At 36.6% G+C, this 240,840-nt stretch overlaps 1 protein-coding gene, 1 long non-coding RNA gene and 3 pseudogenes across 5 annotated transcripts; all 5 read right to left on the bottom strand.

Annotated features, from left to right (window-relative positions):
- Positions 1-27,995: 27,995 nt before the first annotated feature.
- On the bottom strand, positions 27,996-177,951 carry RDX (radixin). Of its 4 annotated transcripts, XM_077113030.1 has the most exons (15): positions 153,639-153,833; positions 113,383-113,462; positions 108,812-108,895; positions 100,562-100,657; positions 99,437-99,711; positions 86,002-86,085; positions 85,653-85,799; positions 83,107-83,203; positions 81,306-81,469; positions 61,668-61,798; positions 52,313-52,473; positions 51,294-51,386; positions 48,657-48,899; positions 47,557-47,717; positions 27,996-28,194 (listed from the first exon to the last, which is right to left on the bottom strand). In XM_077113030.1, the coding sequence occupies exons 2-15, from the start codon at positions 113,392-113,394 to the stop codon at positions 28,128-28,130; spliced, it is 1,815 nt and encodes a 604-aa protein (XP_076969145.1). In that variant the 5' UTR covers positions 113,395-113,462; positions 153,639-153,833; the 3' UTR covers positions 27,996-28,127. The 4 variants fall into 4 exon arrangements, with proteins under 4 accessions (XP_076969145.1, XP_076969142.1, XP_076969141.1 ...); XM_077113027.1 differs by lacking the exons at positions 27,996-28,194; positions 153,639-153,833 and adding an exon at positions 177,845-177,951 and having other exon boundaries at positions 45,162-47,717; XM_077113026.1 differs by lacking the exon at positions 27,996-28,194 and having other exon boundaries at positions 45,162-47,717; positions 153,639-153,832.
- A 21,787-nt stretch (positions 177,952-199,738) lies between these two features.
- LOC143644260 (uncharacterized) lies at positions 199,739-230,627 on the bottom strand. Its single transcript, XR_013156579.1, has 2 exons — positions 230,399-230,627; positions 199,739-200,146 (listed from the first exon to the last, which is right to left on the bottom strand). It is a non-coding gene; the product is annotated as an uncharacterized LOC143644260 (long non-coding RNA).
- Positions 214,975-215,494, bottom strand: LOC143643842 (calmodulin-alpha pseudogene; annotated as a pseudogene).
- LOC143643841 (ubiquitin-conjugating enzyme E2 variant 1 pseudogene) lies at positions 217,546-222,906 on the bottom strand (annotated as a pseudogene).
- Positions 230,628-233,513: 2,886 nt separating the features above from the next.
- Positions 233,514-234,468, bottom strand: LOC143643323 (growth hormone-inducible transmembrane protein pseudogene; annotated as a pseudogene).
- Between the last annotated feature and the right edge of the window lie 6,372 nt (positions 234,469-240,840).

The following is a 240,840-nucleotide window of genomic DNA, read 5'->3' as shown; positions in this document are numbered from 1 at the left end:
AGGATTTCAGAGAGACAAAGAGTGCCTTTATTGTGGTTGTGCAAGGCAGGGAGAACAGGAAGTTACAACTTCAGATCTGCCCCCCTCCCCTGAATTGGAGAAACTCTGGGGTTTTTTTGAAATTCAAACAAAGGGAGGTGGAGATAGTGGTGTTAGGATGCTGGGAGATACTGATTGACTGTTCAGTTGGACATGTGTAAGTATGGGTCCCAGAGGCTGCTCTTAAGGGTTGACAAAAGCTGGCTGGGGTAAGCATTTGTTACAGTGGGCCCTGAGTATTCTATTAGATGGCAAGTAAAGAGACCAAGCTAAACAAAGCAGGACATTAGGAACTGACCAAGTCTGGCTGTGGTAGTACTTATGGTTTTAGGTTATGGTAGAGTTGTAAATAGTTCAATCCATATAAGAATAAGTAAGCTAAAGGGTTGTAAATTGCTTAATTAACTGTGAAATAACAAGTAAAGAGACTAAGCTAAACAAAAGGGGCCATTAAAGGCTATTAAGAATTGACAAAGTCTGGGTGGGACACTATGGTAAAATAAGGAGTTAACTCTTTACTGTCCAATTATAAGGTAAAGATTATGCAGTTACAATATATAGCATCAGCATCAAAGAAATGAGTTGAGTTATAACAGTTACAGGTGTTTGCCTCTAGCTTCTTCAACATCAAGGCTGACAGTTATTTGTTAATTCTTAATACTTGGTTTCAATTCTTCCCTTTTAGTTGTAAATTCCTCAATCCTGAGGGATATTAGGGCAATGACCATACTAGCTTCTTCGTGACAACAAGGGACATCAGATTTAGGGGTATGAGGAATGGTGTTTTTCTGATTCTAGTTGAACATATTATTTCATAGCAAGTTTCAGCTGGAGTGCTGGTTGGAAGATTAATTCCTTTTTTTGTCATCTTGTTCTTACAGTGCTGAGATAAAAGGTAAAGGCAGGTTTTAAAGATAATAACAAATATTAGTAATAGTATTAAGCCTATTTGTAATATAGTGTGGTACCATGATCTGTTCCTGAAGGAAGCCAACTGAATAGATCAAATATATCAAAGGAGGAGGACTAGCGCCTAAAGCATTGATTTGATTTTTCATAAGATTTATTACTGTGATGGTTTGGATGTTTTATGGACCCCAGAAAAGATCATGTTCTTAAATCTAATCCATTCCTCTGGGTGTAGATCTACTGTGGGTGGGACCTTATGATTAGGTTATTTCAGTTGAGGTGTGTCCCAGGTGGGTCTTAATCCTCTTTATCCCCTTTATAAGAGCATAAGATAAAGAGAAAACACAGCAGCATATAGAGACAGAAAACAGAGAGGAAAATACTGAAACCAGAAGCTGGAAGCGAAACCCAGAAGAGAAGGGAGAGACCAGCATATGCCATGTGCCTTGCCATTTCACAGAGGGGTCCAGATATTATCTCATGATGCCTTGATTTGGACATTTTCACAGCCTCAAAACTTTAAGTTTGTTAGTTAATAAATCCCCATGTAAAAGCCAACCCATTTCTGGTATATTGCTTTTCAGCAACTTTAGCAAACTAAAACAAGTACCTGGGTTACATTTTCAGATTCATCTGGAATATAAGTGCAGCTTTCGGTTCTTATGTCACAGGTTCTCCCTTAGATGCTGTTAGGATATCTAAAACCATTCAATTCTGAAGTAAGCTTTATGTAATAAGGCCATCTCAATATTTAAAAGGATATACTGTGTAAACTTATTTAAAGCATGCTGTGTAAACATATTTAAAGCTTCTATGTATAACATCGTCTATACCCAATGAAGGTTAAAATATACTAGCTAAGTGATAGTACCAGTGAAATATTGATCAGGTCCACTGGGTCAAGTTTCTTTTTATGCTTCTTTGGGGCCAGGGTAGGCCTAAAGTACATCAGCCTTTCCATCCTGGGGGTAACCAAGGCCATAAACTGGTGCCACCTATCCACTGGGTTCCATTAGGAACAACCCAATAAATACCAGGTCAGTTATGCCAATCTGTTTCAACCCAGTTACTCTCTCTCTCTCTCTCTCTCTCTCTCTCTTTTTTTTTTATGTTTTTTATTGGGCAAAGTAGCATATATACAAAGAATAAGGAGTAATTTCCAAAGTATACTTCAACAAGTAGTTACAGATTATAGAGTTTGTGAGGGGTTACCATTCTGCTATTTCAGATTTTTCCTTCTAGCTGCTCCAAAACACTGACGGCTAAAAGAAATATCAGTATAGTGATTCAGCAGTCATATTCATTTGTTAAATCCTGTTTTCTCTGTTATAACTCCCCCTTCTCCTTTGATCCTTCTCCCAATCTATAGGAATCTTTGGGCAATGTCCATTCTGACTTTTTTGCGAAACGGTTTTGACAATAAAGGATAGGAGAATGTAATTAGTTGATAAGCTTAGAGAGGCTAGTCTCTCTGAGTTTCAAGAACGCTCTGGAAGTTATAGTTTCCAAGAAAGGAAACTTAGTGCGTGATTCTCGGTTTTATAGAGTCTCAGAGCTCTAGGTGTTCTTAAGAGGTAACAGAAGTGACGTTGGTTGGGGTTTGGCAAACCATGGCAATTATCAATATCTAGCTGAAGCCTGCATAAGAGTAGCCTCCAGAATAGCCTCTTGACTCTATTTGATCTCTTTTAGCCACTGATGCCTTATTTTATTACAGTTATTTTCCCCCTTTTGGTCAGAAAGGTGTTATATGCCACAGTGGCAGGGCCAGACTCATTCCTGGGAGTCATATCCCAAGTCAGCCGGGAAACTTTCAACCCTGGAATGTCATGTCCATGAAGGGGGAAGAGAAATTATTTTCCTTCCTGAGTTGAGCTTAGCGAGAGAGAGAGGCCACATTTGAGCAACAAAAGAAGTTCCCTAGAAGCAAGTCTTAGCCCTCATTATAGGTAGTCTTAATTTTTCAACTACAGAAATAAGTTTCAAAAGGGCAAGCCTCAAAATCAGGGCTTGGCCTATTTTCTAGGGAGTCCCCAGTGTTTGAGAGGGTACCTGGGGTTTCCCCAATGGGAAAGTTTAATAGTTCCATGTTTTCTCCTTCAGTTCCTCAAGGGACTCTACCAATACTTTTTAATTAATAGCCCACTGTAGCCTGGGATGTATCTGGGTATTACATTATGCTATACAGAATTACAAGGCCCCATTCATGTTCTGCTCTCCATGTTTGGACAGTTTAAATGAGTTATCCAGACAGGCTGATTTAGATTTTGTGTTACAGAAAATTTAGGTTCTGTACACAGTAAAACTCACTGCCTTTGGTCTCATAAGGCAGGTGGCGTTATAGCATGATACACTATCATCTTTTACCCTGTATTCTGATTTACCATAGTCCCAACCAGATCGGCTTCATCTTTACCTCTAATTGAAGCCTGATCTCTCTTTTGGTTACTCTAGTATTGTATGTAGCTGTGCCAACTAGTAGGGCTGCAGAACTCGATTTCTGAGTCTTAGGTGTCACAAAGTTACTCAAAAATTCCAGGGAAATACCAGTTTATACATATTTAGCTCAGTGTCTCAGAATCCAGAAATACACTTCCAATTTCAGACTAAGTGTAGCTGCTATAAGAGCTTACAATCGAGGCTCCAATTTTCTTCTAAGTATTTTCCGAAAGAGGCCATAGTATATTTATTCTTTGGTTTCTGGTTTATTTTGCACAGCACATTGTTTCCAAGGTTGATTCAGTTAGTTTTGAATGCCTCACAACATCTTTCCTTTGTGTAGCTGCACAATATTCTGTCATATATATATCATAGTTCACCATTCTGCTTCTCAGTCATTGTACACTTCAGCCCCCTCCACCTATTGGGCAGCATGGATAATATCCAAAATAAACAGACCATATCTGACAGTGTCCACACTTGGTTGTACAATCAGCAGCACTCTCAATTTTAGATAATTTTCATTGGTCCATAAAGACAAATAACTGATAAACACAGCCTCACTAAATATGAAATCAAAATATCCCCTTATCTCTTGTCCCTCCCCTCCAATTATTTTTACCCCAGTACTGCTGTGGTAGTGTTGATGTCTTCCTGTTAAACTATTGGCCATTGCATGCAATTTTAGTTTTCTGCCTAGACTCCTCTATTATTGACTCATTGTATAATATCAAACCTTTGAAGAATTTCATGTAAAAACTTTTTTATAATTGTAGAGTTTGTCAGTGGGATACATAGCACTATACATCCCCTTCAGTCATATTCACCTTCACCATGGCAATGGTACTTACAGCCCCATTAATTAGCTACCATCACATCTCTGTTCCCTTACATTTAAGTTCAACCTCATTGGGTAGCCTTTCCCCCATGTCTAGCTTCTGTGTGCTTCTAGGTGTGCTATATTCTACGGTGTAGGCCTCTGAAATTACCTTTACCAGAGTCATAATAGCAAAATCATATGTTATCTTTCATTTTGTGTCTGGCTTATTTCACTCAGCATTATGCCTCAAAGTTTATCCACATTGTCATATGCTTTGGGACCTCATTTTGTCTTACTACTGCATAATAATTCCATCGTGTGTATGTACCATGTTTTGTTTTACCGCTCATCTGTTGATGGGCAGTTGGATTGTTTCCATCTTTTGGCCATTGTGAATAGTGCCACTATGAACACCGTTGAGAAAACGTCTGTTCACATCACTGCTTTCAACTCTTCTAGGTATGTAACAAGTACTGGTATTTACCGGAAAACTAAATACTGAGGGCAACTGTTTTCCACGGCGGCTGTACCATTAAACATTCCTACCAACAGCAAATAAGTGTTTCCATTTCTGTATATCCTCTCCAACATTTCCCTTCATGTGCTTTTTAGCCAATTGTATTAGCTCTTCAGAAAAGTGTCTATTCATATCCTTTGCCCATTCCATAATTGGGTTGTTTGTTCTTTTGTTATAGAGTTGTATAATTTCTTTATGTGCATACACAGTATGTCAAGCCTTTATCTGAAGTGTGGTTTTGAAATATTTTCTCCCATTAAGTTGTCTACCTCTTTACCTTTTGACAAGTCCTTTGAGGCACAGAAGCTTTTGATTTTGAGGAATTCCCATTTATCTATTTTTTGTTTCACTGCTTATGCTTTGGGTATAAAGTTTAAGTAGCTACTTCCTATTACTAGGTCTTGAAGATGTTTCTCTATATTTTCTTCTAGGAATTTTTTGATGCTGGCTCTTATATTTAGGCCTCTAATCCATTTTGAATTAATTTTTGTATAAGGTGTAAGGTAGGGCTCCTCTTTCATTCTCTTGGCTATTGATAACCAGTTCTCCCATGCCAATTTATTGAAAAGACTATTCTGTCCCAGTTCAGTGGATTTGGAGGCCTTATCAAAGACCAATTGTCCATAGATCCCTTCCAAATAAATTTGATAACTAGCTTTTCCAAGTCTTCAAAGTAGGTTGTATGATTTTGATTGGTATTTCATTGAATCTGTTGATCAGTTTGGGTAGAATTGACATCTTAATGACATTCAACCTTCCTATCCATTAGCATGGAATGTCCTTCCATCTATTTAGATGTTTTTAAATTTCTTTTAGCAATGTTTTTTAGTGTTCTGTGTGTAAGTCCTTGAGATCCCTGGTTAAGCTTATTCCTAGATACTTGATTCTTTTGCTTGTTATTTTGAATTGCATTTTTTCCTTAACTGTCCTTCAGAAGAGTCATTACTTGTGTATACAAACATTACAAATTTTTGTACATTAATCTTGTATCCTACCACTTAGCTGAATTTATTAGCTCAAGTAGCCTTGTTATAAATTTCAAAGGGTTTTCCAAGTATAGTATCATGTCATCTGCAAATAATGTTTTATTTCTTGCGTTCTGTTTTGGATGCCTTTTATTTCTTTCTCCTGCCTATCACTGTAGCTAGGACTTCTAGTACAATGTTGAATAATAGTGGTGACAGTGGGCATCCTTGTCTCGTACCAGATCTTACAGGGAATGCTTTCAGTCTCCCACCATTAAATATGATGCTGGTTATGGGTTTTCCATATATGCCTTTTATGGTATTGAGGAAGTTTCCTTAGACTCCTACCTCTTAAAGTGTTTTTATCAGGAAAGGTTGCTGAATTTTGTTGAATGCTTTTTTAACATCAATCGATATGATCATGTGATTTTTCCCTTTCGATTTGTCAATGTACAATATTACATTGATTGATTTTCTTGTTTTGAAACCACCCTTGCATTCCAAACCCCACTTGGTTGTGCTTTTAATGTGTCATTGGATTTGATGTACTAGTATTTTGTTGAGAATTTTTGCATCTATGTTCATTACAGAGATTGGTCAGTAGTTTTCCTTTCTTGTCTAGTTTGTTAGCGTACAGCTAATAATAGTATCCTCTTATGATTTTTTAAGTTTCTTCAGGATCCATGGTAATGACCTCCCTCTCATTTCTTATTTTATTTGTATCCTCTCTCTTTTTTTCTTTGTCAGCCTAGCTAGGGGTCCATAGATTTTAGATTTTATTGGTTTTCTCAAAGAACTAACTTAAGGATTTGTTGATTTTTTTTTTTTTTGATTCTCCAGTTCATTTATTTCTGCTAATCTTTGTTATGTCTTTTCATCTACTTGCTTTGGGGTTAGTTTGCTATTCTTTCTCTAATTTCTTCAGGTGAGCAGTTATATCCATGATTTTTGCTCATTCTTGTTTTTTAATACAGGCATTTTAAGACAATAAATTTCCCTCTCAGCACAGCCTTTGCTGCACCCCATGTGTTCTGATATGTTGTATTCTCATTATAATTCATCTCCAAATATTTACAGATTTCTCTAGCAATTTATTCTTTGACTCACTGATTAATTTAAGAGTATGTTGTTTAATCTCCATATATTTGTGAAAATTCTGGCTCTTTGGTGGTAATTGATTTCAGCTTCATTCTATTGTGGTCAAGAGAAAATGCTTTGGATAATTTCAGTCTTATAAAATTTATTAAGACCTGTTTTGTGTCCCAGCATATAATCTATCCTGGAGAACATTCCATAAGCACTAAAGAAGAATGTGTATCCTGGTGTTTGGGGGGTGCAGCGATCTATATATGTCTGTTAGGTCTAATTCGCTTATCATATTGTTTAGGTTCTGTTTCCTTGTTGACCCTCTGTCTGGTTGTTCTGTTTGTAGAGGAGAGTGGTGTATTGAAGTCTCACACCTCTATTGTTGAAACATCTATTGCTCCCTTAAGTTTTGCCAATGTTTGCCTCATGTATTTCGGAGCTCCTTGATTGGGAGCATAAACATTTATGATTGTTATTTCTTCTTGATAAATTGTCCCTTTTATTAATATGCAGTGTCCTTCTTTGTCTCTTATGACATATTTACATTTAAAGTCTATTTTATCTGATATTTAGTTTAGCTATTTCTGCTTTCTTTGGTTACAGCCTGCATAAACATCTTTTTCCATCCTTTCACTTTCAGTTTGTGTCCTTGCATCTAAGAGGCATTTGTAAACAGCATATAGATGGATATTTTTTACCCGTTCTGCCAATCTGTACCTTTTAATTGGCAAGTTTAGTCAGTAAACATTCAAAGTTATTACTGTAAAAGCAGTTCTTGAGTCTATCTTATCCTCTAGTTTTTGACAGATCTATACATTCTTTTCCCTCTCTCTCTTTTTATCCTTTAAATTACCCTTACCGGTACTCTTCAATTCTGTTCCCTCTTCCAGACCTCCCTCTCCTGTCTTTTTTTTTTTTTTTTTTTTTTTCCAGCTAACAGGACTCCATTTAATATTTCTTGTAGGGTAGGTCTCATGTTGACTAGTTCTCTCAGTCTTTGAGATTTTAATATTTGAAGATTTTAATCTCTCCATCCATTTTGAAGGACAACTTGGTTGGACAAATAATCCTTGGCTAGAAGCCTTTCTCATTCAGGACTAAATATATCATACCACTGCTTCTTGCCTCCACAGTGCCTACTGAGAAGGCCGAACTCAGATTTATGATTGGCCTTTTATGTAGACACCTTTTCTTGTGTTTTCAGGACTTCCTGCTTCTCTTCAGTATTTGATAGTCTGATTAGTATGCATCTTTGGAGTAGGCCCATTTGGATTTATTCTATTTGGGGTTCACTGGGCCTCTTTGATTTGCCTGTATATGTCTCCTATAAGTGTTGGTAAGTTTTCTCTGATTATATCTTCAACTAACTTTCCCAACTTTTTACTCTTCTCTTCTCCTGCTGGGACACCAAAGATTCTTTTATTTATGCGCCTTTTGTTGTCCATCATTTCCCTGAGATCCTGTGCCATTTTTTCCATCTTTCTTGCCATTTGTTCTTTGTGCATTCTAGTTCAGTTCTGTCTACTAGATCACTTATTCTTCCTTCCCTTTCTTCTAACCTGCTATCATGTGTCTAGTATTTTTCTAGTTTGTTCTATAGCATCGTTCATCTTTGTGAGATTGCTATTTTTCTAATTTTTCAAATTCTTCTTTATGCTCTTCTGGTGTCTTCTTGATATCCTCATTTCTTTATAAATATCCTTGAGTAGTTCCATATTCTATGTTCCTTCCAATGTTTGGATTTAGTCATTTAGCTGGGCCATTTCTGCCTGGATCTTCATGTGCTTTGTGATTTTTGTTGTGTTTGGGGCATTTGATTGTCTTAAAAGTTGTTTTGCAAGTTGGTTCCCTTCACTTGTCTAATTTACTGGAAGCATATTTTTGAATTGCTTCTATTGCAGTTCCCAACGACCAAATGCATTTTCTTGTTTCTAACTCTTGGACTTGTTCAGCCCAGGAGTACCTGGCACCTTGTTTTAGGGATGGCCTCCCACATACCATTTCAAAAGGGCTTAAAAGGACCCTGCTTCTGGATGCTATTTTTATGCACATTAAAGCTACTGGAAACATCTTATCCCTTGAAAGATTTGTTTCTTGACAGAGCTTAGCTATTGTTTTTTAAAGGTACAATTCATTTTCTGTTTTCCCTGTAGACTAGGGTCTCTATGATGGACGTAGCTTTGAGTGTATAGCTAAGCCTCCTGATAGATCATGTAAAAATTTTTTAAATAAAGGCTTCTCCATTGTAACTTCATATTGAAAATGGGAATCTGAATCGTGAGATTATTTCCTCTGGGAGTGCCTTGGCAACTTCTGAACTTCACTCCATCCTACAATGGAAGGCATCTACCCATCCTGTAAATGTATCTACAAAAACAAGACATTTACGGTTTCCACAAACTTTTGACATGATTGAAAGTCTATTTGCATTCCTCACCTGCAGTAACGTTTCTTACTTGCACTCTTTTTATAGGGGGCAAAGGTCCAAGTTTTCAGATTGTCCTTTGATCACTTTTTGAAGGGTTTTTTGCATTCCCTTCAAAATGTCCCATTATGCAGTTTTTTTAGCCATTGATATGTAGGATCTCTCCCATAATGGGTGCTTTGATGTAAGTGAAGACCGACTTCATTGCCTGGGAAATCAGATGAATAATTAGCATCTATTTTCTTTAAAGCAAGGCCCTACTCATTTGCTCTGAGAAGGGGTAAATTGAGTAGTGGGAATTAATCTTTTTTTTTTTTTTGTATGGGCAGACACCAGGAATCGAACCCAGGTCTCCGGCATGGCAGGCGAGAACTCTGCCTGCTGAGCCACCGTGGCCTGCCCAGTTAAAATTTCTTTTAATTCTATATCCGTGAAAAGGGAAAGTCCTAATGATGATTCTAGAACTTTTCATTTGCCTGCTGCTTTAGCTTCTAAATCTGCTGTTTGATTTCCCCTTTTTGTACCAATCAGTGCATTATAGGTACCATTATAGCTTTTCATAAGGCTAGAATTATGTCTTCATGTTTGATTTGTTTTCTTCCAGATGTTAAAAGTCCTCTTCGAACATTTCCTTCTAAATGGCTCCCTGAGCATGAACTATATTATTTACCTGTTGCCCTTCTCCTAAGCACAAGGCTCTGGTGAGTGCAGTAAATTCTGCCCACTGTGCCAGTGTGTACCTGGTAAAAGAGCTCCGCTTTCTAATACTTGCAGAGTTACTGCTGCATAGCCTCCCTTCTGAAGGCCTTGGTCATGAAGCTGCTTCTATCACTGTACATTCCAATACCGGGATGCTGTATAGCATCAATTAAGTCTGATCTGCTGGGACAGACTTCATCAGTTATTTGTATACAATCATGAATGGGTTCCTTTTCACTACTTGGGAATAGAGTGGCTGGATTAAACTGGAAGTGGTCTTTAAAATAACATTTGGATTCTCTAATGAAATGGCTTGGCATTTACGTAACCCTCCAGTAGCGAGCCAATGTCTACCCACCATTTTGTTCTAATAAATGTAGTGCATAGGGGTATGTGTATGGTGGTGGGTTGTCTCAGGGAGAATTTTTCTGACTGTCCAATTATAAGGTAAACATTATGCAGTTATAAAACACAGCATAAGCATCAAAGAAGGTGAATTATAACAGTTAAGGATATTTGCCTCTAGTTACTTCAAAAGGCTAGCATATTTCAAGGCTATCAGTTATTCGTTAATTCTTAATACTCAGTTTCAATGTGGTAGGAAACAAGTGGCTGGATGAAAGTGATTTTTAAGAATTCAGTAGTCTGTTGAGGAAAAGAAACCAGACTTTAAAGAATACATGCTGAATGACTTCATTTAACAAAATACAAAACAGGTCAAACATAACTCTCCAGTTAGAATTCAGGATAATGCTTACCCCTAGCAATGAGTAAGTTGGGTGGGTCTAGTGACTGATACAGAAGTATGAGGGGGCCTTCTGGGAATTAAATGTTGTTTCTAGGTTTGGTGTTGGTCTCATTGATGCAGCTGGTGAAGATTCAACAATCTATTCACTAATTTCTGTATTCTACATTTTAATGAAAATTTTTAAAAATCCATTCACTTCATTTCAATAGCTCCAATTAAATATTTATTGTGTACATGGTGCTGCATAAGGTTTTATCAAAGGGAACCACTCATGTCTCTTGGGTTCTGTTTTGAAATCAGCATTTCTAGGCTGATATAGGGCTAGCATTGATTCATCCTGTGTTCTGCTGAGAGCAGAAGTGAGTAAAATCTATAACCATTTATTTCTCTCCATGGCTGTGGGCTAGAGGAGAATATTGATTTGTAAGAGTTACTCATACTGACCAAAGAATGCCAGTCCCAGTTTAGAAAAGAATGCTCAGCTGACTCATCTAGCCTTAGGACATTCAGTTCTCCTGGAGCTTGAGGGAACCACTAAATAGCACGCTCTCAGTGGGCAGCTTCACTGAGGTGAGCCTCGGCCTCACCTGGGAACTTGTTAGAAATGCACATCCTCAGACCCCACCCCTGCCGAATCAGAAACTCTGGGGGCAGGGCCCAGCAATCTGAATTTGACAAGCTCTCCTGGTGATTCTGATCTGATACACATTAAAGTGCCTAAACTGATTAATAAGGCATAAGCAGATGAAGGCCTTTATCATCGAGAAAGCTAGTACTGGGGAATGTGGCTTATACCTGTGACAGCTGGACTTCCTACTTCTGAACCACTCATTAAGTCATCCTTACCCCGCCCAGGGCATGGAGGGGCAGACAAGAAAGTGTGCTTCCCAGAGACTGCCAGTCCCCAAGAGAAAGGACACAGGCACCTTTCCAAACTAACCAATCAAGTACCTCATCCCAGCTGGGGTAATAGAGTAGTGTGCTAAGGGAGCTCCCTGGGTGTGAAAAGAGGGAGGAAACCGTTCCCCACCACCGTGTGAGGTGCATGGAGTCTTTGTGATTAGCATTTCCCCCTTTGGTTGCTTTGCTCTTATTGCAGTCCTGTGGGCAGTATACAAGTGATAAAAAGTAGCTTCTTGTTCTAAGGCTTCAATTTCCTGCAGTATGTGCCAATGATACACATGAACTGCAGTCTTTCTGCCCCAAGCAGAAGAGCCCAGTTAGAAACCCACACTACAGGACAGGAAAAATAGATCCTGTTCCCTCAGAAGAAATTTGACTAGGTGGTGCTTTGCCTGTCATTTTGACAATGCATTTCTTAGTATCTGAAAACAAGCTATTTTTGTCACTCTCTTCTGCCTCTCTAACTGCCAGGCTTAGCCATCCATGTCCTCCCTCTTTAACACTGAAAGTATGTACTGCCTTCCCTTTCCTAAAAGAATAGAGATTCTAAGAACAGAAAAGATCTAAGAAATAATTTAATCCAACCACTACACTTTGTATCAGAGGACTCAGAGGCCCAGAGAGTTGGAGTACCTTGTCTGAAGTTAGTGGAAGAGTCAAGACTAGTGGTAACTGACGCTGGGAATCAGCTACCTGTCACAGCTGCACAAATAAAGCTTATGGAGCTCTGTTATACATCACTAACCCTAATTACCTCTTGCCCCACTGTAACCAAAAGAAACTTGTCCTGTACCTTTTCTAATAATTTTCTCCTTTATTACCAGTCCTGGCCAGAAAAAGCTGTGTAGAAAAGGTCTGCCTGGTGGTATCACACAAGGATTGCTGTAGTAGCTGTGCCTCTTATGTTTTGACCTTGAGCCACAGGACCTCTGATATATCTATTGAAAGATAACAGCAGAAAGTTATAAGCCATACTAAGAAACAAGAAGATATGGCCCAAATGAACAAATTTACAAACCAGATGACATACAGAATTTCAATAACTAATCAAAGATGTTCAAACAAATATTCTAAACTAATTCAAGGAGATAAAGGAAAATATGGCTAAAGACACAAAGGATATTAGAAACACACTGGGTGAATATAGAAAATAATTTGAAAGCATACAAAGAAAAATCAGATTTTACAAGAATGAAAGGCACAATAGATGAGACTTTATGCGAGAGGGATACAACAGCAGATTTGAACAGGCAGAAGAAGGACTGGCAATCTAGAAGACAGGGTATCTGAAATTGAACAGACAAAAGGACAGATAGAGAAAAGAATGGAAAAGTTTGACCCAGGCAGGGAATGGAATGACAGCTTAAAGCACACAAACATATACATCATGAAGAGAAGGGAAAAGGGGCAGAAAGAATATTCAAGGAAATAAGGGCCAAAAACTTACAAACTCTTATGAAAGACATGGATGTATATGTCCAAGTGCAACATACTCCAAACAGAATAAATCCAAACAAATCCACTTCAAGATACATACTAATCAGAATGTCAATTGCCAAAGAGAAAGAGAAAATTCTGAAAGCAACAAGTGAGAAGTGATTCATCACATACAAGGGGACCACAATAAAGTTAAGTGGTGATTTCTCATCAGAATCCATAGAGGCAAGAAGGCTGTGGTATTGTTACCATACAAAGGCATGAGTTTTCTGTCCAATGTACTCAATGACGAATTCTTGAGACTCTGGCATTTCAGAGAGAAAGGGTTTATTGCTGTGTGTGAGGTGGAGACCATATGGTCTACTGGCCCCAAAATCTGTCTCCCCTGACTGCAGTAATTCTTATAGTTTTATAGTATCAGAAGATGGGCAGCAACTCTGCATGTAAAATCATTACCCTCCCTCCTACATGAGACAAGCCATCCAGGCAGGGGTGAAGGTCTCCCTGGCTACATGGGATATAAATCCCAGGGATGAGCCTGAGCCTGGCCCTGGTACCATGGGACCAACAATGCCTTCCTAACCAAAAGGGGAAAAAAAATGTAACAAATAAGGTATCAGAGGCTGAGAGGTTCAAATAGTGTTAAGAAGCTGTTCTGCAGGCTACTCTTATGCAGGCTTCAGCTAGGCATTACTAATTACTACATTTTGCCACACCCCAGTCAAAACCATTCCTGTCAACCCTAAAGCACACTTAGGGCTATGAGATTCTACAAAACTTTCATGCACTAAGATTACTTTCCAGAAACCCACAACCTCCAAATGGTGGGGCCAGCCTCCATGAATGTCAACTAGTTGCATCTCCCTACCCCATATTATCAATACTCCTTTCCAACATGAAAAAGTTAGAATGGACATAGCCCAAGTACCCCTAAAGATTGGGAGAAGAATCAAAGGAGAAAGAGGAGTTAGAAAAGAGAGGATTTAACAAATGAGTATGATGGCTGAATCATTATATTCTTTTAGTTTCTTCTGTCTTGTAGCAGCTAGAAGGAAAAACCTAAAATCATGGAACTGTAACCCATACCAAACTTTGAAATCTGTTCCATAACTACTGTTATTATGTACTTTGAAATTTATTATTTTGTATATATGAATTGTTTCACAATAAAAAATGTTTTTAAAAAAAGTGATGAAGTTGCACACATCACATTCTGTCATGAGCATTGGTGATAACCTCACCAGGGGGCCACTCCTAGCTGCAAAGGCTACTGGGAAATGTCATCTCTACTGGGTAGCTCAGGTTGGGGTCAGTGGAGAAGGTGCTATTACTGAAAGAAGGAAGTGGAAAATGAGACTGGCAGATAATTAGTGGTCTCTTCCATGGGGACATTAAAAAAAAAAAGGTCAGAAATTCTTGGTTATTTTAGCCAAACTCACTAAACCTGTTGCCATGTGATAATTAAAAGGACATTGTAATAATTGGAAACAGGCTCAAACATATTTGTGTATGAACAGCCATAGCAGTGTTACTCACAAGAGCCTAAGGTGGAAGCAACCCAAGTGTCCATCAACAGAGGAATCAATAAACAAAATCTACACAGTGAAATATTACTCAGTTGTAAAAAGGAATGATATTTAGACACATGCTACAACATGCATATACCTTGAAAACACTATGCAGAGTGAAATAAATTACACATAAAATGATAAATATTATATGAATTCACTTATATGAAACATCTAGAATAAGCAAATTCATAGAGACAGAAAGTAGAATAGAGTTACCAGGGGCTGAGCAGGAATGGGGGATTGCTGCATTTAATGAGTACAGAATTTCTCTTGGGGCTCATGAAAAAGATTTGGTAGTGGATAAAGGTAATGGTAGTACAACATTGTACCACTACAACGCTGTAAATGTAGTTAATGCTTCCTGCTGAAATGTACACTATAAAATGGTTAACATAGCAAAATTTATGTTATATATATATCTTACCTCAATAAAAATACATGTATTAAAAACAGTAAAAAAAAAGTGGCAGGTTTTAGAATAATGAGCACAATGCCTCTCTGGATGATGTATTTAGAGATGATCTAATTATTGAGCATACACAAATTGATTACACATTTAGTCACAGGACGAGTGTAAGGAAATGGTGGCCTTAATATGATGATGTACCGGATTTTTAGTATTATAATGAGGTATAAGTCACTATAGTTAAAGTCTAAGCTACTGTGCATGTCAGGTGGGCCCATTTTGGTTAGATTCAGTTTTGGTTATCAAGATAACTTCAGAATTGGGGTGGGTTAGTTCTGGGCTGACCCAAGTCCCTTTATTAATAAACATTAGGGACTATCTTTAGTGATCACAAGACTACAAAGTAAAAAACAAACAAACAGATATAATAGGTACAACTGAGGGTCAGTCACATGGTTTTTACAATCACAAGGGCAAAAGATAAAGGCTAGATAGTCATTATCAGAGATCAAAGCAGTCGGATTTCAATTCAAAGATTTCAGTTATTTCCCTCTGTCTTCTCTAGTATAGCAGAAAGCAAAAAGGAATATCTATATGATGATTCAGCAATGATAATCATCCCTTAAATCCTAACTTCTCAGTTACAGTATATATATTTAAGGTGCTGAAAGAGAAAAACTGCCAAACGAATTCTTTATCTGGAAAAACTGTACTTCAAAAATGAGGGAGAATTTAAAATATTCACAGATGAATAGAAACTAAGAGAGTTTGTTAATAAGAGGTCTGCCCTACAAGAAATACTAAAGGGGGTACTGCAGACTGAAATGAAAACACAGGAGAGAGTAGACTGTAGAAATAAAGATTGTCAGTAAGGGTAATTAAAAGAGAGACAAAAATAAGTTATGACATATAAAAGCCAAATGATAAAATGGTTGCAAAGTAACTATTTTGACAGTAATAACATTTAATGTTAATGGATTAAACTCTCCAATCAAAAGACACATATTGTCAGAATGGATAAAAAATATGATCTATCTATGTGCTATCTAAAGAGACTCATTTGAGACCCAAAGATACAAATAGGTTGGAAGTGAAAGCCTGGAAAAAGATACTCCACACAAACAGTAACCAAAAGAGACCTGGGGTAGCTATACTATTATGGAACAAAATAGACCTTAAATTGCAAAATGTTATGAGACAAATAGGGGCATTATATATTAAAGAAGGGCAATTCACCAAAAAGAAATAACAAACATTAGTATGCACCTAACCAAGATGCACCAAAATAAATGCAGCAAACACTGGCAAAACTGAAAGAAGTAGACATTTCTACAATATAGTTAGAGACTTCAACACGTCACCCTCATCAATAGATAGAACACCTAGACAGAGGATCAGTAAGTCAACAGAATTTAAATAAAATGATAAATGAACTAGACCTGACATTTACAGACATTACACCCCTAAAACAGGAAGATGTACATTTTCTCAAGTGTCCCAGATAGACTACATGTTGAACCACAAAACAAGTTTCAATAAATCTTAAAAGACTGAAATTATACCAAGCACTTTCTCTGATCATAATAGAATGAAGTTGGAAATAACAACCAGAGAACCAGAAATTTCACAAATATATGGAGGTTAAGCAACAGGCTCTTAATCAGTGGGTCATAGAAAAAATTGCAAAGGAGACCTGTAAATATCTTGAGATGAATAAAAAGAGCAACAAACACAGCAAAACTTACGGGATACAGCAAAGGCAATGCTAAGAAGGAAATTTACAGCTCTGAACACCTACGTTAAAAAGAAAGAACTAAATTCAAAGACCAAGGTGAATATGTGGAGAAACTAAAGAAAGAACAGAAAATTAATACCAAAGCAAGCAGAAAGAAAGAGCTAAGATTAAAAGAGAAAAAAAAATGAAATTGAGAACAAAAAAAAAAAAATAGAATAAGACCAAAAGTTGGTTCCTTGAGGAAATCAATAAAATTGACAAACCCTTAACTAGACTGACAGAGACAGAAAGAGAAAAAATGCAAATAAAAGCAGAAATGAGAGGGGCGACATTATCACTGACCCCACAGAAGTTAAAATGATCATAAGGAGATACTATGAACAACTGTATGCCAACAAATTAGACAACTTAGATGAAATAGACAATTTCCCAGAAACATGCAAACAACCTCCTCTGACTTGAGAAGAAACAGAAGACCTCAAAAAACCAATCACAAGTTTTGAATGTCATCAAAACCTCCCCAGAAAGAAAAGCCAAGGACAGATGGCTTCACAGGTGAATTCTCTCAGTCATTCCGACAAGAATTAATATAATCCTGCTCAGACTCTTCCAAAAAACTGAAGAGGATGAAACACTAACTCAGTTGATGAGACCAACATCACCCTAACACCAAGGCCAGATAAAGATACTATGGGAAAAGAAAATTACAGACCAAACTTCTAATGAATGTAGATGCAAACATCCTCAACAAAATACTTGCACATCAAAATAAACAGCACATTAAAAGAATTATAAATAAACAAGTGGATTTTATTCCAGATATGCAAGGGTGGTTCATCACAAGGAAATCAATTAATGACATTAACAAATTGAAGAGGGAAAACTACATAATCATATTAATTAATATAGAAAAAGTACTTGACAAAAATCCAGCCTCCTTTCTTTTTTTTTACATGGGCAGGCACCGGGAATCGAATCCGGGTCCTTGGGCATGGCAGGCAAGCATCCTTACCTGCTGAGCCACCGTGGTCCGCCCCAGCCTCCTTTCTTGATAAAAACACTTCAAAAGATAGGAATAGAAGGAAATTCTCTCAACATGATAAAGGGCATACGTGAAAAAACCACCACTAGCATTGTACTCAATAGTGAGAGATTCAAAGCTTTTCCTTTAAGATCGGAAACAAGACAAGGATGCCTACTGTCGCCCTGTTATTCAACATCATGCTAGAAGTCCTAGCTAGAGCAGTTAGGCAAGAAAAAGAAATAAAAGGCATTCAAATAAGAAAGGAAGAAGTAAAACTTTCACTGTTTTGCAGATAACATGATCCTATATTTATAAAGTTCAGAAAAACTATGACAAAACTACTAGAGCTAATAAACGAGTTCAGCAAAATGGTGGGATACAAGATTAACATGCAAAAAATTCAGTAGTGTTTCTATACACCAGTAATGAGCAATCTCAGGAGGAAACCAAGAAAAAAAAATCCATTTACCACAGCAACTAAAAGAATCAAATATCCAGGAATAAATTTAACCAATCATGTAAAGGAACAGTATTCAGAAAACTACCAAACACTGCTAAAGGAAATCAGAGAGGACGTAAATAAATGGAAGGAAAGGTCACGTTCATGAACTGGAAGATTAAATATAGTTAAGATGTCAATTCTACCCAAATTTATTTACTGATTAAAGTAATTCCAATAAAAATAGCAGTGCCTATCTGAAGAAATCTGAGAGCCAATTATCAAATGTATTTGGAAGGTTAAAGCAGCTAGAAATAAAAACTTATAATTGTGGAACTGTAACCCATACCAAACTCTGAAATCTGTTCTACAATTTAATTGTTGCGATGTACTTTGAAATGTATTGCTTTTATGTATATATGTTATTTAAAGAGGAGGAGGAGGATAACAGAGAAGATAGGATTTGACAAATGAGTATGACTGCCGAATCATTTTTTATATTGGTATTTCTGTTGGTCTCCAGTGTCTTAGAGCAGCTAGAAGAAAAAACGAAAAATCATGGAACAGTAACCCATACCAAACTTTAAAATCTGTTCTTCAACACTTGTTCAAATGTACATGGAAATGTATTGCTTTTTTGTATATATGCTATATTTCACAATAAAAAAAAAGCTACAAACATTTATTTGGAAGGGTAGGGGATCTGAATATCCCAAAACATCCTGAAAAACATGAATGAAGTTGGAGAACTCACAGTACCCAACTTTAAAGCCTTTTACAAAGGTACTGTGGTCAAAATAGCATGGTACTAGCATAAAGACAGATTGTTTAGTGGAACCAAACAAATCAAACCTGGGTTCAATTCCTGGTGCCTGCCCATGTTAAAAAAAAAAAAAAAGTGCATATCTAAAAGAAGGAAAGAGGACCTGTGTCTCATACCTTATATATAAAATTAACTCAAATGGCTCAAAGACCTAAATATTAGAATCAGTACCAAAAAAATCCTAGAAGAAAACAGAGGAAAGCATCTTCAAGATCTTGTGGTAGGTGGTAGTTTCTTAGATTTGACTGCCAAAGCATAAATATAGTAAATGGGGCCTCCTCAAAAGTAAATACCAGGGCGGGCCACGGTGGCTCAGCAGGCAAGAATGCTTGCCTGCCATGCCAGAGGACCCGGGTTATATTCCCGGTGACTGCCCATGTTAAAAAAAAAAAAAATTAAATACTATTGTTCATCAAAGGACTTTGTCAAAGAAGGTGAAAAGGTAGCCTACCCAATGGGAGAAAATATTTGAAACCATATATCTGATTATATATATATATAAACACATCCTACAACTCAACAATAAAAAGACAAACAACACATGAAAAGATGCTCATTTTCATTAGCTATAAGGGAAATGCAGATCAAGACTAACGAATGGCTGCTATTAAACAAACAGGAAACTGCAAATGTTGGAAAGGATGTGGAGAAATTGGAACACTTATTCACTGCTGGTGGGCATGTATAACGAACAGTACAGCCACTATGGAAGACAGTTTGGTGGTTCCTTAGAAAACTAAATATCGAGTTGCCCTATTATGACCCAGCAATACTACTACTCAGTATATACCCAGGAGAGATGAAGGCAGTGACACAGACATTTACACACCCATGTTCACAGCAGCACTACTCACAATTGCCATAGGATGGAAACAATCCAAATGCCCATCAACAGATAAGTGGATGAAGAAAATGTGTAAATACATACAATGAACTATTATGCATTAGTAAGAAGAAATAAGGTCCTGAAGCATATGACAACACGGATGAACCTTGAGGACATAACCTGAGTAAAATAAGCCAGACCCAAAAGGATAGATACTGTATGATTTCGAGACTATGACGGTAAAGGTAAACTCAGAGGCTTATAATGTAGAATATAGGGGACCTAGAGTTACACAGAAGCTAGAAATGGTTAGCTAATAAAGTTGAATTTAAATGTAAGAAAATGGATAATAGAAGTGAAGGCATTTCATTAGTAGATTTATAAGTAATATTGCCATGTTGAAGGTGAACATGATTGAAAAGGGCTGTATAGAGCCATGTATCCTACGGATTAACACTATAAATATAAGCTCTTACATGAAGTACTTCAAAGGTCTGAATCTTATACAAAGAGTCAATAATAGAGGGGTATGGAAGGAAAACTACTATTGCACACTATGGTCTATATCTAACAGGAAGACATCAACAGTATTACAGCAATATCAGAAGTAAATCATAAGGGAAAAGGAAAAGAATTAAGGGGGGGGGTTGGAGTTTCTATTTGGTGAGGGTGTGTATATAGGTTATTTTTCTCTTTGGAGCAATGAAAATTGTCTAAAATTGAGAGGTCAACTTAGTACAACTAAGTGAGAATAATGTGAGACATGGATTGTTTACTTTGGACATTATCCATGATGCCCACTGAATGGTGGTGCTTGAAGGATACACTGACTAAGAAGTAGAATGGCAAACTGTGCTGTATATATATTATGTGGTACAGACAGGAATGAAGTCATGAGGCATGCAACAAGGCGAATGAACTTTGGGGACATTATGTGGTGCAAAATAAGCCAGAAACAAAAGAACAAATATGCTATGGTCTCTTTTAGAAAATACCTATAAAAAATTGGGGCCTAGATTGTAAGCTTTTATAGCAGTTGTATTTAGTCCAGAGCCATAAATATTTTTAGATTCTGAGATGCTGTGCTATATATGTATAAGCTGGTATCTCCCTGGAACGTTGGCTACTTGTGTGACACCTAAGACTCAGAATTGGAGTTCTGCAGCTCTGAAACTCAGTGTTGCTACATACAACAACTGTGAAAGAAACCAAAAAAATAAAAAATAAAAAATCAGGCTTTAATTAGAGATAAGAACCAAGCTGGTCAGGTTGGGACTAAGCTAAGTCAGAACAGAGGGATAAAGAGAACATTGTCTGTATTTTAGAACCTTACCTACTGTATAAGACCAAAAGAAGAGTGGTTCATTTTGGCCAAAACCTAAATTTTCTGTAGCACGTAATCTAACTCAACCTGTCTAGATAGCTCATTTAAACAACCCAAACACCTAGAGCCCAGAATGGGCATGAGAGCTTTTAATTCTGTATAGCTTAGCCTGGATACATGCCAGAGTACATTGGGCAGATAATTAAAAAGTATTGGCAAAGTCCCTTGAGGGACTGGAGAAAAAATATGAAACTATTAAACTCTACCACTGGGGAAAGCCCTGATACTGTCTCAAACATTAGGGACTCCCACGTTAATAGGCCAAACCCTTGATCTTGAGGCTTGCTCTTATGAAACTTATTTCTGTAGTGGAGAAGTTAAGCCTACCTATAATTATGCCTAAGAGTTACTTCCAGAAAACCTCTTCTGTTGCTCAGATGTGGCCTCTCTCTCTCTCTTTCTCTTTCTCTCAGCCCAACTGCTCTGCAAGAAAAATCATTATCCTACCCCCTATTTGGACATGACATCCAGGGTGAAAGTCTCCCTGGCAACATGTGACAAAATTCCAAGGGATGAGCCAGGCCCTGACACCCTGAGAACAACAACATGCTCCTGCCCAAAAAGGGGAAAATAATTGGAACAAAATAAGGTATCAGTGGTTAAGAGTTCAAAAAGAATTGAGAGGCTAGTCTAGAGGCTACTCTTATGCAAGCTTCAGCTAGATATTGCTAATTACATTTTGCCAAACCCCAACCAAAACCATTCCTTGTTAACCCTAAAGAGCACCTAGGGTATCTGAGATTCTACAAAGTTTCATGCACCAAAATTACTTTCCCGAAATCTACAACCTCCAGATGGTACCTAAGCCAGATAAGTCCTTGTATTAGTTAGGGTTCTCTAGAGAAACAGAATCAACAGGGAACACTTGCAAATATAAAATTTATGAAAGTGTCTCACGTGACCATAGAAACGCAGAGTCCAAAATCCACAGGGCAGGCTCCGAAGCCGATGACTCCAATGGATGGCCTGGATGAACTCCACAGGAGAGGCTCACCAGCCAAAGCAGGAATGCAACCTGTCTCCTCTGAGTCCTCCTTAAAAGGCTTCCCATGATTGGATTTAGCATCACTAATTGCAGAAGACACTCCCCTTTGGCTGATTACAAATGGAATCAGCTGTGGATGTAGCTGATGTGATCATGACCTAATCCTATGAAATGTCCTCATTGCAACAGACAGGCCAGCGCTTGCCCAATCAGATGAACAGGTACCATAACTTGGCCAAGTTGACACCTGTCCCTAACCATGACAGTCCTGAAACCCAGAGGAGCCAGGTTCTCCAAGAACATCAACCAGTTCTATCCTCCTATTTAATATTATCAACACCCCTCTCCAACATGAAAAAGTTAGAATGGACATAGCCCAAATACCCTAAAGATTGGGAAAAGGATCAAAGGAGAAGGAGGAGTCATAACAGAGATGTTAGGATTTAACAAATGAATATGACTACTTAACATTATATTGATATTACTTTTAGTCTCCAGTGTCTTGGAGCAGCTAGAAGGAAGAACCTAACACTTGCTAAAATGTACTTTGAAATTTATTGTTTTTGTACATATGTTATATTTCACAATAAAAAAATGTTAAAGAAAAAAAGGCAAACAACCCAATTTAAAAATTAGCAAAAGATGTGAATATGCATTTTTCCAAAGAGGAAATAAAAATGGCTAAAAAAACACATGAAAAGATGCTCAACATCACTAGCTATGAGGGAACTGCAAATTAAAACCACAATGAGATATCACTTCACAGTTACTAGAATGGCCACTATTAAACAAACAGAAAACTGTAAATGTTGGAGAGAATTTAGAAAATAGGAACACCTATTCCATGCTGGTGGGAATGTAGAATGGTACAGCTGCTGTGGAAGACAGTATGGCATTTCCACCCAACTTTTCGGTACTAGGTGTAGACTGAGAGGAACTGGAAGCAGGGATGCAAAGAGACATTTGCACAGATGTTCACAGAGGCATTCTTCACTATTGCCCAAAGGAGCAAACAACCCTAGTGCTCCTGAACTGATAAATGGATAAACAAAATGTGGTATATACATACAATGGAATATTATTCAGCAGTAAGAAGGAATGAAGTCCTAATGCATGCAACAATGTGGATGAACCTTGAGGACATTATAATAAGTGAGGTAAATCAGACACAAAAGGACAAATATCTTTGATCTCACTGAAATGAACTAGTTATAATAAATAAACTCAGAGAAATCTAGAATATAGGCTACCAGGGGATAGAATGAGGATAGAAAATGGGGAGTGGATACTTAATATGTGCAGAATTTTTAATTAGGTTGAATGTAAATGTTTGGAAATGGATACAGGTGATGGTTGCTCATGATAGTGTAATTAACAGCACCAAATTATTTGAGTGCTTGAAAGAGGAAGTTTAGGGTCATGTCTGTCACTAGAAAGAACACCAGAGGTTAAAACATGTGACCTTATAACAAAATGAACCCTGTTATAGACAATGACTGTAGTTAACAGTACAAATATAAGAATGTTCTTACATGGACTAGAACAAATGCATGCCATTATTATAAAAAGTTTTTTAATAATAGAGTGGTATATAGAGAAAAATGCATCTAGGCAAACTATGAACTATAGTTAACAGTAATATTTTAATATACTTTGATCAGCTGCTACAAATGTAACACACCAATACTAAGGGTCAATAAGAGGGGGAATCTGGGGTGTTAGATATTTGGGGGATTTTTTTGAGTAATGAAAATATTCTAAATTGATTGTGATGATGAATGCACAACTCCGAGATTATACTCTGAGCCTCTGATTGTATATCTTGGATGGGCTATATGGTATGTGAATATATCTCAATAAAACTGCTCAAAAAACACAGTATTCCAGGTGCTTCCACAGTTCCTTTTGAAGCCATTTCCATTAAATTGACATAACTTTGGCAGTTACTTCTGTCTTTCAATCATGGTGAATCCATCTAATATGCATTCCGGATGAGTGCTTACCTCCTTATGTTAAAGCCAAACTGCCAGCATCCATCCCAGACTCCATCAGTTAGACTGTGTGTGTGCATATGTCTCAAAAGGTAGTCTTGCATGTGCTGCAAAACCCTGCCAGCCGATATTCCAACTTCTGGCCCCAATTGCTTTCTCAGGCTTTATGACAAAGTGGTTTATACCAACTTCTATTATAATCAAGAAGAGGCCTGAAAAAAAGCAACTGATAAGAAACTACAACGATACTATTTAGGTATCTTTTAAGTTATAAAAATGCCTAATAACCAATGATTTCATATAAGTTATGAGAGAGCAGTTAATATGAGATAAACAGCATTAGATCTGCCAAGTAAGAAGATCATTTGCTTATGTGCCCCCTAAGGAGGAGACTGTCTCTAAAACAACTAGTCTAACTAAATACCCTTGAAAAAACATGACTAATACATGGAAAATTCATTCACACTGGCATATTTTTCATGTTTTTTATGAAAAACTTTAAGGGGTACTTTTGTGCCTGGCAAGTACCTGTCACACATCACAGGCAGTATATTCTTGAAGAATGTAAGAGTGACTACTCAAATAGCTGCTTCGTGTCACAACTGTCACCAATCCTCTAAGCTTTAGGTCTGGGACATGCGAGCCATCTCGGTGTGCCAAGAATACTGCCACCTCCTAAACTGATATGCTGCTTCACTTCCCAGCTCTGCCACTGTACTCTCACCCTTCTGTCTCCAAACACTGGTTAACTCCAGACTAACACTCTGTGAAACCAGAGATTAGAACCTGAGATGGGCCAACAAGCCCTATTAGTTAGTGGGGCAATTACCTGAGAATTTGATATTGACTACCTAACACCAAGGATGGAGAATCAAATGGAAAATAATGCCCCAGGCTGGTGTTATAATATGTTTATTGCTTCATTTATATACAATTATACAAACAGCCTAGACAAGAAAGGTAATAGTCGAATTCCACAGATGTGCACAAGTGAACAGAGCTGTGCACACTGAATTTGCTCTCAGTTCAAAGCCAAAAATAAGTCACTTACATTTTTTGAAAAAGTGAAAAATTGACTGAAATTCTCCCCATGTATCCCTCCTTACAAGCTACTCATGCAGAAAAACAGTAGATTCTCAGAAGCTGATGCCTTTAGGCATCAAGGGGATGGTGCCTCAAAGACCGGGTGCAGTGTTGGCTTGGGACTGCAGGGTGCAATGCAGAATTCCCAAGTCCTCGTCCTTCTTCCTGGGATCTGTCCCTAGGAAAGACAATCAAGGGGGGACTGAAGAGAGACAGAACAGCAAAAAAAGTGAAAAAAACAGTAAACTGAGAAGTGGCAAGAACCATCAGCAAAAGTCCTGGTTGAGGAAACCCAATTCAGATGAGATTCTGGACTTTGGGGGAAATACACATTCAGAACTTCAGGTACATCTTGGTATATCCTTATCCTAAAGCTCAAAATGTCAGATGCCAGGGACCTGCAAGAAGAGACAAAAGTGAAGAGGAAAGTTAGCCCAAAAAGAAGAAAGCTAACCTTAAATATTATCATAATGGGGTTGAAAAGGCAGAACCCTGAACATCTTTTCAGACATCAGATCATGACATAAATACACTCCCTCTCATGTGACAGAGAAACTGTTGCAATATGAATCATAAGACAAACAGTTGAGCAACCTAGGGGCACCCAAGGGATGAGTTCACCTTACATCAGCTCCATCTAACCCACCTCAGGCCACTTTCCCATCCTGAGAATCAACGGGGAAAAGCACATCTTCAGATCTGGTCTAACTGCCTCCTATATCTAAAATCAGCCTAGAGCCTCAGAAACAGGACAAGGCCTGTTCATGTGAGTATCCAGCCGGCACCCGGGGCCGTTGTGGCTAACTAGTAAAGGTGTATACAGGCTCGTACCTCAGGCCTGGGTAACCGCTTCCATCCCCAAAGAAATCAATGAGGTCTAATTTGTGCAAGTCTATAGAGGGCACCTCTAACTCTTCATCACCACAGTTCCATAGGTCCTCTTGGCCACAAGAAGTCAGGAAGAGACTGTTGATGGAGAAGCCATAGGATAGCGGGAGAAGGACTGGGAAATCATTCAGCAGTCCCTGTATTTTTTCTTGAGTCAGTAACACTATAATCAATTCTGCAGGGACCCAGCGGTTCTTCCAATGCTGCCAACTGTGAAATCTCAGGCTGAAGGACATGGTGCCTGCCAACACCCTTGATCCCTTAATAAACTCATCTCTAGATAATTAAACAGCTCTTTCTATCATTTGATCTTGTTTTTTCTGGTGAGTCATGCAGAAACTTTCTTTTCCTACTTCTAATGACAACAGAACAGAGGTCAAATTCACTCAAAGGATCCATTCTAAAAAGTAAAACATTAACAAATGAAAATCTATGAGTAAAATTGCAAAATATCAGACAACTTTTAATTTTAGAATTTTATCTTTCAGCAAACAAAATGGAAAGAGTTACAGAAATGAATTCCTGTGCTGGAGAAAAAATAGTTTAAAAGTAAACAGCTAAAGGGGGTGCAGGAGTAGTTCAGTGGTAGAATTCTTCCCTGCCATGTGGAAGACCCAAGTTTGATTCCTGGCCCATGCACTTGCCAATAAAACAAGCAAACAAAAAACCAAACAAATAAAAATTCAACAGTGGTGCTACAATAATGGGACACTCACATGGAAAAAGAATGAAATATGATCCCTACCATACAGCATACAAAAAAAATAAACAGCTAAAAAACATACTGTTTGTGACAATGTATGCAATATTAAGAACATGTTTTAACCTAGGATTTTATTCCAAATACCAAGAATGAGACTAACTGGATACCATGAATTCACAATCAGCTACACCCTTTTCAAAACGAGTGAGAGCAAATGATGATGGATATGTTAAAGGCCCATCAATTTTATTCTGAAACAATGAGAAATTTTTGGTGATATCAGTGGATGTCAGAGAGATTTTCACATGCTCATTTCAGAGCAATCCAAAATTCAAGGCCAAAGCAGCAAATTGTTTCTAAAAATTCCCCACCCAAAGTGAACACGTATGACTATTTTTTTGATGTTACATGACACAGTCTAAAATTTATATTGCTATAACAGATATTTATTCTACATATTAAAGTATTACCTCAATTGTATTCACATATAGCTAAAATTAGGCTTCTAGAACTTTGGGAGGCTTAATCAATATGCTGGGTGAACTCAAATGTGCATTCAAAATCTGCATTGCTGTGATTTTATTTAGAAATGGGATGGATCCAAACAGTTTTGGCCAAAGAAATTAAGGAAGTTAAAAACAACATATTATAGTAATTATGCTGCTCAATTATTTTGAAATATTACCACAGTGGTGTCAATGCAAAATACAAAATTAACCTGGCATACAAACGAGTTCTGGAATTCTTTTACTCAATGTTTATGTGCCTTTCATTTTAAGTATATCTGAATTTAAAAAAAAGAAAAGGAAATAAATGTTCCAACAGAATACAATATCACATCTGTGAGTTTGCACTGTGATACTTTTATTCTCATTCAACAAAAGATATTCTTTTTGAAAACATTCTAAAGTAGCATGGCTGATCAACTCGCCAAGATTACAGACCGAATCTCATTTTAATAAACTCTGACCTCAAAACTATTAAATTGGAGGAAGATGTTCTTGATTGAGGAAGAGCCCAATATGGAAATGTAAACAATTAAGAAAGAACCTGGAGGGGATGGAGAGGGGTTGCTCTTGGTCAGCTCCTAGGACTCAGAATTCTTTTAACTAAATTGAGGGCCCCAGATTGTAGCTGAACAGACTTGAGGTTTTACGTGGTCCCAACAGCATCCTGGCAGTAGAAAAGTGTGACAGGTCCAATGGGAAGGTGGGCTGGCCCTGGCCACAGTTGCCAGTTGTACTTACCTAGTGAGGGAGGGAGGGACGGAGTTTCCTTCCTGTTACATTTGCTTTATACTGCTTTGGCAAGAGCGCATCTGGAACAATGCATACAGTTTGGGTCCCCACCTTTCAAAAGAGACATCAAGAGGTTAGAAAGCATTTAACAGAACATTGAAGGAAGCTGAATGGAAAGGTGGGCCTGCCTGCCCGGCAGTTCAGAACGCATGGAACACCTTTTTCACCCTGAATTATGTAGGATCTGCTGGATCACCAAATTGACCAAGTAATCTTTTTTTTTTTTTAATTTTTTCCCAAGTAATCTCTTAATCTTTAACCTCTTTTTTGTGTGTCCACTTCAGAAATTTAACCATTAAAATGTGGAAATAAAAGTCACTTTAAATCTTCCATTTAAATAGATGCTAGAATTCTAATATTTGTTGCAAACTCTATACAAACTAATCAGTTTCATAAGAATAATGAGCCTCAAAGCTAGGTCTCAAAGCACCAGAGCTTTGTGTCAGACAATGCCAAAGACAGATTTTATATGTTATTGGAGGTTCTCTCTTAATTGATCTAGACTCTCTTAGCATCTGGCACAAACCAGATTTATAGACCCAAAATACTTTGTAGAATTTACTTTGAAATAATTTCTATCTTTGAACAAGCAAATTCTCAATGCACTATACCTGCCTGCTTAAAAACAGGTGGGTTAAGACAAACAAACAAACAATGAAAACTACCTCCCCTGTAGCCATGCTGGCATTGCAGTAGTTAAAGGAATCAGTTTCAGCCCTATTTTCTCTGGTCAGTCTGTCTTCAGCTGACTCACCTGCCATTTTCAGATGCAGCCCTTAGAAATACCAAAAACAAAGTCAGGATTAACTCAACAGGAAATTGCTGAAGCTTAGCCATGTGTCAGTTTCCTGACTGAGGAGAATACTGCCTACAGTATTTCTGTACTAGTGGGTTGCACAATTAGAAATGCAGTTACTGGCAGTCTCAATCTTATAAAAAGGCTGTTCCAAAAGGGCATCTATAGTGGCTATTTCCCATAGAAACAATGTTATGGATGGTGGTTCAGTTTCCAGGCAGTTTAATCCATAATGAAAACCTGAGTCTTTCCAATAAAATATAAAAGAAACCTAAAATTTGACAGAGGTACTAATAAAGGAACACAAACAATGAAACTTGCTAAAAGTTTAAAAATGTTTTCTTAAATACTTGAGTTTGATGTTAAACTGGGCAGAATTAATCAGAAGATGATTAAATACTTGAAATTTAAGAAAATTTTAAAGGAAATTTTAAGCAATTTCAAGAACTATGAAGATTAGAAGACATGGCACTTTGTTAATTCAGAGTTAATTTCAAAACATATAACTGTATTTTTGCTTAGTCACCAGCACTTCATACCATGGTTAACCAAGATCTATAGATTTATACTTAGGAAGTAACAAAGAGAGAGAGAAATAGAAAAGGAAAGAAAAGAGAATGTTCCTTAGAAGTATACTGAGAAAATTTGAAGAGCAAGAGAAAGAAGTAGGGAGGAATAAGGCAGATATATGTAAAGTACAAGAAAGAAAATAGAATTAAAGGTTTAGCAGTGATAAAGGAAATTACATGTATACATTTTCCTTAAAGGGAAAGAAAGGAAGTAGAGCTATCAAGTCAAAAATTTCCAAGGTTTGCCACCAGGGGGTGGCATGAGACTAGAATACCTTTGTTGACATCAGAAGCAACAACTGAAGAGGGAGGAGGATACATACAAATCATACCGTAGGATATTCATAATACAGGTGATTCAGGATTTCTGGAACACCAAGCATAAGTTATCAATCAAATTATCAATCAATTTATCAATCAAATTATCCCAGGAATGCAAACTTGATATAACATTAGAAAATCTATTTCTCTAAATCTGTATAACAACAACAACAAAAACACAATTATCTCAATATATACAAAAAAAACCCCGCATTTGATAAATTTTAAAACCCTCTCTTTATTAAAAAAAAGAAAGCTCCAAATATACTTAGATATAAAAGGGAATTTCATTAATCTGATAAAGGGCATGTCCCCAAAACCTGAAACAAATATGTTTAGAAGTAAAATGTTAGATGCATTCTTCTTTAAACAGATATAAGAATTTTCTCTATCACTAGTTATACTCAAAAACTGTACTGGAAGTTCCAGTCAAGCCAACTCAGACAAAAAAAAAAAAGTAAAAGTTATATGGATTGGGAAGACTGGAAAGTGTCCTTATTTGCAGGTGATGATAATCTATGTAGAAAGCCCAAAGACTGCAAATTATTAGAAAAAATAAGAATTAAGCAAGGTTCCCGAATATAAGATCTACAAAGAAAAATCAATTTCATTTTCATACACTAGCTACAAATCATTTATAAATGTAACTCCTATAAAGATAGCAAAACAAAAAAGGTATTCAAAATAAATCTAACCAAAGAAAAATACAATCTTAATGGAAAAAAATTTAAACTTTACTGAAAAGAATTAAGGAAGATTTCAAAAAATGGAGAGATAGAATATATTCATGACCAGGAATACTTAATATTGTACAGATGGAATTTCCTCCCAAATTAGTCTATTAATACATTTCTAATCAAAAGCCCTCAAAGTTCCCCCCCATGCAATTTAAACTAATTCTAAAAGTTATGTAGAAGAACAAAAGGCAAAAACTAGCCAAGACTTTACTGTAAAAAAAAAAAAAAGGTTGGAAGGCTTTTAAAGGAAGCTCTATATCAAGACTTGTTATAAAGCTTAAGCTATAATAATTAAGACAGAATGGTACTGGCACAGGGATAGAGTCATTGATCAGAGGAACGGAATGGAGAGTATACAGGTGCATACTTGGTATAGGAAAGAGGTAACATTGCAGATCTGTGGGGAACAGATGAACTGTTAAAGTATTAAGACATTAGTTATCCAAATATGGAGAAAAATAAAATTGGATCTGTATTTCATATCATATACAAAAGTTGTTTCTAGCTGGACCAAAGGTAAATGTAAAAATAACCAAACTTTTAGAAGAAAATTTAAGAAACCAAAATTTTAGAATACCTTCATGATCTTGATGAAGAAAGAATTTCTTAAGATACAAAATCAGAGGAGAAAAGATTTAAAAATTAATCAGCAATAAATTTAAAACTTATATTCATTAAAAAACTATAAAAATGCAAAAGGACAATTTGGCACTACATGGAATAAAGTAGTTGTAAAACATTTAAATGTCAAAACATTAGTAAAACAGAATATAAATTATCAATTAGCTCAAGATAAACTAGTAGTAAATAGGCAAAAAAAGAAAAACCCAGTTATTTCAAAAAGAGAGACATGAAAGACCCAAAGATAGAAAAATTTTCAATCATATTAGTAATCAAGCAAGTGCAAATTAAAAGCACAAGATACTATTTAAAATCTATCAAATTGGCGAAGATTTTAAAAGTCTAGTGACTTCAAATATAAAGATGTAGAATACAGGAAGTTATAAGCTTACTGATAGGAAATATATTGGCTAAATTACTTTGGAAAACAATCTGAAGTTTACATAGTAAAACTGAAAATGCCCCTATAACAACAATTTCCTTCCAAAAGTCTCTTCCTTGGAGATACTATTGCTCATATTCACTAAGAAGCATTTACAGGAATATTTATAGCTACATTGTTTCTAAATTTTTAAACAAAATACTGGAAACGATCCAAATGTCCATTAACAGAGGAATGGATAAACAAACTGCCCTGCTTTCATAAAATGGATACACTCTCACAGAAGTGAAAATGAATGAACCACAGCCCTTTCCATCAAAACGAATGTGTCAACTTTATTAATACAATGAAGTTCATAATACAGGCAAAACTGAAAATTATACTGATTGTATTGCTTATGGATACATACATAGTCAAGTCAAAGAAGAGGATGACTTGATAGAGGAGTATGGAATGCCAAAGTTACTGGGAATGTACTATTTTTAAACTGATACATGAGTATTAAATTAATATATATTATGTATTTATTTGTTTGTTTATATTTCTTCTAGGCCCATTTTCTTGCCTAATGCTGTTGTAAAACAATCTCTAGTTTTTACTGTTTAAAAGAACAGCCAGAAAGTGATGAAAGAAAGATAGTACAATAGATGGTAAGGGTTAAAATTTGGTTCCAGTTATCTTTGGTCTTTGAACCATTACAATTTTTGAGGTCTCAAAACAATCATCAACGTAGAAAAGTCAGTAGTTACTGTAAAGACACTGAGTAAAAGAAACAACTGTATTATTTCCAGTGTTGGGCAGCCCCAGCTCACGAACTCAGTGGTTCTCAAAATATGGTACCAGAACAGCTGCATCAGCCTCACCTGTTAGAAATGGGAATTCTTGGGCTCCACATCATATCTACTGAAACAGAAAGAGAGAGGGCTGGGTAATCAAGTTCCCCAGGTTATTCTGATGCATACTAGATTGAGAGCCACTGCTGAAATTTCTTCAAATATCTAAGGCAACCCCTTTATTATAACAAAATAAGACCTGCCCCCTCCCCCAGCCCATCTATGATCACATCAAAACTCTAGACAGATGAGAAAGCCACACCACTGGTGCTTAAAAGAATGTGACTGTTCAATCCTTTAATTCAGGGTCAGCAAACAACAGCTTGTGGAGTGAATCCACCTTGCCAACTGGTTTTTGCACAGTCTGAGATCTGATAATGGTTTTATATTTTTAATGGTTGAAAAAAGTCAAAAGGAAAACATTTTATAACACATGAAAATTATATGAAGTTCACATCTTAGTGTACATCAAGTTTTCTTGGAACTCAGCCTGAGTCATTCGTTCACATATTGTCTACAGCTGCTTTTGCACAACAGCAGAGCTGAGTTGCTGCGACAGAGACTATTTGGTTCACAAAGTCTAAAATATTTAATATTTCTAATATTTTAGAATCTCTTAAGCAAAATACAAGTAGTTATGGTGGTTTTCTACTGCTTAGAATGCAATTTCAATTTTCACTTTAATTCCATGGACAAAAATCTAATAGTTCCAAGAATTATCAGGAAAGTAAGATTAATCTTTACCTACAAATAAATCAAATAACCCACATACAGCATCTGGAAAATGGTATTCATTATGCTCTCTCTTTAAATATTCTATTAAGTGACAAAAGAACTGACTGGTGAATTTTAATGAAAAATGATCACATTCAGTTCTGAAAGCTAATTTAACATTCTCCTCCTACAGATATTTACTCGGGTGGTTAAATTAGACTACAAGCCTGTCTCAAATGCTACATGTTGCCTTCTTTCCCACCCTCTTAGGGCCACCTTCTTCCTTGGCTCTCGTACACACTTTTGCTGAAATTCACCTCCTTCCCTCTGATCCTTGGGCTCTTGAATTTCTCCCACACTAGGCTCAGGAGACATCACTGAAGTTCATTAAATATTTTATTTAACACCTATTGGAAGAGGCTGTGTCTATCTACATCCATCTTTGCTTCTCAAATTTCATTTTCCTATAAATTACTAAGAGCTCTTGAGCATAGATCTTCTTTTGGTTTCAAGGACTTTAACATTCCATTTTTTCTTAAGGATGCTTTTTTCACCAGAGTAAATCATATTTCATAGAGCTGAATGAGCCTGGTCTTCTGTTTGATGTAATTTGATCTTCAGATCACTTCTACTCTGCATTCGACTTAAATTTAATATTTAAAATGTTCTTCTTTGGCCTCTAAATTAATGGTTATATTCACTTTGAGTTATGTAGACAAGAAAATCCTTCAAAGAGCATTGCCATGTAACCTGGGAAAGTAGCATTGTGCAGTTGAAAGGATATGTTTCCAATTCAAAGAAATCCAAAATTAAAATGCAGACTCCACCGTTATGGTCACCTTTGGGTAGGTTACAGAGCATGTTTTCTCAGGTGTAAAATGAAAATTATTCAGCCACTTGTCTTCAAGTGTGTCTGTAGCCCTTATGACATCTTTATGTGAATTAGGGAATGGTACACTCATGACATCTTTATGTGAATTAGGGAATGGTACACTCATGACATCTTTATGTGAATTAGGGAATGGTACACTCATGACATCTTTATGTGAATTAGGAAATGGTACACTCATGACATCTTTATGTGAATTAGGAAATGGTACACTCATGACATCTTTATGTGAATTAGGAAATGGTACACGTATGACATCTTTATGTGAATTAGGAAATGGTATCCTCTCTCTAAGCAATTGCAACCCTGTGTAGCCCCAAGTCCCTTTGGCAATTGCATTTATTATCCTGATTTAAATAAGAGGAGGAGCTAGCTGCCTGTTCCTTTAGGTGGCAATTTACATGCCAGCACCTCACACAGACTTTCTGACCTTTCTATCCTTGATTATAACCCCATAGTTTCCCATTTAGTCCCCTTGTTTCTTTCATAGTATAGTTTGCTGCAGTTACAGGCTAGAGACAGTTGAATATTGGCAATTTTACATTACTCGACCTAATACTACAATTTGCAACATTTGGACTATTCTTTAACTTGTATTTTATGTTTTTTTCCTATGGACGTAAGTCTATTTGGGGAAGGACATACTCTTGTTCACTATTATATTCTTGATGCCTAGTACAGTACCTGGAAGGTAGTAGCTAGGCACTATAATACTCAAATGACGAAACAGAAGGATTCCTCCGACCAAAGGTCCCCTAGCAGCTCCAAAACAAATATAAAATAGATCTTAACCTGTTCTGAGGCCTCTGGAATAACCTGTATAAATGGACTTTCCTAACCCACGGCCCCACCAGTCCTATTTACTACTTAACACTGCCCCTTACTCAGCTCTGGAACCGAACCAGCTTTAGTTCCTACCTCATCAGCCTCTGCTCATATAGCTGATGTCCCAGTTCTAACGCTGGAAATTACTCCTAAGGTGTGCTTTATCCTGGAGCCCCAGTGCAAACAGCACTGAGACCACCATAGAATATCCAGTGAGGTGTTCCTCAGCCCTCAAGGGAAGCCACAGGGAAAATGGTACTTTTCCTGAAGAAATTGTTGACAACCACAATTAGTCTCGGAGATATGAGCAAGAGGTTAGTTGCTTCCCTTTCTCTCTGTAAGAATCTCGTTTACTTCTCTCATTTCCATATAATTATTTTTTAACTCTCCTGTTTCCCTCTCTAGATTATGGATGATGTTTTAGGTTATTTCTGAATCCTGGGGACCTAACTCAAGCAATTAATAAACATTTAATAAATGAATTAATTATATAAATGGATTAAGTACCACTTGGAACATCCCTAAAAGGTAAATATTGGAACAGATTTTCACTTTACAAGACATAAAAATCTCTTGGCCTTGAGGAGGAATGGGAAGTGGTGGGGTTCATGCCAAAGGATGTCAGCTTCAGGCATCTGGAGATGACAAAGGACACTGGAGAAAAAGCACTTTGCTGTTCTTTGGTAGTAAAAGAATTACGGGGAGATTTGGGGAAAAGTTTCCAGAAAATGCTCTACAGTTAACTAAGGAAAACTATTCTTATTCCAAAGAAATTGCTCTTTTCAATACCTTCTTTTTGCTAAAAATAGTGCACATTTTAAATAACCTGATAGACCTTTTTCATGTGACACTACTGGTCACACAGGCTATTCAATTCTGTCCTGCAGTATTTGTGGCAGTTATCTTTCCTCGTGTTCCTAACATTGTCTCTCCTGAAGACACTCCTTTTCTTTTGCCTGCACCTAACTACTTAAGCTCACCAAGGTTCTGTATTAAGCTAGTGTTTCTCTCTTTACACTTTCTCATTGGGAAATTTCATAGGACATTCCAAAACTCAAACTGTCCAAAAAGAAACATTATGGGCACACCCAAACTTGTAACCTCTTTATGATTTTCCAGTATTTCATGGCACTATCTTCTGGATCTCAAACTTCACACTTGTGCAATACAAACACTGGCAATTCCAGCAAACTCTACATCTTTTTGTACTTTGATGTATTTGCATATGTAGTTTCCTCTATCTGAATAGCTTTCCTATCTTTGCCTACCCAATTAAGACTCACTCATCTTTACAGATTTGGTTTAGGGATTAACTACAAAAAGCCTTCCCTGAAAACCTACAAGACTGGGTGCTTTCCTTCTGTTCTCTCAAGATTTCATGCATCCCATTCATTTAATACTGAGCAATAAATCAGTGTTCAAAGCAGTAAAATTCCTGCCCTCATCGAGCTTATATTTAGTGGGAGAAGACAGACAAAAAATATATAAATAGATAAAATAAATACATGCTATAAAGAAAAATAAAGAAGATAAATGGATAGGGATCCCTGGAGAAGGTGCAATTTGAAATAGGTAGGATAAGGGGAGGCCTATTGAGATGGCATTTAAGTAAAAACCTAGGGTGGCAAGGGAATGAATCATGAAAACTTATGGAAAAAAAAAAAGAATTCCAGGCTAAGGTAACAGGAGTAAGCCTGGCAGGTTTAAAGAATAACACAGAAGCAAATTTTTGTTAAGAGACGTGGTAAGCAGCAGATGAGATACCAGAGCTACAGGGAACAAGACTGAGTTGAGCAGTGAATGGTCATTGAGAAGGATATGGTTTCTACTCTGAGATGGAAAAACTACTAGAGGATTTTGAGAAGTGACATGATCTGGCTTACCGTTTTAAAGTCTTTCTCAGGCTGCTGTCTTTAGAACAGACTGGAAAATAGCAGGAATCAAGAAAACCAACGGGAAGGCTCTTGTAATAATCTAAGCAATCCTGGTGTGTGGATCAGGGTGATAGCTGTAGTGAACTATGAAGTGATCGTATTTTGGATATATTATATATTTAAAATGCTGATTCAACAGATTCATAGTTAGATTGGATGTTTCCAGAATACAGATGGCATTTAAAGCAATGACAATAAGATCACTAAGGGAGCAAGTGTAGATAAAGCAGACTTGAGAGCTCTGGGACACTCCAATATTAAGAGATTGCAGAGGGAACCTCACTTCAATTATTTATTTTGTCTTACTGATAGTAAACTGTAAACTGTTTCTTGTGCAGGACAGACTGTGTCTTATTTGTCTCTATGTACTTAGAACAGGGTCTGGTAAACACTCAATAAACATATGCTGAAAAACACCTTATAAGAAAATCACAAGTAAAATCCTTAAGCAGGAGACATTAAAAATGGAATCCAAAGGACTTGAATACCTATACTGATACCCACAACAGTGACAGATTAAATGACAGAAAGTACTATTTATTAACACCTCAATATGCCAGGCTATAAACAAAGTATTATAGACTTTGCAATTAGTGTGCACAAGATCAATAATGTTACTCCCATTTAACAGATGAGGGAACACAGGCTCAAAGTGGCTGAGTGGCTTCTCAAGGTCACATACACAGCTAGAAAAGGGCAGAGGGAGGATTCAAAGCCAGATCTGGGACTCCGGAACCCAGTGAATTACCTCTACATTGTGCTACCTCACAAAGACTCCCTGGATGCCAATCAGACTGACTATGAATCTAACGTGCTCAGAAGTGACAGGACCTAGATTTAAATGTCTTTTGTACAAAACATTTGCTAAAGAAGCCGTAGGATCTGGCAAAGAATCCTTGCACCCACAGATTAGGGAGAGCAGTGGGCTACTGAGTCTGAACTTCGACTGTTTTCCGGGTCTGAGCATGCCCAGAATAACTGCGTAGAAACAGGAATCAGAACTCAACAGCACTGAGTGGCTTAACGAGCAATGCAAAGATGGTGACCATTATAGACTAAGGACCAAATCCCTTCTTGGTCTCTCTAAAACACAGGCTTAGAATCTGGTGTGAATCTCAGGGAAGTAAGACGGAAAGAAGAATGCAAAGCACTAAGACTACTGTTCTTTTTATCTGGTTAACATGAGAAATATCAGTAGCACTTTTGAAACAAATCTAGGCTGTATTCAAAAAATACTTGAAACCCAAGAAAATCTTTTAAGAACAACATCAATGCTTTCATAGGCATAAGAGCAATAGTTGATTTAAAAAATGTAAGGTCTGAAATGAAAGGCTATTTCCTTGACTTCGAAAAGATCACATTAATATGTTGAATTAAAATAAAAATATGGGGTGGGCCACGGTGGCTCAGCAGGCAGAGTTCTTGCCTCCCATGCCGGAGACCTGGGTTCAATTCCCAGTGCCTGCCCGTGCAAAAATAATAATGATGATGATAATTTTTAAAAATTAAAATATGGATATATTATAATTTTAGTTTTAGTAAAGATGAACATTACCTGGAAGAGGCTACATTCAAAAAATACTAAGTTAATCTACCTCCTTAAAATTAAAAACTTGGCCCGAGGACCCGGGTTCGATTCCCAGTGCCTGCCCATGTAAAAAAAAAAAAAAAATTAAAAACTTGTAGAATCAAATTTCTTTGAAATACAGTTGCTGTTGGGTATCTTGCTAATAAAGCATCTTACATTATTAAAGCATTTTGCAATCATCTGAACCATTTGTTAAAATGGCAACATTTTAACAAAGTAGGTAAATGAAAACTATAAGCACTGTAGAAAGGGTAACCAAAGAAAATTAAAAATTAAAAAAAGCTACCAAAGTGTATTTAGGAAAATATACACTTAATTTACTTATTTTAAAAAATAACATTTTCTAATTATATAGGTTAAAAAATTCTGAGACGTTTTAATTATTGGCAGATCTTCACTGGGCCCTGACTTATAGCTGTATCACTTTTTAAGTAAACATGATATACAGAAATCCAATTTATGAAATGTAGTAGTGCTTACTTTTATGTTTTTTAAAAATATTTTTATTGAGATGTCTTCATGCACACAGTCCACCCAAAGTATACACTCAATGGCTCACAATATCATCACATACTTGTATATCCATCACCATGATCCTTTTTAGAGCATTTGCATCACTTCAGAAAAAGAAATAAAAGGAAAAACCCATATATCCCATGCCCCTTATCCCTCCCTCTTATTAACCACTAGTACTGAAATCTACCCAATTTTCCTACTTTTCTTATAAAGGAGCTTTAACCATATATTACTACTTAAATGGGAAAAAAAAGTAGAGGCAAAATTCACTTTTATATACTTATAAAAACCAACAGACAACCAGTGCTTGCAAAGAAATTCTACCTGTACTGCCTGGGGTAACATATCCTGATATTTACCTAAAGCAGAAAAATAATTTGTGGTCAAAAGCAAGAAACTTAATGGCAAGTTAAATATAGTAGCTAACAAAAAGGTTGGAAGAAAAATTTAAGTAAATAACATTAAATTACATTTCAATATGTGCTGTTCTAATATGGACTATTATAAAACGAAAATGGCTTTATTCAATAGACTATATTATACGAAAACCAGAAACATTTATGATATTTGATATTAAAGAACATTCAATTCCTTAGGGGCAGAGAACCTAAGTAACAAACCTAAAATATTATCTAGTCTGCCTACTAATGAATTTATAACTTAATGTTCCCTAGCTGTTATAATTTTCAAATGAAAACATTTCTCAGCCTTATTAATCAAATCAAAATCATGTTTCTTGTTTGCTAACTAGCATCTACTAAGAAACCTCTCATTTCTCTAAATCTTGCACATTTTATCTCTAGATTCCTCTGGTATTTTCTACTTTCTATACCTTAACTGTGTCCATGTGTCAACATCCTGACTTAACTAGAATTTCCTTGACTTAGTCATAGGATCCCACCTATCTCCCACAACTCTACATACATGCATACATAAGTAACAATTGTTCTGTAAATCAGTGAAAGAATGAATGGCTCTAAGAATGTGTATGTATACAAGTATTAGTCATTACATTAAGGAAAGGGAATAAAAGCAATGCTTCCAGGCCTCCTATTTCTGTACTTATTTTATATAACACCTTGAAACCGAACACCTTTTAAATTTCTAATGTCTAAGAGCTAAAGCACAAGGGCTCAAAAATAAGAAATGGCAGAGAACATTTTCTTACCTGTATACATCTCATCCAGTAATTGTACTTGCTTCCGGTCTTGTTAATGCTTTAGAGCATTCTAAAAATTTTAAAACCAATACCCTCTCTAAAGATGCAAAGTTACTTTTCCAATGAATAAATTTTCTATATATTTTTATGTAAAACATTTGATACAGTTGATATCCCCCAAATTCATTATGTATATCCTTAAAATATCAGCTGTCACCAAAATGCAAATATGGCCCAGTGCCTTCAACTATATCCAAAGGCTTAGGTTCTGGGATTCTAAATCAAAAACTTACACTGTCATGTACTCTGGGTTATACAAGATGGATGAATTCTCTCACGTTATCTTAAGAATGCATATAAATTACTAAATGGCAATGATTTTATTTTACTGGCTGACAAAAACTTTTTTGCACATTTATTATCAATTACTTTAAGATTATGTTAATACTTATCGGAAAAAATAATAGTTTAACCAATGTAAATGTTCTAAGAAATTCAAATGAATTAGCATCAAATGCAACATTCACAAATATTAATGAAATAATTTAAAATAAATCAAATAGACCACTGAATTATGATTCCTTTTGCAGACATTGAAAGGTTTTATCTCTTGGTACAGAGTGTTCTTAAACTACACAAATTAAACAGTTGTAAAATTCTACATTTAATCTATAAACCAACAGTAAGTCACTGTATTTCAGTTAGTGGGGAAAAAATTGTCAGCTTGTAATGAGATTACCAAAATATTCCTTCTACCTAAAAACAAAACCTTTCTGGCCTAAATCAAGAACTAGCTTGGGTTTGTAATTGTCTGGGGAAAAACAAACAAAACTGAGGGGAAAAAATGTGAGCTGTCATTTGGACCTCAGCAGATGCATTAAAATCACAGCAATAGCAAAAGCTAAGTTGATATAATACAAAACTGCCACAGCCAGTGTGTGTGCGTGCCCTGAGATAATCTTCACAGAGCTGTGTTCTGGTGAATACAATCCCTTCAAAATAATTGAATATTTTTCTGAACACTAGTCAATCGTTTTTAAAAACCCCTTTAAATTTCCTGCAGTAAGTACATTATTAGGATCATCTGGAAGCAGAAAAATGATTGACAGAACTGTTGTTACACGTGCCACTCTGAGGTAAGTTTTCCAACTATAAACAAGTGTCATTAATTCAAAGTACACAGATATGACCCATGGTTAGGCATTTTATATATATATATATATTTTTTTTTTTTTTAACTTGGGCAGGTACCGGGAATCGAACCCGGGTCCTCTGGCATGGCAGGCAAGCGTCCTTACCTGCTAAGCCACCGTGGCCGGCCCTAGGCATTATATTTTGAGAAGACAACACAATGAAGTAAAAGCGTCCTTATCTGATTCCAGAGAAATGTTTTGAAACAATCTGATTCAGAATTATGAAAGTAATTATAAAAGCTAAAGTGTAAAAGATACTATAAAACCTATAATCAGAATCTAGAACCTAATCCAGTTGTTTATATTTTTAATTTTTAGTTCTTTTCTTGTGTCATGAAGATCCCAAAAAGTTATAAAGGAACCGAAATGGAGGTTTTAAGTGTCCCAAAAGAGGTCCTTTAAGAAAGAAAGAAGAAAAAAACATTGCTACATATAGTAAACTTGAGACCAAATTACATCTACATATTTCTTGTAAATTCTCAGGAGGTAATAATATAATTCATTGGCTCCAGCTTTTCTTCAGACTAACTACATTATATTTAATTCTTCTATTATGCTTGCTTTATCCTCTGCGCTTTCTAGTACCATCTTAAATTGAAGCACAAATTTTCATTTTCAAGCAAGGTTTGGTTATTGTTTCCTTTTGTAAATACCCACTCCCAAAGCCACTGGATGTTTTTAAATCAAACTAAACTACCTCAGCACAGGATTTGAAGCCCCATAAACTTCTGGCCCAACTCACTTTATCTTTACCATCTTACAGTCATTGCACAGTGACTCACATTTTCTATTCTAGTCAGGACAGTCTACTTTTCTTCTCTGGACTCTTAACTATGGTAGTATAATAAGCTCTTTCTCTCTGCCTCTATTTTCAGTAATACTTTTTCATCAAAAGCTATTTTTCATCTTTGAAAACCGTTGAGATACAAACTGCAAACTCCCGACCCTATTAAACTCATCAATAGTTGATATAGATATGTCACCAGTTACTATACTTGGTTAGTCAGTCTTCCTAGAAAGTTAGAAAAACATTTAAAATTAGGGACTTTATCTTTTAGAACATCTTTAACTACTGACCAGTGTTTAAAATTTGACCTATCAAATGAAAATTCAGTTATTTTCCAGAGAACATACTTGAAAAAGCTATATGAGTGTTCTTATTTCCAATCAGTCACTAACTTTACTGCTATTGATCTTTCTTATGTTGTAGTTTCCTGCATTACACAAGTGCTATCTTTTAGTCAGAAGTGAAATATAAAAATAAACAATTATATAAATGGAATGATGGCATATAGTATTAGAATACTAAACTTGAATTTTGTAGATTTTTCAATATAAACAAAAATGTAGCTCCACATTTAAATGTTTTCTTATTCTTATTAAAGATAGCCAAGCTTTGGTTTACTAATCAGTTCAGTAAATTAATGCTAACAGCAGAAATTCCTTCTATTTTTAATTTCAAGCTTTAGCTTTTAAAAAGACTAATGTATACATGGAATACTGTGCTTGAATTTTGTAGTCTTTTCAGTGTAAACAAAAGGAAAAGGAGGGTGGGGGTACTGCCTTAGGAGACCAAGACATACATGCATTCTAGGTCTTAAACAGAAGATAAATACCTTATTAAAGTTGAAAAACTAAAAATAATTATCATGGCATATATTAAAATGGTTCAAGAAGAATTTCTATATAATAAATTCAGGTTTTATCAAAAGCATCTTTCCAAGGATAGTTACATAAATGATCTCAAAAATTCTAATCCCATATACTACTAAGAAAATGGACACCTGGCTATATAGACTTAGTACAAATAAGCTAAAACCAGTAGGATCACTATTTTTTTTTAAGCAAACTAAATGGCATTCATAAATATTAAAGGAAATCTAAATTTTTAAAATGATCATTAAATAAAAGTGAAAAATAATAATCTGCTTTCCTACTATGTGCCGAGTAATAAACTATTCCTCTCTTTGAAAAAAAAACTGAAAAATAATTAAGACAGGGTTATAAAAATGAAAAAACATTAATTGCATGGATAGAAGCAACTGGCTAGATGTAAGCAGGGAAAAATCTGGCATATAAATATGAATCAACAATATCATATTGCCATTTTAAAAGAAACTTGATTTGTAATAGATTAATGCAAATAATCTAAGAGCTAAGATACAATAATACTACCACAATTAGTATTACCATGTCTTTCTTAAACTATTACTTTCTATTTGTTGCTCCTCCATATTTCAAGATATGACAAAACAAAAGGTCATGGTCATTGTAATCTTGCTACTAAGTCCTAGAATACAGCAGGCACTTAAAGCAGTATCTGTAACCCCAAATCAGAAAACTGTATCATAGAGTTTAAGTATTGAGGATATCAGGAAAACAGGACCTTTTCAGAAGGAAATGGTAGTTATTAAAATCTTGAAAGATGGATATAGATAAATTCGAAGAGATGTGTAAGTGTAAAGTAGGTCCACTAAGGAAAAAACAGAAGTTAGGATTATTTAATTGGAAAAGACAAGGATGAGAATGTGATAAACTGTGATACAGAATGCTAATGTGAACCAAATTTTTTAAAGGTATCAATGTAGAATGGAAGAAGTCAAAGTGCCTTGACATTTTCTGAAGTTATCAAACATCTGTACAATCCACTAAGTTTTTGAAAGGCACTTATAAGACTGCCATTCTACATGATGGACTGTATTAGAATATTTGATAGATACTATCTTATAGTTAAAAAATAATGAAGAAATAAAGCACAGAATAAGAGAATGCTGAAGTTCTATTCATTTAAAAGAGAGGAACCTGCCTACCAGTGGAGCTCCACATATAAAAATGGTTTCCCTTATTCCCATTAAAGACACCGAACTTTGGCTTACTTGTCAGTTCAGTAAATTAACATGAAAGGCAATAATTCCTTCTATCTTAGTTTTAAGCTTTAGTTTTAAAAAGATGAATTGTTTACACAGTGCATATATGGAATGGTGTGTTTTGGGATTAAAAAAGTGTTTCCTCTTATCATCATTTCTTAAAACATCACTAATCAACAAGACGGTCAAAACTGGGACAGAAAGTGGTGGGAATATTTGATTCATTAATCACAACATTAATATTAAAACATTTTCCTAATGATGATCAGAAGTGAGTCCCAATAAAGTCTAAGATACTTTTAAAGTGGTAATTCTGGTCACTAAAGTAAAAAAAAAAAAAAAACTCAATTAGATACGACAAATATTATAATATAAAATTATCTTTGCTTTTCTGATAGTAGAGAAAAAGATCAACAACTACCCTTTATAAGAAGAAATAGTAAAGTGACAGTTAAATATTATTATAAACTGAGAAGACGCCTGGCTTTTAAGACTCTTTTTAGAATAGATTTATCACTTAGAAGAATCTTTATGTTAAAAATTCTTAAGAAGCTTCTAAAAAGGCAATTAACTTCTAGATTTATAGTAACTGCTCTGTAATGTTGCATTAAAAAAACATGTACTAAAATAAATACATTTCTTTAAAGAACAGTAGCATTTATAGTAACTGCTCTGTAATGTTGCATTAAAAAAACATGTACTAAAATAAATACACTTCTTTAAAGAACAGTAGCATTTAATAGTGAGATGAATCAACAACAACAAAACTATCCTCAAGAAAAAGAAACTGAATACTATATATTAAAAGTAATGATTGGAGATTCTAAATTATTTTCTATTGTCAAAAAGAATCTATTTAATTTAGTGATTTAATCCTTCCACAGAATTAGCAATCACTATACTTCCATACCAAGAGAGATAAAAATTGGGGGAACAGAACATAAAGCTTTTGGAATTTTTCCTATCCACATCTCATTTTTGAGATACGATGATTCATGGCTCTAATAGAGATTATAATATTTAAGAAATCTGCAAGAAATCCATTTTAAATAACAACAGTGGACCTTGAAGGCATGTGCTTTTGTCACTTTATTGTTAACCAATGGATGTTATCCAAAAATTATAGGTGTAATTGTAACTTAATTTGTACAACACAAAATTATGCTAATGGCAAAAGCCTGCTGGAATTTACCACATACTCCTTAATGCATTTTTACATTGCTAAATGAACATGTGCTCTCAACTCCTAATGATAAAAGTTATAATTGGTTTACTCACTATTAAAACCCATATTACAAATGGTTGTTCTTGTTTAAAAAATTCACACAGCTTTTAGAATGGATTAAATCCATTTTAATCCTAATCTACAAATAGATTATAAACAGCAAAAATAACTGGAAGTTTTTCAACACTGATATCAAACTGCTATAGTAATGGTAGTGCACACAATTCAAAATGAGGAAAATTAATACAAATCCAGTGGACACGAGATTTTCATCTATAATGGCAAATGCTTTAATGCTTTGGAAAAGTGAATACTTATTCCTTAAAAAACATAAATCACAGGGTCCACCATCTGATGTGCTGCAAGTAGAAAGTCTCTTCCATAGGGTTTTGAAATATGTGCACGGCCAGTGTACAACAGTCACTTCAAGGTTAACCAGCTACCTCTCGTCCTACAAAGTCCCAAAAATATATTAAATACAACCTTTCTTTTTTATAATGTTCTGCCCAGATTAATCTTTTTAAAGTCAGCAAAATCAAAACAGCACAAGAGATATTTTCAGACATAATTTGAATCTACGGTGCATGAAAAATGTTCAATAAAATGGCAATTTCAATAGATAATTGTAAATTTGAGTGCATAATATCAAATTGAAAATAGCTGAACCACACAGAGAAAACAAGGCTTTCCTTATCTTCAAGTCTAAATGTTTTACAATATAAATGTTAGAGCAAGTTAACTGGAAAGATTTCTTCAGTAAGACGTAATTGAAATTAATATCAACTAAAATTTATAAAGTTCTAAAATAGGTTTAATAAATCAAATTTAAGTATTTCTAGAGATGTAAAAAAAAATAAGCACAATGATTTAGAAACCAAATATGCTAAAATGATTATGTAATTATTTCAAGAAATGAAGGTAGACATTTTTCATATGCTACAACAGCAACATCCCTTTTTCTCTCTTTCATACACATACACACATACACACACACACACACATTTTTCAGACATAAAACACCCCTCCAGAAAGACAGTATACCAGTGAGAGCTTAATACAAACCAGAGTCCCACAATTCAACTCAACAAAAAGGCAGTTAAAAAATTTAGCACTCTAAAATATTCTGAAGGTAAATGAAGTCTCAAAAATATTCCTTCATGACTGAAAGTATTACTATGAATTATAAAACATATAGCTTACAGTGTCCATTATGTATGAACAACCAGTTATCGCAGGTGTAGTAGTGAGGTAGTATTACTGTCCCTTCCCTGGGATCAATGTTTTCATGTGCTGCCCTTCCAAAAAGGTCCAGGTTTTCCTTAATGATTAAAATCGGTTACCAACAAATGTGTATTTTCTTTTATTAAAACATCGTTTTTCTGAATCAATCTATGAAAGAGGAGTACTATTCCAATCTTTCAGATCAATTGCTATTCATCAATGAATTCTCCTATGGAACGACTACATGCTGGCTATACCGTTATGGATCTGCAGGCAAAGAAAGCCATCAAAGGACTGCAAAGATGAAACACCAGACAATTCATCTCTCAAAGATGACTGTAATTAAGGAAGTATCAAATTTCCAATAACATTATTAAATTGGAATTAAAAAAATTAACCACCAATCACACACTACACTTAGTAAAATGTTCTACTCTCTTTCATGATTCATAGCCATCTTCTACACAGTGATCAAAGACAGCCCACCATGCCTACCCTTATTTTAAACAATACCAATGACCTGTCTGAAGGCCAAATTGTGACTCTGGGCCTGCCTGGGAGGATATGAGAAGGGCATACTGAGAAAATAAGTGAGAGAGAGTATGGAAATATATTCTGGTAGAATATCGGAAGGGACAAAGGAAAACATAATGCATTATCTAAACATTAAGTCACCATCATCCTTTAAAACGTTCAAAGTGCTCAAACCACACACACATATTTGTCAGACATGATAGTGTTAATCTCCAACAGAAAAAAAAACTGAAAAGTGAAAAATGTGAAAAGAGGTGATGGAACATTGTTCGCCATTCCCTGGCCCAAAAGAAACCAAAAACGAAGCATGACATCATGCTGCCTTAATGTTGAAGAGCTCCCCTTAAATTTGTCTTTTAGCTACTACAGTCAAACTGGTATAAGTGCTTTGGCAAGGTGGGATGCATTCCATCACATCTGTAAAGGCCTGCTTTTCTCTGTTGGTGGTTCAGCTTATGAAGAACATGTATGCAAAATAACAGCTCTCACATTGCTTCAAACTCATCAATACGCTGCTTTGTATTGCCTTGTCGAATCTGTCGCAGAGTCTTATACTTATCACGGCCTGCTTTAACATTTTCAGCATGAAGAACGTCATTTTGTGTTTTCTTGGTTTCATCTCTGGCTTGGGCCAATTCTGAACTTAATGCCTACACATAAAAAATAACAAATACGCGTATTATTTTTTTCTTAGATTTTAAAGTCTTAGGAAAACTGTTCAAAGACACAAAAATACATATATACCAAATCTCTGAATTTTTAAAAATCTCTACTGTGACCTCTTCCCCTTAAAAGTGTGTGCGTGTGTATGTGTGTTTACCTCCAGTAATGGTGAGAATAATGGTTAGGGAGGAATACTCATAGTCTTTCATTTCTATACTTAACCATAATGTTTTATATACTAGTCTATATTTGTTTATCTTTCCATTTAATTCTTGAAATGATTTATAAAAGTTCTATATAGCTGCTACAGAGTAATGGTACTGCAAGAACTAAACTTTATACTACAAGGGAGGCTTTCTCCAAGTCTTAATATAAATATACCAATATTTGCAGTTAATAAATTTTGTAATTATCACCTCATTTTCATTTATTAATATTTAAAGCTTTCACTAATTCTGGAGAAAAGAAAGTTCTAACAATATTAACATTTTCAACTCTCATCTAATTATGAACAACTAATCAAGTAACCTTTGCCATTATAAAATCTAAATAACTCAGACATGAGATTTTTAAAAGGTAGTATCCTAAATATCACTGTTTCCAACCTACACCTTAGTGTTTTAAAACTAAATCCATTTGTTTTTTAACAATACTAGGACAACTTTCTGCCTTTTAAAATGGGTCAAGCTATAATTAACTTACTAGTTAAGACTTAGTTACATAAAATTAACAAAGGTTTGCTGATGAGTACATTCAATGTAGGAAATGAAATAATACGAATGCAGGTCAAGCACTCACAAAGCAATCACAATGCCATTCATTATTAGACTTCCAAAAATCACACATTCCTTTTTAACAAGTGTCTTAATAAGGAAAACACAAGTTATGACTTAAATATATATATACAATGACAAATTTTTAAATACCTGGAGTTGCTTCTTAACACGCTCATTTTTCTGTGTTTCTGTTACACGTTCTTCCTCACTTCTGTGGTTCATTACCCCTTCATTTGATAATTCAGCACTAGCCTGTGCATTATTCTCATCATGTTCATCATGCTCATTTTCTGTTGGAGGAATGACTGGTGGTGGTGGAGGTGGAGGAGGGGCAGACATCACAGTTTTTAACTCTTCTTTGGTCTTTTCCAAGTCCTCCTGGGCTGCAAAAGCCTGATTATTAAAAATAAGCTTATGAATAAATTACTTAAAAAACTGGTAACCAAAAGAACAAATCAAGCCTGTATCCCGCTTTTCAAACAAAAAATATATTTCTGGGTAATGAAAATAGGCCTTATTAATAAAAGCTCTATTTGAATGCTAGTAGGTAGGAGCAACAGAATTGAAAACATCATTTTGAAAACCCAAATAAAAGTATTAATTTTAGCAAAGACTATCATTTATTGCTAAAACTACAATGTAAATGTTTGATGGGAAATGGTTGCAATGCTACATCTAACAGATGACTTTTTAGCCCAAAGGAGAAAAATGTAACCAGGCAATGGAGGAATCAAGACTGTCATTATTCTAATCCAATGATCAATTAAAATAACAAATGGTGAGTGTCTTCTATTATAACACAACATGATGTATCCAACATCACCAATGATTTAGGTAATCATATCATCCTGTTTTGCCTGGAAAAGTTTTTTTTTTTTACACTGTTGGCCTGGTCTAACTATTAATAACACGTGCTTTCATTCTCAAAAGTCTGCAGTTGGATGATACATTATATGGATGTCCCACCTATGATGCCTGCTAGCCAACAATGTTCAGCATGAATTCTTCAAGGTTTCAGAACTAACTTCCAGTTTACAGGAAACACTGAGAATAAAAGGACAAGCTAAATGACACCACAAGGACTAAACCAGACAAAAAGAGAAATAGTACATTTTACAGGTCTCTTCAAAAAGTCATCATCATAAAAAGTGGGACTGACTATCCTAAATTAAAAAAGACTGAAAAGCAAATAGATGTTTGGCAGGCCACGGTGGCTCAGCAGACAGAGTTCTCCTCTGCGATGCCGGAGACTCGGGTTTGATTGCTGGTGCCTGCCCATGCCAAAAAAAAAAAGCAAACAGATGCAATGAAAAATCCTAATTTGTACACTGGCCTGACAAATTTACAAAAAGCTTTTTGGGTCAACTGGAAAATTCTGAATATAGCCTGATATTAGAAAAGATAAAAATTTAGTGAAGTGGAAACGAGTATGTACAGTTTTGATCTCCTTTTAAATATATAAATGTGTACACATATAAACACAGAGAAAAGACCCTGGAAGCATATATAGCAAGAAGTTACAGTACTGATCCTAGTTTGCAGGAACGTGATTTGTGTGTTCATGCATGTATGTGTGTGCACATCACAGAATTTGTATTTGTAATGTTATTTTCAAAAGTTACATGTCTCCGAAATTCATAAATCATCCCTATAAGGGAACTATACAATCCTAATAAAGAGAGTAGTGTTAACAGGCAGATTAACAGGGTTTTAGTCCCTTCAAAATGTTATATACAAACATATAATTCTAAATATATCAAATACCTCTCAGTGAAATTTAAACTGCTACAAAGACAATTTAAAAGTGAAAGAAACTGTTTTCCCTAGTAAGCATCTATTTTATTGTAGAAAAATCACAGGTCTATACACTACTTTGAGTATAAAAAATGTTTATAGTTGCATTTCAGAGTTAGCATCATTTAAAGTTTGAATTGAACTTTCAATACCATATATTTCTCACCTCTCCAATTAAAACCTCGATTTTTTTTCACAGGTCCTACTTTAGACATTAACAATTTCACCTACTTAGGATTTCGTATTAGAAATTTCAGTGTCATCTTCATTGTAGCCCTCTAATTCAACTGCATATTCAATTATTTGGTTGCCATGCCCTTTTGAGTCTACCACAAAATGTCTCTCAACTCTTTCCACTCCTCTTTAGTCCTACCTACTATCCCAAGCCACCCTTCATTCTAAATTCTAATTTTATAAAATCCTACATGATCACGTTATAATCGTCTTTTGAAATGTTCAGGGCCCGATATCCACAGACACTTTCCACTCAACCCCCGTCTTACCTAGCAGGACATGTAACACCTTTCACAACATCATTCCCTATTATCTAACTTTCCAGCCATAACTCCCAGCATTTCTGAATTCATATTCTAAGCTTTGCTCACTTACTGTCATTTAATAATTGTCCTTAAATAGGTCATATACTTTCCATAGCTCCTACACTCATACCCCTGTATCTGGAACAACTACCTTTTTGGTCCCTAATCATACCCAATCTTTTCTATCCCCAAAATCTGACCTGTTAATCAAGACCCAGCATAAACTTTTAAAGTTTCCCCAATATCTATCTCACCCCACAGAAATTAATAATTGTTCTGTTTCCAAAGTATTTAGTTTACATCAAGGGATTAATATTTACTACAAAATACATACACATATATTATCTTTTCCCTTCTAAACTAACAGTATCTTATATTCATCTATAAGAATTCCGCATAATGTTGGGTACAAAATAAGTATTAAACAAATGCTAATAAATGAACAAATTATTACTTTGTGTTGCCACTCAGTAGCTTCCTCTTCCTTTTTCTTCTTGGCTTCTTCTAGGAGTGCAATCTTGGCAGTGAATTCAGCAAGTTCTGCTGCCTGGTTAAAACAAATAATAAAATTACCAAAACTAAAAAACAATTTATTTTCAGTAACCTTGTGACATGTTAAGTCAACAAAGCTTTCATGTGCATGCTCTGGCCCTTTTAATACGATGCTTCTCTTAAATAGTTTTCCATTTTAAAAAAATGGTAATATTTCTTTAAAGTCTCAAATAATTTTTTTTAACTCTATAAGCAAATAGTTAATTCTGTTTCATAGCAGGAACTTAAAATGTATAACCCAAGAGCTGTGTTTGTAACTTTTATCAATAAATATAAACTATTTACCAAAGACCATACAGGAAAAATTTATAATTATATAATGCTTTCTAGTTTAAAGAGCACTTTGTCAAATTTCATTTGATTCCTCAACAATTCTATAAGGTGGCATTATTCCTTTTTCAAAAGGATGAGTACTAAGCTCAGAAAGGCCCAAAGACATAACAAGTAAATACCTGAACCAATATTTAAAATCAGGATCTTCTAAGTGTCATGGCTACTCCTTGTGATATGCATTTCCATGAAATAAACAAGAAACCCACCAACTAATTATGGCCTACAATTATTTTATAAGAGCAAAAATTTATTGTGCATTTATCTAAAGCAAAACATGCCAGTTAGCTTATTACAGAACTGCCCAAACGATAGTTGGACAAATGAGAAGCATTTGCTGGCTATAGACAACATTTATAAATAAACTATAGGGAAAAAAGACAACATTTATAAATAAACTATAGGGGGAAAAAAATCTGTTATTCTGTTTTATTTAAGCAGAAATAAAATTTTCTGATTTATTTCCAACACTTTGTTATTAAGTTACTTATATCTTTGGTTTATTTTTCAGAAGGAATACTTAATTTCAGAAGGCTCATTTAGTACTTTAAACTTTTCTTCTCTAACATAGACTTAAAATAGGTTCCTTACTAGCTGTTCCTGATTCTTCATCTGATCAGCAGCCTGTTTTGCTATAGCAGTTTTTGCCTCTTCAGCAGCTCGACGCTCCTTTTCAAGTCTTTCTGCTTCTTCTTTTGCTCGTTTCCGTTCCTGCTCCAGCTCAAGAGCTTTGCGAGTCTGTTCTTCTAGTTCTGTCAAATATGTATATACACCCCCCAAATGATTAATTCTAATTATTCTCATGGTCCAAGCCAAAATAGTAGCAAGAAATCTAATCTATACAATATCCAAAAAAAACTGCACATATGAAATACACCTACACCTCATTTTTAACTTGGCAAAAGCCTGTTTTTTAAAATCAATTATACAATTCAGTAACAGGAAAAAATGAAAATCCTTTGTAATTCAAGTCATATCAGAAAGCAAGAGGCACATACCTTTATTTTATGATTGACTTTACTAAACAATTTATCATCTGCTTAAGAAATCTTAAATATTAAATATGTTTTATTTATCTAAACCCAGCATTAGACAGGTAAACAAAATTTTTTTAATGTTAATTTCTTTTATCAGAACAATGATTTATTTTAGTCAAAAACAAATTTACAGATGGGAGCAGGGGAAATACAAGGTGAGCTAGGAATATCTTGTAGTTCATAAATTAAGTTAAAAAAAAAAAAAGGCTTTTACCAAAAACCTGACAGTTGAGTTGAGAAAAATAAATTTACATTTTCTATAATCTTAAACATTACACCTAGGAGTAATAGTTGCTCACATTTGATCAGTGAACCTGCACATATTTCGGGAAATACAACCGAAGAAGAATAAAATGCACTTTTATTGTACTTAACACTGAAAAATCAGAGAAGACATAATTGTTTTCATTAAACCAAAATTATTAATTTAGTCACATTTACCAAAGATTTGCCTCAATTAACTAAAAGTGTTTCTGAGTTAGTTTTTGTAGCCAAAAAAAAAAAAAAAAATTAAGTCTAGCATGTGAAATACTTAACGTAAAATTTCCTCATTTTCTTGGAATTTCAGGAACATCTGACATATAAGTGCTTCTTTATCTCTATAAACCAATCAGAGCAGAGCTCCTTTAGTGAGACTTCACAAAATAATTGATTTCTGAATTACATGGACACACAGACACAGAGAGATTATTATAGCTTCCATCCTACAATGTCAGCCACCAATCAAGAGATGCAAGAGACACAGACTAACAAACCAGATCCTGTCAGCTCTCACCCAGTGTCAATGGCATTTACACAGATCACCAAATAGGTCATAAAACTTAATTCCCAAGTATTGCTGCCACCTATGGGAAAAACTTATCAGCCATAAACAAACCAAAACTAAAAATAAAACACAGAGGTGGACAGGCAGCATGGACTGGCCTCTGATATCTATTTTCCCTTGTTTGACCAACAAAAGGAACAGGGTCATATGCAGTAAAAAAAATTTCTGGCATTGGTTGACTGTTGCTGGAAGAGCCCTTCTAAAACTAATCGCTTATTTTAGTTTCTTGGGCTGCTCAAGCAGATACCATGAAATGGGCCACGTTGAACAATGGGAATCTATTGGCTCATGATTTATTTGTTTTTACTTATTAAAATATATATATATATATATATTTTTTTTTAACATGGGCAGGCACCGGGAATCGAACCCAGGTCCTCGGGCATGGCAGACAAGCACTCTTACCTGCTGAGCCACCGTGACCCGCCCAAAATATATATTTTTTGAAAGAATAATTCATTCACTTCAAAATTCAAACAGTTCAAATGATATATAGCAAAAAGTCTTCCCATACTTGTCCTTCAGTCACCCAGTTTCCCATCCCAGATGTAAACAATACAATCAGCTTCTTAAATGTCCTTCTGAAGGTAAGAAATTAAGATGTTAAAAAATTAATTTACTGGCCAAAAAGGAATTTTAATGTGAATTGTATGAACTTTTTAAAATTTAGAGTTACTGGAACACATGGTATGGAGACAATTAACTAATATTTAATAATAAATGACATGAATTTAAGTGTGTAGGTCATAAAATCAATTTCCTTTCCTTATTCCAATGAGTGAATGGGAAAGGAAAATATTACTAGCATAAAAACAGAAAAGTTTTAAATGTGAATTTTTTTAAAAGCAAAATTTTAAACACTGTTTTAGCAATTCTTATTTATCAACATGTAGGTCTCTGTCAGAAGACAACAGAATGCCATCTATTACAGGGTGCTTTGTCCTCCAAGAATGGCTCTTTTTCTGTATACTTTAGAACAGAGGGAGAAAATCTGAAAAGCTATATGCCATGAGATTTGAAAACTAACTGTAATGTGCAAGTTTCTTCGTTGGTTTTGATAATAAATAATTTAAGTAACTGAAGTTAAGACTTAGGAGGCAAGAGGATTGGGGAAGAAAAACAACTCTTTGCTTAGGCTTTAAGTCCTTGAAAAAACAATGTGAAAATTCCATGTGGCCACATGACTGTAAAAATGAAATGTATATAACAGTGGATGTTACCACAGCTAAATTCCAGGACTACTCATTTTTAGACTTTGCCTTCTAAAATGTGGACAATCAAGCTTTTCTTATGATTATTATTCTTTATTTACTAGTTCAATGCTATATCAAACAAACCTATAAAGCTCATGGCTTTTTCATCTAAACAAGCAAATAGCTAAAGAAAAGTTTACAAATAAAAACAATGCTTTATTTTCTCTCATAATAAAAATTCTTTCTGTGTTGTGAGACAAGAAACAAATATTTGGGTTATATAAAGTTAAAATCTGAAATATTCCCTAATATTTGTAATTTTCCATCAATTTTTGTAATAAATACCAATTTGAAGAACAGTAGCCAAGGCAATAGTTGATTTGTAATATACTATGAATTATACAAAGGTCTACTTTTTTTTTAATGTTGAAAATGAACCTTGAAAACTTCAAATCTACTCCAGTCTCTTCTAGAAAGTATGGTTATGAATAGCTATATATCTCCATAAGTAATTCCCCCTGCTTTGTTCCTTTCCAGTTATATGAGTTAAATCAGGAGTTGGTAAACTACAGCCCATGAGCCAAATCCAACTTACTGCCTCCTTCTGTAAATAAAGTTTTATTGCAACACAGCCACCCTCATTCATTTACATATTTTCTATAGCTGCTTTCATACTGCAATGGCAGAGTTGATTAGTTGACAGAGACTATCCTGAAATACCTACCATCTGGACCTTATAGAAAAAATCTGTGAACCTGTGAGTTAGAATGAAACAAATGCAATTCCTGCAAAGAAAGATTCAATGAGAAAGGTAAACAATATCAGATTTTTTCCTATCTGCTTTATAAAATTCCAGAACTTACAATTTTTGAGGTCTGGCCTATGGGAAGTGGGTACCAAAAAATCTGGCTTATATCAAATATCAGCTCTTTGAATATAAATATTAAATGTTATGAGAATAAACTACTTTTTATATTGATAGTGTCATATTAGATGTACATGGTTATAGTGTTTAATTGGGAGTAGAATAACCATATAATATGTAGTAATTATTCTATATTCAACAATATTTATGAAAGCTTCTCTTTCTCAATTTTCTCTTCTCTTTCTCAATTTTCCCCCGAATCCAAGCATTACTTGATTATGGCTGATCTAAGACTGCGCAAATCAAGTGATCTCTTATCTTAATTTATGTTAGCCCAAAGGCATTACTTTGAAACTGTCATAATTTTAACAATAATAAAACATATAATAAACCAAATATCCCAAATGGGTTATGGACTTTTCCCAATCTAAGGCAATGGTTAATTAGGTAATGCATATTCTTATCCTAGATAAAGAACCCAAGAAGAAAATGGAAGAAGCTCCTGAGTAGCAACACAAAGTAATAATTTGTTCATTTATTAGCATTTGTTGAATACTTATTATTCAATATGCTGAATTTTTATAGAGGAATATAAGATACTATCGGTTTAGAAGGGAAAAGATAATATGTATGTGTGTATTTTGTGGTAAATATTAATCCCTTGATGTAGGCTAAATACCTTGGAAACAGAACAATTATTAATTTCTGTGGGGTGAGATAGATATTGGGGAAACTTTAAAAGTTTACGCTGGGTCTTGACCAACAGGTCAGATTTTGGGGACAGAAGAGATTGGGTGTGATTAGGGACCAAAGAGGTAGTTGTTCCAGATACAGGGGTATGAGTATAGGAGCTATGGAAATAGGAGCAATAGACAATTATTAAGTGACACTAAGTGAGCAAAGCTTAGAATACGAATTCAGAAATGTTGGGAGTTATGGCTGGAAATGAAGCTGTGAAAGATGTTAAGTGTCCTGCTAAATAACACAGGGGGGTTGAGTGGAGAGTATCTGTGGAATTGGGCTTTATCCAGGATAAACATGTATTGTATCTAAGCGATAGAGTATATTATGCTACCATTAAAAAAAAATGATATCTATGAATGCATATGAAGTGATTTTCAAGATATATTGTTAACTGAAAACAGGAAGGTGCAAAATGATATATATAGAGTGTGTTGAAAGAAAGTAATGAAAACGAGAATTTATATTTGCGTGTATACTGCACATCTGCTTATTTTGTACACACAAAAAAATAGACATTTGCTAATTCCCAATAGAGGAAGAACAAATGCAGCAGCCTGATGCTTGTAGTAATCTACCAGGCTGGGAAGACACAGGTTTAGTTTTGATTCTGCCAAGGCAACCATAAGGAAAAAACTGATAAATTGAACTTAAAATAAAGAATATCTCTTCATTCAAATGGCACCATTAAAAGAAGGAGAAGGTAAGTCATAGAGAGAAGGTATTTTTATAAGAAATGCAAAACACTCCAACATACCAAATAAGAAAAAGCCAGACTAATTCAACTTTTAAAAATGGGCAAAAGACTTGAAAACGCACTTTACAAATAGTTAATAAACATTTTCAAAGGTGCTCAAAATCATTAGTTATCAAGAAAATGCACTGTATTCAATGGACAAAACAGAATGGCTACAGATAAATAAATACCCCCCCCCCCCCAAAAAAAAAGACTAACAATGACAAGCAGTGGAAGTAGTGGTGAGGCTGTAGAGCAACTGAACTTTCATTCACTGAGGGTACAAACTGATAATCACTTTGGCAAACTGACGATTCAACAATTCTACTCCTTGGTATATACCCTCAAATCTTAATATACTGAAGTATACTAAATGCTTTGTACAAGAATGCTCACAGCATTATTTATTTATAATAGGCCCAAACCGAAAATATCACAAATAGCCATCACCATAGGATAGGTAAATTGCAATGTAAACATGCAATAAAATATTATTAACAGGCAGTGCAACGGTGGCACAGCGGCAGAACTCTTGCCTGCCAAGCTGAAGACCCAGGTTCGATTCCCACAGCCTGCCCAAGCCCAAAAAAATAAAAATAAAAATAAATAAATAAAATATTATTAACAATAAAGAACAAACCACAGTTACAGGAAGAAGTTTGAGCAAAAAGAAGCCAGAGTCATGAATTCATTTATAAGTAGCTCAAAAAAAGCAAGACTATTCTCAGGCATGACACCAAAAGCACAAATGACAACAGAAAAACAGATAAACTGGACTTCATCCAAATTTAAAACTTTTGGCTTCACCGTCAACAAAGCAAAAAAATCACAGAATGGGAAAAAAATATCTGCAAATGATATGGGATAAGGGATTTACAAGAATATATAATGAACTCCACTCAACAATAAAAAGTACAAATAACCCAAGTGAAAATGGACTTTTCTCCAAAGAAGATATACAAATGGTCAATAAGCACATGGGCAGAAGTTCAACATCATTAGCCATTACGGAAATGCAAATTAAAATCACAACATACCACTTCAAACCCATTAAGAAGACAATAATAAAAAAGACAAATAATAACAAGTATTGGCTAGGATATGGAGAAATCATACATTGCTGGCAAGAATGTAAAATGGTATAGCCACTTTAGACACCAGTTTGGAAATTCCTCAAAAAGTTAAAACAGAGTTACCATATGACCCAGAATTCTATTCCTAGGTAATGTATATCCCCAAAGGAAATTAAAACATACATCCACACAAAAAGTTCACAGCAGTACTGTTCACAATAGCCCAAATAGTGAAACAACACAAATGTCTACCAAATGATGAATGGATAAATAAAAATGTAGTGTATCCATACAATAGAATATTATTCAGCAGTAAAAGGAATGAAGAACTGTTATATACTACAATATAGATGAAAACATTATGCTAAGTAAAAGAAGCCAGTCACACATATACAAAGAAAATATGTTGTCTGATTCCATTTACATGGCATGCCCAAAATAGGCGAATTTATATTAGTGGTTCCTTAAGGGTGGGGAAGGGAGGCAGGGATTGGGGAGAAATGAAAGTGACATTTTGAGAGTGATGAAAATGTTCTAAAATTTATTGTGGTGAAGGTGCCACAACTCTGTAACCATACTAAAAAGCCATTAAATAGTATACTTTAAATGAATGAAGTGTATGCTATGTGACTTGTATCTCAACAAAGCTGTTATAAAAACATATAAGACTAAATTCAGGGATGATATAAGTCAGAATAGTGGCTACCTTTGGGGTGGAATATTGAATGGAAGGAAATACAAAGTAGGGTCCATGATTGCTGGTAATGTTCTATATCTTGTTCTAGGTGATAGTTACAGAAATCAATTCACTTTGCAAAAATTCATTGACCCAAACACGTAAGATATACTTTACTGTATGTATGCTATACTTAAGGAAAAAGGTTTTATTTAATACAACAATAAATTTTTTAAATATCAGAAAGCTAAGTTAGGGATTACTACTTCCATTTTAGAAATAAGGAACGTGAGGGAACTGAAAAGTTAAATCATTTGCAATGGTCATATTCGAACTGACAGAATTAAGGCTTGGCTTCTAATCTTAAACAATGCATATTTAAAGTGGGATCCCCCCCCCCCCCGACTTTTACCCACAACTACTACTTTTTAATCACGTAATCATGCTTATTTCCTTCACAGGAACTTACAACTATGCAAAATGATTCTGTTATTTGTTACTCTGTTTCCCTCTCATTAAAATGTAAGCTCCATGAAAGGAGAGACCTTTTCTATGCAAAACTGTTTCTCTAAAAAGAAAAAAACTACTAAAATAAAATTTTTTTAGAAAATTATTTTTAATTATGTTTAGATCTCTAGTACCTACAACTGTACCTACTAGCTGTTTACTCAGTATCCAAAATGAATGAAATCATGACACCCTAATTATTTCCTATGGTGTCTTTTTCAAGGTGGGAACTGACTTTGATACTTGTTGGAACAGCAATTGAATACAGGTCTGGCAAATTTAGTCACCAATATATCTTAAAGTTGGTTAAAAAAAAAAAGGGAGGGGGATAAAGGAGGTTAAAATAATGATGGTATAAAATGGTAGAACGGTTCTAGGTAATGATTTGTGATTCATTTGAAATGATGATGATGTCAATTTAAAATTTTTTAAATTAAGATGACAATAATGTCTAGAAACATTCCTTATTTAAACAAAAATTTATATAATCTAAATATATAGAGCACTGCATTTGAATGATAATTTACCATAAATTACAAGACAATCATATAGATTTAGGACAGTCTGGGAAAGCTTTATTACTAGAAATTTAAAAAAGAAACATACAAATTGGATGTCCTTTACATGTCCTTTGCCTTAAGATGACTGACTTGAAATTATGTCTTGGTAAGGATTTCTACATTCTTTATGTTCTATCTTCCTTATAGACTTTAGAGCTTCTTTACTTGAGCAGTTTTCTGTATGTAAACCATTAACACTTTTATTATACATCCTAAATAAATAAGATTAAAAAAGACTTAGTAAGTAGCTATTATTCACTCAGAAAAGGTTTTTGTAAATGTAAAAAAAAGTGTTATCAATCTTTTTCCCCCGACATATTCTAACACACGCCAGATTTTTTACAGCATCCACTCCACCAAAAGTACTGTTTATACCATTTACATGACACATACACATTACCTAGCATCATTAATATTTAATATATATCTTTTTTTTACCAACTCTATAGACTTTATGTATAATCTTATGTGTGCTGTGTATTTGTACTTCTAGAATGTAGCACAAAGTAGGCACTGAATAAATGTTTGCTTTAATGGGTGAAATAAGGCACCAGAATGGTAGACATACAATCAAGTTGAAATTCAGGAAACAAGTCCCGCCCTGAGCTGTAGATTTCTAGTAAGTCCCTTCACTACTCTACAACTCTGAACTAAGTAGTTGGTAGGTCTTTTCTACTTCTGAGAAGCAAGGCTTTGAATCAGTCAGAATAAAACTCAGGATTTTTCTCCTTTCTTTTCTTAGAAATGTTATTTCCAATTTTGTAACTGGAATGATAAACCAGTTTGTGGATTAGTGGCAATCTCTGTGACTTCTCCTTCTACTAACCACCTACAGATTATTTTATCAACTACTCAAGAGAATCTATTTACCAAGTCAAACTGTGTAAGGAGTGAAAATAAACCTTAAATAAGACTATTAACTATTTCCAATAGAACTGAAAGGCTAGTTCAACTAGTTGTTAGGAAAGTAGGTATTAATTGTAGTGTAGATATATAGATAGTTTACACTGCATGTTATCCCCTAAGATCCCACTGTTAAAGAACAGCAAAACTTAATTCGTTTTTTTTTTCTTTTGTCCTCCCCTCATTTGTTGTTTACAAACAGTACATCCTAGAGTTACAAGATTTAAACAACACTTTATAAATGCAATGTATGCTTTCTATACACTGTAGCATTTTGGGACATACTACCTAGTAAGTAGGTTCTTGCAAACATGTTATCAACAAAAAAAAAAAAACCTCAAAACATTTTTTTTTTATACTTTCTGTTTTGTGTACTTTCTAATATCATGAAATCAAATCTTCAGGGGCTCCATCCAAAGTTGAGTCTTTAAAGTGTATATAGCCAGAATAACTTAAAATGTCATAAAGTTCTTAAATGCCCATAAAGTATGATCTAAATGCTTCTATATAGATGCCATCAAGTACCAAATGCTTTGTTCATAAAATTCTGAACAGTAATAGGTATAAATTAATATAGTCATTTATATTATATAATAAGAATATACATGCAGAATATTTTAATGTTTAAGTAAATGAAAGAGAAGAACACATGAGCACTGTATAGCTGAACTGGCCTCAGCTAAACATGTTTAAATTCTGACTTCAAGTATAAACTTATCAAAATTAAATGAATTATCCTACATAAGGAACAAGACTTAAAAGTAAGAAAATACTACTACTGGAAAACAGAGCAACAATTTTGGATCCATTTTCAAAAAGAAACTTTTACCTTTCTGGGCTTTCATGGTCTGTTCTTCAATTTGCCTTAGACGTTCCATTAGTTCTTCTTTTTCACGTTCTATTCTTTCCTTTTCCTTTTCTGCTATTTCTCTTTTCTTCTTTTCATTCTCTAATTGTGCCCTTAAAAACAATTGCATTTGATTTTTTACAAATTAATAAAGAGAAATATTATTCATGTGACACCTGAAAACTAAGTATAAATCAGCAAAGAAGAAGCTAAAGCATAAGTACTTTAACAATCTTTATTATTTTCCATTGTGTTCAAAACAGCATATGGTTAAAACTATAGGATCATACTTTACACACACACATATGCACAAATAAACATTACTGGTGTCACAATGAAATAGACAAAGGGTGTTTATATATATATATATATATATATACACACACGATATATGTATTTGAAATAGCCATTTTAGGGAGATTCTCAAAGGACAAGTTTTAAAAAGTATTAGGAAAGTTTAACTATCTAATCTATCCTTGGTATGCAAAGCGAATTTTTAAGAATGAAAAAAATCAGATATACCATTTGTATACTAATGAACAATGCTAACAACTATAAGCCAACACAAAAAAAGTTAACTGTGTGGTTGCCACACCCAAGAAAATGCTTTCTTTAGTAGAAACCCTCCACTGGGGAAATAAAGCCTTGGAGGGAGCACGCGAAAACAAGAACCCTAACTGTAAAATAAACTGGGAGAGCAACAATTTCAACATTAAAAGTGAATTAATCCATGTTTCATTTCTTGGGTAGTTCCCATTTATGCCCAGATAACAGATGACAAAACAGTTTTATCTTCTTTGACAATTCCATTAGAATGTAAATAGGTGCCCAATGCTATTTTTAAAACGTTATCATCAGAGCTCAGTGGGAAAGGGTGCCTTGATAATTTAACTGTATCTGGCATGGGCCTGATGAGACCATTTCTTTCAAATATAGCCAACTTCTTTCACCAAACATCCACCAAGTACCTACCATGGGTCAGGCTCTATGTCGGGGGCTGGAAATACAAATATGAGTAAGAGTCAGATAAGAAACTGTGTTAATCATCAGATAACATTGTCTACTTAATCTCAACAGTATCTCTAAGTTTGATGAATAATAAAAAAATACTCTGAGAATAATTTTCGTTTTTTATTAAAAAAAAATCCATTGTGATTGCATTTCTGAAATTCATCTGAATATGTGGCCTAAATATCCCATAAAAAGACATCACTGCCATCTAGTGTAATGTCCAAATTTCAGGCACAAAACCATGTAGTTCCTAGTCTCATATATACTTATCAGCAAAATTTTATATCAAAATTTTTCTTTTCTTTATTCTAAAAATCTGAATTTAAAACTGCATGCAGGAATTCTGGAAGATGGCTGTCTAGAGTAGCTTGAGACTAGCCCTGCTCCACAGGAAAAATTAGAGAAGGGACAGGAGGGCGACTGAGGTGGCAATTCAGGAATGCGGCTGACCTGGGAGAGCCTTCTGCACCAGATGCAGCAATCCTGGTTGCAGAGGCAGAAAGCAGGAGCCTGGCACGGAGGCATGGAGTCGGGGAGCCCACGGGAGTCCATGGATGGGAACGCAGGACTAGGAAGTAACCACTTTCCTCACCAGTGCAGCCCCTTGATTGGTGATTAACCCCACACCTCACACACCTGAGCCAATCACCTTCTTCCATTTTCCATGCTCCAGGCACCCCAACCCACCAGCCTCCAGTGTACGTGTGTGCCCCACACCCCCACTTCAAGTGCAGCCCAACCCACCTCTCCTGCACACCTGAGCACTACCTCCCTCTCCCTGTTCCTGCCCACAGTGTCACCCAGCCTCACCCTCTCCCCTCCCTAGGCTCAGCACATCTGTTTATGGCACTTCCAGGCCCACACATGCACACAAGCCCCCAATCATGTCATTCAACTCTGGAAACCGCACGTTACAGCAGTCCTAGAACTGTACATATGCACAGCCCTCGGCCTCACTTCACAACTCTGAGAAAGTGCAGACATGCACAGCAGGGTCACAGGCCTAACAATGACCAGCTGCCATAGCACTACACATGTGCACAAAGGGCACTGTGCCTTAGATGAGTGCATACCAGAGTTATGCCCCCCAGACTGATGCACTTGCACAGCTACATCCTCCCTGGCCACTGGGCGCCCACATTCAAAAGCAACAGTGTAATATCCCCAACCTGCACCCATACTTGTCCTGGAACAAATCACCGTACTTAGTGCTCCACCCCGTGCCCTGCTCCCTGTCGTACAACGATCCTGTAAACACAAGGCCTTAGACTATTGAAAGAAATCAATTCCCAAAGAAAATCAATCAAGATATTTACATGCCATGAAGACAGCAGAAGATCAAAAAGTGTATTACAATGCAGACAGACATAGCCCTGCCTAATGACCAAAATAAACACCAGAGGAGACACAGATGTTAGAACAATAATCAAAGACGTTTATACCTCTCTACGTAATAAAATATGTGGGATAGTAAATGACCTAAAGGAGATGAAGAAGACAGTAGAAGAGCACAAAGAGGAATATGAAAGAACAAATAGAAAAACAGCAGAAATCACAGAGATTAAAGACTCTGCTAACCAGTTAAAAAACACACCAGAGGCACACAACACCAGATTTGAAGGGACAGAAGAAAGAATAAGTGATGTAGAGCACAGGATAATTGACTTTGAAGACTCAAAACAGTAAATAGCAAAAAAGATGAAGAAAACTGAATGGGAACTCAGGGAAATGACAAAAAACAACGGATGCAAATATAAGAATCATTGGTGTCCAAGAACGAGAAGAGAGGGATAAAGAACTAGGAAGAGTAGTTGAGGATATAATGGGGAAAACTTCCCAACCCTCATTAAGGACACAAATATACAAGTCAAAGAACCCCCAAAAACTCCAAAAAACTTAATTAAAATTTATTTAAATATAAATAAATTTAAACAGGCCTTCCCCAAGGCATATACTAATCACTCTGTCAAATGTTGAAGAGAAGCAGAAAATCCTGAGAGTGGTAAGAGAAAAACAATCTACAACATACAAGGGAAACCAAATAAAACTGAGTTCAGACTACTCAACTAGTAACCTCAGGTGAGAAGGCAGTGATATATCTTTCTGTTTCAAGATGCTGAAACAGAAAGACTTCCAGCCAAGAATTCTGTACTTAGCCAAACTGTCCTTCAAAACTAAGGGAGAGATTAAAGATTTCACAGACAAAAAAGTCCTGAAAGAATGTGGCAACAAGAGACTGGGCCTACAAGAAATACTAAAAGGAGTTCTGCCAGCTGAAAAAAACACAGGAGAAGGAGGTCTGAAAGAGGGCACAGAATTGAAGAGTACCACTAAGGGTAATTTAAATAATAAAAAGAGAAAGAGGAAAAAGAATATATAGATCTGACAAATAAATAAAAAACATAAGATAGTGCAAGCAAGAACACCTTGTCAATAATAACTTTAAATGTTAACGGACTAAATTTAACAATTAAAAGATACAGATTGGCAGAATGCATTAAAAAACATAATCCAGCTACATGCAGCTTACAAGAGACCCATCTTAGACACAAGGATACAAACAGATTTAAAGTAAAAGGATGGAAAAAGACTTTACATGCAAGTTGTTACCAAAGGAAAGCAGGAGCAGCTATACTAATATCAGAAAAAAATAGACTTTAAATGTAAAGACATCATAAGAGACAAAGAAGGACACTATACACTAATTAAACGGTCAATTCACCAAGAAGATATAACAATCACAAATGTTTATGCTCCCAGTCAAGGGGTTCCAAAGTACATGAGACAGACATTGGCAAAACTGAAAGGAGTGATAGATGCTTCAACAATAATAGTAGCACACTTCAATACACCACTCTCCTCTATAGATAGAACAACCAGACAGAAGATCAACAAGGAAACAGAGAAGTTAAATAACTTGATTAATGCATTACACCAAACAGATATATACAGGACACTGCACCAGAAAGCCCAAGGTTATAAATTCTTCTCTAGTGCTGATGGAACATTCTCTAGGATAGATCATATGCTGGGGCACAAAACAGATCTTTATAAACTTGAAAATATTGAAATTATTCAAAGCACTTTCTCTGATGACAATGGGATGAAGCTGGATCTCAACAACCACCAAAGAACGAGAACATTCACAAATATATGGAGATTAAATAACATACTCTCAAACAACCAGTGAGTCAAAGAAGAAATTGCTACAGAAATCAGTAGCTATCTGGAGATGAAAGAAAATGAGAACACAACCTATCAGAACTTATGGGATGCAGCAAAGGTAGTGCTGAGATGGAAATTTAATGTTCTAAATGCGTATATTAAAAAAACAAGAAAGAGCAAAAATTGAGAACTTAACAGCAAACCTGGAAGAACTTGACAAAACAGCAAACTAATCCCAAAGCAAATAGAAGAGAAATAACAAAGATGAAAGCAGAGACAAATGAATGGAAGAACAAAAGAACAACAGAAAGTATCAATAAAACCAAAAGTTGGTTCTTTGAGAAAATCATAAAATTGATGGGCCACTAGCAAGACTGACAAAGAAAAAAAGAGAGGATACAAAAAAACAAAATCAGAAATGTGAAGGGTTGTGTTATCACAGACCCTAAAGAAATAAAACAAATTTTTTTATTTTTATCAGAAAAGAATGCTAAATTTTGTCAAATGCCTTTTCAGTGTCAATTGAGATGATCATGTGATTTTATCCATTTTGATTTGTTAATGTGCTGTATTACATTAGTTAATTTTCTTGCATTGAACCATCCTTGCATTACTGGTATAAACTCCACTTGGTCATGGTGTATAATTCTTTGAATGTGCTGTTGGATTCGATTTGCTAATATTTTATTCAGAATTTTTGTATTTATGTTCATTAGGGAGATTGGCCTGTAGTTTTCCTTTCTTATAGCATCTTTACCTGCTTTTGGTATTAAAATATTAGCTTCATGAAATGAATTAGGTAGAGTTCCTTTTTCCTCAATTTTTTGGAAAAGTTTGAGTTAGAATGATGTTAGTCCTTTCTGGAATGTTTGATAAAATTCCCCTGTGATGCCATCTGGCCCTGGGCTTTTTCTCTGTAGGAAGATTTTTGATGACTGATTGAATGTCTTTACTTGTCATTGGTTTGTTGAGATACTCTATTTCTTCCCGAGATAGTGTAGCTTGTTTGTGGGTCTCCAGGAATTTGTCCATTTCAAAAGTTGTCTAGTTTGTTGGCATATAGTTGTTCACCACTATTATTCAACATTGTGCTAGAAATTCTAAGTAGAGCAATCAGGTAGGACAAAGAAACAAAAGGCATCCAAATTGGAAAGGAAGAAGTGAAACTCTCATTATTTGCAGATGATATGACACTAAAAAGATGCTGAGAAGTCTACAGCAAAGTTACTTGAGTTAATAAACAAATTCAGCAAGGTGGCAGGATATAAAATTAATGTGCAAAAATCAGTAACATTTCTGTACATACGTGGTGACCTAGCTAAGGAGTCAGTTAAGGAAAAAAAATCCATTCAAAACAGCAACTAAAAGAATCAAATACTTAGGAACAAACTTAACTAGGGACGTGAAGGACTTGTACACGGAAAACTACATAACATTGCTAAAGGAAATCAAAGGAGATCTAAATAGGTGGAAAGACATTCCCTGATCATGGACAGAAAGGCTAAATATAGTTAAGATGTCAATTCTCCCCAAGTTGATCTACAGATTCAACATAGTACCAATCAAAATTCTAACAACCTACTTTGAAGCTTCGGAAAAGCTAACTACCAAATTCATCTGGAAGGGAAAGAGACCCCAATGGCTAAAAGCATCCTAAAAAAAAGAAGAATGAAGTGGGAGGATTAACACTCTCTGACTTTAAAACCTATTATAAAGCCACAGTGGTCAAAACAGCAGGGTAGTAGCACAAAGACAGAAGCATTGACCAACGGAATCTAATCGGGAGTACAGAAACAGACCACGAAATCTGTGATCAACAGATTTCTGAAAAGTCCCCCAAATCCTCTGAACTGGGACAAAATACTCTTTTCAATAATTGGGCATGAAAGAATGGATATCAATAGCCAAGGGAATGAAAGAGGACCCTTATCTTACACCCGACACAAAAATTAACTCAAAGTGGGTCAAACACCTAAATATAAGAACTAGCACCATAAAGCTTCTACAAGAAAATGAAAGGAAACATCTTCAAGACCTAGTAATAGGAGGTAGCTTCCTAAACGTTACAACCAAAGCACAAGCAACAAAAGAAAAAATAGATAAATGGAAACTCCTCAAAATCAAAGGCTTCTGCACCTCAAAAGACTTTGTCAAAAAGATGAAGCAGCAGTCAAGACAATGGGAGAAAATATTCAGAAATCAAATATCAGACAAAGGTTTGATATCCTGTATATACAAAGAAATTATACAACTCAACAACAAAAGAACAAACAACCCAATTATAAAATGGTCTAAAGATAGGAATAGGCATTTTTCTGAAGAGCAAATACAGATGGCTCAAAAGCACATGAAGAGATGTTCACTTTCACTGGCAATAAGGGAAATACAGATCAAGACTACAATGAGATACCACTTCACACCTGTAAGAATGGCTGCAATTAAACAAACAGGAAACTATAAATGTTGGAGAGAATAGAGAAACTAGGACACTTATGCACTGTTGGTGGGAATGTGCAATGGTGTAGCCATTATGGAAGATTGTTTGGCGACTGTTAAGGAAACTAAATATCAAGTTGCCCTATGACCAGGCAATAGCACTACTTGGTATATAGCCAGAAGAGCTGAAAGCAATGACACAATCAGACATTTGCACACCGATATTCATAGCAGCATTAGTTACAATTGCCAAAAGATGTAAACAAACCAAATACTCATCAACAGCCGAGTCAATCAACAAAATGTGGTATATACATAAGATAGAATATTACGCAGCTCTAAGACAAAATGACGCCCTGAAGCACATGACAAGATGGATGAGCCTTGATGACGAAATGCTGAGTGAAATCAGCCAGACACAAAAGGATAGATGCTGTATGATTCCACATTTATGGCTAGCATAAAGGTATAATCAGAAGCTTATAATACAGAAGATAGGGGACCTTAGAGATATACAGAAGCTAGAGATGGGTGAACCGTTAGCTAATGAGGTTGAATTCCAATTCCAATATAAGGGAATATATAGGAGCAAGGTGACTCTCTAGTGGGTCTAGAAGTAATATTACCATATTGAAGATGAACAAGATTGAAAGGGGATGTATAGACCTACTGATTTACACTAGACATATGAATGAATTCTTTTATTTTGGTGAGACAAAATAAGCAAGGAACAAAAAAAAACACAATGGTATGATCACCTTTAGAAAATGCTTATAAGAAAACAGGGGCCTAGAATTTAACATTTTAGAGCACACACGTTAAGTCCAGAGTGGTGATTATGACTTCTGGATTCTGAGAGGCTATTTTATATATGTAACCTGATATTTAGAGATAAGAATGAAGCCGAACAGGTTGGGGTTAAAATAATTCAGAACATAGGGTAAAGAAGACAGTGTCTATATTTTAGAACCACACATACTTTCTGAGACCAATGGAAGAAAGGTTTGTTTGATTTGGAACTGAAATTCACTATAGTGCATAATCTAATTCAACCTATCTGTACAGCTCATTTGAACAAGTGAAACACAGGAAGCACAGAATAACAAAGAGGTCCTTTAATGATGTATAGATTATTGAAATGCCTGGAAACATCCTAGAGTATATTAAGCTGATAATCAAAAGTATTGCCAAAGTCCCCTGACGAAGGGGAGAAAGAATATGGAACTAATAAAGCTTACCATCAGGGAATCCCAATACTGTGTCAAACCTTAGGGACACCCAAATCAATAGGACATGCCCTCAGTCATGAAGTTTACTCTTGGGAAGCTTATGTAGGTAGCAGAGAAGCTTAGACTACTTATAGGCATGCCTAAAGAGTTACTTCTGGAGGACCCCTCAGATGTGGCCTCAGTCTGTCTAAGTCCAACTCTGCAAGTGAAATCATTGCCCTCCCTCTACATGGGACATGACATCTAGGGGTGAAGGTCTGCCTGGTGATGTGGGAGATGACTTCCAGGGATGAATCCAGACCTGGCACAGTGGGATCAACAATTACTTCCTGACCATAAGAAGGAAAAGAAGTGTAATTAATAAAGTATCAGTGGCAGAGAGAGTTCAAATAGAGTTGAGAGGCTACTCTGTTTTTACTAGAGTATCTTTCCAGAAAACTATAACCTCCAGATGGGTCTCTAGTCCAGCTAAGTTCTGAAACCTAGCCCAGCCTCTGCAGAACCACCCAGCCTCTGCAGAACATCAGAGAGTCCCATCTCTCTACCCCATATTAGTGGCAGACCCTTTCAACAGAAAAAAATGAAAATTGCAATAGCCCAAACAACCCTAAAGAGAGGTATGGTGGAATTTTACTCAGAAGATAGGACTTAAGAAATAATTATGAATGCTGAATCATTAAACTGGTATCTCTTTTAGTCTCTAGTATTTTAGAACAGTCAGAAGTAAAAACCTAAAATTGTGAAATTGTAACCCATGCCAAAGTCTGAAATATGTTCTACAACTAATTGTGGTGCTGTGCTTTGAAATTCATAGCTTTGTTGTATATATGTTATTTTTCACAAAAAAAAAAGAAGGAAAAAAGTCGACTGTGATGATAAAAAAGTATTGAAGCTTTCTAGCCTCCTATATTCTGGAGCAGCTAGAAGGAAAAATATGAGAGAATAGTATGGTAGCCCGTGACAAACTCTGGGGTCTGTCCTGTAACCACTTGTTCAAGAGTGCTTTGAAAACTATCACTTTGTTATTTTTTGCTGTGCATTTATTTTATACTATACAATTTAAAAAGTTAAAAAATATTTTTAAAAAAAGGTGATAGTGGAGCTATAGAGAAAGTCAGATTTAACAAATAAGTATGAGGGGAGGAGCCAAGATGGCACCTTAGCAAGGTGTAGAATTCAGTTCATCCTCCAGAACACCTACTAAATAACGAGGAACAGTACAGAACAGCTCTGGGGGCCACATCAGTGACCAGACACACAGCATATCCCAGTCTGGACCAGCTGGACCGGCTGCAAGCACCCCAAGAATCGTGAGTTCCCCAAACCCCAGGGGGGGCAGCACCCCACCCCACAGGCTGATTTCCAGAGGGGAAAGGAAAGGGACTTTACCAGCAACAGGGGCTGAGTGCAACTAAGTTTCAAGTGTGTAATTAATTCACAAATTCTGACTACTAAAAATAGGGCCCCAGGCTCAGGTGAACCAGGTCAAAGCCGAGGTCACTGATTTTTACCCCAGAGCAAAGGGGGCAGAGCTGATGGACAAAAAAAACAACAACAGGTTTTTGTGGCTGTGTTTCTTTGGAGGATTCCCTGCCCTTGGATACTGCGCAGGGCTTCTCAGGCTGCAACTCCCCCAGGCATAGGCAGAAACAAGCTACTTTGAGAGCTTGTCTGGAGCTGGTGCCTTACACAGGGGAGGGATGAGACCTAACTGAGGTGAAATCGCTGCCTCAAGGAATTAAGACCCCAGGGGTTGGTAATTTGAAGCCATTAAAACCAGCCTACAACCTCTCCTCTGTCTCCACTATGACCCCAGCCAAAGTTAAAGGTACCGCACCATCTTATGCTGGTGGGACCTGCAGGCAGACAAGCACCATACTGGGCAGGATAAGAAAAACAGAGCCCAGAGACATCACAGGAAAGTCTGTCAACCTGCTGGGTCTCACCCTCAGGGAAAACGATGCAGGTGAATCTTTCCTCCTCATAGGAGGCCAGTTTGGTCTGGGAAAATTCAGATGGGGTCTATAGAGGGTGGGGGTAAAAAGGCACCATACAGGCAGGACAAGAAACAAAAAAACAAAAACTGAAAAATTCTCCTCTGTTAAAACAAAACCTAAGCTAGTGGTCCAGAAAAGGCTGAACTGAATGTCAAAGAGCAGACAGACAACAAATTCCTCCAGCAAGAAAACCCTAGGTAAAAGAAGTGAAAAAAATCTCCTGAATAAACTAATTAAGGCGATTAAATGCCTAGATGCCAGCAAAAAATAACAAATCACACTAGGAAAATTGAAGATATGGCCAAGTCAAAGGAACAAACCAACAATTCAAATGAAATACAGTAGTTGAAACAATTAATTCAGAATGTATGAACAGACATGGAAAACCTCATCAAAAATCAGATCAATGAATTGAGGGAGGATATAAAGAAGGGACGGAATGAACAAAAAGAAGAAATCGAAAGTCTGAAAAAACAAATCACAGAACTTATGGGAATGAAAGGCATAGGAGAAGAGATGAAAAGAAAAACAATGGAAACTTACAATGTTAGATTTCGAGTGGCAAAAGATAGGATTAGTGAATTGGAGGATGGGATATCTGAAATTCAGAAAGCAAAAGAAAATATAGGAGAAAAATGGAAAAATATGAGCACAGACTCAGGGAATCCATTGACAATATGAAGTGCGTGAATATAATGTGTTGTGGGTGTCCCAGAAGCAGAAGAAAAGGGAAAAGAAGAAAAACCAATGGAGGAAATTATGACTGAAAATGTCCCAAATCTTATGAAACACTTAAAATCACAGATGCAAGAAGTGCAGCATACCCCAAACAGAATAGATCCAAACAGATGTACTCCAAGACACTTAGTAATCAGAATGTCAGAGATCTAAGAAAAAAAGAGAATCTTGAAAGCAGCAAGAGAAAAGTAATCCATCACCTACAAGGGAAGCCCAGTCCGACTATGAGGAGATTTCTCAGCAAAAACCATGGAGGTGAGAAGACAGTGGGATGATATATTTAAATTACTAAAAGAGAAAAACTGCCAACCAAGCATTCCATATAAAGCAAAACTGTTCATCAAAAATGAGGGAGAGGCGGGCCGCGGTGGCTCAGCGGGCAAAGTGCTTGCCTGCTATGCCGGAGGACCTCGGTTCGATTCCCGGCCCCAGCCCATGTAACAAAAACGGAGAAACAGAATACAATAAAACAAGAAAATGTTTAAAAATGTTTCCCTTTCTTCCTTCCTTCCTTCCTTCTCTCTGTCTTTCCTTTAAAAAAAAAAAAATGAGGGAGAAATTAAAACATTTTCAGAAAAAAAAAATCACTGAGATAGTATGCGACCAAGAGAACAGCTCTTCAAGAAATACTAAAGGGAGCACTAGAGGCAGATATGAAAAGACAGGAGAGAGAGGCGTAGAAAAGAGTATAAAAGGTAGACTATCAGTAAAGGTAAAAAGATGAAAAATTAGATATGACATATAAAATCCCAAAGGCAAAATGGTAGAAAAAAGTACTACCTGTGCAATAATAAAACTAAATGTTAATGGATTAAACTCCCCAATCAAAAGACATAGACTGGCAGAATGGATTAAAAATCAGGACCTATCTATATGCTGTCTACAGGAAACACATCTTAGACCCAAGGATAAACATAGGTTGAATGTAAAAGGTTGGGAAAAGATATTTCATGCAAAAACAATCAGAAAAGCGCAGGAGTAGCTATACTAATATCCAACAAACTAGACTTCAAATGTAAAACAGTTAAAAGAGACAAAGAAGGACACTATGAACTAATAAAAGGAATAATTCAACAAGAAGACATAACAATTGTAAATATTGATGCACCGATCCAGAATGCTCCAAAATACATGAGGCAAACACTGAAAACACTTAAAAGAGAAATAACCACATCTACCATAATAGTTGGAGACTTCAATTCCACATTCTCATCAACGGACAGAACATCTAGACAGAGGATCAATAAAAAAACAGAGAATGTGAATAATACAATAAATGAGCTAGACTTAACAGATATTTATAGAACATTACACCCCAAACAGCAGGATACACCTTTTTCTCAAGTGCTCATGGATCATTCTCAAGGATAGACCATATGCTGGGTCACAAAGTTAAGTCTCAATAAATTTAAAAAGATTGAAATCATACAAAACACTTTCTCAGATGATAAAGGAATGAAGTTGGAAACCAATAATAGGCAGCTACAAAATTCACAAATATGTAGACCTCAACAACACACTCTTAAACAACCAGTGGGTCAAGGAAGAAATTACAAGAGAATCAGTAAATATCTTGAGGCAAATGAAAATGAAAACACATATCAAAATTTATGGGATGTAGCAAAGGCAGGGCTAAGAGGGAAATTTATTTCTCTAAATGCCTATATCAAAAAAGAAGAAAGGGCAAAAATACAGGAATTAATTGTCCACTTGGAAGAACTAACAGCAAACTAACCCCAAAGCAAGCAAAAGGGAAGAAATAATGAAGACTAGAGCAGAAATAAATGAAACTGAGAACATGAAAACAATAGAGAAAATCCACAAAACCAGAAGCTGGTTCTATAAGAAAATCAATAAGACTGATGGACCCTTAGCAAGATCAAAAAAATAAGAAGAGAGAGGATGCAAATAAATAAGATCAGAAATGGAAGAGGAGACATAACCACTGACCCTGCAGAAATAAAGGAAGTAATGAGAGGATACCATGAACAACTTTATGCTAATAAACTAGACAATGCAGATGAGATGGACAACTTTCTAGAAAGGCATGAACAACCAAAACTGACTCAAGAAAAAGTAGACAACCTCAACAAACAAATCACAAGTAAAGAAACTGAATCAGTCATTAAGAAGCTCCCCAAAAAGAAAACTCCAAGACCAGATTGCTTCACATGTGAATTCTGCCAAACATTCCAGAAAGAATTAGTACCAATCCTGCTCAAACTCTTCAAAAAAACTGAAGAGGAGGGAAAGCTACCAAACTCATTTACAAAGTCAACATCACCCTCATACCAAAACCAGACAAAGATATTACAAAAACAGAAAACTACAGATCAATCTCTCTAATGAATATAGATGCAAAAATCCTCAAAAAATTCTAGCAAATCGAATCCAGCAACACATTAAAAGATTTATACATCATGACCAAGTAGGATTCATCCCAGGTATGCAAGAATGATTCAACATAAGAAAATCAATTAATGCAATACACCATGTCAACAAATCAAAGCAGAAAAACCACATGATCATCTCGACTGATGCAGAAAAAGCATTTGACAAAATTCAACATTCTTTTCCGTTGAAAACACTTCAAAGGATAGGAAGAGAAGGAAACTTCCTCAACATGATAAAGGGAACATATGAAAAACCTACAGCTAACATCATCCTCAATGGGGAAAAACTGAAAACTTTCCCCCTAAGATCAGGAACAAGACAAGGATGTCCATTTGTCCATTATCACCACTGTTTTTCAACATTGTCCTGGAAGTTCTAGCCAGAGCAATTAGCCAAGAAAAAGAAATACAAGGCATCAAAATTGGAAAGGAAGAAGTAAAACTCTCACCGACTGCACATGATAGGAAAATCCACAGCAAAATTCCGAAAATCCACAGCAAAACTAGTAGAGCTATTAATGAGCACAGGAAAGTAGCAGGTTACAAGATCATCACTCAAAAATCTGTAGTATTTTTATACACGAGAAATGAACAATCTAATCTGAGAGGGAAATCAAGAAAAGAATTCCACTTACAATTGCAACCAAAAGAATAAAGTATTTAGAAATAAATTTTACTAAAGAGACAAAAGATCTATATGAAGAAAACTATAAGAAATTGTTAAAAGAAATCACAGAAGACCTAAATAGACGGAAGGGCATACCATGTTCATGGACTGGAAGACTAAATATAATTAAGATGTCAATTCTACTTAAATTTATTTACAGATTTAATGCAATACCAATTAAAATCCCAAAAACTTACTTTTCAGAAATAGAAAAATCAATAACTAAATTTATTTGGAGGGGCAGGGTGCCCCAAACAGCTAAAAATACCCTGAGAAAGAAAAATGAAGTTGGAACTCTCACGCTACCTGACTTTAAGGCATATTATGAAGCTACAGTGGTCAAAACAGCATGGTACTGGCATAAAGATAGATATACTGACCAATGGAATCAAATAGAGTGTTCAGAAACAGACCCTCTTATCTATGGACAATTGATCTTTGATAAGGCAGTCAAGCCAATTCACCTGTGACAGAACAGTCTCTTCAACAAATGGTGCCTAGAGAACTGGATATCCACATCCAAAAGAATGAAAAAGGACCCATATCTCACAACCTTTACAAAAGTTAACTCAAAATGGATCAAAGACCTAAACATTAGATCTAAGACCATAAAACTGCTAGAAGAAAATGTAGGGAAATATCTTATAAATCTTATACAAGGAGACAGTTTTCTAGACATTACACCCAAACCAAGAGCACTAAAGAAAGAAAGAAACAGGAACTCCTCAAAATTAAACACTTTTGTGCATCAAAAAACTTCGTCAAGAAAGTAAAAAGACAGCCTAGAGAATGGGAGACAATATTTGGAAATGACATATCAGATAAAGGTCCAGTATCCAGAATATATAAAGAGATTGTTGAACTCAACAACAAAAAGACAGCCAATGAATTACAAAATGGGCAAAAGACTTGAACAGACACTTCTCAGAAGAGGAAATACAAATGGCCAAAAGGCACATGAAGAGATGCTCATCTTCCCTAGCTATTAGGGAAATGCAAATCAAAACCACAATGAGATATCATCTCACACCTACCAGAATGGCCATTATCAATAAAACAGAAAACGACAAGAGCTGGAGAGGATGTGGAGAAAGAGGCACACTTATCCACTGTTGGTGGGAATGTCAAATGATACAACCACTGTGGACGGCAGTGTGGCAGTTCCTCAAAAGGCTAAATATAGAATTGCCATATGACCCGGCAATACCACTGCTAGCTATCTACTAAGAGGACAAGAGGGCAAGGACACAAATGGACACTTGCACACCAATGTTTATAGCAGCATTATTTACAATTGTGAAGAGATGGAAATAGCCAAAATGTCCATCAACAGACAAGTGGCTAAACAAACTGGCATATACATCTGATGGAATATTATGCAGCTGTAAGACAGAATAAAGTTATGAAGTATGTAACAACATGAATGGACCTTAAGGACATTATGCTGAGTGTGATTAGCCAGAAACAACAGGACAAATACTGTATGGTCTCACAGATATGAACTGACATTAGTGAATAAACTTGGAATATTTCCTTGGTAACAGAGACCATCAGGAGATAGAAACAGGGTAAGATACTGGGTAATTGGAGCTAAAGGGATACAGATTGTGCAACAGGACTGAATGTAAAAAGTCAGAAATGGACAGTACAATATTATCTAACTGTAATACAATTATGTTAAAACACTGAAGGAAGATGAACGTGAGAATGATAGAGGGAGGAGGGTCGGTGGCACAAATGAAATCAGAAAGAAAGACAGACGATAAAGACTGAAATGGTATAATCTAGGAATGCCTAAAGTATATAACGATAGTGACTAAATGTACAAATTTGGGGAATGTTTTTGCATGAGGAAAAACAAAGGAATGTCATTACTTCAGGGTGCTGGAAATAGATGGTGGTTAATATTTTAAGATTACATCGTATGTGTCAGACTAAAGCAAAAAATGTTTATTTAGTACAAAATTTGTATTTTGACTAGTGTATTTCCTAGTATAACTTATGTAGACAGCTTGGTTGAACACCATGGGTACATGGAACCTTGATTAGGACATGAGATTTTGTGGGTTTGTCCAGAGTGATGCCCTGATAAATCCCCGAGTGATCTGAACAGTGAATAAAGAGGTATTTGCAGAGTCCCTTTTGGGAAATGATGAGAAAGGGGGGAAAGATCAGCTTCCCCAAGTTGAATTCTTGATATTCTCAAAAGCAGTGTGAACAATCAAAGCTACAGGCTGAGCCCCCAATCTTGGGGGTTGTTCATATGAAATTTAACCCCACAAAGGATAGGTCAAGCCTACTTAAAATTAGGCCTAAGAGGCGCCCCCAAGAGAACCTCTTTTGTTGCTCAGATATGGCCTCTCTCTCCAGCCAACACAACAAGCAAATTCATGGCCCTCCCCCCTGCCTACGTGGAACATGACTCCCAGGGGTGAGGACCTTCCTGCAACATGGGACAGAAATCCTGGAATGAGCTGAGACTCAGTATCAAGGGATTGAGAAAACCCCCAGGATGAGCAGAGACTCGGCATCAAGGGATTGAGAAAACTTTCTCAACCAAAAGGGGGAAGAGTGAAATGAGACAAAATAAAGTGTCAATGGCTGAGAGATTCCAAACAGAGTCGAGAGGTTACCCTGGAGGTTATTCTTATGCATTAAATAAATATCACCTTGTTGGTCAGGATGTAGTGGAGAGGCTGGAGGGAACTGCCTGAGAATGTGGAGCTGTGTTCCAGTAGCCATGTTTCTTGAAGATGACTGTATAATGATATTGCTTTCCAGTGTGACTGTGATTGTGAAAACCCTATGTCTGATAATCTGTTTGTCTACCTTGCAACAGACAAGTAAAACATACACAATGAAGATGAATAATAGGGGGAACAAATGTTAAATAAATTTAGATTGAAATGCTAGTGATCAATGAAAGGAGGGGTAAGGGGTATGGCATGTATGAATTCTTTTCTGTTGTCTTTTCATTTCTTTTTCTGAATTGATGCAAATGTTCCAAGAAATGATCATGATGATGAATATGCAACTATGTGATGATATTGTGAATTACTGATTATATATGTAGAACGGAATGATCATATGTTAAGAATGTTTGTGTTTCTTTGTCATATTTTTTTTATTTAAAAGTTTAAAAAAAAGAATGTATATGCTTATATGCTGTATCAAAAAAAAAATAACATAAAAAAAAAAAAAAAAAAGCCAACACATCTCTGGTGTGTTGCATTCCAGAAACTAGCAAACTAGAACACTAGGAATACTAGAAAAATAGTTATTTTTCTTATGAAACTAGAAGATCTTATTTCTCCTCTAAACACTGTTCACTTGAGAGGATCAAGTTGGTCCAATTCACTGGTCCCTAGACATGCCATATATATTCCTATCTCTTTACCTTCACTCATGTTGGCTTCCCCACTGTAAATATCTTCTCATTCTCTAACCCTCAAATCCTATTTCTAACATCCAGTCTTAGTTAATACAATTCTCTGTACTACTGCAAAAAATAAATTTTAGAATACCTAATTTTTTAAAAAGAATATCAAATGGGTTCAATTGTATTGTAAGTGTAAGAGGAGGATTCAAACCAGACATATCTAGCTCCAAAGCCTGTGTTTTCACAGAACACCAGGCTGTGCTCTAGAAGGACAGAAAAATCTTGAATGATATAGACAGCCAGCCATGACACAGAATTTTCCACAGCTAACCTATAATTTGCACATGGCTATTTGAACCCAAATAGAAACTCAAAGCTCTATTTTAAATGTGGTAACAATTTCAGCCACCCCAAAATGTTCACAGACTACAGAATGAATCATCATTCAAATTGGACGTAATTAAAACAATAGTAAAGACTACAGGGATCAGCCCTGGTACATAAGATGTTCACTGACAAAAGACCAAGGTTATGAGAGTTTGGGGAGAGAATATACCTACATACCAAGATACTGTAGGGAAAGAGTCCTCCTTAGTGCCCTTTCCCAACTCTGTTCTTGCCCAGGAGCTATAAGCAACATACCTCTGAGCATTCTCCCAAGCATGCCTGCTGGCTACTTTGCCAATGAGTTTGAAACAGAATTTTTTCCCACATATTCAATTGCCATTTCTTTCTTCCTGACTTATAAAGCAGGAAATAAATGAAGATTTGGCATGCCATTTCTAAGCAACTGCCAGTCCATATGTGGCTAGAATAATATAAAACATACTCTAGGCAATCAAATTAATTAAACAAATGCTTACTAGATTTCTAATGTGATACAAGGCAGTCAATAAAAGCTTTCTAATGAAAGAGTGGAGCCAAGGGATTGTTATGCCAAAAGGGAAATTTAAAGTCTTCTACTTCCATTAGGCCTTGGAATAACTGAAATATAGCACCATCACCAAATGTTAATCATTAAACATACTACATATATTAGAAGCCATATAACAATCCTCCATTTGGACATTTGGCAAATATACGTAAATTAAGAATGGGGCGGGCCACGGTGGCTCAGCAGGTAAGAGTGCTTGCCTGCCATGCCCAAGGACGCGGGTTCCATTCCCGGTGCCTGCCCATGTAAATAAAAAAAAAAAAAAAAGAATGTAAATAATGTATTAGCATTATGGACAAGAAGAGTTAGGACATATTATGGAGTAATGATATAGATACAGGAGATACAGGAGCTGCATGAAAAATAACTTCTCATTCAACTTGGGAAAGAAGATTTTTAAGAGAAAGTGGAATCTTTCAAAGTGAAGAAAAGATGATAAAAGAAAAAGAGACTATAACAAAGTTTTACCTTCAAGAAAGGTAGAGGGAAAGGTTAAGATGGATAAGAATATAGGGAAAGTGAAGTCTAATAAAGAACTATTTTTTAAACAGAATAGAGCCACACCATGATCTTAAACTACATGAAAGCAGTAGAAAAAGTCAGAGCTCAATTAACATAATACGGAATCTTAGTATCTTTAATGATGGGATCAGAAATTATTGAAAAGCTTTCAGACCTATAAAAAAAAAAAAAACTTCACGATTTAGTAAATTTCTCTAAGGCAGATTCAGATCATTTAAGAGGAGCAATCCGAACTAAAAAAAAAATGTCTGAATTAACAGAGAACATTTAAGGGGGAAAAAGGTATTACTAAATACAAGCACTAAAAGAATAAGCAGCAAAATGTTTTCTAGCAGAAAAACTATTTAATTACTAGATATGAGTTACTTCCAATAACATTTTTTATATGTTCAGAGTTCCTCAATTCTGTTTTCTTTAGGACTTATTCTATCTCTCAGGTTATGATGTTGCTCTATAAAGATTTCCTCAATAAAAGTAAACTCTAATTTGATTGCTATATTTTTTCAAATAAAGCATAAAGTCTAAATTAATCTTGAATCAGATTTGGGAATTTTGCTGGGCCTAGTAATCTGGATCATTGACCATTCCAAGGTCAATGAAGATTTTATTCAATAGTTTCCATCTTAACAACTCTCAATTTAGTATATTTAGCAGTATCTTTTTTGAAAGTGTAAGTGAACCAATTAAAAAGATCAGTATCTTTGGTAGGGAGGAATGATGTTATCCTACTCTGAACAGGGACTTTTCAGGTGGGTTCTACAGTGCCACTGACACTGTTTCAAAGTAAAATATTCAGCACATTCTTGCCTAAAAAATTAAGATTACAAATTATAAGCAAAATAAATTTCATAATTTCAAACCACTACATCCAAAACAATGTCTACCAATGAAAAATAAATATGATAAAGGAAAAGTATCTCTGAAGCTATGAAAAGTTATTTTCTCAGAATATCCATCAAGAATTTTAACTTGAAAATTAGACATCTTCATTTTAAAAGAGGATAGAGTAATAATACCTTCTTTTAATTTTAATATAGTGAAAATAGCATAAAAATATTAATTCAGAGTTCATTCAGGAAATAGAGTAGTCTTACAGTTTTAGATTGCCTATCCCCATCAAGTAAGAATAAAGGGCTATAAATTCCATACCTTTCCAACTGCTTCTGATGTTTCTCCTCCCTAGCCTGAGCTTTCATCTGTTGTACTTCAATAGTATCAGGCTTCCGTCTTCGCATGTATAGCTCATGGTTTCCCATGCATAAAGCCAAAATCCGCTTATTGATTCTCAGACGAGGTGCATAAAAAACAAAATCCTAAACATAAAATATTCTGAATTTAAAATCTTCCTGAAGGATAGTCTCTCTTACAACAATTTTTACTAAAATTGTTACTTCAAAATGTATCATATTGTCTATTGTCATATTAGATATACTTTAGAAATCATAAATACCATAATACCTGATGAGTATGCATACATTCACATACCTGGTTACTCACTTTTCTTGCCCTACCAGTTCTAGAAGAAGGCTAATGTTCTAATCCTTCAATAAATTAAACAACATTTATTCTTTTCTCTTCTCCCTAAGTAACTATGGCTAACTGCTCCTTACACTTCAGAAAATTCCTTCTATAGGAGGTTTTTTCAATTTGTTTTGCCCTTTGCCATAATCTCAAAATTATGAGATTATCACCGTAGGGTGACTTTTTTTTTAACCTAGAAGTGTATTTCTTGTCTTTTTTGTCTTTTCAATGTCTAACAGAGTTAAAAAATCTTTAAAAATTTTTAAGTCCAAGCTTCAAGTTACATTAAATACAAAGTTCCTGATGCAAAATTCTATAGAGTTCATTTAGAATAGGGTTACCTCACTACCATCAATAAGGAAATATTTTAAAACTGCTTCTTTTAAAGTGATTGTTTTAAACCGCTTTCTAATAATTAGTACCTATTATATTTTAATTTCACTTCTAGTAATTTTGAACATCAAAACAAAAGTCTAGTATTTATATTTTATATAAAATTATAGCCCTGTATTAATAATATTCATTAGTTCAGCACTGGGAAGTCAAGTAGAATGCTTCTTGGGAGCAATTCAATAAATGAACAATACCATTCTTCAAGTGATATTATAGCAAACTGGCAGAAATTTAGAGTTGATACTTACAAGCATATGGAAATAAGCCCAACAAAAAAGGACAAATATTGTATGATCTCATTAATATGAACTAATTATACTATGTTAACTCATAGACATAGAAGCTAGGTTACCTACCAGAAGATAGAATGAGGCTAGAGAATGGAGAGCAGTTGCTTAAGATGTGCAGAATTTTTAACCAGGTTGAATTTAAATGAGTGGAAATGAATTGAGGTGATGGTAGCAATTACTGTGAGTATTGAACTGTGTGTGAATGTGGCTGATACGGGAAGTTCAGATCATATATGGTACCAGAAGGAAAGCCAGAGGTTAAAACATGGGACTGTACAACTCAAATATAAAACATTTCCCCCATGAACTAGAACAAATGTATAAAACTATTACAAGGAGTTAATAACAGAGCGGTATATGGGATAAAAAGAACTTATTGCAAACTATGGACTACAGTTAACAGTAATATCTTTAATATACTTTCATCAACAGTAACAAATATACCACACCAATGCTAGGGGTCAGTAATTGGGGGTGAGGGGTATGGGATGTTTTAGGTTCTCTCTCTCCTTTTTTTGGAGTAATGAAAATGTTATAAAATTCACTGTGATTATGAACATACAACTATGTGATGATACCGAGAGCCACTGATTGTATTCTTTGGATGGATTGTACGGGGTGTAAATACATATCAACAACATTGTATTAACAAGAAAAAATAAAACTGAAAATACGCTCAATTTAGTTATTTTAGTAAAATATATAACTAGAAACTTTTTAAAAACATATGAAAGAATTTCACTTACAGGTGCCTTTTTGTCGATTGGCTTTATAACAAATTTTTTGTCATTAAACGAAATATTTCTGATTTCACTCCAGGGAAAACCAATTTTAGGTGTCAACCTTCAAAAATGAAAGCATCCTTCAATTAAAAGCAGGAAATAATGCACAAAATTTATTACAAATTTCTGGGGCTAATTTAGCTGAATGGCCAGTCTTACAAGTTCCAGATATTCAAAATTATTAACTTACTCCTAACACACAGTTGACATTATCTTTTAAGAGGAAATCTGATAAGTTAATCACATAAAAACAAATACTTAAAGATTTAAATATTTAAAGATTTCATAAATGTGGTCCAAACCTTAAAAGCACTATAGTTATTTTCCTCAAGTTACCTAGAAAGATAGTGACCACGAAATAGAACTGGGCTTCATGGGCTTTGCACAAGCTTTATTTATTTTTCATTCTATTTGGATTCAAGCTACAACAATTATTAGTTTAAATATGCTTAAAGAGAGAGGGGAATAAATAAAGCCTTTTTAAGTTTTCATTATGGACTGAATATAAAAATCTTTATTTCCTTCCATTCTTTAGTTTTAAAAGTTTGGATATTTGCGAAGATCCAAGAAACACTAAACTGTATGTTTTAAAAAGATGAAGAATATGGTATATATTAATTATATCTCAATTTTTTAAAAATGTAAGCACAGACATACAATTGTTCAGATTATAGCAGAGCTAGAATTCAAACTCTACGACTATACAACACAACAGGTGCCCCCATTTTAACCACTCTACCCACAAAGATTTAGGGAATCAGATTCAAATAAGTAATTCTGTCTCTGTTTTTCATATTTTGTACTTTCATACTACTTATCAAATGTATCACTATTATGCTAATAACTAAATAACAAATGATTGTGACACCTATGCTAGTGAAAAGGCATCTTTTATGCAGGCATCTGATAACAGAGCTTTAATTTCTACCTATTTACATTCCTGCTTTAATTCTAAACAGAGTAGGAACAAGAGCCCAGCAACTAATTTTTTCTACATAAATACTCTTTACTCAATATACGTCTTACAATGCCCTCTGATGGCCACTAAAATAATTCAAAGTTAACATGTTTGAAAACGAGGTTGCTAGAACACAGTATTTTTAGGGTAATACTATACTACACTTATGGTCCACTTTGAAAAATTCTAAAGCAATTTCCTCATATAATTCTTACAACAATCTTGTGAGGTGAGCCTGGCAGCTATACTCACTTCAGAGAGTAACAAACTTGACCAGGGTCCCAAAAGTAAGTAGCAACAGGGCTGATAAAAGAGCCTAACCTAAGCCTTTCAAGTTGTACCATATTTTGCTTTTTAATTAAAAAAATAAATATAAAAAACAATTAAAAATTTTTTTAAATTTAAAAAATAAATACAAGTAATAGATGACTACCTTTTGATTATACAAAGACACTGAAACATTCAGGATAAAACCAAAGTTCTCTTTATCCACCATCATCAATCCCAGCCCTCCCATCCTGTGCTAACCCCCCTCCCATATTCTCCATCTTTATCTACATTTATATATATATACATATATATATATATATATATATATATATATAATAGGTGCGCTTACAGAAACTAATACAATAACTTAGAAAAATAAGATTTGGTCAGCACATCTTTTTGAGCTTGGAGTCATTTCAAAAACTTCAAAATATTCTCTTCTGAATGAAACAGTATTTCAACTTTTTTGATAATATAAACAAGAAAATATAGGGGTTAAATTTACTGAAATGCTCTCTTATGGAGTCATTACATATGCTTATATATTATTATTTTATTGAATATCGGTAATAATGAAAGCTAAAGTTCTAGAACTAACCCAGAACAAGAAGTAATTAAGAGAAGGCTTTACTGGCATAGACTTGGATGCTTCTGTGGCATGATAAGTGAAGAAGGGTATAAGACAATTACAGCTATCATTCCTGCAAAGTGCTAAAAGAGCCTTCCCTATTCTATATAAACATAAAAACAAATATATGACCAATATCAAAGTACAACGGGATTGTTCACTTTGTATAATACAAGTATATTCTACTTTACAGATGTTCAAAAATAAAAAAAAATCCTATACAGTAAGTGCTCAAAAATGTGCTATAAAATGCAATAAATGATATATCTATTAATTTCACTCTGTCATTGTTCCTGATTTCTTATATATGATAACTATTTGCCAAGCATAACAACATTTAAGAAATCATTGCTCACCTATTGAGGGAATAAATTTTAATTAAATTACTAGACAGAACTCACAGGAACTCAAGAAGCATACTTCAAATAAAAGTGAATTATCCTATTTGATAAATACCCTGAGAAGTAGGACATGGAGCTGAAAGATGCTGAGAAAATGGAAATGTAGTATCTGAAAATCTGTGTAGAATTAACTATCCTTTAATTTGAAAAAAAAAAAGTATGGGTATTCAAGCCAAAGAACACAGGGACATAAGATTAAAGCCATTTAGACCATTGAGTAGTAACTAGGTCAGAATGCAACCAATTTACTTACTTGTCATCATGCTCATAAATATTCAGACCCAAAGCATCAACACCTAGCCACAATTCAGTTCCCTTTTTATTTTTTATTTCAAAATAGTTGACGCCATACATTTCTAGATCTTGTGCAATCTTCAGGTATTCCATCATAGAATCTTCCCTGTTGAAACAAAACTAATTGTAATTTAAGTAAGAGTATCTAATACCAAACTAGAATTGCAAAAATACCCTGGATGAAACCTGAGTGCTTTATATTTAACCCAATAAGTCAAAAAATCTTGGGGGATAATTTAAGGTAGTCATAAGTGTTATTAAACAAAAATATTTTAATTTAACACAAAGAAAAATGGCCACCCAAATACCTTAGCATTCCTCTATGTTCTTCATGCCAGTTCTGTATTCTTTCTTCCCATTGTTCTTTTGTCAGTTTGTGTTGTTCCAAAACGCTATAAGGGGGGGAAAAAATCTATGACAATGCCTTATGATTCAAAAATCAGTATTATTTTAAAAGTATTCTGTATCTTCCCTGTGGTGGTGGTCACATGAATCTACACACATTATAAAGCTGCATAACACTAAATACAAACACACACACACACACACACAAATACATGTAAAGCTGAAGAAATCTGAATGAGGTTGGTGGATTTTATCAATATCACTATCTTAGCTGGGATACTGTACGAGCTATGTAAGATGTTACCCCTTATGGACAGGTGAGTAAAAAAAAAATAGATAAAAAATAATAGGGGAATCAAAGGCTAAAATAAATTGAATAGATTAGAATACTAGTGGTCAACGAGAGGAAGGGGTAAGGAGTATGTATGTATGAGTTTTTCCTTTTTATTTCTTTTGCTGGAGTGATGCAAATATTCAAAAAAATGATCATGGTAATGAATACACAACTATGTTATGATACTGTGAGCCACTAATTGTATACCATGTATGGAATGTTTGCATGTCAAGAATGTTTGTATGTTTATATGTTAAGTTTTTACAATAAAAGTATTAAAATCAGGAGAAAAAAAAATGCTACCACTGGTAAAGGCTGGGTGAAGGACACAGAATCTCTCCATTATTTCTTACAATAATATGTGAAACTACAGTGATCTCAAAATTTTAAAGTTTCTAAAATCATTAAACTATGTTAAAAATTTATTTATTTATTTATTTGCATGGGCAGGCACCAGGAAGCAATTATTTTTATACAGATAATTTCTGGGAATTCAAATGTTTCAAATGAATAAATTCCTGAACCCCCTTTCCCCACCCCAAAACAAAGGAAAGTGGCCTTTTCATTAACAGAAAATTAGAGAAGAACAGATTAAAATTCTTGGGCCCTAATTCTTCCTTTAGTCTAAGTATTAACATTTTTCTGCTATTAGTCTATGATATAGGTAATACACTCTATAAAACTTTATACAGGGGAAAGTGCTAACCCTGCCCCATGCCCACCAAATCACTACTTTTTTATTAGTTTCTTGTGTCCTTTCAGTGTTCCTTATGCAAATGTAAGCAAATACAACCATATATTCTTATTTTCTACTATTAATATTTTAAAATCAAATCAGAAAATTTTGATCAGCTGGTATGCATACCACAGATTATGTATTTTTATTCTTTAAAGAGCTCCTCTGAGCAAGTTACTACTTAAAGTGGATGGCTTAGCGAGATCTCAAGACAAACCACATGTCCTTATTATACGCTGCTCTTTCATGCATGCTCTTTCATGCATCCTCTTTCAAGCTTCCTCTTTCAAGCTTTTGCTTTTTGGAAGAGAAGTTTTTCTCAGAGAACTTAAATTTTCACGTTTTTCTTATTTTTATATTCATTCCTGCCGTTTGGCTTTTGTGCTCACCAAGAAGCACACAATAAGCCTCTGAGGCATAACCTAGTACACATCTAACTGCTGGTATCATGAAGTTAACTAAATCTGAAGATTGAAGTAAAACTGCATGCCACTAAAATTTATGTTCTTTCTAGCTTTTACTAAAATTTTTAAGCTGTGCATTTCAAATCTGAGCTGTTTGTGTTTTGCATTGTCTACTTCCGTTATTAATTTTCATAATTGGTTTGTAGGTATCCAAAAATTCCCATCTTCTTTTTCTTCTGTCTAAACACAAAGGCAACTTTCTTCATGGCTAAGGATAATTTGATGTACCTAGCTTTATATCTGTCATCTGGGCCTTTAAATGACCTCTCCTTCTACCTTCTCAGGATCTATTGTCCTCGGCCTACATGTCTTATCATTCCTACTTTTTGTGTTATAAATGCAAAGACCACATTCATGTTATTCACCACTATAAGTCCAGTGCCAGTACTGAAGTGGTACCCAAAACTTTACAGAGTGACTGAATTAATTAAAATAATTCAATTCTTTCCTATCTTACAAAGAACATGTTTGTAAATCATGCCTCCCTACAAACAGGGTTTGTTTTAGGTTTCTTTTTTGGAGGGAGAGGAGGCTTCCTTCATCAACACCAACTTTCTTCAAGGAATATTTTTCACTTCCATACTTCACATCCACTGCCCCCAATCCACTGCAAACTGGCTTCAATCTCCAATACTATTGAAACTACTCACTAAGGTCACCAACAATATAATCTCTTTATTGTTATCAATCTCTTTATCATTAAATCCGACAAAAACTTCAGGTCTCTTTACAGATAACCTCTTTGTATTCTTTGACACTGCTGACCATTCTCTCTTTGAAGCATTCTTTTACCTTAGCTTCCATGATGTAACAATCCTCTGCTATTCTTCTGTACTCTCTGGCCATTTTTCCTCAGTACACTTTACAGGGATACACAGAGATACTTAAAAGTTGATGAATAAGGTCTACCTTATCTTAGGTCTTTTCCTCATTCTCCATGTATTTTGGGGTCCATCTCTTTCATTCCTTAGGTTAATTACCATCTGCCAATTACTTCCAAAATTGTACTGGTAACCTGACTGCTCTCCAAGATCCAGATCCACATATCCAAATGAATACTAGATATGCCTCTAGGTTATACTATACATATTTCAAACCCAATTGGCTCAAAACTGAGCTCACTTTCTTACCAAATATATTCCTTCTTCTGGGTTTCTTATCTTCATAAACAGTATTACCAACCACCAGGACATTCAAGTAAAAAACTTAGTAGGTAAAAATATAAGTATTTCTGGCTCTCTTCAAAGGAGAGAAACACTGTCTGATGGAGCTGATTATCCATATTACCGGAGAACTGCATTCTTCTATTCATCAGGGTTTTTCAAAACTGGGATTAAGTACTCATCAAAATCACCAAATTATTTTTATTTGACTTATGATCACTAAATAACATTCTGATTACTACACTCACTCCCCCACCAAGGTACTTATGATATGAAGAAAAGAGTGTGTTATATACCACATATAATGTGTTTTCAGTGGAAAGCATTTTCTCTTCTCAAAACCAAAAAATTATTATGCTGATTTTATGAATCAGTCTCTTTTAAGATTAAAAATTTTGAATCAGTCCTCCACAGCCTATTAATGCTAGAAGAACAATTAAGTGTCTGGACCTGGACCAAATTTTAAAGAGTATGTGCACTAGCTATCATAACACCCTATATGAAGCAGTTCAGCTACCTTTCTTTTTTTTATATAGAGTGGGCTACAGTACACAAGCAATTAAAACAAAGGAATGAGGTTAAATGTACTTGAGTGTGATTCTGGTGTTTAAAGTATTTTTTAATCACCTTGCCACTAAATATAAGCTAATTACTTCACCTGGTGCTCAAACAACAATTTGATTTAACAATGAAAAAACAACTGCTGTGTTGTACTTGATGAGCTACAGTATGGCATTCTCTCATGAACATTTTTAAAGGGTAATTTTAACTATACATAATATTTATCTATGTGCTGTCTTTAAAGCCTAATAATGTATTATACATTTACCATTATAGAATTTCACAGTATAAAAAGTTATACCTCTGAAAGGAGATGTATAGAGTCATGTATTTCACCAATTAAAACTACAAATATCAATAATTTTGCATGAACCATGTCAAAGGTTTGAACCTTGTAAAAAGAATCAACAACAGAAGGATATAGGGGAAAAACTATTCCTGCACACTATGGCCTATATTTAACAGGAAGATATCACCAGTACCACAGCAATACTAGGGGAAAATAATTAGGGATGTGGGGAGTATGGACAAGTGTTAAGAGGAAGTTTGGATTTTCTCTTTGATGAGGGTGTGTTTATTGGTTATTTTTCTTTCTGGAGCAATGAAAAAACACCTAAAATTTAGAGTGATGATGACTGTACAACTAGGTGCGGATACTGTGAGACATGGATTGTTTATTTTGGACATTATCCATGATGCCCAACAGATGGAGGGGGCAGACGGGTACAATGACTGAGACACAGAAAGGCGAACTGTTGCGTATACATATGATAGAATATTGGGTAACTACAGAAAGGAACGAAGTCATGAGGCAGGCAACAAGGTAAATGAACCCTGAGGACATTACGTTGTACAAAATAAGTTAGAAACAGACACAGAACCAAGATGGCGGCATAGTGACGTGTGGGATTTAGTTTGTCCTCCAAAGCGGCTAGTAAATAGCCAGGAACAGTAAAGAACAACTGCTGGGACCATATCAGTGACCAGACACACAGTGTAGCCCAGTCTGGACCAGCTGTGACTCCCCCAGAACCGTGAGTTCCGCAAGCCACAGCAGCTAGCGCCCCTCCCCCATAGGCTGCTTCCCAAAGGGGAGAGGAAAGATTTTACTACCAGCAGGGACTGAGTGCAACAAAACTCCAATTGTTGAATTAATTAACAAATTCTGACTACTAAAAATACGCCCCCAGTTCAACTGAACCTTAATTAAAAGCGGAAGTCGCTGGTTTTTGCCCAGGCACAGAGGGGGCAGGGCTAACAGAAAAAGAGAACAGACCAAAAAACACAGAGGTATTTTTTGGATCTGAAAAGTTCTGGGCTCTGCAGGAACAGAGGGGGCACATAGGACCTGGAGATACACAGAGCAATGTACTAACTTAAGCTCTTGATGGGCAAACCAGAAGAATGGGGACCTCCTCAGAAAAGGATTTTTCTTTTTCTCTTCTGTGGCTGTGCTTCTACAGATTGATTACTCTTTGGATACAGCTGCAAGGCTTCTCGGGGTTCACTGCTCCAGGCATAGGCAGAACTGAGCTTGTTTGAGAGCTTGTCTGGGAGCTTGTCTGGAGGCCATACATTCCCCAGGAGAGGGGTGGAACCCACTCAGGTGGAATCCCTTGTCCAGGAATTCAGACTCCCAGGCCTGAAAAACTGAAGTGATTAAAGCCAGCATACAGCTTCTCCTCTGTCTCCACCAGGCCCGCAGCAGGGCGAGACAGCTGGAGTTAAAGGTACCGCATCACCTTATGCTGCTGGGTCCTGCAGGCAGAAAAGCACCACATAATGGGCAGGATAGGAAAAACGCAAAGTCCAGAAACTTCATAGGAAAGTCTTTCAAACTGCTGGGTCTCAACCTCAGAGAAAACTGACGCAGGTGACTTTCCTCCTGAGAGGAGACCAATTCAGTCTGGGAAAATCTGACTGGGTTCTATAATACATAAATAGACCCTCCTAAGGGGTGGAGGAAAGGAACCATACAGGCAGGGCAAGAAACAAAAAAACAAGAACTGAAAAATTCTGATCTATTAAACAAAACCTAAGCTAGAGGATTAGAATAAGCTGAACTGAATGTCAAAAAACAGACAGACAACAAAGTCATCCAGCAAGAAAATCATAGGGAAAAAAAAGTGAAAACAATCTCCAGAACGAACTAATCAAAGTAATTAAATGCCTAGATGCCACCAAAATATAAGGAATCATACTAAGGAAACTGAAGAAATGGCTGAGTCAAAGGAACAAACCAACAATTGAACGGAGATACAGGAGTTGAAACAATTAATTCAGAATGTTCGAACAGACATGGAAAACCTCATCAAAAATCAAATCACTCAGCAGGCAAGAATGCTTGCCTGCCATGCCAGGGACCCGGGTTCGATTCCCGGTGCCTGTCCATGTAAAAAAAAAAAAAAATCAAATCAAATCAATGAATTGAGGTAGACATAAAGAAGGCAAGGAATGAACAAAAACAAGATATCAAAAATCAGAAAAAACAAATCACAGAACTTATGGGAATGAAAGGCACAGTAGAGAGATGAAAAAATGAATGGAAACCTACATGTTAGATTTCAAGAGGCAGAAGATAGGATTAGTGAATTGGAGGAGAGAACATCTGAAATCCGTCAAGCAAAAGAAAACATAGGGAAAAGAATGGAAAAAAAATGGAATGGAAAAAAGGACAAATACTGTATGGTCTCACAGATATGAACTGACATTAGTGAATAAACTTAGAGAATTTCATTGGTAACAGAGACCATCAGGAGATAGAAATAGGATAAAATACTGGGTAACTGGAGCTAAAGGGATACAGATTGTGCAATAGGACAGATTGCAAAAACTAAGAAATGGATAGTACAATACTACCTAACTGTTTATACAATTATGTTAAAACACCAAATGAAGCTGAACGTGAGAATGATAGAGGAGGAGGGCTGGGGCACAAATGAAATCAGAAAGAAAGACAATAAAGACTGAGATGGTATAATCTAGGAATGCCTAGAGTGTATAATGATAGGGACTAAATGTACAAATTTAAAAAATGTTTTTGCATGAGGAAGAACAAAGGAATGTCTTTAGCGCAGGGTGCTGAAAATAGGTGATAATTGACATTTTAAATTTTTAACTTATGTGTGAGACTAAAGCAAAAAATGTCTATTTGGTACAAAATTTATATTTTGACTAGTGCATTTCCTAATATAACTTATGTAGACAGCTTAACCGAACACCATAAGTACAATGGAACCTTGAGCAGGGCATGAGATTTTGTTGGTTTGTCCAGACTAATGCTCCGATAAATCCCAGAGATTGGAACAGTGAATAAAAAAAGTATTTGCAAAGTGAATGGTGAGAAAGGGGGAAAATTCAACTTTCCCAAGTTGAATTCTTGATATTCTCACAAGCAGTGGGGACAACCAAAGTAACAGGCTGAGCCCCCAATCTTGGGGTTTGTTCACATGAAACTTAATCCCGCAAAGGATAGGCTAAACCTACTTAAAATTAGGCCTAGGGCGGGCCACGGTGGTTCAGCAGGCAAGAATGCTTGCCTGCCATGCCAGAGGGCCCAGGTTCAATTCCCAGTGCCTGCCCATGTAAAAAAAAAAAAAAAAATTAGGCCTAAGAGTCACCCCCATGAGAACCTCTTTTGTTGCTCAGATGTGGCCTCTCTCTCTAGCCAACACAACAAGCAAACTCACTGCCCTCCCCCTGTCTAAGTGGGAATGACTCCCAGAGTGTGGACCCTCCTGGCATCATGGGACAGAAATCCTAGAATGAGTTAAGATTCAGCATCAAGGGATTGAGAAAACCTTCTCCACCAAAAGGGGCAAGAGTAAAATGAGACAAATAAAGCGTCAATGGCTGAGAGATTCCAAACAGAGTCGAGAGGTTATCCTGGAGGTTATTCTTACACACTAAACAGATATCACCTTGTTAGTCAAGATGTAATGGAGAGGCTGGAGGGAACCACCTGAAAATCTAGAGCTGTGTTCCAGTAGCCATGTTTCTTGAAGATGACTGTATAATGATATAGCTTTCACATGTGACTATGTGACTGTGAAAACCTTGTTGTATGATGCTTTTAGCTACCTTATCAACAGATGAGTAAAACATATGGAATAAAAATAAATAATAGGGGGAACAAATGTTAAAATGAATTTAGATTGAAATGCTAGTGATCAATGAAATGGAGGGGTAAGGGTATGGTATGTATGAATTTTTTTCGTTTGTCTTTTTTTTTTTCTGAACTGATGCAAATGTTCTAAGAAATGATCATGATGATGAATATGCAACTATGTGATGATATTGTGAATTACTGATTATATATGTAGAATGGAATGATAAGTTAAGAATGTTTGTGTTTGTTGATATATATTTTTTAAAAATTTAAAAACTAATTAACAAACTTAAAAAAAATAAACAAATAAGAAGGGAGACTAAGGTTAAAATAAATTGGGTAGATGGAAATACTAGTGGCCAATGAGAGGGAGTATGGTATATATGAGTTTTTTCCTTTTTATTTCTTTTCTGGACTGATGCAAATGTTCTAAAAAATGAACATGGTGATGAATGCACAGCTATGTGATGATATTGTGAGCCAATGATTGTACAACATGTATGGAATGTTTGTATGTTAAGATTTATCAATAAAAATATTTTTAAAATAAATAAAAAAATAAATAAGCCTCAAACAAAAGAATATTGCGTTGGTCTCTTTTAGAAAATACTTGTAAGACAACTGGGGTCTAGATTGTTATACCAGTCACATTTATTCCTGAGCAAAAAGTGTTATTTCTAGATTCTGAGATATTGTGCTCTATGTGTATAACCTGATGCTTCCCTGGAACTCTGGGTACCTGTGTGACACATAAGACTCAGAGTTGGAGTTCTGCAGCTCTGAAAGTCAGCAGTGCTACACACAGAACTGCTAAAGAAACTGAAAAGGAGATCAGGCTTCGATGAGAGATAGAGACAAAGCCAATCTGGTTAGGACTGAGGTAAACCAAAATTCAGGGTAAAGGATGACATTGTCTGTATTTTATTTTTACTTACTATATGAGACCATAGGAAGAGTGCTTTATTTTTGTCAAAATCTAAATTTTCTGTAGCATGCAATGTAAATCAACCTGTCTGAAAAGATCATTTTTAAAAAATATTGTTATTGAGAAATCTTCACACAAAAACAGTCCATACATGGTATACAACCAATGTCTCACAGTATTATCATATAGTAGTGTATTCATCATCATTATCATTTTTAGAATATTTGCGTCACTCCAGAAAAATAAAAAGAAAAAAGAAAATGCTCATACATCCTAAAACTCTTACTCCTCCCTCTCACTGACCACTTTATTTCAATCTACCCAATTTTTTACCCTTTATCCCCCTATTATTTATTTATCCATACTTTTTTTTACTCATCTGTGTACACCATGGATAACAGGAGCATCAGACACAAGGTTTTCCCAATCACATTTTTTCAGTCATACTATAAAAGCTATATAGTTTTTTAAAAAAAAAGCTATATAGTTATACAATCATCTTCAGAATCAAGGCTCCAGGAACACAGCTCAACAGTTTCAGGTACTTCCCTCCAATTTCTCCATCATACCAAACTAAAAAGGATATCTAAATAATGCATAAGACTAACCTCCAAGACAACCTCTTGATCTGTCTGAAATCTTGATTCTGTCTGAAATCTCTCAGCCACTGAAACTTAATCTCATTTCCCTCTTCCTCCTTTTGGTCAAGAAGCCTTTCTCAATCCCATGATGCTGGGTCCTGGCTCATCCCAAGAGTCCGGTACCACATCACCAGGGAGATTTCGTACCCCTGGGAGTCATATCTCACATAGGGGGGTAGGGCAGTAAGTTCATCTGCCAAGTTGGCTTAGAGAAAGAAGTCACAGCTGAGTGACAAAAAAGGTTCTCTGGGGGTGACTATTAGGCATAATTATAAGTAAGCTTAGCTGTTCCTTTGCAGGAATAAGTTTCAAAGGAGCGAACCCCAAGACCAACGGCTCAGCCTACTAAACCAGTTGTCCCCACTGCTTGTGATAATATCAGGAATTCCCCAGATGGGGAAGCTGAATATTTCTTCTGTTCTCTCTAGTCCCCCAAGGGGACTTTGCAAAGTTTTTTTTATTCTCTGCCCAAATTACTCAGGCATATATCGTGGCAACTCACTAACATACAAACCAACAGAATCTCATGCCCTATTCAAGATTCCACATAATAATGGTGTTCAAATAAACTGGTCATACAAGTTAAATTAGATAATGTGCTACCCAACATAATAATTTTGCACCAAATAACATCGCTTCCTCTGGTCTCATGCAGAGGTTGAAGTTTCAAAACATGGACCATATCATCCTTTACCCCTATTCTGATTTACCTTGAGCCTATCCAAATCAGCTTCTTTATATCTCTGGTTGAAGTCTGATCACATTTTCAACTTTTTTCACAGTTGTGTATGAATTAATAGTGACTTTCATAACTTCAGTGCTCTAACTCTGAGTCCCAGGTGTCACGTATATACTCAAAGTTTCAGGGAACTACCAGGTTATACTCAAATAGCTCATTATCTCAGAATTCGGAAATAACAGTTACAACTCTTGAATATATGTCACTGCTGTAAGAGCTTACAATCTGGGACCCTTTACAATAGGTCCCAAAGTGATAACCCATATTCTCAACTTCAATTCTGAGTTTGTACATTATAGTTAATCCATATGAGTGAGGCATAATAATATTTGCCTTTTTCTTTCTGCCATCTCATTCCACATAATACTTAAGGTTCATTCACCTAGCATGCCTCACAACTTCATTTCTTCTTGCAGCCAGCTCAGTAGTCCATTGTATGTATACAACACAGTTCTCTCTTCCTTGTCTCAAGCATTATGCCCTTAGGCCACTACCACCCATTGAGAATCAGCAACACTGCCATCATAAAGACCAATGTGCAAATGTCCATTTGTGTCCCACTCTCAGTTCCTCCAGGTATATATCTAGCAATGAGGTTGCAGGATCATATGGCAACCCCATCCATATCCTCCTGTGGAACCACCACACTGCCCTCAGAAGAGGCTGCACTTCTCAGTTTCCCTACCAATGGTGAACAGGTACATCTCCTTTTCCACATTTTCTCTAGTGCCTGCTTCCCTCTGTTCGCTTTTAAACAGTTCTATTCGCACATTCATACAATCCAACCTAAGTAAATAGACGTGCTTTCGCCACCATAATCTATATGAAGACATTTATTTTTCTCCCACAAAGAATTCATACCCCTTCCTCATACCCCAGCTAGCTCACTTCCAGTTTTGGGCATAATGCCTTTGTTACATTCAGTGGAATCATATTACAATGTTCCTGTTGACTACAGACCCTAGCTTACAATTATTGTACTTTTTTCTTGTATACTACCCATTTTCAACACCTTGCAAAGTTGACATTCATTTGTTCTCCCTCAAGCAAAAAGATTTTCATATTTGTACATTTAATCACCATCATTGTCCACTGTAGGCATTCCTAAAATATATCTTCTTAGTCTTTATCCTCTATCTTTCCTACTGGTTTCATATGTGCCCCCAGCCCTTCTCTCTCAACTATACTCACATTCAGCCTCATTCAGTATACATATATTATTGTGCTACCATCAGGTAATGCTGTGCTATCCATTTCTGAATTTTTACAATCAGTCTTGTTAGACAATCTGTGTTCCTTCAGCACCAAATGCCTAATCTCTACCCTATTTCCATCTCCTGATAATCTGTGTTCTTAATTTTAACAGATCATTTAAACAACCCAAACACATGGAGCCCAGAATGGGAATGAGGGCTTATAACTCTGCATAGCTTAACATAAGACCCAGATACATCATAGAGTACATTGGACATACTGGTGGGACTAAGAGGGACTGGAGAAAAAAGGGGAACTATTAAGGTGTCCCACCTGGAAGTCGCTGATACTCTCTCAAACACTATGGACTCCCAAATTAATAGGCCATCCCTGATCTTGAACTTGTTCTTATGAAACTTATTTTTGTAGTGAAGAAGTTAAACCTACCTCTAATTATACCTAAGAGTTGCTTTTGTAGAACCTTTTTTTGTTGCTCAGATGTTTTCTCTCTTGAAGCCCAACTCTGCAAGGAAAATCATTACCCTTCCGCCTACATGGGACATTATGTCTAGAGGTACGAGTCTCCCTGGAATATGGGACATGACTCCTAGGGATGAAACTGGCCCTGAAACATGGGATTGATGATGTCTTCTTGACCAAAAACGGGAAAAGAAATGTAACAACAAAAGGGATCATGGAAGAAAAAAAAATTCAACAGGGGTGTAAGGAGTGCACTGGCCTGAAATCGAGTGGGTCTCCTGCATGAAAAGAATTCTACCACTGAACTAGAATTTTCTTTTTCACATACTAAATTTACCTTTCAGAAACCTAAAACCTTCAGATGAATCCTACGCCAGATTAGTCCTGAAACCCAGAGCTGCCAGTCTCTACAAGAACATCAACCTGTTCCATCCCCCTATTCCATACTGTTGACACCCCTTTACAACATGATAAAAGTTAGAATGGGCATAACCCAAGTGCCCCTAAGGGAGAAGGCTCAAAGGAGAAGAAGGACCTGTAACAAAGAAGTTAGGTTTTAACAAACAAGTATGACCTCTAAATCATCATACTGATATTTCTTTTTAAGACTTCAGAATCTTGGAGCAGCTAGAAGGAAAAATCTAAAATCATGGAACTGTAACCCACAATTTAAAATCTGTTCTATAACTACTTGTTAAAATGTAGTTTGAAACTTACTGTTTTTGTATATATGTTGCATTTCACCAGAAAAATGTTAAAAAAGAAGTTATACCTCAATTAAAACTAAAAACTAATCCTTATTTGAAATGAAATTCAACTGTACAAGTTATCAATTACTCAATTTAATACTTAAAACATCTGTGACCAAAGACTAAACCAAAACCAGAAAAGCATAAATCAGACTCAGAAATGTCTCATATTCCTGATTCTTTTAGTAAATAACACGCATCACTCTACCTCCTAAGAATATTATTACTGCCGTATTATTAAAGGGCCTAACAGTACAACACAATCAAATTTTTAGGTTAATAGTACCTTATAAAGTATATATCAATATGGCTTATTAGCCAAAAGCGCTAATGCTTACACCCAAAGGAAATTAAGTCTGCACAAAATAGTTCTGCCTTTCTTCACATTTAGTATCTATGTAAAACAAAGTACAGCAAACAGCTTAAGTTCTATGCAGAAGTGGTGCAAAACTGAATCTTAATAATAATACACAGTTTTGCATTTAAGTGGAAATATAAAATTCAGGAATTTGGACAGTACTACCTCTCCCTGGATTCTAAAAGAAAGATCTCAAAATATAACAGGGCCATGTAAGATTTTAGAAGTAATATCTGATTTCATATTTCTAGGTTATTTTATAAATAACATGATCAACTAACACTTGCATCACCCTTAACAGTTAAAACTGTAAACAATTTAGTTCATAAACTATAATCATAAACTGCAGCATAGCCAAATTATCCCCATTTTGCAAATTTAGATACTGAGGCCCAGGGATTTCAGGTTATCTCTATCACATAACTAGTTAAGAGTAGAACCCGTATTCAAGTTCATGTCTTCTGTCTAATGATTTATTCCTAAGCCATACTATTTTAAAATATTTGTTATAAGATAGCAATAAACTGTAGATAAGAGTAGAGCATAAGACTAGGAATTTGGAAATCTAGGTAAAAAAGCCTTAATAAAAAGTAAGAAACATAATCCTAGGGATGAAGCATAGCCTGCCAGTTTTTAGTCTTAAAAGCATTTAGCAAACACCTAACCGTCTGTATTAGAATTTTTACTACGCAGCAATAGTCACATCTTCTCAAGTCCAAGTTATCACTGCCTCCATTTATTGTTCATCTTATGGGAATAAAAGATGAGGTAGGAAGTTTAGATAATTATAAGCCTATATGAATCTAATTAGCAGTTGGAGTCATTGATTTTAAAAGGTATACTCCCTGATCCAATAGACAAAATCTTTCAATAAAAAAAGTTCTATTTACAAAGTTCTGGAATATAATTCTTCAGAGAATACAACATAAAGATATGCTTCACTTACCGTTGGGGTAGGAGTCTATCATTAGTCAGGTAGCCTGGCTTATGAATCTCTTTATTATAATCTCCATACTTGGCTTGGACAGCATAGGAAGCCAAAAGAACTGCAGTTTCTGGTGGGCAATATATATCATCATTTAAGATGGCTTCTTTAACTTGCAAGAAGAAAAGTCTCTGGGTTATTTCTTGAATTAACTCCTCAGAAACATCTTCAGGAAAAAATTTAGCTCTAAACTTGAACTGTAAAGGATTCTCTTTTTTTACATCTTGCTGTGTCACCTAGAACAGTAGTTTCAAGTATAATTAACAAGAATCAGTTTCACAATAACTGAACCCAATCATCTCAAACTCTTTTGGAAGAAAGTGGGCTGTGAAGTATAACTAAAATTCTAAATCTATAAATAAGATTGTATACTCTAAAACTCTAATTTTGTAAAAAATATATGTAAGAAAAAAGATTCTAAGCTAAATTTCACAAACATGACCTTTAACTCACAAATCCTATCTAATAACCAAAATAACAGCTTATCTTCACATTCTTGGCAAATTATCATGCAGCTGTTTAAAACAGGATCAAAGCACTTTACACCACATGTAATACCTGCTTTAAAATATTTCTTAAATGCTAAGTTTTCAAATAGGAAAAACATATTGTTTTAAGATGAAAAGATGATGGTGTCTAATTGAATTAAAAGGCATGAAACTTCTTCTTAGGGGAATGGGGAGAAAGGGGGAAATATTCAACTTCTGGAGAATTTCTGATATTCCCACAACCAAATCAATGGGCCAAGCCCTCAATCTTGGGGTTCACTCTTTTGAAATTTTGTATTTCTTTTGCTGGAGTGATGCAAATGTTCAAAAAAATGGTGATAGTGATGAATACACAACTATGTGATGATATTGTGAGTCACTGATTGTACACCATGTATGGAATGTTTGTATGCTAAGAATGTTTATATGTTTGTTTGTTAAGATTTTACAATAAAAAAAAAAGTACAGTACTTCTTAACAATTAAAACAAAGATAATTCCAAGAACAGGCTTGGATTCAGTCATATCTTTAGCTTCCAGCACAACTTCATAATAATTTTAAATTAACTATTTATTTAATATTATCATACATAATTTACCTTTTTGTTTAGTTTAAGCCAAGTAGAATAACCTTTGCTGTCCACATACTGCAGCCCAAAAAACCAGACCTCGCGCAAACCAACTGTTTTCACCACCTTTAAAAAAAAGTCAAGTTTTAATTCAGCATTCACAAAATAACCAGAAGATACTAAACTTCAAAAGGAGAACAAAAATACATTCCTTTGCCACAGGAAATATATTTTCCCAAATTTAACTTATTAAAAGAACATTCCTGAAAATTTAAATTCAGGTTCACTGAATTCAGTTTTGTAGTGCCAGTTCAATCTTCCAGCTTGATCTACTTTTTGACACACCCTCCTTTTCCTTCTCGTCCCCCGTCATGATCTCAATAAACATGGACAGTTTCAGAAAAAGACAAACAATTGTTATAACTCCACCTTCCTATTTCAATTTACCACCACAACAATCCTCTAGGGTAGGTAGGGCAGAAAGCATACCTTTACTGATGAGGAAAGAGTCTGTGAGCATATTTAAATGTCATGCCCTAGATGATTTCATTCTGGTGATTTCATTCCTACTTCCCATCTTTTTTCACTCACCACTATATATTATGTCCTCATTAAGTGGGAAACCATTCTTGGAACATGTCATAAATTTCATCCTTCCATATCTTTGCTTATTATTTCCTCTGCCTAGAATTTTCTTCTGTACTTTTACTACCTGTTAAATAATTTATCTCAAGACCCAGCTCAACTAACATGGCTTCTGTGAATGAAGCCTCTGCTATCTTCTGAATAAAATGACCTGCTCTCTGATGCTTCCAGTTTGTTTTTGCATGGGCAGGCACTGGAAATCAAACCCAGGTCTCTGGCATGGCAGGTGGGAACTCTGCCTGCTGAGCCACCATGGCTCACCCTGTTTCCATGGTTTTTATCTTTATTTCTATTAGAATACTATCATACATAGTTACCATACTAAGTTGTTAGTTGCATGTCTACTCTCCTCAACTATACAAAACTTAAGGACAGAGATTACTGTTTTATCTTAATATGCATACCATCTAACAGAATGCTTGGCCTGTGGTAAGTACTAAATACATAAAGTGGTAGAGCTAGGATCCACACCCAACACTGGACCCACATTTAATAAAAGCATATACTTAAAAAAAAAAATCTGTATGTCAAATAAATGCATGAAAATGAGCCAGGGGAAGTGAGAATTTATTAACATTTTAAAGCTTTATAAAATTATTCAACGTTAGCTGTTAAGTGATAAACATTCATGGTTCGTTTTTTTTCATACTCTAAAAACATTCTAGGTTTCTGGTTTCAAGATAGCAAACTGAACTTTTCAGTTTACTTTCCCTCCCTTTACACTCACAGCCCTCACACATCCCTCAACAGCAGTAGGGAAAACAGAGGTCAGTTGTGAAATTCCCTAACAACCCCCATTTCCCCAATGGCTCTTTCTCTACTTCCACTGTAATGTTCTCAAAAACTTCTGATCAAATGCCTTTATAAGTAAAAAATGATGGGGCATGTAACTGTAATGCATGCATATTTATTTTTAAGTTATACACATGTACCATCATGCTAATATATTGTGTATATTATTAAGCATAGAGTAAAAAAGAACTTGGAAAATGAGAGATAAACTTATAAGGATTTAAAAATATTTTTTCTTGCACTCTACTAGATCACCTTTAGTACTTCCTGGGGGGATGAATACTTCCTACTTTAATCCCACAAAAAGAAGCTGGAGAGAAGGCTAATAAAAGAAGAGTCAGCAGGGAATAAACCAAAGAACTTGAAACACTCAAGCAGAGCTTCCCTACATGCAGCAACTGGCCTCAAGCTAACACCAGGATAAGAATTGGGGCTATACTATACACAGACTCATATAGCTATGTACCCTCACTTGAGAGAAACCCTATCTCTGGATTTGTTCTTGGCCTGTCCCTGATCCTAATGTGGTAGTTTAGAACTGTAATGTTTCCCAAAATCATGTTCTTAAACTTAATCCGTTCCTGTGAGTATAAACCTATCGTAAGTAGGATCTTTTGATGAGGCTACTTTGGTTAAAATGTGACCCACCTCAATCAGGATGGGTCTTAATCTTCTTACTGGAGTCCTTTATAAGAGAATGAAATTCAAACAAAAAGAGAGAAAGCCACAAAAGCAAGAAGCTGAAAGTAGAGACCCAAAACCTGGAAGAGAAGGAAAACACCAGCAAATACTGTCATATGCTTTGCCATGTGGCAGAGGAGCCAAGGATCACCTTCATGCCTTGATCTGGACATTTTCTTGGTCTCAAACTGTAACCTAATAAATTCCCACCGTTCAAGCCAACCCATTTCATGGTATCTATAAGCAGTCTAGAAAACCAAAACAGATTTTGGTACTGGGAATAGGGTGTTGCCATTGCAAATTACAAAATGTAGAAATGCTTTTGTAATTGGATAATAGATAGAGGCTGGAAGAAATGTAAGATACTTGATAGAACAGAGTGCTTTTAAGAGACTGCTGGTAAAAATATGGATACTAAAAGTACTTCTGATGAGGCCTTAAACAGAAATAATGAATGTGTCACTGCAAACAAGAAGAAAGGTGACCCTTGCTTTAAAGTGGCAGAAAACTTGGCAAAACTGAATCCTGATGTCAGACAGAAGACAAAATTGGAAAGTGACGAGCTTGGATATTTAGCTGGGAGATTTCCAAACTAAATGTGGAAAAAAGTAAAGGCCAGTTTCTCCTTACAGTTTATAATAAAATGGGAGTGAAAGGGATAAACTAAAAACTGCACTCTTGGGTACAAAGAAACTGGAAACTGATGCTCTGGAAAATTCTGAGCTTCGACAAAGCAAGTTCCCACAGTTTTCTGTGGCTCGTGTGAGGGCTTAACTGAACATGGATCCAGGCAGCCATTTCAGTGCAAGTCAACAACAGAAATACAGTAATCCAGAAAGGATGTGTAAGTTCTTTTTTGTCTGACGGTTTGGGCCACAGGTACTACACGCAAAACCAACAAGTTTTTTTCTGCTACATCTGTATGAAAAGGGACAGCCTAAAGGAAAAATGAATTCAAAAGCTGAAACATAGAAACTGAAGTCTGGAGTGAACACTTTCTTGGGCCAAGAGAGCACAGCCACTCGTGTGTGCAAAGGTATGCCCCAGAATTTGGAGAGGGTGGGCCTCCTGCACTGTTTCAGGGAAAGTGTTATCATCCCAGTTTTTTTAAATGCCTGAGGAATTGCAGAGAGTCTGGGCGCCACCCCAATGTTTAACAAGGTTACAGCCTAAAGTCTGGCCGCCATGTCATGTCTGACAAGGTTGGAACCCTCACAACAGTATTTGAAAGCAGCACCTCAATATTCAGGGAGAGTATGGCCACTACACAAGAACCTGGAAAAGGTGAGGCTGCTGCTCTATTAGGCCTAGAGGACAAAATTTCATTTTAGATGTGATTACCTAGACCTTAAATCTAATGGAGTATGCCCTGCAGGGATTAGGAATTGTTTTGGACACATGACCCCCTGTTCTCCTTCTAATTTCTCCCTAGAAGAATGTGACTATTTATCCTATGTTTGTCTCTCCTTTGTATACTAGAAGCAGATAATTTGTTCTCTAAGTTTCAGAAGTCCACAGATAAGAGGAGAATTGTGTCCCAAAATAGAGCACATGTATAATCAATTTTGATGAGACTTTGTTTGTACTCAGCATTGTTACTAAAATGACTTAAGGCCTTTGTGATATTGTGGTGGGAAGAATGTATTCTGCATATATAAAGAACATGTCTTTTTGGGGTTGAGAAAATCATGTTCTTAAAAGCTTATCCATTCCTGTGGGTGTAAACCTCCTGTAGGTAGAACTTTTTGGTAAGGTTAATTCAGTTAAGGCATGAATGGCCCAGGGTGGGTCTTAATCCTCTTACTGAAGTCCATTATAAATGAGATGGAGAGAGACAGAGAGACAGACAGACATATGACACTTCGCAAAGAATGCCAGTCTTTGGAAAGAAAGCATCACCTTGATGATACCCTGAATTGGACATTTTTCTCAGTCTCAAAACTATAAGGTAAGAAATTCCCACTGTTAAGTCAACCCATATCATGGTTTCTTCTTTAAGCAGCTTAGGAAACTAAAACATCTACTTATACTCATTATATCAAAAGTGAAGTCTGTTTTCAGATCCTTGCAGGTTCAAGGGAAGTTGCCAGGAAACAACAGTGATTAAAGAATTGCTGAGACAGCCCATAACCAGATAACATTAATCTAGATCTTCATTACAATATGATAAATGTACAATATGATATACATATTGATATATATACAGTGATAGATAAATACAATTTATGTATACATATATATGTAACTTTATATGAAACACTGCTCTACCCTGTATAATTTACATGGATTTTCATTTAATTCTAACAACAACCCTCTGAGTAAAGTTATAAACATCATTGCACAGATGAGAAAAATAAGGCAAAAAGAGAGAAATATGCCCAAATTCCAGTAACTACAGCTGGGACTCTATTGCAAGCAGTGTGGCTCCAGAGCACCCAATTTTAAACTACTACACTTTACTGCACTTCAATAAATGAGATTTCATTTTTCCTGGTATCCAACTTAAGGCAATTCTGTTCAATCAAAAAAAATTTTTTTAATTTTATTTATCAGAATCTAATACAAAAAAGACCCACCTACTGATCAGTTTCTAGCTACATGAAATTTTCTTTTTTTTTAGCATTGGCAGACACTGCACATCATTTTGCTCACTATAAATAACATTTCAATTTTTGTTTCTATGAACTACAACAATGCAACTCCATTCATATTTTTTATTCAAATGAGAGACTGTATATTATAAATAGGAGAATTAGAAAAATCAACATAAGTGGTTATTAGTTCACAAGGTAAAGTATCAATAAAGTATGGTACATGTAGCTATTAATGATTTTCCTTTTAAAATTTGGGGAAAAAAAACAAAAAACTACCTTTCAGCCTCCAAAAAGACTTAATCAAGGCTTTAAAGTTCATTAATTACCTAATCAGGAGATTAAAAATACCACTTGTCAAAAGAAGAAATAATTTCCAGGAATTTTTAAATTTTATTTCATCAGTGTGCTGTTTTGAAATGATGTATGCACCCTAGTAAAGCCATGTTTTCATCCTAATCGCATTTTATAAAAGCAGCTGTTTCTTCTAATCCCTATTCAGTATTGTATATTTGAAGCTGTAATCAGATCATCTCCCTGGAGATGTGATTTCATCAAGAGCGGTTGCTAAGCTGAATTAAGTGGAGGCATGTCTCCACCCATTTGGGTGGGTCTTGATTACTTTGGGGAGTCCTATAAAACAGTAAACATTTTGGAGAATGAGGGCGATTTTTTTTTTCACATGGGCAGGCACCGGGAATCAAACCCAGGTCTTCTGGCATGGCAGGCAAGCGTCCTTGCCTGCTGAGCCACTGTGGCCCACCCGAGGGAGATTTTTGAGAGAGCAGAAAACTATGTAGCCATGAGACACAGGGTACACAAGCCAGCGAATGATGAGAACAGGGGAAAATTCAACCTCCCCCAACTTGAATTCTTGATATTCTCACAAGCAGTGTGGACAACCAAAGCTACAGGCTGAGCCCCCAGTCTTGGGGTTTGTTCATATGAAACTTAACCCCACAAAGGATAGGTCAAGCCTACTTAAAATTAGGCCTAAGAGTCACCCCCAAAGAGAACGTCTTTTGTTGCTCAGATGTGGCCTTTCTCTCCAGTCAACACAACAAGTAAACTCACCACCCTCCCCCTGTCTATGTGGAACATGACTCCCAGGGATGTGGACCTTCCTGGCAACATGGACAGAAATCCCAGAATGAGCTGAGACTCGGCATCAAGGGGTTGAGAAAAACTCTAGAATGAGCTGAGACCCAGCATCAAGGGATTGAGAAAACATTCTTGACCAAAAGGGGGATGAGTGAAGTGAGACAAAGTGTCAATGGCTGAGAGATTCCAGAGTCGAGAAGTTATCCTGGAGATTATTCTTACGCATTAAGTAGATATCACCTTGTTATCAAAGATGTAATAGAGAGCCTGGACGGAACTGCCTGAAAATGTAGAGCTGTGTTTCAGTAGCCATGTTTCTTGATGATGATTGCATAATGATATAACTTTCACAATGTGACTGTGTGATTGCGAAAACCTTGTGTCTGATGCTCCTTTTATCTACCTTGTCAACAGACGAGTAGAACATGGTATGGTATATAAAAATTTTTTTTCTGTTTTCATTTTATTTTTCTGTTTTCTTTTTATTTCTTTTTCTGAATTGATGCAAATGTTCTAAGAAATGACCATGATAATGAATATGCAACTATGTGATGATATTGTGAATTACTGATTATATATGTAGAATGGAATGAGCATATATTAAGAATGTTTGTGTTTCTTCCTTGTAATTTTTTTTTAATTAATAAAAAATTTAAAAAGAATGAAAAGGGAAGACGGGATCAGGAGTCTAAGTTCCTTAGCATGACATAAATGACACTCCATGTTTTAACCCCTGACTAGCCATGCTATTATGAGCCTATGACATTAATAGCCTACTTATAGCCTACAAGTCTCTGTGCCTTTGCTCCCACTATGCTCTCTGTCTAGAATTTCTACCCATTCTGCTACCTCCTTACCTGGCTAATGCCTTCTCATGGTTTAAAATTTTTGCTTGGTGATCACCTGCCCAAGGATGCTTTCCCTATTAACCTCCATTTCCAACTAGAGAAAATAAGATGCCCCGCCTCTGAACTGCCATAACAATCATCACACTATTACTTGTCTATGTGTCTGCTTCCTCGCCACCCCCCTCAACCTACTTCATGGGTTCATTTAGAAGAACAATGCCTCATATATTTTTTTAACCCCAGGTATCAAAATTTTTGCTGAATTAACATATCATAATCTCCAAGATGCTAGATCCAGGTTTCTATTTTAACCAAGTATTACTCCCTAAACATGCTTGCCTCTGAGTCTTTGTTTCCTCTGTACCATCTACCAGCAAAGACAACTTCCTAACATTTCCAATTATTAAAATTTCATCCATACTTCAAGATACAAATCAAAAGCCTCCTGATATATGTTTTCCAAGTGGAGTGATATTTCTGCTTCTAAATACATAGGGCAGTTTAGTTATACCCTTCCTCTGGCAGTGATGCAACCTGACTGATTATTTTATTTATTTATTTATTTTTTTGTTTCAAAATACAACTAAGTTCCACTTTTAATTCATCGGGGCTTTTTTTTTGGTTATGATTCATGTGTTAGTTTGCAAGCTTACAGAATGCAATATACCCAAATTGGAATGGCTTTTAAAAAGGGGAATTTAATGAGTTACAACTTTATAGTTCTAAGCCTATAAAAATGTCCAAACTAAGGCATTCATGGAAAGAAACCTTAATTCAAGGAAGGTTGATGATGGGTCAGGAACACCTCTGTCAGCTGGGTAGTCATGTGGCTGGCATCTGTTGGCCCCTCACTCCAGGCTCCATTGCTTTCAGCCTCTGTAACTGTGGGGGTTCCTCACTTCACTTCTCTGGGGCTGGCTTTCATCTCTTGGCTTCCCTTGGTTCTCTCCAGGTTCTGGCTTGCTTAACATCCCATAGTGACATCTGCTGTGCTCCAAGCATCTCCAAACATCTATGTCTCTGTTTCTCAAGTGTTGGCATCTGTGTCAGCTCTGGGCTCTGTTGGCTCTGAACTCTCTCCAAAATGTTTCCTCTGTTTAAAGGACTCCAGTAAACTAATCAAGAACCATCTGGAATGCGTGGAGTCACCTCTCCACCTAATCAAAGGTCACACCTACAAGCAGGCACACCGTATCTCTCTGAAGATGATCTAATCAAAAATTTCCAACCTATAGGGCTAAATTAGGATTAAAAGAAACAGCCGCCTCGACAAGATTGAATCAGGATTAAATTTTAATACTATCAAATTTACTAGAGAATATATTCAAGGACTACGCAGACTATCTTTGTATCTCTTTTAGTTACCATTACAATGACTTGTACAGCAGATGATAAATAAATACTTGTTTAATAATCACATTTTAAACATAACAAATTTGGAATGCAAAAGAATAAAGAATATCCTTATAGTTGTTCAAATATCCTAACAGATACTGTGAAAACTCGCATGTGCTACATTGCTGCATTAACAGTAAAGATATAGGAAACCAAAAAAAGAAGTATGCAATAGCATCCACACTATAGCATTAAAAAGGCGCATACTTCATGTGGTTAAATGATACCTGGTCAAAAAGTTGTTTGCCTGTTGTATTGGGCTGAATAGCAAATTCCAGCTCAGCATCCATTGTAGTTACTCTTACATTAATCTGTCATGAAAACAAAAGGAAGAATCAGTAGGAAAAAAAATGTACTTACTAATTATTAGGAATGAGAAAATAATTTTATCTTATTTATAAAATAAAGTAAATTACTATGCAAGCAGTACAGAGCAACTCCAAAGTCAGAGTTAATATATTTTACTAAAGTAATAAAGTTTATTTTAATCAAAGGATACCTCAAATCTATTTGAAAAACAAAGAGCTTATGATGCCCTGATTTAAAAACATCTATTAAATACTTACCATGTACTAGAAACTAGGCTATGAGCTTTTCATATTCTCATTTATTCCTTGTAACAATATTAGAAGCTACTATGCTCATTTCTATAGAACCGGGACGTCATCCTTCAGTAGTAAAGGAGGACAGAACAGTTTCACAAGGAAATGAATGCTGCCAATAACAGGAATAGTTTGGAAGAAGATCCTATGTACCAGATAAGAATGCAGCTGGCCAACACTTTGATTTCAGCCTTGGAAAACCCTGAGCAGAGGACTTAGCCACACCATCCTAATTTCCTACCAATGGAGTTGTGAAATAACAAATGGATGTTGTTTTTTCTTCTTTTTTGGGGGGGGGGGGGCTACATTCTTTGTTTTTGTTTTGTTTTGTTTTGCTTTTGATGGGTGTTGTTTTAAACCATTAAATTAGTGGTAACAAAAAAATAAGTTATGGAGCAAGAGAACATGATTACAAATATTTACTGACTATTCAGTTTCCCAGTTTGTTAAATGTCTGTTCATGTCAATTACATATTTCTCTGTTGGGTTATTTGTATTTTTCTTAAATATTTACTTAGTACGAGGTCTTTATATATTCTAGATAATAATCCTTTGTCAGTTATTTGTATTACAAAAATTCTCCCTGTTTGTAGCTTGTCTTTCTTCTTTCTTCAGTGTCCTTCTTTATGATAAACAAATATTTTTAATTTTAACATAGTTGAATTCTTCAATTTACATACTTGTATTAATTTTTTGCCATATTTAAGAAATCCTTCCTTACCCTGCCGTCAAACCCAAACATAACTGATTAGTTCATTCACTCCTCAAAGACTGTTTCATCATAAATCAAGTGCCTAAATATATAAAGTGTATTCACTAGTCAGTTTACCAATTCCACCAGTATCTTACTGTTCTAATTACTCTACCTTTAAATAAGTCTTGATATCTGGTAGGGCAAGTCCTCCTCATTTTTATTCAGAACTGTTTTGGCTACATTTGGCTCTCTGTTCTTGTTCTTGGTTCCGTATAAAATTGTAAACTTTTCAAACTACCACATATTCATTATCATTTAAATTGGAACTACACTGAATTCATTAGTATGTTGGAGTGAGAAATGACATCTTTTCTATCTTGATGTTTACTATCACTGACTATGGTACCTTTTGTGCATTAATTTAGGTGCTCTTTAATAACTATCAAAAATGGGTTTATAATTTTTCCACAAAAATCATATTAATCATTTCCTCGATATTTTCCCCCAGATCATTATGCTAATGTAGCTACTGTAAAAACAGATTCATCACTCCAAATGCACAATTATGACATCCTAAAAGCATTGAAAACTAAAGTTTATTAGTAAATTTTGAGCAAATGCCTGACATGAGGTGATGAGCAACTATCTAAAAATCAATTTATCCCATTTCATACAAATATTTACACTGTATAAATATATAGAAATAATGATTTTAAGGCCCTGTCCCAAACTTTGATGGACGTTTCATGATACAATGTATGTGTACATACTGCATATTCACCTTTCTAAAATATAAAAAATGTCTGAATTCTGAAACTCATCTAGCTTCCAGGGTTTCAAATATAAGGGCTGTGAATCTGGTGAAGTATATCTAAAAAATCGTTTTGTGTTTGCTTCTATATAGAAATTCAATTGATTTTAATACTGATCCTATTACCAGTTACCTTACCAAGTGTTATAATGGACCTGTACATATGTTTATTAAACAGGGACTGGCAAACTTCTTCTATAAAGGACTAAACGGTAAATATTTTAGGCTTTGCTGACCATATAGTCCAGTCTCTGCTGCATCTACTCAACCAGCTGACACGGTAGGAAAGCAGCCCTAGACAATAAGCACATGAATGCACTGTATTCTAATAAAACTTCATGGACACCGAAATCTGAATTTCATATAATTTTCAGGTGTCATGAAATATTCTTTGGTTATTTTCAACCATCTAAAATGCAAAACCTATTCTGAATTTGTACACTATACAAAAACAAGTGGCTGGCTGGATTTGGTCTATGGGCCACAACTTGCCAACCCCTGATAAAAACAATCTTAACATCTTCAAATAGTGTTTATTCTTTCTCCCTTCCCAGTCCTTAAGCTTTTTCTTTTTCTTTCTCAACACATTTTCCTGTTTGATGTTGAATAGCAGCAGTAATAGTGTAATAGCACCTTTGTCTTATTTCTGATTTTAAAAGGCGTGCTGTCACTCTTAAATTAATAATGGCTCTTACTGTGGGTTTCCTTCTATGCCTAACATAAGAAGGTTTGTTTTTTACTTTTTCAACCACGAATAGTTGTCCAATTTAGCAACTGCTTTTCCTGAATCAATCACGATTTTTGTTTAACCACCAAAATTGCAAAGAATTAAGCTAGGCACATGTCAACCAAGCAAGAGAACTTTCTCAGAATCTCTTGCAATTAGGTATGGCCATGAGACTAAGCCCTAACAGAACATGAGAAGAAGTCATGTAAGCCACTTCTGGGCATAAGAACAAAATAGTGAGCATACTTTCCTTGGCTTGATCCCCCAATCCAGACATGGCAGTAGCTTATAATCAATTAGAAAGATTATAATAATGCCCAAAGCCAGAAGTTCTCAAACTTCTTGGTCTTAGGATCCCTTTACACTCTCGAAAGTTATTAGCTACCCAAAAATCTTTGGTTTAAATGGGTTTCATTTATCAACTTATTCCACATTAGAAATTAAAACAAAGAAAATTTTAAAATATTAATTCATTTAAATAACAATACGCCTATTACATGCTAACATAAATATCATTCTGAAAAATAAAACTATTACTTATAAATACAATGTTTAATGAAAAAGCACTATAAAGGAACTTTTGAAACAATAATTTTTTGAGGTAATTAAAGAACTTTTATCAATATTTTTTTAAAGAATCCAAAATTAGATTTATAGAAGTTGTGATTTGACCCAAATTACATGTCGACTAAATACAAAGCTGGGCCTACAGATCAGTGTACAACAGAGACCAAATTAAATTTCTCTAAGCTCTGTACTTTGAAAAAAATGGACCCCCCCTTTTTTTTTTATTGCAAGGGAGGGGATGGTGAGGGAAGAGGGGGAAGCTAATTATATCCTAAGCTAAAAAGTATAAAGCAGAAAGACAAAACATATCACTATTACTATCTTAAAATCTTAAAATATTCCCTTTCAGAATTTTTAATGCATTAGTAACAAACATAACTGATAATCAATTGTTTATACAATTTTGAATGCTCTTACTCTAAGGAACACTAAAGAAATGTCCTCCACTTAATTACATTGGCAAAAGGTTTTCGAAAGCAGCTATTAGTGTTCATATTTTTACCAGCAATATACTAAAGTTTAAGTTGCTCCATGCTCTTACTGACACTTGGCATTATCTTATTTTTTTTTGTAATTTTAGCCCTTCTAGTGGATAAAAAGTGGTGTCTCATTGTAGTTTTAATTTGTGCAAATTAAATTGTTTAATTTGCATTTCCCTGATAACTAAAGATACTGCGGATCTTTTCATGTGGTTAATGGCTATTAATATATCTTCTTTTGTGAAGAATCTATTAAAAATTTTTGCCCACTTTTTAGAACTTTTTTTACCCACATTTTTACACTTTATAAGTGTTCTATAAAACTAAGTAAAGTGATCAAAAATATACTCAATTTAAAAATCTAAACTATATAATATCAGTATTATATCAACAGCCAAGCTAGGAATTATGAAAAAATTAATCATGCATAGATTCTCCCAAGCACTCATTATTTCCTCCTGCTTAACAAAAACAGTTACCATTTACTGAGTACTGAATGTGTACCAGGTTCATTTACTCCTCATCATACCCTCCAAGTAAGGGACTAACTAAATCCCTACTGTAATATGAAGAAATTAAATTTGGAGAGAATGATGTAGTCTAACAATAGTCACCCAGAAAAAAAGTGGCAGTTAAATAAGATATAAGACGTATGACCCAGAACCCATGACTTTTAATTTGAACTACAATGTTACCTAAACCTTTTCTTCACTGGCCCACAGTGAAGAAAAGTGATACTATTATCTAGCTATGTTAATTTAAAATAAATAACTATTAGTGCCTTATTCTTCCAAAAACTCTATCATAATACCTTGCCTTGTTCGAAAAAGAACTTAGAGCTATTGATACCTTAAATAAGTATTGACAAATGTAAAAATTACAATCACTGGTTTTTACAAAAGTAAAAATTATACTTACTGGTTTCGGCATTTTCCTTCTCTTTCTGTTTCCTTCTTTAAAAATTCTTTACTTCTGTGAATTCTGTTGTCACCTTCTTTCTATTAAAGAAAAGGAAAGCATATTTGATCAATTATCTTTTTATATATATTTTTAATTTCACTGTAATTTCTAAAGAATAAAATTAAAAGAGTTCATAATGTGGCTTCAAAGTAACATACAGCTCTCATTTTATTCCATTTTTAAGGTCTTCTACTAAAATTTTTTAACATTTTCTACAGGGATTAAAACCTGTGATTAAAATACCACACATCTCAAATAACAAAGTGTAAAGCATACTGAAAAACCTACTAAAAGTTTTAATTCAATTACAAACAACACATAGCAAGGAAGAATGATTGCTAAAGGTTCAAATGCTGTCTCTCACTATTTTGAGTCAGGTTCATCCATCCTATACACAGCCTGGTAGAGAGGTAAAGGTAAGGATTGACAGATTCAGATTCTAGAGTTGAACTCAAGCACATTTTTGAATCTTTTTTCTGCAGTGCCAAAATCAAAGAGGAATTCTAATTAATATAACCTACAAAAAGATAATTTTTTCAAGAATATTATTTTTCCTTCTTTCTTAAAAAGTTGAAACTTTGAGTAGAAAAAATACATAAGAATAGCTTTTTCACCTAAGGTCTATTAAACAGCTACAGTTCTACAAGCTACTGACCTACAAGGATACTCACCTGCACCCCAGTATATTTACTAACACATTCAGAATCACCATTACGATGGATGTTAAACTGTATCTCCTCCCAACAGAAGTAAATCTTAGTCCAGAAGAACAATCATGTCTTGTTTTGGTATATGTTCTTAGTAAGAAACAGTCAACAAAATTGTTGGATTGCCCCCCTCCACCCCCACTAACCTACCAAAAGATCTAAAATTCTTAATCATTCATTATCCAGAAGAAATACCTATTATTCCAAGTTGAGAACCTAAAGTGAGAAGTAGTATCTTAGATACACTGTTGCTTAACTGAGAAAAGGCTTATCTAGGTAATATCTCTGCCACGAAGTTTAATTCATTATAGCAGGATCAACTAAATTTGAAAATATTCCAAACTGAAATAAAATGAAGCACTGAAGTAAGATCATTTCCCTAAATTTTACTTAATCATGTGCCAATAAACCTCTCTATAAAAGGGAACTTCCTCCTGAGATATTTTTTTATCTGACACACTAACAGTGAAATTCAAATGGAGATATTAAATCTCACATTTTTTAAGTCTTATCAATAAATGTCCTAACCTATCTACAACTCATTCATTTTCATGAACTGAAAAGTACTCCCGCCCTATCTTCTGATCCTATACCCTCTGCTTCATTCCAACTACCCAGCCTTATTTCAGATCTTGATTAAAAGAGCCTCCAAACTGATCTGTTTTTTGTATCACCTATAAGCACCTATACCCAAATGTGTATTTCCAGACTTCCTGATTAACTTGGCTTGACTAATATCTAAAGGAAATCTCAAACATACTCAAAGCACTTAAATCCCTATTCTATCAACAAATCTGTTTTTCAAGTCTTGGCAATTTATTTATGTATTCCTAGAAATTAGTCTATTTCATGCAAATTTTCAAATTTAATGGTACAGCTATTCACAGTATTCTCTCATGATTTTTAAAATATGTACTACATCTGAAGTTTGTCCCCTTTTTCATTTCTAATTTGTTCATCTTTTCTTTATCAATCTTGCCAGTTTGTCTATCTTATTGTTCATTTCTAAAAACCATCTTTCAGCTTTGCTGATCTGCTTTTTTTTTTTTTCTTAATTTATTCTTATCCTTGTCATTTTTCTGTTTCCTATTACTTGGGCTTTATTTTATGGTTCATTTCTAATCCTTAGAATTAAAAGTATACCTAAGTAATTTTCAATCTTTCTTCTAATACATGAACTAAGGTCATAAACTAAATATGCCCAGATATAAGATAATTCCAAATAGAAAGTGATCCCCTATTTTTCCAGGAAAAATATTTCAAAATAACTTTTTAAATCATTTCAGTATGCAAACCTAATGTGTATTTATAACACTTATTTCCTAGTATACTTAAATGCTAAAAATGCAGTCTATAAAATGATTGATTCAGAAATATGGATTTAATTCACATTTCAAAGAAGAATTTTATTCAAATTCCACACACATTAGACATCAGTGTCTACATCAAAACTTAAATTACTTTGTGAATCACAACAGTATTCCAGATTACATACACTTCTTGAATCAGATTATACTATCACTAAAAATGTTATCCCAAACCACAACTGTCTATTTATATAAACATTAGGAATTTCATTTTCGATTTGTACTACAGGAATATATTTTAATACCTACAATGTAACCACTGGAATTGTTTTTAAAGTTTAGAGGTTTTGTTTTGTTTCGTTTTCAAATGGGGTAATTAGAGGCTTGGCAGGGGCCGAGTGCTGTCTTTTTATGATTTATATCTAAGTTTATTATGCTACAGGCAAAGAATGGGCTCAATGGAACCTCTACTCATTAAGACTTCTTTTGCAGTCTTGGTTAATTTAGCTACTTTCATTTTTAACTATTCCACATAACAATAATGTATTTTTTGCATTGGATAAGATCAAGCTAGAACAAGTTTTTAATATTTTGTTCTTAGTCTCTCCATCATTACTCATTTTAGTCTACTTAATCAATTTGAGATAAATATATTAAATCTTCCTTACTATGAATGTGGATATTAATTTCTTGTACATTACCATTTCTTTATTTATGTTTTTAGGCTATGTTATTGGGTGAGCATAGGTTTAGAGTTGTTGTGCCTTTCCAGTGAGTGGTTCTTTTTTTCATCAAGTAATTATTAAATTACACCTAAGCTGAACATTATTCCTTCCGTACTTATTTTTCAACAGATGAATTTTATTGCATCTTTAAAATATCAAGTGGGTCTGACATCTTGTTGTTTTCCATAGTTGGACAACTGTTAGATCTGGTCTTATTCATTAGCCTGATGAACTGTCCCTCTTAAGAGACAGAAATACTACTCCCAAATTTTCTGATATTCTTGTTTTTAACCATTGTGGCTTGCTGAATCAAAGCAGCTGAATTTGATACAAGTTCTCAACCGCACCACAAGCATCTTGTCAACAGAACTCATTCTTTTGCGGTAATCTGCTTTTCTCTCTGGGTTTCATTAAGAATTTTAACTTTTCTTTGGGTTCTTCAGATAAGTTTTTAATTATCTTGCTCAGGATCTGGTAAGCTTCCTCATTCTGAAGACTAATACTTTTCTTAGATTCTGGAAAAGTTTTAGTCACTGCTTCTTTCCCATTTTTCTTCTCATTCAGCAATTCTTATTAGATACACATAGTAGATATTTTATTCTCTAATCTATTCTTTTTCATATTTTCCATCTCCATTTCTCTGTCCAAATTTCCTCCAATCACTGATGCTTGCCAATTATTTCTAATTTGCTATGCTACCTACCTGTCCGTTAGTTTAAAATTTCACTGATTATATATTTTTACTCCCAGAAATTCTTTAATTTTTTTTTTTTTTTTTTTACATGGGCAGGCACCGGAAATCGAACCCGGGTCCTCAGGCATGGCAGGCAAGCACTCTTACCTGCTGAGCCACCATGGTCCACCCTCTTTAAAAATCTTTTTAAACACAATGTCACATAATTTCATATTTTGTTTGAATCCTTTTACTCCTATAATATTTATTTTACATCTCTTTAAAATTATTCTACTTTTTTCATTCATTATGGCTTGTTTCCTTACAGAGTTTGTACTTTTGAATATAAAGATCATGTCCCTGATCCACAGGCCAAAGTGTGAGTCTTACAAGTCCTGAGTTGTACATGTATCCTGGTTATCAGGTTTGTTCTAACCAGAGTAGAAGGAATTTTAATAGTCTTACACCAATTTATACAGTAATTTCTTGATTTAGCCTTCTCTTACCATATCAAAACCAACAACCATATGCTGGAGAAGTTAGCAAATACTCTAGTAAGATTCCTCATCAACTCATCATACTATTCATTAAACTATATTACTGGTATACCTTTCCTATGCAACCTTTTATCAGTAAGGAAGAACAAAGGAAAGAAAATGAGCAGTAATAATATGCCACTCAAAAGTTAAAGCACTCAAATTAGTGAAGAACTATTTTTCAAACATTGGGCCAGGGAGACAGATAAATGCCAAGTATATGGGCTTGCAGAATTCTGAAGTTATATATTAATCAAATACTGAACCAAACAAAGGTAGGACTTTTACTTTTTTATGTGAGAAATAATTTATCTTCATTTTCAATATTAGTGTTACATCAAGTTATATTCTACAGAAAAGGATCTTTCATGCAAACTTCTATCAAGTTTTATAATAGAGCTCTCCTAACATAAAACAAATACACAATAGGACAGCAATGCACAAAACCAAGGTCTTACACAAGCTAATAAGCTCTCAAAATCTCCCGCAAGCATACTGGAAATACATGGTTATTCATATTTTAAGACCTCAACTTCTGTGTGCAACTAAAGCAAGAAATGTTTATTTGGTACAAAATTTATATTTTGACAACTGCATTTCCTAATTTAACTTATATGGACAGTTTAATGAACACCATAAGTACATGGAACCTTGAATAAGGCATGAGATTTTGTAGGCTTATCCAGGTTAGTGTGATGCCCCGATAAATCCCAGTGATTAGAACAGTGAATAAAGAAGTATATGCAAAGTCCCCTTGGGGGAATGGGAAGAAAGGGAGAAAAATTGAACTTCCTCATTTGGAGAATTCCTGATATTCTCACAAGCAGTGGGGACAACCAAATGAATAGGCCAGCCAAGCCCTCAATCTTAGGGTCTGTCCCTATAAAACTTCCCTCTGCAAAGGACAGGCTAAGCCTACTTAAAATTAGGCCTAAGAGTCACCACCAGAGAACATCTGTTGTTGTTGAGCTGTGGTCTCTCTCTCAGCCAACACAGCAGGGAAACTCACTGCCCTCTCCCTCTCTGCGTGGGACATAACTCCCAGGGGTGTAAACCTCCCTGGCAATGTGGGACAGAAGTCCTAAAATAAGCTGGGACTCAGCATCAAGGAACTGAGAAAACTTCTTGACCAAAACGGGGAAGAAAGAAATGAGACAAAGTAAAGTGTTAGTGGCTGAGACACTACAAACAAACAGGTTATCCTGGAGGTTATTTTTACGCATTATGTAGATATCCCCTTTTTAATTTATGGTTTATTAGAGTGGCTAGAGGGAAGTACCCGAAACTGCAGAGCTGAGTTCCAGTAGCCATGTTTCTTGAAGATAACTGTAAAATGAAAGAGCTTTAGCAATGTGATTGTAAAAACCTTGTGTATGATGCTCCTTTTGTCTACAGTATGAACAGATGAGTAAAAACTATGGATAATAAATAAATAACGGGGGAAAAGTTTAAAATAAATTGAGTAGATAGAAATACTAGTGGTAAATAAAAGGGAGTGATAGGAGTTATAGTATGTGAGTTTCTTCTTTCTTTTTCTGGAGAGATTCAAATGTTCAAAAAAATGATCATTGTGATGAATACACAACTATGTGATGATACTGTGAGCAGCTGATTGTAACTATGTCAAGAATGTCTGTATGTCAGAAATGTTTGTATGTCTACCCTACCCCTGATAGCCTGTAATCTAGTTTCTCATTCTATGGATTTGCTCATTCTAATTAATTCACATCAGTAAGATCCCCGTTGTGTCCGGTTTATTTCATTCAACATGATGTCTTCACAAGCATGTTTTAATTCTTCTAGGTATACACCTAGACTTCCAGGTCTAGGTGGGACTGCCGCCAGATCATAGGGGATCATTTTTGAGGAACCACTGAGCTGGTTTGAAAGGATTTATGTACCCTAGAAAAGCCATGTTTTAATCCTAATCAATCTTGTGGGAGCAACCGTTTCTTCTAATCCCTATTCAGTACTACAGGTTGGAAACTTGATTGGGTTATCTCCACAGAGATGAGACTACATCAACTGTACGTATTAAACTTAAATAGATGGAGATGTGTCTCTACCCATTCTATAAGTCTTGATTAGTTTGCTGGAATCCTATAAAAGTGGAGACATTTTGGATAGAGTACATTTTTAGAACAAGAGAAGAGCCATAGAACCATGACAAAATGATGAAAGAACCACACAGTCCATCAGTCAGTGACCTTTGGAGATGAAGAAGGAGAACACTGCCGGGGAGCTCCGTGAAGCAAGAGAGGGAGCAAGTAAATGTCACTATGTTCACCACATGCCTTTCCAGTGGATAGAGAAACCGTGAACTTCATCGGCCTTCATGAACCAAGGTATCTTTCCCTGGACACCTTAATTTGGACATTTTTATAGACTTGCTTTAGTTGGGACATTTTCTTGGCCTTAGGACTGTGAACTACCAACTTATTAAATTCTCCTTTTTAAAAGCCGTTCCATTTCTGGTACATTACATTCCAGCAGCCAGCAAACAAAAACAACCACCAAACTGTTGTCCATAATGTCTATACCATTTTACATTCTCACCAGCAATGTATGACGGTTTCTATTTTCCTGCATCCTCATTACCATCTATATATTTTTTTTTAATTTTAAACATTTATATGGATATAAAATGGTATCTCATTGTAGTTTTGGTTTGGGTTCCCTGATGTGAGTAATCACTGACTTCTTTATAAAATCCACTAATTTTAAGAAAATATATCTTGGTAATTAAAAAAAAAGAATGTTTGTATGTGTGTTTCTTGTTTATAATACAAATATTTCTTGAAAATCTCCTGCAAGCTTAACTTAGCTATAGGAACTGTGGGGAAGAATGGAGCTTAACAAAAGTGTTAACAAATAAGGCAGTTGACTTCTAAATGAAGCTTCTAAAAATCTATTTTTTCAGCCTAGTTTTCTCTCTTAAAAATCAAGTTAATATATAGCTTATTTTATTTCTGTTTCTTATAACTTATCTGACAGGAATAATAAGGCTCTCATTTATCAATCACATATTAAGTAATTGCTTAAAATAATGTCTTCCATTTATAGAGTACTTCATAGTTTTTGAGCTATATTCTTATATATTATGTAATTTCCCTCTGACAATAAAAAACAAGGGTGTAGGAGCCTAGAATTAATGGAAGACCTGCAGAATTTATTGGCAGCAAGTGGCTTCAGAGTGGCATCGGCAGTAAACTGTGGAGACTGTTAGCTGCTTAAATGGAGGACAGTCTGAGAGGGAGAGAATGTTTGTTTTTTCTTAAACCCCAAGGTTTTGTTAGCTATCTCTCATACATAGGGAGTAATATACTGAAAAGTAGGCACTCTTTTATCACAAAATGCATGCATGCTTTTAGTCTCATAAACCCTGCAGTATATAAGAAGGAACTAGTTAAGAATAAAGTTGTCTGTTCTCTTTATTGCTAAGCTTCAGACCCCCTGATCTCATCTTTCTTTCTTTCTTTCTTTCTCATCATTCCATAATATCCTTCGAGCTCCATTTCATAGGGAGCAACACAAAGGTGAAAAACAGAACAGGTCACACACACTATGGCTACTTTAAGTGAGCCTGAGAAACAAGGCCCACTGAAGAAAAGTGACTTCGCTGAAGTGACATGAGTAAAATGTCAAGAGACCCCAAGTCTCTTAACAACTAGAATCCAGGGGTATACAACAGCAATCTGTCTTCCAATGCTGTGATATAAAACAGTGCTGAATAATTACATTTGTGGAAATTTACCTAAAGAAAATAACAAATTTTTACACTGAAACAACACAAAGATTCTAATAATAGTGCCATTTCATAAGAATACATGTAATATTGGGAGTTTACCTAAATGAATCATGGTACATCATAGGCTCCACTAGACCACAATGCAGCCAATAAAAGTGTTAAACAAGTATATTAACATCCATGCCAAATTACTCACAAACAATGAAGTGAATAAATACGATAAAAACCCTTAAATACAGTTTATTTTCATTTCTTTATAAAAGGTGTATAGATGAATGAAACTACCAGAATGATCATATTTCAAAATAGTAAGATTCTGTAAGAATTAGAATATGTTAACTTTAAAAATGAAATTGTAGAGCATTTAAAATAAGGAAAATTAATTTTTTGACCTGAAAGAAACTTATTTTAATTGAACTGAAGTTGATCCTATACCGTCACACAAACATTTAATACAAAATTGAAGTAAGTTAATCTGTTTTAAAAAGATAAATTTTTTTTTAAATTATACTTTTGGAGGAGAAATATAATAAGACTATGGAGGATAAACACGGCAGGTAAAAGACATGAATTTACTTCTATTTAAAATGTCTACATAAGTACAATGAAATAAATCTCAAAACAAAAGTAACAGAATAAAAAAAAAATATGCAACAGCCAAAACAAAAGGTTTATTTTAAACAGCCAAAAGTAACAATGCAAACTGTAATAAAAGGTCACAATACAAAAGAAATATTATTCATAAAGGAAGTAATGAGGATATTTTATGCTAATAAACTCGACAATGTAAATGAAATGGACAACTTCCTAGAAAGGCAGGAACAACCAAAATTGACTCAAGAAGAAATAGACAATCTCGACAAACCAATCATAAGTACAGAAACTGAATCAGTCATTAAAAACCTTCCCAAAAAGAAAGTCCAGGACCAGATGGCTTCACATGTTAATTCTACCAAATATTCCAGGAAGAATTAGTACCAATCCTGCTCAAACTCTTCAAAAAAATCGAAGTGGAGGGAAAACTACCTAATTCATTCTATGAACCCAACATCACCCTCATACCAAAACCAGGCAAAGATATTACAAAAAACGAAAACCACAGATCAATCTCTCTAATGAATACAGATGCAAAAATTCTCAATAAAATTCTAGCAAATCGTATCCAACAACACATTAAAAGATATATACATCATGACCAAGAAGGATTCATCCCAGGTATGCAAGGATGGTTCAACATAAGAAAATCAATTAATGTAATACACCATATCAACAAATCAAAGCAGAAAAATCAAATGCTCATCTCAATTGATGCAGAGAAGGCATTTGACAAAATTCAACATCCTTTCCTGTTGAAAACACTTCAAAAGATAGGAATACAAGGAAACTTCCTTAAAATGATAGAGGGAATATATGAAAAACCCACAGCTAATATCATCCTCAATGGGGAAAAACTGAAAACTTTCCCCCTAAGATCAGGAACAAGACAAGGATGTCCACTATCACCACTATTATTCAACATCGTGTTGGAGGTTCTAGCCAGAGCAATTAGACAAGAAAAAGAAATACAAGGCATCAAAATTGGAAAGGAAGAAGTAAAACTATCACTGTTTGCAGACGATATGACACTATACGTCGAAAACCCGAAAAATCCACAACAAAACTACTAGAGCTAATAAATGAGTACAGTAAAGTAGGAGGTTACAAGAACAACATTCAAAAATCTGTAGCATTTCTATACACTAGTAATGAACAAGCTGAGGGGGAAATCAAGAAACGAATCCCATTTACAATTGCAACTAAAAGAATGAAATACCTAGGAATAAATTTAACTAAAGAGACAAAAAACCTATATAAAGAAAATTACAAAAAACTGCTAAAAGAAATCACAGAAGACCTAAATAGATGGAAGGGCACACTGTGTTCATGGATTGGAAGACTAAATATAGTTAAGATATCAATTCTACCTAAATTTATTTACAGATTCAATGCAATACCAATCAAAATCCCAGCAATTTACTTTTCAGAAATAGAAAAACTAATAACCAAATTTATCTGGAAAGGCATGCTGCCCCAAATTGCTAAAAGTATCCTGAGGAAAAAAAACGAAGCTGGAGGTCTCACGCTGCCTGACTTTAAGGCATATTATGACGCCACAGTGGTCAAAACAGCATGGTACTGGCATAAAGATAGATATATTGACCAATGGAATAGAATTGTGTTCAGATATAGACCCTCTCATCTATGGACAATTGATCTTTGATAAGGTAGTCAAGCCAACTCACCTGGGACAGAACACCCTCTTCAACAAATGGTGTCTAGAGAACTGGATATCCATATGCAAAAGAATGAAAGAGGACCCATATCTCACACCCTATACAAAAGTTAACTCAAAATGGATCAAAGATCTAAACATTAGGTCTAAGACCATAAAACAGACAGAGGAAAATGTAGGGAAATATCTAATAAATCTTACGATTGGACGTGGTTTTATAGACCTTACACCCAAAGCAAGAGCACTGAAGAAAGAAAGAAAGAAATGGGAACTCCTCAAAATTAAACACTTTTGTGCATCAAAGAACTTCATCAAGAAAGTAAAAAAACAGCCTATACAATGTGAGACAGTATTTAGAACTGACATAGCAGATAAAGCTCTAGTATCCAGAATTTATAAAGAGATTGTACAACTCAACAACAAAAAGACAGCCAATCCAATTACAAAATGGGAAAAAGACTTGAACAGATACTTCTCAGAAGAGGAAATACAAATGGCCAAAAGGCACATGAAGAGATGCTCAACTTCCCTGGCCATTAGAGAAATGCAAATCAAAACCACAATGAGATATCATCTCACACCCACCAGAATGGTGATAATCAACAAAACAGAAAAGACAAGTGCTGGAGAGGACGTGGAGAAAGAGGCACACTGATCCACTGTTGGTGGGAATGTCAAATTGTGCAACTGCTGTGGAAGGCAGTTTGGCGGTTCCTCAAAAAGCTGAATATAGAATAGCCATATCACCTGGCAATACCATTGCTAGGTATCTACTCAAAGGACATAAGTGCAAAGACACAAACGGACATTTGCACACCAATGTTTATAGCAGCATTATTTACAATTGCAAAGAGATGGAAACAGCTAAAATGTCCATCAACAGACGAGTGACTAAACAAACTGTGGTATATACATACAATGGAATATTATGCAGCTCTAAGACAGAATGAATTTATGAAGTATATAACAACATGGATGGACCTTGAGAACATTATGTTGAGTGAGACTAGCCAAAAACAAAAGGACAAATACTGAACGGTCTCACTGATATGAACTGACATTAGTGAATAAGCTTGGAATATTTCATTGGTAACAGAGACCATCAGAAGATAGAAACAGGGTAAGACATTGGGTAATTGGAGCTGAAGGGATACAGACAGTGCAACAGGACTGAATATAAAAACTCAGAAACGGACAGCACAATACTACCTAACTGTAATACAATTTCGTTAAAACACGGAATGAAGCTGCATGTGAGAATGACAGAGGGAGGAGGGTTTCATAAATGAAATCAGAAAGAAAGATAGATGTTAAAGATTGAGGTAGTATAATCTAGGAATGCCTAGAGTGTATAATAATAGACACTAAATGTACAAATTTTAAAAACGTTTTTGCATGAGGAAGAACAAAGGAATGTCATTACTGCAGGGTGCTGAAAATAGATGGAAATTAATATTTTAAAATGTCACCTTATGTGTGAGACTAAAGCAAAAAATGTTTATTTGGTACAAAATTTATATTTTGACTAGTGCGTTTCCTAATATAACTTATGTCAATAGTTTGATTGAACACCATAAGTACTTGGAATCTCAGGTAGGACATGAGATTTTGTCGGTCTGCCCAGAGTGATGACCCAATGAATCGCAGAGTGATTCGATCAGTGAGTGGAAAAGTATTTGCAAAGCCCCCTTTGGGGAATTGTGGAGAGCCGCCTCCCGGGTCGGGCCTAGTGGACACGCTGCGGCCTGCTCTAGAGTTCCCCCCGCCCATCGAGTGAGTCAAGATGGCGCCCGCATCCTGTTTCCGCGTATGACGCACGCGCCCACCAACCCTATCTTCCAATCACCTCTGTATACGTGGCACTAACCTATTGGGTTTGGGCACAGTATATAAGAGGTTACCCGGACAGGGTGGGTGGAGACGACCCGCAGGGAGCCGTACCTGACGGCCGCATAGAGGTTGCTCCCCCATGGGGTATTTTAGCCCGCGCGGAACCTGTTACAAAGAATGCAAGCTTAGCTCCAGTAAAGGTCTGTGCTCACAACCGCCGCGTGTTACGGATTCGTGTCTGCCATTCAAGTCGGTTTGTCTGCGTCTGTCTCTCTCTCCTCTGTCCCCTTCGCCGGCCGGGGGCTTGACGCTGAGCGAGAAGTCCCGGACAAGTGGTGGCCCGTACGGGGACCCTCCTCTCTCGACACCTCTTCTGCAAGGAGAGCCGTACTGTCTCTTCTTGAACTGAGAAGGACGTGCATCCTGAGCTCGCAGCGGACTTCCCGCGCCTGATCACCGCGAGAAGGTGAGTACTTCTTATTACGTGAGAGTTAAGGCCCACGGGCTTTCAGGTAGCCCCGGGGACTCGGAAGAGCTCTCCGAGTGATTAAAGTACAGTGCCGACTGCAAACATGGGGCAGTCCGGAAGTTCACCTTTGTTAGCTCCCTTAAAGACCCTTTTAGCAGACGGCTCCTGTGAAAGTGAGCCGCCCACTTGTAAGCCGCCAGAGTCTGGCGCTAGTTCAGACAGCTCTGACTCAGAGTCAGATGGCGATGAGACCAATGGGGCAGACGCGCCTCCGTTGATCGATTGGGAGGGGCCTCCTATCTCACCCACGCAACCTTCCGCCCCGCCCGCGCCTACTGCTGCGCCCCTAGAGACGCGGCGCCTTCCGGTGGATGGTAGGCAAGGGCTCCCTCGAGTGGCAGCATCAGGTAATTCCGTCTGCCCTCCATTGCGAGATCAAGGCCATACAACATTTTGGCCAACCACCTAAAAACCTCAGAGTACCTTACTCTTCCCAGCAACTTGAGACACTTACTGGATGTATAGATCAATGGGCCATTCTCCGGTGTACCTTTTTAGGAAGTATTGACAACCAATACCCAAAAGATCCCCTCTTGCAATTCGTTACCCGACACCCAGTAATCTTTCCTAGAGTGACTTCACCCAAGCCACTAGTGAACGCCCTCACCGTGTACACGGACGGTTCCAGCTCCGGTTCAGGAGCATACTGTGTGGAAGGGAGTACTCCCAAAACAGTGTTCTTCCAACCACAGAGACCTCAATGGGTAGAATTACAGGTCATTATTACAGTCCTGAAAGAAATTACCGATCCCCTAAATATTATATCTGATTCGATTTATGTCGTAAATTCTGTAAATATTTTAGAGACGGTGGGCATTATAAAATATTCCTCCTCGGTAAGACCATTCTTTATCAAACTTCAAGAGACAATATGTGCCAGACAACATCCTTTCTACATAACTCACATTAGAGCGCATACAGGCCTGCCTGGCCCCATGGCACAAGGAAATCACATAGTAGATGTAGCCACTCGACAGCCACACATCTTCCCTGCGCTGACACCATATCAGCAAGCCCGAGAATTCCATGACAGATTTCACATCAATGCAGGTACCCTAGCTAGGCGGTTTAATATACCACGTGCGACAGCTAGAGATATAGTCCGAGCGTGCGGAAATTGTGTAGAACAAAGAGCAGTCCCTTCAGTTGGGGTTAACCCTAAAGGTCTCATCCCGGGAGACATTTGGCAAATGGATGTCACCCATCACTCAGAGTATGGTAAAGTTAAATACCTGCATGTGTCAGTGGATACTTGTTCTCAAGTTTTATTTGCCTCTGCCGAATCAGGAGAAAGAGTCCACCAAGTAATTGCACACTGCCTTGCCGCTTGGGCAGCTTGGGGTAAGCCGAAAATATTAAAAACAGACAACGGACCCGCTTACACCAGCAAAGCCTTCCAAAGATTTTGTGCAAATATGGAAGTGCAATTAAAACATGGTATCCCCTACAACCCTCAAGGGCAAGGAATCATTGAAAGAGCACACAGGTCTCTTAAAGACTTGCTCAAAAAACAGAAAGGGGGAATAGGCCACGGCCTGTCCCCGAAGGCTCAACTGTCTGTAGCCTTATTTACATATAATTTTTTAAATGAAAATTCACTAGGAATGACACCTGCTCTTCAGCACACTACTCCGAGTCCTCCACATAGAGGTCTAGTCCGTTGGAAGGATGTCCTGTCGGGGCAATGGAAAGGCCCTGACCCGGTGCTCAGCTGGGCCAGAGGCTCTGTTTGTGTCTTTCCCCAGGAACCAGGACGCCAGCCAGTGTGGATTCCGGAAAGACTGGTGAGAACCGTGATACCGCCCGGGGGCGCCGAGGAACTGCTGCCTAACAAGTCAGCAAGTCTTCAACCTGAACCATCAGACCCGGTCTCCAGCTATACTGATGATGGCGACGACCAACAAGATGACAACAAAAGTGCAAGTCACCCTCCGACTGATTGGAGAGGGAACCAGCTTTAAACCCCCCTCCCCTGCTATTAGCTTCCTTCTAACTTGCCTTTGCTTTTTCAGTACATTCGCAGCGATCCTGTCCTCCCCCTCACCGTGTGACCCGTCTCGGCCACTCAGGGCGGGACGCTCGAAAGCAAGGTCTGCTGCAAGGCCCATGGCTGTGTCCCGGGTATAAAAGGCGGCACCAGCAGTCATAATTTTGGTCGTAGGCTGATCTCTTAGGCGAAGTCGCAGTCCTGGCCAGACTAGACTCCAGCCATTGCACAGAGACACCTAGCGACACTCTCGATTCTGGTTGCCGCTCTCCTGCCCCCCCTCATAACCCAGTTGCGAGGCGAAGCACTGCAGGGAGAGTCACGTGGTTTCCAGCTCACGGGCTCTCCGGTCTCTATATGAGGTGGCATTCTGGTTGGTGCCTAGCAAGCCTAGTCCAGACTCCCCAAAGCACCAAAACATGTAGTGGGCCACTCAGGCCCACGGGAGCACACTCATCAATGGAGACACTGGGTCAAAATAAATAAAAAAAGGGGAGATGTGGAGAGCCGCCTCCCGGGTCGGGCCTAGTGGACACGCTGCGGCCTGCTCTAGAGTTCCCCCCGCCCATCGAGTGAGTCAAGATGGCGCCCGCATCCTGTTTCCGCGTATGACGCACGCGCCCATCAACCCTATCTTCCAATCACCTCTGTATACGTGGCACTAACCTATTGGGTTTGGGCACAGTATATAAGAGGTTACCCGGACAGGGTGGGTGGAGACGACCCGCAGGGAGCCGTACCTGACGGCCGCATAGAGGTTGCTCCCCCGTGGGGTATTTTAGCCCGCGCGGAACCTGTTACAAAGAATGCAAGCTTAGCTCCAGTAAAGGTCTGTGCTCACAACCGCCGCGTGTTACGGATTCGTGTCTGCCATTCAAGTCGGTTTGTCTGCGTCTGTCTCTCTCTCCTCTGTCCCCTTCGCCGGCCGGGGGCTTGACGCTGAGCGAGAAGTCCCGGACAGGGAATGGTGAGAACGGGGAGAAATGCAACTTCCCCAAGTTGAATTCTTGATATTTTCACAAGCAGTGTGGACAGCCAAAGCTATAGGCTGAGCCCCAGTCTTGGGGTTTGTTCATATGAAACTTAACCCCACAAAGGATAGGTCAAATCTACTTAAAATTAGGCCTAAGAGTCACCCCCAAGAGACCCTCTTTTGTTGCTCAGATGTGGCCTCTCTCTCCAGCCAACACAGCAAGCAGACTCACCACCCTCCCCGTCTCTACGTGGGACATGACTCCCAGGTGTGTGGACCTTCCTGGGAACGTGGGACAGAAATCCTAGAATGAGCTTAGACTTAGCATCAAGGGATTGAGAAAAACCCTAGAATGAGCTGAAACTGAGCAACAAGGGATTGAGAAAACCTTCTCAACCAAAAGGGGGAAGAGTGAAGTGAGACAAAGTGTCAACGGCTGAGAGACTCCAAACAGAGTCCAGAGGTTATCCTGGAGGACATTCGTACGCATTGAGTAGCTATCACCTTGTTATTCAAGATGTAAGGGAGAGGCTGGAGGGAACTGCCTGAAAACGTAGAGCTGTGTTCCAGTAGCCATGTTTCTTGAAGATGATTGAATAATGATATAGCTTTCACAATGTGACTGTGTGATTATGAAAACCTTGTGTCTGATGCTCGTTTTATCTACCCTGTCAACAGATGAGTAGAATATATAGAATAAAAATAAATAACAGGGGGAAACAAATGTTAAAATAAATTTAGTTTGAAACGCTAATGATCAGTGAAAGCGAGGGGTAAGGGGTATGGTAGGTATGATCTTTTTTTTTCTGTTTTCGTTTTATTTCTTTTTCTATTGTCTGTTTATTTCTTTTTCTGAATGGATGCAAATGTTCTAAGAAATGATGAATGTGCAACTATGTGACGATATTGTGAATTATTGATTATGTTAACTTTTATTTCATTTGTTAATTTTTTAATTAATAAATTTTAAAAAAGAATGTTATATATTTTTTAATTAATTAAAAAATTACCGTGGTGATGAATATACAACTACATGATGATACTGTGATGAACTGATTGTACAACATATATGTATGTTAGGAATATATGTTCTTGTAAGTTGTTTTATCAATAAAAATTTTTAAAAAAAGCCCTGCAAAGCCACTCTCAAGGCCTTTCTAATATCAGACAAGATAGACCTTAATGCAAAAATTGCTGTAAGAAATAAAAGGCATTATATACTGATAAAAGGGTTAATCCATCAAGATACAACAATTACAAATGTACCTATCCCAACAGATATCAAGCAAAAATAGCAGGTGGAAGGGAAAATAACAGTTGTAGTTGGAGACATCAACATCACAACTTTCTGTAGGACAGAACTGGACAAAAGATAAGCCAAGAAGTAGAAGATTTGAATAACATATAAAGCAGCTACATCTAACAGAACACTTCATCCAACTATAGAGCAATAGATCATTTTCTCAATTACACATGGAACATTCTAGATAGACCATGTGAGGCCACAAAATATATCAATAAATTTGAAACACTGAAATCATACAAGTTTAAAAGACTGAAATCATATATTATCTCTGACCATAACGGAATGAAATTAGAAATCAGTAGAACAAAAGTTGACAAATATGTGGAGATTATGTTAAGCAGTACATCAAAGAAGTTAGTAAACGCTTACAAAGAAGTTAGTAAAAAGGTTAATGTAAATGAAAACAAAATATACTAAAAATGAAGCAAAAGCTATGCTTGGGGAAATCTGTAGCTATGCCTACATTAAAGAATGATCTCAAACCAATAACATGACCTTCTATCTTGATGAACCAGAAAAAGAAGAGCAAATCCAAGGCCAACAGAAGAAAGGAAATAAAGTTTAGACCTAAGCAAAACAGGAAAACAGTAGAATCAGTGAAACAAAAACTTGAAAAAATCAACAAGACTGGCAAAATTTTAGCTACTCTACCCAAGAACAAGAGAAAGTACAAATTTATAAACTCAGCAATAAAGCGGGAACATTACTAGCATTTAGCATGAAATTTACATGAATACAAGAGAATATTATGAATAATTGTATGCCACCAAATTAGATAATATGGAGGAAATGAATAAAGTCATAAAAACAAACTGCCAAAACTGACTTGAGAATTAAAAAATATGAATAGGTCTATTATAACACATAATAAAAAACCTTCCAACAAAGAAATTACCCATGATGTGACTTTCTGCAGCAAACCACTCCAACACAGGTGGTAAACTACAAGGAGCCGCCAACTAAGGTCGCTCTGTAGACTTTGTGGGGGACGGAGCCACGGAGGGAGCCTCCAGGACCCCAGGATCTGCTTCCCGGTTGGTTAGTGTAGACAGAAGGAGCTGCATGTTTAACTTTTTAAGTTGCTGTCAAAACTGTTAAAAAAACTGGGTCTGTGATCCTTGCTGAAATGAAGAGACAGTAGACAATCACTTGAAAAAACAACTGAAAAGGAGGTGTGGCCTAGTTTTAAGTAGGCTTAGCCCTTCCTTTGCAGGGTTAAGTTTCTTATGAACAAACCCCAAGATTGAGGGCTCAGCCTATTGCTTTGGTTGTCCCCACCGCTTGTGAGAATATCAAGAATTTTCCATTTAGAAAGGTGAATTTTTCCCACTTTTCATCATTGCCGGAAGGGACTCTCCAAATACATTTTTATTCACTGTTCAAATCACTCTGGGATTTATCGGGGCATCACTCTGGACACACCTAAAAAATCTCATGCCCTACTAAAGGTTCCAAGTATTACAGTGCTCAGTGACACACTGTCCACAAAAGTTATATTAGGAAATGCACTAGTCAAAATATAAATTTTGTACCAAATAAACATTTTTTTCCTTAGTCTCACATAAAGTTTTAATATATTAATTAACATTTATTTTCAACACTCTCCATTACTGACAGTCCTTTGTTCTTCCTCATGCAAAATATTTTTAAACTTATACATTAAAAAAAAATTGTACATTAGGTCACTATCATTATACACTCTTAATGCATTCCTAGATTATACAATCTCAGTCTTTTATCGTATATCTTTCCTTCTGATTTCATTTGTGCCCCCAGACCTCCTCCCTCTATCGCTCTCATATTCAGCTTCATTCAGTGTTCTAATATTATTGTATTACAGTTAGGAAGTATTGTGCTATTCATTTCTGAATTTTTACAATCGGTCCCATTGCACTATCTCTATCCCTTCAGCTCCAATTACCCAATATCTACCCTATTTCTATCTCCTGATGGTCTGTCTCTGTTACCAAATGAAATTCTCCAAGTTCATTCGCAAATATCAGTTCACATCAGTGAGACTACACAGAATTTGTCCTTTTGTTTCTGGCTAATCTCACTCAACATAATGTCCTTAAGGTTCATCCATGTTGTCACATACTTCATAACTTTATTCTGTCTTACAGCTGATTAATACTCCATCGTATGTATATATCACAGCTTGTTTAGCCACTGGTCTGTTGATGGACATTTTGGCTGTTTCCATCTCTTGGCAATTGTAAATAATGCTGCTATAAACATTGGTGTGCGAATATCAGTTTGTTGTTCTTACCCTCATGTCCTCTGAGCAGATACCTAGCAATGATATTGCTGGGTCATATGGTACTTCTATACTTAGCTTCCTGGGTAACTGCCAAACTGCCTTCCACAGCAGTTATACCACTTGACATTCCCACCAAGAGTGGATAAGTGTGCCTCTTTCTCCACATCCTCTCCAGCACTTGTTTTCTGTTTTATTGATAATGGCCATTCTCGTGGGTGTGAGATGATATCTCATTGTGGTTTTGATCTGCATTTCTCTAAGGGCCAGGGAAGCTGAGCATCTCTTCATGTGCCTTTTGGCCATTTGTATTTCCTCTTCTGAGAAGTGTCTGTTCAAGTCTTTTGCCCATTTTGTAATTGGCCTGTTCGTCTTTTTGTTGTTAAGTTGAACAATCTCTTTACATATTCTGGATACTAGACCTTTACCAAGTATATTGTTTGCAAATATTGTTTCCCATTGTGTAGGCTATCTTTTTACTTTCTTGACCAAGTTCTTTGATGCACAAAGTGATTAATTTTGAGGAGTTCCCATTTATTTGTTTCTTTCTTCAATGCTCATGCTTTGGGTCTATGAAACTGCCTCCTATTATAAGATTTATAAAATATTTCCCTACAATTTCTTCTTAGCTTTATAGTCTTAGACCTAATGTTTAGGTCTTTCATTCCATTTTGAGTTAATTTTTGTATAGTGTGTGAGATATGAATCCTCTTTCATGATTTTGCATGTGCATTTCTTGAGTGTTGATTCTGTAACCTGCCACTTTGCTGTACTCATTTATTAGCTCTAGTAGTTTTGCTGTGGATTTTTCAGGTTTTCAACATACAGTACCATATCATCTGCAAACAGTGAGAGTTTCACTTCTTCCTTTCCAATTGTGATGCCTTGTATTTCTTTATCACGTCTCATTGCTCTGTCTAGATCTTCCAACACAATGTTGAATAACAGTAGCGATAGTGGATATACTTAACTTGTTCCTGATCTTAGGGGGAAAGTTTTCAGTTTCTCCCCATTGAGGATGATGTTAGCTGTGGGTTTTTCATATATTTCCTTTATCATGTTGAGGAAGTACCCTTCTATTCTTATCCTTTGAAGTGTTTTAAACAAGAAAGGATGTTGAGTTTTGTCAAATGCCTTTTCTGCATCAATCGAGATGATCATGTGGTTTTTCTGCTTTGATTTCTTGATATGATGTATTACATTAATTGATTTTCTTATGTTGAACCATCCTTGCATACCTGGGATGAATCCGACTTGGTCATGGTGTAGTATTCTTTTCATATGCTGCTGGATTCAATTCACAAGAATGTTGCTAAGGATTTTTGTATCTATATTTATTAGAGAGATTGGTCTGTAGTTTTATTTTTTTGTAATATCCTTGTCTGGCTTTCGTATGAGGGTAATTTTGGCTTCGTAGAATGAATTGGGTAGCTTTTCCTCCACTTCAGTTTTTTTGTTTTTGAGCAGGGTTGGTACTAATTCTTTCTGGAATGTTTGGTACAATTCACATGTGAAGCCATCTGGTCCTGGACTTTTCCTTTTGGGGAGCTTCTCTATGACTGATTCAATTTCTTTACTTGTGATTGGTTCCTTGAGGTCGTCTTATTTCTTCTCGACTCAAGCTTGGTTGTTCATGCCTTTCTAGGAAGTTGTCCATTTCATCTACATTGTCGAGTTTATTAGCATAAAGCTGTTCATAGTATCCTCTCATTACTTCCTTTATTTCTGTGGGGTCAGTGGGTATGTGTCCTCTTTCAATTATGAATTTACTTATTTGCATCCTCTCTTTTTCTTTTTGTCAACCTCGCTAAGGGTCCTTCCATTGTTTTGATTTTCTCATAGAACCAACTTCTGGACCAACAATTGATCTTCTCAATTGTTTCCATGTTCTCAATTTCATTCATTTCTGCTGTAATCTTCATTATTTCTTTCCTTTTGCTTCCTTTGGGGTAAGCTTGCTGTTCTTTCTCTAGTTTTTCCAAGGGGACAGTTAATTCCTCGATTTTTGCCCTTTCTTCTTTTTTGATATAGGCATTTAGGGCAATAAATTTCCCTCTTACACTGCGTTTGCTGCATCCCATAAATTTTGATATGTCGTGTTTTCATCTGTCTCAAGATATTTGCTAATCTCTTGTAATTTCTTCCTTCACCCACTGGTTGTGTAAGAGTGTGTTATTGATTATGTGGAAAGCTTAATTGAACACCATAATACTTGGAACCTTGCGTAGGGCATGGGATTTTGTAGGTTTGTTCAGAGTGATGCTCAGATAAATCCCAGAGCAATCTGAACAATGAATAGGGAAGTATTTGCAGAGTCCCCTAGGGGGAATATTGAGAAAAAGGGAAAATTCAACTTCCCCAATTGGAGAATTCTTGATATTCTCACAAGCAGTGGGAACAGCCAAATCAATAGGCCAATGCGCCAATCTTGGGATTAGTTCATATGAAACTTAATTCCGCAAAGGATAGGCTAAGCCTACTTAAAATTAGGCCTAAGAGTCACCCCTAAGAGAACCTCTTCTGTTGCTCAGATGTGGCCTCTCTCTCTTGGCCAACACAGGAAGCAAACTCATTGTCCTCCCCCTCTCTACGTGGGATTGGCTCCCAGGGGTGTGTACCTTCGTGGCAACGTGGGACAGAAATCCTAGAGTAAGCTGGGACTCAGCATCAAGGGATTGAGAAAATCTTCTCGATCAAAAGGGGTAAGAGCAAAATGAGATCAAGTGTGAATGGCTAAGAAATTCCAGAGTCGAGAGGTTATCCAGGAGGTTATTCTTACGCACTAAATAGATATCACCTGCTTAGTTAAGTAAGTTGTAATGGAGAGGATAGAGGGAAGTGCCTGAAAATATGGAGCTGTGCTCCAGTGGCCATGTTTCTTGAAGATAACTATATGAACATATGGCTGTCACAGTTTGACTGTGTGGTTGTGACAGCCCTGGCTCTGATGTTCCTTCTGTCTACCTTATCGATGGACAAGTAAAACATATGTATTAAAAATAAATAAATAATAGGGGGAACAAATGTTAAAACAAATTTAGGAGATTGAAATGCTGGTGATCGGTGAAGGGGAGGGGTAAGGAGTATGGTATATATGCATTTTTTTCTATTTTCTTTTTGTTCCTTTTTCTGAATTGATGGGGATGTACTGAGAAGTGATCATGATGTATGTACAACTATGTGATGATAGTGTGAGTTATTGATTATATAAGTACGGAATGATCAAATGATAAGAATGTTTGTGTTTGTATGTGGTTATGTATCATAATTTAAAAAAAAGTGGGGGAAAAAAGTGTGTTGCTGATTTTTCTGGCACTTTGCCTATTATTGATTTCTAACTTCATTCCTTTGTGATCCAAGATAGTGTTTGTATGATTTCAATCTTTTTAAATTTATTGAGACTTACTTTGTGACCCAGCATATAGTCTATCCTTGAGAATAATCCATGAGCACTTGAGAAAAAGGTGTATCCTGCTGTTGTAGGGTGTAATGTTCTATAAATGTCTGTTAATTCTAGCTCATTTATTGTATTATTCACATTCTCTGTTTTTTTACTGATCCTCTATTTAGATGTTCTGTCCATTGATGAGAGTGGGAAATTGAAGTCTCCAACTATTATGGTAGACATGTCTATTTCTCTTTTCAGTGTTTGTCTCATGTATTGTGGAGCATTCTGGCTCAGGGCATAAATATTTATGATTGTTATGTCTTCTTGTGCAAATGTTCCTTTTATAAATACAATGTGTCCTTTATCTCTTTTAACTATTTTACATTTGAAGTTTAATTTGTTGAATATTAGTATAACTACTCCTGCTGTTTTCTCATTGTTGTTTGCATGAAATACCTTTTCCCAACCTTTCACTTTCAACCTATGTTTATACTTCGGTCTAAGATGTGCTTTCTGTAGACAGCATATAAGCAGGTCCTGTTTTTAATCCATTCTGACAGTCTATGTCTTTTGATTGGGGAGTTTAATCCATTAACACTTAGTGTTCTTACTGTAAGGGCAGTACTTTCTTCTACCATTTTGCTTTTTGGATTTCATATGTCATATCTAATTTTTCTTCTTTTTACCTTTACTGATAGTCTTCGTTTCTACACTCTTCTCCACACCTCTCTCTCCTGTCCTTTCGTATCTGCCTCTAGTGCTGCCTTTAGTATTTTTCGCAGAGCCGGTCTCTTGGTCACAAATTCTCTCAGTGTTTTTTTGTCTGAAAATGTTTAAATTTACCTCTCATTTTATGATGGACAGTTTTGCTGGATATAGAATTCTTGGTTGGCAGTTTTTCTCTTTTAGTAATTTAAATATATCATCCCACTGTCTTCTCACCTCCATGGTTTCTACTGAGAAATCTACACGTAGTCTTATTGGGCTTCTCCTGTTTGTGATGGATTGCTTTTCTCTTGCTCCTTCCAAGATTCTCTCTATCTCTTTGACATTTGACATTCTGATTAGTAAGTTCTCTTTGATATCTGACATTCTGATTATAGTGTCTTGGGGTATGTCTATTTGGATCTCTTCTCTTTGGGGTACGCTGCACTTCTTGGATCTGTAATTTTAAATCTTTCATAAGAGTTGGGCATTTTCAGTGATAATTTCCTCCATAGTTTTTCTCCTCCTTTTCCCTTCTCTTCTCCTTCTGGGACATCCACAACACATATATTCCTGTGCTTCATGTTGCCATTCAATTCCCTGAGTCCCTCCTATTTTTCCATTCTTTTCCCTATATATATATTTTTTTGCTTGTCGGATTTCAGGTGTCCCATCCTCCAGTTCACTAATCCTATCTTCTGCCTCTTGAAATCTGACATTATAGGTTTCCATTGATTTTTAATCTTTTCTACTGTTCCTTTCATTCCCAAAATTCTATGATTTGCTTTTTCAGACTTTCAATTTCGTCTTTTTGTTCAGTCCATGCCTTCTTTATATCCTCCCTCAATTCATTGATTTGATTTTTACTGAGGTTTTCCATGTCTGTTTAAACATTCTGAATTAATTGTTTCAATTCCTGAATCTCATTTGAATTGTTGGTTTGTTCCTTTGGGTCATATCTTCAATTTTCCTAGTATGAGTCATTATTTTTTGCTGGTGTCTAGGCATTTAATTACCTTAATTAGTTTATTCTGGATGTTTTTACTTTTTTACGTTAGACTTTCTTGCTGGATGACTTTCTTGTCTATCTGTTCTTTGACATTCACTTCAGCTTATTCTGGACCTCTAGCTTAGGTTTTGTTTAATAGATAAGAATTTTTCAGTTCTTGTTTTCCTGTTTCCTGCCCTGCCTGTATGATGTCTTTTTCCCCACTTAGGAGGGCCTACTTACGTATTATAGACCCCAACCCAGACCAAACTGACCTCCTGTTAGGAGGAAAGAGTCACCTGCATCAGTTTTCCCTGAGGGTGAGACCTAACACACTGCTTTCCTATGAAGCCTCTGGGTTCTCTGTCTTTCCTATCTTGCTTGTATATGTTGCTTTTCTTTTTTTTTTTTTATTAACTAATAAAACATTTAGAAATCATTCCATTCTACTATATGTTGCTTTTCTGCCTGCAGGTCCCACCAGCATAAGGTGATGTGGTACCTTTAACTTCAGCAGACTCTCCCTGCTGGGAGCATGGTGGAGACAGAGGAGAGGTTGTAGGCTGGTTTTAATCACTTCACTTTTCTAGACCCTAGGGTCTGAACTCCTTGAGGGAGGTATTCCACCTGAGCTGAGCCCCACCTCTCTCCTGGGGAAAGCACAGGCTCCAGACAAACACTCAAACAAGCTTAATTCTACCCATGCCTGGGGCACTGGAGCCCAAGAAGCCTTGCAGCTGTATCCAAACAGTCAGTCAAGTCACAGAAACACAGCCACCAAAACGAAAGAGAAAAATCCTTTTCTGAGCAGGACAGGACCCCTGTTCTCAGGTTTGCCAATCAAGAGCTTAAGGTGGTATACTGCTCCATGTATCTCCAGGTCCTATATGCCCCCTTCTTTCCTTCAGGGCCCAGACCTTTTCAAATTCAAAGAAACCTGTTTTTTTTTTTCTTTTTCCATCAGCCCTGCCCTCTTTGTGCCTCAGGCAAAAATGAGCAAACCCTGCTTTTACTGAAGGTTCAGCTGAGCTGGGAGCCTATTTTTAGTAGCCAGAATTTGTTAATTAATTCTGTAATTAGAGTTTGGTTGTGCTCAGCTCCTGTTGCTGGTAAACTTTCTTTCGTATCCCCTCTGGGAAGCAGACTGTGGGGAGGGGAGCCAGCTGCCATGGCTTGGGCAACTCATGGTTCTGCATGGGCTCACAGACGGTCCAGCTGGTCCAGCTGGTCCAGGTGTATGCTGTGTGTACTGTTACTGACAAGGTCCCAGCAGTTGTTACTTATTAGCTGCTCTCGAGGATGAACTAAATCCCACACTTCGCTAAGCCATCATCTTGGCCCCCTTCCAGGGTGTCTCCTTTTGACTCTGGGCCCTACTATTCTTAAGGTATGGTTTGTTGTTCTTGCTGTTTCTCATATTTTTGTTATACTCTTATCTTATTTTATGATTATTATCTTTCATTTCTTTTGGGGGGGGGGTTTGTACAGGCCAGGAATCAAGCTTGGGTTTCCCAAATGGTGGGCGGCCATTCTGCTTCTGAAGTACCCATACATCCCAGCTTAGCTTCTTCTAATAGACCCTCAAGTTGAATTTTATCCCCTCCATGAGATCTTGACCTTGATTTGGCAGGAAGTAACTGATAAACCAAGTATAAAGGGAAACCTTAAGTGAAAACCAAGTAGATACAAAACTTTAAATGAGTTAAAGATGCCAACTTGCACAACAGCCATTATCAAGATAATCAAATGCCCCAAACAGAAAAATCACGAAGCACATGAAGACCAAGGAAAATGGCCCAGACAAATGACAAAATCAAAATTCCAGAGGAGACACCGAATATGGAACTACTCAAGATATTTATTAAGAAATAAAGGATATCAGAAAGAGACTAGAAAAACAAAATGAAGAATTCTGAAGAATAAACAGAAAAATGGTAGATCTCAAAGAAATGAAAGCTACAGTACACCAAATTAGAAATATACGAGAGATACATGACAGCAGATGTGAAGACACAGAAGGAAGAATAAGTGAGCTAGAAAACAGAACATGTGAACTAGAGTGCACAAAAGAACAAATGGCAAGAAAGATGGAAAAAATGTAACTGGATCCTAGGGAAATGACAGACAACAAGAGGCAAACAAATATTAGACTCATTGACTTCCGGGTCAAGATGGCAGCTTAACAACACGCACGTTTTAGTTCGTCCTCCAGAACAACTACTAAATAACCAGAAACAGTACAGAACAGCTCCCGGAGCCACAATACTGAGCGGACACACAGCATAGCCCAGTCTGGACCAGCTGGACTGGCTGCAAGCACCTCCCAGAACCATGAGTTCCCAAAGACACACCCCTCCCCCACCGGCCACTTCCCAGAGGGGAAAGGAAAGGACTTTACCAGCAGCAGGGACTGGGCACAACAAACACCAACTGTGGAACTAATTAACAAATTCTGACTACTAAAAATAGGCCCCCAGCTTAGGTGAACCTGATCAAAGCGGAGGTTACTCATTTTTGCCCCAGCACCAAGGGGGCAGGACTGACAGAAAAAGGGGGCAAAAAAAAAGAAGGAAACAGAGGTTTTTGTGGCTGTGTATCTACAAAGGCTTGACTGCCGCTGGATACAGCAGCAGGCCTTTTCAGGCTGCAACTGCCCCAGGCATAGGCAGAAACAAGTTCATCTGAGGGCTTGTCTGGAGTCTGTGCCTTCACCAGGGGAGGGGTGAAGCCCAACTCAGGAGGAATCCCTCTATCAAGGAATTCAGACACTAGGGCTTGGTAATTTGAAGCCATTAAAACCAGCCTACAACTTCTCCTCTGTCTCCATAATGCCCCAGCAGGGAGAGTCTGCCAAAGTTAAAGATACCGCATCATCTTATGCTGGTGGGAACTGCAGTCAGACAAGTGCCACACACTGGGCAGGATAAGAAAAACAGAATCCAGAGACTTCATAGGAAAGTCTTTCAACCTGCTGGGTTTCACGCTCAAGGAAAAGCAACGCAGGTGACTCTTTCCTCCTGATAGGAGGCCAGTTTGGTCTGGGAAAATCTGACTGGGGTCTATAATATCTAAGTAGACCCTCCTAAGTGTGTGTGAGGGAAAGGCACCACACAAGCAGGGCAAGAAACAAGAACTGAAAAATTCTCCTCTGTTAAACAAAACTTAAGCTAAAGGTCCAGATAAAGCTGAACACAATGTCGAAGAACAGACAGACAACAAATTCATCCAGCAAGAAAACCCTAGATAAAATAAGTGAAAGCAATGTCCAGAATAAACTAATTAAGGTAATTAAATGCCTAGACGCCAGCAAAAAATAACAAATCACACTAGGAAAATTGAAGATATGGCCCAGTCAAAGGAACAAACCAACAATTCAAACGAAATACAGGAGCTGAAACAATTAATTCAGAATGTACAAACAGACATGGAAAACCTCATCAAAAACCAAATCAATGAATTGAGAGAGGATATAAAGAAGGCAAGGAAAGAACAAAAAGAACAAACTGAAAGTTTGAAAAAACAAATCAAAGAACTTATAGGAATGAAAGACACAGTAGAAGAGATGAAAAAAACAATGGAAACCTACAATGGTAGATTTCAAGAGACAGAACATAGGATTTCTGAACTGGAGGACAGAACATCTGAAATCCAACAAGAAACAGAAACTATAGGGAAAAAAAATGGAAAAATATGAGCAGGGACTCAGGGAAGTGAAAGACAATATGAAGTGCATGAATATACGTGTTGTGGGTGTCCCAGAAAGAGAAGGGAAAAGGAGAAGAAAAACTAATGGAGGAAATTATCACTGAAAATTTCCCAACTCTTATGAAAGACTTAAAATTACAGATCCAAGAAGTGCAGCGTACCCCAAAGAGAATAGATCCAAATAGACATACTCCAAGACATTTAATAATCAGAATGTCAGAGGTCAAAGAGAAAGAGAGGATCTTGAAAGCAGCAAGAGAAAAGCAATCCATCACATACAAGGGAAGCCCAATAAGACTATGTGCAGATCTCTCAGCAGAAACCATGGAGGCGAGAAGACAGTGGGATAATATATTTAAATTATTAAAAGAGAAAAACTGCCAACCCAAAATTCTATATCCAGCAAAACTGTCCTTAAAAATGAGGGAGAGGGGACTTCCGGAGAAGATGGCGGCTTAGTAAGACGCGCGGGTCTTAGTTCCTCCTCCAGAAAAGCAACTAAAGAAACAGAAACAATACGAAACAGCTCCCGGAGTCACGACAGAGACCAAAAAAGACAGCGTACCCCATTCTGGAACGGCTGAACGGGTAGGGAGAATCCACTGCTGTGAGATACCCGAGGGGTGCACGTTTTCCCGGCTGGGGTGGCTGGCGTCTGGGGTCCCCTCCACGCACGTGGCTCCCCGGTCTGACTGGGAACATTGGATAGCAGGGCCCTCCCGTCACGCTTGGCGTCTCGGGCCAGCTGGGCAATTTGGACCTGCACTCCCCCAAGCCACGGCCAGCGACCCCCGCCTCCACGCGCAGTTTCCCTGGCCGACTGCCCCGCAGACAAATGACCGCCACGAGCGCCACCTACTGGGCAGGAAAAGAAAAACAGAGCCCAGAGATTCCACAGAAAAACCTTTCAACCAGCTGGGTCCCACACCCAGGGAGATCTGATCAAATGCCCAGACACCAGCAGAAAATAATGGATGACGCTCGGAAAATTGAAGATATGGCCCAATCAAAGGAACAAACCAATAGTTCAAATGAGATACAGGAGCTGAGACAACTAATGCTGAATATACGAACAGAAATGGAAAAACTCTTCAAAAACCAAATCAATAAATTGAGGGAGGACATGAAGAAGATATGGGCTGAACAAAAAGAAGAAATAGAAAATCTGAAAAAACAAATCACAGAACTTGTGGGAGTGAAGGACAAAGAAGAAAAAATGGAAAAAACAATGGATACCTACAATGGTAGATCTAAAGAGACAGAAGCTACAATTAGTGAACTGGAGGATGGAACAACTGAATTCCAAAAAGAAACAGAAACTATAGGGAAAAGAATGGAAAAACTTGAGCAGGGAATCAGGGAACTGAATGACAATATGAAGCGCACAAATATACGTGTTGTGGGTGTCCCAGAAGGAGAAGAGAAGGGAAAAGGAGGAGAAAAACTAATGGAAGAAATTATCACTGAAAATTTCCCAACTCTTATGAAAGACCTAAATATACAGATCCAAGAAGTGCAGCGCACCCCAAAGAGAATAGACCCAAATAGGCGTTCTCCAAGACATTTACTAGTTAGAATGTCAGAGGTCAAAGAGAAAGAGAGGATCTTGAAAGCAGCAAGAGAAAAACAATCTGTCACATACAAGGGAAACCCAATAAGACTATGTGTAGATTTCTCAGCAGAAACCATGGAAGCTAGAAGACAGTGGGATGATATATTTAAATCACTAAAAGAGAAAAACTGCCAACCAAGACTCCTATATCCAGCAAAATTGTCCTTCAAAAATGAAGGAGAAATTAAAACATTTGTAGACAAAAAGTCACTGAGAGAATTTGTGACCAAGAGACCAGCTCTGCAAGAAATACTAAAGGGAGCACTAGAGTCAGATACGAAAAGACAGAAGAGAGAGGTATGGAGTAAAGTGTAGAAAGAAGGAAAATCAGATATGATATATATAATACAAAAGCCAAAATGGTAGAGGAAAATATTATCCAAACAGTAATAACACTAAAAGTTAATGGACTGAATTTCCCAATCAAAAGACATAGAATGGCAGAATGGATTACGACCCAGCAATACCACTGCTAGGTATCTACTCAAAGGACTTAAGGGCAAAGACACAGACGGACATTTGCACACCAGTGTTTATAGCAGCATTATCTACAACTTCAAAGAGATGGAAACAGCCAAAATGCCCATCAACAGACGAGTGGCTAAACAAACTGTGGCGTATACCTACGATGGAATATTATGCAGCTTTAAGACAGACTAAACTTATGAAGCATGTAATAACATGGATGGACCTAGAGAACATTATGCTGAGTGAGTCTAGCCAAAAACTAAAGGACAAATACTGTATGGTCCCACTGATGTGAACCGACATTCGAGAATCAGCATGGACTATATCATTGGTAACAGAGACCAGCAGGAGTTAGAAACAGGGTAAGATAATGGGTAATTGGAGCTGAAGGGATACAGACTGTGCAACAGGACTAGATACAAAAACTCAAAAATGGACAGCACAATAATACCTAAGTGTAATGTAACTAGGTTGGAACACTGAATGAAGCTGCACCTGAAATATGGTTTTTTGTTTGTTTGTTTGTGTGTTTGTATCTTTTGTTTTTGTTTTTTTCTTTTTCCTTTTTATATATATATATTATTAGTATTATTATTTTTAATTCTCTTCTCTATATTAACATTCTATATCTTTTTCTGCTGTTTTGCTAGTTCTTTTCCTAAATCGATGCAAATGTACTAAGAAATGATGATCATACATCTATGTGATGATACTAAGAATCACTGAGTGCATGTGTAGAATGGAATGATTTCTAAATGTTGTGTTAATTTCTTTTCTTTTTTTTGATTAATAAAAAAATTAAAAAAAAAAAAAAAAAAGAAAGTAGAAAGACAGCCTTCACAATGGGAGACAATATTTGGAAATGATATATCAGATAAAGGTCTAGTATCCAGAATTTATAAAGAGATTGTTCATCTCAACAACAAAAAGACAGCCAACCCAATTACAAAATGGGAAAAAGACTTGAACAGACACCTCTCAGAAGAGGAAATACGGATGGCCAAGAGGCACATGAAGAGATGCTCAATGTCCCTGGCCATTAGAGAAATGCAAATCAAAACCACAATGAGATATCATCTCACACCCACCAGAATGGCCATTATCAACAAAACAGAAAATGACAAGTGCTGGAGAGGATGCGGAGAAAGAGGCACACTTATCCACTGTTGGTGGGAATGTCAAAGGGTGCAACCACTGTGGAAGGCAGTTTGGCGGTTCCTCAAAAAGCTGAATATAGAATTGCCATACGACCCAGCAATACCATTGCTAGGTATCTACGCAAAGGACTTAAGGGCAAAGACACAAACGGACATTTGCACACCAATGTTTATAGCAGCATTATTTACAATTGCAAAGAGATGGAAACAGCCAAAATCTCCATCAACAGAAGAGTGGCTAAACAAACTGTGATATATACATACGATGGAATATTATGCAGCTTTAAGACAAGATAAACTTATGAACCATGTAATAACATGGACGGACCTAGAGAATATTATGCTGAGTGAATCCAGCCAAAAACTAAAGGACAAATACTGTATGGTCCCACTGATGTGAACGGACATTCGAGAATAAACTTGAAATATGTCATTGGTAACAGAGTTCAGCATGAGTTAGAAACAGGGTAAGACAATGGGTAATTGAAGCTGAAGGGATACAGACTGTGCAACAGGACTAGATACAAAAACTCAAAAATGGACAACACAATAATACCTAATTGTAAAGTAATCATGTTAAAACACTGAATGAAGCTGCATCTGAGCTATAGGTTTTTGTTTTGTTTTGTTTTGTTTTGTTTTGATTTTACTATTATTACTTTTATTTTTTTCTCTATATTAACATTCTATATCTTTTTCGGTTATGTTGCTAGTTCTTCTAAACCAATGCAAATGTACTAAGAAACGATGATCATGCATCTATGTGATGATGTTAAGAATTAATGATTGCATATGTAGAATGGTATGATCTCTAAATGTTGGGTTAATTTCTTTTTTTCCGTTAATTAAAAAAAAAAAAAAGAGAGAAGGGATAATTGGAGCTGAAGGGATACAGACTGTACAACGGGACTGGATATAAAAACTCAGAAATGGACAGCACAATACTACCCAATTGTAATGCAATTATGTTAAAACACTGAATGAAGCTGCATGTGAGGTATAGGTTTTTTGTTTTTGTTTTTTTGTTTTTTTTTCTTTCTATTATTGTTTTAATTCTTATTCTGTTGTCTTTTTATTTCTTTTTCTAAATCGATGCAAATGTACTAAGAAATGATGAATACGCAACTATGTGATGTTATTAAGAATTACTGATTGTACATGTAGATTGGAATGATTTCTAATTGTTTTGTTAATTTTTTTTTTAATTAATAAAAAAAAAGTTGAAAAAAAAAAAAAAAAAGAATACCTAGGGCTTGAACTGAGACTCTATAGAAAATTACATATACTGGATTTGCCTTCCTGGAACACATAATTCTCCAAGGGTTCCTAGATCAGATAAATCCGGAAACCCAGAATGACCAGCCTCTCTAGGTTTACCAATTAATTACATCCTCCCCATCCTTCAGTGTGGACACCCCTTCTCAACATGACAAAGTCAGAACAGGCATTTTCCAAAGATCCCTATAGAAGGGAGAAGGATTAAAGGAGAAGAAGGAGGTATAACAGAGAAAATGGGATTTAACAAATGAGTATGGCTGCTGAATCACTATATCAACATTCCTTCTAACCTCCAGTGTTTTGGAGCAGCTAGAAGGAAAAATGAGATGACAGAATGGTAGCCCATGACAAACTCTAAGATCTGTTCTGAACTATCTGTTGAAGTGTGCTTTGAAAATTACTGTTTTTTTCTTTCCTTGCTTTGTATATGCTATATTATGCAATGAAAAAATAAACAGCTAAATAAAGAATTCTGGAGTAGCAAGAGAAAAGCAATTCATCACATACAGGTGTTGCTCAATAAAACTAAGTGCTGATTTCTATTCAGAAACCATGGAGGCAAGAAAGCACTAGTATGATATATTATTGTAATATATAATATTAATCATATAATATACAATATTAATTATATAATATATAATATTAATATACAAATTAAAAGAGAAAAACTGCCAGGCCAAAATTCTTTATCTGGCAAAATTGTTCTTCAAAAATGAGGGATGGTAAAAATATTCACAAACAACAGAAACTGAGAGAGTATGTTAACAACTCTTATAGAACTGCCCTACAAGAATTCTGCAGACCGAAAGAAAAGAAAGGCGAGAGAACAATGGCAGAGAGGGTAAAAATGAAGATATCAGTAAGGATAACTAAAAGGATACAAAGAGAGAAAAAAATAAGGTACAGCAAATAAATTAAAGAAAAAAATAGTTGGAATAAGTACTGCCTTTACAATAATAACACTGAATGTTACTAGATTAACCTCCCCAAAAGACAAAGAATGGCAGAATAGATTATATATATATATACATATATATATATATAAAATATCCAACTATATGCTGTCTACAAGAGTCTCACCTTAGACCCAGGGACACAAATAGGTTGAAAATGAAAGGCTGGAAAAATACATACCATGAAAATAGTAACCAAAAAAGAGATGAAGTAGCTATACTAATATCAAACAAAATAGATGTGCTGGTTTGAAAATGTTACATACCCTAGGAAAGCCATGGTCTTTAACCCTGATTCAGTATTGCTGGGTGGGATCTTTTAAGTTGTTTCCATGGAGATGTGATCCACCCAGTTGTGGATGGGACCTTTTGATTAGGTGATTTCTACGGAGATGTGTCTCTACCCATTCAAGGGGAGGTTATTTACTGGAGTCCTTTAAGAAGGAACCATTTTGGAAAAAGTTTCAGAGCCCACACATCCAGAAACTTTTGGGGATGTAAAAGGAAAACACCCCCAGGGAATTCTTACGAAACAAGAAGACAGGAGAGAAAGCTAGCAGACATCACCATGTGCCTTCCCAGCTGACACAGGCTCCAGAAGCCAAATATCCCAGCAGATGCCAGCCACATGCCTTCCCAGCTGAAAGAAGTTTTCCAGATAGCATCAGCCTTTCTTGAGTGAAGGCACCTCTTGCTGGTGCCTTCATTTGGACATTTTCACGGCCTTAGAACTGTAACTTGCAACTTAATAGATTCCCTTTTTAAAAGCCATTCTGTTTCTGTTATATTGCATTCCGACAGCTTTAACAAATTAAAACAACAGACTTTAAGTACAAAACTGTTATAAGAGACAAAGGAAATTATATATTAAGAAAGGAGTCAATCAACCAAGAAGAAACAACAATCATAACTATTTATGCACCTAACCAGGGTGCCCCAAAATACCTGATGCACACACTGGTAAAACGGAAAGGAGAAACAGACATTTCTACAATAATAGTTGGAGGCTTCAATACACCACTCTCATTGACAGATAGAAAACCTAAAAAGAGGATCAATAAGGAAACAAAGAACTTGAATAATATGGTAAATGAACTATACCTAACAGAAATGTACAGAACACAGTACTTCAAAACAGCAGGATATACATTCTTCTCAAGTGCTCAAGGATCATATTCCAGAACAGACCACAAGCTGGGCACAAATCAGGCCTTAATAAATTTAAAAAGGTTGTAAAATCACTTTCTCTGATCAGAATGGAGTTGAAATTAGAAATCAATAACAGGCAGAGAACTGGAAAATTCACAAATATATGGACGTTAAACAACACACTCTTAAACAATCACTGGATCAAAAAAGAGATTGATAAATATTACAGCACAAATGAAAATGAGAAGATATATCAAAACATGGGATGCAGCAAGGGAACTGCAGAGAGGAAATTTTATAGCTCTAAATGCCTACATTAAAATGGAATAAAGAGCTAAAATCAAAGGCCTAATTACATACCTGGAGGAACAAGTAAAAGAACAAACTAATCCCAAAGCAAGCAGAAGGAAAAAAAATAACAAAGATTAGAGCAGAAATAAATAAAACTGAGAACAAAAAAGAAAGAGAGAGAGAATTAACAAAACCAAAGCTGATGCTTTGAAAAGATTAATAAAATTGACAATTCCTTAGTCAAAAAGAGAGATGATGCAAATAAATAAAATCATAACCATTGGGAGTCATTACCACTATCCCCAAAGAAATTAAAGTAACCATAAGCGAATACTATTAACAGCTACATGCCAACAAATTAGACAACATAGATGAAATGGACAATTTCCTAGAAACACAAAACATACCCTGACTCGAGAAGAAACAGAAGACTTCGACAAACCAACTACTAGCAAAAAGACTGAATCACAGTCATCAAAAACCTCCCCTCCCAGCCACCCCCCAAAAAAAGCCCAGGACCAGATGGCTTCACAGGTGAAATCTACCAATCATTCCAAGACTTAATACGAACCCTGCTCAACTCCTCTTCCAAAAAAACTGAAGAGGAGGGAACACTACCTAACTTATTCTATGACACCAACATCACTCTAATACCAAAGCCAGATAAAGTAAAAAGAAAGAAAATTACAGAACAATCTCTTTAATGAATATAGATGAAATATCTTCAACAAAATACTTGCAAACTGAATCTAACAGCACATTACAAGAATTATGCATCATGATCAAGTGAGTTTTATCCCAGGTGTGCAAGGCTGGTTCAACACAAGAAAATCAATTAATGTAATATACCATATTAACAAATCAAAAGTGAAAACCACATGATCATCTTGATTGACACTGAAAAAGCATTTCACAAAATCCAGCATTCTTTTTTGACAAAAACACTTTGAGAAAGATGAGAACAGAAGGAAACTTCCTCAACATATAAAGGGCATATATGAAAAACCCACGGCTAACATTGTATGCAACAGCGAGAGACTGAAGGCTCTCCCTCTAAGATCAGAAACAGGACAAGGACGCCCACCATCACCACTGTTACTCAACATTGTGCTAGATGTTAGTTCTAGCTAGAGCAATTAGGCAAGAAACAAAAATTAAAGGCATCCAAATCAGAATGGAAAAAGAGTCAATATTTGTAAATGACGTGATCAACTGATGGTATGCAAATAAAGCTGCTTTTTAAAATTAAATTAAAATATAAAATTAAATTTAATATAAAACTTCATTTACAAAAATAGGCATTAGGCTGGTTTTGGCCATGGGCAGTAGTTTGGCAATCTGTGTCATAAAGTATTTTAATAAGAATCAAAGTTTTTTATTCCATAATTTAAATTTCCTACTCAAGATATGGATTCATGAATTCAAGTTAAACTATGTATGACATAAATCAGATCAATATTGAATCTGATTTTGGATGGAGATAAGAAAGAGCCCAAGAAATTCAGTATACAAATCCCAGCCATACTGGGACATACAGTCTTACTTTGATGCTACTGGAGAGGACCACAGGACAGAAAGTTGGAAAGAGAATGGGTTTTTCCTACAACTAGTGAACAATTTTGAGTCTGGAGATCTTACTATGTGAGATAATAAATGCCCTCAATGTCTAAGTCAGTTTGAGGATTTTCTGGCATTTAGCACCTAAAAGCATCTTAAACAATGGAAGGGCTCACAGGTAGAGATTGTTTACTTCTCAATTTTACCAGAACTACTTACCTTCAATTTTTCACAAATAAACAAAAAGAAGTATTTAAGGTCTTGAATCCCCAATAGAAATTACTTAGAACTCAAAGAAAAACTTTATTAAATACTGATAGTAAATTCTGTAACCTTATAAATTCTATAATCTTGGCAAAAATAATTAATAATACAGTATCTAATTCTTTGATATTGTTTGAACATTTTCTCTCAATCAGGGATTGGGAAACATTTTCTGTATAAGGACAGATAAATATTTTTGCAGGTCATACAGGCTCTTTCACAACTACTCAACTCTGCCATTATAGCTTGAAAGCAGCCATAGACAATACATACACAAATGAGCATAGCTATGTTCCAAAAAAGCTTTATTTATAAAAACAGGAAAACAGGCTGGATTTAGCTAACAGGCCACAGTTTGCAAATCCCTGATTTGAATGGTTAACTGAAAAGAGAATCTGTTTCTTCAACAAATCAGCTTTACTAGAACTTCAAAACATTTTTATTTTACATATATATATAAAGTATGTAGAAAAGTTACCATATTTTTTGAGCATACTATTCATATACATTAGATCATGTGTCTAGTTACTCTTTATACACATAACTAACCTCTGTAAAATGTAATTTAGAATTATACTGTTAAAAAGTCACCAGCATTATAATAGAAAAAAATGCAAAACTTCCTTAAATGCAAATGTATAATATCTTTTCATGAAATAAAACTAAGCATTTTAAATTAGTGAATTTACAAAGATTTCTATTCAAGCTGGCTGTTGGGGGAGGGTGAGAAGGAGGATGAAGTGGAGGGGAGGGAGAAGAAGAGGCCCAGTACCACTAATCCTTAACGGGAATGAACCTTTCTCATCTGAGAAGCTGAGCTACAGTCCACTATTAAATGAAATGAAGAAATAAAGTGAATCATATTAACTATATTTCCTTTCTAAAGATACACATATTATATTCACTTCACAAGGATTTTTAGAACACCATTTTAAAGGACAACATTTTTCACTTAAATTATACACCACACTCTAGAAAGAAAACAAAAAGTGAATTTCACCTTCAGTCATTAATCAAGAAAACTAGCATATGTACATCACACTTTTGAGAATTAATATACGAAAATCCCATTGTGTGATTTCATTCAAATGATGAAAATCTGAGGAACTTTATTATTTCAAGTTTTAAGCAAGTGATAGATAAGCACCGTTCCAATGTGTGTTACAAAATAACCTTATTTTAATGGACTTTAAACTAAAATCCAAATAAGGAATACAAAGTATATGCTTATCCTTTCCAAGGTATTGACACTTTCTATATAGAAGAAATTGTAACAATGGTTCCTAAGGAAAACAAGACTAAAGGGACTGAGGAGGTTCTGAGAAGCAGGAGGTCTTTTACTTTTCACTTTAAATCTTTCTGGGTTTTTTCCTTAACTTTGCCATAAAATGTGATTATTTTTAAAGTCTTAAAACATGGTTTAAAATACACATTCAATATAAAATTAACATTAAGAAATACACCAGGTTCTAAAATGGAAAGTAAAAGGAGGATTTCTCTGAAAGAGGCTGGAAGTTGACGCATTCTTTGGGATCAGACCACCTCAACTCCCAAAGGGGTGATCATACACTGGCTGCAAAAATTCCCAGAGCCTCTGGCTGATCAGTAAGGCCATGAGATTAAAAAAAAAGTCTTGTAAGGGTGGAGTCTACAGCAACTCAACCAGCTTCACTGAATCCTTGTTACCCACAGTTAGTATCAAGATAAAGTGGTGGCCACTTGTTCTTGGTTTTCAGGGAATCCAAGCCATCCAAGAAAGGGTAACACCCTGGATTTCCCAGACTTACAGTAGTAACATAAAATTATATTAGCTATACTCTATCAGGAATGCCCCTTAGTACACACCAGTCTTCACAACCTTAATACTGGTTAAGGCAACTAACAATATTGTTAGGATCTGCCCCCATTTTTAAATGGCATGAGTTAAAACACACTATATTACAGATATAAACTGCAGATTATTTTAAAAGATTGAAAATTTAAAGTAAGATCAAAATAGATTTAAAATTTTTTTCATTGCAACAGCCTGCCAACCTGCCAAAGACAAAAACGAACAATAAAATCCAATTCTGTTCTTGGGAATGGTGAAGCAAAAGTAAGAAACCACCTTGTTCTCCATCCCTGAGACTACTGAGAGTTGGTTAAGGGAAATAATAAAGTCTGTCATTTCTTACAACCACAAGAAAGAAACCAGTCAATTTCATTTCTAGTTAAATAATCACAATTTCCAAAACAAAGGGTAAACCCAACATACTTTCCCCCATATGGAAATTAAGTACATATCCATTCTACAAGGCCCTCTGAGCCTGTCCTACATGCTGTTCCTTGAGGAGGGGGAACACATATATAGGAGGGAACAAAACAATTCCTGATCCACAAAAGCTAGAATTTAAGGTTTTTCAATACCATAATCAAATTTTATTTCACTTAAATAAAACTGTAAAGACTTCCAAAGTAACTCTATTCACTTCTTACTAATAATAATACAGCAACTGTTTATTAAATTCCATCCTATATAAAAAAGTGATTAAGCAAAAACACTTAAGTCAGTGCAATCCTTTCTCCAGCACACCATTAACTCTAAACAGTGCTCTACATTTTGCCATATTTGAAGTAAATTATTATCCTCCAGGAGATAAAACACACTGGTGAACGAGAAGGGATCTTGAAAATATAAAACTTAAGCCTGGATATTAGTTTCTCTTGTCAAATCTAATAACACTGTTTCGGCAAGTGGATTAAGCCATTATTTATCCAGCAAAATGAACGGGGCAATTGTTCATCCAGAGCTCCGTCGGTCGTATAAAAGAGTAGTTACTGTTCTAAAAAATGTATGCTCCACAAACAATAGATTGCAATGTCTTTTTCAAAGTACTCGTTTATCAAATAAACCCTTATTATTTTATACTTTCACATTTACATCATGCCTTAGTGCCATAGGACTGGAACCGAGCCCGTCATTAAAATGTCTTCCATAAAATCGCAATTGTATCTTTAAATACATTTTTGTTGATGTTGACTTTAAACACATTTCTAGTATCAATGATAATCACTCCTCCGGGGGGAAAAAAAAACCACATTCCGAACGTTTAAAGAAACATGTTTTCCGTGCACAGGAAGTGATGTATACTTTATTTCAACTGAATTAATACTACGCACCTCTCTTTCAAAGTTAGTCCGGGAACTGAGTTTAGAATCTTTTAAAGGAAGGGGGACTGAACTTGTCTGGTGAGATCTGAGATATTAAAATATGCTGACTCAAGGAGCCGAGAAAGTTACACGGCTCCGAGACGGCCTGCAGGAGCCGCCCGTGGAGCCGCGGCCCTGGCCCCGCGCGGGCTGGCGAGAGGCCGGGGGCCGCGCGCACCCCAAACCCCGGAACGCCACCGCCCGCGCGCACCCGGGCGGAACGCACGCTCTCTCGTAATTCTACACCCTTACTTTCCCACTGAAGGCCTGGGGAGAAGCAGCTCCAATAAATTCGTCCCCTACACTGCAGCATGCAATGCTTCCAGCGCTTAGTATCTGCATTTTCAAACTATCCTGAAAGGATGTGCCAGCCCGAAACGCTGCCCGAGGAGAAACGCGGCTGCCGCTCGACTTTGGCCCCGGGCGGGATCCGCTCGGGCCGCGGCCCCGCGACCACTCCGGCCGGACCTCGCGGCTGCCGCCAACCCCCAAAGTGGCCTGGCTAGCCCGGCCGTTAGAGCGACGACGCCTCGGCCCGCGGGGCGGGGCTGAGGGGTAACGAGGCCCGTGCGGAGCCCCGCAACTTCTCGCCGTCACCTCAGCGTCTCCCGCGGAGCCCCGAAGCGGGGCGTGGGGGCAGGGAGGGCGCCGGCGGCTTACCCGTAGAGCGAGCAGCTCCTTCCCGCCCGGCGTGCGGCTGGGGCCCTGTGAGGCCGCGCACGGCGTCACGGCTGCGGCAAGGAGAGCGAGGTGGTAGCGCGACCGATGGGCCGCCGAAGAGGAGAGGCGCCGCCACCACCGCAGACAGCTCCGCAATATGGCCGCCCGGCGGCTCCTCGGGGGAAAGGCGGGGCCGCCCCGCGCCCCCCGCCTCCCCCTGCCGGCCCGCCGGCCTCGCGCCGCGGCCTGAGCGCCAACGCTGCGGCCGCGAGAGCCGCCCCCACCCCGCCCCGCCCCAGTGTCCGCGCTGCCCGCGTCGCGGACGCACCGGGTGGGCTGGGAAGCTTGAGGGCTGGCGCTGGGCACCCCGGGAGCCCTGAGGGAAATGGGGGGAACTGGAGGGAAGGGGCGCCCCTTCCAGGGAGCACTGGGCTGAGCGGAGCCCGCCTTAAGGGAAGGGAGCCGCCCACCCGAAATCGAGCGCCGCCTCCCCCGCTAGTGGAAACTTGAAACTCCCGCTGGTGCCAGAAAACTCGTTGAGGGCGTTTCCATCGCCCCTAAAGACGAATTCTTCAACAAATCGAGCGAATAACGTGGCTGTTCAGCTTGGAAATCCTAGAACAGGAGAGAGGAACAGGCCTACTTTAGAGGAATTTATATTTAAACCAAGAACGTTTACATTATTTTGGCAGGTTTTACCCAACTAGAAAAACTTGCCTGTGCAGAGACAATTTTTAAACTGCATTGAATTTTCGATGAATATGGCCCCAATCGAAAATGCAAATTGTAATCCCAGGCAAGGATGTTTGATAATTTTTCGTTATCCCCAAAGACATTCCTTGGCAATTGGAGTGAATACGTTGAGAGGAAAAAGTTGAACTATGGCCCCAAGAGCAGCCAAGCCTAAATTATCCTAGACTTAGAGAAAGACATTCTATCATCAGTCCAGTGCTAGCCCACTCACTTTAGTTAGTGGCTGGGACTGGATTCAAAGCTCCTGACTTCTGGGTCAATATTCTGTTCTGTACTCCATGCTCCCTCTGGATATTTTCTGCTGGGATTCAAAGAACAAAACGAACAATATACAAGCAGCAAGTGCACAAAATCTGATTAGCCTGGTTTGCCCTGTATTTGCAAAGCCTTATATAGTTTATCCGTTATAAGCAAACTTCAGGTTCAAATAACAAAACCTCAAGAGTGTACTTAACTTTTGTAGAACAAAATAATCCATATCATATGTCTTTAGCACTTGCCTTCTCTGAGACACTCAGTAGTTTTTCCAGGATCGCGCTCCCCAGATCACTTTCACTAAGCTTCCTCTTTGCCCTTTGAGACCTCTGTAAACAATTAAAAGTCCCCAGAGACTTTTCAGTTACACTCAAGGGCCCTTAGATTGTAAATTCCTCAAGGATGGGAATCAGGTGTGTGCTTTATAACCAAACAAGTTTGTGTGGTTCTTAGAGACCAACAGAAGCTAACTCCCTGACTTAGTCTTCAAGGCGCAGGCATCCAGGAAATTGTTCAATGTTCCACATCACTTCATGTGCATAAGGATAGGCAAAGTAATATGTAAATCCCTAAGTAGCACTCTAATGAAATAAAAATGCAAAACACTTTTGCAACTGAAAATGAAGCATTCATACTACTTGCCATGTGAAGTACTTTTACCTATCTCTTAATAATTACAACAAAGTTATATTTGAGATAAACCTATATACCAATATGACAAGTGTTTCTTCCAAATAGTATTAAGAGATAAATACTATTACTGACCTGTTGGGTTTTTTGTTGGTTGGTTTTATTTAACCAATGAATAAAGAGAGCCTCAAAGGAAGTAAGTAATTTGACCAATATAACATAGGTAGAAAGTGGCAGACCTATGACCAAGCCCAGTTATATTTGACACCAAAAGCATAAAATCATCATCCTATAATCTGTAACAACAGACAAACCAGAAATAGTAATATTTCTGCTGACTATCATATTAGCAAGTATTTAAATAAATGGTAATATTCAAGGCTGATGAAATAAAAAGGGTACTCAGACTTTGTGAGTGGAAGTGTAAACTGAAACTATCTCTTTAGAAAGAAATTTGTCACTGTGATTCAATCTTTAAAAATGTTTACGCTCTTTGCATCCATAATCCCAATCTGAGTCTTACTGAAGCAAATACTCTGAAATAGAGCAAAACTATTCATAAGATCTAGCTCACAGTATTATTTAGCAGATGCGAAAAGAGAAATTATAGAAGCCATATGTCTAAAAAGTAGGTATATACACTGTAGCATTTTATTTTATGTAACAATTTTAAATGTTTATGTAATTGTAAATACCAACATGGCAAGTGTTTCTTCTAAATAGTATTAAGTGAAAAACAAATTATAAAACTGTGTATACAGTATAATCTCAGCTTTACTTTTAAAAAATGACTAAGTGTTAGGAAAAGAAAGATTTAAACCCATGATTGGGGCGGGCCACGGTGGCTCAGCAGGCAGAGTTTGTGCCATGAGGGAGATCCAGGTTCCTTTCCCAGTGCCTGTCCATGTTTAAAAAAAAAAACAAAAACATAGTTGTCCCTGGGTAGTTTTATGACCAATTTTTTCTTCCGTATTCCATTCTTCAGTATTTTCTGTATTACTTTTACAGTGTTTAAAAATCCCAAATAAATTTAAATTGAGCTTTACTGCATTATGGTTCATCAATGACACAATAGCAGCAAAGCCACTGTTTTCTAATTGTAAAGGTCTTCTATAAAGAATTATGGTGAGTTAAGCTGACAGAATTTTATGGTCAGAGGTATGGTTTTGATTGTAAATGTGAACATGCACACACATGGATGTACATACATACACACTCCATAGTTTTATTTTGCTCTTTACATAAAAAATGTATAACTTTAAATAACATATTAAAGATTTAATTTTAAATTTTCCCATTTATATGGCAAGCATTTCAGATTTCAAGAAGAAAAATACCATGCACATTTGTTGATACTACTTTTTAAAGAAAATAATCTGAAGATTTTAATGGCTACAACATATATAGTATATAATGTGCATAAAAAAGAAACACCCCGAACCAACCTTTTGCAATCTACTGTTAAGACTTCTATACTACAACCCTACTCTACTACACCACATTATATTGGCTAATTTGAATTCTAGAATTCTAATGATAATTATAAACATCTGTCTCACTAGCAGATATAGAAGTCCTTCTTGAAAATAAAGGAAATTCTTTTTTGCAAGAATGGTTTATAAATAGAAGTTTTTGAACTAGAACAGACATTTATTGAGTTTCAGGCCCCACGTTAGTCTGAGTCAGACTTGGTTCTTGCCCTCCAGTTTCACTAATGGGAAAGGCAAACAATGCTGCACAATATGAGCTATAGTAAAGGTAGGCATATAGTGTCAAGGGAAACGGGGAGGAGGGAAATCAGCTTTGCCTATGGAAGAGAAATCTTCACAGAGGAGGAGAGAGTAAAGTTCCCTAAGAGGAGAGGTGGAGAAAAGACCATCAGTTTTGGCGGCTGAGCAGCAAGAGAGAGTTCATGTTTGGATGTAAGGATGTTTATAACTAGAGGCTTCAGAAAGGTAAGTTGGGAAAAGCCAAATTTGTCATCTTTTAGGATATAGAACTCTATAAGGGGTATGAAGAAGGGGAATAATGTGATCAGATTTACATTTTAGTAAGTGAACTGGAAGCCATGCGACTTGCCTGGAAGAGAGGTTCTGTAAGAGTGCCTGTGGATGGCGAGAGCACCACGGGTGCCATAGATAAACAGTTTTGCTATAAAGGCCCAGGCAAGAGAGGATGATGGTCTGAATTGGGAGGTTGTGAGGGTGAAGAAGAGGAAATAGAGTCCACGGATTTTTTTTCTTTTTTTTTTTTAATTTGGAGTAAGAGAAAAGGAGAAGTGAAAATGATTTCAGGCTGTCCACTTGGTATCATTAAAATAAATGGAAAAAAATAAATAAAAATGGTAGTATATAAGAAGAACTGCGGTATCAAGGTAATGAGGCAGGTTAAGAATATGCTGAATTTGAAGTGTCTATGGGCAATGTAGGAACAAATGAACATTAACTGGAAATATATGAACTTATAGGAAATAATGGGAACTGAGACACCCAATAAACTCTTGTTAAGTGATGAACATAGATAACCTAATAAACAGGACTTTCATTTCCCATTATTTCTTTGGAAATATAGTTTGGTTCAAGCCAAAGATTTTTACCAAATTATTAGTTATTAAATTAAACTGAAGCATCATGATATACTAAAATGTTATTCCATCAAAAACATTCATTTACTATTTTTTAAAACCTACAACAATGCAAAAATCACAGCTTTTTAAAACCTATACATTGAAAGAAATACAGGAGTGAATTTTCTTTCATAAATGATAATTCATACTATTCACACTACCTTGCATATTTAACTAAGTACATAAGCCACAAGTGCTTATATAATAGCCCTCAGTAAAAAATGATAAAGTAAATACAATTATCTTATCTACTTTGTATGCCTACAAATGTAATTGCTGATATAAGCTGTAAAATTTCAGCAAATCAATAGAGGCTCGATGGCTAATGTATCTAAGAGACAGAAAATCACAGGTCTATTCTTACCTTTACTCTCTTTATCTAAGATAGAATTACTTAAGTACATAATTAATAGTGTGTTCACAGATCTGAGCATATCAACAAAGGGTAGAAGTTATTACTTAATCCTCTCTGCTTATATAATCAAAGCAATTTAGTTTGTGATAAATGGTAATAAAATTTCAAAGGTGAGTAGTGAACCTCGTGGAAAGAGTCTATATGAGGGAATCTATAGCCTTAGCTTTATTCCCAATTCCTATGACAAGTTACTAAGTGACCTTGAAAAAGTCAGTGGGTCATTCTATAATTTACTTGCAAACAGTGTTGAAAGAGGGAGAAAGTTACACCTATTGCAGCTTTACTAGAGATTCTTTTAAAACATCGTTGGAAATTGAATCATGTCCCTCACAAAAGGCATGTTCAGGTCCCAATGTCTAGTCTGAAGGGCATGAGCCCATTTATAAATAAGAGCTTTGAAAATGTTGTTAAAGTGTGCCCAAACTGGATGAAGACAGGGCTTGATCTAATATGGCTGAAGTCCTTATAAGCAGAGGAAATTGGATATAGAAAAAAAGTCAAAGGGAGCAGCCAGAAGCTGGAAGTTAATGGGATCTGGAAAAGAAAGAAGATGCTGCCATGTGTGTTGCCATGCAATAGAAAAATCAAGGAATTCCAAGGTTACTGGTCAGCCAGATGATACTAACTCTAGGAGGAGGCAAGCAAGCCTTCTAGCCTCTGAAACCATGAGCCAATAAATTCCTATTTTTAAGCCAACCCATTGTATAGTATTTGCTTTAGTAGCAAGGAGACAAATACAGACATTATAGATTTGTGGGACTACAAAACATTAAAGAACATTGAATCCCCTCTCCAGTGTTATTGCCAAATGGCCATCCCATCAACATAACTTCTTAATACTAACTGTGCAAGAGCATTCTAGGAAAATCACTTTTTTTCACTGACTCAGTTTTCTCATCTATTAAATGAGGGAGCTAGACTACACCATCTATAGGCTTTGGTCAAGCTCTAAAATTTTACAGCTCTGACTCTGAATCCTATATGTTTGATTTTCATACATAACAATAGATAATTTATAGAACACACTATGCATTTTTTTATTGTGAAAAACAACATACATATAAAAAGCAATAATTTTCAAAGCACACTGCAGCAATTAGTTGTAGAACAGACTTCAGAGTTGGTATGGGTTACAATTCCACAATTTTAGGTTTTTACTTCTAACTGCTCCAAGACACTGGGGACTAAAAGAAATATCAGTATAATGATTCAGCAATCATACTTTTCATTTGTTAAATCCTATCATTATGTATTTTTATGACATATGCAAAAGCATTTATGTATGTAGAATAACATTACATCGTTTCATAGTTGTGGATTCAAATATCTATTAGTTTTTTACTCAATAATCTTTGTATGCTATATAATTCTATATCATGTTCATGAGTCAGGACTTAGTCACATGACCAAGTCTAGCCATAAGGAAAGCTGGGAATTATAGTCTTTGCTATGAGCAGCCATATGCTTACACATAGTGCTAAGTACAGAGTAGATATGATACATGTCTAAATCTGGGTTCCCAGAAAACAGAGCTTGAAACGAAAGTTATGTGCTACTGTTTATCAGGTAGTATAAAGCCAGGGAAACAGGAGTGAGTGAACGGGGGAGGGGTGGCTGAGGCAGGGAAGGGGGAGAGCCAATAACAGGGTTCTTTCATCATTTGGTGTCAAGCTCAACTGATAACTCAATTTTACAGGACAGTCATCAGAGAGTAGCGTAAATGACTGCATCTCAGAACAGTCTGTCCAGGCGAGAAAGAAGGAGAAATTCAACTACTGGTTCCCGTCTCCTATGAGTTAAGGTTCACCCCATCAGACATGAACTTCCTTGTAATTCCAGGTTTGCGCATAGACTGTGATCAGTTCCCATGGTGTCTCATGTCTCAGTATCATGAGGGAAGCTTTGAAGAAAGAGAGTCAGTAGGTATGTGACATGAGCATGAGGGGAGTTACTGTCACATTGCATCTACACGAAGTCAGAATGCAGGCAGAACTTGTCACTGCAGCAGTAGCCAGGCCAGAACACAAAGCAAGAGGTCCTGGAGAGAGGGGAGGCTAAAAGATATGAGGTGGCAATTAAGATATGTCTGATGCAGTGAAAATCCAACTGTCTCTGTCTTCTCTTAACTGAGTTACCCTCTTATTAACAAAGCCAATGATTGTCTGAGTATTCTATGCCTAATACTAAGATACTTGTTGTCATGGTCAGGTTCATGTGTCAACTTAGCCAAGTGGTGGTTGGGCAAGTGCTGGCTTGCCTGTTGCAATGAGGACATTTCGTAGAGTTAAATCATGATCATGTCAGCTGCATCCACAGCTGATTCCATTTGTAATCAGCCAAAGGGGCGTGTCTTCTGCAATGAGTGATGCTTAATCTCAACACTGAAAGCCTTAGAAGAACGATTCAGAAGAGACAGGCTCTTCCTATTTCGGCTGGTGAGCCTCTCCTGTGGAGTTCATCCAGACCCTCCATTGGAATCGTCAGCTTCACAGCCTACTCTGCGGATTTTGGATTCTGTGTTCCCGCGGTCACATGAGACACTTTTATAAATTTTATATTTGTGAGTGTTCCCTGTTGATTCTGTTTCTCTAGAGAACCCTAACTAATACACTTGTACACTAAATTAGTAATAACAACAACAATAAAAATAATAATAGGTAGCATTTAGTAACCTCATGCTCTAGGCCAGGGTCTTCCAAATTACATAGGTACCATGTAATTTAATCCTCACAACCAACCTAGGAGGAAGGTACTATTTTTTTTTTAATTTTACATATGAGGACACAGATGTAGATGTTAACATAGCTGGTGAGTGATGGGGCCAGCATTTACCTTTAAGCAATCATCCAAAGCTTCTAGCTGCTCTGCTGCAGGACATTTAATAATGAGAAATTTCCAGCATCAGTATGGAATTATATATAAGAAGATATTTGGGGGAAAGGAAACTTTATGGTCTTAAAAAGCATGTCAAAAAGTGTCAATGGACTTCCGGAGAAGATGGCGGCTTAGTAAGACGCGCGGGTCTTAGTTCCTCCTCCAGAAAAGCAACTAAAGAAACAGAAACAATACGAAACAGCTCCCGGAGTCACGACAGAGACCAAAAAGACAGGGTACCCCATTCTGGAACAGCTGAACGGGCAGGGAGAATCTGCTGCGGTGAGATACCCAAGGGGCGCGCGTTTTCCCGGCCGGGGCAGCTGGCGACTGGGGTCCCCTCCACGCACGTGGCTCCCCGGTCTGACTGGGAACGTTGGATAGCGGGGCCCTCCCGTCACGCTTGGCGTTTTGGGCCAGCTGGGCAATTAGGACCGGCACTCTCCCAAGCCGCGGCGGCCAGCGACCCCCGCCTCCACGCGCGGTTTCCCGGGCCGACTGCCGTGCAGACAGACGAGCGCCACGAGCACCACCTACTGAGCAGGAAAAGAAAAACAGAGCCCAGAGATTTCATAGAAAAAGCTTTCAACCAGCTGGGTCCCACACCCAGGGAAATCTGATCAAATGCCCAGACACCAGCAGAAAATAATGGATGACGCTCGGAAAATTGAAGATATGGCCCAGCCAAAGGAATAAACCAATAGTTCAAATGAGATACAGGAGCTGAGACAACTAATGCTGAATATACGAACAGAAATGGAAAAACTCTTCAAAAACCAAATCAATAAATTGAGGGAGGACATGAAGAAGACATGGGCTGAACAAAAAGAAGAAATAGAAAATCTGAAAAAAAAAAAACAAATCACAGAACTTATGGGAGTGAAGGACAAAGAAGAAAAAATGGAAAAAACAATGGATACCTACAATGGTAGATCTAAAGAGACAGAAGCTACAATTAGTGAACTGGAGGATGGAACATCTGAATTCCAAAAAGAAACAGAAACTATAGGGAAAAGAATGGAAAAACTTGAGCAGGGGATCAGGGAACTGAATGACAATATGAAGCGCACAAATATACGTGTTGTGGGTGTCCCAGAAGGAGAAGAGAAGGGAAAAGGAGGAGAAAAACTAATGGAAGAAATTATCACTGAAAATTTCCCAACTCTTATGAAAGACCTAAATTTGCAGATCCAAGAAGTGCAGCGCACCCCAAAGAGAATAGACCCAAATAGGCATTCTCCAAGACACTTACTAGTTAGAATGTCAGAGGTCAAAGAGAAAGAGAGGATCTTGAAAGCAGCAAGAGAAAAACAATCTGTCACATACAAGGGAAACCCAATAAGACTATGTGTAGATTTCTCAGCAGAAACCATGGAAGCTAGAAGACAGTGGGATGATATATTTAAATTACTAAAAGAGAAAAACTGCCAACCAAGACTCCTATATCCAGCAAAATTGTCCTTCAAAAATGAAGGAGAAATTAAAACATTTATAGACAAAAAGTCACTGAGACAATTTGTGACCAAGAGACCAGCTCTGCAAGAAATACTAAAGGGAGCACTAGAGTCAGATACGAAAAGACAGAAGAGAGAGGTATGGAGTAAAGTGTAGAAAGAAGGAAAATCAGATATGATATATATAATACAAAAACCAAAATGGTAGAGGAAAATATTATCCAAACAGTAATAATACTAAAAGTTAATGGACTGAATTTCCCAATCAAAAGACATAGAATGGCAGAATGGATTACGACCCAGCAATACCACCGCTAGGTATCTACTCAAGGGACTTAAGGGCAAAGACACAGACGGACATTTGCACACCAGTGTTTATAGCAGCATTATCTACAGTTGCAAAGAGATGGAAACAGCCAAAATGTTCATCAACAGACGAGTGGCTAAACAAACTGTGGCGTATACCTACGATGGAATATTATGCAGCTTTAAGACAGACTAAACTTATGAAGCATGTAATAACATGGATGGACCTAGAGAACATTATGCTGAGTGAGTCTAGCCCAAAACTAAAGGACAAATACTGTAAGGTCCCACTGATGTGAACCGACATTTGAGAATCAGCTTGGAATATATCATTGGTAACAGAGACCAGCAGGAGTTAGAAACAGGGTAAGATAATGGGTAATTGGAGCTGAAGGGATACAGACTATGCAACAGGACTAGATACAAAAACTCAAAAATGGACAGCACAATAATACCTAAGTGTAATGTAACTATGTTGGAACACTGAATGAAGCTGCATCTGAGCTATAGGTTTTTTTTTGTTTGTTTGTGTGTTTGTATCTTTTGTTTTTGTTTTTTTTCTTTTTCCTTTTTATATATATATATATTATTAGTATTATTATTTTAATTCTCTTCTCTATATTAACATTCTATATCTTTTTCTGCTGTTTTGCTAGTTCTTTTCCTAAATCGATGCAAATGTACTAAGAAATGATGATCATACATCTATGTGATGATACTAAGAATTACTGAGCGCATTTGTAGAATGGATTTCTAAATGTTGGTTAATTTCTTTTCTTCTTTTTGATTAATAAAAAAATTAAAAAAAAAAAAAAAGAAACTTTCAAGAGGAAAAAAAAAAAAAAAGTGTCGATGGCTAAGAGATTCCAGAGTTGAGAGGTTATCCTGGAGGTTATTCTTACTCATTAAGTAGATATCACCTGTTATTCAAGATGTAATGGAGAGGCTGGAGGGAACTGCCTGAAAATGTAGAGCTGTGTTCCAGTAGCCATGTTTCTTGATGATGATTGTATACTGATATAGCTTTCACAATGTGACTGTGTGATTGTGAAAACCTTGTGTCTGATGCTCCTTTTATCTACCTTGTCAACAGATGAGTAGAACATATGGAATAAAAATAAATAATAGGGGGAGCAAATGTTAAAATAAATTTAGTTTGAAATGCTAGTGATCAATGAAAGGGAGGGGTAAGGGGTATGGTATGTGTAATTTTTTTCTCTTTCTGTTTTCGTTTTATTTTTCTGTTGTCTTTTTATTTCTTTTTCTGAATTGATGCAAATGTTCTAAGAAATTATCATGATAATGAATATGCAACTATGTGATGATATTGTGAATTACTGATTATATATGTAGAACGGAATGATCATATATTAAGAATGCTTGTGTTTCTTTCCTGTAATTTTTTTTTAATTAAAAAAAAAAGCATGTCAATGTTTGATGAAAAAAACTAGTGAGTTTTCCTTCTCCACCATAGAGCACATCCATCTATTCTTATCCTGAAACTAGTAGTGCCTTTGGTGACTAAGTTTCTCCTGTTCATCAAACTCTGGATGACATCCCCTCTTTTCCAGCTGGCCCCCTTATTCATCCTTTTCCCCCAGAGGATCCAATTCTGACCATCCCCCAATCCCCAGCCTGAGTTTTTTTCCCACTTTGAACTGAAAACGTCATCTTTTCCCTCCCTTCCCTGTTTGAGTGTTTCTGAGGAATTTTATAGCTAACAACACAAGAAGAGCCTGAAAAGCTTGATAGTTACATTACTCACACATTTTTCTTTGGAATATAAATGTAAATAGGTCAGACTTTCGGAGGTTCTTTTTTTTTCTCCGGTTCATCATTTTGGTAAAAGTTGTATCCAGTCCACCCAATTCCTTGATCTCTCATTTACTCCTAGGACTGGGACCTGAGGTCGCCTTCCTTCATAAAAGAAGGCAATATTCTACTTCCACCCTTCCCAGTCCCTTCTATAAGACTGTATGGGAGAGAGAACAGAAATACTGAAGATAGGAATTGAGTTGACGAAGGCAAAAAAATTTACATCTCAAAGGAAACTCGCAGGATTCATCTTCACATTCCTTTCTTTATTCTTCACACATAAAATCATCCACGGCTATTCTGAGGGTAACACTTAAATCCAAGGTCTCTCTCCCTTGTTGGTGTTCTTTTATTTTCCCCCTTCTATTGTGGACTCAAAATAACAACCATTTGTTCATTCAGCAAACAGTTGTAAAGTACTATGGAAGTCATCAAGGATAAGTTACTTGCAACTATCATTTCAAAATCACTTTTCATCATTTCAACACATTTTTTATCAAAGACTGCAATCACTAACGACTATACACATTGCTTACCTAAAAATCACATTTTGGATAGTGTCTTCCTGAGCAGGCTTTCTGTAGACCTCATCTATAATGTATTTATATACTCTCTGGCCTCAAGTAGTATAACTTGCTGTCTATGCTTCTTTACCATTTGTCTTTCTTAATGCCCCATGGTGGGCTGATCTAACCCTGGCTAAAGGACCTTTGACCTACCAGAATTCTCTTGAAGGCCAGGGCCTCTCCAGCATCACACTGTTTGAGGCTAGACCATTGGTGCTGGACCAGCAGGGACACAGCAATCATTTGGGTAGAGGTCACAATCAACAAATTATGCCTCATAAGACTTAGCATATTGTTAGAAGGCACAAAACTGAAAAAGGCCTAGCAATTGACATGAGGCTTATTTTTGTCCCTGATATAACACAAAAATTTAAAAACAGGAAATCTATCTAGACTTGAGATAGAGTCTAGATAGGCTGGAGAGTGACTCATCACAATTTTAACAATTCATGGTATAAAAAACTGTACTTAATGTTTGTAGTTAAGCAATTGTCAGTTCTTACTCAGTGACAATTTCTACTTGAAACCTGTTATAAAACATTAAACTAAAGAGAAAAATGAACTTATCATTTCACAAGCCATGCCAAAAAAATCTTGAAAAATTTTACTTGTTCATATACCAGAATCAAGGCCTATCTATGGCAATTTGTTTATTAACAAAAAAAAATAGGAAAGAAAAATTATTAACATGCTTGTGAGATTAATAAAGAAATATACAACTTGCAATTTAATTCAGTGTTAATGAATATGACATTATATGCCTCGTAAAAGTGATATTTGGTTTTTACTTTTTTGCAAGGCCAACACATATCTTTTAAATAGGATGTCATTTCAAAATAATAATTTCCTTTAAGGAACTTCCTTGTTTCCTTGAATAATCAGGAAAATAATGGTGTTAAAACTTAAAAGCTCCATAACATTCAATACTTCAGAGAAAATAGTGAGATAGATTCTCCAAGATATTTCTTATACTCCCCATAGGATATAAGTTGGTACAACATTCCTGCCAAACAATTTGGTACCATCTGTTACGAGTCCTAAATATACTCACATCCATTGACCAACACTCGATTTCTAAATGGTTATACAAAAAAATGATGATGTGGTTTAAAATACACACACACACACACACACACACAAAGACATTCAACACAGCACTGCATATAATAGTGAACATAGCCTAAATGTTCAAAAACAAGAAAAGTTAAATAAATTTATAACACGTAAAATGCACATAATGTAATATTAAACAAAAAAAGATATGACATTACATGCAGTATAGTCCTAACTTTAAAAATTAGATATATTTATATATGCATGAAAAAGTGAGAAAATAAAAATAGTGGCTGTTATTCCTGAATTTTAAAAAATATATTTTTAATGTATTTAATGATTTTCTGTATGTACCACATTTTCTAAAATAACTTTTACTGATAAAGTATTATTAGACCACATTTAGACACTAAATATAACCATATTTGAAATGTTGGGTCCAGCATATGCAAACTTGGATTACTAATATTACATAATTCATGTCCAAAAGAGGAGAATTAAAAGAGCAATGACTAACAGAGAATATTTTATGGTTTTTTCCCAGCTTTATTGAGCTATAATTGCCATACAATAAACTATACATGTTTAAAGTACAAAATATGAGTTTTGACCTATACTCTCACGAAACCATCACCAAATCAAAATAATGAATATATCTACCACCCCACAAAGTTTCCTTGTACCCCTTCCCCCCAACAGCGTCTCAGGCAATCACTGATGTTATTTTTGTTGCTGTAGATTAGTTTGCATTTCTGAGAATTTTTACATAAATGGAATCATTCAGCATGTACTCTCTTTTGTACATGCTTTTTCCACTTCAGCATAATTATTTGATGATTCATCCATAGTATTAAATGCATTAACCATCTGTTCCTTCTTACTGCTGAATAGTATTCCATTTTGTGAATATGTTACACTTCATTTATCGATTTGATTGTTGATGGACATTTCACTTGTTTCTAGTTTTTTGCTACTACAGATAAAGCTGCCAGGAATGTTCACAAATCTTTGTATGGACATATGCATTCACTTCTTTTGAGTAAATACCCAAGAGTGGAATGGCAGGGTCAAATTGTTATATATGTACACACATACATATATGTTATATATATACATACATACATATATATGTATGTATGTATTTTTTTAAGAAACTGCCAAACTGTTTTTCAAAGTGGTCATACTATTTTATATTCTTACTGGCAATAAATGGTTTATATCCTCACCAACACCTCATATTTTCATTGTCAGTCTTTTTTTTTTGTCAATCTTTTCAATTTTAGCCATTTTAGTGGGTGTGCTATGGAGTTTATTATGGTTTTAATTTGCATTTCTCTAATAACTAATGTGATTGAGTTTTTTCATGTGCTTATTTACATTCAGATCTCTTCTTTGTTAACGTGTTTGTTCAATTAGTTTGTTCAATTTTATAGGGTTGACTTCTTGCTATTGATTTATAAGATATGTTGTTATATGCTAGATATAAGCCCTTTGACAGATAAAAGTTTTGCAAAGATTCTCTCCCAGTTTGTGCTTTATCTTTTTATTCTTTAAGAGTATCTTTTTAAAGAGCAAAAGGGTTTTAAGTCCAATTTATTGATGTTTTCCTTTATTTCCTGCTTTTGTGACATATTTAAACACTTTAGCAAACCAAAGGTAATTAAGTTTTTTCCCCACGTTTTCTTCTACAGCCATCATAGTTTTAATTCCTGTATTTAGATTTGTAGTATATTTCAAGCTAATTTTTGCATATGATTTGAAGTGCTGAGGTTCAATTTTTTTGTATATGGCCATACAATTTTTCCAGCACCATTTTTTGAAAGACTTTCCTTTCATTATTGAAATATTTTGGTGCCTTTATGGAAAACCAATTTGAGTCTATCTCTGTATTGTCTATTCCATTCTATTGATCTATATGTATATGTATGCTACTACTTTGATTACTGTGTATTCATAATAATTTTGAAGCCAGGTAGTATATATTTTATTCATATACTCTATTTTTTTTTCAAAGTTATTTTGGCGGGCCGGCAATGGTGGCTCAGTGACAGAGTTCTTGCCTGCCATGCCAGAGACCTGGGTTCGATTCCTGGTGCCTTCCCATGCCAAAAAAAGAAAAGTTATTTTGGTTATTCTAAATACTTTTTATTTAATATAAATTTTAGAATTAGCTTATAGATTTCCACAGAGAAAAAAAGTGCTATGATTTTGATTGGGATTTTATTGAATCTATAAATCAATTGGGAAGAATTGACACTTTTGCAATACTGAGTCTTCTAATTCATGAACATACTATATATCTATTCAGGTCTCCTCTAATTTCTCTCAGCATTGTTTTGTGATTTTAAATGTATAGGTCTTGTACATGTTTGGTCAAATTTAACCCTGAATATTTTATATTTCTGAAACTATTGTAAATGGTATTGCTTTTTAATTTCAAGTTCAGACTGTTCATCACTAGTATATGGAAACAGAATTAATTTTTATATATTATCTTGGATCCTGCAACATTGCCAAACTCAATTATTAGCTCTAGTAGTTTTTTGTAGAACCTATAGGATTTTCTATAGATGACCATATCATCTGCAAATAAAAAGTTTTACTTCTTCCTTTCTAATCTGTATGCCTTTTATTGTTTATGTTTGCCTTAATTTATAAGCTAGGAGTTCCAGTACAATCTTGAATAGAAATAGTAAGAACAGACATCCTTAACTCATTTCCAATCCCAAGGAAAAAACATTCAGTCTTTACCATTTAAGTATGATGTTAACTGCAGGTTTTCATATTGTGCCCAGAGATTTTAATTCTTAAGGACATTGGATTTTGAACATTATTTGAAATTTGAGCAATTACTTCAATATAATTTAAAATATTACAACAAATACATACAATAGCAAGTTGTGTTTTAATTTTATTTGTAAGTTTATCAACAGAATTATAATATTCCCAATGAATAAAAATGAAATTTCCTCATTAATATTAAAAACCAAGTTTTCAGCTTCTTATTATCGGCTTCAATAGCAAATAAAACTTAAAGAGATTCAGTGTTGAAGCCTCTTTTCTCTTTACAACCAACAATTTAGATTTTGGTTGTGACATACTGTGAACAATAGGGCAATTAAAATGGAAATGTGTTAATTCAGTGGCAATTACTTCAGCCTGCTAGTAAATTCAGAAATTTGGTTTCAAAGATAAGTGTGGGGCCCTCAAGTTGTACGTTTTAGGCACTGCTTGGTTGGGAGTGTTGTCCTTTCTTCTCTCTGTCTGGATGAATGGAAGTCAGAGGGCTGCACTGGCAATGTGGTTCTTCTTATTTTTTATGATGGGGCATCACAAAGTGCATATTTCAAGGGATTTGGACTAAGGTAATGTCAGCCTTGATGTAGCCTAACAAAATTAAAAAGAGTACTATTGCAATACCCAAAAATAAAACGCTGATAACAAAGCGCCATTGTTTCTTATCATAGATGCATAACGTACGATTTTATGAAAATATGCAAGACATTATCATAACTTCTAGACAGATTGCCAGGAAATCCTCTTTAAAATAAGAAAAGAAAAGAGCCACACCTAATTTACTACGACTTCTAAAAAATATCCACTGATTTGTGTGATAAACGCTAAAATAGTCTGATTGTACTTCTGGCTAAGTGCCAAGTCATTCTTCTGTGAACTCTAAGATAAAGGACCCTCATTGTTCTGCTTATCGTTGCCAATTCCTGTCAGAGTAGTCCTCAGTAATTACGTAGGTTCTGCCATTTATCAAAAGTCTGAAGCTTAAAAGTCTCCCTCTACTTGTCTAAAACATCAATTCATTTGTTTAATAAATAGGCATTTGACTAAATTTCCAAGGTTCTTCTGTAATTGCAAACTATTTGTAAAGGAAATGTGTGAAACCATACTGCCTTAAGAAAAAATGATAAAATAAGCTATATTTACCTCTGGCATAGCTATCTTCCCCATACTTTGATTTTACAATGGACCCTTTTAAATGTCATTAAAATGAGAATTTTCTATTAGTAAAAGGAAGACAGATTTGGTAAAACCAACCTAACTCTAGTAATAGAGTTAATGATAATGTCAAGAAATTATGTAATATTGAAGCAAAAATGGAATCTGATTTCATTCAGGAATAAATTCCCATAGAGATTTTATTCTAGCTTTGATCCTTTAAAGATGAAGAGTTCACTGTCTTTGGTTTTCTTTCACCATTTATCTTCTTGAAGTTCTTTTGCTGAAATCTCTTTTTGCCTTTTCATCACAAAATTGTCCAGTTCTGCTCTTTTTAGGAAACAGGAACTGTTTTGTTAATTAGACTCTAAATCTATTAAACTATATATTTTCAAAATTCCCAATGTGGGTTCATGAAAGAATGAGTTAAGTCTTCTTTTGGTTTGTGCATGTGAATATATTAAAGACTAGACTGCAAAGGAGAGCATTGAAAGTAGGAAGACCAAGACATAAAGCGTCCATTCAGTTCCTATATTCACTTTGGAAAGCTATTTTGAAAAATATAAGCATTAGAAATAGAGGGAGAAAAAAGGAGACAAAGTAAATAGATTTATAAATTATTGACAATTAGTTACTGAACATACTGAAATTCTATCATACTTTTTTGCTTAGATTCTACAGAAGAGATTAAGGAAGGCAATTAGAAAATCTTAACACAAGGGAGGAAGGCACTTTAAAAAAAAAAAAAAGTAGGAGTAGACATTCAATAAACATCACCCAATCTCCGGGCGATTTCAGAGCTGTGTGCCTTAGATGGTTATCCAGGTACTGTTAGCAAACCAGCATGAGCTGCAAGGCAAAGGGATTGTATTGACCTTTCCTGACTTCCTCAAAGCTCTTAAATGAACCGAGTTCACAGCAAAATCAATTTCTGGGTTCTATTTCTCACCTCTAGGTTACTCCAGGCTGGAAACTCCAAGACCCTGCTCGCTGGAAAGTGGGGAGGGGGGAAGGACAGTCAGGAACCAGGGTTGGGATCAGGTAAGAGGGTTTTGTTTCAGTCATTTTAATAGCCTGAGCAGTTGTAGGGCTTGATTTTAACCTAACACTGCCCTTGGATGGGAGCCCATAAACGGGTCAGCTAACCTTCCTGTTCTCCTGGTTTTCATTTATATTAAAGGCAATGAATGCTACTTATTTCAGGAGTGGTTGGAAGATAAGATGACAGGATTTCCTCTGTTAGAGAAGCCAAATGCTTTTCTTTAGGATAATAAAGAATTCCACAATTCCATAGAGACAATCCTTTATTTTTTTCTCCTGCCCTGACAATAGCAACACACAAAGCCTCTGTTACCTTGCTGCCAAGGCCACTGTGCAAGCAAAGACTTCAAGGGAAAACATGAAGATAAGGTAAAAATCCCTAGGAAGGAAGGAAGAAATTAGCATGCCCTGCCATTCAGAACTTTTCCCCATCCTACTTCCTTACTTCTCTCTGCCAGATGCCCTGGCTCCACTGTTACCATATGTTTCTGGAGGATTCCATTATTTATTCTGACTTACATGTGGGAAATAAATGTTCCTCTTGGGTCAGCTGGAACTTATTCGGAATTAAAAAAAAATTGAAGATAAAGAAAGCAAATAGAAATGCATAGATTTATACAACCTTGATTTTTTTTTTTATCCTAACCTGCCAAGGACCACCTATAATCTGGTTGAATTGTCACAGTTCATGACATGCCCCACGCTAATTATTTCACCTGTCTTCCAAGCTGTCTGGGCTGTTAAGGGGGAGGCTGAACTGAGCTCCTTGGATTTCCAGAATGATGCTACTTTGGAAAAAATGATTTCAGATGGAATCTCAGGAAGGGTTTTTGGTTTCTCATAGAGCTTGTTTCTGAGTCTGTTCTCTGGGATTAGCCCTCAGATTGTCAATTTTAGCATGCACTCAACTGGTTTTCCTTTACATAGTCGTCTAGTTCTTAAGGCCCAGCTTTGTTTCTCAGTCTTTCTAAGCAAGAAAAGCATTCTCCTCCCTGGTCTGCAAAGATTCTGTCCCTGATCTTCAGGATTCATATTCAGCATTGACACTCCCATTCACCTTTCTGGCTCTGGTCCCCCTGCTCTAATCACCTTGTTACTGACTTGACTGGTTTACCTGATGTATACAGACATACCTCACTTTATTGAGCTTCACAGGTATTGCATTTTTCACAAATTGAAGGTTTTTAGCAATCCTCTGTCAAGCAAGTCTATTGCACTATTTTTCTAACAGCACGTGTTTACTTTGACTCTGTGTCACATTTGGTCATTCTCACAATATTTCAAACTTTTTCATCATTATCAGATCTTTTATGGTGATCTGTAATATTTGATATTACTTTTATAATTGTTTTTGTGCCCATAAAGAATGATAAATTGAATCAGTAAGTGTTGTGTATGCTCTGGACTGTTCCACACACTGATCATTCCCCCACCTCTCTCCCTCACCTTGACCTCCCTATTCCATGAGACACAACAATATTAAAATTAGACCAATTCACAATCCTACAATGGCCTCTTAGTGTTCAAGTGAAAGGAAGAGTCACAAGTTTCTCAAAGTGAAAAGCTGGCAATGATTAAGCTTAGCTGAAGAAGACAAATCAAAAGCAGAGATAGGCTGAAAGCTAGGCTTCTTGCACCAGTTAGCCAGGTTCTGAATGCAAAGGAGTTCTTGAAGGAAGTTAAAAGTTCTACTCCAGTGAACACACAAATGATAAAAAAGTTTAACAGTATTATTGATTATATGGAGAAAGTTTTAGTGGTCTGGATAGAATATCAAGCTAGCCACAATATTCCCTTAAACCAAAGCCTAATCCAGACCAATAAGAAGATATCATCTAGGGACTTTCTTAGCTAGAGAGGTTTCAAAGCTTCAAAGGATAGGCTCACTCTCTTTTTAGGAGCTAATTCAGCTGGTGGCTTTAAATTAAACCCAATGCTCATATATGATTCCAGAATGCTAGGACTCTTAAGAACGGTGCTAAATCTACTTTGCCTGTGCTGTCTAAATGGAATAACAGAGCTTGGATGACTTCACATACATCTGTTTACAACATGATTTACTGAATATTTAAAGTCCTACTGCTCAGGAAAAAAAGATTCTTTTCAAAACATTAGTTTCTCATTGACAACACACCTGGTTACCTAAGAGCTCTGATGGAGATACACAATGACATTAATGTTGTTTTCATGTCTGCTAAATACAACATCCATTCTACAGCCCATGGACCAAGGAATCGTTTCAGTTTTCAAGTCTTATTATTTAAGAAATATATAGCCACCAGAGAAAGTAATTCCTCTGACAGACCTGGGAAAGATAAATTAGAACCTTCTGGAAAGGAGTCACCATTTGTGATTCATAGGAGGAGGTCAAAATATCAATATGAAGAGGAGTTTGGAAGACTTCGACCTTCATGGGTGACTTTCAGGGGTTCAAGATTTCACTGGAGAAGTATTTCCAGATGAGGTGGAAATGGCAAGAGAACTAGAATTAGAAGTGGAGTTTGAAGATGTGGTTGAATTACTGCAATCTCAGTATAAAACTTGAATGAGGAGTTGCTTCTTATGGAGGAGCAAAGAAAGTAGTTTCTTGAGATAGAAACTACTCCTGGTGAAGGTTCTGTGAACATTGTTGAAATGACAAGAAAAGATTTAGAATATTACATAAACTTAGTTGTTAAAATAGTAACATAGTTTAAGAGGATTGACTCCATTTTTGAAAGAAGTTCTACTGTGGATAAAACGTTATCAAACAGCATCACATATCACAGAGAAATCTTTTGTGAAGGGAAGAGTCAATGAATGTGGCAAACTTCATTGTTGTCTTATTTTAAGTAATTGTCATACACTCCAAACTTCAGCAACCACCACCCTGATCAGTCAGTAGCCATCAACATCAAGGCAAGACCCTCCACCAGCAAAAAGGTCAAGACTGCCTGAAGGCTCAAAGGATGGTGAGCATTTTTTAGCAATAAAGTATTTTTAAATTAAAGTATGTACATTTGGGGTTACATGGCCCAGGAGTCGAACCCAGGTCTCCCACGCAGAAGGCACGCATCCTACCACTGAACCACCCTGCATATACATTTTTAAAAGACATAATGCTATTGCACACTTAACAGACTGCAGTATAGTGTAAACATAAGTTATATATGTACTGGGGAACAAAAAATTTGTCTGACTCACTTTATTACAGTATTTGCTTTATAGTTATGGTCTAGGACTGACCCTGGAATATCTCCAATGTATGCAAGTACTAGAAAATAGAACATTAAAACATCAGCAGTAATCTAAACAAGATTATAATAATTCTTTATCAGTTCATTCAGTCCCAGGTTCCCATTCCATTCAATCTTGTGTTAGCAATCTCATGAATCCATCAGCCTTTGCACTACAATTTCTGGGGGTCTTGACTCAGTCAATGGTATGGTCTCAACTTACTTATTATATTGCCCCAGAGTACCTGGTATAGTCCTTTCCATGGGTCTTTGAGACAGTCCGTTTTATTGAAGACAAAACACTCTGGCCTATAGCTGATTGCAAAGTGTTTTCAGGGAAGCATCTGAATAAAAATTGATTGTAGATGACAGAAGACTTAAAATGGCTATGGTTAACTTATTGTTGTTTTACAAAAGTTAACGATCTGACAAGGGACCATTAAACATTATTTTAAGAATAACTGAAATTATGACCAATAATATTACCATTGTTTAACATCAGGATGATCAGTATTAGGGCACCTCATGGACAGTGAGGACACTGACAAACCTCTAGGAATTTTACATAATTTCTGAAATGTTTATGTTAATAACATTTTACCCAAACAAAGTTAACCAAGAGTAGGTTAGAAAATCCTTTTTAATTTGACAACACTTCCATCTAACTCATAAAATTTCAAATAAACATTTCTAGCACCTCTCTTTTTATAAGGTAAAGGAAAAATCCTTTGTAATTTTCCAGGGGCCCTCTGGAAAATCCCAAAGTCAAATTGAGATCAGGAAGACATCATTTAGGGTTTGATTTTTGGAAGGCAAAATGTCAAAAAGTTGTCAGATTTGAAAACATTTTTAAATAGGATCATGGGTCACTGTGAAATAACATTTGCTTTCCTATTTAACCAATGTGACAATAGAAGATTTTTAAAGTTAATAGGCATTAACATGAATGTTACAAAATTCAGTTCTTTTAACCATGAGAAGACCTGTTCTCTTAAACAATAAAGGATGATAAGGTCAATAAAAAGGAGATTATTCTGATAAAATACAGAATATTTGCCTTTTATGAAGATTACTCAGATGGTTAAGAAAAACCTTTTATAACCTCTTACTAAGACTAAACCAATAATCCAAGAAAACTTTTTCATTTTAACAGAAAGGGAACCAAACTGTACTTTTGCATGAAGATGCTGTCTGATAAGAAAACACTTAAAAATTCTTATAACTCTAACAAATCTTAGCCAACCGTGAACACAAGAAATAAAATTCCTTTTCTGAAAATATTCTACATCTTTCCATATCCATTTGGGTTTTATCCTACACATCCCTATGTCTCATTGTGCAAAAACCAGTCATTTTAATTGAGGACAAAACTACTCTTTTTCCATAATGAAACACAGCCTGCGTACCTTACATAGTTAATGTATCCAAAAAGATGTTGGAAAAAAAGTCTTCAAACTGACATCCTATGAGATACAATTATTTTTCATATAAAGTTTTTCAGAATAATAACACAAATTTTGTTTAAACACAAATTTACAGTTTTCTTCATCTTAAAGATTTGATAGAATTAATGTTAGCTTTTTTTTTTTTAGTCAATAAACCTGTATAAGTTTAGGAAGAAGATACCCAAGTAGAATAAAATAATGTTCTTATACTGTAGTTAACATTGTAACTCAGAAGACACAGCTGCTTTCATTTAACTAACAATATTAAACTAATCTGATTTGTCAAAGGTTTATCTGTTATGTGAGCTTGAATTTTTTTAAAACATTTGGGTTTGGTTATACAAATGCTCTTTTTTTCCATTTGTAATATTAGAAATTCTATATCCTTAAATTCTTGAACTTTAAGAATATTAATTTACATATAAACACTTATTTATATTGAAACCAATTGGAATAGAGTTCCTGTTTTCAACTTTTTGTTACTGCTGTTGTTGTATACTATAACGTATATACAAAGCAAAGAAAGAAAAAAGCAATAGTTTTCAATCACTCTTTGACAAGTAGTTCCAGGACAGTTCCCAGAGTTTTTCCTGGGAACTGGAATACAGTCATGGAATAGAGCTCTTTAAGCAGTTTTATAAATTAGTTTGGTAATCCCATTCAGAGGTAGGGAAACATATTTCAAACACAAATAGAGAGCTTCAATTTAAATTTTTCAGCCATGAATCAGTTAGATATAAAAATACAGAAACACAGAAAATATAGAAATATAAAACTTACTAATTTATATGTTATTTTTAAAGTCTTGCAATTTTTTAATAGACTCTGAACACTAATCAAAAGAGGCATCCTGCTTGGTCTGTTTAATTCAGGAGTCCTTTTTCTAGAATGCACCTCTGAGATGAGTAAGTTTGTCCAATTGGATAAACTTCCATTCTCCATAATGGCCATCGCAACTCTGATATTGGGCAAAGGTGGTGAATTCTCTGCCCAATGGCTCAAATGACCAATTCCTGAGACACCAGGGTTTCAGAGAGAAGGAGTTTATTGTTAGGCATGAAGCAGGAGAGCAGATGGCCTTGCGGCCCAAAAATCTGGCTCGCCAATTCTAGGGGTTTGAAGTTTTCATGGATTCTAACAAGGGGAGATGAGACAATTACAATTTCATTAGTAAGCAGAGGAGAGAGTCCGAGTTATTTTAGTAACAAGTGTAAGCAGAAATTATTTACAAATGTAAAGGAGCAAAATTGGGGCTGGAACCAATTAATGGCTGACTCATCAGCATTAGGGCATTTGCCCTTACAGATTTCAAAAGTAACAAAACAGACAAAGGCACAAGATAAGGGCTTTTACAATTATTCCCAGGGTTCAGGGCAGCTTGCTTACAGTTCAGAGACTTCAAGCATTTTTTTTCTCTGTCTACTTTAATATACTAGAAAGAAAAAAGAATATTTATATAACATTTCAGTAGCCATAATTATTCATTAAATCCTAACTCCTTGGTTACAACTGTAGTTTGTCTTTAAGAGATTTTGCTATTTTGTTAGATAGGCACAATTTTCAGCCTCATTATTTTTTTTTTCAGCCTCATAATTTTTTAACATATAATATGTCAGGGTTCTAAAGGGAGGAGAATCAAAGTTTCTAAGAGGTTAAGGATGCCATCTTTATCATTTCACTTCTTACCCTGTACACAGGACAAAGAAAACAGCAGTAGCAAAAATGAAACTGCAGGCTAAACCAAAAGGCTAGGAATTGGAGAACTTGAACACAAAGAGAGTGGAGCTCGAATCCAAGAGGGACTCACCCACGACCCTTGGAGAAGGAGAGGATAGAGAACTCGAAGGGTTCCATACGTGCCTATGCCTTTCTTTCTCGTCTCCAGAGTCATCAGCAGTTGCCTACAGTTCCCATCCTGGTTACCAAAATTGATAAAAGAAATACTTTTCATGCAATTTAGGATTTCACACAATTCCCGAATTGGGCAGCAACCCATCTAGAAAGTAGCAGGGAGCTCCACCAGTGAAGTAGAAAGGGAAAGCTCACTAAGGGGCTAAGGTGGAAGCCAGTGAGGAAATGTCCTGCTGGGCAGACATTAAGTTTCCATTTTACTCAGGGGGCATCTTACAAAGTGAGGAGCAGGTATATATTGATTAGTATGGTATGCTTGTCAATTCTGATGAGCTGTCTTTACTGGACTGAAACTAGTTTTATCACCAGCTGTTGCTTACCAGCAACCCTATAGTGTACTTTCTATATATTTTTAGCAAATCCCTGCAGGTCAATTGTTTTTGTTTTCTGGAAAAGCCCTTCTCAGAAAGGGACCTTCTCCCCACAACACTCAATGCAAATGGACATTTTATTTTACTTACCATGTACTTGTTCTTATCGAAGAGAGGATTCACTGACCTCTTCATGCAACCACGGCCTGAAGTCCCCCTTTAAAGCTGTTTTGAAAATAAGATTATATAATAAATGAGAGCATTTTAGGAACAAAACATTATTAACACTATTTTTTTTTTAATTTATTTTCTCCTGGAAGTGCTATGTATTTGGTTCAGAATTTCCTGGGGGTACTTATACTGCATTTTACCTATTAGAGAAAGAGAATCGATTTTGTCATGAACCTATGAGAGGCACTCTTTCAGAGACTTTCATGTGTCATAGCAATATCCTTTGAAGTAGGTTTCAGAGAAGTTGACACTTGCCTGAAGTCACATGGTTTGTCAGTGATGGAACTAAGATTTGTCTCTGAATTTGAATGAAAAGCCAGGAAACTAAAAGTGATGTAACAACAAGGGATTCCTAATATTTCAATAACAGAATAGAATTTTGTACAATGTACTAAGCTTTTTTATTATGTTATATAGTATGAATATCATTAGTTTCTTGGGAAAGTCTTTTAAGTGCTGTAATGTTTTTCTTTTTATATGAATAATTAATAAACATTTTCTAAACCTAAAACAGAAATAAATACAAAGAAGAATCAAACATCCAAAGCACTTTTGACATGTTATGAAGCCTACAAATAGGTGAAAAAGATAAATCTGTTATCGAATGCTTATTTCATTTTTGCTCACATAACACACCTAAAACTTTACACAGAAAGATCTATATTTAAATAAAGAACTTTAACTTATCTAAATCCATATGCCAGTTGAATTTAACTCATTAATTTTTTCAAATTAAAGATTAAAAAATTCAAAACAATGATTTGTAGAAAGTTTTAAAACCATACTTCAAATAACAACAACCCAAGGAAATACCAATAGAAGTAAAGTGCATTGCTATGGAGTAGCTGAATACATATCAAGTATTCAAATAAACATATTAACATTACTGTAATTAGAAAATAGGATTTTGAAATCATTGAAACCATTGCAATAAAAATCATCCAAAATAAGACCATGAAGAGAGCTGCAAACTCCTTTCATATTCATATTTGAGATAAGTAACTCTTCAGAGGGGTTACTCTCAACTGTAAAGAGAAATGAAAACCGCAGAATCCTAAGGCATTTGTGAAATCATGAAGAAGTGAGTTTGGGATAGTTGAAAGTTGAATAAAAAATATTTTTCTAATAAACCTGTAAAGGGGACCACCTACAAAGCCACTTAATCAATTGGTAACAAAATGGTTTATGTATAGCTCATAAAATGCTAGGTTTAGCATATTACATTATGACATGATTGTTCTACAAATAAAGTCCAGGTTTTTTGCATGGCATAAAATGCCCTTCAGGATCTGGTCCAATGTCTTCTTATCAGCCTATCTCTTCCCTTCTTATCCATTTCCATATTTCCATGCAGTCCCACATATCGCATCCTATGCCTCAACATTTCTCCATACATCTCTACTTGTCTGATCCTTCAAGACTGAGAGATCACTACACTTTTTTGTGATTTTATTTTGGTTTCTGAAGCCAGAGTATACTCCCTGATATATTACAAACAAAAGGGAAGGAAGGAACATTCAATTTTTTTTTTTTTTAACATGGGCAGGCACTCTGAATCAAACCCAGGTTCTGTGACATGGCAGGTGAGCACTCTGCCTGCTGAGCCACCATGGCCCGCCCAGGAAGGAACATTTAATAAATAGTGTTAGGTCTTTAGTTTAGCTCTGGCACAGAATGAGATTCAACTTGTATTCTTATTTTCCTTCACACATCAAGAAGAATAATGGATAGACTAAAGATGAAATTTTATAAAGTGAACTACAGAAAATGGTAGGAGGTACTTTGGTTAAATATGGTAAATTGAATATATACATGAAACCCACTAAAATGATAGTAAATAGATTTAAAAAAAGAATAAATCCACAAGGACAAATACAAAGGGAGAGGGAAAACCATAGCAAAAGAGAGATATCAATAGGCTTTTTGAAGATTACAGATAGATGGATAAATGGCCATTTATTTAGCTGAATGCAAAAAAAAATGAAATTTAAGTGGTTATAAGGAGAAATTAACAAGAAACAAAATAATCTGCCCTTAGATTCCAGAAAGATTCAGGCCTTGTAGTCCTCAGTTATCTTTGAAGGTAAGCTTGGCCTGTAAATTGGAGGGTTGGTTGATCTGCAGAACACCGAAGCAAAGTTCACTCTCTGGAGAGGTTGAACAGAGACAGCCTTTGAACTCTGGAATCTCAGTTGTGGCCAAAGATGGGAATGAGCCTCCACCACATTAAAAAAAAATGGGGGTGGATATCAAATTAAAGTATAAATAATAAATAGCAGGGTCTCCCAGAGTTCTAACAGGAAAGTTGATATATTTTTCAAGGAGAGATTAGAGGATTTCTTTCTTAAGAAACTACCCAGCCCCAAACAAAGGACCTTCATATGCTGATTTATGGAGATTTATGAAAGAAACATTTGCAACCCAACTCAAGTCATCTATGATGGAGCCCAAGTCCTGCATTCAGGACTTCAAATCAGCTATTTCTTTTCTAATTTTATCCTCAGCTGAATATTTGAAGTCATTCTTCACTAAATCTGAAAATTTTGAAACAAAAGATGATTTATTTCAGTGATGACCAAAGCCTGGGTTCTAAGACTGTGTTCAACCTCTCTCACCCTTTGAAAGGGTTTAGTAGGGGAAAAGGAATGGAACAAAACTAACTTTCAGTGGCTAAGAGATTGCAAATAGAGTCAAGAAGTCATTCTGGAGGTTCTTATGCAAATTTTAGCCAGATATCGTTAACTATCACAGTATGCCAAGCCCAACCAATAGTATTACTGAAAACCCTAGGGACTGCCCTGGGCTCTAGCTAAGTTGCTATTAAAGTTTTTCTTAGTAAGTTTATTTTTTTCAGAAACTAAAGGCCTCCAGATTGTTCCTAGGCCAGAAAAGCCCTGAAACCCAGAGGTGTACCAGTCTCTCCAAGAACATCAACCAGTTTCACTCCTCTATCCCACAAGGTCAATACCCCTTTCCAGCACAAAGAAGTTACAATGGTCATTGACCAGATATCCCTGAAGATTGAGAGAAAGGTCCAATGAGAGGGAAGAGGTGTAACTGGCAAATCAGGATTTAACAAATGACTGTGACTACTGATTCATTATTTAGATATTTATTTTTAGTGTCTATTGTTTCAGAATAGCCAGAAGGAAATACCTGAAGTTGTTGAACTGTAATCCAGTAGCTCTAGTCTTTGATAATAATAGTATAACTATATTGAAAAAAAAGTCAGATGCCCATGTTTGTATGGATCTACTTCTGGATGTTTTGCTCTGTTCCGTGGATATACATATACACATATATAAGTATCATTGACAATATTACACTGTCTTACCTAACCTTTATTGTAAGTCTTAAAATTGGATAAAGTGCAATACTAGTGGTAAAAAGAGGGAGGGGAAGGGGTGTGGGATGTTTAGGGTTTTCTTTTTTCTTTTTATTTCTTTTTCTGGATTAATGCAAATATTCTGAAAATGCTCATGATGATGAATGCACAGTTATGTGACAATACTGTGAACCACTGATTGTATACTTTGGATGGATTGTATGGTGTGTGAATATAGCTCAATAAAATTACATTAAAAAAAGAAAAAGGATTTAGTGAAGAAACATCATTTATCAAAACTGGGACTAAAGTCAACCAAATCTTGGCAGGTCTGTGCCTCTCCAGCATTGGACAGGCTGCTTCAAATCTTGGTGGCAGAAAAAAGCCAATGCTTCAAAAGAACCTAATAGATAATTTGGCATTTCACTATAGATCATCCATATCAAACTTATTATTCCAACCTTCTTTGCTTATAATCTAAATATTTTTAGGATATAATTTACTTTTCATGAATAACCCAATCCCAATGCAGAAATATAATCAAATAATGCAAGAAAAATCCTTAAACTTGAAATGCCTTCATCTTGCACTTGGGGAAAGGAAATAGAGGTCATTCTTCTATGATTCAGGGAGAAAAATCCCCCCAAAATAAAGATAAACAAAAGAAGCACTGGCCTTGAAATCTTCACAAAGCCTGGATTATTGAACTAATTAAAGAAAGTTACCTAAAAAGGACAACTATAATTACAGCAGGATGGCAGGCTTCTTTAGAAATTTGAATTTTCAAAATTAGTCATAAGGTAGCTATGAAAAACCATTCATGATTGTGTCCAAAGGTTCTGAGGTCCAAAGAAAGTATGCTTTTTCATCTCATGAGTTTACCACAGGGATTAATGGCAGTGACTTCTCAGGGTTGACCTCTGGAAATAAATCGGGCTTGTCAACCTAAGTTGACAACTTAGGTTGTCCTGTTTCTCTTTTCCCCAATGCTGAAAATCCATGTTTGGGTCCTTGCCATATTTAGGAAACTAGATGTTGGCTCAAAAGCAAATTGTCTCCTCTAAGGTATTTGTAGGTGAGCAGCTTGGTGTCTGCGGCCAAAGAAAACTAGAAAACAGACATATACTAGTGTTGCTGAAAATAAGACCCATAGATCTGTCAACATCAGAGCTCCAGCCTTCAGGTTCTCTTTCTTAGCTATCTTCTAAAGGGCAGTCCGTAACCTGAACTATCATGGGTACAATTAGAATTGCAGCCCACTTGGAGTTAGGCATAAAGAGATAGCTAGAGAGATTTGATGGAGAATGAAGGCTGTGTGAACAGAGGTTATAGCCCCAGAATAGGTACTCTAATACTTTGATATTCTTTTCTCTGCCTCACAGACAACTCCTCAGTGAATGGGGTTGGGGAGACAAGGCTCAGTCAGATACTTTTTCATTGCTGCAATCACCCCAGGACTCCAGCTCTTTAAGACATATTCTCTGCCCATCCCACACATCCTGCCCATCACTCATGCACATGTACACACACATGTACATACCATATCCGTGGCTTCATAACTCCAACTAAGCCTTCTGTTTTGGTTTCCTAAAACTATTTAAGAAATAGTTTTAGCTGCTAAAACAAATACTATACAATGGGTTGACTTAACAACAAGAATTCATTGATTGACAGTTTCAGAGGCTAGAAGACTATTCCCAGGATAAGTATCTTCTGGCTGGCCAACAATCTTTGGGTTCCTTGGCTCTTTCATCACATTGGTTATACACATGGCAATGTCTTCTTCGATCTCTTCCAGGTTCTGTTGACTTCCAGCTTCTGCCTGTTACCCATTGCTTCTCTTTCACCATCTGATTTTTCACTTTGCTTAGAAAGGACTCCAGTAAATGACATTAAAGTCCAACCTGATTCAGTTGGGCCACACCTTGACTTAAGTAACATATTGAAAAGATCTTATTTATAATGGGTCCACACCCACCAGAATATGGATCAAGACCAAGAACGTGTCCAAACTAGGTGTTTCAGTTTGTTAAAGCTGCCAGAATGCAATATACCAGAAACAGAATGGTTTTTAAAAAGGCATTCTATTAAGTTACAAGTTTATGCTCTAAGACCATGAAAATGTCCAAATTAAGGCACCAAAAAGAGCTTACCTTCATTCAAGAAAGGCTAATGTAGAAGAGGAGAGCCAAGATGGCGGCTTACTGAGATATGGGATTTAGTTTTCCTCCAGAGCAGCTAATAAATAGCCAGGAACAGTACAGGACAACTGGGGCCACATCAGTGATCAGACACACAGCATATCCCTGTCTGGACCAGCTGGACCAGCTGCGAGCCCACCCGGAACCACGAGTTCCTCAAGCCACGGCAGCCAGTGGCCCTCCCCCACAGGCTGCTTCCCAGAGGGGAAAGCAAAGAGACTTTACCAGCAGCAGAAGCTGAGTACAACCAAGCTCCAATTGTGGAATTAATTAACAAATTCTGACTACTAAAAATAGGCCCCCAGTCAGCTGAACCTCAAGCAAAAGTGGAGGTTGCTGGGTTTTGCCCTGGTTCAGAGAGGGCAGGTGTGACAGAAAAAGAAAAAAAACAAAACAAAAACCAGAGGTTTTTTGGATTTGGATACACTATGTATCTCTAGGTCCTGAAGGAAAGGAGGGGGCACATAGGACCTAGAGATACATAGAGCAACGTGAATCAACTTAAGCCCTTGATTGGCAAACCCAAAGAATGGGGGTCCTGCTCTGAAAAGGATTTTCTTTTTTCTCTTTTGTGGCTGTGTTTCTACAACTTAACTACTCCTTAGATACAGCTGCAAGGCTTCTTGAGCTCCAACTGCCCCAGGCATAGGCAGAATTGAGCTTCTTTGAGTGTTTGTCTGGATCTATGCTTTCCATAGGAGAGGGGTGGGGACCAGCCCAGGTGGATTCCCTCCCTCAAGGAATTCAGACCCCAGGTCTGGAAAACTGAATCAATTAAAGACAGCATACAACCTCCCCTCTGTCTCAACCATGCTCCCACAGGGAGGGTCTGCTGAAGTTAACCGCATCATCTTATGCTAGTGGGACCCACAGGTAGAAAAGCACCACATACTTGGCAGGATAGGAAAAAAACAGAGTCCAGAGGCTTCATAGGAAAGCCTTTCAATCTGCTGGGTCTCACCCTCAGGGAAAACTGATGCAGGTGACTCTTTCCTCCAGAGAGGAGGCAAGTTTGGCCTGGGAAAATCTGGCTGGGTCTATAATACTTAAGTAGAACCCCCCAAGGCAGGGGTGGAAGGAGGCACTATACAGGCAGGGCAAGAAACAAGAAAACAAGCACTGAAAAATTCTTACCTGTTAAATGAAACCTAAGCTAGAGGACTAGAATAAGCTAAACTGAAGGTCAAAGAACAGACAGACAACAAAGTCATCCAGCAAGAAAATCCTAGATAAAAAAAGTGAAAACAATCTCTAGAATAAACTGATAAAGGTAATTAAATGCCTAGAAGACAGCAAAAAGTACCAAATCATACTAAGAAAAGTGACGATATGGCCCAGTCAAAGGAACAAACCAACAATTCAAATGAGATACATGAATTGAAACAATTAATTCAGAATGTTTGAATAGACATGGAAAATCTCATCAAAAATCAAATCAATGAATTGAGGGAGGATATAAAGAAGGCAAAGAATGAACAAAAAGAAGATGGGAATGAAAGGCACAGTAGAAGAGATGGGAAAAAAAAACAATCTACAATGTTAGATTTCAAGAGGCAGAATACAGGATTAGTGAACTGGAGGATGGGACATCTGAAATCCAGCAAGCAAAAAAAATATATATATATATGGAAAAGAATGGAAATATGAGGAGGGACTCAGGGAATTGAATGACAACATGAAGCACATGAATATACATGTTGTGGGTATCCCAGAAGGAGAAGAGAAGGGAAAAGGAGGAGAAAAACTAATGGAGGAAATTATCACTGAAAATCTCCCACTCTTATGAAAGACTTAAAATTAAAGATCCAAGAACTGCAGAGTACCCCAAACAGAATTGATCCAAATAGATGTACTCCAAGACACTTATTAATCAGAGTGTCGGATGTCAAAGAGAAAGAGAGAATCTTGAAAGCAGCAAGAGAAAAGCAATCCATCACATACAAGGGAAGCCCAGTAAGACAATGCATAGATTTCTCAGTAGAAACCATGGAGGAGAGAAGACAGTGGGGTGATATATTTAAGTTACTAAAAGAGAAAAACTGCCAACCAAGAATTCTATATCCAGCAAAATTGTCCTTCAAAAATGAGGGGGAAATTAAAACATTTTTAGACAAAAAAATCACTGAAAGAATTTGTGACCAAGAGACCAGCTCTGCAAGAAATACTAAAGGCAGTACTAGAGACAGATAGGAAAAGACAATAGAGAGAGGTGTGAAGAAGAGTGTAGAAATGAAGACTATCAGTAAAAGTAAGAAGAAGAAAAATTAGATACAACATATAAAATCCAAAAGGTAAAATGGTGGAAGAAAGTACTGCCCTCACAATAATAGTACTAAATGTTAATGGATTAAACTCCCCAATCAAGTCACAGACTGGCAGAATGAATTAAAAAACAGGACCTATCTATATGCTGTCTACAGGAGATATATCTTAGACTCAAGGATAAACATAGGTTGAAAGTGAAAAGTTGGGAAAAGATATTTCATGCAAACAACAAACAGAAAAGAGCAGGAGTAGTTATACTAAAATCCAACAAATTAGACTTCAAATGTAAAACAGTTAAAACAGACAAAGAAGGACACTATGTATTAATAAAAGGAACAATTCAACAAGAAGGCATAACAATCATAAATATTTATGCACTGAGCCAGAATGCTCCAAAATTCATGAGGCATACACTGAAAAGAGAAATAGACACATTTACCATGATAGTTCAAGACTTCAATTCCCCACTCTCATCAATGGACAGAACATCTAGACAGAGGATCAATAAAGAAACAAAATTTGAATAATACCTAAATAAGCTAGACTTAACGGACATTTATAGAACATTACACCCCACAACAACAGGATACACCTTTTTCTCAAGTGCTCATGGATCATTCTCAAGGATAGACCATATGCTGGGTCACAAAGCAGTTCTCAATAAATTTAAAAAGATTGAATAGTACAAAACACTCTCTCAGATCATAAAGGAATGCAGATGGAAATCAATAATAGGCAGAGTGCAAAAAAAAAAGACAACAAAACACTCTTAAACAACCACTTGGTCAAGGAAGAAATTACAAGAGAAATCAGTCAATATCTCGAGGCAAATGAAAAGAAAACACAACATATCAAAATTTATGGGATGCAACAAAGGCAGTGCTAAAAGGGAAATTAATTGCCCTAAATGCTTATATCAAAAAAGAAGAAAGGGGAATAATCAAGGAATTAACTGTCCACTGGGAAGAACTAGAGAACAAACAGCAAACTAACCACAAAGCGAGCAAAAGGAAAGAAATAATGAAGATTACAGCAGAAATAAATGAAATTGAGAACATGAAAACAATCGAGAAAATCAACAAAAACCAGAAGTTAGTTCTATGAGAAAAGTCAATAAGATGGATAGACCCTCAGCAAGACTGACAAAAAGAAGAAGAGAGAGGATGCAAATAAATAAGATCTGAAATGGAAGAGGAGACATAACCACTGACACTGCAGAAATAAATGAAGTAATGAGAGGATACTATGAACAACTTTATGCTAATAAACTCGACAACGTAGATGAAATAGACAACTTCCTAGAAAGGTATGAACAACCAACATTGACTCAAGAAGTAGGTGACCTACACAAACCAGTCACAAATAAAGAAACTGAATCAGTTATCAAGAAGCACTCCATAAAGAAAAATCCAAGACCAGATGGCTTCACATGTGAATTCTACCAAACATTCAAGAAAGAATTAGTACCAACCCTGCTCAAACTCTTCAAAAACATTGCAGAGAAGAGAAAGCTACCTAAGGAGGGAAAGCTACCTAACTCATTTTATGAAATCAACATCACCCTCAAAGCCAGATAAAGATATTACAAAAAAAAAAAAAAAAGAAAACTACAGACCAATATCTCTAATGAATATAGATGCAAAATCCTCAGCAAAATTCTTGCAAATCGAATCCAGCAGCACATTAAAAGAATTATACACCATGACCAGGTAGGATTCATCCCAGGTATGCAAGGATGGTTCAACATAAGAAAATCAATTAATGCAAGACACCATATCAACAAATCAAAGCAGAAAAACCACATGATCATATCGATTGATGCAGAAAAGGCATTTGACAAAATTCAACATCCTTTCTGGTTGAAAACACTTCAGAGACTAGGCATAGAAGGGAACTTCCTCAACATGATAAAGGGAATATATGAAAACCCAAAGCTAACATCATCCTCAATGGGGAAAAACTGAAAACTTTCCCTCTAAAGTCAGGAATGGACAAGGATGTCCACTATCACCACTGTTTTTCAAAACATTGTGTTGGAAGTTGTAGCCAGAGCAATTACACAAGAAAAAAAAATAAAAGGCATCAAAATTGAAAAGGAAGAAGTAAAACTCTCACCGATTACAGATGATATGATACTATATATTGAAGACCCTGAAAAATCCACAGCAAGACTACTAGAGCTACTAAATGAGTACAGCAAAGTAGCAGGTTACAAGATCAACACTCAAAAATCTGTAGTGTTTCTATACACTAGTAATGAACAATCTGAGGGGGAAATTAAGGAAAAAAAATCCATTTACAATTGCAACCAGAAGAATAAACTATTTAGGAATAAATTTAACTAAGGATGCAAAAGACCTATGCAAAGAAAACTACAAGAAATTGTCAAAAGAAATCACAGAAGACCTAAATAAATGGAAGGGCATACCGTGTTCATGGATTGGAAGACTAAATATTGTTAAGATGTCAATTCTACCTAAATTGATTTACAGATTCAATGCAATACCAATCAAAATCCCAACAACTTACTTTTCAGAAATAGAAAAACCAATAATCAAATTTATCTGGAGGGGCAGAGTGCCCTGAATAGCTAAAAATATCCTGAGAAAGAAAAATGAAGTTGGAGGTCTCATGCTACCTGACTTAAAGGCATATTATGAAGCTACAGTGGTCAAAACAGCATGGTACTGGCATAAAGATAGATATACTGACCAATGGAATTGAATAGAGTGTTCAGATATAGACCCTCTCATCTATGGACAATTGATCTTTGATAAGGCAGTCAAGCCAACTCACCTGGGATAGAACAGTCTCTTCATTCAATGGTGCCTAGAGAACTGGATATCCACATGCAAAAGAATGAAAGAGGATCCATATCTCACACCTTATATAAAAATGAATTCAAAATGGATCAAAGACTAAACATTAGATCTAAGATGATAAAAATTTTAGAATAAAATGTAGGGAAATATCTTATAAATCTTATAATAGGAGGAAGTTTCCTAGACCTTACACTCAAAGCACGGGCATTGAAGAAAGAAAGAAACAAACAAAATTAAACACTTTTGTGCATCAAAAAACTTTGTCAAGAAAGTAAAAAGACACTGAATGAAGCTGCATCTGAGCTACAAAAAAAAAAAAGAAAGTAAAAAGACAGCCTACAGAATGGGAGACAATATTTGGAAATGATATATCAGATAAAGGTCTAGTATCCAGAATATATAAAGAGATTTTTCAACTCAACAACAAAAAGACAGACAACCCAATTATAAAATGGGCAAAAGACTTGAACAGACACTTCTCAGAAGAGGACATACAAATGGCCAAAAGTCACACGAAAAAGATGCTCAACTTCCCTGGCTATTAGAGAAATGCAAATCAAAACCATAATGAGATATCATCTCACACCCACCAGAATGGCCATTATCAATAAAACGGAAAACACCAAGTGCTGGAGAGGATGTGGAGAAAGAGGCACACTTATCCATTGTTGGTGGGAATGTCAAATGGTACAACCACTGTGGAAGGCAGTGTGGCAGTTCCTCAGGAAGCTAAGTATAGAAGTGCCTCATGACCCTTCAATACCATTGCTAGGTATCTACTCAGAGGACATGAGGGCACGGACACAAGAGAACATTTGCACAGCAATGTTTAAGGCAGCATTATTTACAATTGCCAAGAGATGGAGACAGCCTAAATGTCCATCAACAGACAAGTGGCTAAACAAGCTGTGGTATATACATACGATGGAATATTTTGCAGCTGTAAGACAAAATAAAGTTATGAAGTCAGTAATAACATGGATGACCTTAAGGACATAATGCTGAATGAAGTTAGCCAGAAACAAAAGGACAAATACTATATGGTCTAACTGATATGAAGTGACATTAGCGAATGAACCTGGAGAATTTCAGTTGGTAGCAGAGACCATCAGGAGATAGAACTAGGGTAGATATTGGGTAATTGGAGCAGAAGGGATACAGATAGTGCAACAGGACTGACTGTAAAAATTCAGAAATGGATAGCACAATACTACCTAACTGTAATACAATAATGTTAGAACACTGAATGAAGCTGAATGTGAGAATGATAGAGGAGGTGGGCTGGGGGCACAAATGAAATCAGAAGGAAAGATAGCTGAATAAAGACTGAGATGGAATAATCTAGGAATGCCTAGAGTGTATAATGATAGTGACTAAATGTACAAATTTTAAAATGTTTTTGCATGAGGAAGAACAAAGGAATGTCAATAATGCAGGGTGTTGAAATACAGATGGTAATTAATATTTTAAAACTTTAACGTATGTGTGAGACTAAAGCAAAAAGTGTTTATTTGGTACAAAATTTATATTTTGACTAGTGCATTTCCTAATATAAATTATGTGTACAGCTTCATTGAACACCATAGTACTTGGAACCTTGAGTAGGGCATGATATCTTGTAGGTTTTTCCAGAGTGATGCCCCAATAAATCCCAGAGTGATTTGAACAGTGAATAAAAAAGTATTTGCAAAGTCCCCTTCTCGGAATGGTGAGAAAGGGGGAAAATTCAACTTCCCCAAGTTGAATTCTTGATATTCTCACAAGCAGTGGGGACAACCAAAGTAACAGGCTGAGCCCCCAATCTTGGGGTTTGTTCATATGAAACTTAACCCCACAAAGGATAGGCTAAGCCTACTTAAAATTAGGCCTAGAAGTCACCCCCCAAGAGAATCTCTTCTATTGCTCAGATGTAGCTTCTCTCTCTCAGCCAAAATGACAAGGAAACTCACTGCCCTCCCCCTCTCTATGTGGGACATCACTCCTGGGATTGTGGACCTTCCTGACAATGTGGGACAGAAATCCTAGAATGAGCTGGGACTCAGCATCAAGGGATTGAGAAAACCTTCTCAACCAAAAGGGGGAAGAGTAAAATGAGACAAATCTCAGTGGCTGAGAGATTCCAAACAGAGTCAAGAGGTTCTTCTTATGCATTAAATAGATATCACCTGTTTAGTTAAGGTGTCATGGAGAGGCTGGAGGGAAGTGCCTAAACATGTAGAACTGTGTTACAGTAGTCATGTGTCTTGAAGATGATTGTATAATGATATAGCTTTCACAGTGTGACTGTGTGATTTTGAAAACCTTGTATCTGATGCTCCTTTTATCTGCCTTATTGACAGACAAGCACAACATACGGATTAAAAATAAATAAATAGGGGGAACAAATGTTAAAATAAATTTATTAGATTGAAATGCAAGTGATCAATGAAAGGGAGGAGTAAGGGATATGGTATGTATGAATTTTTTCTGTTTTCTTTTTATTTCTTTTTCTGAATTGATGCAAATGTTCTAAGAAATGATCATGATGATGACTATACAAATACATGATGATGTGAGTTATTGATTATATAACAAGAATGGAATGATCATATGGTAAGAATGTTTATGTTTGTATTTGGTTATGTTTCATAAATAAATAAATTAATAATAATAAAAAAAAAGGTTAATTCCACCTGGAACACCTCTGTCAGCTGGGAAGGCAAATTGCTGGCTTCTGCTGGGGTCTCTGGCTCTGGACACCTCTCTCAGCTAGGAAGGCACATGGTGAGGTCTGCTAGTTTTCTCTCCACCTTTCATAAGGCTTCCCTGGGGGGCATTTTCCTTATGCATCTCCAAAGATCTCTGGCTAAGTGGGCTCTGTTGGCACTAAAGCTTTTTCCAAAATGGTTCCTTCTGATATTGCTCCAATAAGCAACTCCACCTTGAATGGGTGGAGATACATCTCCATGGAAACCAGCTAATCAAAAGTTACCACCTACAATTGCATGGGTCACATTTCCATTGCAACAATTAAAAAAAATCCTACCCAGCAATCTTGAATGAGGATTAAAGAGCATGGCTTTTCTGAAGTACATGACAGTTTTGAACTGGCATACCAGAGTACACAATTCAACTCACCATATCTTCCTATATATATGCCAGTTTTAAGTCGTGCTTTTAGCACAGGGTTATCCAGTTTTGTTACTGAAACTAAGTGTTTAAATGTTGGAAATACAGAATTAGACTTGAATACTAAATGGGTATTAGTTTGTGAAGCTTCTGGAATGCACTATACCAGAAATGGAGTGACTTTTAAAAACAGAATTTATGTTGCAATTTTATAGTTCTAAGACCATGAAAATGTCCAAACTAAGGGATACAGGGAAAGATAATTCAACTTCAAAGAAAGGGATGATAAAGTTTGGGGTTTCTCTCTCAGCTGGGTAGGCACATGGCAACATCTGCTAGCTTTCTCTACCAGCTTCTTTGAATGGCTTCCCTAGGGTTCTCGAGCTGTGTGGGCTCTGTTGACACTAAAGCTTTTTCCAAAATGGTTCCATCTTAAAGGACTCCAGTAAACAACTGCTCTTTGAATGGATGGAGACATACCTGCATGGAATCCATCGAATCAAAAGTTACCATCCACAATTGGGTGGGTCACATCTCCATGGAAATTAAAAGAAACATCCTGTTGGGTGCAGATGAGACAGAGGTCACATGCTCACTGCAGAGACAGAGGAAAGCTGTGTCTGTGGGAATAGGCGCCTGATGTCCTGAAAAGACTAAAGTGTTGCAAAGCTTCTTGAGTCTGGGGTGGAAGAAGGCCTTGGGAAACATGTGTAACTTTTGACTGGTCCTGGCACAGGGAAGCAGATTGTTCAGCCTTTGCTTCCTCCTTCCCTGTTCTTTAGCTACACTTTTGTTACTTTCTTTATCTCGCAGTCATATAAAATAAACAGTGTTGAACCTCTTGGGGGTTTTGAGTCTCCATCAGAGTTCAGAGTCCCACCTGGTCCCAGCTTTAACTATATCTTTGTCTCTTGTCTTCCCTATCGCCTCCCTTTAGTCCTGACACTGAGCAGTGCTGGTCGCAGCACCTACTCAGCAATACTGAATGAGGATTAAAGGACATGGCTTTTCTGGGGTATACAACTGCTTCAAACGGGCATGTTTTTTTTCTTTGGATGCCAAAAAGACATGGTCTTTCCAAATGCAAAATACATTCATTCCTTGGGTAGTGCATTGGTGGCTTAGTGGCAGAATTCTTGCCTGCAATGCCAGAGACCCAGGTTTGATCCAGAGTTTGCCCATGCAAAAATAAATGAATAAATAAAAATTTTAAAAATACATTCATTCCAAACGATATCATAAAGACTTAAACCATTTCAGTAACAATACCAATGCAATACACAGTCAGAAACAGTACAAAATTTCATCAAAGTCAGCTACAGGCATGGTCTGTCCCTAAGGCAAAATTCTCCTCTGCTGAGGACCTGTAAAACTCAGAACAAGTTATCTTCTGCCAATCTACAAAGGCGGGACAGTCATAGGATACATATTTCTATTTCCATAGGGAGAAACTGAAAGGAACACTAGGGTCAAAGGTCCCAAACAGTTCTGGAAACCTACAGGAAAAACTCTATTAGATTTTAAAGTCTGAGAGTCATTTATCCTTGGGGATTCAGAAAGCAGCAGTCTTACCCTTTCCAAGGACCTATGCCGTGGCCAGCTCTCTCCAAATGCTGGGGTAAGAATCACAACTTTGAAGGACTTTGGGGAGACCATCTTTTTCTCATCTCTACCCTCTCCACATATTGGGGCAACACCCCAGCTCTCTGCCATCTCTGGGGCACAGGCTCAACACCCTCAAAACAATGTGGCGGCAGCAAAGCTCTCTCCAATCCCCAAGGAATGTGCTCCACCCTCTCTGAGGCCTGGGGTGCTGAAACTCCTGCCATCTGCCTTTGAGGCAAATGCATGCACTCCAAGTGTGTGGGTGGGTCCACTCACCTGGTCTGAAGGTTCTTGGCTTCAGACCTTAGCTTCTATATTCTGCCATTGAAGTTATTTTTTCTTCAATTTGTCCCTTTTCTGCCCCTTTTCATCCAGATTGGCAGTGGTTCCATTTATACAGATTCCACAGCACTCTTGTTGTTTTCTATATATTAGGCTGAGATCATAACCATCAGACAGTAGAACTTTCCACAAATCCTTCCTGGATAATTCCATCTCCAATCCTAGCTTTTTCTGAAATAGATCACTTATTCCATGTTTGGTTAAATCCTCACATGGGGCCCTATTATCTGGAGTCTCCCTTTCTGGAAATCTAGAATTTTCCAGACTATCAATTTCTGGTTTCTTTGTACCCAAGAGTTCAGTTCTCAGCTTATCTCTTTTCTGTCACATTTTACTATAATCTACAAGGAAAAACCAGGCTGCACTTTCCACATTTAATTTGAAAGCTTCTTCTGCTAAATATCCTGGCTTCTAAAATCTGCCTTCCATCCAAAACCAGTAGTCAATTTTGCCAGATTCTTTGCCATTTTAAAACAACTATTGCCTTCCTTCCAATTTGCAAAAACACATATTTCATTTCTTCTAAGGCCTTATCAGAAGTATCCTTAAAGCCCACATTTCTACCAACAGTCTCTTCAAAGCATTCTTGGCCTTCTCTATCAAGATCTTCACAACTCTTCCTGAATCTTCCCCTTATCCATTTAAAAAGCCATTCCAATATGTTTGGTATTTGCAAATTGCAGCAGCACCTCACTTCTGTACCAAAATCTGCTTTAGTTTGTTAAGCTGCCAGAATGCACTATACCAGAAACAGAATGGTTTTTAAAATGGGCATTTATTAAGTTGCAAGTTACAGTTCTAAGGCTGTGAAAATGTCCAAACCAAGGCATCTAGGGAAAGATACTTTAACTCCAAAGAAAGAGCCAATGAAGTTTTAGGTTTCTCTCTCAGCTGGGAAGGCACACGGCAACATCTGCTTGCTTTCTCAACTGGCTTCATTAAATGGCTTTCCCAGAGTCTCTGGTTGCTTGGGCTCTGTTGGCACTAAAGCTTTTTCCAAAATGGTTCCATCTTAACGGACTCCAGTAAGCATCCCCACCTTGAATGGCTGGAGACACATCTCCATGGAAACAAATAGAAATATTCCACTCAGCAATATTGAATGAGGATTACAGAAGATGAATTTTTGGGGGGTACACAACTGTTTCACACCAGCACAGGTATATATACATAGTTATTTATAATGGCCAGAGGAGGTAGGAGATATCATGTCTTGAGAGACAGTAAGATCTGTGCCATATATTTTTGACCTGGATAAAATCAGGAGAGGAAGAATAATATAGCCACAGTGAGCCAGACTGGGGGACCCTGGGCTGGTGACCTTTGGGGCCTTCCCAAGAGGAACTGGTGTCCAGGCAGCTGGGAGTCCTGGGCCTTTAGCTTTAGGGCCACTCTCTCCCTAATCATCCTATTGAGAAGAACTGACCCTCCCCCTCTGTCAGGAACAGATAACTTTCTTCCTCTCTTTCCTACCCTCCTCATTAGATTGCCATTTCTCTCCCACTTCACATAAAAAAATTTAAAAACTCATCCTAGAACCTGATTAACTTTCAGGGCTTAGGGCTGGGATATACTAAGCCTCCTTAAATGCCAGATGCCAATTTGGCAATGAGGAGGAAATAAAAAAGACTGAGCACTTGCCTCACATCCTCATTGCCAAGATGGTTAGCTTATCCCACATTTGAAAAAGCCCCCAAAAGGAGGTGAAAACTGATATGAAACAGAAGTTGCTTTTCAACCACTGTTCTAGTTTGCTAGCTGCCGGAATGCAACACACCAGAGATGGACTGGCTTTTAATAAAAGGAGATTTATTTTGCTAGTTCTTCAGAGGAAAGGCAGCTAACTTTCAACTGAGGTTCTTTCTTACGTGGGAAGGCACCAGATGGTGTCTGTTGGCCTTCACTCCAGGCCTCTGGATTCCAACAACATTCCCTGGGGTGATTCTTTCTCCATCTCCAAGGAGCCTGGGCCGAGCTGCAAGTGCTGAGATGAGGTATGCTGAGCTGCTTGGGCTGTGCTACGTTGTGCTCTCTCATTTACGCACCAGCCAATTAAGTCAAACATCATTCATTGCAGCAGACACGCCTCCTAGCTGACTGCAAATGTCATCAACAATAGATGAGGTTCATGTACCATTAGCTCATGCTCACAGCAACAGAACTAGGTGCCTTCACCTGACCAAGTTGACAACTGAATCTAACTACCACAATCACACACACAGAAAACCATTTTGCCTGAATATTTAATGAAACTGAAAAGTATTTCAATTTAGAATGACTCTTACTATGTAAAGAAATGTTTAAACCATACACAATAGAGCATAACAAATTGATACCATGATTCATTTATCAAACAGGAGAGTGTGTTTGTGTGTATTTTGTGGTCACATTCATGTTTCATACTTTGGGTACTACTCTGATTATGTGAGCAATTCTTATACCTGCACAGTAAGCTTTCTTTCATGGAATAAAATGTCATCATGGTAGCACAAAATATACCTGTATTGGTTATCCATTGCTGTACATCAGAATGTCCCCAAATTTAGTGGCTGAAAACAATAAATATTTATTACCAGCACAGTTTCTGTGGGTCAGGAATGTAGAAGTGGTCTAGCTGAGCAGTTCTGGCTCAGGGTCTCTCATGAAATTCCAGACAAGATGTTAGCAGGGGCTGTGGGCTGAAGGCTTGACTGGGGTTGGAGGATGTGCTTCCAAGATGACTCATATGGCTGGTAAGTTGATTGATATGGGCTGTTGGCTGGAAGCCTCAGTTCCTTCTCCTGTAGAACTCTCTACAGGTTCCTTTTTAAAAAATACTTTTACTGAGAAATTGCGTACACATACATTCCATTCATGATATACAATCAATGACACACAATATCATCAAATAATTGTGTATTCATCACCATGATCATTTTTAGAACATTTGCATCACTTCTGAAAAGTAAATAAAAAGAAAAAAAAACCCTCAAGCATACCATCCCCCTTACCCCTCCCTTTCATTGACCACTAGTATTTCCATCCACCCAATTTATTTTACTCCTTATACCCCCTATAATTTATTTATTTTTGTATCCATTTTTTTTTTTTACTCATCTGTCCATACCCTGGATAAGAGGAGCATCAGACACATCTTCACAATCAAACAGACCATTGTAAAAATTATATTTTTATACAATTGTCTTTAAGAATCAAGGCTGCTGGAATACAGCTGTACAATTTCAGGAACTTCCCTCCAGCCACTGCAATACACTATAAACTAAAAAAGGATATTTATATAATACATAAGAATAACTTCGAGGATAACCTCTCTACTCTGTTTGAAATCTCTCAGCCACTGAAACTTCATTTTGTCTAATTTCTCTCTTTTGAACCCTTTTGGTCAAGAAGTCTTTCTCAATCCCTTGATGCCAGGTCCCAGCTCATCCCAGGACTCCTGTCCCACATTGCCAGGGAGATTTACAGCCCTGGGAGTCGTGTCCCACATAGGGGAGAGGACTGTGAGTTCAGCTGCTGAGTTGGCCTACACAGAGAGGTCACATTTGAGCAACAAAAGAGGTCTCTGGGGGGTGATTCTTAGGCCTAATTCTAAGCTTAGCCTATCCTTTTTTGCAGGAATAAGTTTCATAGGGGCAAACCCCAAGACCGAGGGCTTGGTTCATTGATTTGGTTGTCCCTACTGCTTGCGAGAATATCAGGAATTTCCCAAATGAGGAAGTTGACTATTTCTTCCTTTCTCCCCAGTCCCCCAAGGGGACTTTAAATATTTATTTGCTGCAAATTACTCTGGGATATATTGGGGCATCACACTAACCTGGACAAAACCAACAAAATCTCCCACGCTATTCAAGATTCCATTTACTTATTGTGTTCAACTAAACTGACTACACAAGTAAATTAGGTAATGTACTACCTGCAATATAAATTTTGTACCAGATAAACATCTCTCCTTTTTGTCTCACACAGAAGTTCCCTAGGCTTCTTGAGTGTTATCATGACATAGAGACTGGCTTCCCTTAGGGCAAGTGATCCGAAGAGCTGATAGCTGAAAGCCAAGTTGGAAGAAGCATGCCTTTGTGGCTTTGCGTGGGAAGTCACGTACTGTTTCTTCTGTCGTATACTATTTATAGAAGAGATAACATACAACTCACATTTGAGGGAAATAGAGTTGGGATTCATCTTTTGTAGAGAGAAGTGTCAAATAATCTGAGACATATCTTAAAGCTATGCCAATACTGGTCATAAAACACATTTGACCCACAGCTATTATGGATCTAAAAGCTCTCTTCTCTTCCAGGTGGGCCACCTTCTCTCTAAGTCTCATTATACTTACGGAAAAGAATAACTTGAAAAGATATTATTATATGCTATCAGATGATCACTGGTGTATCTAACTTCAATGTGGGATTATTTTGTCATTGTACAGGTTAATCTGAATTCCTGAATTTAATATAATGTGATATCAAAAGCAGATTTAAAATTTTTTACAGCTTATTTTATAGCAAACCATGAAAGTGTAATAAATATATGAACATGCTTATCTTTTAAAGTGCCAGTTATCAATTTATTGCCTCTGCTCCAAACCTACCATTCTTTGCCTGTTTCTATAGACCAGCTCTGCCCTACCTCCAACCTCCTAGCAATGATAAGACCTACACCTTCTGGCAAGTTTCTTCACTATGGGCATGCTATGAATTTCTGTGGTAACCACACCCTCTTTGAAGTGATCTGAATCTCAGCCTGGATTGGGGGAACTCTCCTAAATCCTTTGTTCCAATATTCCTTCATTGTTCTCTCTTCTTCAGTCTATATACAGGATGTAACCTCTTTTAAAACTTGCTACTTATGGACACTTTAGAGTCCTCTTTATCCATTTTAGTAGTTAACTACCTTTTACCAGTTAATTCTCTACATTAAATTTCCCCTATTCAGATTACAGGTGTGATTTCTGGAACCTGACTGCTATACAACTAGAGTGGGCCCAGGAGACAGAACCTAGGAGATGGCTTTTGGGGATTGGGTGAGGTTCTGAGCTTCTTACCAATGGAAAAAGAGATGCTAGTAACCCATGGCATGTAGCAACATTACAATTAAGTTATCATCTATGCTTAATTGTGATGACATGCCCATTTAGCAAGTGTTGTGGGAACATGTGCAGCTGCTGTACTTGACTATTGCTTCTTCTGAGCATACTGGAGCACCTACAGAAAGAAAATACAAGCTCAAGTCCTTTAACTCATAGCTAAAATAATGGTCTTAAAACCACAGAATTTATACGGCATCCTTTAAAAATCTCTCATAAGTAGCAAGTTTTATAGCCATGGGACTGAAATTGTTGGTTTTACAAAGCAGGCAGTGGCATAAAGGAGATACAGTCAGGTCAGTCCAAAAGCAAAGATATTGAGTTGAGAAGATGTCACCAGGTGCAGAGAATTAGCACTCACCTGCACCCATCAGGACATAAGATTTTTGGGTGGCCAGGGTGATCCTAGAGCTGAGTTGTATGCTCTTATCCCCTTCCCCTTCCTTATCTGCATCCCAATTCTACTTTCCCTCCCCTTAACAGCAACAGTTCAGCTCTTCTTCTTCCTCCTTTTTATTACCAGCCAGCCTCATCCTGCCCTGCAAAACCATCAATTCTGTGGTCTCTGGATGGGATTCTAAGGTGCCTTTTTGTTCATTGTAGGCTGGCAGTGTGGAGAATGGTGAAAATACACACTGAGGCCGCCATCTATCACAGACGCAGGAAGTTGTTGGCCACTCTGGACACATAGTTCTGAGTGATCTTGGTTGTCTTGTTCCCATGTTTCTCTGTCCAGTCTTCTCAGATATGCCTGGCACACCAGGGGTATTCTTCTAAGGGTTCCTTGGCCTCTGGGTGGTGCAGATGGAGCAAGGCCTGCACAGGGATTCAGGAGACAGATAATCCACAGCTGTTTTCAGTTTCTGGATTTGTCAATGGGGTAGATCACCAGAACGTGCAACTGCCTGAGAAAGAGAGAGAGGAAGATGATGCCTTAACACTCAGCTTCACAGAGTAGGGGAGAAAGTAGATCTGAAAATATCAGGTATGGCTTAATGTTCTGGATTTTCCCCTACCAGCCCAATGAAGAGTGAGGAAATTCCTTACCCACACTGAGGAAATCCACACCACTGATGGTTCCTATCCCATCTTTGCAGCATTTGGCTCTAAATAACTGTATGGGTTGCAGAATTACAACATCAGTTGGAGTCACAGTAGTAGCTCATATGAAAGTAGGATATTGACTGGGAAATAATGGGATCCTGAAACTTGAAATGACGACAGCTGGCTGGACTCAGATGAAAATCAGAACCTCAGACCCCTGAGACACTCAAAGCCCCCTTATCATTGAAAGTAGTTTTCCTTCTTATGCCTGAGATTATCAGACTTCCTGTGATCATTCTCACTTGATTCATATGCCTTGCAAAAGGATGCTCGTACTTCTCAAGCCCACCCAAAAACACCCCTTATTCCACTAGACTCATAACTAGGATCAAATCTCAATATGCTTCAGAGGGTCAGAACAACTATGACTTAGGAGGAAATTGATTACACATCAAAAGACTTGCAAGATTTTGTGAATCTATATCAGAAGAAGTCTAGGTAATATGTGTGGAAATGGATTCTAAATGAATTAGACCAAAGATGGCAGAAGCCAACTTAATTGTCATGAGTGCATTTACTAGACATTCCAGATTTAATGTGTTAGCTCACACAGCTCTAAGTGACTCTAACACTTGACTTGAAGGATTGACTGAAACATGGACTGAATGGTGGCTAATATCAATGAAGCTGAGATGTCAATGTTTCTCTGGCATGATGTAGAAGAAGAATCCCAAGGCTTAGAGAGATAGGAATGTTGGAGTGGATTTATTAGGTGTGACCTGCACATCTACAGCCCTCTTTAAGTGTTGGAACATATAACTGAATCCCAGTTTGAAGATCACTGGACTGGTGTAGAGACTATTTCAAGAGACTTGGTCCTAAAGGGAAGGGATAAGATAGGATAGTAACTGGAGAAGGATGCAAGGTCAAAACAGAACTTTTTTTTTTTTTTAAGGAATAGACTTAAGTATGTTAGAGAGCTGGGTGGAGAAAACAACAGAGAGAAAAGGAAGATGAAAAAAACAAACATGGTGTTTTACACATGTGAATGTTCAGAGTCCTATATGAATGAAGCATGGCTATACCTCCAAGACTAAATCTGTTGTTTTCTTTATTTTTCCCTTCCATTCTGTTCTCTCATTTGTACCAAGAGGACAGTTATTTTCACTTCCCCAGAGCACTTTGATAGGCATAAGTCATCCACTTTGTAAGCAGAAACAAAAGTTCAAAGAAGGAAGCTGTGGAAGCTTTATCTCCCAGGGCCAAGTTAAGACTGGCTGGGGAAGGCAGAGGAAAGAGTGGAGAAAAGATGGTGGAAGTAGGTTGAACACAGAGTGAAGAAAGTAGACTGAACACAGGACTGTTAGTCACCGGCCATCCAGGGTTCCGGGATCCCACCCAATCCTTACCTCTGCCTGCTCCTTGCCTGTGGCCAGCACACCTTGTAGCACTGTTATACACTAGTAAGCCTCCTCCTTTGGAAAGCTGTGGTAGGGGTGGTAATTAGCTTCTCAAAGTGGGATGGAAAGAACCAACTGGAAATTTCCCTATGAACTAGGCTGGAGTGAACTTTATAGCCCTGTTATCTGTGTAGGTTGTGGCTTTCCTTAGACAGTTTTATGATACTGCTAATCTTTATACACAAGGGTAACTTACTTGCCTCCTGAGTGCCTTTCTTTAGGTTCTGAGCTGTGAATTGTTTTTAGAAGTAGTGATTAGATAAGACTGTGACTAGGCTCAAGAGGCAAAACTTGGGCCATGGAGGTTATGAGAATTGTATGTATGAAGCTGGCCTCACGGACACGCCTCCCACCCCCAATAAAGACAACAAAAAGATTAATTTCTCCTAAATCTAGGGAGCTTATAGAACCATTAATTCAGGACACAGATTTTGAAAAATATATATTTCTGAAATGTATTACCATTAAAATGAGACTGATAAATTATATGAGATTTATAAAAGTAACTAAATAAATAAATGGAAAAGAATATAATTATATATCTGCAAACATTATGGCATTGCAAATAAGGTCTGAAAAGAATTATTTACTTCCTATCACAAATTTATTCCAAAGAAGTGAATCTGCCATATGCTAGAGAATTGAAGAACATAGAGGCTAATTATGATATATCTAAGGTCTCTCTTAGAAGCCCCATTGCATTTTATTTATACTGTATTTTTTGTGGCAATTCAAAAGACAAATGCCATAAATCTGGAAAAACTGTGGATGTATCTCAGCTTCTAAATGTGAAATAGCAGATTCTCTTAGGTTTTCACGATTCTTAGAATGTTTCTGCCTTAACTGGCATTTAGATTAATAAACAGGCCAGACCATTTCTATGGAATTTGGTATCCACATGTAAAAAAGACCACAAATAAAGGCCTAATAAACATGAACAGTGAAAATACATGTTTTAAATCAAGTTTACATTCAGTTGGTGGTAGTAATGGTGACATGAGAGTCTTGAAGTTTGAACTTTATATAAATTCTTGTATATAAAAGTCATACATATATATAAATGCAGCAGTGAAAACCCAAAAAAGTTTTCCCAAAGAGGAAACTTGTCCAACTGTGCTTTAGGCCAGTTCATGTATGAATACACTGAAGTGAAGAAATTATATCTATCTTTGTCTTCTATGGACCTTGAAGAAGTCTCCTGAATTATGTAATGGTTTCCTTGTATAAATATAGGAAAATATTTTCATTAATTTTCAAAAGAAATATACTGTTCCATATTTTGGTCTACACAAAGAAATGAAGAGCTCTGGCATAAATGAAGTTAAAGAATATATATATATTTTTACTTCCAATTGCTTTAAAAGTTAACTGATTACTAAAAAAACTGATTTCATCAGGTATTTTGCTTTTATATCATATGAAAAGTAAAATGCATAGTAACACAAGAATGAAAGATAGAAGGGAGAAACTGGACATATACTGTTTTAAGGTCTTATACTACAGGTGAAGAAGTATAACATAATTTGAAAGTGAGCTGTAATTAATTAAAGATACACATTGTAGAGGGGGAGGTAATGGGTATGGAGAGGGAGAGGTAAAGGGTATGATATGTATGAGTTTTTACTTTTTTCTTTTTATTTATTGTTCTGGAGTGATGCAAATGTTCTAAAAAATTATCAAGGTGATTAATACACAATTATGTGATGATATTGTGAACCACTGATTATATACCATGTATGGAATGTTTATGTGTTAAGAATTAAATAATAGGGCGGGCCACAGTGGCTCAGCAGGCAAGAATGCTTGCCTGCCATGCCAGAGGACCCGGGTTTGATTCCCGGTGCCTGCCCATGTAAAAAAAAAGAATTAAATAGTAATTGAGAAATCTTTTTTTTTAAATATTTTGAAATCTCTTAGCCACTGAAACTTTATTTAGTCTCATTTCTCTCTTCCCCCTTTTGGTCAAGAAGGCTTTCTCAATCCCTTGATGCCAGGCCCCAGCTCGTCCCAGAATGGCTCATGTTTTTAAAAGCTTCTCTCTGACTGCTATAGAGAGAATAGAGCAAAAGAGTGGAATCAGAGATTGGTTGGGAATCTATTGGAATGATCCAGGTGACAGAAAATGGTGTCTTGGGCTGAAATAATTGTGACGAAGGGGTGGGAGATGGTTAAACTGTGATATAGGTAGAAGGTGAACCCAACAGGATTTTCTTGAATACCTTTTACTTGAATCCTGATAACTTGAATGTGGGGTATGAAAGGAAGAGCTGTTAATGGAAATTCCAAGATATCTGAACTGATCAAAGAATAACAAGTGGTTCCATTTAATAAAATAGTGAATATCATGGGAGAGGCAGTTTAGTGAGGGGTGGAGAAGGGAATCTAGAGTTCATATGGGGCAAGTTTAGTTTGAAATGCCTATTACACATTCAAGTAGGGATGATGAGTAGGTAGATAGATACAGAACTGTCCATTTTAGAAAAATTGCTGGGGCTGAAGATATAAAATTAAGAATCATGAGCATCTTAAACCACAGGATTGGGAGTCAACTGAAGAAATGTTTAGAAAAGGAGTGTGTGATCAACTGAATCAAATACTTGTCAGAGGCTAAGATTGACTGAAAATTTACCATCAGCTTTAGCCATGTAAATGTTAGTGGAGACTTTGAAAAGAATGGGTTCAATAGAGTATTGGGATCAAAACCTTCAGAGTTTTGATTAGACATTTATTTATTTGAAGACCTGTTTATGTCAATCTCCCCAGCTCTGTGGATTCTAAGTTTCATGAAGGTAGGTTGATAGCTCTTTTAGTTGTCATTTTATCTCCATTATTGGCCTAGCGTCTGGCACATAGTATACATAGTAAATGCTCAATAAATATTTGTGGACTATTTGGTTGTATCCTGGCCATTTCGAAAGATTTTCTTGTCAGAACTTCCCTGGTAGAGGATCTCCCTACATTTAGTAGATTTAGTAGTGGGAATGGGAGAGGGTGACTTATAAAGCCACTGAAGGACCACTCTTTTATTTTAATAAATGTTGACTTTCTAAGTTTAAAATGTTGAACCTGTTTCAAGGCTACAATGTAAACATATGCAAAAAAATGCCTTATATTTGGTAATCTGAGATTTAAAAATAAATACATGGTTTAACTATGACTTGAAGCAGGAACCCCAGAATTATGAGTCATGAGGGGGAAAACAGAATTTTCCCTTAGGTTGTTTTCCTGAGAGGGAAAAATAAAGCATTTTAGTGATCAGAGAACAGGGTCCATACCTTACAGCACAGTTCCTGTGCCTGTTTCCTCAATTATGCAATAGTATTGATATCAGGAAAGGTAAGATTCATTTGTTCTTATTAGTAGAGGGCCCTGTCTTATGTAACTTCCTAGAAGCAAATTAATTCCCATGAAAAACTGGGCAATTTTTTCTCAGATCACTAAGAAACCTTTGGTTAATTACTGCTTTAGTGCATAAAATAGCCTCTGATATCTCAAAAGCTTTAATGTAGCTTCCCAATAGTACCTAATCTTTTTTTCTGAGCATGTGTATTGAAAAGTCTAGCTCAATGAATAACTACACAAGGCAAAAAGCTGAATGTGAGTAGCCCCATGCCTGGGGGAATCATAACTAGAATTAGACAGGCCAGTCAGATAAAAAGATGATTAGAATATTCTCAGGAGAAAATGGAGACCCTTTGAAGAGGTCATAAGATGTCTGTCATGTTAAATAAACTTCTGACAACTTTGGGGATAAAAATGGCCTCCTTGAAAAAGGTGTCTTTGAGCAAAGAGAAGGGAAATGGAAATTTCCCATGATATTAATATACAGCATGTTTACTAAGCAAATTATCTTAGCTAGGGATGATGTTAGGGAAGAAGAAATTGGTCTGTGAGTGACTGAAGGTTTTAATAAAAATGGAAACTGCGACTTACAGCAATAGTACTAAACTCCTCAGACCTTAGTTATTACTAAAGCTGATGCTGTTGAAAAATCTACTAAGATTACCATGGTGTGCTTGTGTGTTTTCCTCTTGCCTGTTGAGAAGAAAACGGGGAGGAGAGTCACATGACTGGGGTCAAAATTTAAAAAAACCCGAGTGGTTGTTAACGTGATCTATTTGGACCCAGGTCTGGAAGTTGACCTGACTTTTCCCCCTCAAATATTGGACCTGAAAATTTGATAGATGTTATATGTTCCAGCAACAGAATTAGCTCCTTCTAAGTACATGTGGATATAAGTTTTCATTAGTTGGGAAGAGTAAGTCAAGTCTAAAGTCTATGGCTGAAAGTCTTCTTGTCTCAACCTTACTGCTGCCTCTAACACTGATGATTCATCAGTTTAGTCCACAAAGATCGCACACCTACTATGTGTTATTCTCTGTGCCAAGCCCTGGGGTTTTAAAAATATAAGTCTAGCAAATAGAGACAAGCATGTAAACTAATCATAATAATAAATGGTTACAGGTGCAATGACAGAAGTAAGAGGGAAGGAGTCAACTCTGCTGGGCATATAATCGTGAGGCTTCAGACAGGCCTGTAAAATTGAATCTCAAAATGGTGGTAGGTGAGCAGAGATAGAAGACAAGAAGGGGATAGAGGAAGTACAAGGTACAAAAGCAGGAAAGTGGGAAACTGGTGAATTGGGGCCTACAAATAATGAAGCATCCTAGAGTAAAGAGGAAGAGAGTTCAAGAGATAGGGAGTAAGGGATATTGAAGAAAGAATAAAATGAAAAAAAAAATCAGATGGCATGAATTTCCTCTGAAGGCCTACTGGTAAGCAAGAAGATCAATCTTCCTCTCCAGACCATAAATAGAACTTGTGCTTAAGATGAAACTATCTTAAATTGAACTTAGTCAGCCTGTGGCCTGGAATTCACAAACCAAAAGCCATTTATAATGTCTTGAAACAACAAAACTGGTTTCTTGTCCTCAGCTTGTTCTCTGGCTAGTCAGGGTTCTTTACTTGTTGGGGTAAGCAAACTTTCAATTCTGAGGCATCTGAGCCCTTGGTTGTCCTGCCCGTTTTGTGCTAGTAGCACCCCTAATGACTTTAAACCACGGCCAAAGAGTATGGGTAGGTATATCTGGGGATCACCTCTATGCCCCTCTTGTGCTGCAACAACTCTATTTTCCTTTTATAATCAGAAGTAACTGCCCAGCCCACACTCTAACTCCTTTTTCTGTCTGTTTGCTAAGGATCCAGAAGCGACAAGGTAATAAGTTTCATTTCCCAATTCTGTGGAATCTTTAATGAGTCCCTTGATTGAAATTTTTTTACATTCATTTTTAAATCCCAGTTTATCAAACATTGGGCATTTTTTGAACATGTTTACACTGTAGCCTTGAAACAATTCACCATTTTAAACTTAGAAAGTCAACATGGATCTACCATTTCTTCTACCAGAAAGGGTGAACAATAAATATACTATTAGAGTTCTGCCCTTAAGAAGATTTTCCTTCTTAATTGCCCTAAGTGGATAGAATGTACAACAGCAATCCAATAGAGACATCTGAAAACCAGTCTTGAACACTTTCTTCCTTAGTCAGCAAGTTATAGGGAGCTTCCCACGGGGCCATATGTGTGGGCAGGGGGAGTATCAGTCTTCTCCAGCTCCTTAAATAGGAGGCAATGCACTCTGTCACACCAAGGCCATTTCTCATTGTGAATCACCCCTTGGAGGGAGAGGATATCTGATGTTAGGACAGCTAAGTGTAAGGCTTAGAAAGTCTTCCTTCACTTAAAAATGATAAAAACATTCTTCCAAAAGTGTTTATTACATTATGATTAAAAAAAATCTCAATCTTCATTCCATCTAGAAATTCAAGGTAGGGCTCCAACTGTTTTTCTTTTTCCAAATGACTATCCAGTTGTCTGAATAGCACATTTCTTTTCATTACTTTGTTATATAATCAGATCACATTCATATTTAGGTCTATTTCTGTACTCAGTCTTTTGTTTTATTGATCACCTATCTGTTCCTGTGTCAATATATCATCAGTAAATACTGTAACTTAAATAACTGGCAGAGTGCTGCCTAACATTCTTCTGTATTAGAACCTTTCTGGCTGTCCTTTTCCTCTTCCAGAGAAACTTAAAAATTGTTTTGCCAAACTCCAAAAAGAATTCCATTAAAATTTTTATTGGGCTGTAATAAACTTATATATTAGCTTTAGAGAGAGCTAATATCTTTACAATATTGGGTCTTTCAAGCCAAGACTATGACATGCCTCTTCATTTATGTAAGTGTTCTTTCTTGAATTTTTTCTTGTTATATGAAGAGACCTAATTGTTATCAGTTCTTTTGTGAGAAGTAAGTTCTACAAAATGTAATTATTTCATGTTGGATCACCAAGTATTATTCACATTTAGCATAAACACATGGTTATATTGCTGAAAACTGCATTGTGATGATTAAATTTCCAAGGATCGCCAGGTTAAGATTTTTTTTGAACTGATTGTAGAATGATGGCCAGTTGAAAAAACTGTTTGGAAAATTCAAAACATCCAGAAGTCACACATAGATGTTATTTGCGTAAGAAGGATGCCTTTTATTTAAAAATTGTGTCATTGTTTCAGAAAAGGAATGAAAGCCATCATGCTATCTAGGTCACTTACATGTGTGCATCTGGGAATTGTTTGCATAAATGCACTTGCTAGAAGCCATATCTGCTGGACTAAAACCTATTCCAATATTTACATCACAATATCTTGGTGCATTCCAGGATATTCAACAGAGCTTGCCAAGAGGTCACCATGCCTGCTTTTCTTTTCTATTGTGTGCCCAGTGCCTAACACAGTGCCTAGCACAGTGCCTAGCACTAAATATGTATTGAAGGAACAAATGATGTCTTCATCAAGAATTCATATGGTACTTCTGAAGGTAAAAACTTCAAGAATGTGGTTTGCCTCCAGCCTGACTAACTACCACCTACATCTGCCTCCATGCCAGTACCAATAGTTCTGATTGGTAGCTGAGACTCTTGAGCCCTCCAGCCCTTGAAAGTCTTCTCTAGCATCTGCCTCTGTTGCTTGGTTAATTACTCCCAGCCCAATCTGTTTCGGAGAATGGATATTATTAAAGACCTGGCTTCTGCTTCACTTCCCACCAGTCTTCCATTGCCAAAGACCTTTTGTGCCTCATCTCCAGCCAAGTAACAAAATCTTGAGTAATCACACTGACATTTTGTTTTTGGCACTAGAAACAGAGAGTACAGTGTTACAATTTGAGTTTTAGAATGATCACTCTAATAGGACAGACTTTGTCCAGTTTGCTTCCCATAGTGGGAAGGCTGGTATGCTAGAAGGAGTCAGTCATGGCCAGAACCGGCAATGAAGATACTTTTTACCCACAGTTGCAGATATGTGAGGTTTACAAATAAGAATGGTGTTGTGTCAGAGATAGATTGCAGAGAATGAAAGAGAATCATGTCCACCCAAGTAATCAAAGCAAGGAGAGTCTACGACACATATTAGGAACTTTAATAGAAAGCCAAGAGATGGGAGAAGTAGAGAATGCTGAAAAATATATCCAAAGTAGTTATAGCCAAAAGTGGAGCTTTTATGTACTTTAGATACACGGTATGGGTGGTCTGAATTTAAGTAAATGTCCTAGGATATTTCCTACATAATGGAGAATAATTAACTAAAGAGGTAACCATAAAAGTTAGGGGTCCATTGCATCAAATGAAAATTATCAAAGGATGAGGAGAATCCCAATGGAAACAGAGAGGCCAGAAACAGATCCTAAAACCATTTCAGAAATAGAGTTAGTGGGAACAAATGCCTAAATAACCCTAAGTCATGAATTCTAGAGCTATTAGTTGACGCATAAAAGAAAATACAAATAGAAAAAAATCAAATGATAGAATCTGGTCCTTAAAGAGTCATAGGTACTGTGAACATTCTGATAGCACAATAATCACTTTCATTGATCCTTTTAAAAACTGACTATTTAATATGCATTCTAATTATAAACCTTCACAAAAAGTCTCAAAGAATGATACCTTTTAAAATTCCCTCTCTTTTTTTTTCTGGTGCTTTTTAAAATTTATTTTTATTTTTTTAAATACCAAAAAACATGTAACAAATGCAAACATTCCTCTTTCGATCATTCTGTTCTACATATAAATCAGTAATTCACAATATCATCACAGCTGGATATTCATCATTTCTTAGAACATTTGCATCAATCCAGAAAAAGAAATAAAACAAAAACAGAAAAAAAAGATTATGCATACCATACCCCTTATCCCTCGCTTTCATTGCTCACTAGTATTTCAAACTAAATTTATTTTAACATTTGTTCCCCCTATTATTTATTTTTATTCCATATGTTCTACTCGTCTGTTGACAAGGTAGATAAAAGAAGCATCAGACACAAGGTTTTCACAATCACAGAATCACATTGCGAAAGCTAGATCCTCATTCAATCATCATCAAGAAACATGGCCACTGGAACACAGCTCTGCAATTTCAGACAGTTCCCTCCAGCCTCTCCATTACATCTTGAATAACAAGGTGATATCTACTTAATGCATAAGAATAACGTCCAGGATAACCTCTGGACTCTGTTTGGAATCTCTCAGCCATTGACACTTTGTCTCATTTCACTCTTCCCCCTTTTGGTCAAGAAGGTTTCCTCAATCCCTTGATGCTGAGTCTCAACTCATTCTAGGGTTTTTCTCAATCACTTGATGCCGAGTCTCAGCTCATCCTAGGATTTCTGTCCCAAATTGCCAGGAAGGTACACACCCCTGGGAGTCATATCCCATGTAGACAGGGAGAGGGTGGTGAGTTTGCTTGTTGTGTTGGCTGGAGAGAGAGGCCACATCTGAGCAACAAAAGAGGCTCTTTTGAGGGGGACTCTTAGGCCTTAGAATTCCCTCTCTTTTAACAGCACTGACAGTGACTTACCCAGGTTCACATAGAAACTTAGATGGCATAGCTGTAAAAAGAACTTAGGGCTTTTAATCTCCATGTTCTGATATTGGACTCCACTCATATTTGTATAAACTCTTATGGTGCCAGACAACTCAAACAGACAAACGCAGACACACACTTTCTCCTAAAATTTAACTATGATTTCTGAGACTAAAATGAAAGTGGTTTGTCTACTATCAATACTTTCACATATAGATAAGTAGATAAATAGATAAAGAAATGTACAAATAAGAAAAAGAAATGTACAAATATTGTTCAAATGTGTTTAGTTAGAACTTGTGCCAGTTTAAAAGTATTATGTACCCCAGAAAAACCATGTTTTAATCCTGATCCAATCTTGTGGGAGCAGCTGCTTCTTTTAATCCTGATTCAATATACTGTAGGTTGGAAACTTTATATTAGATTATCTCCTGGAGATGTGACACATCCAATTTTGGGGTGACTTTTTGATTAATTGGAGATGTGACTCCACCCATTCCAGGTGGATCTTGATTTGCTTACTGGAATCCTTTAAAAGAGGTAACATTTTGGAGAGAGTCAGAAAGGACAGAAGCCTCAGAGCTGACAGAGAGGGCAGATGTAGATACTTGAAGAACAGTTGCTTCAGAGAACAGAGACATGGATGCTTGGAGGTGCTTGGAACCCAGCAGACATCACCATGAGATGTTAAACAAGCCAGAACCTGGAGAGAGCCAAGGGAAGCCAAGAGGTAAAAGCCAGACCTGGAGAAACAAAGTGAGGAACCCCCACAGGAACAGAGGCTAAAGGCAACGGAGCCCAGGAGCAAGGGACCAGCAGATGCTACCCATGTATGTTCCCAGCTGACAGAGGTGTTCCAGACCCACTGGTCTTCTTAAGTGAAGGTAACCTCTTGTTGGTGCCTTAATTTTGACACTTTCACTTCCTTAGAACTGTAAACTTGTAACTTATTAAATTACCCATTATAAAAGCTGTTCCATTTTTGGTATATTGCAATCTGGCAGCTTGCAAACTAACACAGGTTCATGCTTCTGTTATACTTGTTTCAGGAACTATAGAATAACAAGTGAAACCATCATTTCCTCCCTCTCCTTCCCTTTCTTCCTTCCAACTTTATTTAAGCAAATATTTATGGAGCTCCATAAATGAGGCACAATGATGCGTTAGCTCATGCTGGGCTTTGAGGGGTACAAAAAGTAAAAAGACATATTCCCCTAATCTAGGATAGGAGAAGTCAAATTTGCATTAGGTTGCTCAGAGAGAATTCAAGGGCCGTTGGGGGTGATTTGAATCCTGAAGGGCCGGCACTCTGACAACAGGAGGAAGAAGGACAAAGGCCCAATCTCGGCAGGAGAAGACTGAGATGGGGGAAGGGAGTGAATGGCATGTACCTCCTCATGGGACACAGGGTCAGAGCCAGCAAGGAGGGATAAGAGTACAATAGAGAGACTAAACAAACTGTGACATTTACATAAGATGGAATAGTATGCAGCTGTAAGACAGAATAAAGTTATGAAGTATGTAACAACATGAATGGACCTTAAGGACATTATGCTGAGTGTGATTAGCCAGAAACAAAAGGACAAATACTGTATGGTTTCACTGATATGAACTGACATTAGTGAATAAACTTGGAATATTTCCTTGGTAAAAGAGACCATCAGGAGATAGAAATAGGGTGAGATATTGGGTAATTGGAGCTGAAGGGATACCGATTGTGCAACAGGACTGAATATAAAAACTCAGAAATGGACAGCACAATACTACCTAACTGTAATGTAATTATGTTAAAACACTGAATGAAGCTGCATGTGAGAATGATAGAGGGAGGAGGGCTGGGGACATAAATGAAATCAGAAAGAAAGATATATGGTAAAGATCGAGATGGTATAATCTAGGAATGCCTAGAGTGTATAATAATAGTGAAATGTACAAGGTACAAATTTTAAAAATGTTTTTGCATGAGGAAGAACAAAGGAATGTCATTATTGCAGGGTGCTGAAAATAGATGATAATTAATACTTTAAAATGTCACCTTATGTGTGAGACTAAAGCAAAAAATGTTTATTTGTTACAAAATTTATACTTTGACTAGAGTGTTTCCTAATATAACTCATGTAGATAGTTTGACTGAATGTCATAAATACTTGGAATCTCAGGTAGGACATGAGATTTTGTTGGTTTGTCCAGAGTGATGCCCTGATGAGTCCCAGAGTGATTTGATCAGTGAGTGGAAAAGTATTTGCAGGCCCCCTTTGGGGAATGGTGAGAATGGGGAGAAATTCAACTTCCCCAAGTTGAATTCTTGATATTCTCACAAGCAGTGTGGACAACCAAAGCTATAGGCTGAGCCCCCAGTCTTGGGGTTTGTTCACATGAAACTTAACCCCACAAAAGATAGGTCAAGTCTACTTAAAATTTAGGCCTAAGAGTCACCCCCAAGAGAGCCTCTTTTGTTGCTCAGATGTGGCCTCTCTTTCCAGCCAACATGACGAGCAGTCTTACCACCCTCCCCCTCTCTGCGTGGGACATGACTCCCAGGGGTGTGGACCTTCCTGGCAACATGGGACAGAGATCCTGGAATGAGCTGAGACTCAGCATCAAGGGACTGAGAAAAACCCTAGAATGAGCTGAGAATTAACATCAAGGGACTGAAAGAACCTTCTTGACCAAAGGGGGAAGAGTGAAATGAGACTAAGTGTCAATGGCTGAGAGATTCCAAACAGAGTTGAGAGGTTATCCTGGAGGTTATTCTAACCTCCTTGTTGTTCAAGATGTAGCGGAGAGGCTGCCTGAAAATGTAGAGCTGTGTTCCAGTAGCCATATTTCTTGATGATGATTGAACAATGATATAGCTTTCACAACGAGACTCTGTGAATGTGAAAACCTTGTGTCTGATGCTCCTTTTAGCTACTATATCAACAGAAGAGTAGAACATATGGAATAAAAATAAATAATAGGGGGAACAAATGTTAAAATAAATTTAGTTTGAAATGCTAGTGGTAAATGAAAGCGAGGGGTAAGGGGTATGGTATGTATAATCTTTTTTTTCCTCTGTTATCGTTTTATTTCTTTTTCTGTTGTCTTTTTATTTCTTTTTCTAAATCAATGCAAATGTTCTAAGAAATGATGAATATGCAACTATGTGATGATATTAAGAATTACTGATTATATATGTAGAATGGAATGATTTCTAAATGTTTTGTTTGTTAATTTTTTTTAATTAATAAAAAAGTTAAAAAAAAAAGAAAGAAGAGTACAATAGAGGATTGTGTGGTGCAGATAGCCAGTCACCCCACCCCACCCTATCAGCATGAACCCAGCACCCGGGATCTGTGAATTTGAGTCAAGTAACTATGTCTGACAGTCAGAAGATATGCAACCTTTTAGAGGCCATATCATCTGAAATTGGTTGCAAGAGCCATCCTCCTTAGGGAGAAAATCTCCACTCTTTTAGTAGTGCAAAGAGCTAGGGATTTTAGTAAAGCTGGATAATTGGGGTAGGATTTGGGAGGATCTTTCATGTGACGGTGAAGTGCTGGGTAGGGAGGCCTTGCTGTTAGGTGGGAAGAACACAGTCTGAAGACATGGATTTCAATTTTGTCTCCACCACTTATTAGCTGAGCAATCCTGGGCAAATAACTGCTAATAGCTCTAGTTTCTCCATCTGTAAAAATCCCAAGTGGTAACAATGAATGATCCCATTTACTGAACTAATCATGCCACGTGATCATTTCATCAACCTCTTTATTTGGGGAGGAGGGTTGTAAACTGTAATTTTTTAAAATTGGAAAACAAATATACAACTTAGAATGGATTTGAAGCAATTGTAAAATGGCAAAATCTGTAAGCTGATTTTCTTTAAGTGGATAAACAAAGTTTAAAAAACAGGTAACAATAAAAGAAAATGTTTCTGGTATAGGACCAGCAATATGAAAAAAATGTGTACAAGTACCTGGATAACACATCCATTTTGCAATAGTGCAACTCTATCTACATATTGTTGACTGCCTATAGTCCATTCAGAGTTACTCCTAACTTTAACAACAACATGCTGACAGTTCCTAAAGAAAACTGTTCTAAAAAAAGGCATAACCCAGATGTTTCCTCATTTGACCGACTGCATCTAAGTTTAGATGTGCAGAAATGCTTAGATATATCCAGAGTGAGCTACATGCAATATGTTACTTGGTCAATTTTCTAAAATAAAATTTCAGGACAATAACAGTAAGAGAAGGTAAGAAAACATGGAGAAATGAAATCCTAATAACTATATATACATATTTTTTGACAGTAAGGGGAAACTTTTACTGATAAGTTACAAACAAATGAAAGGAAAATAATTTTGTACAAGAAATTTGACACATTCTGTATAACGTCTTCACTTTGCTGTCATCATTTGGCATTTGTACAAATTCTTCATAGTTTACTTGACAGTCACAATATCTGCTTCAATGATCATTTCATCTTCTTCATCTAATTTCTCTTCAAAGTTTGTCATCACGTGGCAAAACACTGCAGCACTAATACAGACATTGCCATCCCTATCAAACACATGGAATACTTCTCTAATTTCTTCATCACTGCCCGTGTCTTTCATTTTCCTTGCCATCATTGCCAGAAATTCTGGAAAGTCAATTGTGCCATTACCATCGGCAACTGATTCATTAATCGTGTCCTATGATACTACTTCTATGGGATTCTGCCCAAGAGACCTCATTAAAGTTCCCAATTCCTTTGTGGTTATAATTCCATCACTGTCTTTGTCAAATAGTAAAAAAGCTTCTTTGAGTCCTGTAATCTGTTCTCAGTCAGTTGGTCAGCCATGTCACAAGTGCTACTGGTCCCCCAGACCCAATCACCCAACTGCCCGATTCTCTAGCTCCACTCTATAGATCCACTTGAACTCGTGAGTTACTTTTTAATCAGCAACCCTATAAAGTGCATTTTTTTTTTACTATTTCTATAATACATATGAGTAAACTGAGGCTTAAGAAGGTTGAGTACATTTTCAAATGTATATATCTTGTAAGTGATAAGGCTGGAATTTGAATCCATGTCTGTCTAACTTAAAACCCTCTTCTGACTCTCTTCCAAGGGTTTCTTTTATGAGCTAAATGATAGAGAGTCTTACTGAAATATCAGTAATTAATTAGACTATTAAATGCCTAATTTAATACTGATACTCACAGTCTTAATTTTATTTGAGAATAGATTTAAGAGTCTGTGTATTTATATTATTTTCCAGGCATAATTACTTTTACTTTTTTTAATTAAAATTTTTTTCCTTTATTTTTACATTTTTGTAGTTTACTTCGTTGCATAATTGCTTTCTGAGGAAAGAGAAATCTTTTGGAATAGTTTGCATAACCTTGGCAGTACCGTATTTACCTTTTTTTTTTTTTTTTACACAATGAATTGCTTTTATTTTGGTATGCCTCCACATTTTAGCATTTAGTAGTCCTGAACAGAGAAGTGGGAAAACAGTAATTTGTCAGGAAGCCAAACCCACCGATTTCAGGACTTGGTTGTGCACACCGAGTTCTTCCTTAATCACCGCTGAGGATCATGAGAGGCAGCAGCAAGCACCAAAACCAAAGCCTGCACCAAAGCCAAGATCCTTCTGTTCCAGTTGTCAGATTCCAAACTAGATTCAAATGGATTGCAAGGATGACCAAATGAGGGTCCTGTTTGTTTAAAACTTCAATTTTTAAAAGCAAAAGTGATTACAAGAAAATAAAACAATTCATTTAGAGGGATTTGGTGTGCTTACAAGTGTCTTTGTGTGGCCTTTCTCCAAGTTTAACCACCAAAGACTCTGAGAGCTGGCAGGTCTGATAACCCCTCATGACTGTTCTTTTCATCGTATCAAACTTGAACTAAAAAAAAAAAATGCATCAGCTGATGATGACTGTAGAGGGTGGCAGGGCTGAAGACCCAATTTTCATTTCTAAGCTGGTGGAGGGTAAATAAATGTGGTTCCAGAATTTTAATGAGGGAGGTCAGGGACTCTTTCCAACCTTTCTTGATGGCTTCTGGCCAAAGCAAAGAAGTGCCATGGAGCGTGTTGGGTGGTGATGGTGCAGGAAGGGATTTCAGGAGGAAGAGAGAAAAAGCAGAATCCCTTGATAAAGGCGGCAGGGGGGAATATGAGGAAAGCCCTGAAAGAATTTCTCACCAAAGGCCAATTTTAGAGGGGGGCAGGTTACAATCTAGTGTAGAATTCCAATGCAGAATTGGAAAATGCAGAATTCCCATTCCAATGCAGGTCCATTCTCCAGATTTTGGCCAAGGCTGGTAGTGGAGACTGGGAAAAGGATGATGGCTTGAAAGGGAGTAGTCATTTAAGACTTAAAAAATGAAAGCGGGGGGAGGGGGTGCAGATGAAACACCCCCGCATACTCAACTGTAGTCACATGGGCTGTGACTGAAACCTTCACATCTATTCTAATAAGCCACCCCAATCTGGAGGGCTACTGTAGGGAGAAAACGAAGGATGAAGGAAGGGGGAGAATGCAGAGACCCCAGGCCATGCAATTGGCAACCAAGTGATTCTGCCATGTGTCTTTTCACAGTTGAGTTAGATGTGCCCCGTCAGTTATGATAGGAACCAATTTAAATATACTTTCTTGGTCCCAGAAGTTCAACTATGTGGACAGCGGTTACAATGGACAGGATGACTTGTTATAGCACAACTTATATATTTCAGTCAAAAAATTAGTATAATTTACAGCAACTTAAAATGCCTTTGAATGGAAGCTTCCTTTCCAGTACTTTCAGATCTACTAAGGTGTATCTAGAAAATTTACTATTGTGGAAAATGAAGACTGCTTAAATTAAATGGGGGTAGGAGGAGGGCCTATGGTTTTTCTTTTTGATTAATTGCTGTAACACTGTTTTCCAGGCGGCTGAGGGAGTTTCATATTTTCTTTAGACATCATTAGACACCAAAGCTCTTGAAGGACAATTTTGATACTATATGAATTCTGCCATTTTGCTAGCACTGAAATGGCTCTTGGGTCCACCACTCCATTAGAACTATTAACTCCATTCATTTTAATTTTTTTACAAATCTTACAAAGGGGTTTGCTTCTGGGTTATTTAGGTCTATACTCAGTTTTCATAAGTTGTTCTTAGAAGCCCAATTACCATCCCTGCCCATCTTGTAAGTGTCATGTCTCTGTCATCTTCTAGACCCCAGCTAACTGTGGCATCACCTGTTCCTTTTTGGTTCTTGGAGTTCTTCCAACAGCTGCAAATTGCAAGGGACTTTTACTCCTGAGCCCGTAGTGGCTGCTGTCTTGTGTTACTGTCACTACCCATATATACCTTTAATCAACTAAGATTATGTACAAATGGCCATTCTTTTCTTGCTTCTGCAGTGACTGGGAAAGGATGGTGTGGCTGGGAGTCTTTGGATGTAGGTTCTAATCCAAGGTCTGAGTTCACTGTCCTGCATTTATCTTAATGATTTGTTTGGACTGCTATTGCCTCATGCGTAAAACAAGAGGATTAGATGAGAAGATTGGCAAAGCCCTTTGCAGCATTAATAGCTTATGATGCCTTGTAATTTTAGAAGAGGACACAGTTCAGACGAATACACAATTTTAACTCAATTTCCCTTGCAAGAATATTAATAATAAGATGTAGTTGATCTAACCAAGTAACAAACTGAGAAAAAGAAACTGTGTATTAATGATATTTGATTAGATAATATCTAAATTCTTTCTGACTTTGAAATTCTATGATCCAAATAATACTACATTATAATCTCATTGAATTTTACATCAAGGGGCTTTCATTTGATTTATCCTTTTTGAACATCCGAGGGACAACATGACAGTATTGGTTAGGAGTGTTACTTAATCCACAGGCTACAAATAAAGGAACTACAGATTAAGTGGGTGCTCTTGGGTCACGCGGCTAGTTGGGGACAGAGCTGGGGCAGACTCTGCTCCATCACTATGCAACAGTATTCCCAGGCTCAATAAATATTAACTGTTAAAGAAGGTTGCCAAACACATTACAATGTTTTATTCTAGTTTGGCAGATGAGTAATCCTCAGTGATGCATTCCTATTGAAAAGTTCAAAGTCTAAAGTACAACGGTTTGTGAGTCATTTGTATAGCCAGCCAAAAAAGGTTAGAGTGACACTATTTTGCAACTTTCCCTTAATTCTAAATCAGAACAGATGAAATGGTTTTTCTTTTTCTTTTCAACTAAAATAGTAGAGTGATTAATATGCGAAATTCTTTGACTTTAAGATAGATTCTCTAAAAACAATGATCTATGCTGCAGAAGATATTTAACAACTATGACAAAGTAATTCGTCTTTCAACTACATATGCCTATATTAAATATTATTTTTGTGAAAATGATCATTTATCATGTCTCCACTGTTTTAAAATACTAATATATTTATTGTTATTGAAGTAGTTTAATTCTTATATCGGAGTTACATATATACATAATAAGAAAAAATTCTATCAGCACAGAAAGGTATAAAAAGAATATGATATCCATCGCATTCCAATGCAGGTCCATTCTCCAGAAACTAGCACTGTTAGCAAATACTGTTGCTAGATCTTCTAATAGTTACCATTTGTATTAGTTTGTTAAGCTGCCAGTATGCAATATACAGAAATGGAACAGCTTTTATAAAAGGAATTAATAAGTTACAAGTTTACAGTTCTACTGCCTAGAAAATGTCCAAATTAAGGCACCAACAAGAGGTTACCTTCCCTCAAGAAAGGTTGACGCTGTCTGGAACACCTCTGTCAGCTGGGAAGGCACATGGCTGGCATCTGCTGGTCCCTTTCTTCTGGGCTCTGTTGCTTTCTGCCTCTGTTTCCTGTGGGGTTTCCTCACTTGTCTTTGTGGGCCTTCACTTAGCCCCTTTGGGACACAACTCTGGGTTCTGGTTTGCTTATCATCTCATGGGACAGCACTTGGCGATGTCTGCTGGGCTCTGTCTATGTCTGGGCATCTGCTCTCTCTGTTGGCACTGTAAGCATCTCCAAACATCCGTGTCTCTGTCAGCTCTGAAGCAACTATTCTCTAAGAGTCTGTATCTGCTCTGAATTTTCTCCAAAATCTCCTCCTTTTAAAGGACTCTAGTAAATTAATAAAAACCTCTTGAAGGGGTGGAGTCACATCTCCATCTAATCAAAAGGTCACACTCACAATCGGGTGTGCCACTTCACTGTGAAAATGATCTAATCAAACATTTCCACTCTATGATACTGAATCAAGATTAAAATAAATGGTTGTCCCCACAAGTTTGGGTCATGATTAAAACATGGCTTTTCTGGCTTCCATAATAGTTTCAAATAGTACACCATTAAAATTTAAAATAATATGCTTACAACTCTTTTTCTAAATTTATCAACTTTGCACAGTGTTTTACTTTGCCTGGGCTGCTATAATAAATACCACAAACTGCTTGGCTTAAACAACAGGAATTTACTGCCTCATAGCTTTGGAAGCTAGAAATCCAAACTCAAGAGGTAGGCAGGCCCTGTTTGCTCTGAAGTCTGTAGTGTTCTGGTGGAGGCTCAGTCTCTGCCCCCATCACGTGGTGATGTGTCTCCTTTGGTCTTCTCATGTGGTTTCCGTTTCTGTGTTCAAATTTCTTTTGCTTATAAGGACTCCAGTCATATTGGATTAAGGCCCACCCAAATTCAATTTGACCTCTTTTTAATAGGTTCTTCAAAGATATCATCTACAAATGAGTTCATGCTCACAGGACCAGGGGTGCAACTTGAACATATCTTATAGGGAACATGATTCAATCCCCAACACAGTTTCTACTGACATCCCCCTATGAAAGATAAGGAACTTTTTAGGTTTATACTTCCTCCCAATTTCTCTGTTCCCCTCCATTTCCTAATTTGTATTAGTTACATTATTAGATTTTCAATTTTTCCAAAAAGTATGTTTTTAGAAATTTATTAAAATTATTCTTTATGACTTTAAGTAATGTACCTAAACTTCCATTTCTGGATTTATTTATTTAGATGGGATCTTTTGACTCCCACTTATGTAAGAGAGGCTACCTCTCAATGTTGGTATACATATGCACACACACACATTTTATATGGTCAAGATTTACTATATTTACCTTTGCCCTGTAGCGATAATCAGGTCTTCTGAGGATTAAAAGAGGTAATTCATATAAAGCACCCAGCACAGTGCCAGACACACAGTCTCTTTTTAAATACTAGTTGCTATTAACAACTTAGTAGTGTGGGTGAATTTATTGAGAAAGAAATGCAACATTTTTAAAGTAAAATTTTGCAGCTCAAATGTGATTCTTCTAAACTTCAAGGTCTGAGGACCCTCTCTCTCTGTTCCAGTTTGAAACTGTCATGTACCCCAGAAAAGCCATGCTCTTTAATCCTCATTCACTATTGCTGGGTGGGATCTTTTTTATTGTTTCCATGGAGATGTGACCCACCCAATTGTGGGTGGTAACTTTAGATGAGATGGTTTCCATGGAGATATGTCCCCACCCATTCAAGGTGAGGTTGCTTACTGGAGCCTTTTAAGAGGGAACCATTTTGGAAAGAGCCAACAGAGCCCACACTTTTGTGGGCCAGAGACTTTTGGAGAAGGAAAATGCCCCTGGGGGAGCTTCAGGAAACAAGTCAGGAGAGAAAGCTAGCAGATGTCCCCATGTGCCTTCCTACCTGACAGAAACCCTGAATTTATCAGCCCTTTCTTTGGAGTTAAGGTATCTTTTTTTGGATGCCTTAGTTTGGATATTTTATAACTATAAACTTGCAACTTAATAAATTCCTTTTTAAAAGCTGCTCCACCTCTTTTGTTGCTCAGATGTGGTCTCTCTCTCTCTAAGCCAACTTGGCAGGTGACTCACTGTCTTCCCCTCCCCCACCCCCACTCACACATGGGACCTGACTCAGGGGTGTAAATCTCCCTGGCAATGTGGGACAGAATTCCTAGGATGAGCCAGGACCCAGCATCATGGGATTGAGAAAGCTTTCTTGACCGAAAGGAAGAAATGACAAATGGGAAGAGAGAAATGAGATAAAATAAAGTGTCAGTAGCTGAGAGCTTTCAAACAGAGTCTAGAGGTTATCCCAGAAGTTATTCTTTTGCATTATATAGAGCTATAAATTTCCAAGCACAGCACCACAATAAGTTGTAGAACATATTTCAGGCTTTGACATGGGTTACAATTTATGCATTATATAGAGATCGCTTTTTGTTTATGGTGTATTGGAGTGGCTGGAGGGAAATACCTGAAACTGTTGAGGTGTGTTCCAGTAGCCTTGATTCTTGAAGACGCTGGTATATAGCTTTTACAATGTGACCACATGATTGTGAAAACCCTGTGTCTGATGCTGCTTTTATCCAGGGTATGGACAGATGAGTGAAAAAATAAGGATAAAAAAAATAAATTATAGAGGTGATAAGGGTAAAAAAATTGGGTAGATTGAAATACTAGTGGTCAATGAGAGGGAAGGATAAGAGGTATGGGATATATGAATTTTTCCTTTTTTCTTGTTATTTCTTTTTCTGGAGTGATGCAAATGTTCTAAAAATGATCATGATGATGAATACACAACTCTGTGATGATATTGTGAGCCACTACCAGGTATGGACTGTATGTGTATAAAGATTTCTCAATAAAAAAAAATATAAAAAAACACACAACTGTTTTGTTTCTGGTATATTGCATACCAGCAGCTTAACAAACTAAAACACCCTCCCTCCCTCCCTCCCTCTCACTCTTCCTTCCCTTTTCCTTTCTTTCTGGCTTTCTTCACTTCCTCTGAGTCATACTCAGTTGGTATTGCTTTTTTTTTCTTTCTTGGAATGATTTTAATTTGCTGGAATAATTCTTTGAGTTTTTGTTTTGTATAGGAAATAACCTCTGCTTTCTTGAATATCCAGAAATCTCTTTATTTAGCCCTCACATTTGATGGCTAGTTTGGCCAGGCTTAGAATTCTAAGATCCACATTTCCCTCAGAATTTTGAAGACAATTCTGTCAATAGAATGTAGAATCTACAAGGGCAGGATTTTTGTTTTTTTTTTCCTCTTTGGAAGCTTTTAGGATTTCCTTCTTGCTCTTAGAGTTCTAAAATCTTACCAACATGTCTTTAGATATGTCATTTTTGTTTTTCCTGCTTTGTAACTGGTGGGCTTTTACATGGTCCTCTATACCTTCTGGAAACACATTTAGATAAATACTGGATTTTCTAAGCTTACCTCCATGCGTCTTACTTTTTTTCTCATATATTCCATCGTTTTAGTTCCTTTAATTTATCTTACAGATAACCAACTTGGTCTGCAATATTGTCTGTATTATTATTTAGCCATTCCATTAAAAATTTAATTTTTATTTTCTAAGAATATTTACTTATTCTGATAATTCTTTTTCAGAGCAAACTAATTGTTTTAAGAATGCAGTAGGTTTCTAAATTCCTCTGATGTTCTTAATTAGTATTTTCTTTGCTGTTAATGGTATTATTTTAAAATCTAATATTCTTAATCAGCTATTACAGGTGTTAGGAATGAATTGATTTACACATGCATTGATTAACTTTTAAAAAAATTTCTCTTTCTCTGCTTGGACTATCTTTTTCCTTTTGCCTTTGTTTTATCTATTTGTCTAAGCCTTTTCCTTTCATATTTTTGTTCTCCCAAGTCTGGTGTTCCCCGGTTGTCCCTTAGTATGAATGAACTGAGAATCAAACAAACACCTTGATTTAGCAGTTTCCCTTTCATTGTTTAGGTTTGTTTTTCCCTTGAATAGAATGAATGATGGCATTTCTGTATAAGGAAGTGGGGCTTGTGGACAAGAAGGCTCCTCTGTAGGGTTTCCTGTAAGCCAAGAGCAGCAAGCAGGCAGACTGGTGGTCCCCTATTGCTTTACTCATGGGAGGAAATTGATTTTAAGTTAATTTTCCCCTCTGGGATTCTCCAACACCTCCTTAGCTTCTCTTGGGCCACAAGACCCTCACTAGGAGCCCTCTCTGAGCCGATTGCCTGCTTTTTAGAGGGTAGTGTTCTTTTAGCCTAAGAGCAAAGTCTCAGCTGCCAAGCTCTGTTTACAAAGGTTGGAGGAAAGGGGCCCAGCTGTCCCCAGGCACTGGATCCAGCTCTTTAATGAGGCCACTGATGATTGTCCGACAGCCCATTTGGTTACTGCTCATTTTATTCAGTGACTGAGCACAGAGCTTTTTTGGGGCTTTCTTGGGAAGACACAAGCTCATTTATGGAGACTTGGCCTGCAGTTTCCACTGTGCTTTTCCATCAATCTGTCCATATGCTTTCTATTACTAAATTTCTCAGCACCTCTGCTTTGCTGATGATGTTTTTTGTTTTCTATCATTGTTATTATCTCGTTCTCTTTACATGATCTTTTCTGTCACTTTGAGGGGAATGTGGGAGGTTTTAGAGGTAAATGCATGTGCTCAGTCCACCATCTTGGGTGTGTGCATTTACTTATACACACACATGCACACACATTTAAAAAGCAAATCCAGTGAAGCATCCAATTAATTCTTTGGGGGAAGATGGAGTTCTGTAAGTTATCAGAATACAATCTCTGGATTTATCAATTGATTCAAATATTTTACCCAGTTGATGCTTATTTTAAAAAAAGAATTACTGTCAAACAATGTTTCAGAGATTACAGTTATAAGGTGTGAAAAAGAATAAAACAGAGTTACTATAGCTTAAAATAGATTCCGGAGGTCACTTCTGAGGTTTCTCTTATGCAAATCTCAACCTGATATCACAAACTGCCAAAGCATGCAAAGCCTTAAGCAACAACGTTCCTCAAAACCCTAAGGACAACTGGATACCATAAACAGCCACAAGATAAAGAACTCAGCCAACTATCTAACCTGAAGGACATTTGAAGTGCCTGAAATAACCAGCAATCACAAACAATTTATGTAATTTTCTTTTTCTTTAAAAACCTTTGCCTTGAAGACCCAAGACAGCACACAATTTGATTGCTACCTGAGTCTGTGCTCCTTTAATTGCAATTTTAAGACTCCCAAATAAACGTCTTCGTTACCTTGCAGCTCAGTTTATTTCTTGGTTGACAAAGGTCTGAAAATGAAAAAGTGAAAAGCGATATTTTAGAATTATTTGTATGTGGAAAGGAGGCTTTGATCACTGTTATTAGCTCTTTTCCAGTCTGTTTACCTCTGGCCATAGAATTGAGTAACCCAATTCCATGGGAAGTATGAGGACCGCCATGCCAAGAAACTGCTTTAGTTACAATTCCGAGCTTTTCAAATGTTACATCCTCTGGGCACTAGAATAGTACCTGTAAATTTCATTGGGATTCTAGGGATTCGGTTTTCTTTCCACAGAATTCCTTAAAGAGGTGTTTAATTTATGACTAGAATACCCCCCCAAAAAAAATTACTGCAAAAAAAGAGAACACAAATGGTAAAATGAGCAATGTGCCCCAAAGTTAATAAAATCTGAGCTCTGTCACTCACTAATCTTGCAGCCCTGGGCAAATGATATAAATCTTCCAAGACTCAGATTTGTGAACTTTAAAATGAGTTCAATAATACTACTTACCTCATAGGATGGTTTTTGAGAATTAAACAAGAAAATGTACATAAAGCCCTTAGCACAGTCCCTGGCATCAAGTAAGGTATTTTAAATACCTTAAATTTAGACGTTGGTATTTTTTTTTACTGTTGACATTCTCAAATAATTCACATCTATACTATAGAACGGTTCTGGAATAAACACCCCATCCCATTTTGTTAAAATATTGGTAAAATGTAGGGAAATATTCATTACTTCCTGGTTTCAACTGGCTCCATGCTTTTTTATCCACTCTTGTAGCTTGAGTTCCCATGCCAGTTTTCATCCCTGTGTTTGAAGGATTTATAAAGTCATATACTGTATTTGTTTTCTTTCCTGTTCCATAGGTGAGTATGCCAATAACGCATCTTTTCAAGGAAGGAGGATGGATTCCTTTTCCTGGCCGGGGCTAACCTGCACTGATCCACTGTGATGACTGGTCTGAATCCACTCACTAATTCCAAGGGCTTCTCAGGGTACAAGGAGATGTTTCTGTTTATTTGAAATAGGAGCACCCTTCCTGCTAGCCACCAGAAACAGCTCTTTAAGGAGTTATCCTCAACAACTCAATGAAATTCACATCAGGTCAATGGTTCAGCAAAGGTTTTTTTGAATATCTAAAGTATGTTAGACAAGTGCTAGGGGTACCAGTGTGAGTGATGCATGGCCTGGGGGCTAAGGTGGGGAGGGTTAGTTCCCTGATGAGCGTATCTTTACCCCCTCTCTTTCCCAAAGCATGGATTAGAATTAGACTGTTTCACGCAAGGATAATAAAAAGCTGTCAGAGTATTTAGATGTGTTTTTGCAATGATGGGTCTAGGTTTAGTAGGGTCTACAACAAACACACAGTTTGTTGATGCTCTAAGGAAAAGAAAACAGAGTAAATGAAGGCCCTAAAGGGTGAGCTTTATTAACTTCTTGGTAAAACTGCCTCTGGATTTGAGGAGTGTTAAAATGATCCTTTATCCTCAGACCATACTCCTACACATGCCTAAAATTTCTATCATAATTTTTATTGCACAGTTAAGACATTAAAGGGCTTGGTGACATTGGTAATATTTGGGGACCAGATAATGCCTGCACCATCTTTACTTTCTGCAGCCCACAAGAGCCTCACGGCAAGGATCAGGATCAGAAGATAAACAAGGATTTTTAAATACCATGTTAATGGTAGAAAATTGGGAAAAGCACAAAATACACAACAAATTCCCTTTTGAGTCATTCTAACACCCAGAGATAATCATCATCCACTTTTGGGTGCCTATTTTTCCAGTTTGTTTTATGTTCTCTGAAATTTGTAACGTTTTTTTTTTTTTTTTAATGAAAATATTCCAGAAGACTTCAGGGCCATGCATTTTGTATATTAAGAATTACAGTAGGGCCATGCATTTTGTAAATGTGAACTTCAATATTTTAAGAAAAGTTTTTCTTATGAAAAGGAAAAATAAGACAACTAAACTACTGCTGAACTTATTGTACCAAAGCAAGGCAACTGCTGCCCCCTAAAGGAAAAATGTTAAAATACTGAAGTGACATATTAAGATGATGTCTGACGCATTAAAAGCTGAGATATTAAGGGGAACTAATTTTGTTTTTAATTTTTCTTCCTATTAATGTGTTGGTTTTTTTCCAACCTTGCTTTAAAAAATAATTCATTTGAATAGGTAATACATAAAATAACATGAAATTTAAAATTACAAAATGATATATTGTGAAAAGCAGGTTTTCTACCTCTTTATCCTTCTGACTCCAATTCCTCCCCACAGAGTCAATTACTATTACAGTTTCTTGCACATACTTCCAGAAGCATTCTGTATATGTATAAGACTCAGTGTTTGTGTACACATGTATGTATTTATATAAGTATTAATCTTCCCACAAGTGATAGTATATTGGACCCATTAATCTCCATTTTATTTCTGCTGTGTGCTTTGTTTTGTTTTCCCCATCTTGAGATAGTTCATATTCGCATATATCAGGCTGTTTTTTTTTACACGGGCAGGCACCGGGAATCGAACCTGGGTCCTCTGGCATAGCAGGCGGAGCATTCTTGCCTGCTGAGCCACCATGACCCACCCAGGCTGGGTTTTTTTAATGTTTGCATTGTATTCCAGGACTTGTTTATTCAGTCTTCAATGAACAGATATTTAAGCTTTCTCCAATCCTTTGTTATTTCTTGTTCAATGATATGGTGACCTTGTTTGTACATAAATTTTTGCACATGTGCCAAAATATATATACACTAATGATCCTAGGAAGGAAATTGTTGGTGCTTTGCTTTCTTATACAACTCTCACCATCCCTACTTTCCTTTTCTCATTTTTTTCAATGTCACTATATCAAAAGGTTTGGTTAAGTAAAATGTCAGTGTTAACATTATTGTGATTATCACATATTCACCACTGAATCAAATAGTATATTATATCTTCTTTCTTGTACAGCCTTCTGCTCTTCCTGGTATTGTTAAAAAGAAAGCCATACCTGAAAGAGAACAAATGGTCATCCGATTGCGGAGAAGAAAATAATTTATTCACGATCTTGCAAGAACCTGCAACCAACCGAAAAAAATGATGGCTAGTGCACCAAGCAACTGAAACAGTAGAATTTATTCTTTAAGCCTAGCATGTAGGTCCCTCCCCTGTTTCACCATTGATTGGATACTCCAGAGGTTACAGCCTATTCGGATAGTCTAACTAATTCAAATTTCCCGCCAAAGGTTCCTGCTTTTGATTATGCTTTACATTTCAGTGACCCTGGCCATTACTTATTTAAACTTGCTTCTACCTATTTGGTGCCAATTCTAGGCTTGTGTTAGAGGCTCTCTCCTTTCCCTACCTGCAAGACCAGTTTGAGCTGTCCTGCAGCCCTTCCCTGTACCATCTTGTGTGAAAGCTAAACTTAATTTTATTCTCACAGCATTAATTGCTAAACCCCTCACCCCTGGCCAAATTATTTAGTTTTCTACACACTATTGCTATATATATATATATATATATATATATATATATATATATATATATATATATATATATTTTTTTTTTTTTCCTGAATGATCCAACAGATTTGGGATCCTCTTACCTTCTTTCTAAGAGAGTTGGCAATTCTAAGTTGGCAAACACATTAAATAATCTATCAGTTTTATTCTTCTCCCTACTATTTTCCTGTCACATTTCCACAGTCTCTGTCCTCCAGCTCTGGTTTGGAGCTTGTTGCTAGGTGTCTGTTATGCTAGGACTTCTCTTTGCCATCTTCCTGTGTGGAGCCTCTGGGATTTATTTTTCTTTTATGGATTCCATGCCTTCCTCTTTCTTGTTTACTCCCAAATTTTGTTGTATTGTTTCCTTTGACAGCTTTCTACTGTCATGGTAGGTCAATAATTTGAGATTTTGCATGCCTGAAAGTGCCTTCATTTTTCCCTTTCATCTGTTGGGAGTTTGGCTCGACAATTTTTTTGATCACATAATATTTTCTCTCAGAATTTTGAAGACATTACCCTATTGTCTTCTAGTACACAGCAGTGCCTTTGAAAAGTCTGACACCAGTCAGATTCCCGATCCTTAGAGCAACATTTCCTGATTTTTCATTCTGGAAGTTTTAAGGATTTTCTCTTTATTCCAAGTACTATGAAATTGTAGGATGATGCAACTTAGTAAGTGCGGCAGAGACTGCTAATGGATCATCAACGATCATGTCCTCCTTCCAAGTTACGGGGTGGTTGCTGGGAAGACTCTACCCAGCCAAATGCTACACTTCCACCCCTTACCTACAGGTAGAACCTTGTGACAGGTTATCTCCATGGAAAGGGAGTAGCACTGGTGTACGTCAGCTCACATGGTGGTGATGAGTGGAGGGAATGGAGAGGGGTGGTCAGAAAAGGGTATACACCTAACTCCCAGAAGACAAGTATTAGAGAAGGGGAAGAACCCAAGGGTTCCAAGGTTAGTGTTCATACTTCTACTATGTCCCTGATTTTCAGCCCATTCACCACCTCATTCCTGTCTCATACTGTGCTTGGTGACTCTGAGCCTGGACCCCGCTATATTCTTAGTGGAGAACTGGCTCATGTCTTTTTCACATCCCTTTCTCCAGGTACTACAGTTGTAATTTTTTCTACTCTAATTAGTTGCCTCTCATGCATTCCCTTTCCATCTTTCAAAAATTTATCTGTAATCCTTCTCTGCTGTTCTCTTCATCTTTATGTATTATAACATTTTCCCTCCCTTAACTGTCATTTTGATGGAGTTTGGGTAGGTAGGGGAGTGTATTAGTTTCCAGTGGCTGCTGTAACAAATTATATAAACTTCATGGCTTAAAACAAGAGAAATTCATTCTCTCTCAATTCTGGAAATCAGATGTCAGATCAGTTTCACTGGGCTGAAATTAAGATGAGACAGGTCTGGACTCCCTCCAGAGACTTTAGAGTTGCTCCAGGTGGCTGCTGACATTCATTGGCTTGTGGCTGTATCACTTGTTTCTGCCTTCATAATCATGCCACTGTAGTGAGACCCATTTTTCATACACCGCTGCCCCCTGCTGAAGCAGCTCCCTCCCTAACTAGGCTGCAAAAGTTTCTATTTCTCTTTTCTCTGAAATTCCCACCTACAACCCATAGATAAGTTCTTGTTTTAATAGCTATAGCCAGACCAGGCTTAATTAGCCAAAAATAAGACCTGAACTTAAAAAAGACACTGGGACATAGAATACTCTGTGAGCAAAATAAAAATGAGCAGAGACAAAAGGAGAAAGGAATACTACCCCTGAAAAAAAGGCAAGGGGATCAACCCTTACGAATTCCGGCAACATCACAAGCCCCTTCCTCAAAATAACACAATTTATCAGCCAATGAGAATAACCAAGTTGCAATCCCTAATTTAAATGCAGACACCGCCAATGATAATAGCCAACCTGCAATCCTAATTTGAATGTTTACTAGCCAATCCTAATGTACCAATGGCCCTAATATCCTTAGCACCACCTCCCTTTGTTTAATCCAATAAATATCCCTAATTTTACCAGCTCAGGGAGATGGCTCTGAGGAACTATTTATCCTTCTGTTTCTACAAGAATACCCTTTGCTAAAGAGACTTTTTCTTTTCTCAAAATCCTGGTGTCTACTGATTGATTTTGTGTTCGTCGGGCAAGGACTCACTTTTGGGCTGTAACAATTGGGCACCGCAGATGAGACTTCTGCTTGTAGACTCTGACCCCATGAGACAGTAATATCAGCTGCTAACCCAAAGTGGAAACCTAGATTTCTTTGTCCAGAGGGTCAGTGGACGAAACTCAACTCTGTCCTTGCTGGTGCCACCGATCCTGATGGTGCTTCAATTTTGAAGAGAGAAACAGTCCTGGAACAAGACATCTTCTAGGTGAGTAAGTTTGTTAAAGTGCCTGCTTTTACATGAAACTGTCATACTGGTTTTTGGTTACTGTGTTAAGATTGTAAGTTACAGTCCTACCTTAGCCCAGCTTGGAATTCTGGGTACAGGCCCTGGCATATGAGAGTCAGTCATTGAAGCACTCACATTGGTTGTTGTGGGTTCAAATCCCACTCTGTTTTCCTTTCTTTTACCATTTTGTAGTTTAGAAGATCTTTTGTTAAGGCATCAGAAAGGGCAATTATAATCATGAGAAATGTTACTAGTACTACTAAAAATGGCTGCAGCTTCTAAAATATTTTCTCAATAATTGGTCAACATTTAAATACAACCTATACAAACACAAAAAAATATTTCTGTGCAAAACTGCCTAGCCTCAATATAATTAAAAATCAAGAGAGAAATGACCTGAAAATGGTTCTGTAGAAAAAGAATACTATATCATAATTAAACCTGTATTATAAAAGAGAAGAAAAATGGGATTCAAATCCAATATGTACAATCTTATATGTCTTTGTATCAGAATAACAACTAGTGAATTATATATCTTTGTGTTTTGTGTCTTACTATTTGTGTCTATTTGTTTGATGTATATTTTCCTACCTCTGGATTTTTGTTGTTATTACCAAATCTTTTGAGAACTCAATTCAAATTGCTTAAAAATAAATAAGCATGTACTATCTATCTATCTATCATCTATCTATCTATCTATCTATCTATCTATCTATCTATCTATCTATCTATCTATCTATCTATCTATCTATCTATCTATTCTTGGAGTCCCAGAAATTGGGGAAGCCCAGCTTCTGGTGCTCTTCATTAAATTTCTTACCATCTGGCCAGAATTTTGTTTCAGAAATAAGTACCCTATATAATTTGAGATGGTTAGAACAGTTATTTCTGGATTACTGTAATAACTATTTGTCAAAAATAGTAATAATCTCAATAATCACACAGACTTATTTCACCAATTAAAGACTTCCAAAAATAACTCCTTTGTATCAAAAAATTTACAACTGTCACAGGAAACTTAAATAATGGTCTATGCAAGAGAAGGAAAGTACAGCTAGGAGATATTCCAAGGCAGGAGTTTCCCCAATCCACTTTCTATTGATAGAGTTCATAAAGACAGAACTAGTTTTGCGTTGATTTTTAGTGTTTAATCTGAGAGGAAACACTAGACATTGATAATTGCAGGAGAAAAACTGTTTCCATGTTCTCAAGTGTAAGCTACAAACAGACTGTTGTGATAAAGGCTTGTGATAATTTTTTTATGATAAATCTTGAAGAGATGAGAAAGGTAAGCATGTATTCTATTACACATTTTAGTAAACAGGCAAAAAAACTCAGTAATTATGAACACATTATTGTATACTTGAATACACAATGAGCTTCATGCTTTGCATGTCTTATCTTGATAATAATTTTAAGAATATTTTATCCCGAAGTCCAAAAGTAAAATTTACATATATATAATATATAATATTAGGGATTCACTGTGATTTACATCAGGACTACTGTAACAATAAGAGACCAGAGGTGACCACATTTACCTTGTATGGAGAGGACCGAGGAGTGGCAAGAGAATGAATCACCCATCTCTGTTTTATGCTCACTGCTTCTGCCGAGTCCAGCAGATGGAAAAACTTATCACTTGTTTGTTTCCAAATAGTCAGACAACTCCCATTGGCTTTCCACCATTTATACAAATCCTAAGTCCTAAATATTCAAAGAAAAACTGTGGTGACCCTTCTCTTCTGGTCTCTCTATCAAACTTCTATATCACTTATGACATTATTTCTAATATTCTGCAATCCAAAAACATATAGGTAAATACAAGTTTGTTAATTTTTACTTAACTAAATACATTTAAAAATAGATAAAATACTTTAATTTTGATAATACAACCTTAGTTTTCATATTTATTAAAACATTTTTAGTTATTCAAACATGAGAACTGGAAACCTGTGTCCTTATTTGAAGGAGAACTATTGAATTTATTCTCTAGACGAAAAAGCAGGCCTGAAGTATCATATTATGCTAGAACATTTTAAATATGTTGACATGCTCTCATTTTCTAAACTTCAATGAAAGCTGCTTGTATAAACTATTTAATGAATATCTGCCCCTGTGCCAGTTTGAAAGGATTAGGTACCCTAGAAAAGCCATGTTTTAATCTTGATCCATCTGGTGGAGGCAGTGGTTTCTTTTAATCCCTATTCAGTACTCAAGGTTGGAAACTTGATTAGATTATCTCCACAGAAATGTGACACACCCAATTGTGGGTCTTAACCATTGATTAGAGGAAGATATGACTCCACCCATTTTAGGTGGATTTTGATTTGTTTACTGGAATCCTTTAAAAGGGGAAACATTTTGGAAAAAGCTTCAGAGCCATGAGAGCGACAGAGCCCATATAGCTAGAGACCTTTGGAGATGAAGAAGGAAAATGCCCCTGGGTGAGCTTCATGAAACAAGAAGCCTGGAGAGAAAGCCAGCAGATGCCACCATATTTGCCATGTGCCTTTCCAGTTGAAAGAGAAACCCTGAATATCATCAGCCTTCTTGAACCAAGGTATCTTTCCTGGATGCCTTAGACTAGACATTCCTACAGCCTTGCTTTAATTTGGACATTTTCACAGTCTTAGAACTTTAAACTAGCAACTCAATAAATTCCCCTATTTGAAAGCCATTCCATTTCTGGCATATTGCATTCTGGCAGCTTGCAAGGTAGGAAGGCCCCTATTAAACAAGCAAGATATCAGATGTATTAGAGAAGCCAGAAGATAGGTCCTTACAGTTATTTCTGTTGCTTTCAGTTGCTAGCATACTGGCAACTCACATATATATGTAAGTTACATATATACATGTAACATATATATATGTTTATGTATCCGTGTAGATTCCCATCATTGAATTGACAGGATTGGATTTTTGCCTCCATATAATGGTGCTACTTTGGCATGCCTGATCACTTTTGTCATACAGGAGGAACAGGTTGAAAAGATCCAATCCACCATAAATTGCCACTGAGAACAGAGTGGCACCAGCCACTATGGTAGGTGGAAGAAACACAGATCCCTGTGAGGACACAAAGATGAGACCTAGGCCCATTCCCAGTGGTGCGCCCATGTTCATAAACTTCTCACTGGGAGCATACAGGGCCACTGAAGAGAAGTAGCCCATGATGCCGGCTGTGGACCAAGCAGCTCTGATGAGAAGACAGCCCCTGAGTCGCCAGAGGAGCCATCATTGTACCCATCACACCAGAATGTAGCAACCAAGCAAGATGCTTTGGGCCAGAACGCTGGTCATAGGGTAGCAACCGTACAGCATTCCAGCTCCAATCATGGCTACAAAGGTTGTACCAGTTATTGCCGAAGAGCCTCTCTTCATGAAGTTAATGAGAACAAGAGATCTGCTTGCTGACAAGACAGACAAAGCTGTTGAACCAATACTTCCTGTAAGTACATATAGGTAGAATGAATTCTATTCTTCACATACTGAGGTCAAATTACAGCCCTTTCAATAGCTCCAATCTCACTGGACATTCCCAAGCCATAGTAGTACAGTGCTACCAACAGCAGCTTCTCCAGCAACAAACCATCTTTCCATCTGATCAATTTTAAATATTTTTTCTATCAATGGCTCCTATGCTGTGTCTTTCAGATCTTGGCCATTTTTCCCACTTTGGACCCCAATCCTTGTCTTGCTGGCATACTTTCTGCTAGGTGTTAAGAGCCATTGATTCTTTCTGAAGGAATTCTTCAGACCAGGGGAGGCCTTGTTGAAAGCCAGGTGGAAAACCCTGGAAGGAGACACACAACCTTGCTGCCAGCATGGTTATGCACCTGGTTTACCAAGCAGATCTGAAATGCTTAGTGCCTGGTCACCACCACAGTGCAGGTCCTCTTCTGGGCCAAAAGGCACCAGGTCCTCACCCCTCCCGGGTCTTCTGCCTGACATTCTGGTGCTCTTTAAAACCTGCCTGTCTTCTCCCTCTATGTTCTAGCTTAGTCTAATCCTCTTTTATAACGGTAAGATTTCCCAAATTCTACTGAACAGTCAGTAAATCTTGCAAATAATTCAATCTTATCATTCAGACTTTGGAGCTTGTATACTCAGACCTTTGCTAATTAATTTACAAGACTGCTGGTGAAGGCATTGCAGAAATCTGAATAAACAAAACTAACTGAGAAAAAAAAACAGAAATAAAAGAGATCTTGAGCTATAACTGCAACTAAATAAGCACCAATAACCCTCTAGGCACTATGGCTCAGGGCACTAGTATTTGGGATTACTATAAACAACCTGGACATGGGAGAAACTCCTTAAACTTTTCTGAAAATAGCAGCACCCCTCCATCACCACCAATACTCTTTGTCCTCCAAGTCAATACACTGAATTCTGAGAATCTTGTAATAGAATGGAATGTAATATAAAATAAATACTTTGAATACTTATGTCTGCATAAATACTTATTGCTTATGGTCATTAAAAACTTCTAAGGTTTGTATAAATTAAATTTTCATGCATACCTAATTAAGGATTTAACAAGACTATAGAGTCAAAGCACTTTCATAGACTTCAAAATTCATTTGTATACAATGTATTGTCTTTTTTTAAAATTTAATTTATTTTGTATTATCAAACCGAAACAGCATACAAACATGAACATTCTTAATATAAAAGCATTCCATGTATGGTGTAAAATCAATGGCTCACGATATAATCACATAGTAATATATTCATCACTATGATCACTTTTCAGAACATATGCATAATTCCAGAAAAAGAAATAAAAAGAAAAAAGAAAAAACTCACACATACCATACCCCTTATCCCTCCCTCTCACTGACCACTAGAATTTCTGTCTACTCAATAGATTTTAACCTTTGTTTCCCCTATTTTTTTTCTATATCCCTTACCACTCCCTTTCATTGTTCACTAGTATTTCAATCTACTCAAATTATTTTAACATTTGTTCCCCTTATTATTTATTTTTAATCCATATTTTTTACTCATCTGTCAATATATAGATAAAAGGAGCATCAGACACAAGGTTTTCACAATCACATAGTCACATTGCAAAAGCCATATCATTATACATTCATCTTCAAGCAACATGGCTACTGGAAAATAGCTCTACAGTTTCAGACACTTCCCTCTAGTCTCTCTAATACACCTTAAACTAAAAATGTATCCATACAATGTGTAAGAATAAACTCCAGGATAACCTCTTTGATATCTGTTTGATATCTCTCAGCCACCAACACTTTATTTTGTCTCATTTCTCTCTTCCCCCTTTCGGTCTAGAAGATTTTCTCAATCCCTTGATGCTGAGTCCCAGCTCATTCTAGGATTTCTGTCCCACATTGCCAGGGAGGTTTACACCCCTGGGAGTTACCTTTCATGTAGAGATGGGGAGAGCGGTGAGTTTGCTTGCTGTATTGGTTGAGGGATAGATAAGTCACATCTGAGCCACAAAAAAGGTTCTTTGGGGGTGAATCTTAGGCTTAATTTTAAGTAGACTTAGTCTGTCCTTTGTGGGGATAAGTTTCATATGAACAAATTCCAAGATTGAGGGCTTGGCCTATTGATTTGTTTGTCCCACTGCTTGCAAGAAGAATACTCCAAATGGGGAAGGTGAATTTTCCCCCTTTCTCACCATTCCCCCAAGGGGACTTTCAAATCACTCTGGGATTTATCGGGGCATCACTCTGGACAAGCCTATAAAATCTTATGCCCTATTCAAGGTTCCATGTACTTATGGTGTTCAATTAAATTGTCCATATAAGCTGTATTAGGAAATGCACTAGTCAAAATATAAATTTTGTACCTAATAAACATTTTTTCTTTAGTGTCACACTAAGTTAAAGTTTCAAAATATTAATTACCATTTATTTTTAAAGCCAGCAATATTGACATTCCTTTGTTCTTCCTCATGCAAAAACATTTTTCAATTGTACATTTAGTCACTATGATTGTACACTCTAGGCATTTCTAGATTATATCATCTCAGTCTTTATCATCTATCTTTCCTTCTGGTTTCATTTGTGCCCCAGCCTTCCTCCCTCTATCATTCTCACATTCAGCTTCATTCATTATCGTGCTTCAATTAGGTAGTATTGTGCTATCCATTTCTGAATTTTTATAATTAGTGCTGTTGCACAATCTATACCCTTTCAGCTCCAGTCACCCAAAATCTACCCTACTTCTATCTCTTGATGGCCTCTGTTCTTAATTGAAATTCTCCAAATTCATTCATTAATGTTAGTTCATATCAGTGAGACCATACAGATTTTGTCCTTTTGTTTCTGGCTTTATGTCTTTATTCTGTCTTATAGCTGTGTAATATTCCATCATATGTATATACCACAGTTTTTTTAGCCACTCATCTGTTGACGGACATTTGGGCTGTTTCCATCTGTTGGCAATTGTAAATAATGCTGCTATAAACATTGGTGTGCAAATGTCTGTTTGTGTTCTTACCCTCATGTCCTCTGATTAGATACCTAGCAATGGTATTGCCAAATCATATGGTAATTTGATGCTTAGCTTCCTGAGGAACTGCCAAACTGCCTTCCACAGCAGTTGCACCATTTTACATTCCCACCAACAGTGGAAAAGTGTGCTTCTTTCTCCACATCTTCTCAAGTACTTGTCATCTTCTGTTTTATTGGTAATGGCCATTCTGGTGGGTGTGAGATGATATCTCATTGTGGTTTTGATTTGCATTTCCCTAATAGCCAGGGCAACTGAGCATCTTTTCATGTGCCTTTTAGCCATTTGTATTTCCTCTTCTGAGAAGTGTCTATTCATGTCTTTTGCCTATGTTGTAATTGGGTTGTTTGTTTTTTTGTTGTTGTATTGAAGAATCTCTTTATATATTCTGGATACCAGATCCTTATATGATATATCATCTCCAAATATTGTCTCGCATTGTGTAAGCTGTTGTGGTAGTTAGATTCAGTTGTCAACTTGGCCAGGTGAAGGCACCTAGTTCTGTTGCTGTGGACAAGAGCCAATGGTATGTGAACCTCATCTGTTGCTCATTACATCTGCAGGCTTCTAGGAGGCGTGCCTGCTGCAATGAATGATGTTTGACTTAACTGTCTGGTGCTTAAATGAGAGAGCATAACTTAGCACAGCCCAAGCAGCTCAGCATATCTCATCTCAGCACTCGCAGCTTAGCCCAGGCCTTTGGAGATGCAGAAAGGAATCACCCTGGGGAAAGTTGTTGGAACCCAATGCCTGGAGAGAAGGCCAGCAGAGATCACTCGATGCCTTCTCGCATAAGCAAGAAACTCAGTTGAAAGTTAGCTGCCTTTCCTCTGAAGAATGAACGAAATAAATCCCCTTTTATTAAAAGCCAATCCATCTCTGATGTGTTGCATTCTGGCAGCTAGAAAACTAGAACAGCTGTCTTTTTACTTTCTTGACCAAGTTCTTTGATGCGCAAAAGTGTTTAATTTTGAGGAGTTCCCATTTATCTATTTCTTTTTTCAATGCTTATGCTTTGGGTGTAAGGTCTAGGAAAAACGCCTCCTATTATAAGATTTATAAGATATTTCCCTACATTTTCCTCTAAAAGTTTTATGGTCTTAGATCTAACATTTAGGTCTTTGATCCATTTTGAGTTAATTTTTGTATAGGGTGTGAGATATGGATCTTCTTTCATTCTTTTGCATGTGGATATCCATGCACCATTTACTGAAGAGACTGTTCTGTCCCAGGTGAGTTAGCTTGACTGTCTTATCAGAGATCAATTGCCCATAGATGAGAGGGTCTACATCTGAACACTCTATTCTATTCCATTGGTCAGTATATCTATCTTCATGCCAGTTCCATGCTGTTTGACCACTGTAGCTTGCTATGTTGGCTTTAATAGGCCTTAAAGTCAGGTAGTGTGAGACCTCTGATTTCATTTTTCTTAGGATATTTTTAGCTATTTAGGGTACCCTGCCCTTCCACATTGAATTTTGTTATTGGTTTTTATATTTCTGAAAAGTAAGTTTTTGGGATTTTAATTGTTATTGTATTGAATCTGTAAATCAATTTAGGTAGACTTGACATGGTCTTCTGTGATTTCTTTTAGCAATTTCTTGTAGTTTTCTTTGTATCCTTAGTTAAATTTATACCTAAATATTTTATTCTTTTAGTTGCAATTGTAAATGGAATCTTTTTCTTGATCTCCCCCTCAGATTGTTCATTATTCGTGTATAGGAACACTACAGATATTTGAGTGTTGATCTTGTAACCTGCCACTTTGCTGTACTCATGTATTAGCTCTACTAGTTTTGCTGTGGGTTTTTCAGGGTTTTCGACATATAGAATCATATTATCTGCAAACAGTGAGAATTTCACTTTTTCCTTTCCAATTTTGATGCCTTGTATTTCTTTTTCTTGCCTAATTGCTTGGCTAGAACTTCCAACACAATGTTGAACAACAGTGGTGATAGTGGACATCCTTGTCTTCTTCCTGATCTTACAGGGAAAGTTTCCAGTTTTTCCCCATTGAGGATGATGTTAGCTGTGGGTTTTTCATATATCCCCTTTGTCAATTTGAGGAAGTTCCCTTCTATTCCTATCCTTTGAAGTGTTTTCAACAGGAAAGGATTTTGAATTTTGTCAAATGCCTTTTCTGCATCAATCGAGATGATCATGTGGTTTTTCTTCTATGTATATTTTTAATTTTTAAAATTTATTTTATTTATTTATTTATTAAAAAATTTAACAACAAACGAACAAAAACACACTTAAATATGATCATTCCATTCTACATATATAATCAGTAATTCACAATATCATCACTTAGTTGCATATTCATCATCATGATCATTTCTTAGAACATTTGCATCAATTCAGAAAAAGAAAAAGACAACAGAGAAAGAAATAAAACAAAAATGGAAAAAAAAGATTATACATACCATACCCCTTATCCCTCCCTTTCATTGATTGCTAGCATTTCAAACTAAATTTATTTTAACATATGTTCCCCCTATTATTTGTTTTTATTCCATACGTTCTACTCGTCTGTTGACAAGGTAGATAAAAGGAGCATAAGACACAAGGTTTTCACAATCACCCAGTCATACTGTGAAAGCTATATCATTATTCAATCATCATCCAGAAACATGGCTACTGGAACACAGCTCTACATTTTCAGGCACTTCCCTTCAGCCTTTCCATTATATCTTGAATAACAAGGTGATATCTACTTAATGTGTAAGAATAACCTCCAGGATAACCTCTCGACTCTGTTTGGAATCTCTCAGCCATTGACACTTTGTCTCATTTCACTCTTCCCCTTTTGGTTGAGAAGGTTTTCTCAATCCCTTGATGCTGAGTCTCAGCTCATTCCAGGATTTCTGTCCCACATTTCCAGGAAGGTCCCCACCCCTGGGACTTCTCTCATCTTCTTTTTGTCAACCTCTCTAAGGGTCCATCAATCTTATTGATTTTCTCATAGAACCAACTTCAGGTTTTGTTGATTTTCTCGATTGTTTTCATGTTCTTAATTTCATTTATTTCTGCTCTAATCTTCATTATTTCTTTCCTTTTGCTTGCTTTGGGGTTAATTTGCTGTTCCTTCTCTAGTTCTTCCAAGTGGACAGTTAATACCTTGATTTTTGCCCTTTCTTTTTTTTTTGATATAGGCATTTAGGGAAATAAATTTCCCTTTTAGCACTGCCTTTGCTGCATCCCATAAATTTTGATATGTTGTGTTCTCATTTTCATATGCCTTGAGATATTTACTGATTTTTCTTGCAATTTCTTCCTTGACCCACTGGTTGTTTAAGAGTGTGTTGTTGAACCTCCATATATTTGTGAATTTTCTGGCACTCTGCCTATTATTGATTTCCAACTTCATTCCTTTATGATCTGAGAAAGTGTTTTGTATGATTTCAATCTTTTAAAATTTATTGAGACTTGCTTTGTGACCCAGCATATGGTCTATCCTTGAGAATGATCTATGAGCACTGTTGTGTATCCTGCTGGGGTGGCGTGTAATGTTCTATACATGTCTGTTAAGTCTAGCTCATTTATTGCATTATTCAAGTTCTCTGTTTCTTTATTGATCCTCTGTCTGGATGTTCTGTCCATTGATGAGAGTGTGGAAGTGAAGTCTCCAACTATTATGGTAGATGTGTTTATTTCTCTTTTCAGTGTTTGCTTCATGTATTTTGGAGCATTCTAGCTCGGTGCATAA

Source organism: Tamandua tetradactyla, chromosome 8 (assembly GCF_023851605.1).
Source record: "Tamandua tetradactyla isolate mTamTet1 chromosome 8, mTamTet1.pri, whole genome shotgun sequence".
In the NCBI taxonomy this organism is placed as follows: Eukaryota; Metazoa; Chordata; class Mammalia; order Pilosa; family Myrmecophagidae; genus Tamandua; species Tamandua tetradactyla.
This window is presented reverse-complemented; position numbering and strand designations above follow the sequence as displayed.

Excerpts from the sequence above, each read along its gene's own strand:
- RDX (XM_077113030.1), bottom strand. Across the intron at positions 61,799-81,305 it reads CATCAGAAGCAGTTGGAAAG|GGCACAATTAGAGAATGAAA; the intron begins GTATGGAATTTA and ends ATTGTTTTTAAG. Across the intron at positions 47,718-48,656 it reads GTGTTAAGAAGCAACTCCAG|GCATTAAGTTCAGAATTGGC; the intron begins GTATTTAAAAAT and ends TTTTATGTGTAG.